The 282,478-nt window shown below is 41.4% G+C and overlaps 3 protein-coding genes across 17 annotated transcripts; 2 read left to right on the top strand and 1 right to left on the bottom strand.

Annotated features, from left to right (window-relative positions):
• Positions 1–60,644: 60,644 nt before the first annotated feature.
• Positions 60,645–241,758, top strand: PPFIBP1 (PPFIA binding protein 1). Of its 15 annotated transcripts, none has more exons than XM_061582176.1 (31): positions 60,645–60,843; positions 170,180–170,277; positions 176,010–176,215; positions 180,664–180,750; positions 182,716–182,829; positions 184,419–184,550; positions 186,521–186,613; positions 188,502–188,594; positions 190,868–190,982; positions 193,407–193,439; positions 195,307–195,368; positions 195,849–195,933; positions 202,233–202,390; positions 203,691–203,818; positions 206,175–206,228; positions 206,384–206,434; positions 209,115–209,172; positions 209,701–209,730; positions 210,785–210,941; positions 214,706–214,738; positions 219,896–220,037; positions 221,739–221,867; positions 222,933–223,083; positions 224,861–224,972; positions 227,011–227,099; positions 228,027–228,149; positions 230,763–230,888; positions 231,491–231,679; positions 234,402–234,581; positions 236,173–236,238; positions 238,219–241,758. In XM_061582176.1, the coding sequence occupies exons 2-31, from the start codon at positions 170,214–170,216 to the stop codon at positions 238,303–238,305; spliced, it is 3,147 nt and encodes a 1,048-aa protein (XP_061438160.1). In that variant the 5' UTR covers positions 60,645–60,843; positions 170,180–170,213; the 3' UTR covers positions 238,306–241,758. The 15 variants fall into 15 exon arrangements, with proteins under 15 accessions (XP_061438160.1, XP_061438159.1, XP_061438166.1 ...); XM_061582175.1 differs by having other exon boundaries at positions 234,402–234,596; XM_061582182.1 differs by lacking the exon at positions 188,502–188,594 and having other exon boundaries at positions 234,402–234,596.
• A 1,691-nt stretch (positions 241,759–243,449) lies between these two features.
• REP15 (RAB15 effector protein) lies at positions 243,450–245,451 on the top strand. The gene has a single exon (XM_061582190.1). The coding sequence runs from the start codon at positions 244,335–244,337 to the stop codon at positions 245,049–245,051; it is 717 nt and encodes a 238-aa protein (XP_061438174.1). The 5' UTR covers positions 243,450–244,334; the 3' UTR covers positions 245,052–245,451.
• A 5,923-nt stretch (positions 245,452–251,374) lies between these two features.
• Positions 251,375–282,002, bottom strand: LOC133363100 (NADH-cytochrome b5 reductase 3-like). Its single transcript, XM_061582174.1, has 9 exons — positions 281,866–282,002; positions 266,439–266,570; positions 264,399–264,471; positions 262,547–262,653; positions 262,105–262,234; positions 260,117–260,200; positions 259,920–260,005; positions 256,148–256,247; positions 251,375–254,315 (listed from the first exon to the last, which is right to left on the bottom strand). The coding sequence occupies exons 1-9, from the start codon at positions 281,884–281,886 to the stop codon at positions 254,143–254,145; spliced, it is 906 nt and encodes a 301-aa protein (XP_061438158.1). The 5' UTR covers positions 281,887–282,002; the 3' UTR covers positions 251,375–254,142.
• Positions 282,003–282,478: the final 476 nt, after the last annotated feature.

Below are 282,478 nucleotides of genomic sequence, written 5' to 3'. Positions count from 1 at the left end.
TATCCTTAATATGATAAGTATACATAAGGCTCTCTGTGTGCTGTCACGGATCACTCAACAGGAACTCCTTTTGAGAAACAAAATAGGTGGATAAAAAAGTTTCAAGATGGCCTAAAAGTACTTAATTTTTTAAAATTCAGATGTAGGAATATATAGTGAAATAAACAAGTTAAGGGGGGGAAATGGACTATATAGGCCTTTTTTGTCAATTTTGAGCGAGGAAACGAATAATCTTCAGTAAGATATTAAAATGCACATGTCATTTCAGCAGCCATGTATCTTTAAGACATAATACGGAAATCATATATGACAATACAGGCAACATAATACTTGAAGAAAAAATACGTACTAGAATATTTGGGGTGTCTGGGTCTGAGCCTACTACTTTTTCAGTGCTATGCATGTCTTCTCAGAAGTAACTCCCACTGAGTTCAGTGAGACCTATTCCCAGGTACCTGTACAGGATTGTTGCCTTTAGTGGTTACTATTCCTGTTGTAGACTTTTTAGAAACTTCTTCTGCAGTACAGGTCACCTATTTGCAGTCCATGTTTGCATACATGAAAATACTATGGTTGTGTTATGCTTGTATGTTTGAATATATTGTGCCATAAAAGTGCATATTGAAACTTGAACATACAGGTTAACTTCTCTACAAATTTGAACTGTGATCAAATTTGAACTGAAGAATTTTAAAATAAATTCCAATTTAATATAGGCGGTAGTAGTTTTTCTAAAGTCTTAACACTAAATATGATAGCTTCAGTGGGAATAGTGTGTTAGAATTCTGCAATTTCTACAATTTCTGCAGATGTAATGTGAAAGTGTTTTTGTGAGGATACCTTCACACATTCTGAAATTTGATATATGCAGCATGTATACCCATTATGTGCATGTAACTAGTGAGACCACATGTAAATCAGTGTTTGTGGGGCCATTTGTCTCCCCACAGCATGTTACACGTGGTGTAATGTTGCCTTTTCCACATTATAGATTACACTTTTAAAGTGTAGATTGACAGAACTGCTAAATTTGTAATGTGTGAAGCATTCATGAGAGTGTTCTTCTAATTAATTCTAAGGAAAGATAAATCTGGGTAATCATGCTAAATAGCCATTAGATGTCTAACTGCTACTATTCTAGAGTACTGTATATTAACAAGATTATTGTATGGGTGGTATTAGCCACACAGGTGTGGTTGCAGTACAGATATGAGAAAGTATTTTAGGAATGTTTTGTGGTTAGAAAACAGAACATTTGTCAGTGGGTATAACTTTCCATATCTGTCCTTTTTTTAAGGAAAGCAAATCTTGGAACTTTGTACAAATGTTACAATGTTACATGTGTACAATGTTACATATGTAAGATCTTGCTGATACACTAAAACTAAATGTGGCTGAAAGTATAGAGTAAGAATCAACAACTCTAAGCAACATCCAGCCCCTTGAAGGCATTATCTCCCCCCCCCATTGAGCAAGAAATTCAAAAAGTGTGTGAAAGACTAACAATTTGTGGCAAGAAGACTTAGCAGCAGAGCCTTTAGGGGGAATTATTGACCTCTTGGCCCACATTTCCCCAGTGCATTCTCAAAGTGTCCATGTTGCAAAACTGGTTTTCCAGAGAGATAGAATGGTGAAAGAATTTTGCTTGATCCTGATCAAGCCTGCTGAATCCTACTTCTGTGTAAGTGGCCATGGGATGAATGTAGTAAAAACTGAATGGGTTTGTTGGGGCTCTTTAACATCTAGATAGGCAACAAAAAGTTAAAACAAAAGGATTAATGTTGTAATATTAAGGAAAGTTGGTATAAAAAAACTAGTAATCATCTCTTTCTGCCCCACTTACCTGTGCACTTGCTGGTTGTGGTTGTTGTTATGTGCCTCCAAGTAGACTACTACTTATGGTGACCCTATGAATCAGTGACTCTTGCTGGTTGAGGGTACAAAAAATATAACTGGTTCAGACAGGCATCCTAATGCACATTTGGAACTGTCAACTCTTCAGATAATGACTGTTGGGATCTATTATGATCATGCATCGTTTTCTCTTTTGAAGGCAAATATTCTATGGAAATCGCTTTATTCAGTTTAATAGGACAGTGTTTTTCATGAGCAGCATGTACATGTCAGTTTGCTCAGTTACAAAATTCTTGCTTTTTCCACTTAAAAAGCTTGCTGTTCAGGCTTTTCTCTTCATCAATTTCTATTTTTCAGTATATTTTGTAAATATTTATGCTAACCAATGGGTAGGAAAAATAAATATATATTTTATACAAAAAGGTAGTGTGTGTGTGTGCATTTTGCATTTTAAAGTTCCATTTTAATACTCTTGTTTAATGTTTGTCTGAAATATTCTGTATAAAAAGGAACTGTTTTACTCACCAGAAAGGTGTTTCTCTGTGGGCACCAGGACACCCCCAAGTGGGTATTGTCTTCCTTGCTAGTGCTTGAGGCAGGAAAGAGTTAACACCCCAAACGGACCATTACTGCGGCCCCTCCCACGGAGTACTAGTTCGCTGTCTGGCCAAGCTTAAAAAATATAAAATTATACACATATAAAGGCACTGACAACATTAACCATAAATAACATGAAACAAACAACTTGCACCAAACAACTTGCACATCTTCAGTTGTAATAACTAACCATTCAGTCTCCACTCAGCCTGACTGTAACCTTTACTGACTTGTACATGCGCTAGGTCTGATCACTGACCCTTCAGTCTCCACCCATTTCATTATAATGTTTACTGTCATTTGCATCCCAGGATGGGCCTTGGCAGTGTCCTGGTGCCCACAGAGAAACACCTTTCTGGTGAATAAAGCAGTTCCTTCTTCAGTGGGCACCAGGACACCCCCAAGTGGGATGTTCCAGAGCTGACCGATTGATTTGGGTGGGTACATAAACTTTCAATGATCTTTCAGCACCTGCTGAATAACTCACCTCCCTAAGGCTGCCTCAGCCAATGCATAAATATCTATTTTATAATGTTTAGTAAAAGTATTTGGGGTTGCCCAGGTGGCCACCCAACAAATCTCTTGAAGAGGTATATTTGTTGAATAAGCTGCAGTAGCAGCTGCTGCTCTTGTGGAATGAGCAACAATACCTGAAGGCAATGATATGTTTAGAGAACTGTATGCTAAGGCAAAGCAGCCCTTAATCCATCTTGCTAAAGTAGAAGAGGACACCTTTTTACTCAGAGTAGTTGGGTGGTAAGAAACAAACAAGGAATCAGTGTGCCTTATCAGCCTTGTCCTATTTATATATACCTTAAGTGCTCTCCTCACATCTAATGAATGCCAAGCACGCTCTAGAGGATGCTTTGGTGAAGGACAAAATGTTGGCAATACTAACTCCTGCTGATGGTGAAAAGCTGTATTAACTTTTGGTATGAAAGCAGAATCTGTTCTCAGTATGACTCTTGTCAGTATGGAAAATACATAGATGTGTTGCTACTGAGAGAGCACCCAGCTCAGACACTCATCTAGCTGATGTTATTGCTACCCGGAATAACACTTTGGATGACATTATTCGTAACGTAGAAGTTTTCAATGGGTCGAATGGTGGTTTTGGGAGAGCTGACAAGACCTAGTGAAGATTTCATGTTGGAAATCGATGATGAACAGGTGCCAACAATGGAGAAGCCCCTCTTAAAAATTGTTTCAGATACGGATGAGCTTCCAGTGATTCAGAAGAAGACTTAGAAAGCACTGTTGACAATGCAGATGCTTGTCTTCTCAAAGTATTGGGTCTCAACCTGTGCTTCAAACCCTCATTTAGAAAGGATAACAGCTCTGTAATTCCTGACTTCCGAGCAGTAACGTGGTTCCTACTACACCATTTCAAAAATGCCGCCCAGGTATATGGGTAGTTTCGTATTGTGGACGGTCTTCTAGATGCCAATATTGTGGTTGTCACCTCAGTTGGCAATCCAGCTCTCAGCAGTTTGCTCCGTTCAACTTCCACGCAGTTAAGCTCAGCCACTGCAAATCAAGGTGCCGAAGTGGCCCCTGTAGCAGCAAATCTGGTCGAAGAGGCAGAGACCATGGGGGCCCGACAGATAGGTTGACTAGCTCTGAGAACCATGGCCTCCTGGGCCGATTTGGTGCTACTAGAATGACATTGGCCCTCTCCATCCTTACATTTTTCATCACCCGAGCTAACAGTGGAAAAGGAGGGAAGATATAAAGTGTTCCCTTCGGCCAGGGGGAGTTTAGGGCATCTGCACCCTCTGCTCTCAGTGAAGGGTGCCGAGTGTAATACCTCTTCAGTTCATGATTGACATCTGAAGCAAAAAGGTCCACATCCATCCTTCCAAACCTCTTGTGGATTTGTTTGAACACATCTTTGTGCAGCTACTACTCTCCCAGCAACACCTCCTGTCTGCTTAACCAATCCGCTTGTACGTTGTCTACTCCCTTTATATATTTTGCTGTCAATGATTGTAGAGCGTGCTCTTCCCAGGAAATCAGTCGTGATGCCCCCAGATGAAGCACCAGTGACTTTGTCCCTCCTTGACGATTTATGAACGCTTTCACACAGTTGTCTGTCCTCAGCAGCACATGCTTGAGATGGAATAAAGGCACAAAATGCTGCAGCGCCAATCGTGCTGCCCAAAGTCCAGTACGTTAATGCTTTGCTTTGATTCCTGAGAAGACCAAGATCCCTGCAGTATTTGACCTCTGCAGTGAGCTCCCCACCCCTGGAGCCTTGCATCTGATGTCACTGTGTCTCGTGGTGGGTCCTTTAAAGGAACACCTCTCTGTAGGTTGCAATCCTTTGTTGACCATCGAAGAGCAGTCCTCAGTCGCAAAGTTAGTGCAACCTGGAGATGTCTGGAATGTGCTATCTACCACTGGTATAGTAAGTGTCCATTGTAGAGGCCGAACATGAAATTTGGCCCATGGTGTAACTTGGATAGTGGAAATGAGCATCCCTAAAACCTTATGTTCTCTGCGGTCTTCCCTAGCAATGGTTGAACTGCCAAGTTTATCTTCTGCACTCTGTCCTCTGAAAAAGATATTGTCTCCCCTTCTGTATCTATCATTGCTCCCAAATGCTGTAAGTGTTGTTAAGGGAACAAGTGACTCTTCGGTATGTTCACCAAGAATCCGTGATCCTGGAGAACTGCTAGTATGGTGTGAATGTCCTAATAAGCTGACTGTACTGTCTGCGAATGAATCAGAATGTTATTAAATATGGGTAAAGGTGCAACCCCTGTTGACAGAGATGAGTGACAAGGGTCACCATTATTTTCATGAAGACCCTTGGCGCTGACGCCAAGCCAAAGGGCATCAACCTGTAGTGATAGTGTTGGTTGTTGTAAGCGAAGCGGAGGTACTTGCGGTGCTGCGGATGGATTGACACATGTAAATATGCCTCAGTTAGATCTGTGGAAGCTAAGAAGTCTCGAGGCTGAAGTGCTGCTTCTATGGACACCAATGTTTCCATGCGGAATTTCCTGTATCTTACAAATTGTTGAGGAATTTTAGATTGAGCACAGCCCTCCAATTGTTCCCTTTTTTCAGCACGATAAAGAGAACGGAATAAACACCACAAAAATTCTGGTTCTGCTGAGCCGGTTCTATGGCTGCTATCTGCAACAGGTCTTGTAGTAGCCTGTGTTTCTCTGGATTCACCGAAATAGGTGATGGAATAAATCTGTTTGGAGGCATAGCCTGAAACTCTACTTGATACCCGTACTGCACGGCATTTTTTACCCAGCGGTCTGATGTTGTCATCTGCCAAAGTTGTGCAAATCTCAGTAGGCGACCTCCCACTGGTATCAGTAATAAATCAGAACTGTCTTTGTTGCCTTCCACCTCTGTAGGTAGCTGAGCCTGTATTTTGCGTCACTGATTGCTGTTGGTTGCGCAGCTGGAATCATAGATAACCCCAAGCTTTGTCTGTTGACACGGAAATCTCACCCCCTTCCTCCAAATCAAGATGGACGAAAGGACTGGTATGGTTGAAAGCAGCGAAAAAGGCACCAGTCATCTCATCTTTTACTTTTTACTGGCATTGCCCTTTTCTTTCATTTCAACTAATACTTTGCTCAGCACATCCTCATCAGACAAGTTCTGTAGCCAACACCATACGGGATGAAACATCTGTCTCCCAATGACGAAGCCACAAAATGCACCTAGCTACCACTTCATGGCCCTGCAATGAAAGCCTCTGTTCTTGACACCTTCAGAATTGTTTTCCTAAGTCCTTCTGGCTCCTGATCTGGATTTTCCAAAACTTTGTCTAACCACAATAATGCAGCCCTTGAAAACACAGATGCTGCAATAGGTGCACGTACAGACAATGCTGTCGCTTCATGGAGCTTTTTAGGTGCCATATCTAACTTTCGTTCTGTAAGATCCTTCAATTGAGCATCCCATCTCTTGAAAGGAAATTTCTAGAAACTAAAGCAGAAATCGGGGAATCAATGGCTGGAGTTCTCAGCTGCTCCATAAACTATGGCTCCAGTAAGTATAGTTTCTTAGCATATGCCAGTGATTTGGTAGACTGAACTGGTGAGTCCCATTCAGATTTCACTATTTTTCTGAGCAGTGATGGTACCTTAATCACCTTATCACTGGACTTTGTTTCTGGAAGAACAGATGCTCCCTTTGAGGTAGAAGGTGCCTGTTCTGTAACTGCATCATTCAAATCTAAAGCCGCCATAGCCTTGCATAGTAGAGGCATGTAATAAGTGCTATGAAACAATCTATTGGAGTGATGCTCCTCCGGTTGTGAACCATCACTCCATTCATCTGTTTCCTCTTCCAGATCAACCACCGAATCATTGTGCATAAACTGTTGCCTAGCAGAATTTAATCTGTCAGGTCTGTAAGCTGTGAACCCCTGGCCACATCATGTGGATCCTGTGAGCCATTTGCACTTTCCCTTTGCAGCTCCTGTTGCTCAACCTCAGGCATACCTGCCTGATTCATCTGAGCACTGCACTGCTGCATATTGTGTTGCAAGTGACTGACTCCTGTTGCACGACTGCGCTGTTGTGACTGTACAGGAACCACTTGAAAAGACTGGCGAAAAGCAGCTAGTTATGCTGAAATATCACCCATGGGAGCTCTTCTAATATAATTTAATTCTGCAGCTCCTGAAAAGACTCCACCTGCTGAAGTTCCTGATTTGAACAAGAGGTGGCAGCAGAGCCCATCTTAAGTGTCTGTGTAGAGTTCATATAATGCTGCTTATGCTTACTTGCCTTAAGCAAAACTCTCTGCTGCTGCTGTTGATGACTTTGCCCAGAGGCAGCATTATTACTCAAAGGTACCGTGGCCCCACTGCTCTGTGGAACTTCAGGGTGCTGAATATTAAAACCTGTGAATTCCTCATCATCTTCCTCAGAATCTGAGCAAAAAAGGACTGAAGGGTCTGGAACCCTCTCTTCCTCTGAGAGCATTTCATCCTTTACTGCACTCCACTGCTGGGTTTGCTCTCCTACATACAGTGTCTTTCTGCCCTCTAATGATGTTAGCAAGGGAGCATCATCATTATAATCTCTGGTTTCCTCAGCAGTGACCCTTCCTGATTGCTCTGCTGCAGGGTTCACAGTATGTTTTGTTTTAGTCACATGCTTGCACCCTGATTGCTCTGCTACCGCATTGCTTATAGGGTTTTCTGCATTTTCAACTGTTTTCACATTTTTGCGTCCTGATTGGTATGCTACCGCACTGCCTACAGGGTATGCTGTATCTTTAACTGCTTTCACATTTTCCTGCCCTGATTGCTCTGATACCTCATCGCTTACAGGGGAAACAGTGGCATGCTGTTGATTAACAGCCGCTTTGTGCGCTACCGCCAGAGTGAGTGGGCCACGTGCTGCCTATGAGGCTGTTTGAGTAAAATGGCGGTTGCCTCCATGCATGCTGCAACGGCTTGTCTTTTTAACTGTTGGTTTGTGTGAGTGGGCTGTAGGTGCTACCGCACCAAGCGCTCCTGCCACTTGTTTAGAGAGCTCTGAGGAGACCTTACTTCGCTCCTTAGACATTTCGCCTTCAGCAGGAGAAGTTTATCTAGTGTCTTTTGTGGTCCCATTGTATTTGTTTTATTTTAATTAAGCACAGCGAACCGCAGATTGCAACGCAGAATCAACCTTGCAAATTTATAAAGGGGGAGGGGGAAGCAACTGTTGAATTCATTAAGTGAGGGGAAAATCACCCAGGAAATTCATTAACTGGGGGGGAAATCATTGAAGAAATGCATTAATTGGAAGATCACAGAGGAAATTCATTAACTGAGGGGAATCATTACACTAATTAATCTCAGGAACTCAAAGGCATACAAGCGAGGTATGCTGAACGGACTAACACTTAACTGCCATTCAGACACTTGCTATGATTCGTTAGCAAACTACATACAAACACCCATACAGATTCAGAGACAAGTCAACTGAACATTAACTACTACTAAATAATTTAAACAGACAAATAGATAAGGATATAACTCGGCCAGACTGAAGAGCAAGGCGCAAATCAGTACTGCTCAAGCGAGGCAGGAAAACAAACTAGCACTGTGTGGGAGGAGCCGCAGTAACGGTCTGTTTGGAGTGTTAACTCTTTCCTGCCTCAAGCACTAGCAAGGAAGACAATACCCACTTGGGGGTGTCCTGGTGCCCACTGGAGAAAATGTAATTTTTCACAGTTGTGGCTTCTTACATTTTCAGCTGTAATGTGCAATGATGCTGGGTTTCAAGCCTGAAGGACCACATTCCCTCAGGAGTAATCTTTTTGGGTTGGATGCTAGGGGTGGGCAGGATCGGTTTCAAACTGGGCAGGGTCAAGCCACACCCCTGTATCCTCCCATTTTCTGCTACCCCTACTCTCTCTCCCACCCACCCCCTTTCCCACTCTTAGCTCCTTACCACCCACATGAAATTGGGCAGATTGCTCTTCTCCCATCTCAGGTGGGTGATGACCTCCACCTAATGGTTGAAGGCAGAAAGACACTGATAGAATTCTCAGGAGTCTTCTAGTCTTCCCTTGGCTCTTTGGATCAGTTTTTCTTTCTGCCTTCACCAGAATAGTTTGTTGTGTACTGAACCTGGTTGAGGCTTGTAGATTTGTGTTATTTGTTAATCTTTCTGTCAGCTATTGTTCCTGTCCGTCTTCGTTAGTTGTTTCTGTGTCTTTAAAAAAAGGCTCCATTTTGTTTCTTCCTGACCTTTTTTCCTGCCTGATATTTTGCCTTTCATAACGCTTACTATGTCCTTCAGAGTTAACAGCAGAGAAGTTTAAGAGTATCTCTCACAGTTAATACCAGCCTCTTCAGTTGCACTACCAATTCCCTCATTACAAACCCCTCCCCGCGCTGGTAAATTGATTGCCCTCTGCTTTCTATACCCTCCATGGATATTTTTCCTTCTCGCTATTCCTGTAATGTGCTGTCAATGTGCTGAACCGTTGCCTGGCTGCGATAATGGACTGGATGAGAGCTAATAAACTGAGGCTCAATCCAGACAAGACTGAGATGCTGTTGGTGGGTGGTTTTTCTGATCAGATGGTGGATATTCGTCCTGTTCTAGATGGGGTTGCACTCCCCCTGAAAGAGCGGGTTCGTAGTCTGGGAATACTTTTAGATCCCTCTCTGTCACTTGAGGCTCAAGTAGCCTCGGTGGCACGGAATGCGTTCTACCAACTCCGGTTGGTAGCCCAGCTACGTCCCTATCTGGACAGAGAGGACCTCACCTCAGTTGTTCATGCTCTGGTACCCTCTCGATTGGACTACTGCAATGCGCTCTACGTAGGGCTGCCTTTGAAGACGGTTCGGAAGCTGCAGCTGGTGCAAAATGCAGCGGCCAGACTAATAACGAGGACCAGACGGTCTGAACACATAACACCTGTTCTGGCCCGCTTGCACTGGCTACCTATATGCTTCCGGGCCAGATTCAAAGTGCTGGTTTTAACCTATAAAGTCTTATATGGCGCGGGACCACAATACCTCCTGGAACGCCTCTCCCGATACGAACCTGCTCGTACACTACGCTCAACATCGAAGGCCCTCCTCCGAGTTCCGATTCATAGAGAAGCTCGGAGGATGGTAACAAGAACTAGGGCCTTCTCAGTGGTGGCCCCCGAACTGTGGAACAGTCTTCCCGAAGAGATACACTTGGTGCCGACATTGCTATCTTTTCGGCGCCAAGTTAAAACCTTCCTATTTTATCAGTCATTTTAGTTTTTCTTATATATGTCTTAATCTGGTTTTAGATTGTGGATTTCTATTTATATCTTTTTTGTATTGCTTTATGTGATTTTATTGTATTCATTTATATTGTTGTACACCGCCCAGAGAGCTGTGCTAGTGGGGCGGTATAAAAATTCAATAAATAAATAAATAAATAAGATCCACTTCTGAGCCCTTCTCAGCCAACATGGGTGGTGCTATGGGGAAGGCTAAAGTAAAGTCAGTGGGCCCTTCAAAACACAGTAAGCCACTACCACCACCATCATGACCCACTTCTGAGCCACCAGCGTCTTCAGCTCAGCAGAGTCTTAATGCTCAGAAAATAATTCAATCACAATCATTCACAGTTATTGATTCTGGCAAGGTAACCCTAGAACCAGAGCTAAGGCCATTCAACATAGCTGGCCTGCGGGATGGGGGCAAGTTCTTATGAACCCCTGTCTTTTTCCCTCACCAGCACACTGGGGCACTGTGGAGGAGGTGGTAGGGGTTTTAACTCAGAAGTTCCCTCTAAGGCTACTGACATGTCACAAAGGGCAATACACAGGTCTTTGCATGCACAGGAGCAATTGTCTGAAGATAAAGGTGGACAGCACCAGGATTCCTCACTCCAAGCTATTTTCTCTGTGCGGTCTTTCATGGGTTTCATGACAACAGTGTAACACAGAATCATTCTCTATGTCAGCATGTGCTGGATGGTGGACAGACTAGCACCATCAAAGCTCAGTCGCAAGGTTAGCAGACCATAGAATCTGTTAATGTCCCTGCCATTTCTCAACAGCCCACACCCCTTCCATCAGTGTCTGCTCAGATGCTTCAGCAACTAAGGGAGGTGTGGGTGGATTTCTCTAGGGAGCTAGAGTCCAGAGTTAACAGCACCATGTCATCCTCCCTACAACCAGTGTCAGCAGGGAGCCCTCCCAGCCCCACATATCATGTGTCAGCAAACTCACCAGAACCAGCCTAGCACAACAGCAGTGATGTCTGGTGCTGGGTTCCTCCTCCATCACCTGACCCATATGATACACATTGTGGATTGGCAACATGTTTGTGCACTACCCACTCGGGTGAAATAGTTCAGAACACCCATAACAATCCAGATCAAGACTTGCTGGTTTGGGATGAGGAAAAATGGAGTGGTGCCTCTGAGACAGAGGAAGCAATTTCCAAGTGCTTGTTTCAGAACTCTCACTATTGACCTCTACTTTATAAGACAGCAGAGACTCTGGACTTGAGAGATAAAGAAGCAACCCCAGCTCCTCTTCATCTCGGATCACCACTGTGGATCCAGACCCATGGGTAGAGGTGTCTGTTCCTCTCGCCCCTAGTACCACCAATGCGACAGGCCGTCAGCAATCCTCAGGCCAGTTCCCAGCAGCAGCCCTGCAAAGAGGCAAGCAAGAGTTCTGACAGTCCTCCCATGGCAGTGGGAGGGTATCTCCAGCTCTTTTTCCACTACAGCGGATTGTGGGTCCTTCAGACTCTCATGCTGGAGTTCTGTCTGGAGTTCACTTCCTCCCCTCCTTCATGTTTTATACCCTCTCCTCTGTTGTCTCACCCAGCCAAATGGCTTAGGGTTCAGGAAGCCATAAATCACCTGCTTCTAATTTCAGCAACAGAGACTATTCCACCCAAGGAGAGATTTCAGGGCATCTGCTCAATTTTCTTCACAGTGCCGAAGAACTGCTCTATTTGATTCTTTCCTGTCAGTTTCCTTACATCTTTTGTCTTTGTTTTTCTGGTGTTTTAAAACAACAACAAAAAAAACCCACCAATTTTTCTCCACCCTTTTTACTTCCTTGGCAGCATTTTTTGCCAGTTGTCTTCCTTTCTTGTGGTGCTTTTCATTTATGTTTTCATTTCTAAGAGTGGCTTCTGAATTCATGCTGTTTTTGAACTCCATTGCTTAAGCGGCTCCCGCTTCTCAGTAGCTTGTCTGCCCACCATTTTAAGTCTTGTGTTTTGATATGGCTTGTTAGCTACATCTCCACCTGCCATTTTGGATCACCATTTTCCGCTGATCATCATTTCAAGCAGCTTCCTGTCCCTATAAGTCCCACAAGTGATAAGCCCATTGGCAAACATGTCTGCCATGCTCTTAGGCTATGTTTCTCTCCTCCACTGGGCCTAGTTAACCGCACTGTCCCCTTAAGTCCTGCAAGTGATATGACCGACAGTAAGCATGTCTGCTACACTCTTGGGCTATGAGGAACAAGGCGAAATCTGCTGAGCTTGTTGGAAAATCCGAGCTGCTGCCACTGTTGCCACCACCAACTCCTGCCTATATTAATTTGTCCACCACATCAGCTGTAGTCCAGCAGATCCTGGGCGATTATCCTCAGGTTATTTCTGTAGTGATATCCACTTATGCGGGAAGGGGGACATTACAGCCAGCATTACATAAACTTTCACCACTGGCTTGCAAGAAAGGCCGGTGGCTTTCAATGGAGCCCTATCTTTTCCTCCAGTGCACTAACACTAGGGGGGAGGCAAAGTGTTGCGCTGTGTGTATTTGTGTGTGCTTAATTTCATTTAAAGCAACACAACAGCAGCAGAGTAACATGTTGAAATGCGAGTGTGCCGGCGTGTGTGTGCGTTTACCTAAGAAAGCAGGCTTTTAACCTGCATCAGCATCACTGAGACTTGAGACTTAGTAAAATAAGAAAAGCTACTTTATTTATAGAAATACATAGTAGATAGAAAGGCATACCTAGTTCTAACTAACTAACTAAGTTGGAGGCGTAACGCCCAGGTGCTGGAGTCAGCCTCATGGCTTGGAAAGAGCAGAGACAAAGGGATGCCTACTCTCTCCCAGACAGTCGGAGAAGGAGGAGTGGAAAGGGCGGAAGGAGGAGGGGCAGGTAAGCTTCCCTAAAGACGTAACAGTCTAGTGACAGAAGGAGGTCAGTCAGAGCATCACAGGTAAAGGTAAACAAGCCTATCCATCTGGAGGACCCTAGCTCTATCTTCCCTCTGGAGCACAAACAAAAGAACAAAACAGGAGTTGCTCTTGCCCCACTTCCAACACAAAGGAGGAGATGGGACAGTTTCAGTGGTAGATTCATGAAGTGCACTGAATTGAAACTTTCTCTTATTTCAATAAAAGAAATAAAAACAGCCATGTCTGAGTTCTTTGAGTTCAGGCAGGACTGTCAGTCGTGGCTAAAGATTCTTCTCTTCCATCAGACTGTCTGATGCAGGCCGTTATGTACTCCAAAGATACGTGGTGTTGTATTGAGTGATATACTAAATAGATGGAGGTGATTGCATTTTAAACTATATTTTGGTTAAAGGCCTTTATACATTAAAATATTTTTATAAAGAAGCAACTCCCTTAACAGGACCTAAAATAAAAGAAATGCTTGGTGAGGTAAACAGTACTTGGATTACTTCAGAATGAGGTTGAAGGTCATTATAGTGTGGCAAAATGCATCCACTAGTGCTGTAGGTACTACCACACCCTCAAGGCTGTGGCAAGTCTAAAAATGAGTAGAATTGGTACTTAAGAACAGGATGGATGCAGGACAAGATTGACACTACATCCTAACCCACAGGGAGGTTAGCCTTTTTTGGGCACACAGCCCATTTGACCTGGGTGGTCAACTATCCAGGATCTGCATGCCAAAACAGACGTGGCTGAAACTGCAGTTCTCAAAGCTGCCTTCCAAAATACTTTCTCCATCAGCTATTCTACACTTTAGTTTTTTTATTGAATTAAATAATCAATTAAAGTATTTATTTTTTAAAGCACAGAGGAGCCTTGGGAGTGTGTATCCCACCAGTTAGCAATCCCTATGAACCCTTAGGAGCTGGGCTGTGTCACACATGGTTCCTGTACTGATATACTGCAATAATGATTCATACAAATACTATAATACAGACAACACAGACTTGCCCCTCAGGCTTTAAATAACATGCCACAGTAGCTACATAAACACAAGCTCTTGTGGGCAGCCTCACAGTTATGTATAGCTACACAACTTTGGTGTAAGCATATTTTGCAAATCATAAATTCTTTCTATAACCACGTTATACAAGCAAATATGAAAACTAGCAGGATCATAAAATAACATTTCTAAGGAGGATCTTACCTATGCTGGAACTATCAGCACAGAGGAAACACATTTAAAAAATTGCTAATAAGAAAAATAGTTACAAAATTAGCAACTGTTGTCTTCAGCTAGGGTAGCCTGTAGCAGGTCACAATTATCACTACTCAAGAGGAGAGGTGTTTTGTCATATATATATCTGCAAAGTTAGGATCTTCATGCCGAAGGAAATACACTGTTAGAAAAAGAGGCAAGCTCCGGGATTACTCTACTAATATCTTTTCCAACATGGAATTGCTGAAGAGTTTCCCCCACACCCATAGGGCTCTGAAGCCAAATTGTTGCAAGCAGAGTCATCTGCTTCCCAGGATTGTAACCAGAGAGACCTTCTTACTAATATTCCTGCAGTTAGAGCCCGAACTGAAAACTGCTCCACATCCATACCAGCGTCTGCCATTTTCAGAAATTTTCAGGGATGGACTGGCAAAAATGCGGTGAATCTTGAGCCAGCTCATTTAATAGATCCTTCAGCCACAGTAAGATTGTCCTTGCAAAAACAGCAGTATCATGCACTCTCCTCAGCCCCAGGTGCAATCTAAGAAATCCTTGAGCTGTGCATCAGAGTCCTTCAGATTCAACTGTGGGTTCACTAATCCTGCAATCAGCGCATCTATGAGGTCTTGTTACAGGAGTAACAATAGCAGAAGTTCCATGCAAGCAGGGTGGAGGAGGGGCATGATAAAAGCATTGACAGTTGTGCTCTGAGGGGCTCCTGAAAACCCCTAAATTTATTTGGAGATGACCAGGAAGAAAAAACAGCCCTGAGGTCTGTCAAGGCATGCCGTCCCTCTTCTTCAGAGACTAGCTCATGAGCTTTGACAGAGGCTTGTTCAGCATGCTTGCCCTATTCCTTTAGTTTCCTTCATTAGACAGTGTGAACAACATGGATCCCTGGCTGGTCTCCCCTCTTGACTTCTGAAGTCCTGGGGGAACTGACTTTTCTTCCCTGCATCTAAGGTGATCTCAGGTGGCAACTTGAATTCTACCTTGTGGTTGAAGGCAGAATAAGACACTGGATTTTGCAGGCTCCTCTAGCCCTCCCTTACGCAGAGAGAACAGTTCTTATTCTGCCTTCACCAGATGTGGTCATCTCTGCACTCTCTGCTAATTGCTAGAGTTCAGGCGAGTTTATTTTATGTGTTTTCTGTCTGTTTTTGTGTGAATTCCTGCTTCTCCTGTGAGCCCCCTTTTAAAAAGCTTAGTAATTTTGCCCCTGTAACAAGTCATTGTAACCTAATTAAGTAAGTTTGTACCTTCAAGGTCTTATAGTTGGATGTTGAATAAGTATAAACAGCAGCCTCTTTCCTGCTGATTTTGTATTCTTATTTACTGTTTCTGCTATGTTGGCTAAGGCCACTTAGAATGCATTTTAATAGTTGTAATGTGGAAGATATGAATAAATAGCATATATTAGAAGAATATTCTGTCTGAAGTCTGACTCCTAATTAGAAAATATCTGGTACCTCCCAAGACCCAAGAATCCTTGGGTGGGGGCTCTATCTATAATCTGCCTACTTGTGACAACTGCTGTTGGAAAGCTGTGAGCTTAGGTGAATTAACATTCAACATATAAGGACTGAGTAGATATGGGTAAAGGGAGAAAGCAAGAACCCTTGACCCTGTGCATTCACAGGAAAAAGCACCGGCCTTGCTGGTATCATCCCCTTCCATCGTATTTCCTCCAAATTTAATCCCCAGGCCTCCCACCCTCCTCCCCACAGGATTTCTCATTGTGCATCTCACTCACCACAAACTCCTGTGCTGCCAAGTCTTTTGAAATAGGAACTGATTTCTGGCCTCTCCCACTTGCCTCCCCCACCTGCTCGCTCACTCACCCCCACCCCTTCCGCCCCGCTGCACCCTGCCTGCTCAGTAGGTAGGTAGGTGGGGCATGCGTGCATCTATTTCAGCGTGAAATGGGAGTGTGTTAGCCACTGAGAAGAGTTTTCTAACTTGCTTCCATGTCCTTTCCTGCTGATTGAAGCCAATCAGAGTGAAAGGAGATGAGTCAGCCAAAGAATCACGGGTATGGTAGTTTGTTAGGAGCAGAGCTGGCGCCAGGCATGCTGGGGCCCTTGGAAAGTGTACAGTGACCAAAGATGATGAATTGCTTGCACTAGCTTATGAAAATGATGGTGTTTATGAACTGAGTCTTACAGCTGAACAAGCAAACACAGCCATGGTGGACAAGGAAGAGACCAAGCTAGAACTTTGGCATAGACGACTGGGACATCGCGATCCAAAGGCGATCCTACAGCTACAAAAGTAGAACCTTGCCACAGGTATCAAGGTAAAACAAAAGAACCATGATAAAGCAAGCAGGTGTGTAAATTGCATTGAGGAAAAGGGTGTTAGGCCCTCATTTCCACCAAGGACTGAAAAGAGAAGCACCAAGGTGCTAGATCTCATACAAAGTGACCTCTGTGGACCATTTAATGTGCCCTCACTTGGGCAGAATAGATATATTCTAATTTTTGTGGATGATTTTTCAAGGTACTGTGTGACTTACTTATTGAAGGACAAGAGCCAAACGCATGAGATGCTGAAGAAATACATCTCCATGGTATCCACAAAATTTGAAAGGAATCTGAAAGCTCTACCAAGTGACAACGGTGGTGAATTTATATCGCACCAAACACAAAGTTTCCTGGAGGAACAAGGCATTTTGCACAGGAGGACTGTCAGTCATACTCCAGAGCAGAATGGGATTTCTGAAAGGAGACTTAGATCTCTTATGGAAATGACAAAATGCATGCTTGCTGACACTGATCTACCCAAAAGGCTGTGGGGTGATGCGATCCTGGCTGCAATGTATATCCAGAACAGATTGCCAACCAAGGGCACCACACACACCCCATTCCAATTGTGGCATGGCAGGATTCCAAACCTGGCACATATCAGAGTGTTTAGAAGCACTGCTTTTGTCTACATAGCAAAACAAAAGAGGCAGAAGCTAGATGCTAGAACAGAACAGACTATTTTGATAGGATATGCTCCTGGTAGCAAAGGCTACAGAGTTATGAACCTAAAGACAGGTGAAGTCAGCACAAGACACGTTGTCTACTTCGATGAACGAAGCAGAGCTGACAAAAGAGGGACTGTGCTAGATTTCTCAGAAGAGCAAGGACACCACGTTCAATCTCTTATAGATATGCCAGTACCCACATACGAAATACCAGTGACATCACAGATATCTGCACAACCTGACCCAAGCCTTGAACAAGAGGAAGAAGCAGAGATTGCAGAAAGTGATGATGAGGGTGAGAGAGGTACAGACGCAGATGAGAATGATGAGATGACTGGACTGGAAGATGCTGCAGAGCTAGACCAGATCCCAGAACAAGCTCCCAGATCCTCATCGCAAACCAACAAAGGTGTACCACCTCTACGCCTGTCCTACCTCACCCATAAAATACCATATTGTACGTGAGTTGGCAGAGAAAGGATTCATCAAGATGAACTACTGTTCAACTGCAGAGATGACAACTGACATCTTGACAAAGCCATTACCAAGAGACTGTTTCTAGAGACTTCGTGTCAAAATGGGCTTGTTAGATTAATACATGCAAATTCGAGGAGGAGTGTTGGAATAGGCAAATGTTGCATGGTCACTTTAAGGGATATTTGGGGAATATCCCATGTACCTGTTTTACCATGATGTAACTTCCTAATGGGTAGGGGTTACTTACCTGATTTCCTCCTCCTTTGTCCTGGGGGATTTTTGAATATTCTCCATTGCTGATCTTCCTACCTTTGAGAGAGGCCGCATGGCATGATGCTCTCTGCTAAGAGCATCATTACAAACACCAAGATGGACTGAGACTTCTATGTTTTTCTTTTCTCTAAGCTAGAGCCTATCTTCTTCTGAACATGTGAAGAGGTTGTGAGTAAACATTATTTTCTTTTACCTAAAGGATTGTGCCTGTTGTTATTTAAACCCAGGGAAGGTGGGCTGGTTTATATTCTCATTCTGCTGCTTGTATTTTTACAAGTCTGCTAAGAAATAGGAGCAACCAAATTAGTTCCTATTTCTGTGTGTATTTTTATAATACCGAACAAGAAATGGGATCCTGTGCAAGTTTGCTGTGAATGGATTGATCATTTGCATGCGTATTGAGTTCAGTGGGATTTACTCCCCTGCAATCATGCTTAGGATAGGTGAAACTGACCACGGGATGGGGAGGAGAGGAGGAGGAAGGGCAGAGGAGAGGAGGGGGATGGCAGCAGGAGGGGAGGAGGAGGGCAGCTTTATAGGTCAAAACCTACACTTTAAATTAAGCCTGGAAACTAATGGTAGCGAGTGCAGTCGTGTCAGAATTGTTGTTATATGTTCAGATTTGTCCCAGTCAAAAACAGGCCACCAAATTCTGCACCAGCTGCAGTTTCCAAATCATCTTCAAAGGCAGCCCTATTTATAAGCATTGCAGTAGGGTAAACTAGAGTTTACTTGAGCATAGACAACTGAAGTGTCCACCTGAGTTAGTGCTCTAGAACGCTCCATCTGACTTAGTGCTCTTATGGATAAGGGCTAGCCCACAACATTTAGAGGAATGCACAAGAAGCAAAAAATACATTTCCTTTTTTCCTGCAGCTATCCAATGTTCAAGAGCTGAGCCCTTACTTAGAGTTGCCATCTTGCACTCAAAAGGTTAGAACGAGTTATGGTTTTCCCCAAAGTCATTAAATGCAAATGAGGGTCCAGTTCAACAGTTTCAGTTCCCTATTTGGGGAGCAAGGCACAATTTTCAAAATTGCCAGAAGATGCCTGCTTGTCATACTATGAATCAGACTCCATTGTTCTGTTTGAATTTCAGCATGAACAACTGAGGCTGCATTTCTTTTGTTGCTAATCCAGTTTTAATTTTTAACTTGCCACATCAATTTCAGCAGTAGGCAAGATGGATTTTGGAATGTTGTTCTAAAATGTCAGTGGTGTCTTGGGAACATTTGCAGCTAACCTAGACATAATGAGGACAGATCTGAGTACTGAAATTCAGATCTGCTTCAGTCATGTAGAAAGGTGAGTGGGTGCCCGTTTTTAACGGCAAAAGGGGTGCAAAGATGGAAGAGTGCTAAATCCTCCCCTATTCCGTATCTTAATTTCCTGCATTCTGTCCTTTTTTCAGCAGGTAACCCTAAGCTCTGATGATGGACTGAAGTTGGGACAAAGGGGCTGTGGTGAATTAAGTAGCAAGTATGGGAAAAGGTTCGGCATCCTCGACACACCCCTTTTTCCTTTTAACAATTACCTCCCATCACCACCATCTTTGTGTGTGATTGGGAAGATCTGACGTGCCTATTTTAGCCTTTATGTGTGTCAGGTTTTCAATAAGAGATCTGGAAACACAAGAAGATTCCACTTGCAGGCAGCAGGCAAGATCAATGGGAAAGTTTCAAACATAAATAACAACCCTTGGAGGCACCCAAGAGGTCTTCTGTATCTTTAAAAGTTGTGCAGGGGGAAGGGAGAATTCTACCTTGTGGTTTTTCTCATTATAGTGTTGCAAGAACACCTGCACTTGGCTGACTTTCTCTTCTCTTAAAGATGCAGGATCAGTCTCAGGCCCTGAACCTGGCAACCCTAATTAGTGAAGATAAAAGAAGTGTGTTTGCTACAAAGAATGCTCCCATATAGATAAACCCTAAGAGTTAAACTGTTTCTTTGTTGTTGTTATGTGCCTTCAAGTCAGCTGCGACTTATGGTGGCCTGTTGCTTTAATATAGAAGAATTACAGCTGTCAGAAAATACCTGCAGGACTTTGCCACCCTCTTGCAGATATTATTTCCCATCTCGTGGATTAGCCCTGTAGTTCCAGTCAGTTTGCTTTTATCTCACTTTAAGAAGCAAAAGAAAACTTCCCTATTTTTGTAATTCCCAAAGAAACATGTTATAACACAATGCCAACTGTTGTAACATACTGTAGTGCCAACCTGAACTGGAAGGCATGAACAACACAAGTGGTTAAAGTATAGACAGGGCTGGGGCATGCTTGAACTCAAGAGTAGAATGTCTTGCATGATCAGGGACCCTGCTTTATCAAGGTTTCTGATCATGAGAAGATTCTACTCTTGTTCAAGTGACTATAAGTAGAAGACTCCTGCAGGCCTTCCCCACTCAATCTGGGGATGGTCATGGAGTGAGCAGATGGGGTGATGCCCCACCCAACTTTGGTTCTTTATCTTGGCAATGTCCTCATGCAGTTTCTGAGAAAGATACACAGTGCCCAAGATCCACTTCTCAGTAGACATGAATAGTATTGCACTATTTTAAAAAAATATGCCCTTGTTAAGATCAAAAAAATCTACACAGAATCTGTTAAAACTGAATCAGTGATCCTCTATCAGACTTGAGTTAAAACCTCGTTTTTATGTAAATGAAGAACCAAAGAAAAAATATGCTTCTAGAGAGTATATCATGGTCTCTTTGCTTCACCTAGTCATTCTCCTGCTGGGCTGAGTTAAACCATGGTTTGGTTTAGCATGTCTTTGGTTTAGCATGTCTTCTCATTGTTTAGCTCTCCCAGAAAACCCATGAACTGTAAACCATAGGAAAAACCTTGCTTGCAGCTCATGGTTTGTCTGGAGAGAGCTAAACCATGAACCCGGGTTCAGATGACACACTAAGCCAAAGCATGGCTCAGCTAGCAGAATGACCTGAGAAGACAAAGCAGCCTTAATCTCCTTTCTAGGAATCTGAACATTTGCTCATTCACACATTTGCTGGGCCTTATTATTATTGGCTTAATCCCAAGGGCCAGAGATCAGGAGTACGGTAGGTAGGTAGGTGTGGCTGAGTTGAATTGGCCTCATCATGGGCCGGATCGGGAGTCCTGCAGGCCCAATTTGGCCCACAGTCCAGAGGTTCCCCACTCCTGTGTAGAAAGGATTGTGAGCTCAGCTCAGTTCTAGTACTGAAAACAAATGTCAAGGCTCAGAGTGTGATCAGAGGCATTCTGTTCTTAAATTCCTATTATGAATCTACTGATGCTCTGTGTTAGTCACATTCTGCTGAGTGAAGCCGTGGACTTCAATGACAAAAACCTGCACTAAGTGCACCATTGCACATTATCTATGATCTTTGTTTCCTGCAGCTAAAACTTTTGTTTGACTCTTCTGTGGGTGAATCACTATTCAGGCCAGGGCAGCATAATTTGCACAATTAGAACAACGAAATGATAAACAAGCAGCTTTGATTTTCTTAGATGCTGAGAAAGCATTTGATAATTTGAATTGGAAATTTATGTTTCAGGTTTTGGAGCAAATGGATTTTGGAGACAATTTTATAAAATGGATTTATCTGCCCTGTATGATACCCTATGTTAGGGTTGCCAGGTCTCTGGAGTTTGCCCAGAGACTCTGGTTTTTGGGGGTTCTCTCTGGGTCTCTGGGTGAGTCACCTTAATCTCCAGACTCTTAGCTTTCATTTTGAAAAAACGTTTCTAGGTGGTCTGGTTCAAAAGATATACGGTAAACCAAAATGTCAGCCCCCCCCGCAACTTTTGTTAGTATCGGCTGCTCTAATCCCTGCTCTTTCAGGTTTTTAGCCAATAAGTAAAGTCAGGGTTGTGATTGACAAGATTTGTTGACACCCCCCTTCAATATCTAAACCCCATTTCAAGTTCTGAGAACTGTGTCTTTTTCCTGCTTGTCTCACAACAGGAATTCAGTAAATAAAGCATAAAGAGTACTTTCTCTGTACAGGATTGGGACTTGCTTCTGAGTAAACATGCATAGGATTGCACTACACAGAAGATCACAGCAGGATCTTGGTGGACATACACTATAAACAATTTTATTTATATTTATAATAACAGTGTGCATGCAGGTTTTTTAATTGCTTTCATAAAATGGCATATTAGACCTTTTATCTTTCAAATAACTTTTTTAAAAATAATTTTTATTCAAATTTTTCAAAAGACAAACAAAACAAAGTCAAAAAACATAACAATACAACAAAAAATAAAATAAAATAGTTGACTTCCGATTTGTCGCAGATCAGCTATGAGTATATAATATACATCAAACCTGTCCCTTAATATATACATACAGGATCACTTTTCTCCATAGGCTATCTTAGTTAATCGTCAAATCCCAATATCATCATTTTATTTTGATCTTTCAACAAAAAGTCTAAGAGAGGCTTCCATTCCTTAAGAAATGTGTCTGTTGATTTTTCTCTAAGTAGACATGTCAATTTATCCATCTCTACTAAGTCCATTAATTTCAATAGCCATTCTTCCGTTGTTGGTGTTGATTCCATTTTCCACTTTTGTGCATATAATAATCTTGCTGCCATAATCATATATAATATTATTCTTCCATATTTCTTTTCTATTTGTTTATCCATAAAACCCAATAAAAAAAAATCTGGTTTTGACTGAATATTTATCTTTAGAATTTTTTGCATCATCCTACCTATCTGTGCCCAAAATGATTTTGCCTTTTTACACAGCCACCACATATGATAAAATGATCCTTCTTGTTGTTTACATTTCCAACAAACATTAGAAACATTACTATACATTTTTGACAACTTTTCTGGAGTCATGTACCAACGGTACATCATTTTATAGAAATTTTCTTTGAGATTATAGCATAATGTAAATCTCAAGCCTTTTTTCCACATATTTTCCCATTGATCCATTTGTATGTTATAACCAAATTTTTTTGCCCACTTTACCATACACTCTTTTACTTGTTCTTCTTCCATATCCATTTTCAGTAAGAGTTTATACATTTTCGCAATTGTATTTTCATCATTTGTACACAAACCTATTTCAAAATCAGATTTACTTATTTCAAACCCATACATTTTCTTGTCCATTTTATATCTTTCTAACAATTGTAAATAGGCAAACCATTGAGAACTATATCCTTCCTTTATCAGTTGTTCTCTCTCTTTCATTATATATTCTCCATGTACATTTTCTAATAGTTCTTGATAAGTTAACCATTTCTCTTTTCCAGCCATTTCTCTTCTGTAAAACGCTTCTTGACTTGAGACACATAATGGTATTTTCGAATAGAACCTTGGTTTATATCTATTCCATATTTTCAACAGAGGACGTCTTATAAAATGATTATTAAAGTCTACATTTACTTTTACTTTGTCATACCATAGATATCCATGCCATCCCCACTTCAGGTTATGGCCCTCCAAATCCAATAGTCTTTTATTCCTCAATAAAATCCATTCCTTTATCCAGACTAAACAGCAGGCAGCAAAATAAAGTCTCAGATTTGGTAATCCCAGTCCTCCTCTTTCTTTGGCGTCTTGTAGTAATTTAAATTTAACTCTTGGTTTTTTTCCTTGCCATACAAATTTAGAGATATCTTTTTGCCATTGTTTAAAAGGTAAATCAGAGGATATTACAGGTATTGTTTGAAACAAAAACATCATTCTCGGTAATACATTCATTTTATCACAGATATTCTACCCATTAATGACAATTGTAGTTTATTCCATTTTAGCAGATCTTTCTTAATCTCTGTCCATAATTTTTCATAATTATTATGAAACAACTTTGAATTTTTATTTGTCATAATGACACCTAAATATTTCAACTTTTTCTCTATTGTAAAATCTGTCTTGTCCATTAACTCTTTCTGTTCCCTTAAAGTTAAATTTTTCACCAACATCTTTGTTTTTTGATTGTTGATCTTAAATCCTGCTAACGGTCCAAATTCTTTTAATTTGTTCATCAATACATTAATTCCTTCCAAAGGGTTTTCTAATACAATTATCAAATCATCAGCAAATGCTCTCAGTTTATATTCTTCTTTTTTTATCTTTAATCCCGAAATCCTTTTATCTTGCCTTATATCTCTAAGCAGCACTTCTAAAACCAGAATAAATAGAAGGGGAGATAATGGACATCCCTGTCTTGTACCCTTTTGTATTTCACATGAATCCGTTAAATCTCCATTAACAATTATCTGAGCCTTCTGAGATGTATAAATTGATCTAATCCATTTTATAAAATTGTCTCCAAAATCCATTTGCTCCAAAACCTGAAACATAAATTTCCAATTCAAATTATCAAATGCTTTCTCAGCATCTAAGAAAATCAAAGCTGCTTGTTTATCATTTCGTTGTTCTAAATATTCCAACACATTCAAGACATTCCTGATGTTATCACGTAATTGTCTTTTAGGTAAAAACCCCGATTGATCTTCCTGGATAAATTGTTGCAATATTATTTTCATTCTTTCTGCCAAGATCATTGTAAAAATTTTATAGTCATTATTCAATAGAGATATCGGCCGATAATTTTTTGTTTTAGTTAAATCTTCCTCCTCTTTAGGTATTAATGTTATGTTAGCATTTTTCCAACTATCCGGTATCTTTCCCTCTTGCAAAATAGAATTCATTGTATACTGTAAAGGTAGCAAGAGTTCTTCCTCCAAACATTTATAGTACATTGCAGATAACCCATCTGGTCCTGGCGCCTTTCCTGATTTAATTTTGTTTATAGCTTCAGATATCTCTCTTGACGTGATAGGGCCATTAATAGCTTGTCTCTGGAAGTCTGTAATTTTAGGCAAATTCTGTTTAGATATATACTCTTCTATTTTTTCAGATGGGATTTCCTGACACTTGTACAATGTTGAATAATATTGATGAAAAACTTTTTTTGATTTTTACTTTATCTGTCAGCATCTCATCTCCTTCTTGTATCTTTAAAATAATATTTTTTTGACGTTCTTTTCTTAATTTATATGCTAACCATTTCCCCGGTTTATTTGCAAATTCAAAAGTCCTTTGTTTAGCAAAATTTAGTTTCCTTTCAATTTCTCTAACTGTCAGCATTGATACTTGATTCTGTAACATTTTAATTTGATTTACAATAGAAGCTTTAGTTGGATTCTTTTTCAATTCTTCCTCTTTTTGTTTTATTTCTTCCAAAATTAATTACATTTTCTGTTGTTTCTTTTTTTTTAATTCAGAGTTACATTTAATAAAATATCCCCTCATAAATGCCTTACTTGTATCCCAAACAACATTTTCATTTGTTCCTTTATGTAAATTATGTTCAAAAAACTCTTTTAATTTCTTCTTACATTCTTGTACTACTTTGTCATTCTGTAATAAAGATTCATTTAGTGTCCATCTAAATCCAAGATTTTTTTTTTTTATAAGTTAATATCACAGGATTGTGGTCCGAAAAAGTTTTTGGTAATATATCCATTTTAACAATATATTTCACTAGATTTTTAGACATCCAAATCATATCAATCCTCGAGAATGTTTTGTGTCTTTCTGAAAAATAAGTAAATTCCTTTGCGTTATCATTTATATATCTTCAGGTATCCACCAATTCTAAATTTTCCATCAGTTCAAAGCAAATCTTCGGTAATTTACCCTGTGTCTCTTTAATATTTTTTTCAGAAAGTCTATCAATTTTTGGTAAGATTACCCCATTCCAATCACCCATGACACACCAATGATCATATGAAAACTCTGACAATTTTTCCATAAGTCCTGTGTAAAACCTTGTTTTATCTTCACTGGGGGCATAAATACCCACTATCAAAAATTTTATGCCCTGTAAAGTAATTTCAACCCCCACAAATCTACCACTATCATCCAGTAATATCAATTTAGGAAGCAATTGTGGGTTAATGTAAAGAACAACTCCATTTTTTTTTTTTGATCCAGCCGAAATAAATTCTTCACCCAAATTTTTACAAATCAAATATTTGGAATCTTTCTTCTTAATATGAGTTTCTTGTAAACAAGTTATATCCAATTTTAATTTTTTCAAATAATGAAACACTTTCTTTCTCTTCTGCGCGGTGTTGGCTCCATTTATATTCCAAGTTAGATATTTGTAATCCATATTTAAGCGTGTATTTTAAAATGTACCTGATGCTCCCTTTAATCCATCATCTTCCTTCCCCTCCTCTGCATGTTCCTGTTGACTTTGTTTCCCAGGAATTGTATCCATATCTTTGAGTTTATCTTCTTCCACGTCTTTTGAAGCTTTTCTCAAGAAATCCCTTGCTTTTTGAACAGTATTCAATCGATATTTCTGTTGTCTGAATATAAAAATCACTCCTTCTGGAACATCCCATCTAAATTGAATTTTGCATTGCTTAAGTTTTTCTGTAAAGAAAGCATATTCTTTTCTCTTACGTAAAAGTCTAATAGGAATTTCTTTCATCACCAATATTTCCTTACCATCAATTTTAAAGGTATTGTTGAAGTGTTGTTGTAATACCATATCTCTGGTCGTCTTTTTTATAAAGTGAACAAGCACATCTCTTGGAATTTTTTTCATTGTTGCATATCTGGAATTAATTCTATAAACTTTATCTATTTCAAATTTCATCCGATCTTCATTCAAATCCAGAAATTTTACTAAAGCATTAACAATTTTATCTCTGATGTCTTCACCTGTTTCCTCAGGGATTGCACGGAATCTCAAACAATGTTCTTTATTTCTCATTTCAATCACAGCCATGTAGTCCAAATTTTTTTCTAATTCCAGATTTAATATATCTGTTCTATTCTCCAAGATTTGTACCTTTTCTTTAGTATTTTTTGCATCCTCCTTTATTTGTCCAATTGTCCCTTTAATCTCATCCACTTGCGTTTTAATATAGTCTTTTATATCTGTCAATTCAGTTTTCATTTCCTGTTTTATATCACTAATCCCTTCCATTATTTTTTGAAACATATCTGGAGGTATAGCCCCTTCCTGTGGATCAATTGAACCTCTTCGCTCCTGAGCCTTAGCTGCTTTTCTAGTTGTCATTCTAAAGAAGCCTTTAATTTCTGATATTAACCACTGTTCCAAAACCTAGAGGCAGTCTATTTCTTTTTTTTTCCTCCACCAACAAAAGAGTTAATATTCCAGGCCTGTTATTATAGTCCGGCCAGCACAGTTCTTATCTACGTCCAGGAATGCAAAACAATTCTGGTTCACAACACCAAGCGATTAGTAACATATACGAACAGCAGATTCGTCCAAAAAGAAATAATCCAAGGAGAAAAATAGTCCAAAATATATTTCCATCAAATAATAATTACCTCTCATCCATTTTTAATCTTTAAAACTCCAAATTCAGGCCAGCTTTTTGTCGTAAAAATATATATATATAAATTGTTTACATTTTCTTTCTTCCTTAATTATATTTAAATGAGAAAAAGTATGACTCACCCAGGTTTCTCAGTTGCTGATTCGAAAACAAATCCCTTTTATTGTAGTAATTTAAGCCAAATGATAAGATTTAGACAGAAGGAGGCTCGCTGGTTAAGAACGTTTTTAGGAAGAAAAAAAAACGCTTCGCTTTTTTTCAGTACAGCATGTTGGAAGTCCTGACTCCGTCTTCAGCCGATCGGTATGCCTTCTTATCTCAGGGAATTCCTGATCAATTCCAGCAGCCGACAGCTCAACGAAGTCCTGTGGAAAATCTGATCGGTTCACCTATACCTTGGAGAACATTTAAGCCAGTCAAAGTTTCCTCTTGGCTAGCTTTTAAACTGAAATAAGCTTCCTCTGAGGCAGAGATCTCTCAGAGACAATCACCAGCTGGGCACTCACTTCCGGGAAGTCTATCTTTCAAATAACTTTTGGATGGAAGTTTAAAAAAGTGTACATATTGCACTGTTATACTTTTCTAATTAAGGAGTCAAACAAGTTTAAATTTTACTGGACTGTTGAAGAGGGCAGTTTATTTGTCATATTCATAACCTCTTTTGAAAACCTTCCCAATATGAAGCTTTTCTGGGAGTAAAGCTGCAATACTAATTCCACATACCTGGGAGGTAACCCCAATGAATTCAGTAGGACTTACTTTTGAGTAGCCATGGTTAGGATTGTGCTAAAATCATTGGGACTTTTGAGTGAATATAGAAAAGGATTATGTTGTAAATCTTTCTCTCTCCCTCTGATCCTTTTTTTTTAAAAAAAGTAGTTAGGCAGGGCTTACTTAGGTGCCATTGCTTTTATTTGGTAGGAAGCTAATACTTAAAAAAAAAAGTTATGCAATGGCCAACTGGTTTTGACAATAAACTATTATATGCAGTGTATGTATTTTACATCTCCAGTCTGTGTATATATGGAAAATTTCTAACAACCCCGTGAGGTAGGGTTGGAAACCAAGGCAGCTCACAACAAGAAATAAAGCTATTTAAAATCCAATAACCGTAAAACAAATATAAAACAGTTGCAAAACAGCTTAAAGTGGCATGATTCTGAATTTCGGATTGGGTGAGTGAAGCTCCTTATCACTGAATTGCAGTCCTGTGCATGCTTCCCTGTCTGAGTAAGTTCATTGGGACTTGCTTCTGAGTAAACAGTCATAGGATTGCACTACAAATATCTTTACAGGTTGTGTAAATAATAAACATCTTTGGCAGTCATGCTTATATAAATAGTTCTTCACACTATGTCTACATATGTATCTGATTTCACACTATGGTTGTAAATTGTTATTTACGAATTATTATTTCCTCTACATTTTAAGTGTGGCCTTCTTCCTTGGGGTGGTCTTGGTCCCCCTCTATTGTTTTCAGCCCAAGGGGCAGATTGGGCTGAGAGATGGTGCGTAGCCCATGGTCACCCAGTAAACTTTGTAGCTGATTTCCATTTTAAAATTTAATTAAAATGATTTATATGCAGGCAAAGTTTATGAAGTAATGCAGATCCACATAATCCATTTAAACCACATCCAACTCACATTTAAAGTACATGACTTTCCCCCCAAAAATCCTGGGAAGTGTAGTTTCCCCCCACTGTTATAGTTCCCACCACCCTTAACAAACTACAGTCCCCAAGGTTCTGTGTTGGGATTCATGTGCTTCAAATGTATGTTCAATGTGCTTTAAATGCATGGTGTGGATCTGCCCATGTATGCTGTGCATTCCTTAGTGAATTGAAAGGAACAATTTTAAAAGACACTTTTTTAAACAGGGCTGTAGCTCAGTGGTAGGGCACATGCTTTGCATGCAAAGGTCCAAAATTCAATCTCTGCAAGAGACTATTGCCTGGAATCCTGGAGAGCCAATGCTAGTCCATGTATAGCATGCATGCGTGCCATCAACCAATATGGCGGCAGAGGCTTCAGCCCCTTAGGGAAACCTCAGCCTCCATCTTGATTGATGGCAAACCTGCTCGTGCAGTGCACGCTGCTGAAAAAACAGCACAAAGGTAAGTAGAATGGGGGAATGGCGGGTGGCTTGGGATCTCCCACCCTGCGATCCGCTTTACCAATCCTGCTGCGAATCGCAGAAGGGGAGTGCTGGGGCCCAGGGCAGGCTGGTGCCCAAGGGCCCCGGCATGCCTGGGGCTGGCCCTGAAGACAGGTATTTAAAAACATTTAAAATACTAAAACCAACAATGAGTTAAAAACAGATAAAAAACATAATAGCTTCTACGTGCACGGGTAGGCTTGCCTGAACAAAAATGTTTTAAGCAGGTGCCAAAATGAGTACAATGAAGACGTCTGCCTAATGTAAATATGCAGGGAGTTCCAAAGCGTAGGTACTGCCACACTAAAGAATCAATTTCTTATAAGAGTAGAACATGTGGCACCCATGACATGGAAAGCACACCTTGAACTTGCCTTGGTAGCAAATTGGCAACAAGTGCAGATTTCAGAGAAGGTATTAGAGAAGAGTTTTCTGCCTTACTAATAAGAATCTTGTTGTGGTTGGTATGGTATGGCATTTAGGAAATCATCACTGTCTTTTATTTTTAATTTTCTGTTTGCATTTCATTTACCTCTGACCTCACTCCCTTTCATCCATAGAAGCAACAACAGTGGTTCCATGTGGTCAGTTCAACCTCCTTAAACCCACTGATGATGCACCTAGTTATTTGCATAATGGTTTGTTTCTTTCCCAATAGTGGTAAAAGAGAATTCACTTACTGGAAAGTGTGGCTTCAATGACTGTTGTTCCCAATCTACTCCCACCAAACCATGTGTGTTTTCTCTCTGTCAATTATTACTCACTAGAATTGGGTTGGGTGTCAAAGTGAGTTTATAGCAGCTCTAGAGAATCTTCTTAACTCTTACTCATTTCTTAAACCTCTCTCTGCAGTGAAGGGTCAAGTCTGTAAAGACGTTTGGAGCATCCATGTTAAAAGGCATGAAGATATTCCAGGCAGGGTGTTGCAACCCTGCTTTGATATGGATATCGTTGCAGAGGATCCCTGGTCAAGCCTTATCAACACCACAATCCTAACAATATCTACTCAGAAGTAAGTCCTGTTGAGTTCTATGGGGTTAGTCCCTTAGTAAGTGTATATAGTGTATCATGATACTTTTCATATAGAATTGCAGCCTTCAGGGGCATCCATCTTTACTCCTGAATGCTCCCGTCTAACATCTCCATAACATTAGGCTTTCTTCCTGCATTGGCCTTCTGGTGACTGGCCTGGCCTGAGGGCACTTAAACCCTACTTGCCAGAAACAAATAGGCTAGATTAAATGTTCTTTACCCAGGTTGTCTAAGCAGGTGAGAAGGAATGATCCCATCACTTCAGCCTGGAAGTGGACCTGGAAGTGGAGCTGGAAACACCCTCATTTGACTAAGATTTCTATCTTAATTTCCAATCTGAGAGGTTTTTTTTGTTTAGGTGGTATGCTCGAAGCAACTGTGGTTGATGCTTAATGTATCATGTTTAATGACATCAATAGGGTCCGCCCCTATGACAACACTATGCCCCACCCCATGACATCACTATGCCCCACCCCATGACATCACTAGGGCACACCTCCATTACATCACTACAGCCCATCCCTGAAATCTCAGGTTTTGGGATGCTTCTGACTTGGCAACCCTACTATGCTTCCTATGAAAATGTAGAGTAGGCGTGAAAGAGTCATTTTTCAGCTCAAGGCTGCTTTCATCAATAGGTAAACTTCTAGGGTCTGCATGCCAGTTTTGGGTAGGGCCAGAAGCAAAGCTGGGTGGAGCAACTGATGTGACTTTTACTTTTGTACGCAAGACTGCATTCCAGCCACCCTAAAAGTGAGGGGTTTCTACAACTCTTCCTGACATCTCTCTATCCATTGAAGCAAACAAGAGGCATGATCACAGTTCAGGGACACAGTCACTGTCTCTCAGCCTTAACCTATATGACAAAGGCTGAGCTCTTTAGAAGAAGGCAGGTATAGAGACAATCCGAAACTGCCTTATAGTGAGTCAGGTCATGGGTCCATCTAGGTCTGTATTGTCTACATTGGCTGGCAGCAACTCTCCAGGGTTTCAGGCAGGGGTGTCTCCCAGCCCTATGCAGAGATCTTGAGGATTGCCTCCAGAGTGAGTTCTGGAAATACTGCACTCATGTTCTGAATCTTGTCCAGAGTGTGCTAATTGATTTGGAGCTTAGTTATAGGCCAAGGTTTCCAGATAACTTCTGGATGACGACAGAATTGGTCCTGGCATGCAGCAGGGTGAAGCAGCCTGCTTCAGGCAGCACAATGAAGGAAGGCTAGATGAAAACAGGACTTGGTTCTGAAGGCTAGGATTGGAGAGAACTGCCATTTTGTGTCCACTTCAGGCAGAAAATGTCCTGGGCCATTTTTAAATAGTTAAAAAAAAGATGTTTTTATTTCTGAAGCCAAAGGGCAGTTTATAAGGCCTTTTATTCAGTGCTGAAGATAGCCAGGTGCTTTTTGAAATATCAAAAGGTTCCAGATTGATACCAGCTGTATTAATACCAGGCATCCTGCTGCTTCCAAAATATAAACAAAACTAGAACATGAAAAACAAAGATGAAGAGGTAGAAAGGAAATGGGTGCTGAGCTGGAATTAAAATCTGTTGCTGCCTTCCCTTTTAATCTTCAAGCTGGAATGAGATGAATTTCTGCAACTTGTTTTGATATATTTTGGTATCATTTGGGGACTTGTTTCATTCTCCTGATGTCCCTTTGATGTTCTGTCTGTTGATTAATACAGAAGAGATTTGTTGCATAATATTGTGTTAAAAGCAGGGTACATCTTGCTGTAATTTTCCACTATATGTAAAGTAAGGTATGTTTAATTTAAAAGTAGTAGAGCATATAAATAATCCAAGCATCTTTCCAAAACATCCCAGAGTTTTTATTACTGCCGGTGGGGATGTTTCTGGGCTGAGAGAGGCGTCTCATTTTAAGATCTATCTTTAATTTGATGAGATGATGAAACTTGATCTACAGTTTGTTTTGAGTTACTGAGCTGCCTTTCATTAAAGTTCTGTAGGTTTTCCTTCCTTTCAAAAGGATTTCTTTACACGGCAATAACTCATGTGATGACAATTTTGTCCAAATTGCATATTACAGGGTTAACAGATTTCCTGTTTTGAACAGTAAAAGGAATGAAGACTACAAGCTTTTACGGCTCATCTGTCACAATTACAAATGAGGTTATTATCGGTTTATCAACCATAATTTTTTTTCAGGAGGAGAATTCATAGTTCTATTGTGCTAAGCAGGTGGAACAAACCTTGCTTTTATTATTAATGTCTGGGCATATAATTGTGATACCATCACAACCTACTAAAGCACTTCTATTTGGAGGGTGCATTTACTTTGGTTTATACCAGGCACAGAGGTGTATCTCTGACCAGTGCTTGCCGCAATACATTACCTCCTCTGGTTCTTCAGAAGGCCAGGTACACTAGGCCTCAGGGGAAAGGGTGGTTCTCTAGGCTGTGGTTCCAGTCTGAAGAGAATCTACTGACCCCTCAGCATGAACACTATCAGCTGATTCTCCAAGCCAATTGGCACACACCAGGCCCTTTAAACAGGTCACCTCATTAGTTTGTGCAGATCATGCCTATATGAGTAGTTCTAGTGAACGCCATGAGAAGTAGGGGCTCTGGTAGCCATTGCAACAGATGGACTGTCTATATATGGTACACAGCTCAGATTGGATGAAAAACATCAGGTTTTCTGATTGCCACAATATGTTCCGCAGGTATGTGGAAAAAGTGGGGTGGGGTGGGGTGGGGAAAAGCAACATGAAGCTCATTCTAAGCTCCTTTGAAAATGATCCTTTGACTGAAGCCAATCTTTCTCCTTCTGTCTTTGTGGTCACTGAGGCTTTGGACACTGTGCAGCCGGAAGGGTGACAAGGATGGCTGGAGGTAAAATATGAAATCTTCTGCAATGAAGGCTACTGCTATGCATTGCTGATTGTGTTGTTTTTCTGAATTATTGATCTGAGTTCTTTGTTAGAACAGTTTCAGAGCATATTGCAGTCTTTTTAATTCTTCCATCCTCTCCCTCCCATCTGTGCCTCCCTTAATAGACATGCCGTTCTAAAGAGATGTGACTGCCAATGCAGTTCACGTTGAGCAAACATTATTTCACCCTTTGAGTTTCCACTCTCTGAACAAAAGTACTATTACTTCTGTGTTTTAGATCCTTTTAGGTTAAAAATAAAGGCATGGTTTATGAAGTAACTGACTGTCATGAGGGTCCTCCATTAAACCATTATGTAGCCAGTCAAAACTGAGTTTCATAAAATGAAGCCCAGGCTGCATTCACACTGTACATTTATTCCACTGTTATTCCATCTGAAACAGTCATGGCTTCCCTCAAATAATTCTGGGAAGTATAGTTTGTGAAGGGTGCTGAGTGTCATTAGGAGACACCCTATACCCCTCACAAAGCTACAATTCCCAGAGTTCCCAGGGCAGATGGATTGATTGTTAAACCACTCAGGGAATTGTAGCTTTGTGAGGGGAAAAGGGTGTCTCCTAACAACTCTCAGCACCCTTCACAAACTACCCTTCCCAGGATTCTTTGGGAAAGCCATGACTGTTTCAAGTAGAATAATAGTGGAATAAATGTACAGTGTGAATGTGGCCCCAGTTTTGCAAAGGGAAACATGCCATATTATTAGGAAACATAATTAATTTAAACATTCCAGGTTTACAGTGCTGAGTGCAAATGTGACTATCTCCAGACTGTCAGATCCTGAGCATTATTTCACATGTCCCATTGCCTGGATTCCCCCCTTCCCATAAGTATATGTTGGAATCCATATTAATTCTGATTTTGTGTTGCTGTTTATTAATTTGATATACCAAAAGGCCTCTGTATTTGATCCAACGTGCTTTCATCTCTCCCAGGAAACATTTATTCAGCTAAATGTGTAGTACAGCATATCCGGCTTCCTTCAGACCATGAGGGGAGCCATCATACAACGGCTTGGTAACATCAAGTTGCCTTGGCTCATTGGTTTGAAAACAAGTCATAGAAAAAACTGTAGAACCAAATCAGAAGGAAGTGGAGACAATATATACTTCTGTTTCTAGCCAAAATAGACATTGTGCCAAACATGTAGCTATCACGGAAAACAAGAGCCATATATTTGGCTTTTCTTTTCCCCAATAAAATTTAGTAGATTTTATCCCTCTCCAGATATTCTGGATTTCTCTTCCCCACACTGATGTCACAGTATTCTGTGTGCCTTTTCCCTTCCTCCCCACCAGCAATGGAGCCAACTATAAAGGGTGGGAGCAGGAGACATGTAGCATGTTGTCATACTGAATGTGTATAAGTTCTGTTTAGGCATGGGGGACAAATTTGATTCAGTTCACATTTAAATGCCAGCCTTCCAAATCTGCACTTTTAAAAACAATATATGGACCAAAACACAGTCATCCTTCAAATTCACACTTCTCTGAATTTTACAGTGCAGTTCTCCAGCCAAATAATATGTACAAAAATACATGTACTAAGGTAAAGCTGGCATAAAATAACATACAAAAATGCACTGTATTAGGAACAACTTCATACAAAATATGTATATGGAAAATTGCATACAAAATGGGTATATTAGGAGAAATTTGTACTAAAATAGTGATTAATTTTTGTGACGATTTTTTAAAAAGCAAATTGGTGTGAAAATGTGGTGTGAAGATGCTCAGAGGCACGTGTTACCAAATTCTTCCAAACTACACAGGAAGTGGATTGGCCTGACTTCCGGGAAGGGTGATTCACCTGTGCTGCCTCTGAGACAAGCTCTTGTCTTAGATGAAGTTTTTTCAGCTTTAATCAGTCAGAATGTTTTTTTTTTGACTGGTTAAGATTTTCTCCCGGCCAGGGAGAAACGTGAGATTAACCACAAAGCCTGTTTTTGTTGGGAGGACTGGATTTCATTAATTTATGAGAGAAAGTTCAGCCAGCGAATCCCGGACGGACTTCCATCAAAGCTCTTGCTGATTAAGTGACACGTTTATCTTTTCTTCAAAGAAAAACGAACTAACAGGCAAGCATCCTTCTTTCCATTTTTTTTTACTTGGTTTAAATTGTTGCACCAAAAAGAGATTTGTCAATGAATCAGCTATAAAGAACTGGGTGAGTTAAAAAAATTCTCTTCACTCACGAAACTAAGGAGGAAAGAAATCGAAAAAAGCTTATCTTTGTTTTTATTGCAAAAAGCGGGCCTGGAAGTGCATTCTAAAGATATTAACGGAAGAGGGATTTTTATTTCGAGGAGGGAAAAAAAATAAACAAATTTGATTTATGAACTTTGGAGTATCATGTCTGGAACTATTTTTTTTTTGGTCTATTTCATTTTGACGAATCTGCTTACTCACGACGCCACTAACTGTTTGAAGCTGGGAACTAAACTTGTTTTGTTTTCCTGAATATATAAGAGATAAGACAAGCTGTATTGATGTCTGCAAGCCTGAAACATTAACCCAATTGTGGCTGAAATAATTTTTTGTTTTTGTGGTTTTAAGAATGACAACCAGGAAAGGGGCTGAGACCATGGAAGAAATTATGTTTCAGAAAATAATGAGTGAGATTGAGATAATGAAACAAACCCTGAGACAGGGCAGACAGGAGATGAAAATTGAACTTAGCAAAATGATGCAGGAGTTTAAAAAAATAGGGGATTCTGTGAAAGAGGATTTTGATGGGATTAGAGATGAGAAAAGAAAAATTAAAGGGAAGATACAAGCCATGGAGACTGGAACAAATGAGGAATTGGAAAAAGATCTGGAGTTTACGGATGTTAGAAATAAAGTTTACTGTTTGGAATTCAACGTTGTCTCTGAAGAAACTAATGAAGATATTAGTGATAAAGTTATCAACGTCTTGGATAATTTTCTTGACTGGAATGATGTGATGGAGCTTGACATAGAAAAAAATCTATGGAATTAATTACAAATATGTGACAATGGAAAAACTCTTAAGAGATGAGCCAGTGCATTTTGTAAAAAAGAAGAGCAGAGAAGTGACTTTACAACAATATTTCAGCAACATATTTAGAATTGATGGCAAGGACATATTTGTGAAGGGGGAAATTCCCATCAGACTCTTGTTATATGACTATGGCTATGACAGCAAGATCATCATGAGATACTGATAATGGATGAGTGGATACTGAAACCACTGGATTTAACAGGACTATTGAAGATGGAAGATGGAATTAATATTGATAATGGAAGAATGGTTATGGAAATTATTGGACCTAATAGATTCAACGAGATGGATTAATCGATATGTTTATTTGGATTATGGCTATGACAATAAGATTATTATGGGATACTGATAATGGAAGAATGGCTACTGAAATTACTGGATTTAACAGGATTATTGAAGATGGAAGATGGAATTAATATAGATAATGGAGGAATGGCTATTGAAATTACTGGACCTAACAGATTTGAATCAAGATGGATTAAGCGACATGTTTATTTGGAGAAAAATTGAAAGATATATCTCTCAAGGAATTGAAATCTCTTTTGGACTTTTTGTGGAAAGAATAAAGTAATGTTTATGAGATTTGATGATTAATTAAGATAACTACTGGAGGAAAGTGATTTTGTAATATAATTTTAGAGACAGGATTGTTATATATTGTAGACCTATGGTTGATCTACGACAAATCGGAAGTCAACATTTTATTTTTTTTGTATAATTGTTTTTGTTTTGTGTTGTTTTTTTGTTTTTGAAAATTTGAATAAAAATTAATAATAAAAAAGGAAGTGGATTGGCCTGTGAAAGACCAACCCAAATTGTGTTTGCATTTTGACAAATTTATAAGGCAGTACAATATCTCGGAGAGGTCAGGTCTCCTGCTCCCCTGGTGCATTCACTATAGCTGCCCAATTTCCTTGCTTTTTAAAGTTTGATTGAAATATCTGATGGCTATAGGGTCGTTCTTAAACCGCAAGGTTTTTTCCCTATTAGTGAATTTCTCTGCTTTTTAATCCGAGAGGTAAGAAATGGGATCCTGTGCAAGTATGCTGAGAATGGATTGATCATTTGCATGCTTATTGAGTTCAGTGGGATTTACTCCCCTGCAATCATGCTTAGGATAGGTGAAACTGACCACAGGGGATAGGGAGGAGAGGAGGAGGAGGAGGGAGGGGAGGGGAGGAAACACAGAGGGGAGGACTGGGATGGGAGCAGGCAGGAAGGGGAGGGGAGGAGAAGGACAGGTTTGATCATTTGCATGTTTATTGAGTTCAGTGGGATTTACTCCCATGCAATCATGCTTAGGATAGGTGAAACTGACTATGGGGAGGAAGGGAGGGCTGGAGTAGGCAGTGAAGGAAGCAGGGAGGGGAGGAGGAAGGGAGAGGAAAGGGGAAGGAGGGGAAAGGCAGGTCTGATTATTTGAATGCTTATAGAGTTCAAGGGTATTTACTCCCATGCAATCATACTTAAGATAGGTAAAACTGACCATGGGGAGGAGGAAGGGAGGGGGAGGAAGGGGAAGGGGAAGGGGAAGAGGAAGGAGGGGATTAAATGGGGATGGGGAGGGAGGGGCAAAGAAGGGGCAAGAGGGAGGGGATAGGAGGGAGGAGAAGGGAGGGTGGGTTTGATCATTTGCATACTTTTTGAGTTCAATGGGATTTATTTCTGTGCAATCATGTTTGAAAATGGAAATGGACTTTCAAGTCAATCCTGACTTATGGTGACCCTATGAGTAGGGTTTTCATGGTAAACGGTATTCAGAGGTGGTTTTACCATTGCCTTCCTCTGAGGCTGAGAGGCAGTGAATGGCCCAAGGTCACCCAGTCACCTTCATGGCTGTGTGGGGATTCAAACCCTGGTCTCCCAGGTCATAGTCCAACACTGACCCGGGGGAGGGGCGAGGAGGGGAGGGGAGGAGATTGGGTGAGTAGGCACTGGGCAGAGGGGAAGCCCTTTTCCTTTTCAAAAGGAAAACATTGTGAACAGTATCATTGCGTTTCAGGGTTTCCCCCACCTTTTTATTCTACACCAGGCACATGTAGCCTCCCACCCAAATTTAAACCAAAGCTGTCCCTGGCCACATCTACACCAGGCCTTTATTTTACTTTGGACAGTCATGGCTTCTCTCAAAGAATCCTGGGAAGTGTAGTTAGTGAAGGGTGCTGAGAGTTGTTAGAGACACCCTGTTCCCCGCACAGACCTTCAATTAGAGTGGCTGACTGTTAAACCAGTCTGGCCATTGGAGCTCTGTCAGTGGAATAGGAGTCCCCTCTCAGCAACCTTCACAAACTACACTTCCCAGGATTCTTTGGGGGAAGCCATGACTGTCTCAAGTGAAATCAAAGTCTGGTGTGGGTGTGGTCCTCTGATTAGCCAAGCCAAGCAGGTGTGAGTCTGGCTTTTAGAACACTGACAGTTGGTCCTTACTGAGCATGCCCGATATTATCATTCAGTTCAATGCAAAATTTCTTATATTAATTAAAAATCAGCCAGGCATTTTTAAAACTTTTAAACAGCAGAAGATGAAGGTCAGATTATGGGGCAAGGTCAGTATTAGGAGTACAGGTACTCTGTGAACATGGCTGACTTTTAATGAATTTCAACAGATTATGAGTCCAAAAGGGTTCTGAGGTTTTTTCCTCTCTTTTTAAACTTTGAACTCTCTATTCTCTCTGACTGTTTTGTGTATCTCCATGAAAATTGACAGGGTTGTTAAGCAAGTGTTTCTGAGTTCAGGACTGTAAGTTTTGTAAGGTTTTGTTTGAAATGAACTTATGGGAAGCATCAGAATGGCATGGGGGATATTTTCAATTTAACACTGCGGAATGTGAAAAATCCACGCTGGCTATAGTATACAGCCACTCTTGTGGGTGTAATACTTGCCTGAGAGTATGCCTCAATGAATTTAGTAATGCCTACTTCCAAGTGATCATACAAATGTTCACGTTTTATATCCCATTGATGCACACTTCTGCCATTGAAATCAATAGGTGAATCAAGTTATATTTTCATGTCTTCTCTGGGTATGTAAATATGATCCTCTTTCATAGCTAGAAGCAGTTATTTGATATGAGACTTGAACTTGCTGACATGAGAATGATACACCAACACACAGTGAGAAATATAGGCAGAAACTTTCCCCAGTTTGGGCCCCTGCCTTCTCTATAATATGTCACAGAAACAATAAACCAAGAACTCTCAAAGGATGAAATATTGAATGCTGACCCTATGAATGTAATGCTAAAATAAACTCTTGGAAATGGGAAGCCAACACAGTTCCTGTTCAACTGTGAAGATGCTGTCATTTCCCCTGAGAACGCTTGTGGGGTTAAAATGCTAACAAGTGGATATTACAAGGTATGTGTGTTGTTTTCCTCTTCATTATGAAGGCAGGAAGGATAGTCTTGTGGAGAGTCTAGGGAATCAACAAGAGCAGACTGTTCCTGGCTCATTGGATGGATGTGACTGTGGATAAATTGCATAAATATGCTGGCAGAGTTTGTTCCTCTCTACAGAATGGAGATAAATCATATCGTTGCCTTAAAGTAGTCTTTAGTGTTTGCCATTTAGAGTTGCAAAGCAGCTTGGACAGCTTTAAAATGCAAAAGAAGGGCAGGCATGTAAAGCATTTCACTTTGACATGTTTTTATTAGGCAACTCTGTCTTACCTGCTGAACTCATTCCTACTGCACCTAGGGCTCATCCACACGGCAATTTAGTATGTGTCTGGTGCTACTTGCATCCTTTTGTAATTTGCATGGTTCATATGACTTTGCAAGCAAGCAGAAGCAGAACACAGTTTCCCCCTTTAAATCCATATCAACCCAATCCAATTATAATGCGAAAAGGAAAGGAAACATCACATCAGCTTTGCTGCACTCCTCCGTGTAGGCACTTTGCTTCGATGTTTTTTAGTGGGCGGGCTCTCTTATCCCCATCACTGGCTCCCTCTCTCTCTGCTGCCTGCAAAAGCTGTGGCAGCTGCTGCCTACTTTTCCTTTCACACACTCCCCCCTCTAATCAGTTTCATATAGTTTTGTGTCAATTGCACCCCAACCCTCTCCTCCTTCAGCTGGGAGAAGCATGCAATTGACAAGGAACAATGAAACTGACAAAAAACCCTTCCCTTCTCCATTCGCAATATTGATACTCCAGAGGGAGTAAACATGTAAAATTGGGGGCGGGGCCAAAATGAAACAGCAATGAATCCTTTCTAGAGGAATGCCTAATAGTGTGAATGGAAAACAGTGGATTGGAAGGTAGGAAGTGTGAACCTTGCAAATCTATCACAATGGCAAAAGGTGTGTCTTTAAGTTCAGCTCCCGTGTGAATGTGCCTCTAGTTTCCACAAGTCCTGTCTGTAGTACCTGTGCACATAAAGCTCCCTCCCCAGCCTGGCCATTTGGAAGATGTATGCAGAAAATGGGGCTGGTCACACCGGGGAAGGAGTTATGTGAGCATATAGACAGCTGCCATATTAGGGGTTTTGTCCAGGTATCTAAAGGGCCATCTGTTCCCATATGATCCTCTCCACCCATTGGGATCTTATGAAAAGGCTCAGCTGCACTTCCTGTCACCATCTGAGATGTATCTGGCAAGGACTGGGGACAGGGCCTTATTGGTACTGGTACTGAGTGTGGAGCTCCCTCTCTTGGAAAGACAGTTTTAGCCCCCCTTCCTTTCCAACATTCAGAAGTATTGTCAAAACCTGCTTTTGATGTTGTCTGATCCTCAGCATAATTATTTGTGATGCAGCTGTTTTAATTTGGCTGTTTGTTTTGATTGATAAGTTTATATTGTTTTTATTGTGTTCTGTGAAGCAATTTGGAGGTCTCTACTCAGGCTGAAAATAAAAATATAAACATTTTATATAATCTCTCTCTTTCTCTAGTCACTGTATCTAGCACTTCTGGTGGTGCACACAAGTAATGAGCCAAAAGCATGGGAAGCAGATTCCTAAACTAGCACTGCATGCGTTCTGGAGAGCTGTAGTCAGTTGGGACTTCTTGGAATGTGTCTACATAGCTCTTTATTTTAAAGTGTTTGCATGGTGGAGGTCGGGGCTGGCTCTGCTAATAGGCAGAGTGAGGTGACCACCTTGCGTGGCAAGTGCTGGGAGGCAATGGCTGCAGCCCCCTCTCCCCAGCTGTGCTTCCTGAGCCCCTTCACAGTACCCTTCCATTGGAGGACAGACATGTCTGCACCGCATGGCCTGGCCTACCCCCCCTCCCCAAAAAAGGCCTTCAGGTGTGATGGAAAAGATGATCCTTTCTCCAGTTTTCATCTAAGATTCATCTATTGGTCCAGTCAACCTCTGTGGGTGTATGGGTATTGTCCTTGTCCTTTACCTCTGTCTTGGGCTGGACCTGAAGGGAGGTATTGAGTGTACCTAATTCCCTATTCTGTTTGTGGAACATGTGAAGCAGCTCTAATGCACAAGCAAACAGAGTTTTGCTTGCATTGATTCCAAGCTAATTAACTCATTAGAAGGAGAGGGGACAATCTCTTGATGAAGATGTGTGGGAAGAAGCTCACTATGTCTTGGGAACAGGATTCAAATCAAGCATACTGTAAAAAGAGTAAGCTCGGTATCAGTATTGATTATGGATGACCATTGGTATAAGTAACTAGGTAATGCAGGGTCTTGGTTTGATTTGAACACCGAGTATTCATTAGGGAAGGAATAGCCTAACATTCATCAATTGCCACTAGAATTAGGAATTGTTTTTAACAGATACATTGAATAAAAATTTCTGTTGAACTAGCAATGCAAACTGCTTGCATGAAGAAGCAGGAATGCCATTTTTCTGTGAACTGTCAAATGATTCAACAGAGGCTGCATACATAAAATAGAGGTGGGAACCTCCGGCCCATGGGCCACTTTTGGCCTGCCAAGGGGTCCACTTTGGTTGATGAATCCAAACCATGCCCACCTGTCAATCAGCTGATGGGCAGGGGTGAGCTTCAATCCTGCTGTGTGTTGCTTCATCAGCACATTCCCTGTGGGAAAGCGGACTCCTGCAGAAAGTAGGATTGAACCCTCTCCTCATCAGCATGATGCCAGATGATTGATAGGTGGATGATCCCACTCACCTGCCAAAGTTGGCCCACTGGGGTGGGGAGCAGGGAAGATAAAGATCTGCCTTAATGGTCCAAAAAGGTTTCCCACTCCTGGCATAAAACATTTTGAGCTGTCTTAACCATCCGGCTCAATGCTGTCTTCATTGACTGGCAGTGGCTCTCTGGGGTTTCAGATAGGAGTATTTCCCACCTTACTTGGATTCCAGGGACTGAATCTGGTGGCTTCTCTATGGAAGCCATGTACTGAGCAATGACACTTGCAATTCCCCTAGTATAAGCTGGTAATGCCAGAGCTTCTTCAGTTCCCATGCTGCAGAGGGGTGTCTGTGTGTGTGTTGAATAAACATTGCAATGCAGATGGTGGGTGTATGTGAGGTACAGATAGGTCCATTCTGTTCTTTCTTGCCCAGTCATGAGCCTTACTGTGCCAAAGGAGCCAAGCTGTTCCTCCACTTTTGTCCCCAACATGGTGCGTACAACCAGGCCCCCTGTTCTTCTTTGGTTCCCACTTAGTGGTAGCAGAACGGAAGAATGATGGTCAACACAAACGTGATGCTGGCAAACACATAACCATGATTATGGGAGAAGTGGACCATAGGACTGCTCAACCATTTCTCTCGGTCATTTTCTCCTCTTCTTTCATGTGCAGATTTCCCTGCCAGCCTTAACCATGCTAACACTAGTCAGAGTTCCATCTTAACGAGGATTTAAAGCTGCTAGCAAACCTGGTGAATAATAGTAATAAAAACCTAGCTACTGTTATTGTAGGTGCCAATGTAAGCATGGTTAATGCTGCTTGGAAGTGGGAATTTGTATGCAAAAGTAGAAGAGGTGGATGAAGGTGCACAATTTTGCATGCCTTTGTCCATTTCTTAATACCAGTTAGGAGGTTGCCATACATTACAGCCGAATGGACTAAAACTAGTTGAGAGCCCAAACTCTTTTCAAATGCAAATCAGTATCACTAAACATACGTCCACGTTTAATTACCAAAGATAGAATGCCTTGCTTACACTGGGAGGAGGGTTTATTTCTGATACAATTTTTGTACAAATAGTACATCTATCTTTATTTGTTATTTGTTATTTAATTTAATTTTTGTAAATTATATTGTTTTTATTGTATTTTATACCTGTGTTTATTTTTCTTTGTAAGCTGCCTTGAGGGCCTTTGGCTGAAAGGCGGGGTATAAATAAAATTTAATAATAATAATAATAACCTTTATGTCATTATTAAAACATAACTCAGTTTTGTCTTGATTCTTGATGCTTAACCAAGACAGGCTACATAGGCTACTTACTGTGTTGCATCCATGATAGTTCTGAAGATTTAAGTATTTTTTACTTACAACAAAACAAAAATATGTGGGAGGCTGTACTCTTTTTGCTGGCTTTAGCATAGAAGAGGCAGACAGCTCTTTCAAGTGGTAAAAAATTATTTAGGATAGAATTAGTTTGCTGGTTATGCTGAATATGTATACTGAACGTGGAAGTAGGGAACTATTTTATTTGCTAGCATGGATGACATAGTGTTGTGCGCCTCCCCAATCTCTGAGTGGTGAGATTTCAGGGGTCCCTGTGGACATCTAGGGTTTGGTTTCCCTTGGGAAGAAGATCAGCTGAGACTGTGGTGTCTTTATGAAATATGGTTTATTTACACACATTCCAACCTGAGCTTAGGATGGAGGGGTTCAAGGCATCAGCAGTCCAATATCCAACTTTTCCATCTGGGTTGCAGGAGGCATCCTAAAGCCATGGTGCAGAGGGATAGCCTCTCTGCCTGCCTCCAGTTCCCCGCCTTTCTCCAAACCAGAGCTTGGAAAAGTTACTTTTTTGAACTACAACTCCCATCAGCCCAATCCACTGGCCATGCTGGCTGGGGCTGATGGGAGTTGTAGTTCAAAAAAGTAACTTTTACAACCTCTGCTCCAGACACACTCAAAGTACAAACCTCTGCTAGCCGCCGGGGGGGGGAGGCTATCCTGCAGAGTTTCAATGACAAAATGATCTTCCTGGCCCATTTACCAGTTTCTGGGCACCTGTCCATTAACAACCTGGCCACTCTATTAGCTTAACAAAAGAAACTCCAGCAGAGCCAGCCCCTCACCCCAAGGCATAGGATTCCAAATCAGAGGCTGGAAGGGGACTCACAGGGATCATCCATTCCAACCCCCAAATTCACAACACTACCCCTTTCCCTGAGAAGGTCTGTCCCAGACCTGCAAACAAACAACAGAATAACAGCTTTTCCTAGAAAGAAATCACAGGTACAGGTTAGTACGACATTGAAATATACATCATTAAAAGCATAGTCATATTACAGTCTCATTTCCACACAAGTACAAAACACTCCATTCCTTTACAGCAAGTTTTCAAATAACTGCTCTCTCTTTAGGCTTCCTCTTCTTTCTTGGAGCCCCCAGTACTGGAGCTTCTTTGTCCTGCCGTGTGCCACTGCAGCACAGCAACCCTCAAACAGTTGTACATACACCCACAGTCTAACAGACACAGAATAGTAAAGCTTAAACATTAAAACCTTATTGCAAAAACCTATCAGCATAATTTTTAAAAAACCATTAAACAGTTTACATCCCCACAAGCCTGCAAACAGCACAAATCAATGGCATTTCAAAAGGCAAAACCCTCAGAAGAATTCCTACAGCAATTCAGTACACAGTCCCATATGCATAACCCCCACTCCCAAACCATGCGGTTGCCCACATGGCCCTTTGTCTTGGGGCTTCATGGAGTTCCCAGTCCAAGCTGATCCCTGCTGCTGCCTGCAGGGTCTTGGGACTCATCTCCAGGAATAGATTTGTTTCCTCATCAGCACACAGCAGGCTGTAGCCATTTTCCTCCCACTCTCTGCTCTGGGAAGTCTTTAAGCCAGTCCGCTTCATCTCCTGCCCCAAACTCCAAATCAAAGTTCTACCACAAGACTTTGTCTGGGGGCATCTTCTTCAGGACTAGCTGGCCTAGCCCACCCAGGTGGGCAGAAAGGAATCTTCTCTGTTCTCCCTCACAATCTCCAGTGTAAATCATGGGCCCAAACAGAGGAAGGTAACCCTCCCAGTGTCTCTTGCCCTCCAAACTCACAGGTTGCTGGGTGCCTCTCACTGCTGGAATTTGCCCAGGGACAGCACCCATCATAGGAGCTGCATCCCACCCTATAAGACCATTATGGGGCACCCAAGGGGCAAAGTCAAGTGGGGATTTTATCTCACCCATCTCTCCAGGCGCTGGGAGATCCTCTTGGACTTGCACTCCCACCTCAGGCTTCTCCTTCTGCACTTTTTCTTGCACAGCTATCCCTCCAGGTGCTGGCAGCTCCTCTCGCACACACGCCTCCAACTTTTCCTCCTGCACTTTCTCTTCCACAGCTGGCACACACGGGGCAAAGAAATCCATTAACAGCTGTTCTTCTCCAGCCTCTAGTTCACCTTTCTCCAAGGCCTTTTCTTCCTCCTGCACTACTTCTTCAACAGCAGGCACACATGGAGCAGAGAAATCTATCAGCAGCATCTCTTCTCCAGCCTCTATCTCACTTTCTTCCGAGGCATCTTCCTCTTCATTTTCCAGCCTGTCCTCCTTCAATTCTTGGGGCTTTACTTTCAGCTTTCTGCTGTCTTCCCCCCTGGCAGGCTCCTGGACAATCAAAGCTTCTTCTTCTTCCTCCGCTACTGACTGCAACTCCTCACAGTTCAAGCCCTCCGGCTGCCCATCCACTCTCTGGATCTCTTTAGCCACCCCAGTCTGGGTGCTCTGCAGCTGGACTCCTGGGTCACTCTCAACCCCTTGTAGCGGCTGATCAGGCAGGGCTCTCACCTCCTCACATGGGGTCTCCCTTTCCTCTCCCAAGAAGCTTCCAATGATCTCCCCCATTCGTTGCCAGTGCTCCTGTTCCTCCTGGCGCTCTCTTTGCCTTTGCTGCTGGTCCTCCCTTTGCTGCTGGAACATCAATGTTAGCTGTTCCATTATTGCTGTTTCTCCTTCCATTTTGACTCAGGCACACCTTGCTCCCAATGCTTCTTCTAGGAAACTCAATCCCACTTCTAACACCAGTGTTGCGCACCTCTCCAATCTCCGAGTGGTGACATTCATTAGAAGAACTAGTAATTAATGCACTCAGACACAGGCTGCTTTCACACATGGGGCTCATAGCACTAGTTTAACGGATTAAAAAGGTAGTACTTATCTCATCCCGTTGCCATGCAAGCCCTCTCCCTTTAGGATCTGACTTTTTAAATTGTTTTAGTTGTATCAATTCAGGTGTGTGTGGGAAACGCTGCTGCTATTTGCGCCGATGTCGGAATAGCAGTACAACGTTTGTCAGGCAAAAAAAAAAAAGTGGGCAACTAAAGGGCAGTAATGCCCTGCATGCTGGGATGCCTGTCACATGAGCGGCAGCAGCTAGCAAAACACACCCACAATCTTCCGAGTTCCCAGCCTTGCTAACGGATTATTTCTGGTATCATTGATTGCGGAAATTAGCGCTACACTTTCACTACATTCCACCAGAATTCCAGAGCTACCCAGTATGTCGTGTGAAAGCTCAAATATAATGCGCAGATTACAAGGTAAGAAATTGTCAGAATAACAGAATAAAGTGCAGTGTGAAAGCACCCACAGACACAGACACTTCCCCATAGGGAACAGGGACTGACTAAGGGACAATTAATCAGTAATGTTGCACCTTGCTGAATAGGGAGTAATTAGGGACCAAAATTTTAAAAAAAGGGGGGGAAAGAAAACTTCTAATTAAAATGACAAGGGACATTTGCTGAATGGGACTTGCATTCTGGGTAAACATTGCCCAGAATATTGCTCATGGTGATAGGTAATGCTGGATAATATAGTGTCTTATGAAGTACAGTGTAGACCACCATGTTAATTCCACTTCCAACTGATTGTGGAAGGAAAAGCAATGCCCCAACAGTGCTAAAGAGTCCTAGTCTTAGAAGCAGCCACAGTTCTCCTATGAAGGCTGAAGTATTTTAGTTGCCTATTGCTGTTAAAGGAGTTCACAACATAAGTGCTAAAATGTAAACCAAAAATACCCTGACTAGGCATCACAGTGAAAATATTAGCACTGTTTTCTCACATCCGAGTGCTATAGTTTCACAGTTCTTGCAGACATAGTAACATTGTCCTCTGCTAATTTTTACTTTGTTAAGGAGGTATCATCTATGTAGAGAAAAACTTAACTGAGGCTCAGATTTCAGACAAAGAATAGCACAATTTGATGGGAAAATAAAGTGTTGTGCTATCATTGTATCAAAGCCTTCTTTTGTTCTGACCAAGGTGATGTTGAAACGAACATCCTTAACACATTCAGTGAATACATGAGGCTAAAGATGTGAAGGCCTGGAAAAAAACCCCAAGAAAATAAAAATAAATATTTTCCCCCATTTGACCCCTGAATTTTCCAGTTTTTTTCCTGGGCTGCCACATATTTACATGAGGGACTGATTGGAAAGCACCCAGTAGCTACTCCCCTTCATGCTGATGAGCGATTAGCATCCAGGAATCCGGCTTCTCAATCACTAGGAGGACCCCTATGCATGTACAGCTGTATGTGCATAGGTTCATCTGGCTGGGGGGCATAGCCAGTGGGCATGTGAGGATTCAAAGGGCACCACCAGCAGATATATCCCTGCTACCTCTTCATCATTAATTGAATGTGTGGAGTTTGCTTGAGTGTTAGAAAACGTGTACTCTCACTGCCTCTCATATGTATGGGGGCCAAATCCAAACAAGGCAGAACTCCTGGAATTTTAACAGTCATACAGAAGGAAGTATGTGTGTGTGTGGCTTCTCTTACTCCTGCCTGACAAGCTGTACCTACAGACACCTTTTCAGTTTTCAGTAGGGATGTGGTGTATATATTAATTGTTGAGTTGCACAAAACTGGAGCATTTTAAGAACATTTGTTGTGGTGACTTTTTTGAACCTTCTAACAGCTATACAAATCACATATACAGAGAGAGAGGGAGATTTAAAACAAAAGGTTCAAATGTTTGAAAGACATTACTTTGGTCAAAAATGCATGTTAGGGAGTTTCTTCTCAAGTTCTCTCTCTGGACGTGATAAGTACCAGTTGTCACCACATGATGGCATGTTAATAAGATATGGAAGTTTATCAGGTAAAATCTTCCATCTAAAGCACATGTGGAACTTACACATGGTCCTTAAGTCCACTCAAAGTAATTCCACCCATGTAGCCGGTCATGCACTCGACCTAGTATTTGTCTCGGGAGAGGAGGGGAGTGATCTGAAAATTGGGGATACGTCCATCAACCCCTTGTCATGGTCAGATCATTATCTGGTGAAGATGGATATTTCGACGCTACAAACCCTCCGTGGGGGGGGAGGACCCATTAAGATGGTCCGCCCCAGGCGTCTGATGGATCCAAATGGATTCCTGAATGCACTTGGGGATTCATTGGAGCAGGCACACAACCACTCAGCTGAAGCCCTGGTGGAGGGGTGGAATACCGCGATCACCAGGGCATTAGACCGGGTGGCTCCGAAACGCCCTCTCCCCCTGAATAGAGCTCAGACGGCACCGTGGTTTACCCCATGGTTGCGAACTCTGAGGCGGGAGGTGAGACGGCTAGAGCGCCGGTGGCGGAAGTCTCGCTCTGACGTCGATCGAACACAGGTTAGAGTAGCTGCGGCAACCTACCATGTGGCAATAAGGGCAGCAAAAAAAGATTTTTATGCTGCCTCTATTGCATCCACAGAGTGCTGTCCCAGGAGACTGTTCCAAGTGGTCCGGAGCCTGGTCGGTCCAGTTGCTCCGGAACCGATGGAACATAATAAAGTCTCCTGTGATGAATTTGCAAAACACTTTGCGGAGAAAATCGATTGTATTAAGAGTGCTATTCTGTACGCTGTGGATACAGTGAGTGAGCCAGAGGTGACCAGTAGTGCTCCGGTGATGTGGGACCGGTTCCAGCTTCTCCCTTCTGATGAAGTGGACAAGGTGCTTTCAACTCTAAAGCCAACCACCTGGTTACTCGATCCTTGCCCATCGTGGCTCCTTATGAGCTGTAAAGATAGACTGGGTGAGAGGATCAGGATGGTGGTTAACACATCGCTCGAAGAGGGAATAATGCCATCAGCACTTAAGGAGGCAATAATAAAACCTATTTTAAAGAAACCCTCCTTGGATCCTCATGATCTTAACAACTTTCGCCCAGTCTCAAACTTGCCATTCTTAGGCAAGACGATTGAGCGGGTGGTGGCGAAACAGTTGCAAGCACACTTGAAGGAAACGGATTACCTAGATCCATTTCAATCGGGTTTCAGGCCTGGGCATGGGACTAAAACAGCCTTGGTCACCTTCGTAGCCTTGGTAGATGATATGAGGAGGGCATGGGATAGGAACGAAGGTACCTTCCTTGTCCTCCTTGATCTCTCAGTGGCTTTTGATACCGTTGACCACAGTATCCTTTTGGACCACCTGAAGAGGCTGGGCATAGGAGACACTGTATTACAGTGGTTCCGGTCCTTCCTCTCTGGTAGGTACCAAAGAGTAGCACTGGAGGAGGAGGTTTCAGATCTGTGGCCTCTCACTTGTGGGGTGCCACAGGGTTCTATCCTCTCCCCGATGCTATTCAACATCTATGTGAAGCCGCTGGGAGCAATCATCAGGAGATTTGGGCTGCAGTGTCATCAATATGCAGATGACACACAGCTCTATCTCTCATTTAAATCTTCACCGAGGTTGGCTGTAGAAACCATGTCCAGGTGCCTGGACTCGGTGAGTGACTGGATGGGAAGGAACAAGCTGAAGCTGAATCCTGACAAAACCGAGGTACTGTTTGTGGGAGACAAGGGAAGGCTGGGGGATGTGGACCTGATGTTCAATGGGGTACGATTGCCCCTAAAGGACCAGGTCCGCAGCCTGGGGGTCATTCTTGACTCCCAGCTGTCCATGGAGGCTCAAGTCTCGGCTGTGAGCAGGGCAGCGCTGTATCAACTGCATGTGATATGGAGGCTGCGCCCCTACCTTCCCAACCATTTGCTCCCGCCGGTGGTACATGCCCTGGTCACCTCTCGCCTAGACTACTGTAATGCGCTCTACATGGAGTTACCCTTGAAAACGGTCCGGAAATTGCAACTGGTACAGAATGTGGCGGCTCGTATGATCAAAGGTAGCCGCTGACAAGATCATATTACTCCAGTTTTGAAGGAGTTACATTGGTCACCGGTTGTTTACCGGGCCCAATTCAAGGTGTTGGTTTTGACCTTTAAAACCCTATACGGTTTGGGCCCAGTTTATCTGAAGGAGCGCCTCCAGCATCGTCAGGGATGCCGCTCGACAAGATCAGCCTCTCAAGACCTTCTCTCGATCCCACCGGCTAAATCAGCTAGGCTGGTGAGGACCAGAGAGAGGGCTTTCTCAATATTGGCCCCCACCCTATGGAACTCCCTCCCAAATGATCTCCGACATGCCCCCTCTATGATGAGCTTCCACCGGACTTTAAAGACTTGGCTCTTCAGACGGGCTTTTGGGATGGGTTGAAACTTTTACTGTATGTTTTAAAAATTTTAATGCTTATGGTATGCTTAATGTCTAATGTATTATTCTGTTTTGTACGTCGCCCAGAGTGGCTGGGTAACCAGCCAGATGGGTGACTAATAAATCCAAGAATAAATAAATAAAAATAAATAAAATTGAACTGAAGAGTACTGATTCCCGAGAAAGGTTGTATAGGACTCCAGCCTTGGACTAAAGTTAGAGTGGAATGCTTAGGGGCGATTTATAAGCTACCTTTCAGATATGGATGTTTGTATCATGGATACTTCCCACAATACCACCAGTAGCCCTAACAGAGGAAGGAGGCTTGTGTGATCAGACTTCCCCATATAATACAAACAACCACACGTTATGTTGCAGTGTGAATGCCAGTTACAGGGGAGTGACTTTGCAATGGTGCCTACAATGTAATGTGTAAAATGGCCATTCAGTTATAAAAAGAGAGGAAACACATCTGCCTCACATCTTTATCCGGAAGCCCTGAACTGAACTGAACCTAACCACAGGGTGGTTGTGGATAAAGTAGGAAAATCCCGTATAGGACATCCAGAATCCTGTGAATCTAAAGAATGGGATTAAAATGGGTGGGGTGGGGAAGCAGAAGGCATCTTGTGCAATGTGATGTAAATTTCAAATAGAGTTGCCAACTAACAGAAAGGAAAAAAACTAATTTGCCTTGCTCTTGTGCCTGCTTTTAATAGCGATCTGCAGAAATTAGCAGCTGAAGCTTCCTCCACATAATGGTAAGCTTTATTACCTGCTAATGTCTCCAGATAATGGTGCAGATAATAGGACTGTTTTTAAAAAGTTAGCAATTGTGCTTTGACAAGTAAATCTCAGTAATCTTTATTAGGTGCTTCCTATCGGTGTTTATTGTGGGTGCTCCTCATGTATGCAGTTTTTCTCCCTTACCCTCTCCAGGCAAAATTTGATAAGTAAAAAAAAACCCTGTTGCCAGTGACCTGTTTGCAATAATATCTCAATGATGGTTTGCAAATTAAGTCCCCATTTGGAAGTACCCTTCGACTTGAAGATTCAAATGTGCAGAGTCTTTGTATCATAAGTATGCAAGTTCTTCCTTATAGCAACTTTTAAAAAATGAGGATTGTACAAAGATTGCATGGAATATTATCGTAGTATTTTGTTGATTAGATATGTGGACCTAAAAGAGACCCTAAGAAAGGATTGTTTGTTTTTGTGGATATATAAGTTTCAAGCTAGGTAAGCTGGAGGCACTATTGATAGGTGGTTCATCTTGAGCCGCGAGACCTGTTCTAGATGGGGCTGCATTCTACTTAAAGCAGCGGTACACAACTTGCAGTCCAAGAGCCACATGCATCCGTCAGCATAATTTCATGCAGCCCAGGGTCAGAGCTTGGAAAAGTTACTTTTTTGAACTACAACTCCCATCAGCCCAATCCAGTGGCCATGCTGGCTGGGGCTGATGGGAGTTGTAGTTCAAAAAAGTAACTTTTCCAAGCTCTGCCTTGGCTCTAGTTTAATATATGAGGCAAGAAGGGGGGAAATAAGGGGAAGAGAGTGGCAGAAAGATGGAAAAAAGGGGGTGTCTGCCCACTGCTAGCACACAGTCCCTCTGTCAGATTATCTGTCAGAGAATATGGTTCATCGGCCTGCCATAAAGCATGGGTCCCCAACCTGGCCCGCAGAACGTAGTCCAGAACCAGGTCTTTCATTTTTCTTTAAAAAAGTTTCTAGCCCTCTTAGAAAGAAAGTCATGGAACAAAATATGCAGGTAACCTTCTACGTGATTTATGTGAAATGAGTCTGCCTGGCTGTTCCTGGCTGTCAGTTTTATTTGCTAATGAGTGAAGTCAGAGCTGTGATTGATAAGGTGAGTTGTTTGGACATCAGGAAATAGGAATCCTTGGGATCCTAAAGAACTGCTGTTTTGCCTCCCTTTTAGTGCACTTTTCCTGCTTCTCTCTCTCCCCCCCCCCCCCCCGTTCTTGGAATCTCCATAGTTTGCCCTTCCTTTTACCCTAGCAACCAGGATGCATCTTTCCTGTGCTGGGTTCACCTGAGATCAGGTAGTGCCTGGAAATTATTTCCTGCAAATACTACTACACAATAAGTATGAGTAAATGTTAAAGCAGCACTCCTCCCCCCAAATGTAAATGCGAAATCTTTGCAAAGAGGCTTAGGCATGTTTTCTGCTTTGCAGGAGCTAAAGACCAGGGACTCATTAAGAATTCACTATACATTTAACTTACAGTACAATGGTATACATGTCTACTGAGAAATAAGATTCTTTGTGTTTAATGGGGCTTACTTCCAGGTAATTTGGTACAGGATGACAGCCTAGGCTTTGGTTCAGAGTTGGCACTGGGGAAAAACGGGGTTCTTGTGCCTTTAACAGTGTATGGTAGGCAGAAATTCAACAGGTCAAGCCTTTTCTAGTATGGAAATACAGTGATGGGAAAAGCTTCACCATGACTACTTTCTAATTTTGTGTTATGCTATGCCCGCATGGCAGCCATTTTGTGACTGGCACCCCCAGGACTCTCTTAAATTTTGAAATGTGCCTTTTGGTCCAAAAAGATTGGCAACTCTTGCCATAAAGAAACAGGTTAACAACTTGGAGATGTTTGTGGATCCTGCTTTATCACTGGAGAGTGGAGACACAAATGGCCTCTATATCATGTTGGGTTTTTTAAATAATGGGTTATAAACAGTACTTTTTTTGGTAAAAAGTGAGGTACCCATACTTGTATCTTGAAAAAGTGTTGTGGGTGCCACTGCCCGCACAAGATATCTGCCATGGGCAGCAAAAAAAGAGGTGATAGTACCCCAAACTCCAGGGCAAAAAACACTAGGTATAAATAACTAAAATAAAATTTCAAGGTGGGGGACCTCAGGCCCGGGGCCAAAAGTGGCCCTCCTGGCCCCTCTGTCCGGGCCTTGGAAGTCTCCCTAAGCCACACCCCTCACAGGCCCTCCTTGAGTGCTACTGCCTGGTTAGAATGTGTCCTTGAATTGTAATAACAATTCTGGGTGCTTGCTGCTTGCTCCTCTGGGCTACTGTCTTTTGAGACAGCTGAAGTCCCTGGTAAGTGCTGCAAAGACTGGGACCCCTGCCGGGTCCTTGCTCCAGAGAGAGGCTGCAGTTAATATTGCAGCCTCTTGCATCAGCTGCTGGCTGGGTCAGGAGGCATAAAAGCCCAGCTGCCCTCTGCCACCACTGGGATTGCCACCAAACAGTTGACACCAAAGGTGATCACTCCTTGGAGAGTGACCCTTTCTTTCTTTCTTTCTTTCTTTCTTTCTTTCTTTCTTTCTTTCTTTCTTTCTTTCTTTCTTTCTTTCTTTCTTTCTTTCTTTCTTTCTTTCTTTCTTTCTTTCTTTTCCTAACCCATCTTGTTATGAGCATATTGCTCATGTAAAGGTCCCATGCAGGGTGAGAGCCTGTGCAGTGAACTGAATGATAGGAGAAAGTCACCATATGCCTTCAGAGTGAGAGTCTGCAACTGGCAGAAGGCTGGCCCTCCCTGGGTGTGAGACAGAGGGGGAGTAGATGAGCCCTGTGTGAAAAATATTGAGTGGGTCTGACTGTTCCCCGTTCTCGCAGAGGCCTACTGGGATAATTGGCTCAGACACGTTTTGTGGGTAGGCTCTTGTTGAGTCCATATAAGGTGTTTAGGAGAGGTCTTAGTAAGGAAGGACATGGGTGATGCCACCCCAATTTCAGTGATCATGAGTAGAGGGAAGTATAGCCATGGAGGGGGTGAATTACTATAGAAGAAGAGGGCAAGACTATCTATGCCTTGTTCCTCCCTCCCATTTCTCTCATGGATGGGTTCCTCGTTACTCATCTGCTATGCCCACTGGCCTGTGTGTGTTGTTGTTTAACGCCAGATCGGTACACAATAAGACCACACTCATCCATGACTTAATTGTGAATGAAGGTGCCGATTTGGTGTGCATTACCGAAACCTGGGTGGGTGAGCTGGGAGGAGTTGATCTGACCCAGCTTTGCCCACTGGGTTACTGGATGCAACACCAGCACAGGCTGCAGGAATGGGAGGGAGGAGTTGCTGTGGTCTACAGAACTTCCATCTCTGTCACCAGGAAACCATTCTGTCTTGGAGCTTGCTTTGAGGGCCTGTGCCTGGTATCGGGCCAAGGAGACAGGAAACTAGGGTTGCTGGTGTACTGTCCACCCTGATGTCCTGCGGCTTCTCTGACTGAGCTGGTGGAGGCCATCTCGGCTGTGGTATTGGAGAAGCCCAGAACAATAGTCCTGGATGATTTCAATATTCATGCTGAGGCTGCCTCTAGTGTTCCAGCTCAGGACTTCATGGCCTCCATGATGACCATGGGGCTGTTTCAAGTTGTCACTGGCCCGATGCATAGGGCAGGGCACACCCTCGACTTGGTTTTTGCTCCAGATGGAGGAAGAGGTGATCTGGAGATGGGGGCTGGATGTCACCCCACTGTCATGGTTAGACCACTTCCTGGTGAAGTTTAGACTTACAGCTCCGATCCTTCCCTGCAGGGGTGGTGAACAGATTAAGATGGTCGGCCCCAGGAGAGTAATGGAATCCACTGGATTCCTGACTGCCTTGGGGGAGTTCCCAGTAGATAGAGCAGGTGACCCTGTTGAAACCCTTGTCTTGCTGTGGAACAGTGAGGAGCGTCGGGCTCTTGACATGGTTGCCCCGAGCGCCCTCATTGTGGAACTCAATTTGCACCTTGGTACACCAGTGAGCTAAGGGCAATGAAACAGGCTGGACAATGGCTTGAGCACAAGTGGCAAAAGACGTGTTGGAAGGCTGATTGGGCACGAGTACAGTAGGGCCCCGCTTTTTGGCACCCTGCTTTTTGGCGTTCTGGTAATACGGCGGCGCCAGCAGGGTGATCAGCTGTAGCATGGGGAGCTCCAGCTGCCGCGCTCCAGCTGACAGCAATCAGCTGTAGCGCGTGAGCTCCCCACACTACAGCTGATCGCGTGCTGTAGCTCATCAGCTGTTGCGCACGATCAACTAGTGTGATCAACTAGTGAATACAGTAGGGCCCCACTTTCCAACGGTTTTCGCTTTTCTGTGGGGGCCTGGAACATAACCCACCATATGAGTGGGGCCCTACTGCAAAACATCATAACCGTACCTACTGTGTGGCAGTGAGGGAGGCAAAGAAGGCCCACTTCTCTGCCTCCATCGCATCCTCAAGTAGCCATCCAGTGGAGCTTTTCTGTTTTATCAGGAGTCTGTTGACATCAGCTCCAGGAAATGGAGTTTTAGACCCTTCGGAGGCCCACTGTAATTGTTTCCAAGGCACTTTGAGGGTAAAGTTCCTCACCTCCGTAGCAGTCTTGATGCCCCATCCACATCTACTGTAGTCCCCAATAAGGTGTCCAGTGCAACATCTGCTGCAATTTCTTGGGAACGGTTTCAGTTGATGCAGCCTGATGACATAGACAAAGTGCTTGCGATGATGCCGCCCTTGCCCTTTTTGGCTTCTTAAAGCTTGCCGAGGGGGGTTGACCAAGTGGATCCAGGGTGTGGTCAATGCATCATTGTGGGAGGGAGTGGTTCCAGCCACCCTGAAAAACACAGTGGTCTGACCACTTCTGAAAAAGCCCACCCTGGACTCATTTGGCTGCGACAATTACCGACCGGTCACAAATACCCCATTCTTGGGGGAGGTGATTGAGAGGTTTGTGGCACAGCACTTGCAAGTACTCTTGGATGAAATAGATTATCTTGACCCGTTCCAGTCTGGGTATAGGACTGAATCGGCCTTGGTCACCCTTTATCGGGAGAAGGACAAGGGGAGTGCGACCCTGTTACTCTACTTGATCTCTCGGGGGCTTTTGATACCATTGACCATGGTATTCTTCTAGGCTGACTTGGTGAGATGGGTATTGGAGTGTAAAACCACTGTTTTACAGTGGTTCCGATCCTATCTCCAGGGTCATTTTCAGAGAATAACATTGGGTGATTGTCTTTCAGCCCCCTGGCAGTTGTGCTGTGGGGTGCTGCAGGGTACCATCTTGTCTCCCACGCTGTTTAACATCTATATGAAGCCCATGGGAGCAGTCATCAGGAGATTTGGGGCGAGGTGTCAGCAGTATGCTGATGATACCCAGCTCTATTTCTCTGTATCATCTGAATCGGGAGAGGCCGTGCAAGCCCTGGACCGGTGCCTGGACTCAGTGGTGGGCTGGATGAGGGCCAATAAACTGAGTGTGAATCCTAGCAAGACCGAGGAGCTGTGAGTTCAGATAATTGGTCAGTTGCCTGTTTTGGACGGGGTCGTACTCCTTCTGAAAGAACAGGTCTGTAGTCCGGGAGTGCTCCTGGATCCATCTTTGTTGCTAGAGGCCCAGGTGACTTCAGTGGCTAGGAGTGCCTTTTACCAGCTTTAGCTGGTAAGACAGCTGCGCCTGTTTTTAGACTGAGATAGCCTGACCACCCTTATCCATCATCATCATTTATTATGGTATATGACCAGCACTATAAAATGTAAAAACAGTAAAACAATAAAACATATCAGTATTATACAGAGGAGGAAACAAGGGCAGCAGCCTGAAATAATATGATACTAATGGTGTTAGCATGCACTGGTAACCTCCAGGCTGGATTATAGTAATGTGCTCTATGTGGGGCTGCCCTTCTGGCTGGTCCGGAAGCTACAGCTGGTGAAAAATGTGGCAGTGAGACTGCTCACTGGGGCAGGGTATTACCAACATGTCACCCCGCTGCTGAAAAAACTGCACTGGCTGCCCATTTGCTACTTGGCCAAGTTCAAGGTTCTAGTTTTGGTGTACAAAGCCCTATACACCTTGGGACCAGGATACCTGAAAGACCGTCTTATCCCTTATATACCCAGTCGATCACTGCGCTCTGCAGGTGAGGGCCTCCTGCAGATACCATCTTATCAGGAGGTTCGTTCTGCACAACATAGGAAAGAGACCTTTAGTGTGGCGGCACCTACCCCGTGGAATTCTCTACCCTTAAATATTAGACAGGCGCCATCTCTGGGTAACTTTTCAGTGCCTATTGAAGTCCTTCTTCATTCAACAAGCCTTTTAAGTTGAGACCTTAACCTAGTCTGCATCTGTGTTGCTTTTAAATATGTTTGTAAACCTTTTTTTTAAAAAAAAAACAATGTTTGTAACATTTTTTTCTTTTTTAAGATGTCTTCAAAGCTTTTAAAAAATGTTTTTAAAGATGTTTTGTTTTAATGTATTTTAAAGTCTATTTTTTGATGTTTTAAAGTGTTTTTAGTGCTTTTGTTTGCTGCCCTGGGCTCCTGCTCGGAGGGAGGGAAATAAATAAATAAATAAATACATAATGCCTCTTGTTTGCCACGATGGAGGTAGGCTTGTGTGTGTATATGTATGTAGAACCTGTTTTTGTGTGGTGGGAATGTATCCTACTGTACAGTTATAAGTCTCATCCATTGTCCCATCCATAACTGCATTCAGCCCCCAGGAAATTACCCACAAGGGAATGTGGCCCTTAGGCTAAAAAAACAATCTTACCATCTATTTAAGGCCAATATATTTTAAGAGGCAAAAGATAAAACAGAAATTCTTATCGGGGACTTGTCTTAACTTGCACTGATGCTGTTCTTTGATGGAAGAATTCCAGCGATGCTCACAAACGTTTTGTCAGCTAAGTTTTTTCATCCAGGCCAGACTGCATGCAAACACTGCCTGCAGAGCTAAAAACATCTGTGGATTAGATTCTTCATTGTTCTTTGATTTGTATAAATGAAAAAGAAAGGAGATTTTGACAGTATTGCACCAGGTGAGCAGCTAGTTTCTGAACCTGGACTACACTATGAGGACTGGGAATGGGCGTATTCCATTCTACTTGGCAATGGGAATTTGCACAACCTTGGTCAGCTAGTCTTGCTCAACACTTTGTTGTGCATGGCTCAAAATGTGGGCTAAGTTTAGTATAGGAATGTATATGATAGGGATTTTATTGAAGTTTATAAATTAATCAGTGTGCAATGTGATTTATGGTTACTAAGGGTCTAATTTATCAAGGCTAAAATTTATCCTATCTAAATGGACTGCCTTCAGATCAATTCTGACTTATGGTGACCCTATGAATAGGGTTTTCATGGTAAGCGGTATTCAGAGGTGGTTTCTGTTTCTGTTTCCTCTGAGGCTGAGAGGCAGTGACTGGCCCAAGGTCACCCAGTGAGCTTCATGGCTGTGTAGGGATTTGAACCCTGGTCTCCCAGGTTGTAGTCCAACACTCTAACCACTATGCCACACTGGCTCTCAAAATTTATCCTATAGGTGCACAATTTTTGCTGAGTGTTAAATGCTTTGAGCAATCAAATGGCAAAATTTGCTAAGAACTAACATGATTGGTCCATTCAACAAGAACATCTGGAAAAGATTATATTCAAGTAGATGATTTAAGTGCAGATATCTCTTATAATAAACATAGAATTGCTATCTTATTAGGTCAGGACTCCTGAACTTTTAACAGCTGCATGACTGTGGTGTAGTGCTAGTATTATGATGCTGAGGGAAACTGCACTTGTTGAATTTCTGCTTGCAAATGTTAAAAGACTTACTGCCTCGGGGAAAATGTGCATATTTAAACGGAACTTTATATTTTATCTTAGGTTGCAATCACCCAGGATATACTAGAAATTACAGCCAAAAGCTCTATAGAACAATTTACTTTTACAACAGTGTTATTGTAACTGTAGAAAAACAAAGTAGTAGTTTAGCTGTGTTTGTCCTTTGTCAAATTGGAACTTTTAAAATTAGTTTGACAAACAAGTTTTTGGATGATTCTAAATCTATATATAGCAAATAGGATGATTTAGCGGTGGTCCCTCAGTGAGTTGAATCATGATTGTTCTTTCTGTGTTTGGCTCATTCAGACTTTGACTGTTTGGCTGGCGGGTGTTTTCTGTTGCTGTGTGAATAAAGTCCATTGTAAATCAAACGCTGAAATTATTTCAGTGCTAAATTGTGGAGGGAATATTTGCAACAGTGACGCGAGGGCAAAGAAATGGGCGAAAGAGGGAAGTAGTTAAAATGCAACCCTTATTCTAAACCCCCGCTGTGTGCTAGTTTAGGCACCTTATAGGATGTTTTGTGCGCCATCAGGCTTTAGCTGTAAGGAACCTGAAGTTGCTGAAAGTTTTTTGGAGGAGTGGGTATTTTTGCCGATGAGTCATTACAAGAGTGTGCAAATTCTGAAACTGCTAAGAAAACAATGATAAGGAAACGATTAAAAAATGATAAACCTCTCTCCATCCTCTTAAACCAGTTTTCACTTTCCTTTTGTAATAAAAATTGCAGCTATTCGTAGCTCTCTGATTACTAGAACACCTACACCACCCCTTCCCCACTGACTCTAGAAAAATCACTCCCCCCCCACCAATCCTGGAATGTTTTAAAAAAAACAACCCAACCAAGACCAAGCTGTTCTCTTAGTTCCCGAGTGACTTTCCCTCACTCCAATCAGAGTTAGCGAGTGGGCTGGCGTTCCAGACTTTCTTCCAGTCCTTTTGGTCGCTCCCTTTTTGGGGCGGGACGAACCTGGAAGAAGGAGTGACGTGTGTTGCTCCCTCGTTCAGTCCTTGCTTGGCATCCTGACATGGTGTAAGACGGAGAGAGCTCGGGAAGAGGGGAGAATCAGAAGAGGGGAGAGAGAGAGAGAGAGGAGAGAGAGAGAGAGAGAGGATGATTTTGTAAAGCTGAACAGAGGGCGAGGCCTGAACCGAAGGCAGAACTTCTTGGAAAATCCTGGTGTGCTTTCGACTTGAGTAAGTGGCTTTTCTTGTACTTTGAAGACTGGTCAGGAAGAGTGTGATGTTACCACAGGCTTGCCTGGAGTTTTTCTTTCTCGGTTTCCAAACCGGCTTCTCTTCGTGAGTTCCAAACATGATCGCTCTTTAAACATGCTTTGTTTTTGAGGTTTCATTTGTTTCATTCTCTGATCCTGAATCGGTTCATTCCCCCAACCCACCTGGCTTTTTCAGTATCAGGCTCCTAAGTTTTCCCAGTTGCTGATTTATAATAAGCCTGTCAGCAGGAAGTGCAACGTTAGGTCCTTAATGGGGGTTGATCTTCTTTCAAAGGCTAAATTGAGAAATGTAACTTGAATAATAGGGTGGGATGAACAAGGTAAGAAGAAGAATCCCGTAGAATCCTGCATAGGCTTTGTTTAAAGCGGCTCAAATGACATGTATGTGACATTTAAAAACAACAATCCCAAACAGGTTTATTTGCCTTGGTGTGTGTAGTTGAGACCACTGGAAAATATGGTAAACCTAGGAAAAAGAAGAATATGGATTTGAGATGTTGTAAACAATGCTATTGTTGGAGAAAGGATTTGAGTAAGGCATATGCTTAAGACATCCTAAGAACAGATGCAGCTTTGGAAGAACTGGCAATTTTTGTCTTCACACTGGTGGTAAATGGGAAAGGCGAGAACAAGTGGTGATTGGGATATTGCAGGACTCTGAAAATCTTGTCATACTTGAGATAATATTTTTGGCTGCAAGCTTAATGTTTTCCAGTCTGCGGCTCTACATATCGCTAGATGGAAGAAGTTTATTAGCTCAGTCCATTGGTCCTAATAAAAGCAACTTGGGGTTTTATATATAGTTTTTAAAAACCTCAATACACCTAATTAAAACTCCTCACTAGCAGTGCAGTCCCAAAGGCGGTGGAATTGGAACTGAAATCTTCAAATGGATTTCTTCTGCACCAGTCTTGTAGATTTTTGTTATAGCTGTGCCCATGTGTTAATAGCTGGAGGACTGCCGTTTAATTGAATTTTAAAAATTGTGGTTTTATTAATTTAAGATTTTGGGGGAAGAGGATGATCAGAATGTACTCGCAGTATGTTCACTGTAAATGTGGCTTTAAGGCTGCAATCCTTTGCATGCTTACCAAAGGGTAGGCTTCATGAAGCATAGTGGGATTTCATCTATAGGATCTGGCTGCATATGTGAGAGCTTCCAGGGAATATTTCAGATGAATTGTGGCAGCACCTTTCCACCTCTTTGTGTTTTTAATACTATGTTTTCTCCTACTTTTAATGCCTGCCAAATTTCTGCTGCCTTTGCCTGGTGAATGCATAAGAGCTCCTGTGAACACACAGTTCTTTATTTGTCTTCCTGCCTGTGAAACTGGAAGCTGCCATATATTCCAGCTAGACATCTGGTGATTGCTTACAGGAGCAAAACAAACCCACCTTCTTTTGACGATGTTGGGCAGCAGCAACTGAGGAAGAGTTGGGAGGGACTAAAATAAAGAGTGATTGAAGTGCCTCTTTGAAGCTGGTGCCTGCTGGTCTGTCTATTCAGTTTAGTATCTTTAACCTCTGCTCTGGGATGTATGCAGTATATGTTCTTGTGTGTGTAAATTGTGGTGAAATCCTGTTATGTTTGTCCACTATTGCACTTGTACAGATACAGTTTTGGGAATGTATTTATTACCAGTGACTTGGATCCCAGTTTGGTGCCCACTAGTAAACACGTATAATCGAAAAAGTGGGGGAAAGAATTTGGCTGTGTATATGTGGAGAATTGCCTTCCATGATGTTTGTTTAAAGGAGTCATGAGTCTCATGAGGATCCTAACCCTGAAGCAGCTTTCAAAGTAAATCCACAAATGTTCCTAGCCCACGGACTTTTTACTGGCTCCATTTGTTTACACGTACCTAAGAGTAAGCCCCTTGAACCCAATGAGACTTGCTTCTGGGCAAAGAAGCATACGATTGTGCTATAAAACAGCATTTTTCAAACTTTGTGACCTTGGCCCTTTCTAAACATATTCTAATTTCTGAGTTGTACATACTGTTTAGTTGGTGGGCATGTGAAGGTTTTTGCCCATGGCAGTGTGTTAATGCATGTGAGACCTGTGGATTAGGGAGAATGGACTTTACAGATAATATCAACATGGCTCCTTTCCCTGTCCTCTTCCCTAGCAACAGGGTCTGCTTGTCTGTTCTAGACATTGACCCAAAAGACAGGAACTGAGCAGTTCCTTTATCTGCTGCATTTGGAGTCGCTTCCCAACGTTTCAGAAAGAGAACATTTGTCTTCAGCGGCAGTGGATCACTTTTGCAGTCCTAGCATTTGTCTGTTCTACCTATAGGTGACTTACTACCTTGTGCCCCTCATGTTTTCCCCCCTTATTCATGCCCCTCAGTTTGAAAATCTTGCCCTGCACTGAGAACTGCTCTAAATAAATTTTGGGGTGGGTGGGTGGGAATAGAAGCAGTTCTTCCTTGCCATGGTGACCCTGTGAGTAACTGTTTAGAAACCTATAGAGCTATGCAGCTGCAACAGGGATTGAGACTGGTTTGCAGTGAAATAGGCGTACTGGCATCCTGTGAGATGCAGATTCATCTTGCTGTTGAGACCCCAGTCTAACAAGTTTATTAATAGAAATATTCTGTTAATTCACTTATTTAATAGACTTTATCTGCCGCCATCCAGAATGCAATATTTTCCTAAGGTGCCTTGAAGTACCTAATACACACTCTCCTTCAAATCAGTAAGAAGCCCAATACAATCACAGTGAATCCACCCCCATAAAATCATACTGTCCTGTTTCATCCAGCCACTCCATACAGGATCTAAAACAGGGCCATGGAGACATGGAATACTCCTGAATGTGTGAATGGTCCCTGCATCCAGTGGTAACTTTTTGAGGGTAATTATAGACAGGGCAGGTAGTAAAAGCTGGTCCCTGACAGCACTCTTCTAATACTGGAAACCTGTTACCTGAGATGTGAGCTAATCCTTGGAATTAAGCAAATATGTTAGTCACTTGTAGGTTTCCCATTCTCTAAGCACACTCTCCTTGATTCTGTGGCATGGCAAGATGAGTGACCACTTGGTTGGGAAACATATGGGCCAAAGCCCTAGACCAAGGGTCAAAGAGGATGAACCAACTTGGGAAGAGATGGACTGTCACGCATATGCAGAGGAGGAGGTGGAAGCTCAGTATTGCACCATGGGGTGGAAGGAGATATAGCAAATGGGATTGGAGCAATTTAGATAATTCTTTGATGGCTTTCAGGATGGCCTCCTGGATAGTTCTATCAAATTCTTATCATGGTTTTGCATGTAGCTAATATATTGGATATGGTAGTGATACCTGTTGATGGAATGATAGGTTTATCAGTGTGCACCAAATCTGGAGCTCGTATATTATTGCTAAAAGTATGAGTTGTAGGGTCCCTCTTTGAAATTTCATCATGACCACATACACACTTTGGCAGTATAGATATAAAGGTGGTCTACCTTATGAGGCTGTTGTAAGGATTACAGGGATAATGTATGTGAACAGTCTTGGATCACTTGAAAGCTGTATATAAATGCTCAATATTTTTCTTCCTCTGTGTCTTGAGGTTGATACTGATCAGAAGAAAAGCAGATAAGGGATTGAGATTTCAGTTCTTGTCAGGCTTTCTCTTTCATCGCAGCACCATTAGAGAAAAACAGCATATAAGTACTAAGTATATAACAAAGGGAACTGAGGACAGCTTTTCTGGTACTAAATCCTTAATACAATAGTAGTCTTTTCAAACCTGGGCGACCCTTTTTTTAACTACAATCTGTAACCTATTTTTAACTTCTTAAAGTATTCCTGTACCCCTCCTTCCATGTCCCTTAAAAAACAAAAAGGAGGCACAATAATTAAATAGTGCTGCTATTGGTGGCTCCTGTCTCGCCAGTTGAAGACCCACGTCTTATCTGTTTCCTAGGCTTGTGGCACTAGAGTGGAGTATTGGACAGCATATTGACCTGTAGCTTGGGGGGGGGGGAAAGACTTTAAAAAAAATGTAATGTATGCTCAACAGACTGAGGCCAAAACAGGCTATGGAAACAACGTTAAACATTGAGTTTCTTTGCCTGGAAACCTCAAGTTGTTTTTCAAAAGCTGAATAAGTGCAGCATGCCTGTATAGTTTACAGTGTCCTCTTAAGTGGCTTTTCTGATTTTCAAGGATAGATTAAAGCAGTTTTATAAAACATATTTATAGGTAGTGACTGATTCAAATTTACCTCATGTTTTTAATTTGCAGACAAATTTTAAGGTTTTATGGGGGCATTCAGCATTTTTAGTGTTTCTTCCTCTAGCCTTGCTCAAGGTTTTGATAGTAAAATATGAACTGTGAGCCATTGGTTGTGGAACTTGCAGAAGGGCATAAGTGATCAGAAAAAGAAACCTCTCTATTCCTAAAACTTTAATGCTCAATAGTGCTCAAAGTGCAGATATTCTGAACAGTCAAATATATCTGAAGGCAAAGATGTGCTGAAACATTGACACACTTCTAAATATATATAGTTGCCAACATACTTTTGCATTCTAGTGTGACCAAGGATGGAGGTATGTAGATAGGATGAGAACTAATTTTTAAAGACAGGAAGCACATTTAGTTGCCACACAAATTGTGGTCTCCTTTGCTTTCCCCATGCAAGTGAATGATTTCTTCTCAACAGGGAAAACTAAAGTACTGTACTTCAGGATACTGTTGCACTGGGAGAGAAGCCTGCTGTTCGCACCTGACCCTGGGAGAACCAGGTCTGACAGACAGGGATTTAAGTACTGTATGTGTGTGGTGCAAGTGTTGGTTTGAACACAGATACATGCTACACCCCCCCCAGTGCCCTGGCAATCTATAAGCATTCCCAACACCTTGCACCCATTGTAATGATGGGCGTTTTGCAAGTAGTTTTATAGTGGCTATATTAAAGATATCATTTGAAATGTGGTGTTGGAGGAGAGCTTTGCGGATACCATGGACCGCAAAAAAGACAAATAATTGGGTGTCAGAACAAATTAAATCAGAAATGTCACTAGAAGCTAAAATGATGAAACTGAGGTTATCATACTTTGGACACAAAATAAGACATGAGTCACTAGAAAAGACCATAATGCTGGGAAGAACAGAGGGGAGTAGAAAAAGAGGAATACCAACAAGAGATGGATTGATTCCATAAAGGAAGCCACAGACCTGAACTTACAAGATCAGAACAGGGTGGTTCATGACAGATGCTATTGGAGGTCACCGATTCATAGGGTCGCCATAAGTCATAATCGACTTGAAGGCACATAACAACAACAATATTAAAGATAACTGCCATATGATCTATGTTGCTTGTGACAGAGACATTTTGGAAAAGTTACTAGGGTAGCGCTGTAAAATCTACAGGAAATGCAGCAAATGGAGAATCTCCTCTTAATTAGTAGCCTCTTTAGAAATGAATTCAAGGCTGCCCTTGGCCACTGATGTCTTTTTCTGCCCCCATAAAAACAGGAAGCACAGATTGTAGGCTGATGATCAGTTCTATCTGTGCTCAGCCTCATAAGCGCCAGGGAAGGTAATTGGCATTTGGGAGTTGCTATCTTGCAGCGGGTACGAAGAGAGAGTACTTCTGAGGCAAAGTGGTGAAGGCAGGACTGCTGATTCTGAAGCCCACAGGCAGGCTGGTGAGCAAACGGTTTGTTATGGAAAATAGGAAGTGCTGCAAGGCTGGGTGGGGGGACTGGGAGAGCTGGAATTTGAACAATAATTAAAAACTTAACGGTTAGCTCAAGTCCACTGACCTGCTGGTTAGCCTCCTGCCTGGAGAACTTGGATTTTTTAAGGAGGTATAGCAGGGAAGCTCTTTTGAGAGATATGACCCTCTTCTTTCTCCCCCTCCATTTCATCCATTCCATCTTGGATTCAGTATTGCTGTCTACAACTGTTTGAAGCTCTCTACTCTATGACAGTGGAACAGATCCATAACTGGAGATGTGGGAGAACTGACAAGGGGGGTTGAAAGTGAGGTTTTTGTGAAACATAGAAAGCCCATAATTAATGTGGTCTGAATTAGTAGTACCTAATTCATTAAATAACTTTAAGAAAAGTTAAAGCCCTGTGAGGAGAGACTGAAAGAACTGGGCATGTTTAAGCCTTGAGAAGAGAAGACTGAGGGGAGATACAATAGCACTCTTCAAGTACTTGAAAGGTTGTCATATAGAGGAGGGCCAGGATCTCTTCTCGATCATACCAGAGTGCGGGACACAGAATAATGGGCACCACTTAGAAGAAGCCAGATTTCAGCTGAACATCAGGAAAAACCTCCTAACTGCTAGAGTGGTAGTACAATGGAACCAATAGCCTAGGGAGGTGGTGGTCTCTCCAGCACTAGAAGCATTCAAGAAGCAACTGGACAGCCACCTGTTGGGTATGCTATAAGCTGGATTCCTACACTGACCAGGGGGTTGGACTTGATGGCCTTATTCTACGATACTATGACAATTTAATGTAACAATGTGCTTTATGTATTTATAAAAATATAAATATCAGGGTTGTGTACATCAATGTTTTATTAACTATCCCAGTGCAGTTTGTACACCTGCTAGAACACTGCACGCCAGGAGCAGGTTTGTTTCTTATGGAAGAATTGGGAACAGAATCCTGACAGCACTTTCCCCCCTTATATCTCTTTTACGTAAAAAGGCCAGACTTTTTTTGAGTAAATGAAAGCTGAGTTTTAGGCAAGGGGCCTAAAATACCTTTGCGGGAACTAGGATCCCAAAGATGTCATCCCCCTGCCCATGACGCGGGCCTGCTTGGAACAAAATACTCTGTTAGGTTCCTTCCCAGAGGAGTGAGAGTCACTTCTTCCAAAACCAACATTTTCTCACTCCTGCTGTCTGAGAAGTGGCACAGCAACAGCTTTAAATGACTGCCAGCTCTAGATGGGGATTTTTATACTTGCGCAAGGCTTAATTTTCTTTTTTCTTTTTTAAAAGTAGGGAGTTTGCTATATTGCCTTCTAGCTATATTGTTTGTTGTGTGGAAACCCCCCCCCCCCCGGCCGCTTAACAGCTTGGTGTGAACAAGCAACTGGTGCTGTCAACTTCATGCTTGGTCACATATTTGAGGCCCAGCTCTCAGTGAGACAGTCTAAGACTTGCATCTTGAGGATTCTAGCCTAATATGCTGATTTTTCCATGTTAAGAGGATGTTTCGTTTGGCAGAGCATTCTCTTATGTGAGTCCCCATGTACAGTCTTAAATAGTATGGTCCAGACACACACTTACTGCTTTGTTAACAACTAGACATTAGTAAATATAGCAGCCAACTAGAATATCTGCTTTGTTGCATTACAACTGGGCCTATGTATATATTGAGTTTTGCTTTTATATACTAAGTTCTGAAATTCTGAGAAATTACAAAATCCATATGACATTGAAACATTGTTTTCTCATGTAGAAAATAACTGCTTTTAGGTGAATAAGGAAATGGCACATGTTGAAATTAAGGTTTTCCTAATTTTTTAACTGGACTACATTAGTCACCAAACTGCATTATAAATAACTGGTTTATGCTGCTTGCTTTCCATCCTATTACACAAGCGCTACCTTCTGTAAGACAATACAAGGAAAATTATCTTTTTTTTCCTGTGAGAAATACTGGAATATATCATGTGGTCATTCAAGTGCTGTGGCTGATACGCTTCTAGGATACAGTGTTGGTGACTTTGATAAAGATCACCCAATTTGTTTTTGGTAGAATTGAGATTTGAACCAAGGATTTCCCTGCTGTTTTAGCTCACGAGCTTAACAATTATGCTCTACCAATGTGGAGGATGGTATTTATCCTTCTCGAAATGTGCCACTCTTTTAGGTCAATGTATGCTGCACAGAATGGTTTTAGTGTCAGCAGGGTGAACATCATTCTCCATTTTTAGTGCATTAGTCCTGTAACACATTCTGTTATATATTTAACACCTGTTAACACTGGAGAAGGAGCCTGGAGTTGGCTGTGGCATTTCATTCCACATTAAACACATCTGCAGTTCCAAGTTTAGTTTGATTTCTCTTCCAAGAACAGGGTCTCAGCACTCTGGTTTGTTGAAATGATTGATTCTTACATGTTGGAGCATTTGTGAATTTATGTTCATCTGCTTTTGGCTAGTCTTTCTTTAGTTATTAAAGATGCATTAAAAATTTAGAGGCATAACAGTGCCAGTTCTGTGTCTTACAGTTTAGTTCTGCAAACCATATGAAACAAGTTGGATTTCAGTTATTGGGGTTGTAGTCATGTAGATTTCTGCTTCCAAAACTGCCCTTTGTTGAAGAACTGTCCGTAAATTCCAAACCCTTTCCTGAAAGTGTGCCCACTTCAGAGCCATTTTCATCTGCTGATAGACTTACCCTTGAAGCTTCTAGGACTTGCAGGGTCGAAATGTTATGTTCACTTAACCAAGACTTACAAATATCACAAGAATTTCACTCACAACATTCTGTCCAAGTTGCTGATTGAACCAAAAGAGAGTGAGGCTGCTGCTGCTGCCTTCAGAAAATTCATTTGAGACATTATGATTTTTTTAAAACCAGTGCTTTTCAAACCTTTCTTCCTCCAGGAACCCTTGTCTACTGAGGAATCTCTACACATTGGCCTTAGAACCTTCACATATTGCAAAGGATTCTGGGGCATGCTTTATAGAGCATAAGTCAGTTCACGCAGAGCAGCAGTTGTGGGCCCCACAGTTGCCCCACACAAACTTGAGAGTACATCTTTGAAACTTTCAGTGCATCCCTGGAGCTTCACACTGCAGGGGACAGCTGATAGCAATGGGGAAATTGTCCTTCAGGAAAGCCTGTCCATCTTTTCTGACTAGTAAAACCCTGATAGGAACCCCATAAGCCAAACACAATTTGGGAACTTGTGTGCATTCTTACCACATCTTTCAGTGGGGAGACACTAGTTATTACAGACCTATGCAGAAGGAGAAGTTAATGAAAATAGCCTAGTGCCTGTTAGAGCAGTACCTTGGGGAAAAATAGAGCCCTATGTGAAATGCTTATGATGTTTAGACATGATCAGTAAAACTCCCAGCTATGTACATTTGTCCAGACTCTGCTTTGATGTATGACTCCTTCAGGAATGAGGGCCACAGCATACAGTTCTCTTAAGGGTGGTGGTTGTTGTTGTTATTATGTGCCTCCAAGTCGACTACGACTTATGGCAACCCTATGAATCGGCGACCTCCATAGGGTCGCCATAAGTCTTAGTCAACTTGGAGGCACATAACAATAACATTCATGTCAAAAGAAGAGAAATAGCCTCAAGACTGCCTTCTTCTCCCCCGCCCTTTCTTGTGTTGACCTCATTTTCAGACTTCAAAATGAAATTCAAACTCTGCTGCTCCTTTAAGGCTACACAATTACTGGGTGACCTAGTTCTGTCCTACAGTTTTATGAAATGGGAATGTGATCATTTCCCCCCTGTGGGAAAGCAAGGATTACTTTCAAGGTGTCAAATGGATGTCACCTGGGGCCTCTCTTGTTTATGAGGCAAATGTGGGATGCAAAATAAATGGCTCTTCACTTAATTGTAAACGGGCTCTGTGCCATGATTGGCTTTGAGTGAAATGCGATCAGAGTGAAAAGAGTATAATTTACTATCATACCTATGGTGGCTGGTATGTACGTGGGTGGTGAGAGGACCTGTATATTGCAAGAGCTTCTGAAGTGCGGTAGGGGTGTGTGTGTGCGCGTGTGTGCATGTGTGAGTGAGAGAAGGCTATATCTTCTGCAGGATCCATGCTCAGAATCTGGAGGCTTTGTCTCTGTATTCACCTTCCCCCGCTTACCTGCAACAATGTCCCCAAGTGCAGTGCTTTACATCCTCCCATGCTGACCTCCATTCACTGCTGCAGCTGAGGAACACCACTGAAATGGTGGTTAAATCTGCTTGCTGTCCCTGATGCCTCTTTTTTTAACTGTATCCCAGATTACATGTTTCGGTCTTGCTACACTACTCTCTAGTGAGAGATTATTAAATTATTAAAGAAATTATTAAAGAGAGATTGCAATGAAATGTTGAGTTGAGAACTGGCTCTTTACACAAGGCCTACAAACATTGCCTTACTTACTAGCCAGCTATTTTGAGGGATCGTTGCCATGTCCCTTCCCTGAATCTTCTGGCTTGGTAGGGGAGTAGGGCCATATCCTGCTACTGAGAGCTTCCCGCTTGAAAGAGCTCCAGCTGTTGCTTCACCAGATCCTAATGAGAACTCTGGCGAAGGGGGTCTCGGTGTTGCTGGGAATGTCCAAAGGATCTTTGGCTGTGTAAGCTCTGCAGTCTCCATATTCTGGAGCCAGTGAATATTAAGATTCATTCAGAAAGGGAAACAATCCTGTTCAAAGTGGCTGATTTAAAGACATTTATGAATCTTTGGCACTAGAATTACTTACTGATCCACTCCAGTTGGCTTGTGTACTTGAGCCTGTACAAATGTTTGCTGGGCTCCTGTCTTGGGAAAATGGTGTCATCATGATGCATGTGATTTTGGTTTTGATTTTTTTGGTTCTGTATTTTTTTGAGTTGCCATTACTGTGCATATTGCAGCATTGGTGTGTTTACTGCACATGTGAGAGGCACTGGTTCATATGACCAGTGATTCCTCTGTACAATCATGGATCAGCTGTAGATGTATAGGAACAGAAGGAATTTTTTTAATATAAACATTTTTAGTAGAAAGCTTATAGTCATGATGCAAAGTCTTTACACATCAGTTAATGATAATAAGTGAATTTCTTCTGCACCTCTTTCCCTCCTAAAAGACACCCAATATGGTTCTTTAAAAGGTGTCACCTCTTTGATATCTCAAAAGATAGCTTTTCCTTTCTCACAGAAAGTGGTCCTTTTATTACTTTCTCTAAATACACTTACCACATGAAGTGGCCTTTAACATGCTTTACCTCCTTGGGTTTGTGCTCAATGTCTATATATTCAATTTCTTTAAAAACAACACAAATAGGTGTTGCATTTTATTTTGCAGGCTTTACCCATATGACCTGTATTTTAGCTTTACAAACTGATTGCACAACAGTTTATCAGTCTTACTTTAATGTATTTGTTATGTTTTCCCTTTTAGCTGAACTTAGGTTGGGTGGTGACCCAGGGATATCAGATCAAAACATCTCACATGGAGATGGAGCTTGCAGGGATTGCTTGGCTAGCCTTGCCCTGCCTCCACCCATGCCCTCTGCCAGCCTCATGGTCAGTGAGCATGAGAAGAGGCACTATGCAAGCACTGAAGTAAGCATGTAGAATTCCATGTGAGGGGAAGATCCAGATTGGCTCAGGATTTCACCCACCGTCCCCCAATGAAGGCACTTTTCGCATATGTCCCCTTCTCATACTTGGTGAGGAATTGCCGAAGGGCGTGCCATTGTTGAGTGGAAGACTAGCCTATGTAGTTCCATAACCCTTCCACGTGCACTTTGAATATGTGCCCGTGTTTGTTTGAACAGTGACTTGCCCAAGGCTAGACCACAAGGATAGATGGCTGTGGATTTGAACTTGGAGTTTCCACATCCAAGTGTACACTGTACCACATTGGTTTCTTTGGAAGCGTAATAATTTTTTAGTCTATTCTGGTTTGAATTTCATCTTCAAACTCAAGTTTTGGGCAAAAACAAAAAGGAAATGTGATGATTCCATCCAAAATCTTCTCTGAATTCTAGTCCTTACTTTCTTATCCTTTATACAAGGAAGGGGCCTGCTTGGCTGTATTTAAGCCCTCTGCAAACATGCGAACTGCTTTAATGTAGGGGGTGGAGGTAAGCAGAGAGACTTTTTGGAACATCCAAAACAGGTTTATGTGGGCATCTGAGATGGCTTTTCACTATCTGCCTCAGATCAGGAGCATGATTTTTTTTTTTTAAAAAAATTCTGCCAGTCTTCTCCTCCTAAATTTTTTGTAACTGCATGAAAAAAAAAAGTACCGGCACAGGGGACTTTGCTGTGTCAAACAGGAGTAATTTATTGCTGAGGTAAATTACTACTGTTTGAGAGAGCAATGATGAACACACTTTTGGTAACAAAGGCTTTGGGAATGAGTGCGCAGTTATTGCATTAGTATCTCCCCCCTAGCAGTTAGCTTTGGAATTCCTTCCTGGTCTGACAAGTTTTTTTAAAACCTATTTATTTTTTTTCATGAGTAACAAGAAATAAAAAGGGCCATGAGTCATGTAAGGTTGTTGTAGAGATTGGGAACCTCAGGCCCGGGGAACATATATAGCCCTCCAGGCCTCTCTTTCTAGCTCTCAGGACTCTTCCCCAGGCCCCACCCCCTCCTCGGCCCCACCCTTCCCCAGGCCTGGTTTGAACTCTCTTGAGTGTTTCTGCTTGACTTGAGCTCTGATAATTCTTCTTGCTTGCCTGGATGGTGGATAGAGGGGTGTGTGTGTAGAAATTAGCCTACTGTACAAGATACTTCTGTGTGGTGCATATAATGCTCTGTCCATTTTTGCCTCTGGCTCCGCCTACCACTGGGAGTAACCCTCAGAAGGAAATGTGGCCCTTGGGCTGACAAATGTTCCCCACCCTGGACCACGTGACTGTTCCACAGAACAATAACAAACAAAGAAATTGCAATTGTTGAAAGGAAATTAATACCCAATTGACAAGTGGATCCAGAAATGTTATGCTAGTGAATAGAACGATCTGAAACGGCATTTATATATAATGTATATAGATAATATATCTAATTGCTTAAAGCAATTTTAAAAACCCTTTGCGAACTAGAGGCCTCATTTGTCAATGTTCATCTTACTGTCCTTGGTAAATGTTACCTGCTTCCCAAGGTAATGAACAGAATAAGTGTTATCCTATAGTAATTGGCGCTTAAAAGGAGGATTACCGTCTGGCCAGTTAGTTTCATGAGAAACTGTACCTAGATTAGAAGTGGAGCTGAAATAAATACAGTAGAAGCTTTATTTATTTAAGCGTGCTGTGCTTTATCAATAAGAGATGTCCATGTACATTAAGTGACAATGCAATCCTATGCATGTTTACTTGGAAGTAAGTGCTACTGTGCTCAGTGGGATTTTCTCTCATGCAGATGTGCATAGGATTGCAGCCTTAAATGCTTAATCAGTTTGTGTGGAAAAGTGGTTAGATGTTACATCAGAACCTACACCATTTTTACAATACCAGCATAGAGTATTAGGGAGTTGGGCCAGGAAGGGTCTGGGTTCAGAATCCCTCTCTGCCATGGGACAAACTTCAGCCAGTCACTATCTTTCAGTCTGACCTACCTCACAAGTTCTTGTGAGGATAAAATGAAAGCAAACAACCATTTATGCTGTCAAGTAAAAATCTAGAATTGTACCATTAGTTTGTTTTAGTCTAATCAGAATTTTTCTGTAATTACTCGTTGCACCCAGTAAGTTGAACTGGGTTCACCAGCAGCTCACCTTCAGTTTGACGATTGGGTGGTGGAACAGGTGTGAACATGTGTGTTTTCTCTTCCACAGTGCTAATAATTGGTACCATCCTATTGTTTCTGATACCCTTCTGATATAGGAGTATTTGACTCGTTCAGTGACATGCTTAGCGAAGAGAATTCTATTGTGAGAACTCTGTGGTGCAGTGAATTGAAGTAGCCTCTTCTCCTCCCCCCTTTCCCCAAATGAGCAATCTGCCTGGTATTTTTGGTTTTGTCTCAGTCAAGGGAGGGTGACTGTCTGAATTGTATTTCTTTTTCCAAATTGTAAGGAAAAAAGTACTCATTGGTACTGTCATGCTCTATTTTTTATTCCTACCCCTAAAGGTTGGGATTTTCCATAAATGAGTTTTGTTAATCCAGTTGAATTTTGCGGTTGTCTGCCTGTGGTGTATATTGTTCCTGCTGTGGGCATATACTCTTTTCCTCACACTTGCAGCTTCCCAAATGCTTAATTTCTTTCTCTTTGTTGTTGGTTGGAAAAGGACGGCTTGCCAGAGCACTCCAGATTGCAGATAACACTTTTGATAAAAGTCCTAAGTGAAACCAAGAGCTAAGGAGCAAACTGTGCTGAACAGAGATACTTCATGTAAAACAAACCACATCCTTGCTGTGGAGGTGTGTTCATGCAAAAGATTTGTACATGATTAATCAAGGTCCGGTAATACTTGGCAGATAGTCTTGGAAAGTGAAATACCTAATCTAGAAGCCAATGGCATGCTCCTTTCTTTGTGAAACAATTGTGTTAGCCATGTCTATGCTGGTGTTAACAAGTGTGTGAAAGGGAAATATGTATCACCTAGTGTTGTAGACATGCACCACAAAGTTATGGTTGATAGTAGTTTCTTAGCATGTGTCCCCAAGTATTTGGAAATAAAGGTAATCCTTTTAAAATTAATATGTTAATCATAAGGAGTACCAGTGTAACATCAGCGTCACCATGATGAACATGATTGCTGCATAAAGTGCTAGCTCTGGTTAAACATCAATGTGTTTCAATTGATTGATACTGGTTTATACTACATATCTGAATGAGTTCTAAATCTCTCACTGTTCTGGTTCCTAGTCATGTAGAACAGGGAGTTGATCTGTGGTACTACAAAGATATCACAGATTTTTAATGGGATTCTTCACTGCGTTCTGCGTGGTAAGAAGACACTACAGTTAAACATGTTTCAACTTTGTTGTCTGAAGTGCGGATGCATCTTGAGGGAGGGAGTGCCAGGTTTTAGCTTTGCCTCTACAACATTAATTTATTCATTTATCCTTTTATTACATTTATAAACCGTCTTTCCTCCAAAGAGCACATGGATCTCCCCATCCCCATTTTATCCTCACAACAACTCTGTGAGACAGGCAGGGTTGTGACACAGTGACTGTCCCAAGGTCAACCAATGAGCTTCATGGCTCAGTGGGGGATTTGAACCCTGGTTGCTCACATCCTAGTTGGCATTCTAACCATTACACTACACTAGCTGTGGTGGAAGGGGGGGTAGCTTTGCATGCAGGAGTCCTAGGCTCCACCCTTGGCCTTTTCAGTTAAAAGGATGTTGGATAGCAAGCAAATGTCTTTAGGGTGGGCATCCTTTGTTTAGGGGTACAGTTTGTCCCAATGCAGTAATGCTGAGATGGAAGAGTCTTTGCATGAAGCAGGGGGTTGGACTCAGTGGCTTTATAGCCCCTCTTCCACTCTACTGTTCTATGACTCTGTGATTCTATTCAGCCATGGAAGTTGCAAAATGAACATAAACCATTTTGTGAGTGGCAGCCTAGCTATGACCAGTTCCAGTCAAGCGTTAAGAGGAGAATATGAATGAAAAGGTGTGCTGATGCTTAAAAAGACTTTTTTCTCTGCTTAATATCTCTCTCATGCATGCACACATCCACACATGCATGCGAATGCATTGCATTTTTTTAAAAAAGCTTCCCTTTAGTTAAATACCATTGTATCTTTATTGCCTTGCAGTGCAATCTTTAAAAGTATTGTCATCATTGCAGTTTAGATATCGCTGTAATAACAAGTAACAGGAGTTGTGTTTACCATATCATTTGTCAGTAGCATAGGTGTTTGCACTAGTTGCCTTCTGATGTGATTTGGCCTTGGTTTATTCTGAAGATAAGAGATAATACAACTTGTTTCTGTTTCAGGATGGTCTTGGTAAACCACTTACTTTAAGTAGCTTTGTTCCACAGAGATAACTAAATGTCTTTTTGTTCTCCTGTGGGGGTAGTTCTGCTTAAAAAATATTTTATTCAGAAATGTAACCCTGCTTTATTATATTAGCAAAGGGCAGAAAGAAACAACTGAAATGTTGTGTGATATCTGGGGCAATCTCCTGTTTCCTTTATCCAAGCTTGGAATGGAGGGGTGGGGAAATTGTTACCGCAGTCTTGCTGCACTTTCCACACGGTCTGAACATATAAAACCGATTCTGGCCCACTTGCATTGGCTGCCTGTATGTTTCCGAGCTCAATTCAAGGTGCTGGTTTTGACCTATAAAGCCTTACATGGCTTGGGACCACAATACCTGATGGAACACCTCTCCCGATATGAACCCACCTGTACACTACGTTCAAGATCAAAGGCCCTCCTCCGGGTGCCTACTCCAAGGGAAGCTCGGAGGGTGGCAACAAGGGAGAGGGCCTTCTCAGTGGTGGCCCCCAAATTATGGGATGATCTCCCTGATGAGGTGCACCTGGCGCCAACACTGTTATCTTTTCGGTGCCAGGTCAAGACTTTTCTCTTCTCCCAGGCATTTTAGCATGTGTTTTAAATTGTTTTTATATTGTTTTAAATTTTAAAATTGTGTTTTAAATTGTTTTTAAAATATGTGTTTTAAATTGTATATTTGTTTTAATGTTTTTGATTGCTGTAAACCGCCCAGAGAGCTTCGGCTATGGGACGGTATACAAGTGCAATAAATAAATAAATAAATAAGGTGCTTGGAACACCTCAAAAGCATACTGCAAATGCCCAAACCTCAGTCTTGAGTTTATTTGGGCGGGTGAGCGGTAGATCATCCCTGGAAATGTAGGGCCCCTCAAGCACAGGGCACCCAATGGAGTAATCTCTCTCTGCATCTAAGCTTGAGATGAGGGCTTGGGCATATGCTTGTCGCTTGGTGCTTCAGAACCTCTTGGAGTGTATCAGAAATTGCATGTGAATATGTGCTCCAAGTCAGGTGATTGGCTGTGCCTTTTTGTGCGTGCCAGAGGGGAGTGTGATAGTTGCCCTGATGAATATACTGAGTTGTGTTGTGAACCCCTGAAAATGGGCATGAAACAGTCATATGGATCTTAGTTCTATATTTCAGTTTAGTTTATTTGTTCTACAGACCATAAATATCAGATACAGCATAGGGTTATCAAGACAACTACAGCAGAGGGGGGGAAACACAATATACATGCACACGCATTGTGCCTTTTAAAAATAAGAGTATAACAAAATCTGCCATTTAAAAAAATAGTTTTAAAATACAGCCTTATACAGTATTTGAAACAGCTTCGTCTGTACTAAGTTGCATCTGGTTTACCCTTTTTTTCAGTATATGGTTGCAAACAAGTTTTTGGTATGGAAAAGTGTGTCTTTTCAAGAAAAGACTGGCAGTCAATTATCCTGATAATCTACTGTTTTGAGCAAAGCTGGACCTTTAAGCTCTCCATAATGCCTCGGAGTACGTATGTTATAATCCTGACAATTTTGCTTCAGGCTGATTGAATTATTCCTGTCCAAAGCATTCCCAGCATGTGAGTCTTGGTAGTGTTGAATTTGTACATCAGATCTAATTTTGACATATTCCCTCAAAGCTGAGACTGGTTGAAATGAAAGGCAATTATTCTTAGCTTGAAAGTGCTTGCCAGGTATGGAAATAAAAATATTCTTGCAATTACTTTTATTGTGATGAGTTCCCCTTGGGAGGTAATCCACTTGTGCAAGTGTCTCACAACAACTCTTAAGTGCTTCTAATATAAAAAAACAGATTTAAACATTCCAGCTGTTGGGCATTACATTTAAGTCAACATGCTGTGAAATAGACCATAACTTGAGGAAAATCCACTTGAGCAATAGCTTGTCCTCATTTACTCCTGGGAAGTTCAAGTCCTTCATTTAGCACAGTTCTGCTTGAAGGCAGATTTTGTTCAGCAGTATTAAAAAACAGTTTATGGCTGAAAATCCATGTTAATGAAGAGTGTAAATGCAGTGAAATGAAATACAAAAAAAAGTCCAAAAGCATGAATCGAGTAGCGCAAAACATGGTATTAACAGCAGCTTTGCCTACAAGTCCGCTAGAACATACATGTTTTGCTTGCCAGTCTTTACACACTTTTGTTGTCTTGGTATGTTTACAGCCCAAAAATCAGGGTGAGGATCTTGCATTGTTATAAAACTACCTTACAAATAGTCTGGAAAAATCACTAGCCGGTAGAGTTTTACTAGCTATCTGTTCATATATACCTACATTATTAAGAGTGGAGGGTGAAGAAAGAATGGCACTCTTACACTGTATAATAGCTTCATTGCCTATTTCTGTAGCTAGGCAAGTGTTGCTTGTCAATCTTGATTTACTATAATTGGTAGATGGAACTTACGTAGAAGTTACGTCCTATAAAAATGAGAGCATGCATGTATTGTTAATCTTTAGTGAATTAATAATACTTGTGCTTTAAAACAGAGCGGGGGAACCTTTGACCCTCCAGATGTTAGTGGACAGCAACTCGCATCATCCCTGACCATTTATCTGTTAGAAAGTTGGTTTGGGATAGTTGGCTGAACCAATGGAACTACAATATCTGCGCTGGAAATGGAATCTGCTGGATTATTGGGCATCAATACTTCATGCATCTTATCTCAGTTATTCTTACAACAACCCTATAAGGTAGGTCAACATTATCCCCATAGTGCAGATGGACAGCTAAGACAGAAGAAGGGTTTGCCTAAGTGTATTCATGACAGCAGTGAGATTTGACATCTTAGTCTCTTACATGCTGAGCCAGTTTACACCTCGCATTAAACCACATTTAAAAACAAAGTATGGTGTAATGCAAATGCGCAGCATGCTATACAAAAGTTCTTCCTCAGCTTCTCCACCATTCCTGCTGCTAGAAGCAAGCCAGAGTATGGCTTGCTGTAACTTCTGAGCCTGGGTTCATGGTTTGTGTCTCTCCAAACAAATCACAAGCAGTAAGCCAAGAACAAATCTTGGTTACTACTCATGGTTTGTTTGGAGAGTAACAAACCATAAACCTTGGTTTGGATGCTGTGAAAAGCCGACTCTGGCTTGATTTTGGTAGCAGCAGGGGCAGGGGATGAGCAGAGTGAGACAGTTTGAGCAGAGTGGAATAGCACATTCACATTATAGTATAGTTTTAAACTGTTTATTATGATTTGTAAACCAGGCCACGATGTTTCATCTCTCTTAATCATTCAAAAGAATTATTGGCTAGCATTGAGTTGTGAGAAAAACTCGCATATATATGCTATGAGCTAACCACTGTGAAAGTAGAAAGATCAAGCAAGTCTTGTTTAGCAAATACGGCACACAGAAAACTGGAAAGAATAAGCCTCCTGTAATGATTCGGTTCCTGGGGGCAACAGGCATTGGTATTGAGAGGATTTAACATCTCCTTCTTCTCCCTCCCTCCCCTCCCCTCCCCCCCAAAAAACCTGGCTGGTAAATATCACTAGTGCTTAAACAATTGACATAGTACAATATCAGAGAAGTTTATGATGCCATCTGCTAGCAGGTCCACAAAACGTTTTACAGGACCACAAGGTAAAGCCTATACAAGAAGGGGCAGCCTAGAGACATTGGGATGCTTCACAGGAATCCTTCAGTAAACTAGTCTTTCAGGCTTTAGGGACCTGCTTGGGATTTTGTGAATCTTGAGCCCTGTCTTAGTATGTTTGTTTATGATTTAACAGGAAAAGAGACGGGAGAGAACCTATGACCTTGTGCAGTCAATTCATGTGCTCTGACACTGAGCACGTGCCTTTTTTTTTTTATAAGGGGTAGGGGGAGCAGTAAACTTCTCACACATAAGAATTCCTTTTGATGAAATTGATCTCAGAGAACACTTACAAAAAATAATTATACAATTTTTAAAATGTCAGAACCCAAATCAACAACATTATTCATGCTTGGCACAGTGTTCCAGATGATGGGCTTACAAATGGTATCTATTAACCCATAAAAGGTAAACCTGGGATAATGTAACAGTTATTCTTTGTCCCTGCATCTGCTTGTACGAACAGGATAGGAGCAGAATATTGTACAGTAACTATTTTTCTCTGTGTAAACATTCTTTGTGTACTGTATAAAGGGGTAGTAATGAAGATACAATTCTATTTTATGATCATAAAATAAGTGTTTGCATTAACAGTACGATGAAAGACATGATATGATAAAACATGAAAGGATAATATAGTCCAAATAATGTTCCTTTTATAAGGAATCCCTGATGGTGTATACAGATGTTATTTGGCATGGGATGCAGTGTACACAATGATTCATTTTGTTCTGAAAGTTGAACAATCCTCCCTCCCTTTTTGGCAACACTATAGAACATTAGCAGTTATTTTGTTGACGGAGGGAGGTTGTGTCCTAAGAAACCTAGATTTTGAATAGTTGTTGCCCTCTATCCCTGTTAGAGGTATTTATTTTTACTGAGTATTTACATTTTAGAATAAATAAAAATTGACTTAACCCCTTTAGCTTGCCTCACAGTGTAGGGTAAATATTTCAAAACAACTGTAATAGCCCATTGTTGTTCTTGACTGCAATCCACTAACTGCTTTTTCTGAACCAGTCAATTTGAAGTCTGTGCGATTACTGCAAGACGAGTCAGTAGCTTGTGGCTAACAGCCAAAGTGATGTAGGCTTTTGTTTTTTTTATTAAGAGAAACCGCCCTCGGGAACACTTCAGGTTTTGATGCTAGAGTAAATTTGCATAGTTTCTTCTTTGATTTGAAACTTTTTCAGTTATTTTATCAACTTTTGCCTGTACAGTATTCCCACTTCCACTGTTAAAATTGCCCTTGGAAGGCCATTTCACATAATACACAGCAGCAAACTCTGGTGTACTTGACAGGGTGCTGCAGCCAGTCCCAGAAATCCTCCTGCACAAGCTGTTTGAAACACCTCATTTGCACTTTGTATTTTTTTGGGGGGGTGTATTCATACGTGCACACCTAAAATATTTTAAGGATATACTTACATTGTAATGTTTGAAGGAACCCTGTGGGAAATTTAATTCTCATTTTAGATTTCCATATAGGTAGGCCCAAGGATTGTTTGTCTTGTTACCAGAGCTTGCTAGCAACTGTTTAATTCATATGAACATGAGTGCATATTTATCCTGATAAATACTCAAAGAACCTGATCTCTCTGTCCTTTCCATGCTAAATATTGTATGTATGTTGCTGTGAGAACCTCTGGTCAAAGGGAAGCTGGTCTTTAACAAATATGTATCATATTTCCTGAAAATAAATGATTTAATTTACTTGGTATAAATGTTTGTACCAAATTTTTATTAATGTAAATATATTAAGAAGACTTCAGCTAAGCAAATGAGTTAAATACGTAGCTTGAGACACTGAACTCATTATTTCCAGAATATGTTTTTTGTGTGTGTATGTATAAATGTATGTTTAGAGTGGCAATCCTAGCTATATTTATTTTACCATTTTTGCATTTCTTCCTCCATTCTGTTTATGATGGCTTATGTGAAGTTTTCTAGTGTGAGCAAACATTGGCTGGTAAGCTTCTGTGCTGTGTGGGCTTTTGAATCTGTGTCTTCCTGGTCTAAGTTCAACACTCTGCCCGTTACACCATAGATCATGACCCACAATTTGAAGACCAAAGAGGGTTGCACATCTTTGTACTGGTAGTACTGTTGCTGTTTTCTTTGTTTCTGATAAAAAAAGGAACTCAAAGAAAAGGGTGAGCAGGTGCAAAAGAGAACAACATTCCTTTATCTTTAGGCATTGGTCTCCAATGCCCACTATCCTTGACCTTTGGCCCCGCTGGCTGAAGCTGATGGGAGTTAGAATACATCTGAAGGGCTACGGCTTAGTCACTCCTGATATAGAGACAGTACTTTTGTAGATACTGACTTTTCACTAACAAGCTGAACTTACAAAAACATGTTGTATGCATCAATTAAAAAATAGGAGCCCTGTTCTCTAGTCACCCTAAAGAGAAGAGGAAAGAACTGGTAAAAATAAAAAGGAGGGGAGGGTGCCATTTTGTAATTAGGGAGTAAAAAAGGCTTACGGGCCTGAAAAGGTTGAAAAATTTATGGTACTGTTCTACATTATGGAATATAAAGGAATGGAAGCTAGGCAAGGGATGAGGGGCATCTGGGGAAAAGCGTAGGGAGGTGGAATGAGAAAGTAGTGTTATACATTGGATGGATGGGCATGGTGGAAATATATGGTGTGATATATTTAATATGTGACCAACTGGGAAGTCTTGTTATACTTGTAAGGCCAGTAAAAACTTGCTTGAGAGAAGAAGAAGCTGTGCCCCCACAGCCTTGGAACAATGTAGGCAACACTCCCCAGAAGAGAGTGTACATTGTGCGTACATAGGATTTCCCGAAGTGGCTGTTCTACAAGACCTCTGTAGGTTGGCTTGGCCTGTTAGCATTCACCTTGTAATTGGCATTGTAGATATTTCAAGTTGAGATCTGTGCAAATGCAGTTTTAAAACAAAAATGAGAACTGGTTGTGCAAAGCATACAGTATTATTTCATTAACTAGATAATATAGAAGATTAGGGTGGGGGTGAAGAGGGGAAATGAGACTTTATATGTACAAAGATGTCCTCTAGCCGTATCTCTATCTATTGACTTTGTACCAGTGGCTTAATTTTTTTAAAAAATCCACGGCATTGGTCAAAATAGTAGATGATAAAATAAAAGTGTCCACCTCTCTCTCTATTGTCTAAATCAAGAGAGGCTGTGCAAGTGCTTGATTGATGCTTTGAGGCAGTGATGGGCCAGATGAGGGCTAATAAACCGAATTCTGCTAAGATGGTGGCTTTGTGAGTAGGTGGCTCCAAGTTTTCTGTGCTCTTGGAAGCTCCTGATTGGACTACTGCAGGGATAGCTCACCTGTGGTATGTGGGCAGGATCCATCCTGTAAAGCTGTGGGAAGTGGTGCTGGCATGGGCAGAAACATTGCCTTATATTTTTGTGTAGATTCTTTAGTGCAGAGAAAAAGGTAGTGTTTCCAGCCATCACCATCCCAGCACTGGAATGGGCAGAGCGGATATGATTATTGTGTGTCTGCATCTGTGTGTGTGTGAAAGAGGAAGCGAGAGAGAGACTGTACTGTGTATTTGCATGTCTGGTCAGTGTGTGTGGCTATCTGCCCTTGGACTACTGCAGTGTGCTCTGTATGGGACTTCCATAGAAGACAATCAGAGGCTTGGAAGATTTTCTTTCATCTCGGATTGTGAAGCATTCTGGTCTGCAAACAGAGCAAGCTGTCACCTGCTTGCATTTTTGTCACGGTTTGTGTTTACTAATTGCATGGACCATTTGCGGGGAGAGATGTATGGGCTTGCTTCTTAAAAGGATCTTTTGCACCTTTTTCAGCATTGTAAAGGTAAGTGTCAGCGCATCGTGTTTACTTTTGCTGTCAACTCCCCACCCATCGAAATGGTCTACCTTAAAGGGAACTCTTTCTGTGGATGAGAACATAGGAAGCTGCCTTGATACAAAGTCATACAAGAGTTGTCTCAGAATTGTCTGACGTCTGGCAGTGGCTCTCCAGGGTCTCAAGCCAGCCTTATCTGGAGAAGCCAGAGGTTGAACCTGGAACGGAGCAAAAGCTGTGGCCCCTTGCGGAGATACTTCTGTGTGGTGCAGAGGAGTCTTGGGCGTGGATTCTGATGTGCACAGCCAATGCACGCAAAAGGCTGGCTAGGCCTTTTGAGCGTCTACATTGCCCTGTATGAATGAACCAAGTGTATGTCCTAGAAAACACTGACTCGTGTGGCGACATGATGCAGAGCAAGGTTGGTATTTGTGCATCGGGGAATCTTGTGTGCCATTTAGTTATATATTTTTTTCTCATTGAGGAACTCTGAACATCCTTAAGGTTTCTTGGAACTATTGAACTTGTTCAAGCAGCAAGTCACTGTTTTGGAAAAGCATTTGTAAATTGTCTAAATGTAATAACCTTTCTGTGGCATTCCTTTAATACACATGTTAGACTATAATAAAGAACAACTACAGTGACTGATATTTCCTTTATGACTTGAAAATATTTCCTTTGTAACTTGGGATATAATCCCCCCCTGGTTTTCTGCTATTTGCAGTCTTCCTGTTTTTTGTGGTACAGTATTTTCCTTGCCTCTGAGAGTGCAGACTAAGTGAACATTTTACTTATTGCATTAAGAGCTGAACCACATTCGCACCATACATTTATTCCTCTATTATTCCATTTTAAACTTCCCCCAAAGAATCCTGGGAGGTGTAGTTTGTGAAGGGTGCTGAGGGATATGATGAGACTCCTGTTCCCTCACAGAGCTACAATTTCCAGAGTGGTTTAACAATCAGTCTCTCTTCCCATGGAACTCTAGTATGAATGTGGCCCTTTTTATTTAAGAAACCAAGCATATGTTGAATTGGAATAAGGAATGCTTTTCAGTTGAAGATGCCATCTTGCCCTGCAATCTCAAAATAATGATTTAATGTGGCTTGACCTTAGCTAGACTGGAAAATGAAGTGATGTGATCTGATCACTATTCAAGGGGGCTAAGGAGACATGCTGAGCTAATTTAGGCCCTTTTATGTGATAGAGCTCTTGCATCTCTCCTGACCTTCGGAGTTTAAAAATAATGCATTGTGCCACTCCCATAGTTCCTGTCTGCAAAATATATTTGTGTGTTTGTTTTTCCTCTTTCCCTGCCCTGCTTTGCTGTGTTTATACTTGGAGATGGGTAATATGGTGACCTGGCTCCACAGTCCCAGATTTTTGTGGTCAGCTGGTGTCCTTTTGGGTGATTCCCTTAAGAGCACAAGGGCTGCCCTGCTGGCTGAGACCACGGACACATCTTGTTAATCGTTCTGTTTTAAACAGTGGCCAGCCTTGTTCCTTTAGAAATGCAACAGACCTCCCTTGTTTGTCCTGAGCATTTGGTATTTTATAGCATCCTGCCTCTGAACACCGAGGGCCCACTTGGCTGTTGTGGCTTGATTTTTCTGAATTTGCACCAGCTTATAATAGTGTTCATAGTTATGTATTTGGGATGTGATTCAAAGGCTTGCTTCAGGGGCTTGCATGGCCCGCTGGTTTTGTTTTTACTTGGAACCCAAATGCAAATCTACTTTTGAAGCTTCCTGCTATTTCAGTAGGAATTTAAATACAAAGAACTAGTCCTTATGGTTCTTTGTTTCCTGGCCTTAGACTACCTTCATGCTTTACCCTAAGGACTGGCAATCTGCACACATAGGGCCACATGTAGCCCTCTGCCTAATTTCAAAAGCCGTGTCCATTGCTCTGGCAAGAGCATTGTGTCCCTACCATAGCAGCCCAGGAGGGAGAGGGAGAAAGTAGCGGCTGAGGGAGTGAAAAGGGTGCTCCCCCTTAGGGCTCTGATTATACTCACCACTGGCTTTAGCCCCACCCATCACCGGTATGGGGGCCCTGACAGCTTGCCCCCAAAGGAACCTGGCGCTCCAGAGCAAAAGGGTTCCCCATCACAGCTCTACTCAGAGAGATCAGGATAATGTGTAATTATTCCATTATGCTCACAAAACCTTGTGAGAGAGGTTGGTGTGTCCAGTGCCTCCAGTTAGCTTCACAGTGGAGCAAGAATTTTGAACCTCGGTCTTCCCCATCTAAGCCCACTTGTATCTGCTCCTTGTTGTAATTCTGTGCATTGTTGGGCGAATGAGAAGGATACAAATGTGCGAGTGGGTTGTAGTCTGCTTCTGTCGTCTATATGCACCAAAAAGTTGGCCTCCTAAACTACCATTGGTAGACGCAGCCTGCAAGTGTAGACTGAATATTTTATCACCGCTTAGAAATATGCGTGCTTGACCTTACATCTCTCAGAAGAGAACGATAGTATTATCCATTTAATTGGATTGTGGAAAAAGATTATATTCAGGCAGCCTTTGAAATATATTTCTAGTCTTTTTGATGTGGTATTAATATTAATTTGTGCACAACCATTCATGCACAGCTATGTGCTTGGATTAGTTTTATTTGAAGGGAATAAAGGCAAGTCTATCAGATACTTCAGCCACTCAGACCTGTGTGCTGCAGCTTTTGCCACCAATATCTTTATAGAGGATTGGATCCAGGCCATCAGCATGATCCTGTACTTGCCCACTTAGAAGTTAAGTCCTACGCTGGATAGGGGAGAATACACTCTCCTCGTCCTCCTGGATCTCTCAGCTGCCTTTGATACCGTTGACCACGGTATCCTTTTAAATCGCCTCGAGGGATTAGGAATAGGGGGCACTGTTTTACGGTGGTTCCGTTCCTACCTCTCAGACAGGCATCAACGGGTAGCATTGGGGGATGAGGTTTCAGACCCTTGGCCTCTCAATTGTGGAGTGCCACAGGGTTCTATCCTCTCCCCCATGCTATTCAACATCTATGTGAAACCGCTGGGAGCCATCATCAGGAGTTTTGGGCTGCAGTGTCACCAATATGCGGATGACACTCAGCTCTATCTCTCATTTAAGTCCTCACCAGAGTTGGCTGTGAATACCTTGTCCAAGTGCCTGGAGTCCGTAAGTGGATGGATGGGAGAGAACAGGCTGAAACTAAACCCCAACAAGACCGAGGTGTTGCTTGTGGGTGACAAGGGAAGGTTGGGAGATTTAGACTTGGTGCTTAATGGGGTGAGATTACCCCTGAAGGACCAGGTCCGCAGCCTAGGGGTCATTCTTGACTCCCAGCTGTCCATGGAGGCTCAGGTTTTGGCAGTGAGCCAGGCAGCTTGGTATCAGTTACATCTGATACAGAGGCTACGACCCTACCTTCCTGTGCATCTGCTCCCACGAGTGATACATGCCCTGATCTCCTCTCGCTTAGACTACTGTAATGCGCTCTATGTGGGGTTACCCTTGAAAACGGTCCAGAAATTACAGCTGGTACAGAATGCGGCAGCACGCTTGATAGCCGTCGCCGGGATCATATCACTCCAGTGTTGGTAGACCTACACTGGTTACCAGTTGTTTTCTGGGCCCAATTCAAGGTGTTGGTGTTAACCTTTAAAACCCTATACGGTTTCGGCCCAGTTTATCTGAAGGAACGCCTCCAGTATCACCAATTATGCCGCCAGACAAGATCAGCCTCACAAGTCCTTCTCTCGGTCCCACCAGTCAAAACAGCTAGGCTGGTGCGGACCAGAGAGAGGGCATTTTCGATTGTGGCCCCCACCCTTTGGAACTCACTTCCTTTTGACCTTCGACATGCCTCCTCCCTGATGGGTTTTCGCCGAGCCTTAAAGTCCTGGCTATTCAGGCAGGCCTATAGGATTTCTGGGGTGGATTAGTTTTTATGATGTATTAATTGAAAGATGGTTTTAGATTAATTGATAATTGTGGTTTTTTGATTGTATCTTGTATTTATATTGCTGTACGTCGCCTAGAGTGTCCGTTAGTTTAGACAGATAGGCGACTAACAAATAAAATTTTATTATTATTATTATTAATATTGATGACGTAGTGTTTGACAATGGAAATAAATGATAGGGGATGGCTGGCACCTTCATGCCTTAGTTGTAATCTTCCCTAGGGTATTTCGATAGCTAGCTGTTAATGCTCAGTTAGATGAATCTTGATCTGGTCCAGCAGAGTTAGTTTTATGGTCCAGGGAGAAATTTCAATCTAGTCTAAGATAGTTGCGGGCCCATCTCTCACACCATGGAAAAAAGTAATGTGTGAATTAAGTGGTACTATAAAGCAGTATCTTAATTACTACCTAAACCTATCTCTGTTGAAAATATTCTGTTGTGCAGTCAGGAAGATGCCTTATTTAAATAAACACTGTGCAGCTCCATTCATTCATTGCTTTTCTCTCCTTCTTACGCTGGGAGGAATGTATGTGCTCAAGGATCTGGATGTGCTCAGTGAGTTTGCTTATTGAAAAGCAATGTGTCTTCAATTTGTCCAGATCTATATGTCAGTTGAATTTTGGATGTGAACTGAACCATACCAGACGCCCTGGGCTCCTGCTGGGAGGAAGGGCGGGATATAAATCAAATAATAAATAAATAAATAATACCAGGATCTGGGTGTTCTATCTAACTAGGGTATTTATACTTATTTTGGCACAGTAGGAGCATAGGAAGTTGCCTTATGTCACATAAGTCAGCTGCTCCATCTAGCGCAGTATTGGCTACTGTGTCTAGTAATGGTTTCCCAGCGTTTCAGACGGGGACATTCCCAGCCCTACCTTGGAATTGAACCTAGAACCTTCTGCATGCAAAGCAGATGCTTTATCACTGAGCTATAACCCTTTCCCTCCCTATTACAAACAACCTTGGTCACCTTATGGGCCTCTGCTGGGAAAGGGACAGACAGAGTGCTGATTGTCGTTGATCTCTCACCAACATTTGATACCACTCACTGTACAGTGGTAAAATTCTGGACCAGTTCCAGGAGTTGGGAGGTGTTCACATGGTGGCTCCAGATTACTTGTAGGATCATTCCCAGAAGTTGATTCTAGAAAAAGTCTGCTTTGGTCCATTGGCACTTGTGTTATGAGATCCTCAATGGCTCCATCTCATCCCCTCTGCCTTTTTACATCTGTATGAAGCTGCTGGGTGAGAGGCCATTCAGGAATTTGGTGTCATCAGTATGCTGATGACTCTCAGCTCTACTTCTGCTTGTCATCTGAGCCAGGTGAGACTGTGGAAGTGTTGAATTGGTGCCTGAATTTGAATGGGATGGGTGAGGGCCAATAAACTGAACTGAATTGTGGCAAGACAGAGGTGCTGTGTGGGTAGATGGTTGTCATGTCCAGGGAAATGGGATTCAACTTTTTCTAGATAGGGTTGCACTCCTGTATACAGCTTGGTTTTAAAAATTGAAGTGGCCTCTCTGAAAGAGAGTGTCTTTTTTCCATCTATGGCTGGTTTGCCAGCTGCAGCCACTCCTGGACAGGGATATTCTGGTTATGTTTATTCATATTCTAGTAATCTCCCAGTTGGATTACTGCAATGGATTATACTGGGGGTGGTGCTGTACATCTGGCCGCCTATTATCCATGTTATTCTGCTTGCTGGGAGGCGGGAGAGGGTGGTGGAGGGGGCGTGGTGTGGGATCACTGGATTATATATGCGGATGCCTTCTGAGTCCAGTTCAAAGTGATGGTACTTAGCTGTTTTTTAAGCTGTACATGGCTTGAGACCCAGGCACCTGAAGGTGTGCCACTCTCATAATAACTTCACCATGCTGTCCGCTGAGGCTGTCGTTCCTGTATCTTCCCTGTCAGAGGTGAAGTGGGTGTGAGAGCTTTATCAGCAGTGGCACCTTGGTAATGACAGGCAAAACTCTTTTTATTCACCCAGGTGTTTTAAAACTCGGTTAGTACTTTGCAAGTTGTGATATCTGCTGCTTCTATTCTGTTGCTGTCTTCTGTTGTATTGCTGTGTTTTTATGTTGTAGAACTGTTCTAGAATTTTGATAATGAAGAGTAGCTTGTAAATAGATAAAAAATAAACCAAAATCCCCCCCTTGGACTTTCTCCAGCAGCAATGGAAGCCCTGGATTGCTCTGTCGCCCACTGTTCCTTCATAAACATTCAGTCTTGCATGTGAAGGTTCATGTGACAATCCCACAACAGCCATAGGTAAAGACACAGGCTGTGTGGAAACAGGAGATAGGTACCATTTTTTTGTAATAGTTTGCTTTTTTATGGTGCTTGATGTGTGTTCAGAGTGCTCTCCATCCATTTATCTCTGTAGTCTTTACAACCCTGTAACGTGGATCAGCACCATCCCCATTGGGACCCAGGGAATAGTGACTTGCCTAAGGCTTCCTGGTGGTTTCATGGCTGAAGGGAGGCTTGAGCGGGATATTTCCCACTTCATACTCTTGGCTACTGTATTATATCAGCCCTGTGGGTGTGTATATTCACAGTCCTGTTGTTTGCTTATCAGAAAAATATAGTTGTAGATTTGGACCCTAAAGGCTGGCACATGAGTTCACTCTGTGTAGGAATAGGTGGGAGTGTTTGTTTGTATTGTGAAAGAATCTTGGCAGTAACAGAGCTTTTTGAACCACTTTTCCTTAACTATCCATTCCTTTGTAACTTTGTTGTATTTAAACTTAAAATGTATCCCTTTTAACTTGGGTTCTGCAGAAATTTCAGTTTTAACTGTGGGTGGTGTGAATCACTGCCTATATAGAAAAATGAAAAAATAAAGAGGGCCAAATCCCAAAGCCATATTTCCCAGTAATTCTGAACTGTGGAAAAAGTTCAGATCCCAATGAGGACACTACTGATTAGTAAGAAGGAAATCTGGCATAGTTCTAGCATGTGACTCTTGCAAAATGTTCCACAAAACAACATTGAAACTACAGCTAGAATATTGTGACTTAGGTTCTAAAGCAACTCTACTGTTTGCATATCACTCATGGATTAGTTACATACATTTATCATTCTAGAAGGATCAGTGACTTAAAAGAAGTGTCCCTGTCTTGAAATGGTAAGATGGGAAGCTTTCCTTAGGACATACTCTTATGCTTGGTGTGACCCTGAATGTCCAGTCTGCGTTAGAATGGTGATCAGGGCTGTGGAGTTGGAGTTGGAGTTGTGGAGTCGGAGTCGGGAGCAATTTTGGGTGGTGTCGGAGTCGGTAGAAATGTACCGACTCTGACTTCCAAATACATTTTGATTGACAAGAAGCAATTTTGGGTGGAGTCGGAGTCGGACAGTAGAAAAATAGAGAAGTTGGAGTCGGACAGTGGAAAAATAGAGGAGTTGGAGTCGAAGGTTTGGCGTACCGACTCCACAGCCCTGATGGTGATATAGCCATCTTTTTATTTGTTGGCATGCTCCCACAAATTGGATTAACTGCCAGCCTGGCTCAATTCACATCTATCAAGCAAAGTGCACATTTTGCTCACTATAAACAAATTGGTCATTCGGGGCCGCTTCACCATCTCAACAGCTCTTTAAAAAGGTTATGTGAATTGTGCCTCAGCCATGTGTGACTCCCTGGTTATCTGTATTTAAGGATTCAGAAGAATACTAGACTAGATACACATTTTGTCTGATCCAGGAAGGAAAATGTAGGTACACTGCTTTGCTTAAAATAAAAAAAGCCCTATTACTGAGGTTTGCTGGCTCAGTTTATCAACTGTACATAGATTTACTTGTTGTGTTGCTGTTCATTATACAGCCATGAGAGTGGCTGTATACTATAGTCAGCATGGATTTTTCACATTCTGCAATGTTAAAATACCTCCTATGCCATTCTAATGCTTCCCATAAGCTCATTTCAAAACAAAACGCTTGCTTAACAACCCTGTAAATTTTCATGGTGATACACAAAGCAGTCAGAGAGAATCGAGAGTTCAAAGTGTAAAAAGAGAAAGAAACCAGATCCTTTTTGAACTTTTTTCTGTCAGAGTTCTCATAAAATTCATTAAAATCAGCCATGTTCACAGAGTACCTGTAATCCTATTACTGACCTTGCCCCATACCCTGACCTTCATCTTCTGCAGTTTAAAAGTTAAAAAAATGCCTGGCTGATTTTTAATTAATTTAAGAAATTTAGCATTGAAGTCAATGATAATGTTGGGCATACTCAGTAAGAACCAACTGTCAGTGTTCTAAAAGCCAGACTCCCAGCCTGCTTGGCTTGCCTAATCATGGGGCCACACCCGTACCAGACTTTGATTTCACTTGAGACAGTCATAGTTTGTGAAGGGTGCTGAGAGGAGTCTCCTATTCCCCTGACAGAGCTCGAGTGGCCAGAATGGTTTAACAGTCAGCCACTCTGATTGAAGCTCTGTGAGGGGAACATGACATCTCCTAGCAACTCCCAGCACCCTTCACTAACTACACTTCCCAGTACTCTTTGGGAGAAGCCATGACTGTCTAAAATGGAATAAAGGTCTGGTGTGGATGTGGCCAGGGACAGCTTTGGTTTAAATTTGGGTGGGAGACTACATGTGCCTGCTGTAGAATAAAAAGGTGGGGAAAACCCTGAAAAAGAATGATACTGTTCACAATGGTTTCCTTTTGGAAAGGAAAGGGGCTTCCCTTCTGCCCAGTTCCCACCCACCCAATCTCCTCCCCTCTCTCCTCCCATTCCTGCCTTCCTCCTCCTCCTCCCCCTGCCCCTCCCCCAGACAATTTTCACCTATCCTAAGCATGACTGCACAGGAGTAAATCCCATTGAACTAAAAAAGCATACAAATTATTAAACCTGCCCTTCCCTCCTCCTTCCTCCTATCCCCTCCCTCTTGCCCCTTCCCTCCCCCTTCCTTCACCCCTCCCTTCCCCTCCTCCCCCATGATCATGACTTAGCAGGGAGGAAGCAACTATATTAAAATGATTGATATTGTTCAGATAGTCACTTTAAATGTTTGATTTATTTTGCAATTTTAGTGGAGTTTCCTATAGTAAATCATTTTCTTTTGCTTCTGTTTCTGTGAATATGTGAAGTACAGCAATATTTTGCAACACTGAAAAGAAGCTTCAAAAACAATTGTGGAATAATGGCACTGACTGTTCTGCAGAATAGTTTCCAATGGACATGAGGAGTATCTCAGTTTGCACAAGATAAAACAGTGGGAGATGAAATATATTCTAGCAAAATTGTAGGTGTGCTCTATGTTTTTAATTGACCATGCCCACCTTTCCTTAAGTGGAGTGACTTAAGCATAACAGGCTGAAAACATGCATCTTGGGCAGGCCAAGTTTGTTTTTTCCAACAGCTAGAGTCATTGCTGAAGTAGCGACATATTGGAATCTGTCTGATTTTACATCAAACTGCAGTTTCCGATTCAACTTTTAATGCACCCAAAATATAAATAGAACATAACCTCCAATTTGAAACACAAAAGGCTGTCTTCACCATCAGATGACATCGACCAATAAAAAGGCTTTGAAATTAATAAAAATAAATTTGACACAGATTTCTAGTATAAATAATGAGAGAAATATAATTTTCTAGGTCAGATTCTCTGTAGAAACAGTAACACAGGAAAGAAGCAAAGTAAGAACACTAACAAGCGTACAAAAATGTAATTCTCCATCTTTGGAGATGGCAGGTGTTGCCACCACTCACCAGAGGCACATGTTACCAAATTCTTCCAAGCTACACAGGAAGTGGATTGGACTGTGAAAGACCAATCCCCAAATTATGTTTTCATTTTGACAAATTTGAAGGGCAGCACAATATCTCAGAGAGAAGGTCAGGTCTCCTGCTCCTCTGATGTATTCGCTATAGCTGCCCAATTTCCCTGCTTTTTAAAGTTTGATAGAAATATCGGTTGGCTATAGGTACATCCGTAAACTGCAAGGTATTTTGCCTATTAGTGAATTTATTTGAGTTCTTTTAGTGGAAATCAACAGACATTGAGATTCCGCCCCCCATTTTTAGGTAATGCAGTTATAATACAAGGTACTGTTCAAGCTGATCATCTCATTGAGTCATTTCCTCTTACTAAATTCACACCCTGAAACCACAGATTAAGCGCTGCTATTTGTGGGATCATCATAGTCAACAAAACTGAGCTTGTCGCTGTGAGGAATGATAAAATACGGTAGTTCATTCAGTAGGTAGCCGACTTCATTCTTACCCAGTATTGAATCAGCCTCGATGATGATGTTAACCAAGGCCTCATGGAGCTTTGGGCACTGTTTTTTGCCTGCCTACTTATAGAATAATAAAATAGTAGAGTTGGAAGGGGCCTATAAGGCCATCAAGTGCAACCCCCTGCGCAATGCAGGAATCCAAATCAAAGCATTCCCGACAGATGGCTCTCCAACTGCCTCTTGAATGCCTCCAGTGTCGGAGAGCCTGCTACCTCTCTAAGTAATTGATTCCATTGTCGTATGGCTCTAACAGTTAGGAAGTTTTTCCTGATGTCCAGTCGAAATCTGGCTTCCTGCAACTTGAGCCCATTATTCCGTGTCCTGCACTCTGGGACGACCGAGAAGAAATCCTGGCCCTCCTCTATGTGACAACCTTTCATGTACGTGAAGAGTGCTGACTCCCCTCAGTCTTCTCTTCTCCAGGCTAAACATGTCCAGTTCTTTCAGTTTCTCCTCATCTGGCTTTATTTCCAGTCCCCTGATCATCCTTGTTGCCCTCCTCTGAACCTGTTCCAGTTTGTCTGCATCCTTCTTGAAGTGCGGAGACCAGAACTGGATGCAGTATTCAAGATGAGGCCTAACCAGTGCTGAATAGAGGGGAACTAATACTTCACTTGATTTGGAAACTATACTTCTGTTAATGCAGCTTAATATAGCATTTGCCTTTTTTGCAGCCACATCACACTGTTGGCTCATATTAAGCTTGTGTTAATGACAATTCCAAGATCCTTCTCACATGTCATATTGCTGAGCCAAGTATCCCCCATCTTATAACTGTGCATTCGGTTTCTTTTTCCTAAGTGTAGAACTTTGCATTTATCCCTGTTGAATTTCATTCTGTTGTTTTCAGCCCAATGCTCCAGCCTATCAAGGTCCCTTTGAATTTTCTTTGTCTTCCACGGTATTAGCTATGTCCCCAAATTTTGTATCATCTGCAAATTTGATAAGCATGCTCTGTACCTCCTCATCCAAGTCATTAATAAAAATGATGAAGAGCACTGGGCCCATGACCAAGCCCTGTGATACCCCACTCGTTACTTCCACCCAGTTTGAGAAGGAACCGTTGATAATCACTCTTTGAGTACGATTCTGGAGGCAACTGTGGATCCACCTGATAGTTTTTCCATCCAGCCCACATTTAGCTAGCTTGCTAATCAGAATATCATGGGGCACTTTGTCAAAAGCTTTGCTGAAGTCGAGGTATATTATGTCCACAGCATTCCCACAGTCTACAAGGGAGGTTACCCAGTCAAAAAACTAGATAAGATTGGTTTGGCAGGATTTGTTCTTCATAAATCCATGTTGGCTCCTAGTAATCACTGCATTGTTTTCAAGGGACTTACAGACTGACTGCTTTATAATCTGCTCCAGAGTTTTTCCAGGGATTGATGTTAGACTGACTGGTCTGTACTTCCCCAGTTCCTCCTTTTTGCCCTTTCTGAAAATAGGGATAACATTAGCTTTCCTCCAGTCATCCGGGATTTCACCAGTCCTCCAGGATTTTGCAAAGATAATAGACAGTGGTTCTGAGAGTTCTTCAGCCAGTTCCTTCAGTACTCTGGGATGCAGTTTATTGGGCCCTGCCGATTTGAACCCGTTCAAAGTGATTAGGTATTCCTTGAACATTTGTCTATCAATCTCAAGCTTCAATCCTACCCTTTGTGGCAAACGGTGTAAACCATTTATATGTGAATATTTTAGTGTTGTGAATGAGAGTATTAGTGAAAATATTTTCTTTGAACACCACATCAGGTGACTATTGCACATGTTCAGGATACAAAGGGTACAATCCAAAAACAGAACTTAATGAATTTAATAATAATAATAATAATAATAAATTTAATTTTTGTGTCGCTTATCTGGCCGAAGCCACTCTAGGCGACGTACAAACTAAAATTCAGTAAATTACAATACAATACAGATAAAATACAATAAAATCAGAACGATCATTAATCACAGCAGCATGAAATCAGTTAGGACGATCAATAGATAATAAAATATCCCAAAAAAGTTAGCCCCCCCCGGAATTCCTGAAGGCCTGTCCAAAAAGCCAAGTTTTTAATGCCCGGCGAAATATATCCAGGGAAGGGGCATGGCGAAGATCGAATGGGAGGGAGTTCCAGAGAGTGGGGGCCGCCACTGAAAATGCCCTCTCTCTAGTCCCTACCAACCTAGCTGTTTTCGTTGACTTGAGGGCACATAACACAATGCGGTGTGACTATCTAGGAATACATTTTCTTATGGCATAAGCATTCATTCACTAGAGTCCACTTCATCAGATGCAACTCTTGCATCTGATGTGGTAGATTGTAGTCTACTAAAGCTGATGCCCTAAGAAAATTGGTTAGTCTGTGCCATCAAGACAAAGCTCTGTGTGTGTTATGTGCCCTCAAGTTGATTACGACTTGTGGCGACCCTATGAATCGGCAACCTCCAATAGCATTTGTTATAAACCACCCTGTTCAGATCTTGTAAGTTCAGGCCTGTGGCTTCCATTATGGAATCAATCCATGTCTTGTTTGGCCTTCCTCTTTTTCTACTCCCTTCTGTTTTTTCCTAGCATTATTGTCTTATCTAGTGAATCATGTCTTCTCATTATGTGTGCAAAGTACAATAACCTCAGTGTCATCATATTAGCTTCTAGTGATAGTTCTGGTTTAATTTGTTCTAACACCTAATTATTTGTCTTTTTCACGGTCCATGGTATCCACAAAGCTCTCCTCCAACACCACATTTCAAATGAGTTGATTTTTCTCTTATCTACTTTTTCAATGTCCAACTTTCACATCCATACATAGAGATCGGGAATACCATGATCTGAATGATCCTGACTTTAGTGTTCAGTGATACATCTTTGCATTTGAGGACCTTTTCTAGTTCTCTCATAGCTGCACTCCCCAGTCCTTTTTTTTTTTACAATAATTTTTATTCAAATTTTCATAAAACATAGAAAACAAAATCATAAAACATTCAAAGACAAAAAACAAAACAAAACAAAAATGATTAAACAAAAAAATAAAATGTTGACTTCCCATTTGTCACATATCAAATCAGTTATAGGTCTACAATATATAACAATCCTGTCTCTTAAATCATATTATAAAATCACTTTCCTCCAGTAGTTATCTTAATTAATCATCAAATCTCATAAACATTACTTTATTCTTTCCACAAAAAGTCAAAGAGAGGTTTCAATTCTTTAAGAAATATATCTATCAATTTTTCTCCAAATAAACATGTCAATTAATCCATCTCGTTAATAATTATAATAATCTTATTGTCATAACCATAGTCCAAATAAACATTTCGATTAATCCATCTCATCAGAATCTGTTAGGTCCAATAATTTCAATAGCCATTATTCCATTATCCCTATTAGTTCCATCTTCCATCTTCAATAGTCCTGTTAAGTCCAGTAATTTCAGTGTCCAATCTTCCATTATCAGTATTCCATAATAATCTTGCTGTTGTAACCATAGTCATATAATAAGAGTCTGATGGGAATTTCCTCTATCCCAAATATTTTCTTGCCATCCATTCTGAATAAGTTGCTGAAATACTGTTGTAAAGTCATATCTGTGTTCTTCTTTTTTACAAAATGCACTGGCTCATCTCTTAAGAGTTTTTCCATTGTCACATGGCTGCAGTTAATTCCATAGATTTTCTCTATATCAAGCTCCATCACATCATTCCAGTCCAGAAGATTATCCAAGCCATTGATAACTTTATCTCTAATATCTTCATTAATTTCTTCAGAGATAACGTTAAATTCCAAACAGTAGATTTTATTTCTAAAATCCATAAACTCCAGATCTTTTTCCAATTCCACATTTGTTCCAATCTCCAGGGCTTGTATCTTCCCTTTATTTTTTCTTTTCTCATCTCTGATCTCATTCTCCTCTCTCACAGGATCCCCTATTTCTTTAAGCTCCTGCGTCATTTTGCTCAGTTCAATTTTCAGCTCCTTACTACCCTGTCGCAGGGTTTGTTTCGTTATCTCAATCTCATCCATTATTTTCTGAAACATAGTTACTTCCAGATTCTCAGCCACTTTCTTGATTGCCATTTTTAAAACCACAAAAACAAAGCAAAACAAAAATAAAGAAGAACCACTTCTTATTTCAGCAACAATTGGGTTAATATTCCAGGCTTGATGACATCACAGTATAAACAGAGCAACCTGCCTTATCTCTCTATGTTCAAGAATGCAAAATAAATTTAGTTCCCAGCATCAAAACAGTTAGTGGCGTCGTGAAGAAGCAGATTCGTCAAAATAAAATAGACCAAAAAGAGAATAGTCCCAGACAATATAATATTCCTCGGAATAGAAATCAGGAATAGAAATCCCTCTTCTGTTTATTATCTTTAGAATGCACTTCCAGGACAGCTTTTTGCGACAGAAACAGAGATAAGCTGTTAATTTCGTGAATAACAGAAAAGAGTTATATCTCACCCAGAAGTTGTCCAAAGCCGATCAATCTGACAAATCTCCTTTTGCTGTAACAATTTAAACCAAGTAAAAAAAAATAATAGAAAGAAGGGTGCTTGCCTGTTAGTGCGTTCTCTCTTTAAAGAAAAGATAAACGTATCGCTTAAGCAGATAGAACTTGTTAGAAAGTCCGTCCGGCATTGTTGGCTGGACCTTATCTCATAAATTAATGAAATCCAGTCCTCCCAACAAAAACAGGCTTTGAGGTTGATCTCTACGTTTCTCCCTGCCCGGGAGAAATTTCATCAGTCAAAAAAAAAAAAAATGTTCTGACTGATTTATATCTGAATAAGCTTCTTTTGAGGCGGGAGCCCGTCCCAAAAGCAGGCACAAGCGAAGTCACCCTTCCCGGAAGTCAGCTGCACTCCCCAGTCCTAACCTTCTGATTTCCTTTACTATTGTCTCCATTTTGGTAAATGACTGTGCCAAGGTATTGATAATCCGTGCCAAGGTATTGATAATCCTTGACAAGTTCAGTGTTCTCTCTTTCAACTCTAAAGGTATATAAATCTTCTGTTGTCATTACTTTAGTCTTCTTGACATTCAGCTGTAGTCCTGCTTTTGTGCTTTCCTCTTTAACTTTCATCAGCATTTGTTTCAAATCATTACTGGTTCCTGCTAGTAGTATGGTATCTTCTGCATATCTTAAATTATTGATATTGTTCCCTCCAATTTTCATACATCCTTCGTCTTGGTCCAATCCTGCTTTCTGTATGATATGTTCTGTGTGTAGATTAAACAAATAGGGTAATAAAATACACCTGTCTGACACCCTTTCCGATTGGGAACCAATCAGTTTCTCCATATTCTGTCCTTACAGTAGCCTCTTGTCCAGAGTATAGATTGTGCATTAGAACAATCAGATGCTATGGCACCCTCATTTCTTTTAAAGCATTCCATAGTTTTTCATGATCTACACAGTCAAAGGCTTTGCTGTAGTCTATAACGCACAGGGTGATTTTCTTCTGAAATTCCTTAGTCTGTTCCATTATCCAATGTATGTTTGCAATATGATTTCTGGTGCTTCTTCCCTTTCTAAATCCAGCTTGGACGTTTGGCATTTTTCGCTCCATATATGGTAAGAGCCTTTATTGTAGAATCTTGAACATTATTTTACTTGCATGAAATATTAAGGCAATAGTTCGATAATTACTGGATTCCCTGGGATCCCCTTTCTTTAGAATTGGGATGTATATTGAACGCTTCTAGTCTGTGGGCCATTGTTTTATTTTCCATATTTTTTGACAAATTTTTGTCAAAATTTTCAGATTCAGTCTCAGTAACTTGTAGCAACTCTATTAGTATGCCATCTATTCCTGGTGATTTGTTTCTTCCAAGTATTTTAAGAGCAGCTTCCACCTCACATTCTGAAATTTCTGGTTCTTCATCATATGGTTCCTCTGTGAATGAATCTGTCATCCTTACATCTGTTTTATATAGCTCTTCAGTGTATTGCTTCCATCTTCCTTTTATTTTATCTTGATCAATCAGTGTGTTCCCCTGTTGATTATTCAACATCCCTGCTCTTGGTTTAAATTTCCCTTTAATTTCTGTAACTTTTTGGAATAGTGTCTTGTTTTACCTGTTTTATTATCCTCTTCTATTTCTAGAGAATAACTATTGTAATAGTACTCTTTGTCTCTACGTACTAGTCGCTATATTATTATTGCATTTAGGGTTCTAACCGTGTTTCTGTCTCCTTTTGCTTTTGCTTTCCTTCTTTCTTTCACCATGAAGAGAGGTATTGTCTGTTTGCGTTCTTCCCTGATAAAGTCTCTGACGTCAATCCATATTTCTTCAGGTTCTCTATCAACTAAGTTTGAATCCTCAAATCTGTTCCTTATTTGATCTTTATATTCTTCTGGGATGTTATTTAAATTGTATTTTGGCATTAAGAATGCTTTGTTCTTCTTCTTTAGCTTTACTCAGAGTTTCGATATTACCATGATCTGTAGCGCAGTCTGCTCTCTTGTTTTTCGCAGAAAGTATGGAACTTCTCCATCTTCTGCTACCGATTATATAATCAGTTTGATTCCTATATTGATCGAGGGAAATATTATTTTAAATACCTAGGAAGCCTAAATTGAGAAAATCAGATATGATATATATATGCAAATTCATACCTGCATCTGTAAAATTGTCATGGATGAGAAAATTTAAGGTAATGCCAGGAACGTAAACTTTCTGTGTTCTACCAGTTTATGAAGTACTTCCTATCTACTATGATTAGAGTAAACGCTCTGATTATGGATGCTTTTCCTGATCTGGTGTCCTCCAGATGTTGCTGGACTACGACTCTTATAACTCCTAGCAAGCATTGCCAGGGGTGATGCTAATTATAGTCCAGCAACATCAGGTTGGGGAAGGCTGATTGTGCTGTGAAATTTTTCTGTTGCTCAGTTCTTACTTTAAAAAAAAAATAGTTATATGTTCTTTGGGGACCTTCTTGGGTAAAAAGTAGCCAAAATATAGCCTACACATTTTAGTATAATATAAAGAAAACATAAAGTATCTTGCCAAATTCTTTTTTGTACTTGCAGCAATTGTGACAGGCCACTGTTGTTCATGCATATAGGCTTTCATGTGATTTCATGCATGATCAGGGGTTCCCATAGCATAGGTGTCCCTCTGCAAATGTCACACAGAATGCGCATTGATGTCCGGGGAGCAGGGTTAGTGGTGTGTTCTTGCTCCCTCTTTTTCCACACATTTAGCGTAAGCATGGAGAATATTTCAGCAGGTCTCAAAGATGTGGGAAAGGGTGAGGCTGTGCAAATGGTGGACAGGGCTATCTAGATATAAATGGGCCATTGTGTATTTTTGAAACTGTTTTTTCTCTCTGACTAAAACTGGCTCTGCTTTCAGGCTTCTGCTCTAATAACGGAGGACAGATTTCTCCATGGCTAGATATCAAGAGTAATTATTTCCCCAGCTTTTAAGATGAAGGTGTGGTTATTAATGTTGGCTCCAACAGGAGGCTGTGTAATTACAATGCACGGTTGTTTATTGGGGATCACATGCTTTACAGCCTTTGGGTTCTTGTAAAATTAGGGTTCCTTTTGAGAGTGAGTGAATGTGTGTATAGAGTTGTTAAAAGAGTAAACTGCCCCAGTTAACAGTCTGGATTCGAATTAAAATATTTTCATTTGCATCAGTATGAAGGCTTGGAAGCTAAAACACAAAAGCCTCATGCATAAGCATGTTGTCTTAGTTGTGGAACAGCTTCACCATTCCATCACAAGTTCAATTAACAATATATATTCTTGGGGAACCTCCCAGTATATATTCTCTGCTATGAGGTATTGTCAGTCAAGAAGGTTTAGAAACTCAATTGGTGCAGAATGCAGCAGCTAAAATCCTTATGGGATCAAGATGTCGAGACTCTATAATGCCAATTCTGTATTGGTTCCATAGCCCAATGTAAGATGCTGGTCTTGGCCTTTTTTGGGAAATCCTTTTAGCATCTCTAAGGGGGTGCCTAGACACTGAGAGATTTTGTGGCTGAACTGAGGGGAGGCCAGATTTTGATGGCAAAAACATGACCTCTAGAGAACTGAATGGAAACAGCTGAAAGTTAACAGGTCTGAAACGGATAAATATTTGTAGTATAGGCATGCCTTTACATTATAAACTAGCTTTTTATCTAGGGAGGATTATAAACATTTTGATAACTATTCACAATATTAAATAAATTGGTTTTGCGGCTGTTGCAAACTACTTAGCATGGTCAGGGAAAACAACTGGCTGGACCATTTGATATCGTAAATGCCAAATTAAAAAAATTGTGTTATACTGGTGTGAAGGTTGCCTTCAGCTCCATTGAAATATATAATATATATTGGTGTCTCCTCCACCTCCACTTTTCTAGGTTTTACTCCATAGCATCTGCTTGTAAACTGTACACATACACAAATGGGGGCTGCAGTCTTTTCCCCTTTGTTATGGCTAAGAGTGTGAATTGTGAGGTCAGGAATTCCTTGGTTCAAATCTCACCTTGACCGAGAACTCAGTAGAAAGTCTTCAGCTAGCCACTGTTCTCTCAGCTTTAACTCTCCATCTGCAATATGTAGATGAAAATGCTATATGGAGCCTTTCTTCAGGCTTTCTCAGATATGTCCACTGGACACCATTTTTCTCCACTGACTTTATATACAATATGACCATGCTATGATTATACCTGTATCCTCCCCTAAGACCACAGCTGAAAACCAGACAGAGAATCACTCGTGTACAGGTTTCTTATAACAATTATTGGTAGAGCTCAAAGGGAAGTGCGTTTGAATGCTTGCAGTGTGTTATAGAAATGCTTAGTAGTAGCATTCTTAAGTAGTACTGTATAGCTTCATGGATGTCTGTTCTTCAAACAGTCTAGATAAGAAATTGGGCTTGCCTCCTTCTTTCTTTAGAGATGTAGTGCCATTTTTATGAGTGGAAGCCTTATCAGAGAATGGGTGCCTACTGTAGTGTAATTTTGGCATATTTTCTGTTATGTGCAAATGTTGGTTCAGTAAAAAGTGGCATCATTACCTATGATATGTGGGCCAACAGAATTGGTTGGTAGAGCACCCTTTTTGAGAAACATGCATTTGTTCCAAATGACTAACGGTACAGCCAGAGCTTCCAGGTTTATTTGTTTTGATCCTAGGCTATTTAAAATCCTTGCCTGGAAGCACATGGTATCCTGACCTAATTATAGGCTGCTCCGCTACTCTTCAGTCAGACATGAAAATTAAATAGTGTAACTGAGTTGGTAGATAAGAGTAAATCTACTCTTACTCATCTACTTACTCATCTAAAATGTACTCACTCCCACTCCACCTTCCGAGTCATAAACAGCTGTTGCTGCAAGATACAGTGACCTCTCTTTAAAAACAACAACAACAAATGGCTGAACGTAGTCCCCTTCTTGTTTTCTTTGTAAGTTGGTGGGTGGCATTGATACTACTTAAATATTATGTCTTGCTCTGGATGACCTCTGTCAGAATACTGTGATAGGAGCATTCACATGAGTGATCCAGCAACAATGAAGTGCTAAAGATATGCTTTTGATGGTAGTATATTTATACAGGGCACACTCATGCCAAAGATAATTAGTTTTTAAAGTGTGTTTGATTTCCCTGAGTGAGTTTACGCTTAAATTTCTCTTGCTGAAGCCAGTAGGATTTTTGAAGTATTTCTTATGTTTGGATCATTCGTGCCCAGTCTATATACCGGCATTCTGATAAAGGTCATCCAAAGGAGAGTACAATGTTAAAGCAGTATCCTATTTCAGTATAACAAATAAGAAACTAAATGTGATTAAAAATAATAAATGTAGTGGTTGCTTTATTAAAGTAAAGTAAAATAAAATTTCAGTTCTTAAATGCAATCAAACAGACCAAAGCATTTTTTTGTGTGACTTGAAGGAGTAGATTTATAAACTCAATGCTGGGACGTACCCCGCAGGTCTTCCCCATTCAGTCAGGCTTCTATTTTGCCCGCTGTATCTATGTGTTCCTTTTTAAAACCAAGAATCCCAACTCTCTCCTCATCTTGGCTCAGAGACCTCTAACATTGGCATATGAACACCTCTGCATGGTCTCCCTGACCAAATGTGTCTGGCCATGTGCATTTCTCTTACAGCTCTTTGGCTATTATGTCTCGCTATACACTCATTGCATAGTTCTTTCCTGTTTCTGTTTGGATGATCAGAAAACATTTCAGCCTCATTTCCTAGGGATGCTTCATTCTAAATTGGATGCTCCCCAGTCCCTGTCGGCTTCCCCCTTGAGTAACTTTAAAAGTTGCTTTGCAGCCTTTTTGATTAGTATGAAAGACACCAGCAATCTGGTTCTATTTCAATCCAAGTGGAGTCTGCTCTTTTTTGTACAGGTCTGGCTTGTCCTGAAATGTTCCCTGGTGTCTGGCAATTCTGAACCATAAGTTACCATTATCTTTTTTTTTTGTCTAGTACAAAACAAGCAAATCCAGGAATGCAAGGTAGTAGGAAAAAGGGCAAGGGCTGGTGGTATAATTACTTTCTAAACTAACTAGTTCATTTGCCTGGTACAGATGATTTGTTCAAAATTGTTTTACTATCTTCCCAGTACACACTTGCATTTCATCTCTCTTTTTCTCCCCCCCCAAACAAAAACAACAAAAAATCTAGATCAGACATCTTGAGGCAGTGTGAGACCAACCGAAACCGAGAGAATTAAAAAGTGTGGGTGAATTTGGACAACCATTTTACCAAGCTGCTGTTGTTACGGGCTATCCTTCTTGGCATATACAGGACGCTATAGATCAGGAGTGAGCAGACTACTGGCTTGTTGAATCTGTTGTATTTTACTAGAACCCCCCCCCCTCCCGGATCTACCAACCAGAGCTAGATGCAAAAGGCATACCCTTAGAAGTAAAGAACAGGATGCTTTTAAACATATTCTGGGCATAGGAATTTGATTGCAATACCCAAACTTGCACTGAGCTTCCAGGTCTTTCACACAAAAATCCAATCCTGATTAGCTTTCTTCATTTCAGCAGCCTAATTCAAGTGAATATAACACATTTTCTTGTAGTGAATGTTAAACATTTGGGAGTCAGAAAACTTTGCCAATCTACTGCAAATCACTCAGAAGTACTAGTAGATTCTGATCTATCTTCTCCCCACCCTCAACAGAGATGAGCCAACTTTCTATGCAGTTTTATGTAGGGCTGTGCTGAACTTTTGTCCCAATGTCCTAGAAAGGGGGGCAGAGTGGTCCCTCAAAGTCATCTTTTCTCTTTTGTGTGTGTATGTACCTGTGTTGCCATACGTAGGCAAACTCCTGTAGTGCAGCAAGATGAGGAAGATTGGTTCAGTTGTCTCAGCAACACAGAAACATGTTTTGTTTGTATCTGTCCTGTGAAAGAGCTCATTGCACATCTTTGGAAAACATAGTGAAGATTTTCTTCCTTCAGTTATAATTTCCAGTTGTGTGTGGTAGGGGTACAAGGTTTTGGAGCAAATTGGGGGAGATGGTGGTTCCTTGGCCCATCTGCCCTACCCTGGACCTTGGCTGCAAGGAAGCGAGTAGGATATGCAGTAAAATCATAGCAGAAAATAGCAAGAGGAAGAAGAGTTGAGCATAGGTTGTTTTGGAACAGGTTTGGGCCAGTGCTGCTGCTTCCTAGCCAAAAGTCACTTGCAAAATTCATGTAATTGGATGCAGTTAAGGTTTTAACATTTACCCATTAGCTAATTTTGAAGCAGAGCACGATATGCAGATTAGCCACTTTGTGTTGTGCAGTCTGGTTTAAAACTGGTGCTGTTCCACACATGTCCTGCTTGTGGGCTTCCCACAGGCATGGATGACTACTGTGAGAACAAGATGCTAGACTAGATGGGCAAGCAGGGCTCTTCATGATTTCTTATGGTGAGGGACAGCCATACAGGACATAGGATCTTAAAGAAACATTGGGAATCCCTCTTAAGGTAATGTATTTGCCACCATCATATCTTCACAAAAATACAATGCACTGATTTCCAGACTGATTATGGTTCCTGTGTTGTGTACTAAAAACAAGGGAAGACTTACTTGAATCAAACGGAGATCAAATATAGTCAGTGTGATGGCTACCCTTTGTGCATCCATTTCTTGTGTGTGAAAATGTCAAACTCCACTTTTATTGTGCTTAGTGACTGCCTTGCTTGCTCTTTATGACCTTGCTTCTGGGGATAAAGTACACGTGGACAGGGTGCTTGCGATCAGGGCTGTGGAGTCGGAGTCGGAAGCAATTTTGGTTGGAGTCGGAGTCGATAGAAATGTACTGACTCCGACTTCAAAATAAAATAAATATTTTAATATTAATTTATTAATATTAATACATTAACATACATTTGCCATTTATGAAGGTGTCAGAATCGGAGTCAGACAGCAGAAAAATTAATATACATTTGCCATTTATGAAGTAGTTGGAGTCGGACAGTAGAAAAATAGAGGAGCTGGAGTCAGAGTCGAAGGTTTGACATACCGACTGCACAGCTCTGCTTGCGATGATGCAGCCAACAACGTGTCCTCTTGACCCTTGCCCTTCTTGGCTTATTAAAACTTGCAGAGAGGGTTTGACCGAGTGGATCCACAGTGTGGTCAATGCATCATTGCGGGAGGGAGTGGTTCCAGGTGCCTTGAAGGAGGTGGTAATCCAACCACTCCTGAAAAAGCCCACCCTGGACCCATTGGTTTATTACAGCTACTGACTGGTTGCAAATACCCCCTTCTTAGGGAAGGTGATTGAGAGGGTTGTGGCTCAGCAACTGCAAGTACTCTTGGATGAAACAGATTATCTTGATCCATCCCGGTCTGGGTTCAGGCCTGGTTATGGGACTGAATCGGCCTTGGTCGCCCTGATTCCATTGTATTATTGTATTTATATATTCTCTGATTGTTTTATTATGTACACCGCCCAGAAAGCCCTTGGGCTTAGGGCGGTATATAAATTAAAATAAATAAATAAATAAATAAAGATGGATGACCTTTATCGGGAGAAGGACAGGGGGAGTGCAACCCTGTTGTTCTTGCTTGATCTCTCAGCTGCTTTTGATACCATTGACCATGGTATCCTTCTGGGCTGACTTGGTGAGATGGGTATTGGAGGCACTGTTTTACAGTGGTTCCGATCCTATCTCCAGGATCGTTCTCAGAGAATAGCATTGGGTGACTGTCTTTCAGCCCCCTGGCAGTTGTGCTGTGGGGTGCTGCAGGGTATCATCTTGTCCCCAATGCTGTTTAACGTCTATATGAAGCCCTTGGGAGCAGTCATCAGGAGCTTTGGGGTGAGGTGTCAGCAGTATGCTGATGATACCCAGCTCTATTTCTCTGTAACATCTGAATCAGGAGAGGCCGTGCAAGCCCTGGACCGATGCTTGGACTCGGTGGTGGGCTGGATGAGGGCCAATAAACTGAGTCTGAATCCTAGCAAGACAGAGGGTATTGCCAACATGTCACCCTGCTGCTAAAAGAACTGCACTGGCTGCCCATTTGAGGCAGACGCCATCTCTGCTGTCTTTTTGGCGCCTTTTGAAGACTTTCTTCTTCCAACAAGCCTTTTAAGTTGAGACCTATCCCAGTCTGTGTCTGTGTTAGAATTGCTTTTAATATGTCTTTTAATATTTTAACCCCTTTAAAAAAAACTATGTTTTAAAAGTTTTTTTTAAAATGTTTTTAACGTTGTTTTGTTTTAATTGTATTTTAAGGTCTTTTTCTGATGTTTTAAAGTGTTTTTAATGTTTCTGTTTGCCGCCCTGGGCTCCTGCTGGGAGGAAGGGCGGGGTATAAATAAAATAATAAATAAATAAAGTAAATAAAATAAAATAATATATTCTAAACAAAAATTGCAAGCAAAACTCAAACAACTTCTGGCAGCAGCCTAAAGACCCTCCTCTAATTGATGGAAACTTGCAATAGAATTGATCGTGTACACTTCTCTGAAGAAAGAATTTAAAAGAGAAGATACTATCATAGGCAAGACCTAAGGTCGACCTGCAAATTTCTAATGCATGTGGGGAAATGGGCTCTTTCACTTATAACTATATAGTATGCACAGTAAAGAAATGTTGTTTGTGATACTTATTGTTCACAATAGTTATTGTTACAACACAAAGGTGTGTATGGCTTCAAAGGCTAAGACCAGCCCTGTAAATTGGGGTCAGCAATGGATTTGGGGAGCCAGTACAGCTGACAAAGCGCAGGTGTCATATGGTGTCTCTGCCTCTCTTTATCTAGAATATCTGTAGCTAGGACTTCCCGGAAGGAGTGCTGGCTGGTGATTGTCTCTGAGTGAGCTCTATCTCAGAGGAAGCTTATTTCAGTTAAAAGCCAGTCAAGAGGAATTTTTGACTGGCGTAAATGTTCTCCAAGATAAAAGGGGAACCGAAAAGATTTTCCACGGAACTCCGTGGAGCTGTAGATTGCTAGATTTGATCAGGAATCCCCCTGAGATAAGAAGGCTTTTCTAGCAGCGGAAGACTGAGTCTGGATTTCCAACAGGCTGTGCTGAAAGTAAGCGAGACTTTTTTTCTTTCTCTTTTAAAAACGTTTTTAACGAGCTAGCCTCCTTCTGTCTAAATCTTATTAACTAACTTAAATTACTATCATAAAAGAGACTTGTTTACGAATCGGCAACTCAGAAACTTGGGTGAGTCACACTTTTTTCGTATTATACAAAGCTAAGGAAGAAGGGAGCAATTCAAAGAACCTGCTTTATTTTTTATGACAAAAAGCTGGCTTAAATCTGGAATTACAAAGATTAAACGGATAAGAGGCAATTTATTAGATAAGATGATTTGATTATTTGAAGGAAATATATCTGAGAATTTTTTTTTTATTTTGGATTAATTTTTTTTTTTTGAACGAATCTGCTGTTCGTGGATCTTACTAACTGCTGGATGCTGAGAACTGGATTTGTTTTACATTCCTGAATGTGCTGGAGATAAGAACTGTGTTGGTTAAACAGGCCTGGAATATTAACTTTTTTGTTGCTGGGAGAAAAGAAACTATTTGCCTCTACATTGGCTAATAATAGAAAAGTTTTTTTTTTTTCAAGAATGACAACTAGGAAAACAGCCAAAGTTTTGGAGCGAAGAGTTTCAATTGATACACAGGAAGGGATGGACATGTTCCAGAAAATTATGGAGGGATTTAGTGATTTTAAACAAGAGTTGAAACAAGAGATGAAACAGGACAGACAACAATTTAAAGATGAATTTTAAAACATTAAATATTAAAACAGAAGTGGGTGAGATTAAAAATAACATTGGGCAATTAACACAGGATGTAAAAAGTGTTAAAGATAAGGTGCAAACCTTAGAGAATAGAATAGATATTACAAATATGGAATTGGAAAAAATTTGGACTATATTGCTGTTATGGAACTTAGAGATAAAGAACATTGCTTGAGATTCCGTGCAATTCCTGAGGAAACAGGTGAAGATATCAGAGAGAAAATTGTTAATGTTTTGGCAAAATCCTTCGATAGGAACGAAGATCGGATGGAATTTGAAATAGACAAAGTTTATAGAATTAATTCCAGATATGCAACAATAAAAAAAATCCCAAGAGATGTGCTTGTTTATTTTTTAAAAAAGAGGACCAGAGATATGGTTTTGCAACATCATTTTAACAAGGTCTTCAAAATTGACGGTAAAGAAATACAGGTGATGAAGGAAATTCCTGTTAGGCTTCTACGTAAGAGAAAAGATTACGCTTTCTTCACAGAAAAACTTAAACAATGTAAAATTCAATTTAGATGGGATGTTCCAGAGGGAGTGATTTTTACATTTAGACAACAGAAGTATCGATTAAATACTGTTCAAAAAGCAAGGGATTTCTTGAGAAAAGCTTCAAAAGACATGGAAGAAGATAAACTCAAAGATATGGATATAATTCCTGGGAAACAAAGTCAACAGAAACAGGTAGAGGAAGAAAAGGATGATGATGGATCAAAGGGAGCAACAGGCACAGACTTTTCTAAAATACATGCTTAAAAATGGATTACAAATATCTAACTTGGAATATAAATGGAGCTAATTCGTCGCAGAAGAGAAAGTATTTCATTATTGGTGTGGTTCTTTATATTAATTCACAATTGTCTCCTAAATTGATATTATTGGATGATAGTGGCAGATTTGTGGGAGTTGAAATCACCATTCAGGGTACAAAAATTTTGATAGTGGGCATTTATGCTCCTAATGAAGATAAAACAAGGTTTTATACTGGACTTATGGAAAAACTATCAGAGTTTGCATATGATCATTGGTGTGTCATGGGTGATTGGAATGGGGTAATTTCACCAAAAATGGATAGACTTTCTGAGAAAAATATTAAAGAGACACAGGGCAAATTGCTGAAGATCTGTTTCGAATTGATGGAAAATTTAGAATTGGTGGATGCTTGGAGATATATAAATGACAATGCAAAGGAATTTACTTACTTTTCAGAAAGACATGAAACATTTTCGAGGATTGATATGATTTGGATGTCTAAAAATTTAGTGAAAGATATTTCCAAGATGGATGTGTTACCAAAAACCTTTACGGATCATAATCCAGTGATATTGACTTTAAAAAAAAAATCTTGGATTTAGATGGAGACTAAATGAATCTTTATTACAGAATGATAAAATAGTGCAGGAATGAAAGAAGAAATTAAAAGAGTTTTTTGAACACAATTTACATAAAAGAACAGATGAAAATATTGTTTGGGATACAAGTAAAGCATTTATGAGGGGACATTTTATTAAATATAATTCTGAATTAAAAAAGAAGAAACAACAGAAAATGCAATTGATCTTGGAAGAAATAAAACAAAAAGAGGAAGAATTGAAAAAGAATCCAACTAAAGCTTCTACTGTAAATCAAATTAAAATGTTACAGAAACAAGTGTCAACGTTGACAGTTAAGAAATTGAAAGGAAATTAAATTTTGCTAAACAAAGGACTTTTGAATTTGCAAATAAACCGGGGAAATTGCTAGCATATAAATTAAGAAAAGAACGACAAAAAAATCTTATTTTAAAGATACAAGAAGGAGATGAGATGTTGACAGACAATTTAAAAATCCAAAGGGTTTTCCATCAATATTATTCAACTTTGTACAAGTGTCAGGAAATTCCCTCAGAAAAAATAGAAGAGTATATATCCAAACAGAATTTGCCCAAAATTACAGATCTTCAGAGACAAGCTATTAATGGTCCTATTACGTCAAGAGAAATATCTGAGGCTATAAGTAAAATTAAATTAGGAAAGGCGCCAGGACCGGATGGACTATCAGCAATGTATTACAAATGCTTGGAGAAGGAACTTTTACTACCTTTACAGTATACAATGAATTCTATTTTACAAGAGGGGAAGATACCGGATAGTTGGAAAAATGCCAATATAACATTAATACCTAAAGAGGAGCAGGATTTAACTAAAACAAAAAATTTTCGGCCAATATCTTTACTGAATAATGACTATAAAATTTTTACAATGATTTTGGCTGAAAGAATGAAAACAATATTGCAACAATTTATTCAGGAAGATCAAGCGGGGTTTTTACCTAAAAGACAATTACGTGATAACGTCAGGAATGTTTTGAATGTGTTGGAATATCTAGAACAACGAAATGACATACAAGCTGCTTTGATTTTCTTGGATGCTGAGAAAGCATTTGATAATTTGAATTGGAAATTTATGTTTAAGGTTCTAGAGCAAATGGACTTTGGAGATAATTTTATAAAATGGATCAGATCGATTTATACATCACAGAAGGCCCAGATAATTGTCAATGGGGATTTAACGGACTCATGTGAAATACAAAAGGGTACAAGACAGGGATGTCCATTGTCCCCCCTTCTATTTATTCTGGTTTTAGAAGTGCTGCTTAGAGACATAAGGCAAGACAAAAGGATTTTGGGAATAAAGATAAAAAAAGAGGAATATAAATTGAGAGCATTTGCTGATGACTTGATAATTGTATTAGAAAATCCCTTGGAAGGAATCAAAGTATTGATGGATAAATTAGAAGAATTTGGACCATTAGCAGGATTTAAGATCAATAATCAAAAAACGAAGATGCTGGTGAAAAATTTATCTTTAAGAGATCAAAAAGAGTTAATGGAGAAGTTAGATGTTAAAATAGAAGAAAAGGTGAAATATTTAGGTATCATTATGACAAATAAAAATTCAAAGTTGTTTCATAATAATTATGAAAAACTATGGACAGAGATTAAGAAAGATTTGTTAAGATGGGATAAATTACAGTTGTCATTAATGGGTAGAATATCTGTAATAAAAATGAATGTATTGGCCAGAATGATGTTTCTATTTCAAACAATACCTGTCATATCCTCTGATCTACCTTTCAAACAATGGCAAAAAGATATTTCTAAATTTGTTTGGCAGGGGAAAAAACCAAGAGTTAAATTTAAATTATTACAAGACGCCAAAGAAAGAGGAGGGCTGGGATTACCAAATTTGAGACTTTATTTTGCTGCTTGTTGCTTAGTCTGGATAAAGGAATGGATTCTATTGAGGAATAAAAGATTATTGGATTTGGAGGATCACAACCTGAAGTGGGGATGGCATGGATATCTATGGTATGATAAAGTAAAAGTTAATGTGGATTTTAATAATCATTTTATAAGACGTCCTTTGTTGAATATATGGAATAAATACAAAACAAGGTTTTTTTTGAAAATACCACTATGTGTTTCAAGTCAAGAAGCATTTTATAGAAGAGAAACGGCTGGAAAAGAGAAATGGTTAACTTACCAAGAACTATTAGAAAATGTGCATGGTGAATATATAATGAAAGAGAGAGAACAACTAATAAAGGAAGGATATAGTTCACAATGGTTTGCCTATTTACAATTGTTAGAAAGATTTAAAATGGACAAGAAAATGTATGGGTTTGAAATAAATAAATCTGATTTTGAAATAGGTTTGTGTACAAATGATGAATGCATAATTGCAAAAATGTATAAATTTTTATTAAAAATGGACATGGAAGAAGAACAAGTAAAAGAGTGTATGGTTAAGTGGGCAAAAATTTTTGGTTATAATATACAAATGGATCAATGGGAAAATATGTGGAAAAAAGGTTTGAAATTTACATTATGCTATAATCTTAAAGAAATTTTTTATAAAATGATGTATCGGTATATGACTCCAGAAAAGTTGTCAAAAATGTATAGTAATGTTTCTAATGTATGTTGGAAATGTAAACAACAAGAAGGATCTTTTTATCATATGTGGTGGTTGTGTAAACAGGCAAAATTATTTTGGGCACAGATAGGTAGGATGATGCAAAAAATCTTAAAGATAAATATTCAGTCAAAACCAGAATTTTTTTTATTGGGTTTTATGGATAAACAAAAGGAAAAGAAATATGGAAGAATAATATTATATATGATCACGGCAGCAAGATTACTATATGCACAAAAGTGGAAAATGGAATCGATACCAACAATGGAAGAATGGCTATTGAAATTAATGGACTTAGTTGAGATGGACAAATTGACATGTCTTATTAGAGAAAAAACGACAGATACATTTCTTAAGGAATGGAAGCCTCTTTTGGACTTTTTGTTGAAAGAAAAAAATGAAATGATGATAATGGGATTTGACGATTAATTAAGATAGACTGGAAAAAAGTGGATTTCGTATGTTCTAGGAGACAGGTTTGATATATATTATATACTTATAGCTGATCTGTAACAAATCGGAAGTCAAGTTTTTCTTTTTCTTTTATTTTTTTCCTGTTGTATTGTTTTTGTTGTATTTGTATTTGTTTTTATAAAAATTTGAATAATAAAAAAATTATTATAAAAAAAAATAGAATATCTGTAGCTACATGGCTTATTAGGTAGTGTACCGGAGGTTCATGTATTGTATTATTTCAGACTATAGGTGTGTGATTGCATATTTTAAAAAAACCTCCCTGCATGCAGAAGACAAGATAACGATGAGGATTTTAGCATAGCTTTCTCTCTTAGATGCTTGTTTTCTATATGGGTAGGTAAACGTTTTGACAGGGACGAAGCTTTCAATCATACAATTGCCCAACTGCAATCTGAAGTGGTAGAGTCTGTTATTATGTGATTATTATGCGATCAGCCTTTTTTTTTTATTATGTGCCCTAGATATTTCCACCGGGTAGAATTACAGCTGGTGTATCGGCCAAAACTCATGAAAGGGGCATCAAACCATACACTTGAGCCTCTATTGAGAACATTGGATTAATAAGCACATTCAGACTGCAAACCTCTAAGCTTGTAGTGAAAAACAGAAAACACCATGAATTGGTCTTACCTTCAAAGTCTTATAATTGTGTCGCCTGAGGTTACTAATGAACAGTGATTATTATTATTCACTTATATGTTGCTCTGTATTTTTGCCTACTCCCCTTTCCTTATTGTAGCAGGAAAAGAGATGAATAATTGAAGGGCTTGGATATGCTTTTCTAATTATGAATGAAAGCAATGTTTTTCACTCCGGCTCCGGAACATTCCAAAGTAGCCAAATCTATTCAAGCAAAGAGGCAGAAATCCAAGATATCCATATAGAAAAGCTATTTCCTGTTTTAAATAGTTGGTTTTATGAAAATGAGCAAAATAACATGACTGCATTATTCTGAGGGACCTTTTCCCAGTTCAGCTTATTGGATAAAGTTCCATTCTTGATATTAGAAGAGTGACCATTGACTAAAATCAGGCAGCTGTTTTGGGCAGGAACATAGCTCAGTGTCACAACATATGCTTTTGCTTGCTGAAGAGCCGTAGGTTAATCTCTGACATCTCCAACCAAATAATTTTGGACATACCACATGCACACTGAGGGCACACAGCACCATCCCATTCATGGAAGTAAGACCCAGTGAGTTGCCTGAGGCTTAGGCTCAAGTAAGTGTGTAAGTGTGTTGTAACTTTAAGAGAGTCACGGCTAGTCCAGTTTAGATGGTGCTGAGATAGATGGGCAAATGGTTTAACAATATAAAAGATTATTATTGTGTTCTGTTACTTCAACAAATGCCTTGCATGTGTCTTTTAGAAATAAAAGTATTCTTTTTTCTCTTTCTATTAAAGATTTCCAATGAGGGAGCATAGACATTTTAGCATGCACGTGACCTATGATGGCAAATGTGGTTTAGCTTAATCTCCCCCTGCCAAAAAAACCCTTTAAGAGCCATTTTGGATCAGGCCATGGTTTCATTTAGTATTGCATTCTGTTTCTAATAGCGCCCAACCAAGTGTCTTTGGGAGGCTCACAAGCTTTGTCCCCAGTGTCCGGTAGTCTGTGTTTTGATCACCTTTAGCCAAAGAGGTTCACCTTGCTAATAACTATATTGATAAAGCTGTCCTCTGTGAATCTGTCTAATCCTTAAAAAAAATAACCATTTGTTTCACCTGTTAGTTGCTTCATATCCAACAATGAAAATTATACAGCCATGAGAGTGGCTGTATACAGTAGCCAGTGTAGATATTTTGCATTCTGCAATGTTAAATTGAAAATACCCCCATGCCATTCTGCTGCTTCCCATAAGCTTATTTCAAAACAAAACCTTACAAAACTTACAGTCCTGAACTCAGAAACGCTTGCTTAACAACCCTCTCAATTTTCATGGTGATACACAAAACAGTCAGAGAATCGAGAGTTCAAAGTCTAAAGAGAGAGAAAAAATCCCCAGACCCCTTTTGGACTTCTTTCTGTCAGAGTTCTCATAATCTGTTGAAATTCATTAAAAATCAACCATGCTCACAGAGTACCTGTAAACTGACCTTGCCCCATACTCTGACCTTCATCTTCTGCAGTTTAAAAGTTAAAAAAAAATGCCTGGCTGATTTTTGATTAATTTAAGAATTTTTGGCTTGAACTCAGTGATAATGTTGGGCATGCTCAGTAAGAACCAACTGTCTGTGTTCTAAAAGCCAGACTCCCAGCTGCTGGGCTTGCCTAATCAGGGGGCCACACCCACACCAGACTTTGATTTCACTTGAGACAGTCATGGCTTCCCCCAAAGAATCCTGGGAAGTGTAGCTTGTGAAGGGTGCTGAGAGGAGACTCCTATTCCACTGACAGAGCTCCAGTGGCTAGAGCGGTTTAACAGTCAGCGACTGTGACTGAAGCTCTGTGAGGGAAACATGACATCTCTTGGAACTCTCAGCACCCTTCACTAACTACAATTCCCAGGATTCTTTGAGAGAAGCCATGACTGTGTAAAGTGAGATAAAGGTCTGGTGTGGATGTGGCCAGGAACAGCTTTGGTTTAAATTTGGGTGGAGGGCTACATGTGCCTGCTGTAGAATAAAAAGGTGGGGGAAGCCCTGAAAAGCAATGATACTGTTCACAATGTTTTCCTTTTGGAAAAGAAAAGGGGCTTCCCCTCTGCCCAGTGCCCACCCATCTAATCTACCCCTCCTCCCCTTCCTCCCCTCCTCCACCCCCATGGTCAGTTTTATCTATCATAACCATGATTGCATAGGAGTAAATCCCATTGATCTCAATAAGCATGCAAATGATCAGACCTGTCTTTCCTTTTCCTCCCCCTTCCTCCTCCCCTCCTCTCTTCCCCTCCTCTCTTCCTTCTTCTTCCTCCCCTGTCCACTCCAGCCCTCCCTCTCTCCCCCCAGGTCAGTTTTACCTATCCTAAGCATGATTGCATGGGAGTAAATCCCACTGACTTCAATAAACATGCAAATGATCAAACCTGTCTTTCTCCCTACTGCCGGCTCCTATCCCCCTCTTTCCCTCTGCCCTTCCTCCCCCTGCTCCTCCGCCTCCTCCCCTCTCCATTCCCTGTGGTCAGTTTCACCTATCCTAAGCATGATTGCAGGGGAGTAAATCCCACTGGCCTCAATAAGCATGCAAATGATCAATCTATTCTCAACAAACTTGCACAGGATCCCATTTCTTACCTCCCAGATTAAAAAGCAGAGAAATTCACTAATAGGCAAAAATCCACAGATATTTCTATCAAACTTTAAAAAGCAGGGAAATTGGGCAGCTATAGTGAATGCACCAGGGGACCATGAGAACTGACCTCCTGTCTGAGATATTGTACCGCCTTACATATTTGTCAAAATGCAAACATGTTACCAAATTCTTCCAAGCTACACAGGAAGTGGATTGGACTGTGAAAGACCAACCCAAATTGTGTTTGCATTTTGACAAATTTGTAGGGCAGTACAATATCTCAGAGAGGAGGTCAGGTCTCCTGCTCCCCTGGTGCATTCACTATAGGTACCCAATTTACCAGCTTTTAAAAGTTTAATAGAAATATCTGTGGGCTATTCTTAAACAGCAAGATTTTTTGCCTATTAGTGAATGATGTCTATTTGTTGCTGTGTTCTTTTAAGATAGTTGTTAGTTTTCCAAAAGTGACAAATCCATCTGTCTGTTGGTTTACACAAGATTATACTGACAGCAGAAGCCCATTTGGGTGATATGAGGATCTTACTTCCCTCAGATGCATAATCCCATAAAAATCCGTATGGCCAGCACCATATAAAATTATTGTGTATTCTTTTGTTAAATGTCCTGCTTGTTTTGCTTGTTTTTTAGTGGGGAGCTCTCTATAATCTCTGCCTCCCATATGCACTTAAAGTAGTGGGGGAGAGAATACATTTCATCATTGACTAATGGAATTTGCCAGTTGCCTGGCATGCTATATTTTCAAAATGCTCAACCACCATTGAGTAATTAATCACTGCAATTAAATTGTGTGATAATTTGGAAGTTTTCTGAACTGAGCAGAAATGTTAACCGTCTTGTCTAGGAGGGACTTGTCAAAACAGGGTTAGAAGATGATAATTATTGACTCCAAGTTTCCCACTTTTGTAATATCATACCCTTTTCATTTGTAACCTTTCTCTGCTAATTTAATCTGTATTGCATATAATGAAAGTTGTGTTTAAATGTATAATTGCTTGGCACACGTAACGCTAAAGCTTAGTGTGAATGAGCATATCTGCTGGTACACGGTTAGTAAATTGTAACTGCTTTACTCCGCCGCTCCTGCTTCTGTCATGCTACCAGGAGCTAAGCCATGGTTTGGTTAGTGTTCTGTGCAAGCCCAACCTCCAAACAAACAAGCAGCTACAACAGCTAAGGTTTGTTCTTGGCCTACTGTTTGTGAGTTTTTGAGGGAGACAGATAAAGATCCTGGAACCACATGAAATGCTAAGCTGAAATCATGGCTTAGCTTCTGGTATCAGAGCAGCATTAGGAATGGAGGAGGAGCAAAGTGACTGCGATTTGCTAATTTTGCAGCAGCATGTTTGCTCGTTCATGCTTAGCCATCATTTGGTTTAGTGTTCCATGTGAACAAGGCCAATAAGAGTAACGAGAAGGAAAACAGAGTGCTTTCTTAAGTATCATTTCCTTTAATGAGTCTCAGATTATTTTTAATTATTTGCTTTGATTGTACTTCAGGTTTAGGAGTGTCTGTGTGGATTCTAGAGAATGAGAGACAAACATGTTGGGAATGTGTTTCATGTTTCCTTGTAGAATTAGGATTCTTCCTTTTTTCTTTTTCTTTTTTTTGCAAACCTAAGTTTGCGTGAAGTTTTAGTACCTTGATTGTAGCCACTGAGTTTTGAGGCAGACTTCACTGCGAAGGCCAAAGGACTTTTGTAAATTTTAGGATTTCAAGATCCAGTGTCCATCATGTGTTTTATTCCTCACAGCCCCAGTGTCCATACTGGTTAGTCTGTTTCATCAACATTTGGCACTAGAAAAGCTGAATTCTGCAATCTGTTCTTGCAATAATTTCAAATTCTTGCCAGTTAGGCACATTTGCTTTTTTTTTCTTGGTCTTTGTAACTTGATTTTTACTGCTTTACTCTAGAGGGGCAGTGAGCTATAAAGCACACAACTTCGTTCCCAGATACTAAAAAAAGGTATTCACCCTCCCATTTGGCTTCTGAGATTTCAGTGAGCATTGGACATAAACTTTCAAGGAAGTCATTGCAGCCATAACAGCTGGAAACTTCCTTTATAGAAAGAAAGTGATATTCTTTGGCAGCTGAAATCTGCAGTGCCACATATTTTATGTTCCCACAGAAATTCACCTTGCATGTGGCTGGTCATGGATCTTCAGTGTAGTTTCATCTAGGCTTGAATATGAACCAGGGTAGAACGCAGCTTTCACAAGATCAGCTTCTGCTGGTATTTATTTATTAGATTGATATCCCACCCTTTCTTCTGAGGGAGCCCAGTAAGAGATATTGAAGTGTTTTAGCTTCAGTCATTCAGTCATAGATAATGAATGCTCTTCTTTTTGAAGAAATAAGCAGTCCTGTGAAAACATACATCTTTGTTTCAATGGAAATTGCCATACATAAAAGGCCTTGCTTCCTATTTATCAATTTTTAAACATTAAAACAGTTGTGTTCCACCAGTATCCAACCAGTATCCCACCTTTCCACCAGTATTGGCCTTTAAAAAGAAGGGGTACACACACCTCCCTTTCACACTCATCCAATGTGTAGAGTTGCGCTAGCCAGTCATTGTCCCAGATACATTGGTCAGTCATGCCCCTGCTGGGCATGTGTTTGGATGGAGTGAGAATGAGCCTTATGCACATAGAGGTATAAATGCACATAAAACATTTCCATGCAAGAGTGATCCTGGATGTATTGGGATACATAGAGTTCGGTGTGTGCATAAGGCTCCTTCCTATGGCTGTGTAAAAGGGTGGTGGGACTGTGTGGTGCCACCCCCTCATGCATTAGAAGTGCAGATAAGCAACGAATAGAAATGGCCAAATTTCAAGTAGTTGGTGGCAGGTAAATGGTAGCCGTCAGAATCCTAACAATGGATTGTTAGGGTTTACATTTATTCATGTAAACAACCCTCCCTCTCCACCACATGCTTCTTCACTTAGAAAGTGGCATGCCTAGAATGAGAGAATTAATAATGCAACATAGTTTGTCAGAATGTATATAAAATGCAACAGCTTGGGAAAGACATAATGAAGATGTACTATTTGTAGAATTCTGTGGGAAGCACTCCAGACAAATTTCAAAAAGGAAGATCAAGTGATTCTTCAAGCAGGTTCCACTCCTACGCCCTGAGCCCATTTTTGCTAAACAGATTAATTTTTGCAAAGAGAGTTTCATTACTCCAGTAGCAATTTGGTTCTCAGATGGTAATCTTTAGCCAATCTGAAACTGTTGTTCTTAAGACATTCCACCCCACCCACCAAAAAGGGGGCTAAGCACAGTAGTGTTTACTTTGCACACAGACTTTTAAAAAATGCAATTGTAGTAATTAATTGCAATTAGTTTTATGTAATAATTTTAATAAATCAGTTTTGATCACACTGCCTACTATTTATCGAGTAGACAGATGTTCACTCATCCTAAATTACCTTAGACTTTTATCCAGTAATGGGAATCAGCATCGAGTGGTACTATTCCCAAAATTTTTCTCCAAGTATCCACATATCTATACAAGTGAGGAGACAGAGTGGAAAGAAATAGGGAGTCCCAAAGTCAGTGAATTTATATAGTCAAATGTTACCAATAGATATTTCAAAGGTTGACCATCTTATAACTTAAATAAGCAATCCTTGTTTACATAGAATCCTAGGTACTCAAGCTACCTGCTACTTTAGATCACTGTTCTTTGCAGTACAATTACATTCCTCTTGCATCTGCATACTCGGGAATTACGCTCATGGCTAATTGTTCCTATACCAAGCCAGAATTTTTTGATCAGTGAAGGCTCATTGATTAGTTGATCATTTTGGAGCCTAAAGTAGGAAATCCAAATAATAAAGAAATCCAAATTATATTGCCCACGTGTGGATCATATAGAACATAACCACCAACAGTTTGCCACACATTAATGTTGCTCAGAAATACGTTGCCTGAGGCAGCTACCTCACTCTGCGTAATACCAGGGCTAGCCGCAACCCTGATGCAACTTCAGAAGTAGCTCTGGAATTCTGCTTTTCAAATAGGTGCTTGCCTGGTTATTGGCTTTTTGCCTGCTGTAATCAAAATGTTAAAGTCTTTTTGTGTTTGCTCAGCAGTGTAGCTAGCTTAACCCAGATCCAGCAGCCAGCCTTTGCTGATACCAAATACTGCCTTCCTTCCTTTCTGAAACTCTTGGGAAAGTTTGTCACATCACTAGCAAGTTCTCTCAGCCTTTATTATGGACCTTCTTCTGATCCTGTGACACTTTTTAGGCAACCCTCTTGGCATCCTTTCTCCGTTTCTCTTATGTTCTATCTCTTACAGGCTTTTGGGGTTCACCAGACTCCTCTCCTTGCTGCCCTCATGCTTGTTTGCTGCACCAGGTTTGATTGCTTTGGTGTTGCCCAAGTTGCCTAAGTGACGAGAAGTAGAACAGTAGGTTTATAATCTCACTTGTTCCCCTTCAGAACATCAAACTGTTTGGCTCCAAAATAGCATTTGTTTTTCCAGTCTCCTTCTGGGTGTTGTTAGGTGACACCTCCCCACTCCCCACTTAACCTTGTGGCCTTGCTGCTGTTGCTGCCTCACTCACTCGCTAGGCCCCGGCTCTACCCACAAGACCCCCCTGCCACCCCTCTTGTCATCATCGCTGCCTTCTTGCTGCTGCCATTGCAGCCAAGGTTTGCCTTTCCTTTCTCTCCTCGCCTGTAAGTGTCATGCTACCTGTGAACGCTTCAGCGCAGGCACACACGCCTATGCAGAAGCATTCACGGGTAGTGTGATGCTTACAAAAATATAATGTAGTAAGATGTGACAGATTAGTCTCTGAGGATATATGAAGCAAAGGAAATCCGTATTAAGGCAAAAGTTCACCCAACCCAACATAATTCAAGAAAGGCAAATAGGCTTCTTCTAGCTAGCATCTCCATTAAGAGTCTTTCTGTGAATATTTTTAAAGCTGTGCCTTAAAAAAATCAAAACTAACAGAAAACCAATGGAAGTGCTAAAGGCTCAGCGGATGTGTTGTCTGTATCCACAGCAACGGTGCTCATTCAAACCCAACTTTAGACTGATGTTTCTTGGCCTGGTGAGATCTGACAGGATCGTAGCAAGGTGGGATAGCTTCAGGGCAGCAAACTTCTGTGTGACCTTATACTTCGTGGAATATTTACAGATTCCAAAAGGCCATGTGTGAATGCACAATGACAGCAGCATTGCACACATATGCAGTAACAGCAGGAGTTCCAGCAAAGGCCTCAACTGTGAAGTAATGGGTAGCTAATATTATCTCTGTCTGTATGTAGAGGTATGCCCTAATATGTTATGACAGTTAAATTCTGCTTTTGGTATATTCTGGTCACATTTGTTGGTGGCGCATTTGTTGGTAGGGGGGAAAAACATGCGCTATGAGCCATAATTATATACTTCAGCACATGACTTGCTAGCAACATAACAAATCTTTAACTATAATCTGCAACATAGAATCCACTTTCATACTTCTTTTTAAGACTCTGTCCCTGACTTCCCATCTCTGTATACGTGCATTGCCTTTTTCTTTCTCTCACTCCTTCTCTTCCATCAAACTATGGTAGTTACACTGCTTCTTAAAGTTTAATGTCACAGAGAAACTATGAATAACACCCTGAAACTATCCTGTTGAATATACTACTTTTCTTTTCCCATACTTTTTCATTTCAGCAAGCCTACCCAGACATGGAGTTTTATTATGTACTATTGTTTTAAAATTTCAGGTTTTATTTATTTATATTTAATGTTTTAAATGATAACTTGCTTTTAATATTTGCTTTTATTGATTTTTAAAAACAATATTTTAGTGTTTTCTTTGTAAATTGCTTAGAAGTATTCTATAAAGTGGTATATACATTTTGTTAAATAAAGTAAATATCTAGAGTGGGAATTTACTATGCATGTAGAATTTGGTACCTGGAGGAGAGCCTAATTGGACACATAATCAGAACAGGCTTGGGGTTTTGTTAAACAAAAAAGAAATCTAGCTCTGATGGTGTTTTTTCCCCTAAATATGAAGATAATGGGTTATATCCAGACTTAGACATCCTAGGAGTAGACCCTTTGAAATTAATGGGACTTGTTCATCAATCTGGATCCGACCCAGTATCTGGAGAAACTGAGGAGTGGAATTTTTCTGTCCTGCATGCTCTCTTTCCTAAGAGCTTCTAGTCACTTTCTGTTATTTCATTACCTATTGTTTTGCTTTCACCACCTTGCTACTTAATTAGATTCTCAAATTCTTCAAAAATATAAACATGCAGTATAAAACATGTGCATTCTGAATATTTATGGAAAACATGTACATTTGACATGTTTTGCATAATTCTGGTAAAAGTGAAGGTTTTTGGGCGTGTGTGCATAATATCCCCAAATGTTGCTCAAATAAATAAGGGTCTGTGCATAAATTCTCTTGCACAAATAAATCTTCTTAATAATATCTCGGTGTGCTATATTTCAGTACATATGCATTATGTTTGTTTGATTTTCATTGAGATTTGCAGTGAAGATCTGAAAATCTTTTACTAGAATTAGAAAAAAAAACCCGTTTGCATCATGTGAATTGTAAGCACAGTTTTCCTAGGCACAAAACGCTGCTAGTCATTGATATACTGGTGGCATTAACTGTTGTAGTTGCTTTGCATTTACAACACTACTTCAAGTTTATTTCCTCATTAATAATTATGCTACATTCCTTGATTAGGCTTTGAATGCATATATTACATTGTGGAGTCTTTTGGGATTAACATAAAGATGTGGTGAATACCCAACACTGCTTAGTCTCCAAACCATATTTATAAGTTTAGGAGTATCCCTCTGGCTTGCATAATTTTTCTTCACTCCCTCAGCCTTGGGTGCAAATTCTCTTTTCTGCTTTAATATTTTATTTGGACCTAACTGCTTAGAACCACATACAAACCTGATTCACAAACTGATTTTACTGACTATGAACGGCAAAATGTGGTTTGGATTTCATGCTTCACCATGGTGACCTCCAAAAAAGAAGAGGGAAACAGCCTTTCAGGCTCTTGATCTCATCCCCTGTTGTTCAGAGTGCTGGTTAGAATATCTGGCAAAGCATCTTTGTTCTGGGCCTGAATGTGTACTATACAGCCACAAGAGTGGCTGTATATTATAGCCAACATGGATTTTTCACATTTTGTCATGTTGAAATACCCCCATGCCATTCTGTTGCATCCCATAAGCTCATTTCAAAACAAAATCTTACAAAACTTACATTCCTGAACTCAGAAACGCTTGTTTAACAACCCTCGTAAGTTTTCATGGCGATACAAAAAACACTCAGGGAGAATTCAGAGCTCAAAGTCTAAAAGAAAAGGAAAAAAATTGGGACCCCTGTTGGACTTTTTTTCTGTCAATAGTCTCATAATTGGTTGAAATTAATTAAAAATCAGCCATGACTTTGTCCCATACTCTGACCATCATCTTCTGCATTTTAAAAGTTTAAAAAAAATGCTGATTTGTAATTAATTTAAGAAAATTAATGTTGGAGTCTGTGATAGTGCAGGCATGCTCAGTAAGAATCAACTGTCAGAGTTCTAAAAGCCAGACTAGCAGCTGTTTGGTTTGGCTAATCAGGAGGCTACACCCATGGCAGTCTACTTTAAACAGTCGTGACATCTTCCAAAGAAGGGTGCTGAGACTTGTTAGGAGACTCCTATTCCCCCGACAGAGCTCCAGTAGCCAGAGTGGTTTATAATAGAATTCTGGTGATTGTAGCATTGTGAGGGAAACAGGGCATCTCCTAACAACTCTCAGCACCATTCACACGTTACCCATTTGGATGGGCGACTACATTTGTGTGCTGTACAATAAAAAGATGGGGGAAAGCTTGAAAATTAATTATTCTGTTAAAAATGTTTTCCTTTTGGAAAGGAAAGGGGCTTTCCCTCTGCCCAGAGCCCACCCACCCAATCTCCACTCCTCCTGCCCTTCCCCCAGGTCAATTTCATCTATCCTAAGCATGGTTGCACAGATGTAAATCCTATTGAACTCAAAAAGCATGCAAATGATCAAACCACCCCTCTCCTGCCCATCCCCTCCCCATGGTCAATTTCACCGATCCTAAGCATGATTGCACGGGAGTAAATCCCATTGAACTCAATAAGCATGCAAATGATCAAATCTGCCTTTCCCTTCCTTCTCCCCTGCTCCCCTCCCCTCTCCCTCTTTTTCCCTCCTCACTTCAGCACTCTTCCTTTTCCTCTAGACTTGGTTTTTGCAACTGGACATGGAGATAGTGATCTGAATCACTGCTTGCTGAAGTTTAGACTTACAGCGGCTTTTCCCCTCTGCAAGGGTGGGGGACCTATTAAGTTGGTCCGCCCCCAGAGACTAATGGATCCGGATGGTTTCCAAATGGCTCTGGGGAGTTTTCCGGCTGATAGGGCTGATGCTGCTGTTGAAACCCTGGTTGAACTGTGGAATACAGAAATGACCCGGGTGGTTGACATGATTGCTCCTGAGCGTCCTCTTCTATGTAGAGCTCTTACGGCTCCATGGTATACCCCAGAGCTGAGAGCGATGAAACAATATAGGAGACAGCTTGAGTGCAGATGGAGACGAACTCCTAGTGGATGCAATTACACACTGGTAAGTGCCTGTGGTAAGCTGTATTTAGGGGCCGTGAGGGCAGCAAAAAAACAATATTTTGCTGCCACTATCAAATCATTAATCTGCCGCCCAGTGGAACTCTTCAGAATTGTCCGAGGGCTATTACATGCTGGCCCCAAGGACATGGTAGAACCATCTGAGGCCCGCTGTAATGAATTTGCTAGGCACTTCCAGGATAAAATCTTTAGCATCCGCCCGGACTTAGACTCCAGTGTTATAGCAGATGAATCAAGCGGGGTATCCAGAGCACAGCCTTGTCCCGATTTCTTGGATGAGTTTCAGTTGGTACAGCTTGAGGACATTGACAAGATGCTTGGACAGGTTCATGAAACCACTTCTGTGCTGGATCCTTGCCCTTCTTGGCTAATAAAAGCTAGCAGGGATGGAACAGCCAGCTGGGCCAGGGAAGTGATTAATGCCTCTCTGCGAGAGGGGGAGGTTTCTGGCTGCCTGAAAGAGGCAGTAGTGAGACCACTCCTGAAGAGACCCTCCCTGGACCCAGAAAATCTTAATAATTATAGGCCAGTAGCAAATGTTCCATTCCTGGGCAAGATGTTTGAACAAGTGGTGGCAGGCCATGTCCAGACACTCTTGGATGAGACCGATTATCTGGATCCATTTCAGTCGGGTTTCAGACCTGGTTTTGGCATGGAAACAGCGTTGGTTGCCCTGTATGATGACCTCTGTCGGGAGAGAGACAGGGGGACTGTGACTCTGTTGATTCTCCTTGATCTCTCAGCATGGTATCCTTCTGGGAAGACTGGCTGAGTTGGGAGTGGGAGGTACTGCATGGCGGTGGTTCCGCTCTTACTTGGCGGGTCGGCTCCAGAAGGTGGTGCTTAGGGAACATTGCTTGGCACCCTGGACTCTCCAGAATAGGGTTCCGCAGGGGTCAGTTCTGTCCCCCATGCTGTTCAACATCTACATGAAACCGGTGGGTGCAATCATCTGGAGCTTTGGAGTGCGTTGCCATCAGTATGCTGATGACAAGCAGCTCTATTTCTCCTTTTCATCTTCTTCAGGTGAGGCTGTCAATGTGCTGAACCAGTGCCTGGCTGCGACAATGGACTGGATGAGGGCTAATAAACTGAGGCTCAATCCAGACAAGACTGAGATGCTGCTAGTGGGTGGTTCTTCTGACCGGATGGTGGAAGTCCAACCTGCCCTGGATGGGGTTGCACTCTCCTTGAAGGAGCAGGTTTGTAGCTTGGGGGTTCTCCTAGAACCATCTCTGTCACTTGAGGCTCAGGTAGCCTTGGTGGCACGGTGTGCCTTCTACCAACTTCAGTTGGTGGCCCAGCTATGCCCGTCTCTGGACAGGGATAACCTGGCTTCAGTTGTCCATGCTCTGGTAACCTCCAAGTTAGATTACTGCAATGCACTCTACGTGTGGCTGCCTTTGGAGACGGTTCGGAAACTGCAGCTTGTGCAAAATGCAGTGGCCAGATTGGTAACAGGGACCAGACAGTTCGAACATATAAAACCAATTCTGGCCCTCTTGCATTGGCTGCCTGTATATTTCCAAGCTCGATTCAAGGTGCTGGTTTTAACCTATAAAGCCGTACACGGCTTAGGACCACAATACCTGATGGAACGCCTCTCCCGACACAAATCCACCCGTACACTACGCTCAACATCAGAGGCCCTCCTCCGAGTGCCTACTCTGAGGGAAGCTGGGAGTCTGGCAAGAAGGGAGAGGGCCTTCTCAGTGGTGGCCCCCAAATTATGGAATCATCTCTGTGATGAGGTGCGCCTGGCACCAACACTGTTATCATTTTGGCGTCAGGTGAAGACTTTCCTCTTCTCCCAGGCATTTTAGCATGTGTTTTTAAATTGCTTTTTTAAAATGTGTCTTTAAATTTGTATATTTGTTTTTAATGTTTTTAATTGTTGTAAACCGCCCAGAGAGCTTCGGCTATGGGGCGGTATACAAATGCAATCAATCAATCAACCAACCAACCAATAAGGGGTTTTGCCTATTAGTGAATTTAAGTTGAGAGAAGGCCAGTAAAGACTGACTAATTGTTAGAGGAGAGAAGTCAGTATTTAAGATTTAGTGTGTAGTATTGTAGATCATTTAAATTTATTTAATCAGCTTTTTATATAGCTGGCATAAAAATGGCTTTTCAAAAGCTTTTGCATATCAACATTAAATGTCAAAATGTCACTGAGTACCTGTTCAGCACTCGATTTCAGTGGAAACTGATCCTCCAGTTTTATAGGGAGAAAAGGAGGCTAAACTGTTTTTAGTTTGAATTAGTTTTGTTAGCTCTTCTGCCTAGATGACATTCATTTTAATGAAGTGCACATTAAACATTCTGATTTTACAAGTTTTTTTCTGTTGAGTTCCTTTACCTTTTGTAGTTAAAACATTAGGCACATTTATTAGATGACTATTTTTCATCTATGAATCCTGATATTCTTTTAAAAGTAAATTTTAAGTGTGGATGTAGGGCACGTAGTTGAATGTCAGGAATGCCAAGCTACCTTCTTTTATCAAAAGCTTCTTAAGATGGCCTCGGTCGAGTAGGCTAATTTTGCCTTTAAGCCATATAATGTAGAGATACTTCACTGAAATGCACTATGACAACTGTGTGCGTTCTTGACTTCTGAAACTGCAGCAAAAAAACAGGTTTGCGAATTGGTACTTCTGAAAAGGCATTTTCAAAAGTAGTTCTCCAGGAAACTTTAAAAAAGGTTCAGTAGAATGACAGACACTTCACATTCCTTTGGATTGTCTTTACAGTATTTTTTGCAAAGGGTAATCCCTCTGTAGACTCAGCTACAAGGCTGAGAAACACGCCCCTCTAGAAATTGACTTAGGAGTTATTACTGAAAGGGCTTCCATCTCTGTGTGGCTTCTTTTTTTGAAAATAATTGGGTAGATTTTATTTTATTTAAATATTCCTCTGGCAGTCAAATTTATTTATCTTTTCAGCAGTCCCTGTTACCTTTCCATCTTACAGGCAATGGAACCTGAAGTGCCCATTGCTGAGCTGACCTGATGTTGGAACTTGGATTGCCCTTGGGTTCATGTTTCTCACGGACTGTGGTTTTCATGGGTTTCTGCATTGTGAACAGCTTCTAAAAACGTCAAGTCTTTTTGCAAATGCTTTATTTTCTCTGTTGAGCTTCAATAAAATACTCTTGAGTTTGAGGAATGCAGAGCTGTTAGATCCAAAGATATCTTGTTGTGTAAGTATTGTAATGGTGATGGTTGAACAGTGGTTCTGCTGCTGCTTTATGATCTGCCTACAGGGGAATAATGAATGGATCTTTGGCTCCATTCAGATATTATCTTCGTGTAGGGTTATGACTGGGGAGAGATTGGGAATGGATCTTGGGGATAGCATGCACACTCCCCCTGCTCCTCCACTCCTTTCATTGTGAGGTTTAGATTATTTAGCCTCACAGAGTGATGAAAGAGTCTGCGATCAAGTAACTGCGGACTCTCCCTCGCATGAGGGAGAATGGAAAAGGATGCCCATGATCCTGAGGCCCACCACTGATTTATCATCAAGGGGTTGGACAGCCCATCACCTAACCATTTTTTAAACCTTGGTTGGCTAGAACTTTCCGCCAAATTTGTACTGAAAGCCAGCAGAAATAATTGCAAGAGTAGATAGATTTTCAGTAGTTGGAAGTGAGGCTTTGATGCTATATCTTTCTGCATAGTTTAGTGTAGCAAGTGGAAGCCATGGCCCTGATTTGTATAGGATTAGAATTTGAAACCCAAATACAATATCCTGGAAAAGCTGAGAGAGGCAGAGAGGTGTGTGGAGGAGGCCTTCAGGGACGTTATAGCTGTGTCCCACTCCAACGATGATAGCTCTCCTGCTATCATGGAGAACGATGGTCTCGGGGAAGGAGAGCATCCAGCTGAGGAAGAGGGAAACGATCCCTTAGAAGGGACCCATTCCTTGGGGGATGAGCAGCTATCCTCTCGTGCCGAGGATATATCTCCAGGGGGTGGAGGGATCCTTGTAGTGGGTGATTCGATCATTAGGAACATAGACAGTGGGGTGTGTGATGGGCGTGTAGACCGCAAGGTGTTTTGCCTGCCTGGTGTGAAGGTTGCGGATATCGCCCGTCATTTAGATAGTTTGGTAGACAGTGCTGGGAAGGAGTCAGTGGTCGTGGTGCACGTTGGCACCAACGACATGGGGAAATGCAGCCGTGAGGTCCTGGAAGCAAAATTTAGGTTGCTAGGTAGGATGCTGAAAGCCAGGACCTCCAAGGTGGCTTTCTCTGAAATGCTACCGGTTCCACGCGCAGGACCAGCCAGACAGGCCCAGCTTCGCAGTCTCAATGCGTGGATGAGATGATGGTGTCGGGTGGAAGGGTTTGGATTTGTTAGGCACTGGGGAACATTTTGGGACAAGCCGGGCCTGTACAAAAGGGACGGGCTCCACTTGAACCAGAATGGACCCAGACTGCTGGCACTTAAAATTAAAAAGGTGGCAGAGCAGCTTTTAAACTGACTGAGGGGGGGAAACCCGACAGGAGCTGAGAAAGGTCCGGTTCGGAATAAACCTCCCCCCTGGGATAAAAACCAAAGAAATGATGAAATTTTAAAAGGGGTAGGCCTAGAAGTAGGCATTGTGAGAGCAGGGGCACAGGATATAAATTCAGAAGAGCAAAATTACCACAGGCCTAACCACAAGTGCCAAAGACACTTGAAGAGAGACACTGCTTACAAGTGCCTGTACGCTAATGCTAGGAGCCTGCGAACCAAGATGGGAGAACTGGAGTGCTTGGTCTTAGAGGAGAGCATTGATATAGTGAGCATAACGGAGACCTGGTGGAATGGAGAAAACCAGTGGGATACGGTTATCCCTGGATATAAACTATATCGGAAGGACAGGGAAGGACGTATTGGTGGCGGAGTCGCTCTATACGTGAAAGAAGGCATTGAATCCAGCAAGCTCGAAACCCCAAAAGAGGCAGACTCCTCCACAGAATCGTTGTGGGTGGTGATACCATGCCCCAGGAGGGACTTAATACTGGGAACGATCTATCGTCCCCCTGATCAAAATGCTCAGGGAGACCTTGAGATGAGATATGAAATTGAGGAAGCATCCAAACTAGGAAATGTGGTAGTAATGGGTGACTTCAACTACCCGGACATAGACTGGCTGCATATGTGTTCCAGTCATGACAAAGAAGCAAAGTTTCTAGATATTCTAAATGACTATTCCCTAGACCAGTTGGTCATGGAACCGACCAGAGGGACGGCAACCCTGGACTTAATCCTCAGTGGGGACCGGGACCTGGTGCGAGATGTAAGTGTTGTTGAACCGATTGGGAGCAGTGACCACAGTGCTATTAAATTAAACATACATGTAACTGGCCAATTGCCAAGAAAATCCAACACGGTCACATTTGACTTCAAAAGAGGAAACTTCACAAAAATGAGGGGATTGGTAAAAAGAAAGCTGAAAAACAAAGTCCAGAGGGTCACATCACTCGAAAATGCTTGGAAGTTGTTTAAAAACACTATATTAGAAGCTCAACTGGAGTGCATACCGCAGATCAGAAAAGGTACCGCCAGGGCCAAGAAGATGCCAGCATGGTTAACGAGCAAAGTCAAGGAAGCTCTTAGAGGCAAAAAGTCTTCCTTCAAAAAATGGAAGTCTTATCCGATTGAAGAAAATAAAAAAGAACACCAACTCTGGCAAAAGAAATGCAAGAAGACAATAAGGGATGCTAAAAAAGAATTTGAGGAGCACATTGCTAAGAACATAAAAACCAACAACAAAAAATTCTATAAATACATTCAAAGCAGGAGACCATCTAGGGAGACGATTGGACCCTTGGATGATAAGGGAGTCAAAGGTGTACTAAAGAACGATAAGGAGATTGCAGAGAAGCTAAATGAATTCTTTGCATCTGTCTTCACAGTGGAAGATATAGGGCAGATCCCTGAACCTGAACTAACATTTGCAGGAAGGGATTCTGAGGAACTGAGACAAATAGTGGTAACGAGAGAGGAAGTTCTAAGCTTAATGGACAATATAAAAACTGACAAATCACCGGGCCCAGATGGCATCCACCCGAGAGTTCTCAAAGAACTCAAATGTGAAATTGCTGATCTGCTAACTAAAATATGTAACTTGTCCCTTGGGTCCTCCTCCGTGCCTGAGGACTGGAAAGTGGCAAATGTAACGCCAATCTTCAAAAAGGGATCCAGAGGGGATCCCGGAAATTACAGGCCAGTTAGCTTAACTTCTGTCCCTGGAAAACTGGTAGAAAGTATTATTCAAGCTAGATGAACTAAGCACATAGAAGAACAAGCCTTGCTGAAGCAGAGCCAGCATGGCTTCTGCAAGGGAAAGTCCTGTCTCAGTAACCTATTAGAATTCTTTGAGAGTGTCAACAAGCATATAGATAGAGGTGATCCAGTGGACATAGTGTACTTAGACTTTCAAAAAGCGTTTGACAAGGTACCTCACCAAAGGCTTCTGAGGAAGCTTAGCAGTCATGGAATAAGAGGAGAGGTCCTCTTGTGGATAAGGAATTGGTTAAGAAGCAGAAAGCAGAGAGTAGGAATAAACGGACAGTTCTCCCAATGGAGGGCTGTAGAAAGTGGAGTCCCTCAAGGATCGGTATTGGGACCTGTACTTTTCAACTTGTTCATTAATGACCTAGAATTAGGAGTGAGCAGTGAAGTGGCCAAGTTTGCTGATGACACTAAATTGTTCAGGGTTGTTAAAACAAAAAGGGATTGCGAAGAGCTCCAAAAAGACCTCTCCAAACTGAGTGAATGGGCAGAAAAATGGCAAATGCGATTCAATATAAACAAGTGTAAAATTATGCATATTGGAGCAAAAAATCTTAATTTCACATATACGCTCATGGGGTCTGAACTGGCGGTGACCGACCAGGAGAGAGACCTCGGGGTTGTAGTGGACAGCACGATGAAAATGTCGACCCAGTGTGCGGCAGCTGTGAAAAAGGCAAAATCCATGCTAGCAATAATTAGGAAAGGTATTGAAAATAAAACAGCCGATATCCTAATGCCGTTGTATAAATCTATGGTGCGGCCGCATTTGGAATACTGTGTACAGTTCTGGTCGCCTCATCTCAGAAAGGATATTATAGAGTTGGAAAAGGTTCAGAAGAGGGCAACCAGAATGATCAAGGGGATGGAGCGACTCCCTTACGAGGAAAGGTTGCAGCATTTGGGGCTTTTTAGTTTAGAGAAAAGGCGGGTCAGAGGAGACATGATAGAAGTGTATAAAATTATGCATGGCATTGAGAAAGTGGGTAGAGAAAAGTTCTTCTCCCTCTCTCATAATACTAGAACTCGTGGACATTCAAAGAAGCTGAATGTTGGAAGATTCAGAACAGACAAAAGGAAGTACTTCTTTACTCAGCGCATAGTTAAACTATGGAATTTGCTCCCACAAGATGCAGTAATGGCCACCAGCTTGGATGGCTTTAAAAGAAGATTAGACAAATTCATGGAGGACAGCGCTATCAATGGCTACTAGCTGTGATGGCTGTGCTCTGCCACCCTAGTCAGAGGCAGCATGCTTCTGAAAACCAGTTGCCGGAAGCCTCAGGAGAGGAGAGTGTTCTTGCACTCAGGTCCTGCTTGCGGGCTTCCCCCAGGCACCTGGTTGGCCACTGTGAGAACAGGATGCTGGACTAGATGGGCCGCTGGCCTGATCCAGCAGGCTCTTCTTATGTTCTTATGCTCTTATGTACTAGGGCAAAGGAACCTGTATGGCCCTCCATTTGCAGTTGGACTTCAACTCTCATCACTCACAACCACCATGCCCAGTGGTCAGGAATGGTAGAAGTTGTACTCCCAACAACATCTGGAGGGGCACAGGTTCCCTTCCCTGGTATAGTCCAAACTCCACTGTAGGCTTCTGACCACATCTGCCTTTTCTCCTCAGTAATTTATGATTTGTTATATGTGGTTTTAATGTCTTTATGCTCTTAAGTTTCTTTGGAACACTCTTTTTATGTGAAAAGCAACAACTAAATATAACACATAGATTCTGTAGGATCCCAGGAGTACTCTCCCTTTTCCTTTTTATCAACTTTCACCTTCTTCTCTACAGTTTAACTACCACTCTCCTTCACTCGCAGCATTCCAGTCCCTCTGGCAATGGTTGCATAGAACTATGCATGCTCTATTGACCCCTGTTTTCCCTTACCTCATCCAGGTGAACCTTCCTACATCTACCACACTAGGAAAACCAGCATACATTATGCATACACAAATTTGTTCTCTTTGAATAATTCACTGAAACGTGTTTTTTTGTGTACAGATGCTGTGAAGAACCATAAGCTCCATGTAGCACAATGTTTTTCATGCAAAAAGTCTCCAAGTTCAAATCTACCATTATTTCCACTTAAAAGTATCTTGGTTAGCATAAATGGGGAACTGACCCCCCCCAGATACTGGAAACCTGCTGCTGATTAGAGTAGCTAATACAGGTCTGATTTGGCATAAGGCAGCCCCATCTGTTCAGAATGTTAACTTGATTTTTTTTTAGCACTGAGTTACCCACAGCTTTAAAAATACCCTTCTTTGCTCTTCTTCTGACGTCAATCTCTCAGTTGTTTAAGAGAAAATCAACTGCTCATGTCACACTCTGTGATGTGAATCCATTGTTTTATGAGGAAACTTTTCCTGTTGCTGGCTAGATCATGGGGAATGTCATTGTGGAATGAAACTCGTGTCTCTTTGAAGGGAGAGGGAAGATCTGTGGAACTACTGTCTTATACTTTTGATACTGCTAGTGTGACATATTCTTATGAGAAGCATTTTCATTTTATTCTGTAAACCCAAGAATAGTATCTTTAGATGCTGCATGTCCCCCGCCAGTTTGTCACCATGATGACTGGGGGGGGGAGTTGAAAGCTCCTACTAAAGTTATAATTTTATCCATGGAAACCGAATACAGAGCATTTAAGCACTAAATACAAACACTTCTGAAAACAATTCTATTTCTAATATGAGTCTTAAATAATCTTGCCTCTAAAGATACCCTGAAGATACCCTGTGCAGAATATTGATAAAGGAGACAAGGTATACAGGAGGGGGAAAATGCTACTTGTTTGTGAGCTTCCCAGGAGCATTTTGCAGGGCTTCTGAACTGATCCATCAAGGCAGTTTTCAAGCCTTTAAGTTATTATGTAACTCTGTGGATGAGTATTTTGTATGAATTGAAATGTTACCAAGTTTGCTCTGCTGATGAGCCAGTAGAGCAAACTGGAATAACACTGCTTATGGCAGTGTTATTCCAGTAACTTTAAAGACATGTTTGTGTGACAATTTGTCTTGGCAGAGATAATCTTCAACAAATACTTTACACAAAAGAACATGCATGTATGTTGACCCAGTGTGCAGCAGCATGAAATAGGTGAATTCCATGTTAGGAAACATTAGGGAAGGGATTGAAAATAAAACTGACGATTTCATAAAGTCATTATACAAATCTGTAGTGTGACCACACTTGGAATACTGCATGGTTCTGATTGCATGCATCTGGGTGTCACACCTCAGAAAAGGATATTGTAGAAAGAAGATTCAGTAAAGGGTAGCCAAAATGGTCAAGGGGTTGGAGCAATTCCCCTACGAGGAAAGCTTACAATATTTGGGGCCTTTTAGTTTGGAAAAAAAGAGTGAGTTGGGGGGATATGATAGAGGTGTATAAGATTATGCATGTAGATAATTGTTCCATCGCTAATAATATAGGACCTGGGGCCATCTAATGAAGCTTAAAGTTGGAAAATTCAGGACAGACAAAAGAATGTTAAACTATGGCGTTTGCTCCCATATGATGCAGTGATGATCACCATCGTGGCTTTAAAAGAGAATTAGACAAATTCATGGAGATCAGGGTTATCCGTGGCTACTGGCCATGATAGCTGTGTTCTACCTGTGCTCTTGGAAGCAGCATGTGCCTGAATTACAGATGTGAAGGCCTGGAAAACACCCAGAAAAATTCATTTCTCCCCCCAAAAGCCTTTTAGTTCCCCCCCCCCAAATTGTAAAAATAGAAAAAAATGAAGAAAAAATGATTTTAGAATGTTTTATTTTAGCATGATGAATAAAATGCTTCATTGAATCTTGGTCCCCCCTTTTTCTCAGTTCTTTTTATGGTAATGGATGCTTTATGTCTGCTTGACACCGTGGAGAACTAGTGGAGACATAAATACTTTTCTTTGTTATTAATGTTGATGGTTTCTTCTGGTTTTTTAAATTGTTTTTTGCCTGCTCCTCATAAACTGGCAAAACGAAAGAGGTTCCTTACAGTTCAGGATCTTGTAGATCCATTTGTTACACAAAAAGTAAATTTTTAAAAAGTAAATTCAATTTGTAATAATTGTTTGAATAAAATGTACTTTTAATATAATGTGATAATTTTATGCCAAACCAACTTGTATATAATTACATTTGAATGAATGAATGAATGAATGAATAAAATTTATTTCGGTCATAGACCAGCCAGTATAATTACATTTGATGTTTCTGAAGTAACAAAGTGACTTTCAATCTGTAAAAAGTGCTAATATTGCATTGTTTTGATTTCCCCCCCAAAATTCCATTTTTTTCTGGGGAAAAAAAACAAATGGAAAAAAATTGTTTTTTTCCATGGGTTCAAAATTTCCAGAAATGTTACACCTCTAGTCTGAATACCAATTGGTAGGAATTAAATGTGAGAAGAGCATTGTTGCACTCTGGTCCTGTTTGTGGGCTTTCCATGTGCATCAGGATGCTGGACTAGAAGAGCCTTGGGCCTGATCCAGCAGCCAGGCTCTTCTTATGTTATGATTAAATGTCCAGTTTATTAAATTTTTATTTATTTATGTAAAACATTTCATGGCATTCTGTAGTCACATTGTCGGGGTGGCTTACATCAAAACTCAACTTCTGACTTGTCTTCAAATAAACATGCTGTATGTCACATGCGTGTTTTCCTCATTGCATGGAAATTATCTCCGTGGGGGAAAGTGTGTGTGTATGTGTGTGTGAGAGAGGGAGGTGTATCCCTTATACAGTAGGGTCCCAAACCAATAATTATTCTTGTAATCTGAAAGCATATCTATAACAACATTGTGCATTTTTTGCAGGTTTTAGACCACTTTACTATCATGACTTCCCTCCATGAATCATGGAAACTGTAGTTTGGTGAGGTTTAGACAATTTTCTTTTGGAAATTCGTAGCCACCTCACAGATTTAAAGTATCTAGAGTTCACTGTGAGATGAAATTAATATTTATTAAAGTAGCTTAAGGCTACAGGCATACCCCGCTTAACGTTGCCCCGCTTAACGTTGCCTCGCTATAACGTATATGCTCCATTCGTCCCCATACCCTGCTTAATGTTCACGCACTTTGGAATAACGTATACTTTATTGGCTGCCATCTAGTGGTGATTGCGTACACTACAAGTGAAGACAATTGCTTCACTTAACCTTTATTTTTGCTTTAAGTATACTCTCCGGTCCCATTGCAAACGTTAAAGCGGGGTATGCCTGTATAATGTAGATTCACTAATAGGCAAAAAACCTTGCTGTTTAAGAATGTACCTATAGCCAACAGATATTTCTATCAAACTTTAAAAAGCAGGGAAAATAGGCAGCTATAGTGAATGCACCAGGGAAGCAGGACATCTGACCTCCTGTCTGAGATATTGTACTGCCCTACAAATTTGTCAAAATGCAAACACAATTTGTGTTGGTCTTTCATAGTCTAATCCACTTGCTGTGAGTTTAAGCCAAAATTTCTTAAATTAATTAAAAATCAGCCAGGCATTTTTTTAACTTTTAAACTGCAGAAGATGAAGGTCAGAGTATGGGGCAAGGTCAGTAATAGGATTACAGGTACTCTGTGAACATGGTTGATTTTTACTTAATTTCAACAGATTATGAAAACTCTTGACAGAAAAAAGTCCAAAAGGACTCTGGGTTTTTTCCTCTCTTTTTATATTATCTCTGACTGTTTTGTGTATCGCCATGAAAACTGAGAGGGTTGTTAGACAAGTGTTTCTGAGTTCAGGACTTTAAATTTTGTAAGGTTTTGAAATGAGTTTATGGGAAGGATCAGAGTGGCATGAGGGGTATTTTCAATTTAACATTGCGGAATGTGATAAATCCTCGCTGACTATAGTATACAGCTACTCTTGTGGCTGTATAATGTCCCCGAGAGGATCCTCAGTGTAATGTGTGCTTGTCATTTGCCTTGCACTGACCCCTTGTACTTCAAAATGTAGTGGTGTCCCATGACTTGGGAGGAGGTCTGTGGCCCCTGGATCTGTGAAAATTTTGATCATATTTTTTAATGTAAAGAACAGAATGAAAATGAACTTCCAATAGGCTTTCATCTACTACTGGATTGTAAAAACGGGTACCCAGGCAGTGTTCAGTATACCTTCCAACTATTAAAAATAGATGGACAGTTTTTGTTAACCGGTCCAGGGTTTCCAACCTTTATGGGCCAGTGGGGACATATGGAATTCTGAGAAAGTGCCAGAGGCACCAGTCACAAACTGGCTGTCATGGAGTTTGTGGCATAACACAGATTGGCTGCCATATCTAAAAGAACAGAAAAAGAGACAAGCCCATAAATGGCTCAGGCATGCTCTTCTCCCCCATCATCTGCATCCATCAATGTGAAAAAGGCACCTGCATCAACTATCACTGTGCTTTGCCCCAGAGAGAAGCTCCTTGTGCTTCTCCTTTCTATTTGGAACACAGGAGGGTGGGCAATCCGATCCTGACATCCAATGAAATGTGGGCCTGTTTAAGGGTGTGTGCTCAATGTAGTAGAGGCTGAACCAATGCAAACAGGAACTGAGCAAGAAGAGCAAACAGTGGATTTGGCAGTCAATATTTAATTAGATTTTTCACGGGTGCCATAGGATGTACTAGCAAGCAACATACTGGTACCCATGGGCACCACATTGATGACCCATGTAATAACCCTTGGGAATCCAGTTGAGGCTTTATTCTCTTAGTAGCACAGAATGCCCCTCTTCAAAGCAAGTGAACACATATCTCAGTTTGACAAGGAATTTCATTTGTCTTTGCAAATAAAGTTACTTCCTTGTTTTGGTCAGATAAAACAAATCACACTTCATTCTACACCTGTCATGGGCTATTGAACTTACTGCTTACCTTGTGCATCCTCTGTGTGCTTATAGTATCATAACCATTTCTCATGCCTCATATTTTACTTTGAAAAACATAGGTTTAGTTTCATGTAAATGCATAGTTGACAAAGTATGTATTGACTCATGGCAGTTTGCACCAGTGTAAAAATTCTTGCTTGAGTAACTGCCTGCAACAGAGTAGAATCGAATATATATAGGTTCTGAAAAGTAAGCTGTTTGTATTTGGTAATGAATATCTAATAAGAGAAGTAGAATCAGATCAGCTGGAATAAATTTCAAATAGAAAGGTGTGTGGCAGCACACTTGGATGAAACAGATTATTTGGATCCATACCAATCGGGTTTCAGGACTGGACATAGTACTGAAACAGCCTTGGTCGCTCTGGTGGATGATATGAGGAGGGCATTAGACGGGGGAGAATCCACCTTTCTTGTCCTCCTGGATCTCTCGGCGGCTTTTGATACCGTCGACCACGGTATCTTGTTGGATCGCCTGGAAGGATTGGGAATAGGAGGCACTGTTTTGCAGTGGTTCCGTTCCTTTCTCTCTGACAGGCATCAACAGGTAGCAGTGGGAGATGAGGTTTCAGACCCTTAGCCCCTCACATGCGGAGTGCCACAGGGTTCTATCCTCTCTCCCATGCTATTTAACATCTATGTAAAGCCGCTGGGAGCTATCATCAGGAGTTTTGGGCTGCGATGTCATCAATATGCAGATGACACGCAGCTCTATCTCTCCTTTAAATCTTCACCAGAGATGGCTGTGGAGACCTTGTCCAAGTGCCTGGAATCCGTGAGTGGATGGATGGGAAGGAACAGACTGAAGCTCAATCCTGATAAGACCGAGGTGCTACTTGTGGGTGACAGGGGGAGGTTGGGTGCTGTTGACCTACAGTTTAATGGGGTGAGTTTACCCCTGAAAGATCAGGTCCGCAGCCTCGGGTTGGTTCTTGATTGCAAGCTGTCCATGGAGGCTCAGTTTTCGGCAGTGAGCCGGGCAGCTTGGTACCAATTACATCTCATACGGAGGCTGCAACCCTACCTCCCTATTTATCAGCTCCCACTGGTGGTACACGCCCTGGTCACCTCTCGATTAGACTACTGCAATGCGCTCTACGTGGGGTTACCCTTGAAAACGGTCCGGAAACTACAACTGGTGCAGAATGCGGCAGCTTGGTTGCTTACAAACAGCCGCCGCCGTGATCACATCACGCCGGTATTATTTCACCTACATTGGCTGCCAGTTGTTTTCCGGGCCCAATTCAAGGTGTTGGTATTAACCTTTAAATCCCTATACGGTCTCGGCCCAGTTTACCTGAAGGAGCGCCTCCAGTACCACAAATTAAGCCACCCAACCAGATCAGCCACACAGGGCCTTCTCTCAGTCCCACCAACAAAAACAGCTAGGTTGGTAGGGACTAGAGAGAGGGCATTTTCAGTGGCGGCCCCCACTCTCTGGAACTCCCTCCCATTCGATCTTCGCCATGCCCCTTCCCTGGATATATTTCGCTGGGCATTAAAAACTTGGCTTTTTGGACAGGCCTTCAGGAATTCTGGGGGGGGGGCCTAACTTTTTTGGGACATTTTATTATCTATTGATCGCCCTAACTGATTTCATGCTGCTGTGATTAATGATCGTTCTGATTTTATTGTATTTTATCTGTATTGTATTGTAATTTACTGAATTTTAGTTTGTACGTCGCCTAGAGTGGCTTCGGCCAGATAGGCGACACAAAAATTAAATTTATTATTATTATTTATTATTATTATTATTATTATAACAATTCCCTGGGGCATAGTTTTGACACCCAAACTTCCATTGAAGCTTTTGTGCTTCTGTTGCATTTCCTTGAAGGGGTGTTAACAGTGTTTATGAGCTGGGGAGACTTGGATTTAAATCTCTGCCTAGCCATGAAGCTCACCAGGTGGTGTTGGATAAATCGCAATCCCTTAGTGGGAAACCTGTGATCCTCCAAGTGTTGCTAGAATACGACTCGTCATCCCGTACTATTGGCCATGATGTCTACTGGGAACTGGTATCCAAAAATATCTAGAAGGCCACAGATGCTCCATCTTTGCTTTACCTTAATGCACCTCATATGATGGTGGTGAGAGTAAGATGGGATAAATTTCATACATGCACCCCAAGCTTCTCGGAGACAGGATGGGAGAAAAATGTGTGAGAGAAGGAGCTCCATTTCTAGCAGGCTTCCCCATCATCATCATCATGAAGACAACAATTGGGAATCCCTGCCAGCATCACAGAAATACTGGTGGGTGTGATCCTTGAGGGCTGTGCCACTTGCAACAGTAGATTTACCACAATTCATGGAAGCACCTTGGAATAATGGGCCTCCAGGGGCCGCACTGGGGATTTACTTACAGCTCTGTGCAGCAGCAGTTCTGTCCATAACAGCCAGCTTAGCCTTCTGCATGCAAAAAACCTTGTGTGAACCCTGGGAGATCGGGTGTAAATCTTCCTTCTTGAGCCTAGAGTGCAAGAATATTGATTATGGGGAGTGCTGGCAAAACGGGAAGATCAGGCTCTTACAAAAATTGCAGAGCAAGAAAAACTGCTCTCTAACTCCAGTTTGAAGCTGACTGCAGGCGGCTTTGGGTGCGGGCTGTTGTATTTTGGCAAAGTGCCTTGTGGTGCCAAACAAACAATTTCCCCCCAAAACAGAATCTCTCCCTGGCTAGTCAAAATGTGGCATGTTGCTCTGTAATTTTTCTGTCAGTGAATGAAAAGCAGAAAAGCCCTCTGCTTCCAGTGTTACAATGATATAGCAGGCTCCTGCTTGTGGGTATATTCAAGCAGGCTTTGCCTAGCTCCCTCCATGACTTCCAGGCAGCAGTGCTGGGATAGCTAACAGAGGTGTGTGAGGATAGGTGGATTAAAAGGAAAAATGTAGGATTTAGCTTTAATGCATTTCTTTATAAAGTCGTATTCTAGTATTTTTTGAAAATTCTGTACAGTACAAGTGATACCTGCAACAAGTTATTGCAGGGTGGAGTTTAATGACTACCTAGCTGGAAAATTGTTATCTTCCAGGATACTTCATTTCACTCCCACGCACCCCCTTGTCACCAGTAGTCAGGTAGTATTCTGTGCCCTTTGAGCATGTTCAGTCCCCATTACACCACTTTTTTTGAGGGCGGGGGGATCTTCCTAGGATTTCTTCCCTAAAATATTTTTTGTACTTATGCAAACCTTTGTGTTCTGCTGATACCTCCCACTTGTGTGTGGATAGTCCTGTTTCAGCTACATAAAGATTGGCACTCAGATAATTGAGATCTCTGTTAGTACGTGAATTGGGACTCTGCTACAAAATGTTGCAGTGTGGCATGCTTCTGTTTGGAGTCCCAGCCACTCTGGCTCATACACCTACACACATTTTCCTCTTCCCCCAGCAGCCAGCATTCTGTGACTGCTGTGCATGCTCAGTCCTCATTGTATTTGGGGTTTCATCCTCCATTTCATGTTTGGTGGTTTTTCCAGGAGTGGCCACACTTGTGCCCAGTCCCAGTTTCATTAAATTCTTTAATTTCTCCATTTCTTCTGTCTACGGGCAGCTCTCCCTTCCATTCTTGGGGAAATGTTAAAAGTAGCTTCTCAGTGCAAACCTGGAAGCGACCAATCAAGACAATGCAATGGTTCTTTCTGCATATCACCATGCACACAATTTTCTGTTCTCTCATATCAGCTACTCCATTCTATTGTCCCTCCAGATGGTTGTCAGCTCTCCTCACACCCACTCAGGCTCTAAACATTTTGTGCTATTGAATTATCTGCTTTGGGATCCCCCCCCAGGTGTTTTCTTTTTCAGTGTTTTTGTGTATTTGTTCATGAAAGTAACTGCTGCCACTTTTCCTTTGGTTGCGTGGCTGTGTAGCTACAACCACAGGAAGACTTGAAAAGAAGGTGGTGGTGATGGCTGGCCACAGTTACGGGTACTTTCACATCCAGAGTAAACCAGTTAGTGTCTGTGGTTCTGTTGTGGCCTTTGTCTTTAAGTTTTGTCACAGGGTGTATTAAAGATGTTGGTGGTTTGCTAATGTGTTGGAGAGGCAATGGCATTTTAGGGTGTTTTTTATTGAAGAGCTGTTCTAAAGATGCTTGCATAGGTCTTCTCCTTTGTTTCATAGACTCATGGCTATGTCAACAGTGTGCTGGGAACAATGTGTGGTATTTCCTTGCTTATACTAGCAGTTGGAGATGTATAAATGAATGGCTTGATTGTTTTCCCCTCCCTCCAAATCAGCTGATTCAAGTGGAATCTCAGGAAAATGGGTAAATTGATTTTTCAGTACACCAGTGATATAAACTCTAGGAATGTTTTGCTGGATAATTGATAATTTGATAAACTCTAGGAATGTTTTGCTGGATAATTGATAATTTGAAATTTCAAATATCTAAAGTATGTTTACCCATAGTTTGAGGCTTGTGTGGAAGTGACCAGACTAGGTTCAAAAGAATGTAAATGGGTAAACATCAGGGATTTTTTGTACCTGTTAGAAAACCTTCACAGACTTATTTTCAGTTATATGCTGTAGTTCAGATAGTATTCATTTTGGTTTGGGAAAGGAGAAACAGTTAACCTTAAACGTTGAATAAAATATTGTTCCTGAGCAAACTAAGTATTTCCAAATAAGCAGTTCTAAATAAATTACACAATTTATAGTTTTAACTAAGAGTACTTGAGATCACTTTTATTTCTTAAGGTATTTAACCACTGTTTTGTGTTCGCTGTCACTGTGGCGAAAAAGTGATATTTTTCTTCTCTCATTCAGTGCATATTTACTGATCACAGAGTTCAGTGTGTGGCATCAAGTACAGTCATTCTGTGATCAGAAAGAAGGTTGCAGCAGGGAAGGGGTTCATCTGAATGCAACTTGGAGCAACTATGTTGGATCTACCCAGTATGTAGTTAGTGTGAGACCAAAAATAGCAGGAACCATGATGAGAAAGGAGAGGTCATAAAGGTGATTTTGAATGTTGGTTCCTGCAATGATGAAGATGCTTTGGAGGGAAGCACAACAGGAAGTATCTTGCAGGGCATTTACTTCCTGTTGTGAAGGGTGAGAAACTTTAGAGGGATCGCTTAGTGTTTGGGATAATGATAGCTATGCCACCCATGCTATTGCAGCTGATGTTTCATCCAGTAGCAGATGGACACCTTGAATGTGTATATTATGAGTAGACAGTGTGATGCCCTCCATATGTTTTGGGCTACATGGCCAGTGCTACCTCGGGTGACTGAGTTTTTCTAAACAAAGTTTTCATCAATGTCGTAACTGCTTCTGGACTGTACCACTTAACACTCTAGATAGGAGGTAGCGCCTGCTCCCTTTTTTTCATGGCTGTTCTCTCCAGCTATGCTTAAAATGTAATGTTCTATCAGGCATTTGCTGGAGGGAATCATGAGTTCTTCTCCAAGCTGTTTCCCCAGTGAATGTCCCGATTGGACTAGTAAGCCAAGTGCCAACCCAGCAGCTTCAATCAGTGAAGTACAGTAGGCTGTATTTCCACAAGCAAAATGAATTACTGGGACGGATTCCTAGAAAAATTCTGTGGCATTCCAGGAAAGCAATCTGCCCACTTTTATTCCTCAGAGCAGCTTTGTACTGTACAGTTCTTGTTTGTTCTCTTATCTGTAGTCTGTGTAAGTGGGACTTCTTTATCTCTAATCCTGCCCTGCTGCAGTCAGGTGCACAAGCTGTCTTGCACTTCTGATGTTTCGTACACCTTCCTGCATCTTACAATTTTTAGTTTGGGCATTTGCGAGAGTTCTGCAAGTATTAATTTCCTGTGCGTCTACTCCCAAATCTATGTAACGTGAAAAGATATTTTAATCTTAAAGTGCTGGTAAAAAGATTATGAGGGTTCAGACAAAACGTATAATTTTGCTGCCCTGGGCTCCTACTGGGAGGAAGGGCAGGATATCATCATCATCATCTACTTCATTCGTGCGTACCCATTCCTTTGTTGATTTCCCCACATCTGAAGTACAGGATACTTTTCTGGTGTCCATACTAATGCCTGGATAGAGTAACTCTAAGAATATGCAAGTTTGGCTCCAAGTGTAAGTTGATATTTTACAGCAAGTTCTGAAAAGGTTTCAGGGCTCAGGAAATGTGTGGGTATGGGTTTCTGTACAAGATAACATTACAAAGAGTGAATGCAAACAATCTTTTTATCAGTTTGGCAACTTACAATGGTGGGAAGCTGGTTATTTGTACCATAGTATCACCTGGCGAGGACTCCAGTTTCCCTCCAACATCCGGGTGTGGATATGTAATAAAATTATCCTCACCATATGGATGGATGCTGCACATTATCAGCTCCTGACATGATTGCCCACTTAGTGCCCACTTTAGTAATCTTGTATTGCAAGACTTCTCCCTCATGTGGTGGTGAGCAGTATTTTAATGTACTGGGGCAAATCTGACTTTGAATATATTTGCTTTTAGCAGTGTTGGTAATAAATTCCTTATCTGATCTGTGTTATGGATAGAGCTACTAGGGAGGAAAATCTTTAAAAGGGAGGAAAACAACTTGTAGAGAAGTAGACCATTTTTCTTCATAAGATCAATTGAATAGAAACATTGGTTCTATTCATATGTAGATATAATAATTATCTAAAATGCATCATTAATCAATGAATATTTAATCAAATGAGGGTTCTAAATGGATGCATATTGTACCATATCATTCATTGTGACGTAACAGAATAATTTCTTGGTGTATCTTTTCAATTATTTTAGCAAGCTCGAATTTTTTGTTGTGAATCTCTGTAATACCTCCTTTGGGAAATTACACATCTGAATTCAGCTAAGTCTTTTCCATTAGAAGCAGTCTTGGCCATCGTTGAAATTACCTTTGCAAAAATTAGTGCAGAAAATGCTTGGTAAATTATATAGTATTCTGTATTGTAGCGGCCCACAGGGAAAATACAATATTTCCAGCTGACATTTATCTTCATGAATTATAACTTTCCCCACAAGCACTGGTAATGTTACAAATGTCTTGCTATATTCTCTTCCAGGCACACACTCTCTCTCTCTGGCTCTTTTATATATAATGCAAAACGTTCACCCTCTCATTAAAGCTTAGTTGAATTGCTTGGCATCTCAGTGGTCAAATTTTGCTGCAAGATTGGAAAAAGGCATACACCACTTACAGTATCTTTCTTTTCTTCTCTTTTGGCCCAGTTCTCACAAACAGCAGGTGAGGATGCGAAGCGGTTTCTGGCTTATACCACTTCAAGCTGCAAGCGGGGACTCAAATGGTTCAGTGATCCTCAGTACAAAACATCCCCCACAATATGGCTTATTAGAGTCTCTTTCCTGGCATATTAGTCTTCTAGATAGGGACCATATTTTTTGAAATATGGAGCAGCCCAGTAATCTGAGCCCAACCTGCAGTCTGAAGTGGCATAACTCAGAAACAGGTACACCTCCACATCTCCTGTTTGTGAGGACTATGCCACCTCCTTACCGCCACATTCCTATTGGTCAGCACAGGTCCAGGGGTGTGATCTAGGGAGAGCAGAGGGCATCTTCCACCCTGTGTTTCAAACGAAGTATGATTACTCCTCAGGATCACTTGACTATGCTTATTTCCAGGTATTAAAAAAAGTAACCACAATCTTTCTTTTCTAATTTTTGCCTTCAGTATATCCAAGATGTAGCTGTGAATACCTTTCCAGAAAACTTGGAATGTGCTCCAGGTGCTGACATAATACTGCTACCCTGGGCTCCTTTGGAGAAACATGCAGGATATAAATGTCATAAATAAATAAAATTAACTGTCACTTAGCGCATGTTGGATGTTGTATCTGGCGCAAGCAGATGCCCAGGATGCAGAACAGTATAGTGACAGGCTAGATGCCAGTTGAAGCAATGAGCCAGACAAGTAATAAGTTTTAAGAGTCACTTTACTGACAATAGAATATATCACAAGCTCTCTCTCTGTACAAACTCCTCGACCCCCACACCGACTGGCCAGATCTGCTAAGTCTTATAGATAAGGCCAGCTGGTTGGCTTGGATACTTGTCCTTGAGATCTGCACGGACTCTGTGCTTCTTGGCCTTGTAACTCTGCTGTGGAAAAATACATTCAGGCACTCTTTCTTTGCCAACATGCATGGATAATCCTCCAGATGTTGCTCCCAATCGTATAACCACAGTCAAGAGAGTGTCAGTATCAGAGCTGGCCCTAGCATTAGGTAAAGTGAGGTGAGTGCCTCAAGTGGCAGATCCTGCGGGACAGTAGTAACAGCCCCCTGGCTGTCCCTCCTAAGCATACTGGCTATTTCCCTCTCTTGGAAAACAGACCTTTGAATGCTATGCAGCCTGTCTCAGTCCCCCTAAATTAGCCTGCTACCTGAAGTGCAGTAGCGGACACTATTCTATCACCAGTATTATACAACCATGAGAGTGGCTATATACTATAGCCAGCATGGATTTTTCACATTCCGCAATGTTAAATTGAAAATACCCCCATGCCATTCTGATGCTTCCCATAAGCTCGTTTCATGACAAAATTTAACAAAACTTATAGTCCTGAACTCAGAAACGCTTGCATAACAACCCTCTCAATTTTCATGGTGATACAGTAGGGCCCCGCTTATATGGCGGGTTCCGTACTGGACCCCGCCGTAAAGCGGAAACTGCCATAAAGCAGAACCCCATTGACTTTAATGGGGGCGCGTTGCGTGAAAATGACGCAAAATGACGCAAAAGTGGCAGAATCGGCTTTAAAACAGGGGAAGAAAGGCGCCGCATTAGCGGTATGCGGGGCCCTCCTGTACACAAAACAGTCAGAGAGAATCGAGAGTTCAAAGTCTAAAGAGAGAAAAACCCCAGAGCACTTTTGGATTTTTTTCTGTCAGAGTTCTCATAATCTGTTGAAATTCATTAAAAATCAGCGATGTTCACAAAGTACCTATAATCCTGTTACTGATCTTGCCCTGTACTCTGACCTTCATCTTCTGCACTTTAAACGTTTTTAAAAAAATGCCTGGCTGATTTTTAATTAATTGAATAAATTTTGCATTGAACTGAATGATAATGTCGGGCATGCTCAGTAAGAACCAACTGTCAGTGTTCTAAAAGCCAGACTCGCACCTGCTTGGCTTGGCTAATCAGGGGGCCACACCCACACCCACACCAGACTTTGATTTCACTTGAGACAGTCATGGCTTCTCCCAAAGAAGCCTGGGAAGTGTAGTTTGTGAGGGTGCTGAGAGGAGACTCCTATTCCACTGACAGAGCTCCAGTGGCCAGCCTGGTTTAACAGTTAGCCACTCTGATTGAAGCTCTGTGAGGGGAACAGGGCATCTCCTAGCAACTCTGAGCATCCTTCACTAACTACACTTCCCAGGATTCTTTGAAAGAAGCCATGACTGTCCAAATTGAAATATAGGCCGGGTGTGGATGTGGCCAGGGACAGTTCGGTTTAAATTTGGGTGGGGGGGCTACATGTGCCTGGTGTAGAATAAAAAGGTGGGAGAAACGCTGAAAAGCAATGATACTGTTCACAATGTTTCCCTTTTGGAAAGGAAAGGGGTTTTCCCCTCTGCCCAGTGCCCACCCACCCAATCTCCTCCCTTCCCCCTCCTCCTACCCTCCCTGCCCCTAACCGGGTCAGTGTTGGACTACGACCGGGGAGACCACAGTTCAAATCCCCACACAGCCATGAAGCTGACTGAGTGACCTTGGGCCAATCACTGCCTCTCAGCCTCAGAGGAAGGCAATGGTAAAACCACCTCTCAATACTGTTTACCATGAAAACCCTATTCATAGGGTTGCCATAAGTTGGGATTGACTTGAGGGCAGTCCATTTCCATTTTCAAACATGATTGCACAGTAATAAATCCCATTGAACTCAAAGAGTATACAAATTATCAAATCAACTCTCCCTCCTCCTCCCTCCTATCCCCTCCCACTTGCCCATTCCCTCCCCCTTCCTTTGCCCATCCCCTTCCAATCCCCTCCTTCCCCCTCCCCTTCCTCCTCCCCATGGTCAGTTTTACATATCTTAAGCATGATTGTACGGGAGTAAATACCACTGAACTCTATAAGCATGCAAATGATCAGACCTGCCCTCCCCTCCCCTTCCTTTGCCCCCCTCCAGTCTGCTCCTTCCCCCTCCCCCCCATGGTCAGTTTTGTGGATCCTAACCATGATTGCATAGGAGTAAATCCCATTGAACTCAAGAAGCATGCAAATGATCAGACCTGCCTTTTCACTCCTTCCCCCTTTCTCTCCCTTCTTTCTCCCCTCCCCTCTTCCTTCTTCCTCCTCTTCTGCCCGCTCCAGCTCTCCCTCCATCCCCCCAGTCAGGTTTACCTATCCTAAGCATGATTGAATGGGAGTAAGTCCCACTGAACTCAATAATCATGCAAATGATAAAACCTGTGCTTCTCTTCACCTCCCCCTCCTTTCTGCTCCCACCCCTGTCCTCCCCTCTGCCGTTCCTTCCCTCCCTCCTCCCCATTCCCTGTGCTCAGTTTCACCTATCCTAAGCATGATTGCAGGCGAGTAAATCCCACTGAACTCAATAAGCATGCAAATGATCAATCCATTCTCAGCAAACTTGGACAGGATCCCATTTCTTACCTCCCGGATTAAAAAGTAGAAAAATTCACTAATAGGAAAAAAAAACCTTGCGGTTTAAGAACATACCTATAGCCCATAGATATTTCTATCCAACTTTAAAAAGCAAGGAAATCGGGCAGCTATAGTGAATGCACCAGAGGAGAAAGAGACCCAACCTCCTTTCTGAGATATTGTATTGCCCTATAAATTTGTCAAAATGCAAACACCATTTGGGTTGGTCTTTCACAGTCCAATCCACTTCCTGTGTAGTATAGAAGAATTTGGTAACGTGCCTCTGAGCATATGGTGAGTGGTGGCAACACCTGCAACCAGCCCAAATAATAGAAAGAAGACGTGCTGTGCTGATCTTGTTTTAGCAGTGAGGAAGCAATATTATTAAGACAGTTGATACAGTTCAGATGGTCACTTTAAATATGTCTGATTTACTTTGCAATTTTAGTGAAGTTTCTCAAAGGAAATCATTTTCTCTTGTTTCTATTTCTGTGGATATGTCAAGCACAACAACACTTTGCAATATTTACACTAAAAAAACCTCCAAAAATAATTGTGGAATAATGGCACTGACTTTTCTGCAGAATAGTCTCCAGTGGACATCAGGAGTGTCTCAGATTGCACCTAAAAATAGAAATAGAACAGTTTGAAACACAAAAGGCTATCTTCACCATCATATGACATTGACCAATAAAAAGGCTTTGAAATTAATAAAAATAAATGTGACACAGATTGCTAGGATGAATAATGAGGGAAATAAAATTTTCTAGATTAGATTCTCTGTAGCAACATTAGTAATACAGGAAAGAAGCGAAGTAAGAAGGATACCAATAAACATACAAAAATATAAGTCTCCATCTTGGAGATGGCAGGTGTTGCCACCACTCACCATATGCTCAGAGGCACATGCTACCAAATTCTTCCAAGCTACACAGCAAGTGAATTGGACTGTGAAAGACCAACCCAAATGGTGTTTGCATTTTGACTAATTTGTAGGGCAGTACAATATCTCAGAGAGGAGGTCAGGTCTCCTAGTCCCCTGGTGCATTCACTATAGCTGTCCAATTTCCCTGCTTTTTAAAGTTTGCTAGAAATATCTGTTGGCTATAGGTACATTCTTAAACCACAAGGGTTTTTTGCCTATTAGTGAATTGAAGTAATATTCAGCAGCCAGGCTTCTGTAGGGGTGTGTGTGCGTGCACACGTGTGCCATCTTGTCCTTTGTCTCAGGCAGCAAAATCTTTTAGGTTAGCCCTGTCCAGAATTAAACTATGGAATTTGCTGCCACAAGATGCAGTAATGGCCACCAGCTTGGACGGCTTTAAAAGAAGATTAGACAAATTCATGAAGGACAGGGCTATCAATGGCTACTAGCCATGATGGCTGTGCTCTGCCACCCTAGTCAGAGGCAGCATGCTTCTGAAAACCAGTTGCCGGAAGCCTCAGGAGGGGAGAGTGTTCTTGCACTCGGGTCCTGCTTGCGGGCTTCCCCCAGGCCCCTGGTTGGCCACTGTGAGAACAGGATGCTGGACTAGATGGGCCACTGGCCTGATCCAGCAGGCTCTTCTTATGTTCTTAATTATGTTTGTACCAAGAGCCCCTCTCTTACCTGGCTCAAATCTCTCCTCTTCCACCCTTAACCTGAACACAGGAGCTGTATGGCATAGTAGAAAGAAAGTGGTTGGATACAGAGGATTCCATGATGGTGGGCCAGGACAGACTACACGATATGGTTCAACATTCATGGTGGTCCACCTTTGAGGCACTGCTCTTAGCAAACTGCTATGATCTTTGTGTAAATAAATAATATTTCCATCCTCTGTGTGTAAAGCAAAGTTTTTTGGTGCCTTTTTGGGTGTGTGTGTGTCTTTTTCTCCTTAAACAGTTGTCAGAGTACATCCACACAGTTCATTTAGCCAGAAGGGTTTTGATTTGTCATTTGAAAATGAAGCTTCTCTTTGCAAACTCACAACCTTAAGAACCAGACTGGAGTAGAAACTGGGCAGAAAGGACACTCTTTATTGGTCCATGCAAGACTAAATAGTTCTTTACATGTATAGGTAAGAAACACAACTGGAATGTCAACAGGTGATAAAGTGGGTCTCAACTGATAATGGGAATTTACTTTGGCTTGAAGTTGACTTTTGCTGTCTAGCCTTGACAAATTGTTAAGCCAAACAAGGTGTTCAGCTGTGAGTGCTGGAATTCTCCTGGGATTAGTTGTTTGTGTTGTTTTGGGAAAGTAGGAGTGAATGTCTGTCTGAAATGGTTCTTCAAGGCAACCTGAAAATATGGACATGAACTGTGGCAAAGTCTTGATGTCCTTTACCAAGGGTAGAGACATACTCACTGTTCTGCCCGTTCCAGTGCATCTCTAATTCTTTTTTCTGAAAATGGGGGGCACACGACACTAGTCAAACCCCACCCCTTGTTACTGTAAAACCTAGTGGAATCAGCCTGAGTGCTTGTTTTAAAAATTCCGCTTCAAAGAGATTTTGCAGCTGATCGGCATATCAACCCGTTTCCCCTCCAGGTGTGGCCAGTGGGAATGCTTTGCTGTAGGCAACTAGTGTGTTCACCTATGATGCTGGTACACTTTTTTGTCTTGAAGGATTTCCTCTTTCTGTGTTTCTCCCCTCTCCCCTTTCTTTTAATCTTCTCTACATACCGTGGACTGCGAAAAAGACAAATAATTGGGTGTTAGAACAAATTAAACCAGAACTATCACTAGAAGCTAAAATGAAACTGAGGTTATCATACTTTGGACACATAACGAGAAGACATGATTCACTAGAAAAGACAATAATGCTGGGAAAAACAGAAGGGAGTAGAAAAAGAAGGCCAAACAAGCATTGGATTGATTCCCTAAAGGAAGCCACAGGCCTGAATTTACAAGATCTGAGCAGGGTGGTTCACGACAGATGCTATTGGAGGTCACTGATTCATAGGATCGCCATAAGTCGTAATTGACTTGAAGGCATATAACAACTGTTGATGAAAATAGCATAACCCTGCTTAAAATTTGACTCCCCTGCCCTGCCTGCTCACTTTGTTCTGTTAGTACAAAAACATGTCTCTTCACATTTTGTATGTGTGTTTAAGGATTTGAGGGATAAAATTGTTACATCATTTTTTTAACTGAACAGGTTTCCACTTGTTAACAAACATCTGTTCTAGTTTTAGCAAATATGTCTTCAAAGATTCTGTTTGTTTGTTCTAAAGGGGGCCCCGTCCTTTCGCTGCCTCTTTTCGTTGTCTTCCTTCCTTTCCTCCCCCCTGCTTTTTACTGTATAAAACCATCTTGCAAATTAAGGCCTGTCGAGGCCTTGGTCGAACTGTGGAATACGGAGATGGCCCGGGCTATCGACACGATCGCTCCCGCGTGCCCTCTTCGATGCAGAGCTCATACAGCTCCGTGGTATACCCCGGAGCTGAGAGTGATGAAGCAAGAGAGAAGGAGGCTGGAGTGCAGATGGAGTGGCATGTGAACTCTCCCTCACCCTTGAGTAGTCTCTTGTCTCTTACTGTGTTGTGATGAAGTATTGACTAATATGAGGGGAATGTTTTGCCAGACTCCATACCTGGCTGTTCCTGCCCACTCTCTGATCTGTCTGTCATAAAAAAAATAACCACTCTTGAGGAGATTACATTTTCTTCTATTTGTTGGGTGTGTGCATGGAACTCCTGGATGTAAGCCTGTATAGGAGTACTTTCTCTCTCACCAGGCATCCTGTCCAGATGGCGACTGGTCTAGAGTGCCTCCACCTTGTGCTGGGCCAAGGAGACAGACTGGGAATCCTGTTGGTGTACCACCCACCTTGCTGCCCAACAGCTTCCCTAGCTGAGCTGACAGATATAGTCTCGGAGGTGTTGTTGAGGTCCCCCAAACTTGTAGTGTTGGGGGATATCAACATTCATGCCGAGACTGTCTTATCTGGGGCGGCTCAGGACTTCATGGCCTCCATGACAACCATGGGGCTGTCTCAATTTGTAACTGGCCCAACGCATGTGTCGGGTCACACTCTTGATTTGATCTTCGCCACTGGTCATGGAGATGGTGATCTGAAGGTGGGGTGTTTTTCATCTACTCCATTGTCATGGACAGATCACCGCCTGCTGAGTTTTAGACTTACGATGACTCTTTCCCTCTGCAAGGTGGGGGACCTATTAAGTTGGTCCGCTCCCGGAGGCTTATGGATCCTATTGGTTTTCAGAGGGCTCTGGGAGTTTTTCCAGCTGATAGTACTGGCGCTCCTGTCGAGGCCTTGGTCGAACTGTGGAATATGGAGATGGCCCGGGCTATTGACACGATCGCTCCCGCGCGCCCTCTTCGATGCAGAGCTCATACAGCTCCGGGGTATACCCCGGAGCTGAGAGTGATGAAGCAAGAGAGAAGGAGGCTGGAGTGCAGATGGAGACGAACTCCAGACGGATGCAATTATGCTTTGGTAAGTGCCTCCACTAAGTCGTATATAAAAGCGGTAAGGGCGGCGAAGAAGTCCCACTTCACTGCCTCTATCAGGACATCTCTCTGCCGCCCTGCAGAGCTTTTTAGGGTTGTACGAGGACTCTTACATTCTGGTCCTCGAGATACCATTGAAACATCCAAAGCTCGCTGTAACGACATCGCAGGGCACTTCCAAAATAAAATCACATGCATCTGTAGGGACCTAGACTCTGATGTTATGACAGATGAATCCACTGAAGTGTCCAGAACACAGTCTTGTCTTTCATTATTGGATGAGTTTCAGTTGGTGTAGCTTGAGGAAGTGGACAAGGTGCTTGGAATGGTGCGGGCGACCACGTCTGCTCTAGATCCTTGTCCATCTTGGCTGGTGAAGGCTAGCAGGACTAGTACCACCGGCTGGGCCAAGGAAGTGATAAATGCCTCCTTGAGTGAGGGAGTAGTCCCTAGTAGCCTCAAGGAGGCAGTAGTGAGACCTCTTCTAAAGAAACCTTCCTTAGACCCAGATAACTTGAACAATTATAGACCGGTGGCGAATGTCCCCTTTTTGGGCAAGGTTCTGGAGCGGGTGGTCGCCGGTCAGCTCCAGGTGCTCTTGGATGAGACCGATTATCTGGATCCGTTTCAATCCGGTTTTAGGCCTGGTTTTGGCACTGAAACAGCCTTGGTCGCCCTGTATGATGACCTCTGTCGGGAGAGGGACAGAGGGAGTGTGACTCTGTTGATTCTCCTTGATCTCTCAGTGGCGTTTGATACCATCGACCATGGTATCCTTCTGGGGAGACTTGCGGAGTTGGGAGTTGGAGGCACTGCCTGGCAGTGGTTCTGCTCCTACTTGGCAGATCGTCGCCGGAAGGTAGTACTTGGGGAACATTGCTCGACACCTTGGACTCTCCATTGTGGAGTCCCTCAGGGGTCAGTTTTGTCCCCCATGCTTTTTAACATCTACATGCAGCCTCTGGGTGCCGTCATCAGGAGTTTTGGAGTGCGTTGCCACCAGTACGCTGATGACACGCAGCTCTATTTCTCCTTTTCATTTTCTACAGGTGAGTCTGTGGATGTGCTGAATCACTGCGTGACCGCGATAATGGACTGGATGAGAGCTAATAAACTGAGACTCAATCCAGACAAGACTGAGACACTGTTGGTGAATGCCTTCCCTGCCCAGATGGTGGATGTTTACCCTGTTCTAGATGGGGTTACACTCCCCTTGAAGGAACAGGTTCGTAGTCTCGGGGTTCTTTTCGATCTTTCCTTGTCTCTTGAGGCGCAAGTGGCCTCGGTGGCAAGGAATGCGTTCTACCACCTTCGGTTGGTAGCCCAGCTACGCCCTATCTGGACAGGGATGACCTCGCCTCAGTTGTTCATGCTCTGGTAACTTCTAGGTTGGATTACTGTAATGCACTCTACGTAGGGCTGCCCTTGAAGACAGTTTGGAAGCTTCAGCTAGTGCAAAACGCAGCAGCCAGACTGCTGACGAGGACCAGCCGGTCAGCGCATATAACACCTGTTCTGGCCCGTTTGCACTGGCTACCCATTTGTTTCTGAGCCAGATTCAAGGTGCTGGTTTTGACCTATAAAGCCTTACACAGCGTGGGACCGCAGTATCTTGTGGAACGCCTCTCCCGCTATGAACCTACCCGGTCACTTCGCTCAGCATCTAAGGCCCTCCTCCGGGTACCAACCCATCGGGAAGCCCGGAGGACAGTTACTCGATCTAGGGCCTTTTCTGTAGTGGCCCCCGAACTGTGGAACAGCCTCCCTGAAGAAGTACGCCTGGCGCCGACGCTTCTATCTTTTCAGCGCCAGGTTAAGACCTGGCTATGCTCCCAGGCATTTTAAGCCTTTAATGTTATAACTTTAAATCTTTTATTTTTTTGTTTGCTGCTTATGTTTACTGTTGGTAGTTGATTTTATTGTGATATTCTGTATTTTAACCTTTTTGTACACCGCCCAGAGAGCCACTTGCTATGGGCGGTTTATAAATGAAACAAATAAATAAATAAATAAAATTAAGTATGCTGTAATGCTGTTTTATTGTGCTGCTTTGCTCTAGATAAAAGCTGGTAGATTGTTTGGAAGAGGTCAGTACTTTCCAAACTCTGCACCTCCAAAAGATGTGCTAGTGTGAAAAATAAATGAATTAAATGATGAAAGGCTCCTGTGAGCACTCAAAAGGAGTCTGGGTGTTGTGTCTCTGCATGACATACTGCTTTGCCTGTACCTACTTCCAGTTAGTTTAAATAACATCCCAGAAGAATATAAAGATCAAATAAGGAAGAGGTTTAAAGCTTTAAACTTAGTTGACAGAGAACCAGAAGAACTATGGAATGAAGTCAGAGACGTTATCAAGGAAGAAGGCAAAAAGACAATACCTCTAGTTAAAAAGAGAGAAAGACCTCAATGGATGACTGAAGAAACTCTTAAAATGGTTAAAGAGAGAAGGAAAGCAAAAGCAAAAAGATAGAAACACAGTCAGAATCCTAAATGCAACAATACAGCGACTAGTACATAGGGGCAAAGAGAACTATTACAATAGTTACTGTATAGAAATAGAAGAGGACAACAAAAAGGGTAGAACAAAAGCCCTGTTCCAAAAGATTAGAGAAATGAAAGGCAAATTTAAACCAAGAGTAGGCATGTTGAATAATCAACAGAGTAACACACTGACCGAGATGAAATAAAAGGAAGATGGAAGCAATACACTGAAGAACTAAGAGATGACAGGATGACAGAATCATTCATGGAGGAAGCGTATGATGAAGAACCAGAAATTTTAGAATGTGAGGTGAAAGCTGCTCTTAAAATACTTGGAAGAAACAAATCACCAGGAATAGATGGCATACCAATAGAGTTGCTACAAGCTACTGAGACTGAATCTGTCCAAAGTTTGACAAAAATCTGTCAAGAAATATGGAAAACTAAGCAATGGCCCACAGACTGGAAGCGTTCCATATACATCTCAATTCCAAAGAAAGGGGTTCCCAGGGAATGCAGTAATTATTGAACGATTGCCTTAATATCCCATGCAAATAAGGTAATGCTGAAGATTCTACAACAAAGGCTGTTACCATATATGGAGAGAGAAATGCCAGACATCCAAGCTGGATTTAGAAAGGGAAGAGGCACCAGAGATCATATCGCAAACATACGTTGGAAAATGGAACGGACCAAGGAATTTCAGAAGAAAATCACCCTGTGCTTTATAGATTATAGCAAAGCCTTTGACTGTGTAGATCATGAAAAACTATAGAATGCTTTAAAAGAAATATGGGTGCCACAGCATCTGATTGTCCTGCTGTGCAACCTATACTCTGGACAAGAGGCTACTGTAAGGACAGAATATGGAGAAACCGATTAGTTCCCCATAGGAAAGGGTGTGAGACATGGGTGTATTTTATCACCCTATTTATTTAATCTATACGCAGAACATATCATATGGAAAGCAGGATTGGACCAAGAAGAAGGAGGTGTGAAAACTGGAGGGAGAAATATCAATAAGTTAAGATATGCAGACGATACCATACTCTTAGCAGAAACCAGTAATGATTTGAAACGAATGCTGATGAAAGTTAAAGAGGAAAGCACAAAAGCAGGACTACAGCTGAACGTCAAAAAGACTAAAGTAATGACAACAGAAGATTTATATAACTTTACAGTTGACAATGAGGACATTGAACTTGTCAAGCATTATCAATACCTCGGTACAGTCATTAACCAAAATGGAGACAATAGTCAAGAAACCAGAAGAAGGCTAGGACTGGGGAGGGCAGCTGTGAGAGAACTAGAACAGGTCCTCAAATGCAAAGATGTGTCACTGAACACTAAAGTCAGGATCATTCAGACCATGGTATTCCTGATCTCTCTGTATGGATGTGAAAGTTGGACGGTGAATAAAGCGGGTAAGAGAAAAATCAACTCATTTGAAATGTGGTGCTGGAGGAGAGCTTTGCGCATATCATGGACTATGAAAAAGACAAATAATTGGGTGTTAGAACAAATTAAACCAGAACTATCACTAGAAGCTAAAATGATGAAACTGAAGTTTTCATACATTGGACACATAATGAGAAGACCTGATTCATTAGAAAAGATAATAATGTTGGGAGAAACAGAAGGGAGTAGAAAAAGAGGAAGGCCAAACAAGAGATGGATTGATTCCATAAAGGAAGCCACAGACATGAACTTACAAGATCTGGTGGTTCATGACAGATGCTCTTGGAGGTCGCTGATTCATAGGGTCGCCATAAGTCGTAGTCGACTTGGAGGCACATAACAACAACTTCCAGTTAGACTCTGTGTAGCCAGTAGTTCTGCCATGTCTCTGCACTGGGTTTTTGACAAAATCATTCAGTAGCTTCCAATAGCAACAGAATTATCAGTACTCTGAGGAGGCTGCCCCTTGCATCTCAGCATGAGTCTCTGTTTTGGCTTTCCTCCATCCAGTAAGAAGATATAACTAAAACATTACTCATGCCAAAACAAAGGAAGAAGACTCTTCCAAGGGTCAGTAGTTCTTTGGCCACTATTACAGTTGAAGGACAGCATGTAAATTCTTTAAATTTTGAGAAAGTGTGCCTCAATTATCAGAAGTTTACTGGAACCTGAAATAGATGATAGTACTTATATAGATGATAGTACTTACTGCTTATATTTCCCATTAGGTGGGAGGGATTGCAAACCAAACCAAAACCAGTTTAACTTCTCATTGGGGATGGGAGTATATTACCAATGTGCTGTAGAAAGTTTTGGCCCTATATTTCCTTCTGAGCTCTATTCAAGGAATTAGTGGTGGCCTATACAGACCTAAATGGTTTGGGCCCTGTATGCTTAAGGGGCCACTTTCATTCCTTTCTCCCACCACAATCTTGTAATGTTGATTAGGAACAGTACCATCTATGTGTCATGTCAGGACCACAGTGGCTGCATTCAGACAGCAATTTATTCTGGTTTCCCAGCATTTCATTACCTGATAATATCCACATTTTATTTGCTTTTTCACCTCATGTAAAAGCCACTTCTGGAAATCTAGCAGAATATAGTGGAAGTTTAATTCTCATTTTCATGCTATTTGCTTCCAGAAAAAAACTGCTTACAACCTTATTAATCCAGAAAATTGTGGGAGTGAAATGACAAATTTGGAGCGGTATACTGCCACACAGTTCTTTCCCACTATTTTCATGGGGGAATCATGAGGGAACAGAAGTGTGCATGTGCAGAAAGTGTGGGGGACTAGTGCCATGCCCAGTGACGTTCATTGATACGTCACACCATGCCCACTGGTGTGAATGAAATTTAGTGCGACATGGTGGTATATTGGTAAAAAAAGCCATAGTGCTATAAGGCAACAGGGACTGCAGTGTGAAAGGAATTTTAGAAATTGGTACAGAAGCACTATCATTAAAATCAGTAAAGCTAACTCAATAAATCCCATGTCTGAATGCAGCCCGTGGCACATAGAATTCTTGTCAAGGGGTCGCCTCCAACTCTGTACTTCTCTCTCCCTGTAGTCTTGCCTGAGAGTCTTCTGGAAGTGATACAAGGCTTTCTGCTGGTGGCCGGTTGGTCAAGGAGAGGTTGGAATAATTAAAATATTGTTACCTGCTCTGAACCTTTGCAGTGGGATAACTATCCAACTCCGCTGGTTGACTGCTTTTTAATTGGGAAATGAACCTGTGCTACCCAAAAATAAGGTAGTAGTTTCTACATACTTGGGGAATTCCCTAGATATTCTCCAAGTGCATATACTAGTAAATTAAAAGAAAATGATTTTTTTAAAAAAATGCTGAAAATAGTCTGTGAGAATCCTGGAGTTAACAGAACGTTAGTGTGACGGTTGTAGAATGGGGAAAAGAGAAAACTGGAAATGGCAGGGAGAAAATTGTCCTGCTCAGGTCCCTAACAATATGTAGTAAATATCTGGGGGCAGGAGCTGAATAGGGAAAGACTAGAGCTAGGGTTCTAGGTACTGTGAAAGCCTACATGTGTAGCCTTTCCCTGTTTGGATGTCCATACACACTGTATGAACATGGGTTGTGTGTGAGAGAGCTGTGTGACATTAGAGACAGCCCCACTACCCCTTATATACATGGAACACCTTTCTACACATGGAGCCCTTTTTCTGTGGAAATGCCTGGAGGGGGCTTATCTGAATGTGGGATCTTCCCCAGTTGCTGCTGTGAAGCGAATGGGAGAAGGCTGAGAGAGCAAGCAACAGAAAAATATGAACCAAGGCCCACGGTCTCAGAGTCTATCTCCAGTGAAGACTCTGGGAGCAGGGCTTTTCAAATAGGTACATGGACAGTGTGCATAACAAGGGTGCCTCATCTGTGGCCCTCTAGAAGGTACTGGGTGGCAACAACAACTAGTAGCCCCAGCCAAGCATGGCCAGTGGTCAGGGGTGGTGGGAATTATAGTCACAATATCCCCAATGGGGGGCATGTTAGCCCTCCTGTTACAGAGAATTGGACCAGAATATGGCATAACGAGGTTAAAACCTTTGCTTATCCATGGACTGTATTGGGTAGTTTTGGTTAGATTTGCCTGTCTGTAAAGGAGAGAACAAGGTGAGCTGTCTTACAGGCTTATTTATGGTGAGGATAGATGTGATGAATTGTAAATCACTTCGATGGGGAAGGGAGTATAAGGCACTGTTTCTGCTGATGCAGCTGGAGTGGATCTATTGGATCAGGCTACCTATACCTAGGCTGTAGATGACACTTAAAGCTTCGATGGATAGCTTCAATTAGCTTTTATGTGTGAGCAGGTTTGAAGAAGGGTTGACCCTCATTAAGGAAATGAAAGCTAGGATGTGCTAGATATTTCTCCCTGCTTGAACCTGCTGCTTTAGCCTTATGCTGTATCTGTAATGTTCTGTCACCAAGGCTCATATATGCTAGGCTTAATCCTTCATCATTTATCTTAGCTGTATACGTTTTCAGTGCACTGCACAAGGAAGTATAGAAATTCATGCATCCCATTCTTGCTTCCTAAAAAATTGGGGATGCCAATATTCTGTACCTGAAACATTTTACAGGGGAAGGGAGGAGTGGCGCAGTCTCCTACCCCTCCCCCACCAAGTATTTCAGACCCTAGAACCGTAATTAATTCTCAGAAGTATCTACATCTCTGGCTAACTCAAGATTCCACAGATTGGTGACTGTTTTAAACAATTAAAGGGGTATTTTGTACTAGATAAGCATTCTGAAGACACAAACCACATTAAAAACCAAAAAGATGCAACTGTTTGTATTAAGCTGCTATTAACGAGGTTTAAACCAGATAGAATCATCACAGCAAAAACAGCAAAAACAAACATATTGTGTGTTATTTTGATTATAGATGACTAGTCCATTTGAACAGAATCTGAGTCTTGGTCTGAGTTTTGGTACAACACTGAAATCCCATATACCCTACATATAGTTCTGTATACTGAAAATTCAAATTGTACCCTGGTTTTAAAATCCAAATTCTATGATGAAGAAACCCAAAATTGTACCCAAATTTACTGCAAAAGTTGTGCTCAGCCCAATTAGTGTGTGCACATGTGCATTATAGAATGAAAACGGATATTTTGTCTAGAAAGGAAAAGAAAGCAGATCCTATTTGGAATAGGGTTGGAGAGCAGCTCAAGATGCAACATTGCATTCCCTGACCACAGGAAACTGCAAGTCAATTACTCTTGTTTCTGAGTTTTCATCAGGTGCTGCATGTACATTCTCAAACGATACCCTTCATGAGGGCTAGAAACTTCCATTTTTAATAAAACAAAACGAAAGCCAAGATTCTAAGATGCATTCTACCCTGGTATGGGGCCTACACAGGGAGGTGTATAGCATTTCTGACTGGCTTTACTTTTGCTTTGCTTTATACTATCAGGCTTTCCACTAGGTTGTTCACTTGAAGTAGAAACTGTAAATTGAAGCTCTCCCATAATCAAGATCTGAAAAGCACATCAGAGAAATGTTAGCCACTGGCGAGTTCCAATTTACTTGTTTTTAAAATGATGCACACATTTGCATGCAGCATGTAGTTAATAGCCCCTGACACCATGTTGAGGTTCTTACACAAATGTACAGTTGTGTGATGAGTCCCTTTGCCTTTAGATGTTTAGCTGTTTCTTTTCCTGCTTCCCCCTTATTCAGTTCTGTTCCCAGACCAACTTGTGACTTGTTCATATAATATGGGGCAGGAAAAGCTTCAGTGTCACTAAAATGTGTGATCCTAACTGTGCCTGGCTGTTCTTAGCCTTATCAGCCAGTTGCTTTGGTAAATGATAGAGGGTCGTGACAAGAACTTTTCATTTCTTTATTTATAAAAAGTATTTCTGAATCACCTTTCTGCCTGTAAGGGCTTCCAAGGTGATATGCGCTGTGTTCTTTTATTTTGTATTATGATGTTTGTTTTTGTTGTACGCTCTCCTGAAATTCAAAATGGATTTCAGTGCTGTCTTGATAAATAAGCGCCTTAACAAATAAAATAAGTACAAATAAATAAGTACCATAAAATGAAAAATAATAAAAACACCACTTACAGAACAAAACAGACCCATTCTTAAAACTAAGCTAGAGAGTAGAATTAAAACTCGTCAAAAGCTAGGTGAAACAAAGAGCTTTTACAGCCTACCTAGAGGTAGGTAAATTTTCAGCCAACGATACCCCTAGGGAGTGAGCCTCTGCAGAGGCACAGGACCAGATTTGATGGTCTACTCCCAAAGGCTGGTGAACCCAGAAGGTTGCCTGAGATCTTTGGGAGGTTTCCTGAAGGTTTAACCTGTGGTCCTTCCTAGGTTCTGGACTCTACATGGAACAAGGAGGTGATCTGGGCGACTGATACGATCATTCCCAAATGACCTCCAACCTAGTCGTCAGGCTCCTCCCTAGTATTCAGAGGATCTGAAGGGGATGAATTGGCAAGGTAGACATCTAAAGCATAAATGGCACAAGTCTCTAACAGATATGACTAAACACAGATGAGAAGCCATTTGCAGTCTCGTTTTGAAGCAGTAATGGTGGTGAAGAAATCCTACTCCTGTGTCACTATTGTGTCTGCTCAGTGCTGTTCAGTGGAGCTCTTTCATATGGTGAGTGGTCTCCCTAGGCACAGACCCAGGGACGTAAGCCCTAGAACCCTGAAAGGCCTGCTGTGAGGGCTGCTTCAGCATCAGCTGAAAAAGAGAGAGACCATAATCAGCATAGTGATGAGACCCAATCCCCAAACTCTGGATGACTTCCCCCAGTGGCTTTGTGTAAACGTTAAAAAAATATTGTGGACAAAATGGAGCCCCGAGGAATTGGAGAGCTGAACAGTAGTCCTTCAACATCACCTTCTGGGAGCATTCCACCAGATAGGATCAGAATCACCACAAACTGTGTTCTCCCATCCCATAGTAGCCAAATGTCCCAGAAAATGCCATAGCTGATGATATTGAATGCTGTGAGAGATGCAGCAGAACCAGTAAAGGCACCGTACCCCAGACCAGTTGTTGCTGCAGCTCATTCATCAAGGCATCCAATGCTGCTTCTATCCTGGAAATGTGCCTGAACCCAGACCTTTTATGTTTGTCATAATAGTATTCACTAATAGGCAAAAAAACCTTGTGGTTTAAGAACAAACCTATAGCCAACAGAAATTTCTATCAAACTTTAAAAAGCAGGGAAATTAGGCAGCTATAGTGAATGCACCAGGGGAGCAGGAGACCTGACCTCCTCTCTGAGATATTGTACTGCCCTACAAATTTGTCAAAATGCAAACACAGTTTGGGTTGGTCTTTCACAGTCCAATCCACTTCTTGTGTAGCTTGGAAGAATTTGGTAGCATGTGCCTCTGAGCATCCCCAGATGAGGGTCTGACTATTAAACTACCCTGGCTGCTGGAGCTCTGTCAGGGGAATAGGAGTCTCCTAACAACTCCCAGCACCCTTCACAAACTATACTTCCCAGAATTATTTGCGAGAAGCCATGACTGTTTAAAGTGGAATAAATGTCTGGTGTGGGTGAGGCCACTTTATTAGCCAAGCCAAACAGCTGTTAATCTGGTTTTTAGAACACTGACAGTTGGTTCTTACCGAGCATACCTGCACTATCATTAAATTTCTTTAATTAAAAATCAGCCACACATTTTTTTAACTTTTAAACTGCAGAAGATGAAGATTGTAGTATGGGTCAAGGTCAGTAATAGGATTACATGTACTCTGTGAATGTGGCTGATTTTTAATTAGTTTCAATAAATTATGAGACCACTAATAGAAAAAACCCCAACAGGGGTCTGGATTTTTTTTCTCTTGTTTTATACTTTCAACTCTGGATTCTCTCTGAGTGTTTTGTGTATCGCCATGAAAACTTAGAGGATTGTTAAACAAGTGTTTCTGAGTTCAGGTCTATGAGTCTTGTAAGGTTTTGTTTTAAAATGAGTTTATGAGAAGAAGCAGAATGGCATGGGGGTATTTTCAATTTAACATTGCGGAATGTGAAAAATCCATGCTGGCTATATTATACAGCCATTCTAGTGGCTGTATAATTCCTTCACGTTTACACTGATACATGAGAGCTTGGCATGCTTTTTTTAAAAAAAAAAGAACTGGGAGATAATATAAAGGTTTCCCACCATAGGATTCACATATTAAGGAAGCCATGGTATGGTTTATATAAATTGTTTCCCTTATATGCTTTGACGTTTGAACAGCTGTTAGTCAAGTTTTTAAATCTGTGGTCCCAAGTTCATCATCATCATATGGAAATAACTCCTAATTCCTTCACTGAGCTTTTGATTGGATCACTAGCCTTGCTCTCAACTACAATAGAGATAACAGTAAAAAAATTCTGCCTACTAGAGCTGTGCTTAAAGGCATTGCTATATGCAAGGATCTTGGAGGGAAGTAGTATAAATACCAAGACAAGTTTATAAGAATGTTCCTAGGAACATCACAGTATTACAGTGATTCAGTGTAATAATATACTAACTACTAGGATGATTCTACATTGTTCTGGTACCAAAATAGCAAGGATGTAATTTAAAAAAAAAATCCAACGACTTGATATATATATTTCCTTCTCTTAATTAGACTTGAGTTCACATACCTCTTTTTCAGGTAAAACCAGAATAGTCAAAGTAGATGTTAAAGCGGGGATTGGCAACCTTTCTGTGCCAATAGGCATATTTAGAAGGTTGAGAGAGTTCTGTGGGCATTACCCCATCTGGTTGGTTCTGTCACCCCTCCTCTTGGTCATCCCCCAACCTGAGCACACACACACACCTTACTTTTCTGAGTATTTTCTGAGTCGGATTCAGTAGAATTAAAATGGATTGTTTTGAATTGTCGTGATTATACCCGCCCCCCAAAAACCATCAAGTTAAAGTTTACAGTGGTAGACCGCACAGTAAAAATCACAGGCCCAGTGTCTGCCAGCACCACAAAAACATTGAGCTAAAGCAGGAGTTCCCAAACTTGGCTCCCCATAGACTATGTTAAAATTTCTGAGGGTCTTGGCAGACCACTTAATGATTTTTCTTCCTGTTGTAGCAATTATAATGCACTGTGCCCAGATACTGTATGAATTTTAATGAATTGTATTTTTATTGCTTCTTTTATTGCTTGTAATACATTAGCATACAATATCATTTGCACTCCATAGAATTCAAATTGTAATACAATAAAATGCAACATAAGAAATAAAAGGAGCAGTAAAATACAATTAAAAGTCATTGTGAATATTTAAAGTGAACATGCCATGGAACACCTGAATGAAGTACGTGGACCAGTTTGGGAATCCCTAATCTAAAGCTTGGAGCCTCATGGAACTTTATGATTTTTACGTAGGGTGATAGCAAAAGCACCAACACATCACAGGATACATCCCTTGTAATAAATTATGAGAATCTGTAAGGATGTTGTTGAAACTGTTTGTTGTCTCTGTAAGGGGAATGGTTTGGGTATAACACATAGAGAGGCCTAAAGGGATATCTTTTTATATAACCCCTATGGAATATTATGAGAAGTGAAAACTAGTTTTCCTTCCCTTTTCTCTATTATATTCCCTTCCTTTTCCTCAGTTTAGTTAGTTAGAAGCAGAGTTTAGTTTTGTTGTAAGCCAAGCGTGTCAATTAATAAATATAATCAGAGTTAAAGAAGTCAAGCTTCCAAGAACCATTATTCCTGTTAAGAAGACCTTAGCTGTTGCAACAGATGCATATCTCAGATCCATCTTTTTGTGCCATGGCTGTAATGGAAAGCACCGATCCATGTTTTTATGTTTCTGTCAAGAGACAGATGTGATCTGTGATTTGCTGGTAGTATGGGGGTGGGTGGGAGGAAACCCATGGAACAAACACACAATTTCAAGAGGATTCATTTTCCTGAATCCAGTGGGAGTGTGAGAATGCGTCTTCCTTTTCTCTCCAATGTCTAACTCTCTGCCCCCTTGGCCACTGTTTGTTTCCTTCCTCCAGTCTCCCAGATCGCTTTTCTTTCCTGCTGTCTCTCCTTGCTTTCCCTTTTCCAACTTCCTCCTTCAACTCTATCTACTTTTCAGAAAGAGGGGGGCAGAGGAGGGAAACATCTTTGCCATCTCCCGATGGAGGGGCAGGGAGCTCAGAGGTTTTGTGGGCACCAGGGGAAGTCCTTGGGTGCCACTGCACTCACAGGTGTCACATTGGCAACACCAATGTTAAAGTGTTCAAAGGGAGATTTTAAATACGGAGTTTTGACTATTCTGTCTTAACCTGGAAAAAAGTTAGTTGAAATTCTAAGTTGTCAGTTTGGGGTGGGGGTTTGTTTTACATTTCCAACAACAACTTAGTCTTATAGAAAGATGCCATCTGGACTTACTCAGTGCAGTAGTATTTACAGTTTACTGAACAATGCCTTAGTTCCCTAAAATATAGATAAAGAAGAACCATGGGTCTACTGGAGAAAATGAGAGAGCAGACTTCATAATGCAAATTGCTGTCTAAACTACAAAAATAAATCCTAAATTATTAAAATGGTGCCCCCATCAGGTACCCATTAGGGTTGGGTTATTTTACAGGCACTTGCAAACACAGTCTGTGAAATGGTGTGTCGTTTGTGCAAGTGTTAGCTTGATTTTTCCTCCTCGCCCCTGTGTCTTGGTAACTGAGATGTCTGCTTCTTGCTGAATTTCACAAAGCGTTAGAATAGATTTTTAAAAGTGGTAATGTAAACTGATGGATTAGACAAAGTTCAGCAGCTGCAAATACTATGTAGGGGGAGGTTTAATCCTCATTTAGTTTAATGAATGAATCTCCAACAGACTTGAACTTTAGCAAGGCAGGTCCTGATTGCTGCCACTGGTCCATTAGGCTTCTTTTTGGTTTGAGTGACTTTGCAAGCAATGTGGAGCTGCTGCTTCAGTTAATATTCCTTTGTGTCTTTGTCTGTGCTAGCACTGAAGTAGACAATTGAACATAGCGCCCATTCAGTACCAGATTTTCCACCACTCATCATATGTAGGTGCCTAGAATCAGATGAGGAAGAGAGGAGAGGGATGGGATGGTTTGTGATGCGTTGATGTAGGTAGAGAAAATAAGGATGTACAGAGGGTATGGAGAAAGGATGGATGCTGAAGAGCCGAAATAGATTACACGAGATTGCTTGTGAATCTGTTGCTGGATGTTAGTATGATTTGATTGTTTTATTCTAATAATGGGAGAGCAATTTAAAGTAAACCTTCAAAGCACAAAACAACCCAGATGTACAAACTTGGGCTCGTTTTCCTTCAAATGCTTGTTTGGTATGTGTATATTTGTAGGAGTGCAGTTCTTTATCCCCCCCCCCCCGATCCCAGCCACCTGTGGTTTGAAATGACACAGACCAGCAAAAAGCTGCATCAAAAAAGCTGGTACAAAATGCGGCGGCACGCTTGATTAAGCATAGGCGCCGCTGGGATCATATCACCCCAGTGTTATTAGATCTTCACTGGCTACCAGTTGTTTACCGGGCCCAATTCAAGGTGTTGGTGTTGACCTTTAAAACCCTATATGGTTTCAGCCCAGTATATCTGAAGGAACGCCTCCAGAATCATCGATCATGCCGCCTGACGAGATCAGCCTCGCAAGACCTTCTCTCGGTCCCACCGGTGAGAACAGCTAGGCTGGTACGGACCAGAGAGAGGGCATTCTCTGTTGTGGCCCCCACCCTCTGGAACTCCCTCCCTTTTGATCTCAGACATGCTCCCTCCTTGTCCAGCTTTCGCCGAGCCTTAAAGACCTGGCTATTCAGGCAGGCCTACCAGATTGGGACAGATTAATTTTATGTTATTATGAACTGAAGGATGGTTTTTTAGCTTAAATTTGGTTATGCTGATATTTATATGTATTGTTTTTAATTTTGTTGTACGTCGCCTAGAGTGTCCCTAACCCGGACAGATAGGCGACTGAAAAATAAATTTATTATTATTATTATTATTATTATTATTATTATTATTATTATTATTATCACTTACCTTTCAAATAGTGTGTGCTCATATTGGGGGGGGAGAGCAGAAACAAGGCCCTAACTGATCAGCAAATGGGAGGCTCCAAACTCTTATCACTCATGTCCATCCAACCCAGTATTGCCTACTCTGACTGCCTGATATCTAGTGGGTTGCTGCCAAAGATCTTTTCCATAGTCTGTTACCTGATCCTTTTTAACTGCACATGTCAGGGATTGAACCTAGGGCCTTCTGCATGGAAAACTTGTAGAAATCATTGAACCATGTTGCAACTTGTTTAATAATAATAATAATAATAATAATAATACCTGGCCTTCTTCCAGAGGTTCCAGGGTGGGTTACAACAATTTTAAAACACATAATTAAAACAGTTAAAAACAACCTAAAAATATCACAGAAAATAGGGTGGGTCCTAAAAATATACATCTCAGGTGTCAAAGGTCAGGGTAAAGAGGTGCATCTTCAGCATTTGCCGAAAGTTGTGCAATGAAGTTGGCAGATGTACCTCGGTGAGGAGGGAGTTGCATAGCTTAGGGGCTGCCACAGTGAATGCCCTCTCCCGGGCCATCCCCTAAGCTTCCAAGGGTGGCGGAACTATCAAAAGGGCCCCCTCTGCTGATCTCGGCACCCGAGAGGCTCTGTAGGGAAGGAGGCAGCCTTTCCAAAAATTGCATATTTGGAAAATAGAAATGGAAGAGGTTGGGGTTTGTGCATATGTATATCCCTATCTGGACAGAGATAGCTTAATTTCTGTTTATGCTCTAGTAACCTCTGCATTAGATTACTGCAGTGTGTTATACTTGGGGCTACCTTTGATGACAGTTTGGAAACTGCAGCTGGTGCAGAATTCAATGGCCAGATTCCTGACCAGGGCAAGACAGTCTGGACACATTACGCAAATCCTGGCATGACTGCATTGGCTATCAATTAGTTTCCGGGCCCAATTCAAAGTGATGGGTTTAACCTATAAAGCATTTTGTGATATGTCAGCGCTGAGGTTGTGGCTGGCAAATACATGGTATATTAAATAAAACCTTAAAACGTAACAACCCTTGTAGAGGACACTGGGAGCATCTTTTGCGTACAACTTGTGACCCAGCAATCCAAATGAAGCTAGTCATGTTCTTTGGCTTGCCAGGTGTTTGACAGTTTCTCTAATTTTTCAATCTCACGCAGGCAACACTTGTTGGGCCACCATTTGTGGCTGGTGGGCTGTGTGAGTCTCAAATTGTGCATGTCTATTCAGTTTTATAACTTTTTCCTGGAATGTTTTCTTGAGGCTATGAGCAGAAGACACTGGCTATAATCAAGTCCGTTTTTGTTCTCCATGACAATCCTGTTGTAGCTAGCAAGACACAAGGCACCTGGTTGGCCACTGTGAGAACAGGATGCTGGACTAGATGGGCCACTGGCCTGATCCAGCAGGCTCTTCTTATGTTAACTCCAGAATATGTGGTTTTGAGGGTTTGTTAAGACTACATTTCTCCTGTGAGCTAACTTTACATCTGCCAGCTTTAGAAGGGAACAGATGTTCTCCAGACCAGATGGTCTGTAACTGTGCATGCTGTTGGAAATAGACTTCCTGCAGGAATGCAGTCTCCCTCACCACACAAACACTAGGGTCCCAAGCAATCCAGGCCATGGGATAAAGCAGGCCTGGCTGACATGCAGCTGTGGGTATTGTTGCTAATGCAGGACAATCCTGTTTAGCAAACGCTGAAGTGAAACAAAATTCTTGTTGCAGATTGTTTTGCTTTGTTGTGGCTTCTGAAGTGCTGCAAAGCATATGTAACCTTGTTGCTTCATTATTTTAGGTATTTGCAGTGGCTACCTTGCAGTATCGTGAAAATGATAAGTGATGCAAGTGAGATGCTGGCTGCGGCTTTGGAACAGATGGATGGCATTATTGCAGGTAGAACATTAACCCATGTTTTCTTTTAATGTGGTCAATTGCCCTTTTGTTCCTGGAAGGAATGAGTTCTGGCCTAGGGAAGGCACTGAGTGTGGCAAATGTCTCTGTTTGATCAAACCGAAAGGGCTCTTCTCTTCAGAAATTCATCCAAACCAACCCATCGGCTTGCGTGAAGCTCTCTTCTTAGGCCTCGCCATCTTCTTCTCAAAGCTGTTGGGTGATGTGGCTCTTACTGTTGCAATCTCTTCATTTGAGGCAGGGATTGTTCCCCTCCTCTCAATATAGGGTAAAGCATTTGGTATGTTGGAGGTTTTCAAGAGAAGGGCCAAGAGGGGCAACCTGGAACAAGTTCACATAAAACAGTGAGTAAGGTGGATAAAATTGTGCCTGTACCTACAGCACAGACTGCAGGTGAAGGACTGCATTGTTGAACAGCTGTTTCATAGAGAGAAACATTCCCTACACATAACAAATGAGCATATGAGAAAGAAGACTAGGCTGCATTCTTTCTTTATATGCTAGTTTTTTGTGTACATTTTTTAATTGTCTGAGTACCAGGGCTGGCGCCAAAGGGCGGCCAGGATGGGCCCTGGCTGAGGGCTTCTGCAGCCCAGAGAGGCCCTTGAAAGGCCCTTCCTTAGGGTGTGGGGGTATTGCTCCCTTTCCGTGATTCTCAGCAGGGTCAACTCCCGATCCTGCTGCAGATTTCCATGATGGAGCTCCCAGGCCCCCTCACAGACCATGTGGGCCCGCGGTGCCCACCTGCTCCACCTACCTCTCCTTCCTTTCTGTGAATGCACTTGTGTGCATAGCTGCCATCAACTAAGATGGCAGCAGAGGATTCTCTAAGGGGCTAATGCCCCTACCGCCATCTTGATTGATGGCAGGCATGTGTGCGCATGCAGCTTAGGATTCACAGAAAGAGAGAAGAGGTAGGTGGAGCAGTCCCGTATGGTCTGTAGGTAGGGGCTGGGAGCAAGGGGCCTGGGGCAGGTTGGTGCCAGCCCTGCTGAGTACCATTCTGTTCGTCTACCTGATAGCCTGCATCACCCCCATTCCCTTTCAGTCTGAAGTGGCACAGCCCAAGAACAGTTTGACCCACCTCATCAGCTGTTTGTGAGAACTAAGTCTCGGCTATTTCTCTTAGTCAGTTCCGAAAGAGATGCCAAAGGAAGGGATCTTCTGGCCATGCACACAAGCATTTTGGTTTGATTTCATGCCAAGCCAAGCTGTGCAAACAGCTGTTTAAACAAGAAAAGTATTCTGAGTGGGTGCAGAAAAAATGAAGGTGCTGACTTTCCAGATTAGGGATGCTACTTCCCCTGCAAAATATTTCCTTAAATGAAAAATACCATCTTCTTTTACCCCATCTGCCTCACTTCAGCCATACCAATTTTCTAAGGATTTTCATCATAAATACTAGTGTCTAACAGATTGTGTTTTTCTAAAGGACATTGGTTCCAGGCTGACCTTGATAAGGCAGTTAAATGAATGACAATAAAATGTCCGAGTTCCCAGTATTATCGTGTAGAATACTTGAGAAAAAAGCACCACATTTTATCTGGGAATTAACTTATGAAAGATATTAACCTAAATTAAAATTCTGTAGCTTATGTGGCTTTGCTTTTTTAAAAAGGCTTAGCTTCTGAGAATTTATCTAACCCTATCAGCCTTGACAATGAAATGGAGCTTCCATGTTCTGGAACAGAATACCCTTGAACTGTGAATGATATAAAAGACAACGGGGGGGGGGCGGTGCCACCTTCATGAACTGTTTGCGAGCTTCCCAGAGGCTGGCCCTTGTTTTTCTGGACCAGGGTGAACGTAGGCTTGGCTCAGCAGGGGCCATAGCCATGTACTCTTTAAATAATAATTCAAAAGATGCATAAGGACTGGAGGGACAAGTAGGCAAGAGCAATATCTTTAAGAGTGAAGACCGACAATGTTCTAAAATGTGGTGGAAATTATTTGAACTTTCTGCACAGAGACGGCATTTTTTCAGGACAGCAAATGTATGTTGAATTTGCTTCTGCTGTGCTTACAGCACAGTCCCATGCATGTGCACTCAGAAGTAAGTCCCACTGATTGCTGTGGAATTTTCTCCTGGGTAACTGTGTATAGGATCACAGCCTTATAATGTCATTCCTATCTCTGCATGCTTTTAGAACTGATTCCCACCCTTCTGTATTTAGAAAAATGATAATTTGAATTTTTTAAAGATAAGTTCAGTATTTTCAATTACTGAATTTTGAGGTACCCAAAACACCAAATGCACTTACTGTGTTATTGGTCAAAAGATTCCACAGCTTATCAAGGGAAATTATTTTTTTATTAACTATAGTACACTTTGTGCTCTTACTCAGTTTCCTTTCTTACTCTGGCTCCCTTGCACTAGGACAGCCTTTCCCAACCAGTGGGCCACCAGATGTTGTTGGACCACAACTCCCATCAGCCTCAGCCAGCATTGCCAATGGTCAAGAAAGATGGAAATAGTGGTCCAACAACATCTGGTGGCCCACTAGTTGGGAAACTCTGCACTAGGAACTTCCCTCACATTTACAATTCCCTTTCGGACCTTCCTGTAATTTGCAAATTGCAAATGTAGGAAGGTAAGAGTGAAAGTTGTGAGGCTGATGTCTGGGATGCATGAATGCCTGAATTAAGGCTAATGTCTTCCTATCTTTTCTATAATGATTTGACACCTGTAGAGTTATGGGTTTAACTTCATGTGGCTCACTATGGTACCTTCTGTGGTAAAAACCTCCACCATATTACCTGTGGTTGCCACAACACTCTTAGTTGTTTTTGAGAGAGGAGCAAATGAATTGCCACACAGCAAAGCTAGAATGGAATTAATTATTGTCTGTTAGTGCTGTTGTGAATGGTTGCTGTACTTATCTTGCATTTTATTGCCTACCCCCACCATTAGGGCTGAGGGTGGGTTACAGAAATTTAAATCACAATATTTAAAAAACACTAAAACACATTACATTAATAGAAAATAAAAATCTCAAGTGCATTTTCAGCTTTACCAAAATGGCCACAAGCTGATGATTGAATGTTGTGACCTTTTGGCTCTACTGTGTACATCCCGTCCCCCCTAATAACACACAGAGCTTTTAGAGTAGATGGCTACCTTTCTGGAAGCTTATACTGAGGTTTTGGATACAGCTAGATAAGTGAATACTTGAAGTATAATTCTAAGCATGGAAGTGAGTCTCATTAAGTTCAGCATGGTCCGATATTCTGTTTGGAAATGTGATCATGATGATGTTCTCCTGTATAATACCTTTTTAACCATGTTTAAATGCCAGACATCCAAGCTGGATTTAGAAAGGGAAGAGGCACCAGAGATCATATTGCAAACATACATTGGATAATGGAACGGACCAAGGAATTTCAGAAGAAAATCACCCTGTGCTTTATAGATTATAGCAAAGCCTTTGATAGTATAGATCATGAAAAACTATGGAATGCTTTAAAAGAAATGTGGGTGCCACAGCATCTGATTCTCCTGATGCGCAACCTATACTCCGGACAAGAGGCTACTGTAAGGACAAAATATGTAGAAACCAATTGGATCCCCATCGGAAAGGGTGTCAGACGGGTGTATTTTATCATCCTACTTGTTTAATCTATACGCAGAACATACCATGCGGAAAGCGGGACTGGACCAAGATGAAGGAGGTGTGAAAACTGGAGGGAGAAATATCAATAATTTCAGATATGCAGACAATACCATACTCTTAGCAGAAACCAGTAATGATTTGCAGCAAATGCTGATGAAAGTTAAAGAGGAAAGCACAAAAGCAGGACTACAGCTGAACATCAAGAAGACTAAAGTAATGACAACACTGTTCAACTTTCACATCCATACATAGAGATTGGGAATACCATGTTCTGAATGATCCTGACTTTAGTGCTCAGTGATACATCTTTGCATTTGAGGACCATTTCTAGTTCTCTCATAGCTGCCCTCCCCAGTCCTAGCCGTCTTCTGATTTCTTGACTATTGTCTCCATTTTGGTTAATGACTATGCCAAGGTATTGATAATCCTTGACAAATTCAATGTGCTCATTGTCAACTGTAAAGTTACATAAATCTTGTGTTGTCATTACTTTAGTCTTCTTGATGTTCAGCTGTAGTCCTGCTTTTGTGCTTTCCTCTTTAACTTTCATCAGCATTCGTTTCAAATCATTACTGGTTTCTGCTGGTAGTGTGGTATTGTCTGCATATCTTAAATTATTGATTTAATCATTAGCTTTCACCTCACATTCTATAATTTCTGATTCTGAATGAATCTGTCATCCTTGCATCTCCTTCATAGAGTTCTTCAGTATATTGCTTCCATCTTCCTTTTATTTCATCTTGGTCAGTCTGTGTGTTCCCCTGTTGATTATTCAACATCCCTACTCTGGGTTTAAATTTCACTTTTAATTTCTCTAATCCTTTGGAATAGGGCTCTTGGTCTACCTTTTTTGTTGTCCTCTTCTATTTCTATACAATTACTATACTATTGTAATAGCTCTCTTTGTCCCTATGTACTAGTCGCTGTATTACTGTATTTAGGGTTCTGACCATGTTTCTATCTCCTTTTGCTTTCATTCTTTCTTTAACCATTTTAAGAGTTTCGTCAGTCATCCATTGAAGTCTTTCTCACTTTTTAACTAGAGGTACTGTCTTTTTGCATTCCTCCCTGATAATGTCTCTGACTTTAATCCATAGTTCTTTTGGTTCTCTATCAACTAAGTTTAAAGCCTCAAATCTGTTTCTTATTTGATCTTTTTAATTCACTCACACAAAGTATTGTAATGTTGAAGCATTCAATTTCTTGCCTGACAATTTCTAACTTTCCCTGGTTCATGGTTCTCACATTCCATGTTCCTGTTGTGTAGATTGTATAACTCCGGACTCTCCTTTCACATCTGTGCACTTCAGCCTCTGGGCTTCCTTTCGGCTTTGACCCTGTTGTGTCATTAGTCACAGAGCTACTCATACTTCTCCATTGTTCTTCCCCAGTAGCTTGATGAGTGCCTTCTGACCTGGGGGTCTCATCTTCCGGCACTATCTCGTGTTGCATTTTGGATACTCTTTTAATAGGGTTTTCATGGTAAGAGGTATTCAGAGGTGGTTTACCATTGCCTTCCTCTGAGTTTGGATGCCTCTTGGTCTGGTGCCTCAACTTTGACCATTCTGCCTTGGGTGACCACCCTGCTAGGAGTCTAGCCTCTTGGTCTAGACTCCTGACGGCATTGCTCTCAGCTTCTTTGATACTCTCAAACCCCCTCACCACGTTAAGGTGTGCATCCTAGAGAAGGTGATGTAGCAGAAAGACTGTTAAACCTGACCTGAGAAGACCTGGGTTCAAATACCCACTAAGCCATGAAGTGCTTCAGATACCATTGGGGCAAGTATCATTCCTTTAATCCTGCCATATGAGGTGAGGAGAAAAATGGGATGAGCCCATATATTCTTCTGTAAGGTCTTAGAAGAAGGGCAGCATACAGATGTGATGATTACATAAAAAATAGAGCTGAATATTTTCTAAAGAGTTACTGCAAACACGGGTCACACGGCTTTCTCTCAACACCTCTTTTTTTAGTATTTTGAATCCTGTTCCCTCTTCCTCTGCCCCCATCCTGTGTATACATCACACATGCGCAGACACACACACTTTTAAGAAAATCTAGCTAATGCTCTCCTCACGTATTTAAAAAATTGTGCTCTCTAGGTTCCAAGGCTCTGGAATATTCAAATGGCATATTTGACTGCCAGTCCCCAACTTCTCCATTCATGGGGAGCCTGCGAGCGCTGCATCTTGTGGAGGATTTGCGTGGCTTATTGGAGATGATGGAAGCGGATGAAAAAGAAGGATTGCGGTGTCAAGTTCCAGATTCAACAGCAGAGATTTTGATTGAATGGTTGCAGAACCAAATGGTAAGGCATTAGTATAAATTCTTGGGGTTGTGTGTGTTTGTGTGTATTTGTGTGCATGTGTGGACTGCTTCTTTGTTTGAGTTATTAATGTACTGCTAAATATATGCCAAATACTGCAGTACTACTAAATGTATATCAAACCCTACACTGTCATATTACATTTTGTTTGACTCCCTTATGCTTTTCTGTTAGTGTTTTGTTCTCAGCATTACTTTTGCAATGATACAGGATGCATTTTTTCTTTTCTAGAGTGTATCCAATTTTGTCTTCATCCCTGTTTTGAAAAATCATTCTATGTGCTTTCCTACCATTTTTTTCTGCTTTGAAGGTGCGAAGCATTGAGTTCCTCGTAGACAGTACAATTTTTCTATAAATTCTTGTGCCAGACGTGGTTCAGTTGATGCAGGATTCAATCTGCATTACTGCTGCTCCTATTTTAAGTTTTATATCCCTTTGGATCCTAGCCCATGTTGAACAAGCTTTGATGAGGGGGAAATGATGCTGTTCTGAACTTGTAAGTGACCTTGGTCTGCCATGTCCTTTTCAAATGAATAAACTATTTACCAAGGCATTGCCCTGCTCCCGCCCTTGAACCATCAAATCAGTCTACAGTCCATGTAAGGTTGTGCAGTATGAAGCACTGTTTCTGCTTGATCAACAGTAGTTTAGTAGCAATATTATCTAGTCTCAATTTCTTTTCTTTGTCCGCTAGTTCATTATATACCTTTTTTGGGAGTTGTTACGTGCTTGATTTAAGAACCTGAACATCAGTTGGGATCTTCTGTTTTTTTCTTGTCTAAAACTTAGTTTAATTATTGCCATTTCTTTTCTGCACTGATCCCTGATTACTGACTTCATTGCATCCCATACAATACTCATAGTCACATCAGGGGTTGTATTTTCTTCAAAATAGTTCAAGATGCCTTTCTGTATCTGCTTTTGGGCCTCTGGTTCTGTTAGGAGGAGCATATTAAATCTCCAGGCGTACGTACCTAGTTATCCAAATTGACCCAAAGTTGGTCAGAAACTTAGGCATGCCAATGTCTGCTGTGCTAGGTTATTGGGTGTTAAGGAAAAATCAATCAATGTATGTGTTACATTGGAGTGAGTAATAGGTGCAATTCTTCCTAGTAGGGTTATCTACTTGCCAGGCATCTAATAAATTGTATTCCTTTAACAACTTTGCCAACTTAGAGCCCCCTCTGATTTGGCTTTAACCTAAATTTGCAGTCATATTCTTGCATCTCCTACCCCTTGTAACCACATAGTAGTGTCCTGCTCATCACTAATTCACAAAGAAGCCTTTGCAAAATGTTTGTTGTCCTTATGGTCCAGCAAAATAAAACTGAGCAAGAAGGCAAAAAATGTGATTGTGCTCTTTGTGAAATGTGACCTTGCAAATAATAATACTTCTGCTTTTCAGTAGGCTTACAATGCCATCTACTGGAAGATTCTCGCCTGTGCAACTGTAGCTCAGTCCTCAAAGTCTCATATTCATGAAGATTGTAGGATGTGAACATGGGCTCTGAACCTAATCATATTTTACCACAAGGAAAAGTTGTTATTGTGTGTTACATGTTGTTTATCGGTGCATCTGAATGGTAAATAAAAGGTCTTTAAATGAGTTATTTATAAAGACCTTTTTGCATATGGTACAGATGATTTCTAGTAGCCCTGATCTAGTTACATTTATCTGTTTGGAGGTTTTTTAAAATATAATAGTTGACCACCACCACCTGTCGTCCAAAGTAACATCTCTCATGCCACCCCATTGAGAATTAGGCCATAGTTCTGCCAGATCAATACAGTCCAGAACTAGTATGCTTTTAACAGTTGCATATTGAAGTCACTTTATTTTTGTTTTGTTTGTTTGGCAGAACTTACCTGTGAGGTTGAAGACAAAAATGTTGTTGTTGTTGAATTTATATCCCACTCTTCCTCACGAAAGAGCCCATGGCAGCAAACATAAACAAAATTGTTTAACAAGAAATGGAAAAACACACTAAAATAGTTAAAAATATTCCAAAACACAGTTACAATCAAAACATTCTAAAGCACAGTAAAAAACATTCTTTCATTAGTGATTTTTGGGTCGTCAGGAACAGTCCCTTTAGCCGTCAAATGCCCAGGTAAACAGGAATGTTTTCAAATTCCTTCTGAAAGTCAATAGTGATGGAGACAGACACACCTCACTGGGGAGGGCATTCCACAAATGGGGAACTGCCACTGACAAGGCCCTGACAATGACTCAGTGCTAGTAGTTAATGTTTAACAGCAGTGAACACCAAGGGGAGAAAAAACCATTGACTAGAAGGCTCCTGCTATGCAAATGCTGTTCCCCACTGTTGCTTGTTGATGCCTGGAATTGCTTCCTAGTACTCTACTCCATCTCTTCCCTCTTCTTCATCTCTTCCTTCAAATCCTAGCTCAACCCACCTGTCTATGACATCTTTTGCTTAACCTCTTAGCTTTCACCCCAATGAGCCTAAATAATGGGGAGCTGCTCTTATGCATATCCTTCCCTTGTTAAGATAAGATAAGTTAAGAGCAGCTCCCCATTACTTAGCTCTCTGAGCTAAGCGGAACACACGTCAAGCAAATCTTCATCGTGACCATCTTCCATCTGGAAACCTATGTCCTCACTGTGGGAGGCTGTGTGGATCCAGAATTGGCCTCCACAGTCACTTATGGACCCACTGTTAAAGACCTTACCCTGGAAGACAATCTTACTCTGCCACAAGTGATCGCCCATGAATGACTCCAGCTTCCCCTTCTCTTCCTATCCTTCGCCTTCCCCTAAATGTCAACATTTATATTATAAAGCTCCCCAGAGAAAGCTGTCTTGCTTTGTGTGTTTTCTTGCATGTTGCTCTGTAAAGCACACTGATATTATCCAAATAAACAATTTAAAACAAAAATCTAATTGAAAGGGGGAAAAACGCTGATTAATTTGTTCCTTCCCAGGTGTCCTTTATCATGAAAGTGAGAGAAATAAAATTTGACAGCTTGCTAATAAAGCTGTGCTAATGAGTTTAACAAGCTTGTAGGGTCAGTTGCAGCCTGGATTTAACATTTCTTTTAATCCAATTTAGCATGGATTTCAGTGTGTTTAGCAGCAATAAAATACCTACACTGAACATCACACATTCTTGACAAGAGTTGCATGGCATCAAAGTGCAAAGCAAAAGCACAGCATGATGACGATATTTTTAACAATCTTTTTTCCTACCATATTGCCAGACAGTGTTTGTGTGTTTGTGTCAATTTGCTTTGCTTCAGGAGTTTCTTGTAGTTGTTGTTTGGTCTCACTGCTCAGCCGTGATTCCTCGCTTTGCAGCCATTTTTGGAAACACTGAATGTGCAGGAAATGAATTTGGGTCATGGGAGACCAATTTCTCATTTTCAAGATCCCCTCACCCTCCTGGTGCTGAATGGTGTGTTTATAACTTCAGACCTCCCCAGTCCTTCCTATTATATTTCAGCATCTCAAGGGCTAAGAAATGGCCTCACCTGTGCTTAAATGTTGCTTGTATGATTTAAAAGGTGTTTCATGGTGAATAAAATTCCATTCACTTTTAGCAAGGAAAGGTGTTTATTCAGCCACAAGTGATTATATTCCTCAAGATTCAGGCTGTACATTCTAATTCTAAGAATCACGAGTGGAATTCTGGTATCCTTAACAGGGCTTTTTCACATTCTCCTTCCCATGATAGACTCCCACCCTCCAAAAAGCTCATTCTCACAGTTGACTTTGTAACAGTGTTCCCCTCAAAGCCTGGGCATGAGTGTGTGACCTTTGCAGGATAACCTCTTTTATGATGGGCTGGACAAATTCATATACCAAGGTAGAATTTCAGCAGTGTTTCTGCATTGGACTAAGGAGATCCAGATGAGATCTTGCTCAGCTACAAAGCTCAACGTGTGACCTGTCAGGCCACTTACACTCTGGATTTCAACCCTCTGAAGTTTGTTAGGTTAAGATAAAATTAAAAGAGGGGGAGAAATCATGTCATCTCATCTTATGCTTCTTGGAAGAAGGGCAGGAAAAATATTTCAATGGGCCTGCTTTGGATAAAAGTTAGTTGAACACAACCCCAAAACTCTAATATCCAGTACTGTACTCGCACTAATACATGTCTAGTTCCTAGGGGAAGCATGTAACAGCGTGGGACTTTGACTTTCAAAACGATGTTTCATCCAGCCTATATCTTCCTTTAATTTATGGTTTAGGGACATTATTGAATTGTGCTTTTTAGTTATTGAATTGTTTGTTGGTGTGGCAACATCACATTTAATAAGGCAGTAATTTTTACATTTTTTGTATCATTGGCGCTGCCTCCTGAAGCACTTATGGCACTCATCTGGAATTTTATTTAGTTCTATAATTTAAGTTGTTTTGATGGAACAGGGTTCCAGCTGACCAGCATATCCTTTATTCTCTTTTCTAGACCAATGGGCATATATCTGCAAATGGAGATGTGTATCAGGAGCGGCTTGCACGTTTGGAAAACGACAAGGAGTCTCTTGTTCTGCAAGTAAGTTCCTTTCCAAGTTAGTTCATTCTTTGCTTCTATGAATACTGAAGGTTTTGATGTTGATCTGATAACTGTCTTGGCTGTGGGCTCGCAGTTCATATCCCCCTCCTGAAGATTGTGTTGGATGTGCAGGGTTTATTGATTGAGGACTATGGGAATTTTTGTTGAAAGGTAGGGAAAAGGGTATTTTCTTTTAGAAAGACGTTTCTCAGGGCAAAACACACACACGTAGTGGTCTAATTTTTCCTAACTCAAGATGGTTGTGCTTTCTGTTCCTGTGTCCAGTTAATGGTTACAAGCTGTATTCTGAGTGGAGGCTTCTCTCCAGTAACGGTGCATACTTTTTTGTACCTCTTCCTCTCTCCCTTAACTCACATAGAGACATTTATTAGGATGGTGAATATAATTGTGCTTAGTTGTTACACTGTAAGAATTACAGTGGTAACATCTTGTCCCCATGTTGTATTTAATATCTATTAGGGGAAAGCACTGTTGGTGGAAAGAACGGTTCAAGATAAAAGTATTAAGTACATAGCAGAAAAAGCCTTGCAGAGGAAGAATCAACATAGCTTTTGCAAAAGGAAGCCCTTTGTCGCTGAACTTTGAGAGTTCTTTAAGAGTATCAGCTAGTTTGTGGAAAGAGGTGATTGAGCAGATGCTGTATAGTTTGACATCCACATAGCTTTTGACAAAGTGCCTCAGCAAAGCTTCTGAAGTAAACTTTGAGGTAAAGCAAAAGAGGATGGGTTATTTCTTGCGGATTAGCAACTGGTTAAACAACAAAGCTGAGAGAGAGAGAAAATGAACAGTTCTCACAGTAGAGGGAAATAAAAGTGGAGTCCCCTCAAGGATCTGAATTGAGACCGATGCTATTTTAACATGTTCATAAATGAGCAATAAAGTGACCACATTTGCAGATGACACCAAATCATTCAGGATACTGAAATTCCAAGCAAACTGTGTAAAATGTTATGGTCAATAGCCACTGTAACAGTGTGTGGTAGTTGCAGGGTGGGGGACAAATTGTGTGCAAGGATTTGGAAAGGGGCAGAAAATAAAATTGCTGGTATTGTAATGCCATAATACAAATATTGGTCCAGCTGCATTTGGAATATCATGTATAGTTCTGGTAGCTCCATCACAAAAGGAATACTATAGATTTGGACAAGGTACAGAAACGGGCAATCAGAATGGTCAGAGGATGGATGCTCCTTCCCTATGAGGAAAGGCTAAAATGTGGGACTTTTTAGTTTGGGGGGAAAAAGGTGACTAAGGGTTGCATGATAGGAATCTATATAGTTATGTATGGTTTGGAGAAAATGGATGGAGTTTTTCCCCTAACATATAATTTGTTAAATTGATTAGCAGTAATTAATGGACAGATAACTCATAATTTATTAAAATTGCTGCCACAGGGTGTGGTGATGGCTTTGAAAAGACAATTTGACAAATTCATGGAGGGTAGGCCTATCAGTGGCTGTTGTAGTCATGATAATCAGGTTCAGCAGCAGCATGTCATTGAGCAGCAGTTGCTGGGAAGGAACATCATGATTGCCCTGATGCTCTTTCTATGTGCATCTCAGAGACACCTGGTTGGTCACTGTGGGGAGAGGATGCCGGGCTAGATGAACTTTTGTTCTGATCCAGTGGGGGGTACTTAGATTAAGTTAAAGCAGGTCTAGAGTGAAATTCTTATGCATGTGGAAGGGCTCCTTTGGGAGCAAGGGTGGGATGCAAATTTAATAAATCAATAAAGTAAACAACAATTGGACACAGAACATCTATAAATACTCCTGATGTGCTCTGATGGTCCTGTGTCATGCCAGCAGATGTCTCTCATCACGATCTGCCATGATTGTGTTGATGGTGGTTCTGATCATCACAAATGGGGGAGGGGAAGAGCAATTATACAGTTTGTTTCCTAAAAGTGAGGTGCTTAAATCTGTATATCCTGTTTTTGTGCAGGTGAGCGTTCTTACGGACCAGGTGGATGCTCAGGGAGAAAAGATCAGAGATTTGGAGCTCTGCCTAGAAGAACACAGGGAGAAGCTGAATGCCACAGAAGAAATGCTGCAACAGGTATTGCTGTACGGAGTCTTTAAAAAAATTCAGACAAACTTTGCCTCTTTCTTTTTTGGGTACATTTTAGTAATGATTATTATGTGGCTTCAGTTAATGTGCCTATTTAGAATGAAGTTTTAGAACCTACTAAATGATAGAAATGAAATGAAAAATGGGACTTGCCTGTTTAAAACACTACAAATATGAACCAGTTAATGTGAAAAGTGGCAGGTATATTAACATATTATTATATATTAATAGCACAATGTATAGATGATAACTCTGTGCCACATTAATCCTGTGAACAGGGAACTAGATTCAAAGGAGGACAGAGGTTGTTGTAACTTTTAATAGTTCCGAAGAGGAAGGAGTTTCTACTAGTGCACTTTTTGTTAATGCAGGGTATGATTTCATTTATTTATCTATTTAAAACATTTCTGCACTCTCCTTATTAAGAAATATCAGGGTGGTTCACACCTATATAATTACAGTCAACATCCACAGTAAGCCAGCTGCACCTGCTGCAATCTCAATTTCTATTAAAGCATAGGAGCCATGTCCCATTTGGCTATGTGACGTCCTTGCCTGGCACCACTTGTGATCCTCTCACTTGTGGCTACCAGCAGACAGGATCGTCAGGTTTATTTTTAGCTTTCACCGCACTAGCACAGATCTCAGAAGATCCCCCTGCTAGGCCTTACTACCCAACACTCTGTATCTCTTATAACCTTTAGACTGTGCCTTAGTCTCTGCCAGACTATCTCAATACCTTGTGTCTATGGGTATAGGTAATTCCAACCCTCCCTGCAGCCTCTTGCACTGAAGCTTACAGCCCTGAGTTTCTCTGTGGTACTGGATACAATATCTTTTCCTCCGCCGCTGCCACCATTCGATACAATTACTGTTCAGCCTTGGTTACTCTGCCATTCCCCCTGGATTGTGTATCCCAGCTGAAGAATCAGGCTTTTTGTAAACCAATAAATATTTATTGAACACTAAAAATAACAAGATTACTTAATTACTTTGTTGACAAGCTTATGGTTTCATATATGTTTTCTTATGTACTTTACTTCCTAATAATTGCCTCAGAACTCCTATTTCACTCTCTCAACAGCCACCTTATACTCTCCGCACCCACCTCTCCACCAACAACCACCCCCATTCAACTGTCATCCTTCCATTTATACTCTCAGCCATTCAAATGCTCAGCCAATCATCCATCATTCTACAGCCCATGTACTCCCCCTTCTCTCTCACTCCACTTACCATATGTCTTATATTATACCAGCACGTACCATATTTACATTACAAATCAGGAACATCACAGGCTACCCTGCCAATAAGCTAAATAGCCTCTAATCAATTGCAGGATTTTTTTTCACCAACTAGACTTTATTTTAGGAAGCCTTTGTTTGCTTGCTTGCTTAGGCTGCAGTCTTAATCCCATGTACCTGCAGTAAACCCATTCAATTCAAAAAGGCTTACTTCTGAATAGACATGGTGTAGTTTTTTCCTGTTTTGAACTTGTAGGCCTACATTTACTGTGATAACAAACAAACCAGCAACTCTCCCTTCTTTAAACATATCATTCGTCTCATTTGTATAAGGAACTCTTAAGCAGAACATCCCTTGAAACACAAAAGCTGGACCTAATGGCAGAAGTTTCCAACTTGAAGCTCAAGCTGACTGCTGTGGAAAAGGATCGATTAGATTATGAAGACAGATTCAGAGACACAGAGGTGAGTTAAAGCCCATGAGCTATGACTGAAACTTTTCTATTTTGTATTTATTAAAATCTAAAGTTGGTTTTGACATGTTCCAATTTGGGGTGGGGGGTGATTTTTTCATATCGTGAAACCCTTTTTAATAGAATTACTACAAATGGATTTAGTCATTCAAGTTTGGCCTAGGCCATAATATAACTCCCCCCAGACTACTTGGGTTGTCCACTAATTCTGTGCTGCATGCTGCCTGTCCCAGACAGGCCACAGAAACAGGTTTATTGAGCTGTTGGTGGACTGCATTCAGTTTAATTGGTTATTCCCCAAACCTCGGCAGGCCACTTTGACAGCTGCACTGCCCACATGTCAATTACCTGATGTCACTATGATGACAGAGGACAATGTTTTCCTTTGTAGCATGACAAGCTGTGCTACAAAATAAAAGCTGAGCCAGACTTGAAGTCATCGCCTATTATCTGAGAGGTGGTGACTTCAAGTGTGCTTTCTGCAGGGACTGGCTGTGCAACCGAGTTTCTCACTGGCAACTCCATAGCACAGCCAATCCTAGCAGGCTTACTCTCACCGCCAATCAGCTCATTGATGTTGACAGCCAGCCTCCCTTGCCAATGCACAATTGGGATTGCACTTCAAGACTCCCAGTTGTGCTCTGGCAGCTATGTCTCTACCTGCCCCACACCTGACATCAAAATGACATCAGGTATGCAGCAGGTGGGTATGTTTTGGGTGAAATAGACAGATAACTTAAAGTGATCTGAAAAAATATCTACCCTAAGTTACCCTACTGTTTTAAAGTACTGACTATGCTCAAAATCATAGTGGCTAATTTTTTTTCTTTTTTCTTTTTCTTGAGTACTTGATGGCAAAGGATGAAAACAACCCTAGAGGAATAGAAAGGCTGCTGTGCACACTACAGTTAGATGGCTGGGTGGCTGGCCACCTAGATTGTAACTGAGGCCTAATTTCTGTTTTTCCCTATATGCGCATCTCAGCATGAGGCCTTTTCAGGGTATTTGGACAGAAAAATCAACCCAATGCAAAGTAAAAAAAAATACAGTACCTTTCCACTATTAGTTGCCAATTGCATAGTTAGTCCTTTATGTAGCAACCAGTTAAAAAGTTTTCCCTTGATTGTCCAACACGAAGGAAAATCTAAAAGTCAGGAACAAGACTAGGAGGGGGGACCCTCAAAGAGGAGTTAAAAAAAAGCACACCCTGAAGTATTTCTGTCTGCTCTTCCCTAAACCTGTAGTATGGACAAGTTTGTTTTTTAGGTGAAATTTGAAACTGAGATACCTAACCCAGCATCAAAGCCAATCTCAAGAGCTCACTGTCACTACTGAAGTATTTCACATCATGAAGAATTAAAACACAGGGACAGACCACAGCTGAAAGAGGACTGTTGCTATAGGCAAAGTAAAGCATTTGAGTCAGCTGGGGAGCTCTGAAAAAAGAATGAGAAAATTCAACAGATTAAACTTCATTCATGTAAATTACCACACTCTCTAGATGGAGGAGGAGTGATGGGAAGGTCACTCTCTTCCCCTGCCCCCCCCCTCTGTGTGTGTGTGTGTTGGTTGATGCTATCTCCCCCCAGAAAATGCCCCACCTAAAAATGTGATTCCCCTACCTAACAAGAAAGGCTGGCTACAGGGTTGAACATGAGTCTCATGTAGCATAAGTAGAAAATTGCTTTCTTACATATTTTCCATTTGGAAATAGCAATGTTGCAGCTAAAATGCATGTAGTAACAGACTGCACTTTGAAAACAAGGTCCGAGAGTAGTATTGAAGCTCTAATAATTGGAATCTGTACACATTCATTAAAGCTGGCCTGCTAGAACATTTTTGTCTCACTCTTTTAAGTGCCTATAAGAACAAGAAGACTGTTCCAGTTGCTTGCTTTACTCTCCCATGAACTTTCAGTTGAAAACTATAATGACTTACTGTTTTCTTATCCTTTTAAAACAGGGTTTGATGCAGGAAATTAATGAACTGCGGCTAAAAGTAGGAGAAATGGACAATGAGAGACTTCAATATGAGAAAAAGCTTAAATCTACCAAAGTAAGTAATTGTCTGCAAATAGGGGAGAAGGCTATGCGTGAGATTGAAAGGATGTTTTCAAACTTCAACTCATAAAAGAGAGTTGTATAATTTGCTTTTTTACAACTCATGGGGATGCTGCTGCTTTGAAATTTAGATCGTTACGTGTGACGCCCTTCCCTGGCTCTCCCTGTCAGGTTCCTACCTGCTCGTGGTTACTGCCTGTCACTAGGCACCACCAGGGACTCCACCAGTCCGGACTGTCCTTTTTTATGGTTTCTCTCCCCGCTCTAGCATAGACCTCACCAGATCCCCCTGCTAGGCAGCACCACCAGTCACGTCCTATAACCCGTATTCCCAGAGACTCTGCCTGAGTCTCTCTATCAGGTTACCTCTGTGACTGCGTGCTTAAGCTGTCCCAATCCCTTTGTATCAGTGCAGATAATCCTGGTTTGCTCTGAATACTTGTGGTGTTATTCTCTTCACCGCTGCCACCATTTGTTACCCTTCAGCCTTGGTATTTACCTTACCCTCCCTTCTGGTCTGTGGAACCCCAGCCAAGGATCAGGCCTTTGGTAAACCAAATATATTTATTAAATAACAGAGATAACAAGATTACTTTATAAAGGCACTTAAGCATATGGTTTCATCTATTCCTGAGGTACTGGTCTTAGTATTAATCCGAACTCCACACTCTCCTCGCATCCACCAACTCTCCACCCAATCTCCTCTCAAAAACCCACCAAAACAACCCACTCACGTTCACCGTCCACACAGATTTAACTGTCATCCTTCCATTTATACCCTCAGCCATTCTAAACACTCAGCCAATCATCCAGCATTCTACTGCCCATTCACTCCCCGCTCCTCTTTCATTCCACTTACCATGTATCTCCTATACAAACAGCACTTACCATATATACACTAATACATGAACATCACATTACGCCGTTTGATATTGTACATAATTATATTTTGATACTCTTTTGCGTTTGGTACAGGGCTGGTTCACTGATGTCACAGTCCACAAGTGTTGCCTTAGAGGTGTGTAGGGTTGCTCATACAGGCAGAAGCAGCTCAGCGTATTGGGCTGAGTTGCTGCTTACCGGGAGGGAGAGGGGGATGGGCAAGGTGACGGTGAGGTCGGGGTGCTACAAATGCACCAACGGAGATAATCTGGGGCTCCTGCTGTTGCGTTTGCACCATACAGACCTTCCCACAACCTCACCCCTCCCAGTAAGCAACAGCGACCCACCTGCTGGGAAGCTAGCATAGCAGCTCCCACCCCCTGAACCACCTGGCCAAGTCACTTCTGCATCAAGGATCACATGTAGGTGATGCCTGTGTGAACTGACACATCTAAATTGGGAGTAGCATTTGGCAGTGTGGGAGCTCCAATGCACATGACTGTAGAGCTTTTTTTAAATTGTGCCTCAACTATGTGTCTCAAAGGTGATCCTGCTGTATTTATGAACCAACTCACAGAGAATCCATTCATAATGTAAAAGACAACACATTATCTGGATAAACGTGAATATGTTAATGTCTTTGAAATGTATTGTAAAGAGCCAGACTATATATTTTTAGCAGAAAAAGGATAGGAGCTTGCTTACCTTCTTTCTAAGGACGGGGTTCTTTTGTTACCTGGTTGTTGCTTATGTCTGTCTGGTAGTATGTTCTGGCCAGGTCATCTTGGAGAAGTGGTAGCCCTTAGCTGCCGGCAGCAACCACACTGCACAGTCAGTGTAAGAAATATTCCTTCCTTTGACACACTGAGTTTATTTTCTTGGAAGCAAGTTTCATGAAGTTCACTTGGGTTTACTTGGAGTTAAATGTGTTTCACTGGGGATCATTTTTAGCCTTGTCTCCTATCTTTACTTTTCTTTCACTCCTCTGTCTCCATTACCAGTCTTTAATGGCCAAACTTTCTAGCATGAAAATCAAAGTGGGCCAGATGCAGTATGAAAAGCAGCGGATGGAACAAAAATGCCAAATGTTAAAGGTGTGGTAAATTGGTGGGGCCTGGCTTTTGAATCATTTCTTTACCACAGCTTTTTGTGACCCTGTCTTCCATCTTGCTTGTCTGCCTTGTTTTGGGGTATGTGTGTGTTTTCTCTTCTGTTCAAAAATGATAACTGTCTTTTCTGCACAGTTGGGTTTTATTTAAAACAAAGATTTCCGTTTGGTGAGTCAGGATATATTGGATTGTTACGAGAGCAGGGTGAATTTTTAACATCCGCTTCAGTGACATTAATGTGTTAAATAAAACATTCATTGATATTGGCCATAGCTATAGTAAAGACTTAAATAAGGTTTAGCAGTTACTTCTTCTCAGAGGACTCTTAGAATTGTAGTTCTGTGAAGGGAGGCTGGGGATAACGGAAAGTTTTTACTGATGTAAGATGGTAATGTTGATAGGGCTAAGAGTACACTCACTCACAACCTTAGAAATGCACACAAATGAAAATATGAAGTTTCCCAGTCACTGGCGTGAAGGCAGTACATTTACATTTTTATCTGGTGGGAAGGAGAGAGGCTGTAGCTCAGTGGTTGAGCACATGATTTGCATAGAAAATGTCTTCAGTTCAATCCCTGGTGTTTCCGGGTGGAGCTAGGAAAGACTCCTGCCTGAAATTCTGGGGAGTCACTGCCACTCAGTGTCAACAGTGCTGAGCTAGATAGACCAATAGTCTGGCCCAGAATAAAGCAGCTTCCTATGTCACATCACTATTACAAAAAATGTGCCTCCTTAAGAGGAGGTTCAAGAAAGTTTGGATCGCCGGACTCATCTGCTTTGTCTTCATGATAGGTATATATCATTCAGATAAGGTTTCATACATTAATTCTGATAGCCATTTCTCTCCCCGCTCCCCCCAGTAAAATAACAGATACCATGGTGCTAGGCAATTAGCTCCAAACAATGCAATACAAAGGAGCTGATACATTCGTATTGAACCCAGGGAGCTGCTAGCTCTCCCAAAGAGGAGAAAAATGACCCTTAGTTAATTTAAGTAGATGTTTGCATCTTGGATATTGAGACTGAGCAGCTAAGAACTACTATTTGACAGCACCCCATTTTTTTGCAGCTTAAATCTGGTTGAATTCTCACTAGCTAGCAACTTTACATATTTGTTCTTGGCATTTGCGTTAAGTATCAGAATGGAGTTACTGCAGTGCACCTCCCAAATGTGCAGCTTCCAATAATGTGCATGTATGGGCTACTGCTATGGTCTGTAAGCTCTATGGTAAATTCAGGTTCCACTGTTGAATTGGAGTCAATACAAGCCTCTGATGTGCACTGTGGGGAGCTGTTCAACTTCTGAATTGGCTTCACACAGTGGAGTGTTCTGTAAGCTGCCCATTTCAGTATGCAAAATCAAAATGTAGTTCTCAGTTTGCACCAGCATAGAAGTATATGAACAGATAGGGGTAGGAAGTCCCACCGTTGTAGGTTCCTTTCTGTGCAATTAAAAGTGCAATTCATTTGTGGTTTTAGTCTTGTACAACTTAGTCTTTCACTAAAACATGCATGTTACTTTTTTGTATTTGTATTCTTACACGATGGCTGCTTTGTGATACTCCAGGTTGATTTGGGATTTATTTTTTCTTTCATTGCCAGCTCTGTGTGTTGATAAAACTATTTATGGCCTGAGCAATACATGGGGTTTGTACTCACAAGAAATATCCATATTTGATCATAGTACATGACAAGTTCATATGTATTCGCCCCCCCCCCGTTCCATCTACCCAACAAATTGTACACACATTCATTATTTCACTAGACTGTTAAATTAGATTTTATGCTATGAGCATGCCTAGAGTTGTTTTTGGTTTACTGCATTAAAGCTGCAGTCCAGTGCACACTTACCTGGGAGTAAGGTTCATTGAAAAACAATGGCTCTTATTTCAAAGGTATGCATGTTTAGGATTACTAAATGGGATACTTAATACTGGTGAAAGTGTCTCATGCATGTCTAAAAGGTGAATAAATTCCTTTTAGTGCCACTTTTCAAATTCAGATAAAGACTTTATTAAACATTTAAATTAGAGATGGGATCACTTTGGCTTGGAGGCAGACTGCTTCCACATTTGTGATATTTCCCCAAAGAGGAAAAACTGTTTGCTGTAAAGATTGTAAATGTTTGACAAGATTTGAAAAATACATTTTAAATTGAAGGTCATCTCTAACTTAAATGATAAACTTCATTTTAAGAGCGGCCCTTTAAAACACAAACCTGGTTTCTAAATAGATACATTGATTTTCTGTTTGCGCAGGAAGAACTAGCATCTCTAAAAGACAAATTAGAACAGAAAGAAGCAGAGATAAAACGGTTGCAAGAGAAACTGGTTCACCAGGTGAAAGGAGAAGAGATTGACATAAATGACAGAGGTAAGGCAAAATAGCAATTGCTAATGAAGGAAGATAATTTATATTTCCCAAAGACATGGTGTATTCTGCTGTGGTCTGTGGTGTATGACTTGTCTGTTCTAGACAAAGGCTTAGTTAACCTGACATAGGCTGATGTGTGCATGATGCTTAGGACCATGTTCAGGTGTTACATTGCAGAAATAACTCAACACATATGAGAGGCATTTTTCATTTGGTTTTTTAATCCTTACTGAAGAAAGTAATAAACAGATTGGGCTGTACCATCTTTATTTGAAAATCGAATCAAATAACTTTATTACGGTCATAGACCAGCAAGCAAATATACATGTTTAAAATAAACAAGTTGCATTAAAAAATTTCTGACAGACTCTATCTAGGACCAGGTCTAAGTTTTATATAGACTGTGGGGTTATCAATGTTCTTCTGCAGAGAATGGCGGCAGCACAAAAGCTGGCTACCTTTGCTGATACTTGGGGAGTTTTATCAGAAAGAAGGTATTCCACATAAAATGCCATTTGAAAATGGCATCTCCCTGATTTAAATCTGCATTTTTTCCTCACAGTTCGGTCAGGTAATTAGGGAAATGCTGCTGTCAAAAAGACATGATAAAGTACAGTTGGCCTACTCATTGCTTTCTCTCTGCAGTAAAGGGGAGAAGTACAGGCATACCCCGCTTAACGTCGCTTCACTTAACGTAGCCTCGCTATAACATACATGCTCCATATGCCTGTATTTCTCCAGAAACGCAGCACAGCAGCAGAGGCTTTAGCGCGTGGGGGTGGAAATAGACGCGATCGCGCCACCACAAATTAGCTGGGAGGCGCGATCGCGATCAGCTGGGAGGCACGGCAGCGCAGCAGCAGAGGCTTTAGAGCATGGGGGTGGAAATAGACGCGATCACGCCACCACAAATTAGCTGGGAGGCGCGATTGCGATCATCTGGGAGGCGCAGCAGTGCAGCAGCAGAGGCTTTAGCGCGGGGCTTTGAGGCTCCGCATGAAGGAGAGGTAAAAAAAAGTTTTAAAAGGTAGTGCTTCACTTTAAGGAGATTTTCGGTTTATGTACTCGCTCTGGTCCCATTGAGTACATTAATGCAAGGTATTACTGTATATACATATGCCCAAGACTGAAACCAGGTTAAAAATTCTCTCTGGAAATTAATTAGCAAACAAGCCCAAATAATGTTGACTTCTGCATAGCTAAGATGATCGAGCTTTTTGAGATTCTAATTGGATTGATAATGCCGGCTGAATTTTGCTTGTTCTGCAAGAGGACAATATATAGCTGTCCCTCTTTGTGGGATGACATTGCTATTCTGTTGTTTATAAATACAACAGAGCAACATTTAACGTATATTTAAATTTATTTTCTCCATAGTCTGTATTTTCTTTCCTTATATGACTGATTTGTTATGTGTGGCTATGTCTAAATGATCATGGATATGTGAGATTACTGTAGGAAGTCAGTTATCCTCTGGGGTACTTGACTAAGAATACAGGATATGTTAGCCACATGTTCAATTTGTGATATATTCCTAGATAAGAGTAAAATATACATAAGAGAGAAAAATGACTTTTTTATTTATTTAAAATATTTTGAATTTCCTATAGTTTCCTATAATCATAGACCTCTAAGTAATTTAAAACAAAATAAAATACAAAATAACATACATCATAGATAAAACCAGCCAGATAAAAAATTAACATTCCTAAAATGCTTGCTGAAATAAAAGTGTTTTCCAAGCACACTGAAATCTGTATAATGTTGTCTCATCTCAGGATAGGCTATTGTGTAAAGAAATCCTAAATTGCGCAGTTTGGTAGAACTTGGGTTTTATAGTGAGTGTCTGGATTCTGAAACAAAAATTTGCACCACAAAAGATGTAGTCAGTGTTTCCACATTAGAATTAATAGGTGCAGGAACAATAAGTAGATTGCTGAGGTGTTTTCAGAATATGTTGAATGATCAGAGATCACTTAATCCTATAGCATGGTGAGGCTAAGGAGATGTGGAGCTCATAAGTCAGTGAGTGAAAGACCAGGGGAATGTAAGCCATTCCAAGCTTTCTAAAGGAATTAGGAGTTGCAAATATTATAAATTAATACATAAAATACTGTAACCGTTGTTATAAATAGTTGTATCTTGGCAATATCAAGAGGGATGGGGATAAATGTAAAAATGTGCTGTATTCTTCCATCTGTCAAGAGACTTTTGCAATAAGATACCAAACAAAATTTCTGTGAAAATTGTAAGTTAATGATTCCCACAGAAGTGATGCAGATCCAACACTACAGTATTGTCTGAATCATGAATGAAGCTGTTCTCATGGACAGATACATACGAATTTATTTTTGTTAATGCTGAAATTGCTTTAATGCTTATAACCTGCATCTAACTTCCAATCCAATGGGTTTTCCTGCACAGATGAAAATTGTAAAAAGAAGCTGAAAGACAAAAGTAAGGTTTTCTGTGTCTTTCCTCAAGAACTTAGATTTGACACATTTTTCCAATACGGTTTTCTGCATGTATCATATCAAACTATTTTAACAAAATGCTGTTAGACTGCTTCATCTTCCATCCCAGTTTCAATGGAAATCAAAATAAAAGGTGGATCTTTTCAATCTTGCATTTTAAATGTTACATTTTTCTCCTAATTAGAAAGAATTTTGGACTGCACATTATTTGATCCATTAATTGTAGGTGCCTGGGAATGCTCTAAACACATAATAAACATTATTCTACTTTAATCTAATTGTAGGGATTGATCTTGGCACAAGCTATATCTACATACTCCATTCTTACAAGAAGAATTTGTTTTCTTTATGGCTAGTTTCCTATTTTTTGCACCCCTTAATAGGAAAAACACTTGGGCCATAAGCCACCTCGGAATTGAAGAAACTTGTGAACCCATTGAAAATCACTGGATTTAAGCAGGCTAACTTTGTGGTTCACGCATAATACCAAGTCATGATTTGGCAGATCATGAACGAGCCCTATGTTTGCATGTTCCCATTCTTTTCCTCACTGCCGATTTAGTGGAAACCACATCCAAACAGGGCAAAACATGGTTTGTGCAAGCCATTGTTTGAATTTGATTTGCACTAATAGTCTGTGCACAAGCTATAGTTTTTTTCTGGTTTGGATATAACTGCAACGCATGATTCGGCAATGAGGGACGAGATTGGAGCATGTGAAATGTGAGAGGAAGAAGAGAGCACAGAACTTGTTCATGTAAAACCAGACCATGGTTTGGTGTTGCACCTGAGCCAGCTTGCAGTTGGATTGTGACCATGCAGTATATTCATAATCAGCTTTTCTCCTCTGATACCTGTATATTTTAGAAAGAATCAACTTAGGAAATTCTGAATGAACGGCAACTGGCATATGGAAAAAACTTGCTTACATTTTTTGACTGAGCTGATATTTAGTAGGAAATGAAGGCATTGTTATTCATGGAACTATCTGTAATACACTTTTTTCTTATTTATAACTCTGAATGATATGGATGTTCATTGTAAATGAGGATAAAGGATGAAGCACAGTTTATCGTGAACTTGTTTTAACCTCCTTTTGGTATTTGTGCTGCAACTACACATTATAGCATGACTTTTCATCACAGCAGATAGATGTATGTACACCATCCCATCACAATTCTTTCATTTCTACAGCCATCCTTGGTTATGGCTAAGCATCACCATGCCATCAATTTCTTTTACCATTGTCATCATTGGCCTAATTCCTTTGCTCTTGTTGAACTTGTTGGTGCCTCAAGGAATGCTTGGCTGCTGGCACAATGAAGAAATGATATGTTGCATACTGCTGTAATTGTTTTAATCTCAGAGAACCTGTTTATTGCATTTTTACAGAACTGTAGTTTTGTAGTGGCTAAGAATCAGAAAGTCCCTGGTTTAGATTTCATATCAGCTGTGATCTTCTTAGGTGGCCTTCGGCAGGCCGCTGTCTGTCAGTCACAGAGCCTTGCACTATGGAGAGGATAATACTATATACACTGTTATATATACACAATTGTGTTGTAAGGTTTAGTGAAATGTTGCTTTTGTGCTTTAAACTCTCTAAAGCACCAGAGCTCTGTAAAGTATCATGATGATTGATCTTTGTGAGTCGTTATCAAGATAAGTCGCTTATAACTTGCTGCAGAAAAAACTGGGATTTGTTTTCTTTAAAACATTTTTAGATTGTTATAAAATACAAAGATAATGGTACAGCTTTTGTTTCTGGTACATTATAAGCTTTAGAGTTGGCTGAAAATAATTAATTTTCTACTTGTGCTTAAGCTGACTTCTTCAATTCTTCTGTGCTGTAGATATTGAGGTTCAGAAAATGAAGAAAGCTGTGGAATCTCTAATGGCAGCAAATGAAGAAAAGGTACTAGAATGTTCTTTAGATCTGTATTGGTTGATGTAGTTGAATTTGTGCCTTTTTGGCAGAAAAAACTGAGATGAGAGGAGCATAAATTATTGCCATTATCAATAATTATTTTTAACATTTTTTAGCAGTTCATCTGTTTGCTGCCTTGGGCTCCCTTTGGGAGTAAGGGTGGGATATACATCATGATGATCAAGTGGAAAGGATCGGTGTCAGTTCCCAAAATGAAAATGACAAAGTTTAAGAGTATAATATAATAGAACAAGTGAGACTTCATTTGATTTAATACAAATTATTCTGAAGTTTTCTTAGAAAAGTGCCCAGTTTAACACCCTGGATTTCTTAACTCACAATTTAATGTTAGACTTTTAAAAAGTCAATTGTTTAACACCACCAAATATTTTTGGTTACCCAGTGTGCCCAAGAATAGTGGGAAAGCAAAAGATCAGTTTTAAACCAGATAAGCTTTTCTTTTTTCAGGATCGAAAGATTGAGGAGCTTCGGCAGTCCCTCAATCGATATAAGAAAGTGCAGGACATGGTGATACTGGCTCAAGTCAAAAAAGGTACAGCACTAGCTTAACATTGGTCATTTTGCTGTTTGTCAAAGAATACCATATGTTCATTCTCCTTAATGGAGTAGCACCATTCTGTTTGCAATTAGATGGCCAAGTAACCCTGGTCATGTCAACTTTAGATTTGTTTACATGCAGAACAGATAAATCATGAAACCGCTGAGTGAGGTCATCTGGGCATTTGGAATGCGTTGACATCAATATGCAGATGACATGCAACTATTTCTCCTTTACATCGGCAAGTGTGGCAGTGGATGTATTAGACCAATGTCTGGCCTCGTTGATGGACTGGAAACAATAAACTGAAACTCAATCCAGATAAGACTGAGGCACTATTAGTAGATGTGCCTTTGACCAGATAGGTGGGATTCAGCCTCTGGATGGGGTCTAAAGGAGCAGGTTTAGGGGTACTTCTGGATCCGTTGCTGTCACTGAAGGCACAAGCTTGGTGAGATGGGTATCAGTGGCACTGTTATACAGTGGTTCTAATCCTTTCTCATATGCATGTAAAGATGATCTCAGGTGGGTAACGAGCTCTACCTAGTGGTCGAAGGCAGAAAGACACTGAACAATTTTCTGGAGTCCTTTAGTCTTCCCTTGGCTCTATGGACCAGTTTTTCTTTCTGCCTTCACCAGAATGGATTCTCATGTGCTCTCTGCTCCTGATTATCTAGTTCAGGCATGTAGATTTGTGTTATTTGTTAGTCTTTCTGTCCACTATTGTTCTTTTCCCTCTTCATTAGTGTTTTCTGTGTTTTTTTAAAAAAAGGTTCTTTACCCTTTTTATTCTGTTGTATGGCATTTTCAAGACTGACTCTGTCCTACACTATCTCTCCCCTATGCTTCATTCTTGTTCCTTAACTGAAATTAGACTTTGCAACTGCTCTGTCCACCATTTTGGTTTCTTCCCACCCTGTCTTTTTCTTGCCTGACGTTCTGTTTTTTTACAAAACATTATTCATGGTTAACAGCAGAGGCGTTTAAGGGTATTCCTCACAGTTTTAGCAGATTATTCAGTCTCATCGTTACTCCCCCCCACTGGTAGATTGATTGCCCTCTGCTTGGTATACCCCACCACAGATATTTTTCCTTTCCACAGCACAGCATCATTCTCTAGCCAGCATATACTGGAGGGTGGTCAGCATTCGCTGGAGGGTGGTCAAGCTAGCACCATCAGGACTCAGTCCCAAGGTTCGCAGACCATAGGATCTGTTAATGTCACTTCTCAGTGGCCCACACTCCTTGCCTCTGTGTCCGCTTAGATGCTTCAGCAACTAAGGGAGATGTTGTGGGGAGACCTCTCTAGGGAGCTAGAGTCTAGAGTAAACTTAACAGTGCCATGTCACTGTCTACCCATCCAGAGTCAGCAAGGAGCGCTACCAGCTCACTTTCCAGCTCAACCTAGCACATCAGCAGCATTTGGTACAGGGATCCCTCCTCCATCACTCGACCCACATGATAATCACCATGGATTGGCAACACACTTGTGCACTATCCAATTTGAGTGATGTTGTTCAGGGCACACATGAAGACAGCCATAGCAATCCAGACCAGGACTTGCTGGTTTTGGATGAGGAAGAATGGAGTGGTGCTTCTGAGTCAGGAGATAATTTCAAACCCCCTGTTTCAGGACTTTCACTATCTCCCTCTACTTTGTAAGATACTAGAGACTCTAGACTTGAAGGAAAATGATGTAGCTCCTGCTCCTTCTTCATCTTGAGTCACCACAGTGTGTCCAGATCATCCAGCCTAAGTCTAGGGCAGTGAAACTGCCTTCAGTATTGTCTAAAGTTCTGAAGTCCAGGTTTGACACTCCGTTGCAGAATAAGAAGTTTGTGGCTACAGCCAACAAGCGTTATGTTTTGGACCAACAATGGATGGATCATCTCTTGAATCCATCATAGAATCCAGTGACTCAGATACTCAGCTCAAAGATCCCATGGACCATAAGATGGACATCAGGCTTTGACTGGTTCATGAGGCCAGTGCATTATCCAGTGCAATGGCATTGGTGTTCACCAAGCTTCCCTGTTGTGGTTGGAGGATTTATTGGATCCTCCCTAGCAAGATCAGGCTTGAAACAGGAAGCCTCTCCTAAAAATCTCTAGGGGCAGTTGCATTTATGGCATATGCCTCCATGGATGCCATGCAGTCTACCACAAGAACTTTGACAACAGGGGTTTTCACCAGAAGATCTCTCCAGCTCTGGCTGTGGGAAGCGGATATCACAGCATGTACAAACCTGGCATCTGAGCCGTATGTGGAGGGCAAACTGTTCGGCAACGCAGCATTGGACAAGGTGTTGATAGAGTCCAGAGACAAGAGAAAGGTTATGCCATCTTCCAAAGAGAAAGAAAATAGACTATGTAGAGTGTCTCACCCATACTTTCCTGCTCAGTGCTTTCATGGATCCAGGCCTGTGGGTAGAAGTAGAGATGTCCGCCCCTCTCATCCCTTCTGGTACTGCCAGCATGACAATAACGGGCTGTCTGCAGTCTTCGGGCTGATTCACAGCCGCAGCCCTACAAGATGGCAAGCAGTAGTCCTGATGGTCCTCCTCCCCTGGCAGTGGGAGGGTGCCTCCAGCAGTTTTTACACAGATGGCACCTAACCACAGTGGAACACCGAGTCCTTCAGACTCTCAAGCTGGGGCTCCATCTGGAGTTTCCTTCTTCCCCTCCTCCATGTTTTGTACCCTCTGTTCTGTTATCTTACCCAGCCAAACAGCTCAGGGTTCAGGAAACCATAAATCACCTCCTTCTCATTTCAACAATGGAGACGGTTCCACCCAAGGAGAGATTTCAAGGCATTTACTCAGTTTTCTAAATGGTACCCAAGAAAACAGGTCCTCTTGGGCAGTACACACTTTGAAATCGCTAAACAAGTACATCAAGTACTGCAAGTTTCGAATGGAGACTCTCATGTCCATCAAAGAAGCGATTCATCAAAGGGATTTCCTTTCATCAATAGACCTCAGGAAGGCATATCTTCATGTCCCAATATTCAGACCCCACAGATGCTTTCTGAGGCTCACGGTCAATGGCTATCATTTTCAATATAGGGCCATACCTTTTGACCTCTCATTGGTCCCCAGGGTCTTCACCAGGATTCTGGTGACTCTGGTGGCCCACCTCAGACTTAGGAGGTACACATCTATCCTTACCTGAACAACCTGCTAATTGGCTCCTCATCTTTTCCGAAAGCTTGGAAGGACATCCAGATGATGCTGGTGTGTCTCATAGACCACGGGTTCTTGGTCAACCCGGAAAAGAGTCACCTCTGCCTGAGCAGATCAATTTAGTACATGGGTGCAGCCTTAGATACTGTTCAAGGAACCCTATCACTATTTGCTGAGAGAATCACCAAAATCCAACAGGCAGTTGTTGGGACCCTGAGAGAACGCTTAACATGTATATGAAGCCCTTGGGAGCTGACATACAGAGAGTTGGGGGGAAGGTGTCAGCAGTACATTGATAATAACCGGCTCTCTTTCTCTGTAACATCTGAATCGGGAGAGGCTATGCAAGCCTTGGACCAGTGCCTGGACTCAGTGGTGGGCTGGATGAGGGCCAATAAACTGAGTCTGAATCCTAGCAGGACAGAGGTGCTGTGGGTTGGTGGTTCCCGAGTTCAGATAATTAGTCAATTGCTTGCTTTGGATGGGGTTGTACCCCCTCTGAAAGACCAGGTTTGTAGTCTGGGGGTGCTCCTGGATCCACTTTTGTCACTAGAGCATAGGTGATGTCAGTGGCTAGTGCCTTTTATTAGCTTTGGCTGGTAAGACAGTTGCGGCCATTTCTGGATAGCCTGACCACTGTTGTCTATGCATTGGTAACCTCCAGGCTGGATTACTGTAATGCAGTCTGTGTGCAGCTGCCCTTGGGATTGGTCCAGAAGCTGCAGGTGGTGCAAACTGCAGTGCTGTGACTGTTCACTGGGGCAGGGTATCACCAACATGTTACCCTGCTGCTGAAAGAATTGCACTGGCTGCCCATGAACTACTGAGCCAACTTCTGGTTTTGGTGTACAAAGCCTTATACAGCTTGCAACCAGGATACCTGAAAGATCATCTTTCCCCTTATGTGCCCAGTTGATTACTGTGCTCTGGAAGTGAGGGCGTCCTGCAGATACCATCTTATCAGGAGGTCCATTCCACACAACATAGAAAATGTGCCCTTAGCACTGAGACTTTGGAATTCCCTCCCCTTAAATATTAGACGGGCACAATCTCTGTTATCTTTTTGGCACCTACTGAAGACCTTCCTCTTTCAACAAGCCTTTTGAGTAGTTGAGTGTCCCAATCATTGTGGAGTCCCGCAGGGATCGGTACTGTCCCCCATGCTTTTTAATATCCACATGAAGCCGCTGGGTGCGGTCATCAGGAGTTTTGGGGTGCGTTGTCATCAGTATGCTGATGACACGCAGCTCTATTTCTCCTTTTCATCCTCTTCAGGTGAGGCTGTTAACGTGCTAAACTGTTGCCTGGCCGCGATAATGGACTGGATGGGAGCTAACAGACTGAAGCTCAATCCAGACAAGACCGAGACGCTGTTGGTGAGTGCCTTCTCTGCTCAGATGGTGGATGTTCATCCTGTTCTTGATGGGGTTACACTCCCCTTGAAGGAACAGGTTCGTAGCTTGGGGTTTCTTTTTGATCCTTCCTTGTCACTTGAGGCCCAGGTGGCCTCGGTGGCACGGAATGCTTTCTACCATCTTCGCCTGGTAGCCCAGCTACGTCCCTATCTGGACAGTGACGACCTCGCCTCAGTTGTTCATGCTCTGGTAACTTCTAGATTGGACTACTGCAACGCGCTCTACGTTGGGCTGCCCTTGAAGACTGTTCGGAAACTACAGCTAGTCCAGAATGCAGCGGCCAGATTGTTGACATGGACCAGAAGGTCCGCTCATATAACCCCTGTTCTGGCCCATCTGCACTGGCTTCCTATTTGTTTCCGGGCTAGATTCAAAGTGCTGGTTTTGACCTATAAAGCCCTACATGGCATGGGACCGCAATACCTGGTGGAATGCCTCTCCCAATATGAACCTACCCGTACACTGCGCTCAACATCTAAGGCCCTCCTCCGAGTACCATCCCATCGAGAAGCTCAGAGGGTGGTGACTAGAGCTAGGGCCTTTTCAGTGGTGGCCCCCGAACTGTGGAACAGTCTTCCCGATGAGGTGCGCCTGGCGCCGACGCTACTATCTTTTTGGCGCCTGGTGAAAACCTTTTTATACTCCCAGGCATTTTAAAGTGTATTTTAACAGCATTTCTGTATTTTGGACGTTGTTTGGTTCTTTTGTTGTTTGTTTGTTTTGTTTCTTGATTTATTGTATTTATTGTATTTATATATTGTGCTTGTTTTTATCTTTTTGTACACCGCCCAGAGAGCCTTCGGGCTTAGGGCGGTATATAAATTAAATTAAATAAATAAATAAAATAAATCTGCATCTGTTTTGGAATTGCTTTTTAGGATGTTTTTAAAGGTTTTTTTTAAAGACATTTTTAAGATGTTTTAAAGTGCTTTTAGTGTTTTTGTTTGCTGCCCTGGGCTTCTTTTGGAAGGAAGGGTGGGATATGAATGCTTTTGTTTTTTAAAGATGCTTTGCTTTACTAGGTTTTTAAAGATGCTTTGTTGTAATATATTTTAAAGTGTTTTTAGAATGTTTTAGTGCTTTTGTTTGCTGCCCTGGGCTGCTACTGGGAGGAAGGGCAGGGTATAAATCTAGTAATAATTAGCTACCTCACCATTACTCTCTCTACCACCTGCAAGAAGGTTGTGAAATGATGTTACTGCTGTTGATTTATTCCCTGGAATTAGCCTACCCAAGTGTAGTTTAGAAATTTAGCAAGACCTTTTCCCCTGATTACCTCTTTTTTTCCAGGCTGCAGCCCTCTACCCGCTCACCTGGAAAGTGGGCCCTAGTCAACTCAGTGGGAATTAGTTCTGAATGGATATGTATAGAATTGCCCTATTAGCCATTGTGTGTTAGCAGTACAACTGCAATGAGTGTATGTTTGCCCAAAGGGGGAAAGAAATATATCATGTATCCCTTGGAATTAGATTTGACTTTTAAGTACTGATGTGTGTTCAGTAGCTGTTTTAGTTAATTCAGTTGCAGAATCATGATCCTAGACTAGAAGGGATTTCTTTTTTAATAAACAAATACCCTATTTGTCTCTATAAATAGCCACATGAATATTAGTCTGAGTATTGCTAGTTCTGTGCTCAGAGTAAGAATATTCATATCGAAGAGAATTAGTCAATAATTTTTCCTTTCTATGCTGTTAGGCAAGGATGATGAATGCGAGGAGTCTGCAAACTCAGGATCTGTTTCAGTTACTTTGTCAGATGTACAGAATCTAAATGAATCTGAGATAAGTCCATCCCCTACACCAGTAAAAGGCTCTCCAAACCATGAAGAATTTAGAACAAAAACTGCCGAAGAGGTATTTCTTTAACATTTCTCTCCAAGAACCCTTGTTGTAAACTTAACTGGTATTCCCACTGTTGTCAGAAATTAAACTTTGTCACTTGTCAATATGTCTTTGTTGCCCATCTTCACCAGAATCCCAAAATCCATGTGAATGCTTGTTTATTCATTCATAAAATCATTTGTGTGCTGCTTTTTGGCCCTAAACCTCACCCCTTAAATGGTTCACATAAAAAACAAGAAGAGACTTTGAACTTCTGGGTTGTATTCAACACTAGTCCTACTCAGGGCAGACCCATTGAAGTTAATAGACATGACTAACTTATGTTCGTTAATTTCAGTGGGTCTGCTCTGAGTACCAGTATGTTCTTTAATTTCATTGGGTCAAACTTAGTTGAATACACTTTCTGCTTCTTAAATAGCTTACCATGTAACACAAGATGCTGCTCTCTTTAAAAATTAGGTGTATTTCAAAAGCAGTTTGTTACATAGCTTCAGGGGTATATTCTTAAAAGGGACGGATTTAAAATCTCCTGCTTGGCTTGCCTAATGTGACTCTTTGGATCCTGACTTTTGACTATACTGTTGAATGACATTAATTTTGCTGATGAATATTTTTGGTAGCTTTTGCTGTCCATAAATTAATGTTTATAGTTGTGTGGCATATTCTCAGTCTTACAAATTTATGGTCAAATTATGACTATCAAACTGGAAGAAAGAGTATATCCTTGTGATGAAGGCTGTCAGGAATCTTTGTCACGTTTTGCTGTATTGTAAATGATTTAAAGGAGTTAGGAGGGATTTGATTCTCCCACTTTTAAAGCATTTTACCTTGTAACGGGTGTTACGTTAGAGTTCTGAATGAAGGGAAAAGATATTATTGGAAGGCCCCTTTTAACGTTTGACTATCAAGATAATAGCTCAGATGATATCAGAGTGAATTTTAGATGGATGCAAAAGTGTTACAAGTATGATTTGTATTATACTTAATGCTATATGTAACATTCCATGTTGTTTTGGGTCTGTTACTCCAGTTGTATTTAACAAAGGACCCATGACCATACAAATAGATCTGAGGATCTATGACTATCAATATTAACTTGGATTTCTGCATTGAGCAGGCAGTTGAACTCAATGGCCTTGCAGGCCTCTTCCAATTCTACTATTCTGTGATTTATTTGAGCATCCTGAATGCTAAAACTTAAAAGCACTGTGCTTCAAGGTGTTGAACCTTGAGTGTATTGTGCTCTGGTAGTCAGTTAATAATTGTGTATCTCTGTTGACTTCTAACAGGAGTGTCCTTTTTTTTCTTGTAGAATTCACTACAGATCCATACTAGCGTCTTGCAAGTTACCATCCCTTCTTTTTCACCATCCAGACATTCAGCAGAATGTACTGATAAAATAGATGGCCAGTCGAAGATGGAAATTGCAAGTGAATTCAGGTGTGGATTCTTTACAAAATACACATACAACATGCCACCTGGTGTGATAAAAATGTGCCAAATATAAGGAAATACTGGCAGTTTGATACAGCAAATTAGGTCAACAGCTGTTGGCAACAGCATAATGGTATGTTTGCCAAATAAGCTGAAATACAACGTTGAAACATGTAAATGACAAAACGGAGTAATTGTGTTGTGCCCCAGTCACAGGGAGAGTTAGATCAGGGAGGGGAGTCAGATGAGGACAAGGCTCCTTGGGGAGCTGGAGGAAGAGAGATGAGTGAGGAGGGTTCTGGCAGCCCTCAAACTCCCATGCCCGGCACTTCCACCGAGGCAGCTCCTGCCCTGCCTGCAAGTCAAGTGCCCGAGCAGTTGGGAAGCGACTCTCAAACCGTGCCATCTACTCCTGTGCAGGAATCCCTGCCAGACACTTCAAACGCTTCCCAACCAATCAGCATCCAGCTTCCAGAGGCCGCACTGTCACCTAGTGAAGCCCCAATGTCGGATGGGCCTGCTGAGACTCATCCCCTCTCTCCCTGTGCAATGAGGCACAAGAAGAGACTTTCAAAGGGTGGGAATCAGGCGGAGCAGTCACTTGTGCGCGAAAACCTTGCCTACTTAAGCCGGTATCTTCCAAGGCACAAGTGCTGAGTCAACTTTCCCCAAACGCTGCAGAGACTGCCTAGTTAGGATACTTAGTGGAAGTAGTGAGTCAGAGCAGACAGGTATATCAAGCGCACCACTTTGGATGTAACCATAACTTTAATAAAAAGAGAAAAAGACATCACCCGCCTCAGTCTGAATCCTTCATTTCTGGGCAGGACAAATTGCTTGTTCTGGGTACCATTTCTAGTAGCTATGCCTCAGTGCTTGCATCATGTGAAAGTAAAGAGCAAAGAAAGGCTAATGATTTATTTAGAAAAAAGGCAACTGACAGTGCAGTCCTCATCAGGTCTGCTGAGAAATAAATCCTATTGAATCCACTGCGATTTACTCCAGGTAAGTGGAGTTAGGATTACAATTTGGGAGGGGGGGGACCACTATGCATGTTGCAGAGAAACTGTATAGGAAGAAGCTTTCTCCATGTCTTCATACCAGAAATTGGGAGTTGCCCAGTGAAATAGACTGGTTTAGAACAGCATCAAACAAGTCTTGTCTCACTCAATACACAATTAATAGATGGAATTCCATTTCACAAGATATAGTTATGGCCAGTAGATCTATATGGCTTTTTAAAAGCATTGGATCAGGGTGGGGAACCTGTGGCTCTCCAGATGTTGTTGAACTACATCTCCCATTTTTCCAGATCATTGGCCATGCTGACTGGGGTTGATGGGAGTTGTAGTCGAAGAGCATCTCGAAGGCCAGTTTCTCCACCCCTATGGTAGACTATCCTTCTTTAATTCATCTATCAATGGTTACTAAACATAATAGCTAAATGAATTCATATTCAGAAGGCATATGCCACTGACTACTAGCTGCATGTGGGCAGGGGTGGTGGAGGAACAGGACAGGCCCTGCTTATGGGGCTTTCCAAAAGCATCTGGATGGTCTCTGTTGGCTAACAGAGTGCTGGACTAGTAGGTGGATCCCTTCTTGAGCCTGTTAAGCCTCTACATGTTTTAAACTACAGATTAGCAATCAACAAACCATCTGCAGCCCTCAGCAACCTTCTCTTAAGTTCCATCTAGCCCCACCTACCTTCCCCAGTGATTAGCGATCAGCTAGGTGGTAGGGAAAATATTGCCATTCTAGTGTAGGAACAGCAATTCTGTCCGCATTGAGAGTGTTGGGGAGTAGAGAGAAGAGGTTAGTATGTGTGTGTCTATATGTATATCTGTGATAAGAAGGATGCATGTGTCTGCAAGCACAAGTGTGCTGCCCACTCCTGTGTGTGGTCCCCAGGGCAAAAAAAGACTGTGCCCCAGCTGACACTATTATTATTTTTTTTGAGGAAAAATGTGTCTAGATGTAGTATGGAAAGCATTACTATAAATATTTCATATGATCAGGACCCTCATAATTTCAAATCATTTTTTTCTGCAGGCAAAACTTGGTGGAGTCTTAGTTTAGTCCTTTTCCAACAGGTTTTATTAATCTTGTCGAAATTTCTCTCAAAATCCCTATAGATGTTTTGCATTGGTGAAAACACCTCAAATTTACCTCCAAATTTAGCGTTGGGTGAAATTTGTTGGCAGTTTGCTTGAGATATTGATCCTCTGGATCAAACATTGCACTGGCCACGTTCATCCCATTCCTAGATGATATCAGTGTGGAAAGAGTTCTAATTTATTAGAGGAGACACTTTGATGAGATGCCTTAAATTTAACGTGTTGTATATTGTTGCTTTTTGTAGTGAAAAACAAACACCAGTAGCTTCTACAGAAACACAACTAGGAGATACAAAATTGTAAGTACCATTTAATATCACATAGGCATATTTTAAAAGCTGAAAACTATTGAATGCATTACCTTGTTCGTCTTGTTTCATCCATTTATCATGCTCCCTTTGCCCCCTTGATGTTCAGTGTATTAATCTAGCTTAGCTTTCGCTTTCTATTGCAGTATGAAACGTCTTCAAGCAAGTTATATAGCCCCAGGGATTTACAGAATTTTGTAATACGTTCCTATATGATCTGTGGCTGCCTTTTGTGCTAAGGCAAAGTAGAGACTGGCTGGCATAGTAGATTTCTGATATGCCCAAATTATTAATCAGTACCACACTTGCTTAAATTAACAAAGTAGTTAAATGCTTTGCTGAATTGAGATGTACATTTTATAACAGAATTTCTAACACAATAGTTACTATGCATTGAATACTTAAATATAATCTTCTTCGACTCTTAGCAAGGAGTGGGAGTAGAAACGGACAGTATGGGAAGAATATTGTACTGAACAATGTGTACTACCTATTGGCAATTTGTGGTTACTAAGTGCATTTCAATGGTATTTGGTGAACTTGCTTGCTCTAGGGTGCATTAAACAGAGGCTAGAATCATAATACCATGCTCTGGAGGGAAGTCTTAATGGTTACTAAATGGTCCTTGATGTTTGTAGCACTGATGTTATAGCTTTTAGGAGATGTAGAAAAGAGGGCTAGTTTAGATGATACCTGAAGGGCTGCTGTGGAGGGAGGGACATGTGGGCATGCTCGCTGGTCCTGCATATTCAAGAAAGAATGTTTGCATTATGTCTTGTGCAAGTGGCCTCAGTTCTGCCATCTATTCATCAGATAGGGAAATCAATTGTGGGAGTGTGGCCTATGTAGACATTGTGTTCCCTCATGAACAAGCACATTCATTCACTCCTCTGTATGATGGGTGAGAGAGAATATTCTTCAAGCATCATTTGAACCAGCCTAGGTTAATACAACATTCCATTAACCAGAAGCTATATTTAGGCATTTCATCATGGTGAAATAAGCTTTTACTGTGCTTTAGTGTGATGTCTGCACTGACAACCATAGCTCCATCTCTGGAGGCCACTATCCCCTAGATGCAGGAGTGTGGAACAGATGGAAACAAAAGCAAATGAGTAGCTCCAAATTTTGGTTAGCCTGTTGTTTTGGAGATATGGCTAGCACAAATCATGATGAGGTGTGATGTCTGAATTGAGCTAGTTTTTTGTTTCATGTCATGGCTCTGTAAGGTGTCCTTCCAGAAAAATTATGATGGCCCATCAGTATTAATCTATCTCTGCTGCTAAATAATTAAATATAGCTGGTGTAATTTAGAACGCAATCCTATGTATAATTACTCTGAAGTAGTCCCAGGTATGTGTAGGATTATAGCATAAATTACTTTGAAAGTGCACAAATATAGGAATGTGGGGAGATGAGAAGCTGAAAGCCATATATATTAGCTTAAATGCATTACGCTTAGGTTGCAATTTTGCAGAAACTTTTTGTTCGGCTTCTGTAATCAGTGAAACAGCAGTTTACTGTTTGAATGACTCGTTGACTTTTAAATTAAAATAAATTAAATAAATTAAAAGCAGAACAGTAAAGCATGTTTATTGATTGCATGTTTGAAACACTGAAGAACTACTGTTTTTGTTGTGCTCATATCCTCAATTTTGCTGCTAAGAAATGGCATGCAAGTTGATGTTTGAGGTGTGTCATTACAAACATGTTACTTCAAAATTTGGAAGAAGGGGAGAATTTCAGGATTAATGTTCATTTCTAAGGTATTTGTATTGTGTACTTTGTACACTTAGCTCCATAATTCCTACGGTCATCCTGCAGGGCAGATCAGTATTTGGGTGAACTGTACATTATCTCACAAATACATGTTCCCAAACTCATGTTTGTTCTGTGCGTGCGTGTGTGCGTGCATGTGTATGTGCGCGTGTGCACAGGCACTTGAGGGGAACATCAGTGGGAGTCAGGGATGGGGGAGAAATTTGGTTCAGTTTGCATTTTAATATGAATATACCTAATTTGCGCTTCCTGAAACATTATGTGAATCCAAATTTGACTATCCTTTGAAATTCATACTTCTCTAAATTTTGCAATACAGCTTCAAAATGTGTACACAAATGCACTTATTAAGGAAAAGTATGTATAAAAATGCATTATATTGGAGACAATAACATGCAAAAATGCATTGGATTATGGGAAATTGCTTTCAATAATGCGTATATTAGCAAAAATAAGATGTTTATATTCAGATAAATGTTAATGAATTTAAACTGGAAATGTGGTGAACTGAACTTAAAATTGAAAGAAAATAAGAAAGTGAGAAAACTGAAATTGACAGATTCATTGGCCCTACTGGAAGTGAGGGTTTCTTAAACCCTTCTGTGCCTATCTGTTCTCCTCTTTTCAAAGGCTTCCCAGAGCCAGGCTTCTGTCAGATTTGAAACTCAACTGGGGGAAAAAAATATTAAAATTGTCCAGAATGGGTGGGTGTGCACTTGCAAGAGGGAATATTTGGGTGGAGGAAACCCCATGTTTTTCTTTGAATGTCTAGTTCAGCCCTTATTTTTCCCACTTTTGGAGATGGGGCTAAGAGAGTGGCAAAAGGGAGATTTGAACCAGGATGCTTCTTGGTCCAGAGCTCAATTTCTTATCCAGTACTCTGCTGTAGTGCTCAATGAAATAATATGGCAACCATTCAGATTCATATAGTGTGCCACTATAGTTTAGAGGGGGAAAACCAAAATTTGTTTTAACTCACCATTTCTTTGCCTTTCACCTTTTGCAACTTGTTTTAATGTTTATTCTAATTCAAAGAATGTGTCTAGGATGCAAGATTCATTTGTTTATTTTTCTGTTTTTTTCTGTGATTGCTTCTAGAACTTCAGTTCTGCAAAAATCTAGCAGCCTTGGAAACTTGAAGAAAGAAGTATCTGATGTGGGTAGTCCTATGTTTCTTTGTTTTTAAATGAACTGTTAGCTGGTCCTCTTAAAGCGCCAAGCGATGCTGTCTTTCCCACCCCCTCAGCTAGGTCCTCTGAGGTCTAGTTCACACATGAATGAGGATTGCACCGCATAGTATCAATTGATCAATTACACATGTAAAACAGGCTCATTTTGACTAATACCAAATTTTGGGGAACGGGGTATATGTGGGACAATATGCTCCTTTGGATGTATAGGGTTATCCATTTGTTCAGTGAATCCTTATGAGTTAGAATCTGTTCCAAGTGCTATAAAAAGACTTTCTCGAAGATATTACCTTATTTTTTCTAATAAATGCAGCTCTGGGTTTTTCCCCCCAAATAATGAGTGTGTGTAACCTCTCACAATACTTATATAGGCTATCCTGTACACTCAGTTATGTGTTATGACTTGACCTAAACAGGTTTCAGTTGAAGTTAATTGAATCTATTGAAATAAAGTTTACCTAAATTATTTAGTGCTTCCAATTTTCTCTTAACAGGATAAAGAGTCTGTACAGAAGCAAGAAGAGGTAATGTCTCTGTGCTGTGTGTTAAAGAAGGAATTGTGAGCGCAATCCAGAGAAAGTTATGCTCACCTCAGTCCTAATGGAGCCAATGGAATTAGATGCTCCCTAGATTGCATCCTGTTTCCCCCCCCTGGTTTGTTAATCAACATTAAGCCAGAGTTTTCCAGCTCTGGTGCAACAGTAAACTCTGGCTTAATGCAAGCCAGGATCTTCACACCATGGTGTGTAGCAGAGGGAGAGGAAAGGGGAGTGTATGGCTATGGCACTCTTTCCTAGCCTTGGATGATAGTCAGAATACAGCCGTTGACTCCAAAGTGCTACTAAATCGCTCCCTCAGCACTGGCATGCTGGTAAAAAGCACATGCTAAAAAGCCAGAGTATACGTTGCCTTTTTCTTTCGTGTGTCGGAACATAACTGGGGTGGTGGTGGAGAGGAAGATGATGATGATATAAAACCTAGTGTGAAGGCATGTGTTTTGCTGTTGTTTAGTAGATTTTTCTAAAGCTGGGGAAGCTAACCTTTGGTCTTCCAGAAGTTGCTGAACTGCAACTCCCATCATCCTTGACTCTTGGCCATGCTGGCAGGCCGGGGCTAGTGGGAATTGGAAGCCAACAACATCTGGAGGAACACAGGTTAGCAAATTAAAGCCTTACATTGTTATGAAATAATACCCCTTTTAAAGTTTTTCAAAATAGTTTTAACATAAGATATCACTTCTTCATTCATTTTGAAGTACTGTTTACGGACCGTGTATTGAAGGGCTTGAGTGGCTTGAGAGCATCAGCTTTGCATGCAGAAGGCCCCATGTTCAGTTCCTAGCATCTCCAAGTAGGGAGAGAGATCTGCCTGAAATACCTGGAGAGCTGTTCCCAGTCAGTGTAGATGATATTGAGCCAGATGGACCAATGGTCTGACTCGGTATAAGACTTCTTCCTATGACACATGTTCTAGTTAGCTATGAACATTCATTTCTTACTTATCTTTCTGAACACTTGAATACAATAATGCCATGGTACAGTAATGTAAGTTTTAACTTTTGTTTTCCTAAACGAACAGAGCAAAGCACCTATGGAGAGTGGCAAATATGGAACCCTCCCTCCTAAATCCCCAGGTGCAGAAGATGCCTTTGGGACTCGTAAAGCCCGGTCTTCGTTTGGGCGAGGCTTTTTCAAGATCAAAAGTAGCAAAAGGACGGCCAGTGCACCTAACTTGGGTAGGTTCAGTAAAAGCAGAGGTCTAGTTTTTTTCACTGGGTATATCTAAACTTAATAAGCAATAGGGGAAGATAGTCTCCACTTATAAAAGTGGTGTGTTTCATGGGGAAAAGCAGACACTGTATGAACAAAAAATACTTTCATTGCCACTTTAAATGTTCCGATTCTTTCACAAAACGATGGGCAAGTAATGTATTATTCCCTTGCACTCTTCTTACATTTCTCTCCGTTAATTTTGAGCACAACTTCTTGTACTTGTTTCAGATAGGATCTGTTGTGTGATACAAGGCTTACATGCACATTCCAATATGTGCTGTCTGTGCAGCCTTTCTACTGCAAAAAGGGGTAAATGGGTAATGTAGGAAAGATATATCCATAAGCCCACATCATACAACACGTTCTAGATGCAGTAAAGTGGGAGATGTACTAGATCCTGATCCTGGATCCTGGATTCCCTTTTATAAAGACTATAGCGCTTAAAATTACTTGTCTAAAAGCCGAAGTTAGGAACCTAGCCTTCCCTCCCCAGAATTTCTTATCTGTGGTCCAGTTGCACAGGGCAGCATGAGGAAATGAAAGGTTCTTCAGGTCCAAAATGTGGGCGGGTGTGTGAGTGTGTGTGTGAGAGAGAGACAGAGAGAGACAAAGAGTGTAAGTTGAGTAGAGTGGGCTGATGATTTGCAATGGGATAGTCTTCTTCACCACCCACCCTGTCCTCCTTTCTACCACAGTGCTGGAAGTGGGTTTGCTGTGTCCCTTCTTTTACACTCCTGCTTCTGAATAGAAATAAGATTAACATAAGGTCATACTTAGCAGTGCTGCTTCCAAAGATAACCTCTTTCATTTAATATCTTTACACAGCTCCATGAAAGCAAAATAAACAATCTCTTAACTTGGTTGCAAAGGCAGTGTTAGGACCATCTGGGGATGCACTGAGAATTTTGTTGTGTTTCCCCACCCAGTGTATTCTTTGCAAGAACAATAGATGACACAAGTCAATCCATGCATAAAGTACTTCATCCTATAAAAAACTACATTGCTTGTATTTGTCCTAATCTTGATTTCATAGGTGATTCGTATTTAACTTCTAACGCATGTATTGTCAAAAATATTTCCAATTAAAATATTTGTACAGTTCTTAATTATGTAATTCTTAACATATTAATTATAAGTAGCTATTTACAAGCCTAGTTCTAGACTTGCATAGAGGTTGTGAAAATAAAATAAGGTAACGATTTATGGTAACCCCATAAGAAAGCAGTTTCAATACTTACCAGGAAATAAGTGCCTGTGTGTGAGGAATAGGGTCTAAGGAAAGGACAGAAATGGACAAGCCATGAGAAATGTTTGCATTTGAGAAGTCTGTCTCTCCTGGCCCAGTGGATTTGGCATTGGTTGGGAATTAGCCAGATTATGGAAACCTTAGCAAGAAATATGTTGTTAATCTTGCAGTTGACAAGTGTCTCAGGGACAACAATCTCTTATTTAATAAATATATAATGATTCTTGCTTATTAAATTGAAAGGTGTACATTCGTGTAAGGCAGCCTGAATCCTAGATGTAGCGTAGGATGTAATTCTAGGAGAAACAAACCTGACTGTCTACAAAATGACTACTACACCCTCTTTTCCTGACTTTTAAAGGCAAGCCTTAGTCAAAGTATATAAACTCTAAATAAAAGTTGAGCAGTTGAAAACAGCTAATTATCGAGCCAACCATGCAACAACAACAAAAAAGATGGATGACATGGTGCATCTTGTTTCATTTATTACAGTGTAATTGTGCCTGGTAATCTACCTGACAAGATTGCAAGGGTGAATGAAAGATTGATTGATTGATTGCATTTGTATACCGCCCCATAGCCGAAGCTCTCTGGGCAGTTTACAACAATTAAAAACATTAAAAACAAATATACACCTTTAAAAACACATTTTTAAAAAGCAATTTAAAAACACATGCTAAAACGCCTGGAAGAAGACAAATGTCTTCACCTGGCGCTGAAAAGATAACAGTGCTGGTGCCAGGCACACCTCGTCAAAGAAATAATTCCATAATTTGGGGGGCACCACTGAGAAGGCCCTCTCCCGTGTGGCAGCCTCCCAGCTTCCCTCGGAGTAGGCACCTGGAGGAGGGCCTTGGATGTTGAGTGTAGTGTACGGGTGGGTTTGTGTCGGGAGAGGCGTTCCATCAGGTATTGTGGTCCCAACCCTTGTAAGGCTTTATAGGTTAAAACCAGCACCTTGAATCAAGCTCGGAAACATACAGGCAGCCAATGCAAGGGGGCCAGAATCAGTTTTATATGTTCGAACTGTCTGGTCCCTGTTACCAATCTGGCCGCTGCATTTTGCACAAGCTGCAGTTTCCGAACCGTCTTCAAAAGCAGCCCCACGTAGAGTGCATTGCAGTAATCTAATTTGGAGGTTTCCAGAGCATGGACAACTGAAGCCAGGTTATCCCTATCCAGATAGGGGCGTGGCTGGGTCACCAACCGAAGCTACCTGAGCCTCAAGTGACAGAGAAGGTTCTAGGAGAACCTCCAAGCTACGAACCTGCTCCTTCAGGGGGAGCGCAACCCCATCCAGGACAGGTTGGACCTCCACCATCCGGTCAGACGAACCACCCGCTAGCAGCATCTCAGTCTTGTCTGGATTGAGCCTCAAAAGCTCCGGATGACCGCACCCAACAGTTTCATGTAGATGTTGAACAGCATGGGGGACAGAATTGACCCCTGCTGAACCCCATACTGGAGAGTCCAGGGTGCCGAGCAATGTTTGCCACCAGCCTATAGTTATTAAGATTTTCTGGGTCCAGGGAGGGTCTCCTCAGGAGTGGTCTCACTACCGCCTCTTTCAGGCAGCCAGGGACCACCCCCTCTCACAGAGAGGCATTAATCACTTCCCTGGCCCAGCTGGCTGTTCCATCCCTGCTAGCTTTTATTAGCCAAGAAGGGCAAGGATCCAGCACAGAAGTGGTTGCACGAACCTGTCCAAGCACCTTGTCAACGTCCTCAAGCTGTACCAACTGAAACTCATCCAAGAAATTGGGACAAGGCTGTGCTCTGGATACCCCGCTTGATTCATCTGCTATAACACTGGAGTCTAAGTCCGGGCGGATGCTAAATATTTTATCCTGGAAGTGCCTAGCAAATTCATTACAGTGGGCCTCAGATGGTTCTACCATGTCCTTGGGGCCAGCATGTAATAGCCCCTGGACAATTCTGAAGAGCTCTGCTGGGTGGCACATTGATGATTTGATGATATAAAGCTTATAAAGTACTTTACTTTAACATCTTTTTGTGCTGTAAAAAAAAGAACCCTTGAAAGTCCCTCACCACTGCCATGAATTCACTAAGCGACTTTACGCAAGCAGCTATTTTCAGCCCCTGTCTGAAATATGGGGTCAGTAACTCTTGCCTAGTTTACAAAACTGTTGTCAGCATCACTAAGATAATGTACATAGAGCACTCTGAGTGCACTCCAAGAAAATGTCTAAATGTAGTGTGAAAGTAATTATACGCTGTTCCGTTTATGCAGATCTAAAACCTCTGTCTTAATTGTTTGGTGTGAAGAACTGAATGTTTAATAGTTCTAAGTTGGCCCACTTGTGTGTTTCCTCTGTGTATTATGCATGTGTCGTTTTTTTGGGAAAACTTCTCCCCTTGTCTTGCCAGTGTTAAGTTTTGATATGTCTTATCTTGTTGTCTTGGGTATGTTCCTCCCCCTTGTGCTACGTGTGGTTATGTGCATTATTTGGATGCCTGAAGATCGCGGTCGAAGTGCAAGTGCACCCACCTTAGGTATAGTAGACCTGCATGCATTATCCGTGCAATGTTGTGAGAGCCACTAATGCTGAGCCATGGCCACGCAGACCTCTCCATACTGGAATGTTCGTCCATTTCTTCACCATGTAACTCTCACATATACTACTAAACCCCTGCTGCATTGTTTGCCTGTTATAGCCTGTACTAACAAGAAATGTCACAGATAGAGTTTATCAAATTCCACACCAAGCAGTAAAAATCAAGAATTGCTGTGTGAGTACTGATATAATGGGGAACGAAATGCATTTTTGCCTTTGCATGAAGTAGTGTAATGCTTCAGGCATCAGACTTCAGACCCCAGATACTGTTACATCAAAATAAGAGAAGGCCAAATATTCAATGATTCAGCGTCACTGCACAGCCTAGTTCATTTGTTACTTTCTTCCCACAGGGAGGGTTGTAGACTATAGTGCTGATTTCTCCAACTGGTGCCCTCCAGATGATGACGATAGACTTAAACCTTGCTTGCCATTGGCCATGGTGGCTGGGCAGCGCCGGATTATCCATTAGGCTTAGTAGGCTGAAGCCTAGGGGGCCGGAGGTCTTGGGAGCCCGTGGGGCACTGGCCTGAGGGCCCCTGGAGCTACAGGGGTCCCTTCACTCTCCTTCTGTGATCTGTGGAAGCATCTGCGGACTGCCATCCCCCTGCTATCCCCCCGCTTTACCTACCTTCCCGTTGTTTTTTGTGGTGCACAGATTTGCCATCAATAAAGATGGCGGCCGAGGTTTCCTTAAGGGGCTGAAGCCTCTGCCGCCATCTTAGCTGATGGCACGCATGTGTGCTACATGCGCACGTTGCTGCCATCAACAAAGATGGCGGCAGAGGCTTCAGCTCCTTAGGGAAACCTCGCCCGCCATCTTGATTGATGGCAAACCTGCGCACGCCGCAAAAAACAATGGAAAGGTAGGTGAAGCGTGGGGATAGGGGGGCCCTGTGGCTGGGGCTGATGGGAGTTATAGTCCAACACATCTGGAGGGCACTAGGTTGCTGTAGTATAACAAAAGAACAAAGTGTGTGTGGGGGGGGTGGCAAATCAATGGAATTTGCTTCACAGCAATATATTTAGGATCAAATGTAACAATTCCAGGTCTGAGACAGTCAAAGCCACAGACTATATACACATTATAACATGCCACCTTTTCACATAATCCAAACCACCTGCTTCAATTTATTTAGCTTCTCTCAGGTATCAATCACTTTTTCTTTAAAACCACCACAGTGTTTTTTTACCTACTCTGGCTACCTTGAGGATAGCTGCAGCAGAATTCATTTTTGGCCATTACTCTTGGCTAGTTTGAATAGCTTTGTACGGCAGCACTCTTGTCGTTGCTTTTGAGCATTCTTTTTCAGCTTTCCATGGAGAGAGCTCAGATGTTTATGTTTAAATATGCAGCTAATGGTACATGTGAAACGGTAAAGCGTTGAGTGTGTGTTTGCAAACACCTGGATCATACACACGTCATAGCACAGGAGCTAGGGTTGGCTGCCAGTGTTTCCCAACCTCTTTTTATTTTTTTGTTGCTGGACTACAACTCCCAATAGCCCCAGCCAGCATGGCCAATGGTCATGAATTATGGGAACTGTAGTCCAGCAACAACAAAATTAAAAGTTGAGAAACACTGGCTCAGTCGAGTGTCTTTCTAATGGCAAACCTAGGTTTGCTATTACATAATGTGGAAGGAGGCACTTGGCTTGCTTGCTTGTTTGTTGTTTTTCTTCCCTTATTTGTAAGGCATTTGCTGACACATCTCTGCTGAAGCATTGCGTTGCTACTGTATCCTTAGCTCATGGGTGAGGCGGAGAGAGAAGTGTATATTTTAAGCTGATTTAAGACCCTGATGCGGTGAAAAGTGGGGTATAATTTTTATAAATACATGTATTTGAAGATGTTGTTTGCCAAATCCTATAACAGACATTTTTATAAAATATCTTTTGGGGGCAAAGGGGAATATTTAGTGACTACTTACATTGTTTCAGTCCTGGATGGCTTTATTGATTTCACTGATGTTACAGCAAAAAAAATGTCATTGAGGAGCAGTTGTTAATGTTAGTACTTTTACACCACTTTTCTGTTCATAAACCATCTATAGGGTCTCATATCAAATAAATAAAAACACTACAGTTAAAAATTATTAATATAAATACAAAATACAAATTAGAATCATGCAATCTTATAACAGTAATCAAACTATTTTAAAAAAATCCAATTTAAAAATAGGAACAGAAATTATAAAATTAAATTATTTAAAAGGCTGTCAAAACAAAACTTCTTTCAGCTTTTGTCTAAAATACAGTCAAGAGGGAGCCTGACAAACATCTTCCAGGAGGGTATGTCAGAGCTCCCCAGGTATCAGCATCTCCAAAAGGGCCCTGTCTCTTGTGAATGCACTCTAAGGGAAAGTAGGTCCCTAGCTCAGTGACAGTCCATGCAGAAGGCCCCAGGTTCAATCCTCAGCATCTCCAAGTAGAGCTGAGAGAGTCTGGAACCCTGAAGAGCTGCTGCCAGTCAGTGTACACAATACTGACCTAGATGGACCAATAGCCTGACTCAATAGCCTGACTTTTTATATTTCTATAGACTTTCTGCCTTCATTGAACCCTTTCCATATTGATTTGTCTTTTGAGGAGCACCTATGCTCCTATCAAGGAAACCCTGTGTTGTAGTGTAGAAGATTCTTGGATCTGTTCTAGGCTGCACTCTTGCTTTATGCAGGTACCAGCCAGGCTTTGCTATTGCCCCATGTAAACTGAGGATGCACTCTAGAATATTTCCTACAAGTCTTGCAAATCCATTTTGCAAAGAAGGTGTGTTAACTGTGGGCTTCTGTTCATTAATGGTCTCCTCGTTGATGAACTCTGATAATGTTCTGTGGAACTCAAGCATAGGTTTAGGGTATATTGGGTGATATCAAACATTAGTCATACTTAGTCATTAAAATCAATGGATTACTCTGAGTATGACTTGGTGGGGTAACAACCATTCACTGCTTCCTCCAACTAGGCTCCTTTTGGGAGGAATGGTGTGATACAAATGTAATAACAACCTTTCTTTAAAAAAAGAAAGCTGTGTACACTTAAAATAAAAAAAAGCAGAATGTATATGTTTTCAATTTTCCCAGATTCCTGGTGTTGATGCTATTGAATAAAATGGAACACAAAATTTTATTAACCTTTTGTACTTGGCCAAACAATAAATTCTGACTCATTGCTTCTCACATTGCAGACTCTACAGGTGTTATTTTTTAGGGGGGGAAACAGCAGGCAGTAGTATTTTCAACTTTATGTGAAACCATTAGCAGCTAGTTTCAACTGCTGTAAAGAGTGCAAGAGTCAAAATATGCCACGACTTGAAGGCACTTTTTCACATAACAGAATCTGCACAAGTTAGCTTGCTTCCTGAGCCAATGTGCAATTATTCTTAGCTTTGAAACTTCAATAATTAAGTGGTATATAAATACCTTCGTAATAATAATAAAAAAAGCTTTTCAGGACGCCTGAAACTGTTGCCTAGATTCTTGTGTTCCCATTCAGCCATGGAAATTTGCTTTGCATATTTCTGAAATGACTGTAGAGCAAAGTATGCTTACCTTATTTATTTATTTTGTGTCTCACCCTTCCTCTGAAGGAGCCCAGAGTGGCAAACATCAACATTTTAAAACAATACCAGTTTTAAAAAAAACATATTTAAAACAATTTTAAACCATCTTGAAATATTTTAAACTAACCACATACCCTCACAGTTACTAATTTTAAAGTTGCCATGGCCAGCATCCCTCAGTCATGAAGTGCCTGCATGAGCAGGTATGTCTTTAAATTTCTCCTGAAAGCCAATAATGAGGGGTTCAGATGCACCTCACTAGGGACAGCATTTCACAAACAGAGAACCATCACCAAGAAGTCTCTGTCACAGGTCAGTGCCAACCATACAGCAGTCAAAGGCAACAGTGCCAATAGGGCCCAATTTGGTTAATACTGGGGGAATCACTCCATTAGGTACTGGGATACCAGAGTACAAGCATCTTGAATTGGGCTTGGTAGCTCACTGGCGGTCAATGCAGAGCTTTCGGGACTGGTAACACATCCCATTGGGGTGTCCTATTCACCAACCTAGTAGCTGCATTCTGCTGTAGCTGCAGCCTCTGGACCATCTTCAAGGGCAGCCCCCCATAGAATGCATTATAGTAGTCCCAAGTCGAAGGGCATAGAGCATGGACAATTGAGGCCAGGCTGCGACAGTCCAGGGACAGCCGTAGCTGGCGAACCAGACTAAGCTGGACATAAGCACTCCTGGCCACAGATTTTTGGCAGGGACTGGTTTTTATTGTTCCATGTACAGTGCCATGTGCATTTGATGACACTATATAAGTAGATGATGATTATGATGATGTGGCAGATCTTAGCTTAGGAAAATTACGATTAATAGAAATTGCAAAAATCGGACAAAGCCTAACATTTAGTATGGTGCAGATCACATAGACTGGTTGTGTCCAGGCCCATGTTCAAGTAACATATAAATATATATATACCATCTGACTACTACACTACAACTATCTACCCAAAATTGGCACACAATTTCCAAGAATGCACTGACTCCTTAGAACACTCTTGTTTTTGCAGTGAACATCCAAAACATAATTTCTTTTCACAGTTGCACAGTTTATCAATCCCTTGCACATATGGTGTTGTACTCTTAATTGCTGGCAATTACCATTTAATGCCTGTCCACATTCATTGTATCTCCTTATTCCTGGACTTTTGTCAGATATATGAGGGACTGACAGCACAGTTGCTGTGGTAGCCTTTGTCTTCCAGACCACCACAGAAAACTATACACATTTTTACCACAAGTTTGCCTCAGAACGATATTTGGTATATTATACGTATTTGCAATAAAGGGAGTTTGGATGAAGGCCAGCCCTAACAGAGATAATAGGTATTAGTGTATTAAGAAGTTATTTAATTGAATTATATTTCATGAGTGCCATAGGAATGCACAATGAAACTGTCTCCCTTTCCACCCACTTGACTTTTAGCCAAGGTTTAGCTAAATTAGAAATGGAAACTTAAAGTGAATCCAATTTAAGAGCTACAGACTGGTGTACAATTAATTGAGGTTTGCTTTTGTTAAATAGCTGAGACAGAAGAAGGATCTGCAGACCACCTAGATTTGGCTGGCTTGCCACCTCGACCGAAAGGTACAGAAGATGGTCCTCTGACTCCACCTTCTCCTGACTCCAAAAAGAAAACAAGAGGAATCAAGAAGTTGTTTGGAAGGTAACTGGGATATAACTTTGATAACTCCATCTGTCAATATAATAAGTAGAGTTTGTATGCCAGGCCAGATTTCCCCTCTGAGGCTGGTGTGAATATAACACTAGGAATTTCTTAACCATGATTTGGGGATAGGGAGTGGGCCATGAGATTGCATGGTTCCTGCCCCAGGCCTCTTCCTATTTGGCGTGAATATCCTGCCCACTCTTCATAGCCACAGTTAAATGTTGCATCAGCATTGACATTAACAGCAGTTAATATTAACCAGGTTTCCTCATGGTTTGTTAACCAGCTGCAACCATTGGTTAAGCAGGAACCCGGATAACATTGATAAAGTTGGGAAATAAATTTGCCCCAGAGAAAGGAGCGGGGGAAACCCACTCCCCCACCTTTTAAGCACAGTTAAAAGATTCTCAGTGTTATGTCTGCCCTGAATCACAGCCATGGTTGTTTCCAAACCAGGATGGCCTGAGCACTGTTATCCATATGCTGGTAACCTCCAGTTTGTACTACTGCAGTGTACTATATGTGGGGCTGACCCTGAGGTTTGCCTGGAAGCTGCTGTTAGCACAAAATGCAGCGGCTCGACTTTACAAGGGCAGACTATTGCCATTGTGTTACAATGCTGCTAAAAGAATTGCAAGGGTTGCCAGTTAGCTACCAGGTTAAGTTTAAGGTGCTGGTACTGCTGTATCTGTATTGGATTTGAAGTTGTTTTCATATATGAAATGGTTTAATTTGTTTTATTGTTGATGGTTTTTATTGTTAAATGGTTTTGGGCTGTTCTGTAGCATACAATTCATGAATGGAATTGATTTGAAGGCATATAACAACAACAACATAAAATGAAAGTTTATATTAACCAAGGGTGCAATCCAACTCGCAAGTATGCTGGGCTGAGGGGAGTTGGAGGCGGTGGATTCCAGCCAGTTTAGCTGAGACCAGCGTAAGTGGAGCTGGCGTAAGACCCGGGGAAAGGGCATGTCAGGGGAGGGGCCAAGGGGAGGGGACTTGGGCCACATCCAATTCGTGCTTGGAGCACTCCTGCAGGTCCCAGTCCAGGCAACAGTTACGCCAGGAAAAAGGCTAAGAAAATAATTGCAGTAGATGTCATTGGAGAGGGCTTACTGCCCGGTAGGGGTATTTGGGAGACCAGGCTCATACTTTCTGGTCCCTGCATGCAGTTCTCGGCTGAGACGGCATTCAGTCAACCCAGAGACTCCTGAATGGCAGTTGGATGCAGTGGAACTTTACGCCAGCTTCTCTTGCTCCAGCACAACTTACGCCGGCTTCCCCTGAGTTGGATCGCTCTGTAAGCAATGCCAACAGTTGGATCTCATTTTACCCTCCATGACAAAGTTCATTTCTTCTGTTGTTCAAAAAAATGTTGGCGGCAGAAAAATACGGTTGGAAAGCTTAATGGTATATTGTGGGTTTGTTCATTACTCTGACCGCTATCTCATCTATGTATCACTTAGAAACAGTGATGGCATATACATTGTTTCAATAAATAAATAGATTTATAAGTAATGCATTGCTATGGCCTTTGTGACCTTTCTGGAAGCATCTACTTGTCTTCTGTGTGAGACAGGATGTGCTCGATGGACCTTCAGTGTGATCCAGAAGGGCTCTTCTTACACACTTTATGCTGCTAATTGTATGCTCCTTTTATCTCTCCCCTGTCCTCTCCTGGCCTTTGGTTAGACTCAGAAGAAGCCAGTCCACCACATTTAATCCAGATGACATGACAGAGACTGAATTCAAAAGAGGAGGAACAAGAGCAACTGCAGGACCACGATTAGGCTGGTCGAGAGATCTTGGGAAAACCAATAAGTAAGACACAAATACTGAGATTAGCATAGCAAATACTCCTCTTCTTTTTGCCCTTTCTATCATGTTGATGTACGCACTTGGAGGAAACGGATTGTGCACAAGGTGAAAGGATGGCAAGCAACCAAGTGGGAAAGTATTTTAACTTCGGGGCATTTTAAACAGTTCTCCTAAATATCTTGGGGGAGAGACTTTCTTGTGCTTTGGGGGATTATGATGAGTGTACATTTCTCCAGGTCTGTTTTAACACATAAAAGCATAATCAGTTGTTAAATTACAGTACGGCCCCACTTGTCGGTGTTCAGCTAATACGGTGGGATCCTTGACAGGGATCAGCTGGAGTGTGCAAGCTCCCCGCGCTCCAGCTGATCGCACTGTCCAGCTGATCGCTGTCATCGCGCAATCATCTGTAGAGCGGGGAGCTCGCTCGCTCCAGCTGAGTAGGGCCCCACTTTCTGGCGGTTTTCTCTTTTCGGCGGGGGTCTAGAACGGAACCTGCCGTATGAGTGGGGCCCTACTGTACTGATATTGGCTGAATCAAAGAATCCCCTGGTTTGATCAGTTACTGAGATGCCATACAAGTTGAGTATGAATGGGGAATGAGATAAGAAATTACAGGACATGAGTGAAAATACTTTGAGAGGCATTCGAGGATGAGAAGAAAAAAACAGAAAAGGAAAAGCCTTCTCCACTTTGAGCCTCTAGATCCGCAAATTCTGACTCGTTGGTAAGCCGAGTCATAACACATCCTGGGCAAGTGTCTGTTCTGAGCTTGAGGAAAGCTGAGCTATGGAACATCTTGACACAAGGAAAATGCTGCAGCAGAGCATCCAAAGATGGATTAGATATCAGTCGAAAATGATGTCAGTAACTGCCAGTTGATTATGCCAAACTCTGCCTCTGTCTGCCACCGTTTTGTGACTGGCTCTGCCCTGCACCACCATTATTTTCTGGTGGGCCTCAGTAACCTTCACCCATCTCAACTGGGCCCTGGGGGTGAAAAGTTTAAGACCCTTGCTCTATATGTATCTTGTGTCTCTAACATATCAATTCTGAATTTCATTTTAGTGATTTGGACATGCCATTTGCTAAATGGACAAAGGAGCAAGTTTGCAACTGGCTTCATGAGCAGGGCTTGGGTTCTTATATAGGTCATGGCAAACACTGGATACTTTCTGGTCAAACTCTCTTGCAAGCTTCGCAGACTGATTTAGAGAAGGTAAGGATCTGGTATGTTTCTTGTATATGCAAGTTGACCCACAGTTATAATGTGGTGCTGTTAAGTAATGGCCAGATCACCCAGTCGTGTTTGTTAATATCATGCAGTACCTGTTTCACAGAAAGAAGCTATCACTGATAGATCTTTCTTACCATACAGGAATATTAGCAGCTGGTGAAAGCAACCTTGGACATAAGAAAATACAGGGTGACTGACAAATGCCTTTTTCAAATATGTGAGCTGCTTTTCCCAAACTGTTTTGTTGAAAAACAAAAATATTGATCTGTCACTTTTCTACAGAAATGCTCAAGGTTATGTACAATAATGACTGGAATGCAGTTTTTTAAAACCATTAAAGCATAAGTCTAGAAACAGTGCACACGTTATTCCTGTGCACTCTCACCTGGGATAACAAACAATTTTCACTCTTCACTTCAAATGTAGCTGTTGCAAGGTCACCAGTGAGCTTTCCTGAGGAGGGTTTTCTGTGCCTTGCAGCCCTACTGCTGGTAAGCCCAGTCTAAGTATTGCTGCCTCGGTCCACTTGGAATGCATGCTATGCAAGGGTGCCTTGAAATGGGTGGCAGATACGTCACAAGGCACATACGCCATTCTCCTTGTATCACCATCACAAGTGTGTGCTTTTACCCCCAGCTTCATTTTGTTTCACTAGACCGGATGTTATGGAGGACACATTCTTGGTGTCTCCCACCCCCCTTTAAGTAAATCTTTGTTGCTAATGCTTGCATCTGTTAAAAAACCACTATCAGACCTTGCTCCATTGAAATGTGAAAGGGAGGTAGAAGTTCAGGTGGCTTTTCAATGGAAACCAAATGTGTTTTTATTACAGAATAAAGAAGCCAAAAAAGAAGCAATAGAAAAGTTAGGAGGTCAATACCATGGTGTTGGAAAGGAGAAGATTCCTTGGATGTAAAATTTTGCTACATTGAAGTCTTACCAACAGATGAAAGTGGATAGCATCCAAAACCAGAAAAAAGAAAAAAAAAGGGGGGGAACCCCAAGATGCTCGAAAAATATGTATTTTATTCAATAGCCCAACGAGTTTCAGCCACTATGTATAGGCCTTCATCAGGGGCTGTAAATATAATAAAATAGCAGGGACAAACTGCATTAATAAACATAAATAAATAAATTGCTATCAATTCAACCACCACAAGAAAGAGTTCATTGGGTGTATTCATACACATCCTCTCCACCGTTGATATGACCCCTGGGAGGATGTATATGAATACACCCAATGAACTCTTTCTTGTGGTGGTTGAATTGATAGCAATTTTGTGCACAGAAAGATGTACACCAGCTACTGTAAGTAAAAAAGAAATTATACAGAGATTCATCATGTATGGTTTTAATGTACATGTTTATTAATGCAGTTTGTCCCTGCTATTTTATTATATTTACAGCCCCTGATGAAGGCCTATATATAGTGGCTGAAACACATTGGGCTATTGAATAAAAATATATATTTTTCTAGCATCTTGGGGTTCCCCCCCTTTTTTCTTTTTTCTACATTGAAGTCTTGCCATTTGCTGTGGCCTGGGTGGGAGGTGGGGCTGGTGGCAGTTAACCCCCCTTTGGGGAGGGAGTTTTACTTTTCCTTCCATTGTGGTCAACGGGAGGGATACAAGCAAATGGACAACTATCACAGAAACTTCACCCTTAGAGATATTTGACAAGGGTACCCATTACCTGTGCTGAGACTTTCATAGAGAATATAAGCATCCTTTAAAAAACTTGTTTTGCGTCCCACATGTAGGAACTTGGAATAAAGCATCCACTGCACCGGAAAAAACTTCAGCTCACACTTCAGGCGTTGGGGTCAGAAGAAGAGAACAACCATGGGAAACTGGATTACAACTGGGTTACAAGTAATTTTGATTTTGGTTTTTTTTGCCATGTGACCCTGGTCCAGCAAGGAGTTCCCCCGTCCACTTGCAAGGAATCCCTGGGTGCACATTGGGGCTTGCAGGGGGATGTTGTGCGTGTTTTGTTTAGGTTCTGTTCTAGAGATGTTTGTAGATAGTCTCTGTTACAAAAATAGTTTGGAAATGTGCACCAAAGTAACTCACATTCTGTGCCAGAAAGAGCTGGAATCTATACTTTGTATAACTTTAAGCAAATGTGTCTGATTTTATGTTTGCATCATTTAACTTTTAAAAGATTTCAACTGATAACTTTCTACAGTTTCAAGTGGACATTTTAGGACAGGGTGGGGAACCTGCAGCCCAAGGACATGATGAAGCCCCCCAAACCCCTCCAGATGGCCCATGAAGCAATTTCCTACAAACTATGCCCACCTGTCACTCAATTACCCGTGGTGATATAAATGATTTCCACTTTACCATGGCACTTCCTAAAATTTAGGAAACTTTCTAAGAGACATTGAATTTATGAAATTAATGTGGTGATAGACCTTCCTGCATAAGGCAAAGTTATTGCAACAATACCAGTCTTGAGAGTATCGCCGAATTTGATCAATTCATCGTAAGATGGTATCTATTACATAATGGCAACAGGGGCCTAACTGCTGAAGTAGCCACTTTTGCAAGTGGTATAATATACTTAATTGCATTTGTTATACTAAGTAGTGACTCTGGCATTGCTTTAGTATTCATTCATTCTCTGTCTCTCTATTTTTTAAACTGTAACTCTTGTCCTGACAATAATCTGATTTGATTTTGCAAATTTATCCTGCAATCAGTACTAGTCTACAGTTGTGGCTTTACCCATCATTGGGAGGTGAAAGGGGCCGAAACTCAACCTCCAAGCACTTCAGTCCTATTCACCCCATCCCTCTGGCTGCTGAAATTTCAACAGCAGTTGTCTATGCAAATGTACACAGACATCTGCAAGCATAAGGGTCAGGTATTGCCTTTAATTTAAAAAATAAATAAATGAAATTTGCCATTCTCCACTGAATTCTATACCTTGCATCCCACTGTGCACTTCTGCCATGCTCTTGCAGAACTGACATGCAATACCGAGCTGGTTATGGAGCACATATTCATAACCCAGAGATGATTGTTCTCACATGAGTGGGTAACAAAGGCACTAGGTTCCGCTTCTTACACGATGTGGCAGTGAACATCTTTTCCATCCTAACAATCAATATCACTCACACATTGTTAAGCACATTTGTCACCCATGGGTGATTTATCTGTATGTGCACAGATCAGAAATGCAGTGGCCTGCTTCACATATCATGGCAAGCCACCCAAACCAGGACTTCTGATTAAGCTCTTCACTCCTTAATCACAAGCTATAGCCAAGTTTTATTTTTGGCTACAGCTCATAGGTAGGGTAGAGAAGCTTAACCATGAGACTGGCTTCAGGCAATGCACTAAGCCAAATATTGGCTTAGCTCAGCATGGTTCAGGAGTAAAAAAGACCTGGGAGGAGCAAAGCAACTGTGAGTTCCTCTGTGGGAGCCTGCCTGTTCGCACAGTCCTGGTAAGTCATAGTTTGGCTTACGGTGATGTGTAACCAGGCCAGTGTGTGAAGTGGTTGCTACATTTGGTGTTTCAAGCATATTATTATTAATTTATATACTGCTTATATGTCAAAATGCCTTCTGAGCAGATTACATATATAAAATCAATTATAAAATTAAAATACACCGTAGAGCAGTTCCACCAAAACATTAAAAAGATTCATAATTAAAATGTATAATAAAACAAGCCAGTTAAACTTCCTGATCTAATTGCTTTTTAAGTTCAAGGGAATGCTTGCCTAAACAGGTAGAAGAGGAGCCAGTGAAATGCCATTGTCAATGAGGCCTTTCATATTTCAGCAGGGAGGGCATTCCACAACATTGATGCCATCAGTGAAAAAGCCCATCTCCATGTTACCACAAGTCACCACATAATGACTGTATAGTCACGGGCATCTTTTTTCTTGTCTTTTTAGGGTGGCTGGATGATATTGGGCTACCCCAGTATAAGACCCAATTTGATGAAGGAAAGGTGGATGGTCGAATGCTTCATTACATGACTATTGTAAGCAAGTGTCATTTTTGAACTGCTTTTTCATTCAGAGTACCATGGTCTTGACCTTTCTCCTCACCCAAACATTTGTGCCTGGTTTTTTTCCATGTATACCTTCCTGAGATCTTTACTCTTCTCACTCCACCCCATCAGGAACCCCAGAGTTCTCCTCCTATCATAAAATAACTCCACCCATTCTTCCATGCTTCCCATTATTTGTGGAACTCTGTCCAGGTGGTGCCACTTTTATCCATTCCCTCTCTTTAGAGCTGATTTTTTCCATAGATCAAGAGGTTGGAGCAACTCCTATGGGGAAATGTTACAGCATTTAGGGCTTTTTAGTTTAGAAAAAACCCGGCAAGTCGGGTGTATAAGATTATGCATCCTGTGGCAAAAGTGGATAGAATTGTTCTCCCTCTCTCATAATACTCAGGGCCATTCAATGAAGCTGAATGTTGCAAGATCCAGGACAGACAAAAGAAATTACTTCTTCACACAGCGCATAATTAAATTGCAGAATTCACTCCCACATGATGCTGTGATGGTCACAATCTTGAATGGCTTCAAAAGGGGGTTGGAGGGCATGGAGGGCAAGGCTGTTGAATGGCTGCTAACCATGATGGCTCTGTTCCACCTCCACTGTTGGAGGCAGCATGCTTCTGAATACCAGTTGCTGGGAAGCGCAGGTGGGGAGAGTGCTGTTGCATGAAAGTCCTATTTGTAGCCTTCCCACAGGCATCTGAATGCCCACTGTGAGAATAGGATGCTGGATTCGATGGATCCTTGGTCTGATCTAATGGAGATGATGTCATGTTCTTACGGCCTCAGGAGAGTCCAGAGGGCAGCATTCCTTTTGATAGCCAGCTCTCCCAGACTTTTCATGACTTCGTTTTTGGTTTCATCTTTGTGTCCTTCCCCACCACCCACCCACCTCTGCAGGATGACTTGCTGTCTTTGAAAGTTGTGAGTGTCCTCCACCACCTTAGCATCAAACGTGCCATTCAAGTCCTCAGAATAAATAACTTTGAACCCAACTGTCTGCGCAGGAGACCTTCAGATGAGGTAACCACTTCTGATGCTACTTATCCATCAGATTGATTCATTGCAATGAATGTCGTGACAGTGTGTCCTTTTTTCTTTTTTTTACTTTCCTAGAATATTTTTGCCCTACTTTGATCCCTTCCTTTACTTAGTAGGCCATACATCAATCACTGATTGTCAGCTTTGTTGTGTGGATTAATATCCTAATTCCATTTTAAATATCTAGAACTGGGGTCAACATTTTCTTCCCTGCTCCTAAGCCAGTGCATCACTACTAGAAAGACAATGTTCCTGGCATCCCTTAGATCACTAGTTCAGATAATGTTTTTAACTGCTTTTAGAATGTTTTTTTTTTTAAGTGTATTATTATTTGTGGGTTTGCCATCCTGGGCACCTTCGGGAGGAAGGGCACAATATAAATTGAATAAATAATGAAATATTAATAGTACAGTGACTATATCCCAGCTTGTGCCTCCCTTTTTATGTTTGATTCTTTCTGCAAACTATTGCTCATTGGCATTCTGTGAAAATCTGAAAGTGATGTTAGTGCTAACTATTGCATGATAAGCCCGTCTTGGCCCGCAGCATTTGAAAGTGAAGGTGGGGAGCAGCAGATCTGATTGGGCTCCTGCATGAGGAGGCCCTGCTCATGGACATTCTAGGCTTCTCCATGAAGTACTAATTTTCTGTTTGCCTGGAAATTTATTCTTTAATGTGGGAGACCATTCAGACAAATGAACAATGTTGTCTCCAGTCTTCCTAACTACCACAAAAGCATTCTGAAATTGTATTTCATTCTTATTGAAAGATGTTGGAAGTAAACGGGTGAACTTTAAAAGCCTGAATCCCATTTTTTTAGGTCTTTACATTTTACCTTTTATATAAGATGCTCAGGTCATACATTAATATGAGACACAGATGCAGGATGGTTTGGAGGTGGAAGAATGACCAAATGAAGATCTGAATTGCAGTTTCACATGAATTTCATCTTGTAGATGAATAAGTTACATAGTCGCTTTATTAAATACTATATTCTACATCAGGTCCACACAACTTGTGCCTAACCATGCCAGAGGTAGCCCTACAGCTTCATCTGTCACCCCACCAGAAACTATATTTTGGTACCCTAGGGCTGCAAGAAACAGGGTTATTATATAATTGGACCCCCACAAAGGTCTGGGTGAATACAGGTTTTCACTTGGCCCCAGAAGTTGAACAATGTAGGCCTCTGCCATACCCCAGGAAGGAGGGTGGTGGGCCTCTCCTATTAATCTTAATATAGAGACAGGCTGATACTGGAGGCAGTGTTCCTTCAGGAATCTGGGTCCCAAGTTATTTATTGCTTTATATGTTAGACAGCACCTTGAATTGGGGCTAGTGGCGTATAGGCAGGCAATGTAACATCTTTAAAACCTCACTCACCCATTCTGGTCAACGCATTTTGTGCCAGCTGCAGTTTTTGAACCATCTTCAAGGGCAACTCTGCACAGAATGCATTACAGTGATAATGTGGGATCCAGGAGTACTATGCACCCGTGCCTTCAAGGGCAGTGCAGTTCCATCCAGAAAATGCCATATTTCCAGTTTCTGGACATGATCATCACTCCATCTTGTTTCAGTTCAGTTTCACTTTAAATGTAAATGTACTGCCTTCAAGTCGATTCCAACTTATGGCAACCCTATGAATAGAGTTTTCATGGTAAGCGGTATTCAGAGGTGGTTTAACATTGCCTTCCTCTGAGGCTAAGAGGCAGTGACTGGCCCAAGGTCACCCAGTGAGCTTCATGGCTGTGTGGGGATTCGAACCCTGGTCTCCCAGGTCGTAGTCCAGCACCTTAACCACTACACCACACTGGCTCTCCCTGTACGGATAAGAGTATTCAAACAGAAAAGTTCAGATTTAGCATAATTGATTTTAAGATCCATGTGTTTGTGATATTCTGAAAGCAGAGATTGCTGGGCCGGGATTGCTTGGAACGGATTGCTAATTATCAAAAGGATATCATTTGCAAAGAGATAGGGTTTTCATGAGGTTGAGAGGCAGTAACTGGCCCAAGGTCACCCAGTGAGCTTCATGGCTATGTGGGGATTCAAACTCTTGTCTCCCAGGTTGTAGTCCAACACCTTAACCACTACACCACACTGGCTCTCTTTATTGACCCTCATTAAGCCAATAACCATCTCCAGACAATGTTCCAGCACTTGCCCAACTCCACTTGATTCTGAAGATAAGGAGAAACAGAAGGGAGTGTCATTCACATCCTGATGACACTCTGGTGCACTGTTTGGCAAGATACATGATTAATATTGCTGAGGATTTTGAATTGCAGATGGGAGGAATCGAAAGATTTGGGTACAAATTTTACTTTGGCATACTAGTTTTGCACAGATTTTTTAAATTTTATTACATTTGAGGAACTTCAAACTCTCTCTCTCTCTCTCTCACTCACACACACACACACACATTGGTACAGTTCAGCATCTGATTGGGTAATGTGGCTGAGAATGGTGCACACTGAGACAGAAAAGTCACTTGAAATAAGAAACGTGGAGACTGAATTCACTGCAGAACTAAAAAAATAAGAAGTAAGAGTAGTGCATTGATTCTGAGTTAAATGTGGTTCTTATTGGTAGAGTAACATCACACCATCGGAGGTTTCACAGTGGACCAATCATCGGGTGATGGAGTGGTTGCGTTCGGTTGACCTTGCAGAGTATGCTCCTAACTTGAGAGGAAGTGGCGTTCATGGTGGGCTAATGGTAAGAGTGTGTGGCATTTTATATTTCTTTATCAGACAATCTGGGAGCATAGTGGACAAAGACAGTATAGAATATAATTGGGGGGGTTCTTTGTAGCTTTTACATATACTTTCTATTGATTTTAAGGCACAAACAATCTGATAATCTGAATTAAGGCACAAACAATCTGACAAGAATTGAAGTCTTAACTACACCATCACATTGTCAGAGTTGGGAAGGAAAGGATGAGAGAAGGGGGGTGGCCTCCAGCTGGGTCCACTGACTGTGTAAATTACGTGAATATATGCATACATGAAGCCCGAATATCTGAATGTCTGCCTGTCTGCGGCCACCTGCAAAATGTTGCCCCCTCATACACTGCAAGAGTTGACAAGTGGAACAGAGAGCTGGAACGTTCTCTTCGTAATTTTATTTGTTCTTAGGCAGAAGGCATGGTAACTGCATTATAAGTATTTTTTTAATATACTGGTGGTGGTGTTTCCCCACGCACTCCCCTTGCTTAATATTTCAGATCTTTAGAATGTTTGGGAAAGTTACTTAGTCTAGAGAAAATCAAAATGTAATTCTGATTACACTTCTGAAATACCATTTTTGCTGTACAGGTTTTGGAACCACGTTTCAATGTAGAAACCATGGCGCAGCTGCTTAACATCCCACCCAACAAGACCCTGCTGAGGCGGCACTTGGCAACCCATTTTAATTTGCTGATTGGTCAAGCGGCCCAGCAGCAAAAGCGCGAAGCCATGGAATCCCCGGATTATATCCTGTTAACAGCTACAGCCAAAGTGAAGGTATTTTCAAAGCGTTGGAAGTATTATCACACAGCACAGACATATAGTAGTCAAGAGTGCTAGTTCATTCTTCCCTATTTGAAATTTTTATTATAAGAAGCAAATAATATTCTGAAATAACACAGGGTTGTATTCACCTATGTTCTACTCAGAGTAGACCCCAAAAACCTAGTTTGTGAAGGGTGCTGAGTTGTTATGAGACTCCTGTTACCCTGATAGAGCTCTAATGGCCCGAGTGGTTTAACAGTCAGCCCCTCTTCTGGGTATTGTAGCTTTGTGAGGGGAATAGGGTGTCACCTAACAACTCTTTACACCCTTCAAAAACTACACTTCCCAGGATTTTTTGGAGGAAACCATGACTGTTTAAAATTGAATAAATGTCTGGCGTAGATGTGGCGAGGGACAGCTTTGGTTTAAATTTGGGTGCGCATGCAGTAGAATAAAAAGGTGGGGGAAACCCTGAAGAACAGTTATACTGTTCACAATGTTTTCCTTTTGGAAAGGAAAGGGGCTTTCCCTTTGCACAGTGCCCACTCATCCTATATCTTTCCCTCACCTGTTGTCCCTACCCCTACCTTTCCTACCCTTCTCTTCCCGTCCCCCCTCCCTGTCCCTACCCCAGATTAGTTTCACCTATCCTAAAGCATGATTGCGTGGGAGTAAATCCCACAGAACTCAATAAGCATGCAAATGATCAATCCGTTCTCAGCAAACTTGCAAAGGATCCCATTTCTTACCTCCCAGATTTTAAAAAAAGAGCAATCCACTAATAGGTAAAAAAAAAAAAACCTTGCCATTTAAGAACATACATGTAGCCAACAGATACTTCTATCAAACTTTAAGAAGCAGGGAAATTAGTTAGCTATAGTGAATGCACCAGGGGAGCAAGAGACCTGACCTCCTCTCTGAGATATTGGATTGTCCTACAAATTTGTAAAAAGGCAAACACAATTTGTAAATAGGCAAACACAATCCACTTCCTGTGTAGCTTGGAAGAATTTGGTAACATGTGCCTCTGAACATGTGTCTTTCAGGTATCCTAGTCGCAAGCTGTATAGGGCTTTGTACATCAAAACCAGTAACTATTAGCCCAGTAGCTAATAGGTAGCCAGTGCAATTCATTCAGCAGCGGAGTGACATGTTGGTGATACCCTGCCCCAGTGAGGAGTCTCGCTGCCACATTTTGCATCATCTGCAGCTTCCGGACCAACCTCAGGGGCAGCCCCACATAGAGTGCTTTACAGTAATCCAGCCTGAAGGTTACCTGTGCATGGACAACAGTGGTCAGGCTATCCTGTTCCAGAAATGGCCACAGCTGTCTTACCAGCCAAATCTGGTAAAAGGCACTCCTAGCCACCTGGGCCTCTAGCCACAAAGATGGATCCAGGAACATCCCCAGACTACGGACCTGCTCTTTCAGAGGGAGTATGACCCCATCCAAAGCAGGCAACTGACCAATTATCCAAACTTGGGAACGACCAACCCACAATGCCTCCATCTTGCTAGGATTCAGACTCAGTTTATTGGCCCTCTTCCAGCCCTTCGCTGAGTCCAGGCCTTCCATGGCCTCTCCCGATTCAGAAGCTACAAAGAAATAGAGTTGGGTATCGTCAGTGTACTGCTGACACCTTGCCCCAAATCTCCTGATGACTGCTCCCAAGGGCTTCATATAGATGTTAAATACCAAGTTGGGCCAGAAGGATACCATGGTCAATGGTATCAAAAGCCGCCGAGAGATCAAGTAAGAATAACAGGGTCACACTCCCCCTGTCCTTCTCCCGATAAAGGTCATCCATCAGGGCGACCAAGGCCAAATCAGTCCCTTAACCAGGCCTGAACCCAGACTGGGATGGGTCAGGGTAATCTGTTTCATCCAAGAGTACTTGCAAGTGCTGTGCCACAACTCTCTTGATCACCTTCCCTAAAAGAGGGTATTTGCAACTGGGCAGTAGTTGTCACAAACCAATGGGTCCAGGGTGTGCTTTTTCAGGAGCGGTCGGATCACCACCTCATTCAGGGCGGCTGGAACCACTTCCTCCTGCAATTACGTGTTGACCACACTCTGGATCCACTTGGTCAAACCCCCTCAGCAAGATTTAATAAGCCAAGAAGGGCAAAGGTTGAGAGGACACGTTGCTGGCCATATCATCGCATGACTCTGTGTCATGAGGCTGCATCAACTGAAACTGATCCCAGAAAGCTTCTCTTGCTGGTAGGCCAAAGGCAATTATGACTTGGTACAGACAACCAGCAAGTGGCTTTTTATAAGCCTGATATGATAAATATGAATGTTTTGGCTTTTTTGTTTAGTTTTCCACAAACTTTTTTGTAATCTTTCAAAACAAATTAAAAACACAAACTTCTTTGAAGTTTCGTAGTTCAAATATATGAGATTATGTACAAAGAGAATAAACATACAAACCGCAAACTAAATACACTTAAATAAAACAAACAAAATTACCAAATGTGGACCTTTTTAATTAATCCGATAGGCTGATCTTTTTTATCCTATATTGGGGGTTGGGGGGAGAGGAATCTTATTCCATTTTTTCAGCCAGCTTTCTGTGTGAGTATATGTTGTTAAGGAAATCTTGATCTTTGGACCTTTGCTTTGGTTCCTTTACCTACCTATTGTACATTTTCTAAGATTTTATATATGCTGTAAAGAATATAAATTGCCATGTTTTTCACTTTTTGACAGTTTTTGGTCTGTGTTTTTCAGCCAAAGAAACTTGCTTTTAGTAATTTTGGAAATTTAAGGAAGAAAAAGCAAGACGATGGGGAAGAATACGTGTGTCCAATGGATTTGGGACGGACATCAGGAATTGGATCAAAGAGAGGATTTAAGCCTGGTTTAGATATCAGAGTGTATGATGACGATGATCTGGACAGACTGGAGCAGGTAATAGTTGTTGCAGTAAGTTGAAACAATCATATTTTTATATGCATGCACTCTCAGCATCTATTTTAGTGTTTCCCTAGCTGTCCTGTAATGTATCAATGCTATAAAATCTGACTTCTTTAACCTCTCATACTCCTGTTTACGAGTTATTCATGGGCATCGAGATTTCAGATATTAACAAACAAAAGAAACTTGAATTTCACATTTCTCCACAGTCAAAATGTTTAATGTCACTGAGAGTTTTCTTTTCGCTAAAGACCTCAAGGTGGTGTACATTTAGGAGAAGAGGTTATCCCAGTTTATCCTCGCAACAACCTTGACAGAGGCGGGGTGGTTCAAAGCTACCCAGTGGATGTCATGGCTGAGCAGGGATTTGAACCCAGGTGTTTCTAGTCCTAGTCCTGTATTCTATCCATAACAGCATATTTCCTCTCTGGTTAACTCATACTCTAGTTGAACTGGCATTCCCTTTCCCCCTATCCATTTCCTCAAGCTGCCATCTTCAACATTTGCAGCATCTCTTCTCCAAGTTCTTGCTCATGACCTTCTGACACTTATCCTTCCTACACTGGCAGCAATCATCTTTCTTCTGGTGCTTCTCTCTCCCTCCCCCTCTAATCTGACGAATGACACTGTGGTGCTGATGGTTTCTCTTTCTTCATCTGTGCTTTCTTCTGAAGGTGTTTTTGTGGAATATTCTTAATATGAAAATCCTGAATTGCTTGATCAGCTTTTTGGTTGGCCTCTGACTTCTTAGCTGGCCTGCACTGCTACTGCTACTGCTCCACTTGTTGAGTTCTGTTGTTTGACATCTGAGCAGTGGTAGCAGACCTCAAGGGCAAGGCTATAAACTTGCATTCGCCTCTCTGGTTTCACAAATAGGGGCAGAGACTATGGAGTTGACTCACATGACTCAGCTATCAACCAGACTGGTGCATAAGGGCTCCTGCGCTCTACCACAACATTCTTATAGCCTTTCCTTCTTATCCAAACATCGCCTAGCAGTACAAGCAGGCCCTCCCTTAGCCTGTGCGGGGCCTGGGGCAAAAGCATAGTTGGGGGCCACCCACATTCTTTCTCTCTTTCAAACCTCCCGCCCAGAATAAGCCGGCAAGCGCTGCCTGTAAACGTGCTGCACAGCTGATGAGCGGGCGGCAGGCAGCACAAGGAAGCCACTCAGGCAGGGGATTCAAACCTCCCGCCTAAAAGCCTCACGTACACCCGCTTCACAGCTGATGAGCGGAGAGGGGAAAAACCGCTCAGGCACGCAGCCGAAGAGCGGGAGATTCTCTAAGAGTGGGAAGCGGCTGGCGAAACTGCATGGCTTAAAAGAAAAAACCCCGCCGCAGCCCAGCTTCTCATCGCCAAGCGTGGGGGCCCCCAAAGCACGGGGCCCGGGGCAACTGCCCCCCTTCCCGGTGTCTAGGGGTGGTGCTGACTACAAGAAAGCATTAAACTGACTAGGTCCTCTATCTAAGGTTCTACTATAGCCCAAGAAGTGCTCCTAGTAGTACCTGTATGAATACAGTTATATGAAGAATGAATGAATTTACATGAATTACTTATTATGTTAACTCTTTCTTTCTTGTAGATGGAAGATTCAGAAGGTACTGTGAGGCAAATAGGGGCATTTTCTGAAGGCATCAACAATTTGACTGTAAGCCCTTAAAATTAATATAGACACATCCTAAAATGTTGGTAGTCCTTCTGCCTTAAAAGTTACAGAGCTACACAGTAGTATAGTACAGGGCAGAAGTGTTCAGCTGGCAGCTTGGAGATTGCATCGCAGTCATAAACTGATTTTGAACAATTTCCGTTGAAATTGTTAGCATAGAGTGTAATGGTTCCCAGCCAGGATGAAAATATCCATTGCATCTTCTGACCTAGCTGAAACTGCACCTGAATCAAGAGTACGCCCCTGTAGTATCCATTCTGGGTTATGCTGTCATTTCATGTGATCAGCAGCAGTTACAAACAGATCAAAACCGAGAGTCTGGCTGCCACGCAGTTTAGCATGCTAAAGCGTGTGGACATACAGACACACACTCCATCCTCAGTAAAGAGGTTTTTTCCTGAGTTTGGTTCCAGGAAATGAGAAATAAAAAGTGTCTATGGGGACAACTTCAAAGTAATCTTCACTAGTGTCATTATTAATGTACCTACTGCAAAAGTATATGCCCAATGCAAATGATTTGTTTAGGTTTTAGGTATTTGTCCTCCCCTGTCCCCAAAGCTCAGTGTAAGATAGTATTAACAATTCACAAAAATAGACTGGAAAACTATAACCACGTAACTCTAAGACAAACAATGGCTTAACATGAATGCATGAGTATGCAGACACCTGGAGAGGAGATTGCAGCTGCTTTCCTCTCCTCTTCCAGCCTTACTGCTGGTGTACTGCTGTGAGCCTTGGTTTGCTTAGCTTGTTGTTGAACCTGGGTTTATGGTTTGTCTCGCTCCAGACAAATCATGACCTGTAACTAAGGTTTGCTTTTGGATTTACAGCTTGTGGTTCTGGGGCGAGGTAAGCTATGAGCCTGAGTTAAGGCAACACACTAATTCAAGCCATGGCATGGCTCACAGCAGCAGAACAGGAGGACTGGGGGAGGAGTGCGTTGGCCATGATCTCCTCTCTGGTAACCCCCAAGCCTGTGCATTTGTGCAAAGTGTTCCTCACAATCCAACTCATAATCTAAAATATTTAGGAATAAATCTGCCAAGATAATGATCCCCAGCGCAAGTCCAGTCAATATCAGTTTAATGCTGGTTAATAACCATACTTGTTGAGATATACAGCAGGCATCCTTACCCTTAAGGTTCTGATTATCCATTTCCTTATTTTATTCATTGTGCTGGCTCTTTGATGTATACAAATGTTCCTCTTAGTGAGGAAAGGAAAAGTCAAGGCTGTTGGAGAACTCCTATACCTCTGAAAGTTCTTGTTTGTTCTTCTGGATAGCATCTGTAGTTATCATCAAAGATCATATCCTGCTGAATTCCACAACTAAATCCATAGTTCGTTCAGCTGTTACTTGACAAATGCCTTCCAAGTGTTTGTTTATATGTAAATTAGGCATTGGCAGAGTAAATATTTACTACATATTTAAACTGACACAAGTCATAGCGTTCCCCCAACAAAATCCTAGGAATTGCTATTCTTTGAGGCTGCTTAAGCTTTCTGATACGCCTTTCTCAGCACTTTGATGAAGTTGTCTTGCATACAGATTATTGGTCTATTTAGTCCAGTGGTGTCTATTCTGCTGTGACAGGTAGTGGCTATCCCCAATGTCTCCGGCATCTTTTCCATCCTTTTGATTGGACTTGCTGGGGACTAAACCTTCTCCGTGAAAAGCCTGAGCTATGGTTGAAGAAATGAAGCTACCTTAAACTGCATTAGGCCATTGATCCATCTAGACTAGTATGTCTAATCTGGCAGCATCCCTTCTGTCTGGGCATTGCCTGAGACTGTCCGTACCAAGCATGCGCTTTATCTGTGAGTTACGTAACCTGAGTCTCATCCTACTATTGAAAGCGTGGGGACATCTTGTCTGCCTTTCACTAGGTGTGCAATTCATCCATGTTCTTGGTTCCTGAGTTTCAGTGTGTGATCCAGTTTTTGCCTTTCTTCTGTTTCCAGCACATGTTAAAAGAAGATGAAATGTTCAAAGACTTTGCTACTCGTTCTCCTAGTGCCAGTATAACTGATGAGGATTCAAATGTGTGACAGTATCGGCATTGGACGCTTCTGTTTCTTGATACTGCTCACTGCTGCTGTTATATATGATGGAGATGGTGCCTCATGTAACAGGATTGCTTTTGCTTCTGTTTGTTAGAAGTGATAATTTCCAGGGGAGCAATAAGACAAGTTGCCAATTCTAAAGTTGCCAAAAAATTGACAGGGTGGAGAAAACAACTCAGACACACACTAGTGGGGGAAATCTGTATATTTTTCTCCTCTATATATTTTTTCTCTTGTGTAGAAACTTGTGAGATATTTCAAAACATCATATTTGGTATGACTCCGCCGCCATAAGGTTCCTACACATAGTTGTGCCATAACATATACCTGTATTTCTCTTCTTTTTCTTCAAGTAATATAAAAAGAAAAATATTCAACTATAAACCTCTGGAATCAGCATCCATTGTAGGTATTTCAGTAGAGAAAAACTAATCCTGGGAATTCTGGTTTCCTATTTGAATGAATTGATTGAAAGTAAATAACCAGTGTATCCATTGGTGGTTAAGCCAATAATTATATAATCTGCAAATATTGAAATCTTGTTGCCTTATTTTTATACAGTTTTTATTAAAAGAAAAAGTGTATTGAGTACATGCAAATCAGACATTTTATATTGTAAGTTGATTACTTTTTTTAAAAAAAATTCCAGTTTGAAAACCAGCTGGTTACTGGAGAAGTCAGACTGATCTTATAAATGGGTTGTACCTCCACACCACACCCCCAAATAAGTAATGCCTGCATTCTTACATTAGGAATGAAGTTATTAAAAATTGTGCATCTTTTTTTCCCATCATTAAGAAAAATCTCTGAGCTGTCCTTTTGCCCTGCATTAAAATTGGATTTTAATAACCTATTAAAATGTTGTCATTCCAAATGTGACATTGAAAATGTTGTATCTTGGGAGTGAGGAACAGCCTGTGTGCAAACAGCCATTTTTTCTCACACACGATTCAATGGAATTGTTCTTTAAATTTATACAGAAAGGATCATTTGCCAAGCCACTTTATTTTACAGTATTAAATTCAGAGATAGAGTCTTGCCTTCTAAGTAAATTTGAGCATGTAACATACTGACAGATATTTATACTTGGGTTTTGTAAAGCACAAATTGTATTGACTTTTTTGAAACTTGTAAAATGCAGATTAGCCAGTGAAATAATGGGTTACTCAAGCTTTCAACAGAATGTATCTGACTCTGTGTGTTTGTATTTGTGTGTGTGTATATGTGTGTCTCTTTCTACTCCACTATCACCCTGAAATAGTTACAACTAATTTACTAACTGCATAAAATGATGGTGTTGCAAACATTTGGAAATGTTGTTTGGCATCTACAGTGTAAGCAATTCCTTTCCCTTTCAGTATTTCAAAAGTTTGAGAATAGTAATCCAGAGACTTTTGCAAGAGTGCTGAGATGGACTTTTGGCACGTGCTCTGCTATTACTAGTGGTGGTCGAAAACTCAGACCAATCTGCACATTCAGCTAAATCCTGCTTCAAAGGATTCTTAGGAGTGTGCCATTTTTAAACTCCAAATAATCACGTATTTGAATGTTCCTCTACATAAAAATCATTCTGTCCTGGAAAGGCTACAAGGACGCATTTTTAGCATGCCTGCTTCCTAACATGCTAGCTTTCTGCTTGCAAGGAGTCTTTAAAAAAACAGCCACCATGAGGGGCATTCAAACACATGATTACATTCTAAAAAGAACTCTCTGCCATGTAATTTATTGTATTGACTGACCCTCAGGGTGGTTTCATACACTGATGCGGGTCCTTAAAGTGTGTGCTGCTTCACACACATTTATTTACAGTTGTCAAAATTGTGATAAATGGTATTATGTTTTCTATCAGATGTCAGTTTGTGTATCCTTAGAAAGCTTAATCTGAAGAGCTTTGCCAATACAGTATATTCAGGTGTGGACAGTCTGTCATTAATAACGTACTCTGCGAACTTGTTCATGACCACCTTGGTATCTGAGCTAGTTTGAATGAATGCAGACAGCATGTCTGGTAGAAGAATTACTTTGTCATGAACTGTGAATAAATGTATTTATGAATTAAGAGGTTCATTTTCTGCCCCTGTAAAGTAGCAGCCTCGTAAAATCATGTTGTAATTTAGAAACAATACTGCATGTAGTATGTAACGAGACATGTCACCTGCCACCTTGAAGCCAGCTTTGCTGTTCCGTCAAGCACTGATGGGATAAAACTATAAATAGAGAACCTAAGAAGGGTGAGTGCAACTGCACGAAGAACATTAAGGGAACTAAACAACCATGGAAATATTTTCTTTATAACTTGCACATATAAACAACTTCAACTTCTCCTCATTTCCTAATTCTGATGTAAATGGAAGTTGGCTGGACCTTGATCATCATTTTGATGGCTGGAAGAATATTTCTTATTCTTTTATTATTTTTATGGGATTGAGGGACAGAAGAGTAATATAAAACACTCATAATTAAGCCAAGCAGCTAACATAAATGTGCACACATGAAATATCATCATGGTATTTTATTTGGTTGTATGTGTACAAAGAGGCCAGCATAAACTTAAATGTATTGCCATGCTAAATAAATAAATACCTATTGAGAGAAATGAAATGTTTCTGGACTTTTATGTCTTCTTTGACACACACACGGTTTCCAATAAAACCCTTTCCCTTTTAATTATAAAGATCAGCCTTTCAACCTTTTTATGCAGTGCAAAGCTTTCTATGGTTCTCTTTGAGACCTCATTTACCTTGTGGAAGAGCAATGGTAAATCATGGATGGATAATCATGGCACTATCATAACCCATTCATCAGAGTAATTGTGCACTGGTTATTACTGGCTGGTGTTTGTAGCAGATGTTTTAATGACCTGCTCTAACGCTGAGGAAGGTGGCAGTGGTCTCGTTTGAATGTCACAAATCACAGTTTGTCTTAAACTATGGTTTGATCATGAGCATGCCTCTACCCTACTGCGCAGGTCCTCACATGACTCAAGCAAGCCATACTATGGTTTGTGTCATCTGAACTCAGGCCATATTTTGTTTCAAACTAACAATTTGTTCTTTGTTTATTTTTGACTTACTAGTTGTGGTTTGTTTGAATCAAATAAACCATGGGCCAGGTTCCATAGTATGGTTTTTTAAACCACGTGGGCAGGAGATAGGCATCCACAAGGCAGGAGATAGGCGCTTTCATGATTAAACCAGGTATTAAGACAAACTATGGCTTATCATGACGCGCAAATGAGGCCATGTAGTGATGCTGTATTGTAAGATAAGTGTTTCTGCAAGTTACACTGCAGGGCTGGACAGTTATGAGGAAGTGGCAGGAACAGGGATTGACATGTATGCCAGTCCTAAGTCACCCATCACATAGCTATGGTTTTGTAAAGTTTGAAATATTTGCAGACATTGGTGGTGTTACTAATGGGATTAAGTATAGTGAAGCTGTGTAATGAATTTATCTGAGGTGTAACTAATTTAATATCCAATTAAGTACCTATTCAAGTAGCTGCTTTTATTTATCAAAATTACAGATTTGACACTGAAATGAATAAGCATGAAACAGTGTCTCTCTAAACCCAAAACCAAAGTGGTACCTTTTGGGGTCTCCAAGGGAACCAAGAAAATAAGTGTTAACTAGGAGGAGGAAGAACAAATAGAAATAGCAGAGCCAAAAAACTATAGGGAAAATTCAGGATGCGTTTTGGGATAAATTTAAAATATTTAAGCATGAGGTATGTGAATAAATGGAGAAAATGTGGGAGGAAGTGGAGAAGAAATTTGATGCAAGGCTTTCAGAAGTAGAAAAGGTAATACAGGTAGAAAAGATTAAATCAGAAGCAGAAGAATTGGAAACAAAACAACTGCAGAATTTGGTTTTCAGAGAAAAACGTAATAAATACAGCTGAAGAAGGATTTAAATAGTAAATTGGAACACAGAAATAAAAATAATTTAGGCTTGGCTAATTGAAACAGTCAATGGAAATCCAATATAATCCTAAAAGGCATCTCAGAAGATGTTTTGGAAGATTTATTTTGTTAACTGTTGATTAACTTCCTCAGAAGCAAAAACATACTGGCAGCAAATTGCATTTAATATAACAAAAATATTGAAGTACCTCATTTATTTAGACCCTAAAATATATTAACCTATCTGAAAGATGCAGTTCATAAGGAGATATTTTTTTTCTGTATCATAAGCTCGGGTTTTGGGGGGGTTGAAAAATATTGGGGGTTGGGGGAAGAACTCCCTCTCTAAAGAGAACGATGCATCAAATTATGAGAATTTGCAACTTTAAGCAAAATGCTTTGGATCTTATGGGTAAGTCAAAAGGAAGGAAAAGAAGAACAGATCTGAACAAGAATATGCATTGCCAAAGAATGTTTAGAACAGTAAGCAGAGGATGATAGGTTACCATCTTATTTCTGTTTTATAAGAAACAGAAATCAGAAAAATTCAAACCATGAGGAAGACCATAATCATGCCTTCAATTAGATTCATTAAACTATAGACTTCTGAGGCCCATATGTCTTCCTTTTCTTTATTTAAGGGTATGTTTTTGCAATTAGTTCATTAGTGACTTGATTATTAATAGTTCAAGCAATTAGGGTTGTATCTAATGAAGTGCAAGGACTTCTGCTTGCCTTTCACAGTTTTAAGGTTGTGCATAGTTTAATTGTATTTTAATTGTATGTTTTTCTATGTTTTTAACTACATGTAGTTCTATTTGTAAGCCGCCCTGAGTTCCAGTTTGGAACAAGGGCAGGATAAAAATAAAGTTTCAATTCAGTTCAATTCAACAGAACTTCCCTCTTCACCTGCTGTTCCCCATATCTGTTCGGGAAGTTCTCCCAATCCTCTGGAGCAGATTGGGGGGATGCCGGAAGAAGGAGGAGATGTAATGCTGCACAAATGGAAGTCCTTGCATGCATGGGTCGACTTTGTTGGATACAACCCTTCATTATTTACTTAATTATTCTTTTCAAACTTATGCTTGTTTTGTTCTTAGTCCTTTTAGGACTAAATACAAACACTCATTTTGCTTTTTGTATAATAATTTTTTTAAAAATTATGCATACACATGCATGCCAGTTTGCATGTAATAAGTTGAAGTAGTAATGAAACAATAGGAATCCAGCTGCATATTTCATGTTAATTGCTGTTGTCGTCATAAAATAGCAACATTAAATAATACAGCTCTAGACAGTTCAGCCATCTAGGATGTATTGAATGTACAGTGTGTTCCATAGTTGGGACATTAGTTTCTGATTTATCTTAGGGTAGCACAATCATTGTCAAAATTGTTAACGGATTGAAGCAAAGGCCATGCAATTGTTTGTTCTATGCTGGTATCTGCTGATTTTGAACATTTCAGGCAGTCTTTAAATCAGATGCTTCCTCCCACCTCACTTCTGAAGATCTTCCAAACGGAACTCTTATCTGAATTCCTGGATTTTACTCCCAAGTAACTGTATGCAGAATTAAAGATACCTTTATTGCTCCAAACAAGTGCTGGTGATTTTAAGCATTATGAATAAAGCATTGCCTATCTGAAGGTGGGTCCCAGGAGACCAAACTACCCTCTCAACGCAAAAGTTAATGGTTACTTGAAACATTCATTTCCCTTCACCTTCCCTAGATATGACTTGAAAAACAAAAACAAACAACCACTAGGATATGGTGAGTTTGCCTATGGCAATGTTAACAGTAAAGGGAGTGGAAAATGCATGAAATACAAAGGAAGTCTTCACACTTTGGAAATAAAAATGACAAAGCCCGTTCAACTGGTTTCTGATAACTGAGCTGCAACAGGACACACCCAGAGTTCTGTGCTTGCAAGCAGGAAGCTGTGACTAATTTGCATGGCATGGCTTTGCTTCTTGCAAGAGTTTTCTGCTGTAAATCAATGAGGAAATGTTGCTACTTCACCAGAGGCAGCCCAGTATTCCAACCATTTAACCTGAATAAAAAGCAATTACCTTGAGGGCATTTTGTATGAAAACTCTACCCTTGACAAGAATATGGGCCAAAAAGTATCACAGGAAACAAACCAAGAGAATAAGGCTGATGTCTTGGTTATATGTGATGTTTTTAGCCAAGGAGTGGTCTATGCGTCTCAGAAGTTGAAAGAATATCTTGGATTTGAAGATCCACAAAGCAAATTCCACCCAGCCACGGGCACCCTAAATGAAATTTTTCTGGTCAACTTCATCACTTTCTGTGTTGAGAAAGGAGTAGAAGAGCGTATCACAACCAGCAAGATGACCAAGCAACAGTCCTTGCTCTTTGGAGTCGACTGGATCTGGACTTTAGTGGGAGCTGACAGAGAAGTCAAGCTTCAGATTGCTGTGCAGTCTGTACAGATGGCCAATCTCCCCAATGGAGTTCAACCTTCTGAAGTAACGGGCAGCAACAGGGAGGCACTGTTGACAGATGAGTTTTTCTGCAACAAGAGCAGATTTGAAAAGCTGGAAGAATTCTGCATGCTGGTGGGGCATGACTGCCTTGGCCTCTTCATAATGTTTGGGGTTCCAGGAAAGCCCAAAGATATTAGAGGAGTACTTCTAAATAGCATCAAAAAGGAGAAACTGGAAAAAACCTTGTCTGGTGAGAATGCTCTAAGACAATTTGTTTTGAATACTGATAGTTTTCTTCCTACAAGGGAGATGCTTGAACATTGCCTTTGTAAGAAAAATGGGCTGAGGGATATAGGTAAGGTTTATATTAATTTCCTTTAATCTCCCAATTGCAAACTCTGAAGAGTCCAGTGGTAAATATTCCTTGTAACCATTGGCCCACAACTCATCAGTTCCTTGTATACTGCCAAAACTCAGTCCAACTTTTTTTGCCAGGATGGTTTCCAGGATTTGAAGACCGGTAGACCTCTCTACTCTTAATTCAGCAAAATAAGTTTTCCAGATGATATGTTTCCATAAAAGGCATGTTTTAAAAGCATTCTGTTTATGTACCTGTTAACAACTACATAAAAATATTGAGGAATTCACTCTACCTTGAGGAAATGATTTTTAGAATGTAAGAAGTCTGTCATACAATAGAAAATATAATTATGGTTATGAGTGAACTGTGCCACAGGGCTTACAATGAACTGTAAAATCTGAATTATTAAATTTAAATTTACTGGAGATAGACAAGATGAGAAATGTTTATTTACTTGTTTATTCAGAAAGATTCTTATACTGCTTAATCATAAGCAATGTAAACAATGAAATTATCGATATAATAGCTAAAATCCACAACTGTGTTAACTAATTTTGTGTTTTGTTGATTATCTTAACCATACTTGTGTTTTTAAACTTAAAACCAACAGACATAACCAAATTAGATTCCCATGTAAGCTTGGTGAAATAGTTTGCAGCAGATTTCTAAAGCAATATAGTGATAGCACCCGTTTAATTGTCATTTCGCTACCAGCTTTATTGTAAATGCCTTAGTGGCATAGTGAGAGAGCTTAGCACCCTCTATACTACTGCGCTGTTCTAAGCAAGTGTGTGCACGCAACTAACATCTTTCAATGAAACTTATTTCTTGTTATTTTCCAAAATGCTCATGCTGCATCTTTTAAGACTGCAGTGCTGTGGCCCCGAGATAATTTCTCAAGGATCTTGGGACGGATTGGATCTCACTCTCTGATGTCTGCTATTTTGATGTTGGCTCCTCCAGCACACTGGACCAGTGTCAGAGCTCTGATGTTGATAGGGGCATGCCAGGAAACGGCTTTGCTGCAACCACAGCCCAATAGCCAAACTGAAAGGTGGAAAGCTTTGAGGTTCTGAGTGCATCTTGCGCCTATTAATTTCTCTTCCTCTGTTGCAAATGGGAGGGAACTTTTTTTTTAAGCTGCAAAAAATATGGAAAAATGGTAGAGTGAGGCAGGGTGTGAGATTTGATTTTTGCACGTCAGACCTCTCATAGCCTCTTTTTAAATGCATGATGACAAGTATCTGTAAATCGATCAGAATGTAGACTAATGAAATCGTTTAACACTCTGGTAACCTCTAAGTTAGACTATTGTAATGCATTATATGTGGGGCTGCCTTTGAAGACAGTTCCAAAACTATAGCTGGTGCAGAATTTGGCAGCCAGACTGTTGACCAGGGTAAGTTGGTTTGAACATGTAATTCTGGCACAATTGCACTGACTACTAATTAGTTTCCAGGCTTAGTTCAAAATTCTGGTTTTGGCCTATAAAGCTTTATGACGCTAAGCACCCCAATGACTGCCTCTCTGCATATGAAGCAGCCTGGACCCTGCAATTATCGTTGGAGGCCCCTACCCCTATCTGCAGGTTTGGAGGGTGGTAACACAAAAAAGGGCCTTTTCAGTGATGGCCCCCCCAGCTGTGGAATGCTGTCCTCAGGGAGGCATGCCTAGCACCATCTTTATGTGCCAAAGACCTTCCTCTTTACCCCAAGCCTTTGGCCCTTGATGACCTTTTAGTGGGGCGTGACTTGTATGCCTGCCCTTTATTTCTATTGATTGTCTTTATTTTTTAATTGTAAGACGTGTTTAAGGTTTTATTGTTTTTAATTGGCTATGTCAGTTGCTTTGGGTTATCTGGTGAGAAAAGTGACCAATAAATTATAATTATACTAGTCATAATTTTAACCCACCCACCCCCTTTCCTTTGTCATGGTTGACACTGTCATGATGCAATTTTTTTTTAAAACTATGAGCTTTAGTGGCTGTTGCCTTGTAATGTGCAACAGGCTTTTCCTCTCTGCTCCTTGGCTTCTTCACCTAACATGCTACTTTTCTACCCCTATACAAGAAAATGTGATTGAGAAAATGAAGGTTCAGCCGCTGTTTAACAGCGCAGTTAACAGGTTTGCGCAGCAACAGGTCAAATTAATATATGATTGGCAGCTGTTAAGCTGTACGGTTTGCCTCAAACTATCAAATGACCAGAAAGAGAGCCATTTTTAGCTAGCTCAACTCCCTCTATCCAAACATTTCCTCTGCTCTGAAGGCTGTAAAAGAGGGAAGGTGGGAGTAGGAAATAGGTCTTGACTCAAGTGATCCTGCAAATATCACAGCAGGCAGATGCCAGGGAAAGTTAATGTCCAGCTGTTGTGAACTGAAGATATGTCCCCTTGTTGAAAAATTCTCATTCCTGTAAAATGTTTTAAATGTAAGTGCCTTGGTGTAAAAGCCAGTTTCCTGCAAGATGGAAAATGCATGAGGCTTCAAGGCAATAGACAAACTGGGCAACTTTTAGCTTATTTCTCCTTCTAATTCTCTACACTCTATAAATGGGGAAGTTGAATTATTCCAAGTAGCACCATTTGATCTCCAGTGCCTGGTGTACACTTCAGCAAGAGTGCAAACTTTTTATTAGGCTAGATAGCTGGATAAACAGAGTTGGAGGGGTGGGGGTGGAGAGAGAGAGGGAGAAGGAAGAAAAGCCATGGAGTCTGCCTCTGGCAACAGACTCAAACTGAAAAGTGTGAGGACGGAGTAGGTTGGAGCAAGCTTTGCTAGGAAAGAAAAACATACAGAGGCTAATCCTCCATCTCTGGAAAGAGAATCCTTTTGTGACACAGGTCTATCTCCATTCAGGTTCTTTTGTAGGTGGAAAACAGGAACAAAAAAACTGATGCCAGCCCTTAGATCTCCAGGTGCTGCTTTTGAATGCCAGGTTGGTATATAATAAAACCTCCCTTGTCCACGATTTAATTGTGGATGAGGGTGCCGACCTGGCATGTATATTTATTTTTATTTTATTTATTTATTTGTTTCATTTATAGACCGCCCATAGCGAGTGGCTCTCTGGGCGGTGTACAAAAAGGTTAAAATACAAAATATCAACAATAAAATCAGACAACAAACAATAAACACAAGCAGCAACAAAATAAAAAATAAAAATATAAAATTATAACATAAACGCTTAAAATGCCTGGGAGCATAGCCAGGTCTTAACCTGGCGCCGAAAAGATAGAAGCGTAGGCGCCAGGCGTACTTCTTTGGGGATGCTGTTCCACAGTTCGGGGGCCACTACAGAAAAGGCCCTAGATCGAGTAACTGTCCTCCGGACAAGATTCCCAGTCTGTCTCCTTGGCCCAGTACAAGGTGGAGGCACTCTAGACCAGTCGTCATCTGGACAGGATGCCTGGTGAGAATCCTGTTGGTGTACCGCCCACCTTGCTGCCCAACAGCTTCCCTAGCTGAGCTGACAGAGATAGTCTCGGAGGTATTGTTGAGGTCCCCCAAACTTGTAGTGTTGGGGGATATCAACATTCATGCCGAGACTGTCTTATCTGGGGCGGCTCAGGACTTCATGGCCTCCATGACAACCATGGGGCTGTCTCAATTCGTTACTGGCCCAACGCATGTGTCGGGTCACACTCTTGATTTGATCTTCGCCACTGGTCATGGAGATGGTGATCTGGAGGTGGGGTGTTTTTCATCTACTCCATTGTCATGGACAGATCACCGCCTGCTGAGTTTTAGACTTACGACGACTCTTTCCCTCTGCAAGGGTGGGGGACCTATTAAGTTGGTCCGCTCTCGGAGGCTTACGGATCCTATTGGTTTTCAGAGGGCTCTGGGAGTTTTTCCAGCTGATAGTACTGGCGCTCCTGTTGAGGCCTTGGTCGAACTGTGGAATACGGAGATGGCCCGGGCTATCGACACGATTGCTCCCGCGCGCCCTCTTCGATGCAGAGCTCATACAGCTCCGTGGTATACCCCGGAGCTGAGAGTGATGAAGCAAGAGAGAAGGAGGCTGGAGTGCAGATGGAGATGAACTCCAGACGGATGCAATTATGCTTTGGTAAGTGCCTCCACTAAGTCGTACATAAAAGCGGTAAGGGTGGCGAAGAAGTCCCACTTTGCTGCCTCTATCTCTCTGCCGCCCTGCAGAGCTTTTTAGGGTTGTACGAGGACTCTTACATTCTGGTCCTCGAGATACCATTGAAACATCTGAAGCTCGCTGTAACGACATTGCAGGGCACTTCCAAAATAAAATCGCATGCATCCATAGGTACCTAGACTCCGTTGTTATGACAGATGAATCCATTGAAGTGTCCAGAACAGTCTTGTCTTTCATTATTGGATGAGTTTCAGTTGGTGCAGCTTGAGGAAGTGGACAAGGTGCTTGGATCGGTCCGGGCGACCACGTCTGCTCTAGATCCTTGTCCATCTTGGCTAGTGAAGGCTAGCAGGACTAGTACCACCAGCTGGGCCAAGGAAGTGATAAATGCCTCGAGTGAGGGAGTAGTCCCTAGTAGTCTCAAGGAGGCAGTAGTGAGACCTCTTTTAAAGAAACCTTCCTTAGACCCAGATAACTTGAACAATTATAGACCGGTGGCGAATGTCCCCTTTTTGGGCAAGGTTCTGGAGCGGGTGGTCGCCGGTCAACTCCAGGTGCTCTTGGATGAGACCGATTATCTGGATCCGTTTCAATCCGGTATTAGGCCTGGTTTTGGCACTGAAACAGCCTTGGTCGCCCTGTATGATGACCTCTGTTGATTCTCCTTGATCTCTCAGCGGCGTTTGATACCATCGACCATGGTATCCTTCTGGGGAGACTTGCGGAGTTGGGAGTTGGAGGCACTGCCTGGCAGTGGTTCCGCTCCTACTTGGCAGATCGTCGCCGGAAGGTAGTACTTGGGGAACATTGCTCGACACCTTGGACTCTCCATTGTGGAGTCCCTCAGGGGTCAGTTTTGTCCCCCATGCTTTTTAACATCTACATGCAGCCTCTGGGTGCCGTCATCAGGAGTTTTGGAGTGCGTTGCCACCAGTACGCTGATGACACGCAGCTCTATTTCTCCTTTTCATCTTCTACAGGTGAGTCTGTGGATGTGCTGAATCATTGCCTGACCGCGATAATGGACTGGATGAGAGCTAATAAACTGAGACTCAATCCAGACAAGACTGAGACACTGTTGGTGAGTGCCTTCCCTGTTCAGATGGTGGATGTTTACCCTGTTCTAGATGGGGTTACACTCCCCTTGAAAGAACAGGTTCGTAGTCTCGGGGTTCTTTTCGATCCTTCCTCGTCTCTTCAGGCGCAAGTGGCCTCGGTGGCAAGGAATGCGTTCTACCACCTTCGGTTGGTAGCCCAGCTACGCCCCTATCTGGACAGGGATGACCTCGCCTCAGTTGTTCATGCTCTGGTAACTTCTAGGTTGGATTACTGTAATGCGCTCTACGTAGGGCTGCCCTTGAAGACAGTTCGGAAGCTTCAGCTAGTGCAAAACGCAGCAGCCAGACTGCTGACGAGGACCAGCCGGTCAGCGCATATAACACCTGTTCTGGCCCGTTTGCACTGGCTACCCATTTGTTTCCGAGCCAGATTCAAGGTGCTGGTTTTGACCTATAAAGCCTTACACAGCGTGGGACCGCAGTATCTTGTGGAACGCCTCTCCCGCTATGAACCGACCCCGTCACTTCGCTCAGCATCTAAGGCCCTCCTCCGGGTACCAACCCATCAGGAAGCCCAGAGGACATTTACTCGATCTAGGGCCTTTTCTGTAGTGGCCCCCGAACTGTGGAACAGCCTTCCCGAAGAAGTACGCCTGGTGCCGACGCTTCTATCTTTTCGGCGCCAGGTTAAGACCTGGCTCTGCTCCCAGGCATTTTAAGCGTTTAATGTTATAACTTTAAATCTTTTTTTGTTCGCTGTTTATGTTTACTGTTGGTAGGTTGATTTTATTGTGATATTCTGTATTTTAATCTTTTTGTACACCGCCCAGAGAGCCACTCGCTATGGGCGGTTTAAAAATGAAACAAATAAAAAAATAAAAAAATGCTGTTTTACATTAACAAAGCTAGAGATTTATTGCAGGTGGTGAACTAGGTGAAAAACCAAAAGGCAAACTGAGCAGCTTACAGTATTCAGTTGCTGACGTCTCAATGTTCACAATATGTTTGACTGAATTTTTTCTTGCTGGCTTTGCCATTAAATTCTACAGGCTACAGTGTCACTTTAATTGTTTTTGCTTTCTCCTTGGTGAGCCACCTCAGAAACGTTTTATCCTGCCTATTGGGTTTTCTGCTTTTTATTAATCAGTTCAACATTAAGAGATGAAATAAGTGATAAGCAAAAAAATGTTTTATTTCTACTACAAACAGTTGAAAAATTCAATAGCTGAACAGGCAAGGTAAGTAATACGAAACAGTTTGTGAGACAAGTCAGAGTTCTTCAACATCTCAGTGATACATTTTGTTAAAAGTTAAGGCTCCTTTGCCCACAGGGATATTAAAAAAATTAGGCAAAAGAGTGACATAGACTTTGCTTATTTTCTGCTAGAAGAGCTCACTCAAGCAAGGAATTTAGTGTACACAGAAGTAAAACAATGCCAGTGTTTCTATTTTCTTCACACCCTTGCTTTTTCTTTTCTACTAGCACCTTCCAGTTTCTAAGCTGAACAACCTGACTAGCACTCAGGTTACAGTATCAGGCTACAACCCCACTCCCCTCCTAAGATTTCAGCATACACATCGGAATCCCTAACACCAGGAAGCATGAAATGGTTGATTGCTCCCTCCAAACACCATACATGGCTCCTACCACCAGAGCAGAAGTGGTGCTCGCATCCAGGGGTTTATTCAGGCAGTCAGTTCCAGAACTCTGGCATGCATCAAGGTGAGGCATGGAAAAGCCTTGAAAGCAGCTTTGCAGTAATGGATAGAATTATGCTGAAATCTAGTAAGGAGCCCTGCTAGAACCTGCTCTTTCTGGGTGAAAGGAGAAGGACCACAAATGTCAGTTGCTACATAGGCACATGGAGGTGCACAAGGCTACAATCCCAGGGCTCCCTGGAAGGACAGATAATTAATCCGATCTCCTTCTCTGAGGGTGGAGAAAGAGGTCCCTCCCCAGATGCCTCTTCCATGAGGCTATGGAAAGATCTGCAGCCAGTTCTGCTCTGGCAGAGACAGCCTTGTGGGACATGTTGGGAGAGGGTCCTCCAGTTGCCCCCAGAACTGGGGTACAAATGACACCAGCCCTGGTGCTGGTGTAGTTTCTTTCTCCTGTTGCTGGGAAAGAAACTATTTTGTAACACAAATGAGGGAAGAAGGAAAAGATGTAGCTATCGCCACCACCACTTGCCTTGCTGGTGCAAGCCCAGCGGAGCACTGGAAAAGGTGGCTCATGCACTTTTAATTCTCCCATCTCTTGGACTGCTCTCCAATTATGAAATTTGGTACCTGAAAAGGCAGCCTATATGAGAAAATGAGATTCAAGTACTGCCTAGAATGCCAATGTTCATGTCAAATGTAGATCTACATTTTTATCTCCAAACTCCAGCAAAATCTTATAAAGCAGAGAGATTTATTTTTTCCGGTGTGATTTACTCTTGGTGACATACACAGGCTTTATTAGTTTTAACTGTGAATTATGGGCAGTTTTCTGGATGCTTTTGAGAACTGAAAAACTAAGCTAAGTTGCATTTCAGCCATCATCTTTTGAGGGATAGCTTCAGCTGGACAATCTCTTCCTTTTTATGAAAGAGATGGCCTTAAATGCAGAGTTACACCATAAGGTTTTTGGGCCCAAGCAACCCTACAATGAGGGGGAAATAGGCCAAGAGAACCTGTGGCCTTGCACAGCTCTCATTCATTTCAGTGGGGCTTGTGGAAGAGAACATCCCAGTGGAGGGAACCCTAAGCAGATTAAGAAAAAAAGAGGCAGTTGGAAAAGACTAAAATGTATTAATTTAGCAATGTGAGATCTCATCACACATGTTAACACATGCATTGAAATTAATTTTAGTGGGAACCCTGCTACAGAATTTTATTTATTTTACAAGTGGGGGTCCTAGCAACTTATTTTTAAAAAGTTATAAAACTACTAGTTAAAATGCACATGATACCTCTATAGTTATAGTTCTTACACACCTCTTCTTTGGAATCATTAGACTTCTTCATTTTCTACTAGGTGATATAGAATCCTCTAGTTTCCATTGTAATTGGGTTTTTAGAGCATGAAATCTCTTTAGGCAACTGAAAACAATACACTTTAAGGAGCTGTATGCAGCACACACTTTAGAACTTTAACTGTTTCATAGCATTCATGCAGAGACACACCCCAGAAATGATTACATCTGAAATTCCATTTAAAAACTCAATAGGACTTATTTCTAAAGAAATATATCTCACACGCTTCTCTACTAAAAAAGAATTTTAAGGAATATTTGTGTACAAAGCTTCTCTTGGGACTCTTGATTAGCAAGAGAAATGATGAAGGGTACAATAGTAAAACAGCAAATCAGTTGTGTGCTCAATATACACAGATTTCCATGTATTTGCATTAAATAAGCTACCCTCCTCCCACAAATTGGCTAAACCACCAATCTTCAGGTAACAGCAGTAATAAAATTATAGTTATTGAAAAGTGTGCATTTAATACAGCTATCCTTGACCTGCTCATTGTAAAGCTTTGGGGCAGAGAACGCAAGAACAAAGCGCTTTCTGCACACAGACATGCTTGACAGCTGCATGTCAAGCACACACTCTATATAGGTAAGAAACTCTTTGGTGATGCAAGAGCCTGGCTACATTTTGTCCATCTATTGTGAAAGAGTTAAACATAATCCAACGGCCTTACTAGAGATTAAGCATAGCAAAGCTAAAGATACCGTATACAACACAAGTTATCTGTTTACAGAATTTTCAGCATGTCTCTAATATAAAGACACCAAACTTGTATAGACAATTTGGTAACCTATCTGAATGCAGTTTTACACCTCTATGCATCAGCCACTTTTTCTGTCTTTAGTATTGTTCCCTGTTGTTCCGTGCACTTCCTTCCATTCTTTTTCCCCACTTACACATTCAAATTCATCCTGCCTCCAATCCTATTTAGTAGGCAAATCTCATCTCTTTGGAATATCCCAATTTATCCAGGTTGGGGATGCAAGCGTACTGAATCATTGGAGGGGGGCCACACATCAGGATGAGAACATCATCTTGTGGTGGGGGCAGGTGTGCCTTAATCATGTCTTCATTCACAAATCCTTGGTCGTAATCCCAACCTAAATTAGAGAAAACCAAAATTTAAATTCTCTGTTTAAAAAAAAGCACTCTGTAGTATCTACACCCAGCACAGAAAATGTATGCATTTATACTCATTATATTGGTGGATTTTATTTCTGCTGCTTCAAAAAGCTTCAAGGTGGGTAACAGTCAAATACAACAATAAGAATACCATTAGACACCACAATCTAGGAAACAGTAATGACTAATTGCAAAGATCAAATGCCATTAAAAAGGCGAAGAGAACAACACAGATTTCCCTGGTCTAAATAAGGAACCCGGAGGGAAAAATTCCATAGTTTGAGTGCCACCAGTCAAGAGGCCCTCTCTGCAGTCACTACATGCCTAACCTGCAAAGTCAGAAGCATACCACAGAAGGATCTCTGATGAAGTTCTTAATTTCCAGGCAGCTTCAATGTGGAGAACAGCAGACGTAATATTTGTGCTAAAAAAAATAATGGCTGATACACACATCATCACTTGACAATGTAGTCACTGAGTAATAAACATGGTTTGCACACCACAGTAAGCCAAACTATGGCTTACTAAATCCACGAGGGCTCTTGGACAGGAGCTCGCAGACACACTGCTTCGCCCTAGTCTTTTTTTACTCACACCACAGTCAGTTAAGCCAATGTTTGGCTTAGTGTGGCTTCTGAACCTGGACTCCTGGGTAAGCACTTTCCAAACTAACCATGAGCTGTACGCCAAGATTGGTTGTTCGCTGGGGAGGAGCAAAGTGTTTGTGCGTCTAAGCTATAGTGTGGCTTACCGTGTTGTGTGAACCAAGACGTTGTGTGAACCAAGCCATTGTGTGCATGTGTGAATGAGCCGTCTCCAATCCAACACCAGAAACAGACATTTCCTATTACGGAAACGCATTCCTTCTAAGTCTGTTCACACATTCAGGTGATGCACATGCATATATGTGAACTAACTTTTATTTAGTTTCTCATACTGAAAAGCAGTATTATCCATCTTATAAAGTCAGAAATAAAAAAGTCAAATCTACTAAATTTTGGCTCATCTCAGCTATTTAACCACCAAAATGTCCTCCAACTGTAATCTAAAAGATGACTAGAAATTAGTGTAGATGTTCATGTTTTCCTGCCTTTGTTGCAAGTACTGAAATCACAAGAACCTCAATTCACACATTATACAAAAAGCTTGAGTCTTTTTGCCGAGTGTGTACTCAACCAGGAGCCACCACCAATCCTGGTTCTTTGCATTTTTAGATATGCCTATTAATGTAACATTAATGCAACAACGTGAATGGTTAAGTTTAATCTATAAGAGGTAAAAATGTAAACTGAAACACAGAGGCCTAACACACTACAAGCGACGTGAAGAAATGCATTGAAGCAGTTAAGATTGGCATTATTATTTTGAATAAAAGGAAAACTACAGCGAAGAAATCATTTTAGGGTTCCTTGGGTTTACTAATACAACCCTTACTGCCAACATGAAAGCAGGAATGAAACAAAAGAAAAAAAGGATCCTTATTATGGATGCTCAGACAGGATTCCATGGATCTTTAGCTGGAGTAGCATTTAAAAAAGTAAACTCTAAAAATTATTCAGTCACATATAAAAATGTGGTAATATTAGAAGACTAATTAATTGACCAATCTATTGTATTGAAAAAAATGCTGAGTGAGAGATTGGTTTTCTTAAGAAAATACCCACAATTCAAAAGTAACATTTGATTCTCACTTTTGTAAAATGAAACTGCTCCAGAAAGCCTGATACATTTATGCGGGGTGGGGGTGGAATTGTGCAGCATGCCCAAAAGGTAAACATTATGAGTAACAGTCATGGAATAAAGGACTTGCCTTCAGGTGCTCTATCCAATGTGTACCACAGTTTAAAACTGTTTGAATATTGTGCCTGCACTTCCTCAAGTTCTGGGCGTAGGAGGATGTCATTCTCGGACTGTCCAAGAGAAAACAAAGTAGTAATGGTTAAGCTGTCCTATGTAAATTCTTTAAAAGGTTTCACAGTGGTTTAACCTATCCATGTTATATTACACAGAAGAGGAAGTTAGAGCAACAGGCATAAACTTGAGCAATGGTTTAAGAGAGTTGTCATCTCACCTCATTTTTCCATGAGGCTAATGATTTTTGCTTTGCTATTAGTAAATATCAGTCTGACTCTTGGTAGCAAAATTGGCCTAGTTGTAGGACCATCCACACTGATTAGGCCAGAAATAGGAAGAATTTATAATGCAATGTGCAACTTTGCCTGTGACCTCTAGGGGCATAATTCACCAGACTTTACCACAGTACCATGGAGACATTTCTCCATTTACACCACTGCCCCACTCCAAATTAGGACTATTAGACTTGTGACTCACCAAGCTCAATACAGTTCACCAGTCAAGTATGGAAGGTCCAGGCAGACCTCAGTTTTTGCCTGATGGGCTCCATTCAGTTTGGTGAATCATGGGCAGGCCTCATCTACATGGAAGAAATTCTGGGCAGGATAAACAACAAGCCATTTTGAGGGAACAGAGAAGAAATCTGTACTGAAAAGCAGGACAAACATCACATGTCTTCTTTCCATTCCGGCATCACTCTCTTTCAGAGCTAGGCAATAGTAACATGGAAAGAAACTACATCAGTTGCACTGCAACTATTTCTGGTCAGAAAAAAGGGCACGTAAGGTAGGGAAATGACAGAGGTGGAAAACACGGACAGAGAGAAGTTCTCCCATTCATATAATACTAGAACCTTGCACCATCCAGTGAAGCTGAACGTTGGAAGATTTAAGACAGAAAAAAACTTCACGGGGTGCATTTTTATATTACGGAATTCACTCCCACAAGAGCTGGCCTAGCCACCAACTTGGATGGCTTTAGAAGGGGATTAGAGAAATGCATGGAGGATAAGGCTATCAATGGCTACTAGCCACGATGGCTGTTCTACCAAAGGCCGTGGGAGAGTGACCCTTGCTTGTCCTGTTTATGGGCTTCTCCTGGGCATCTGGTCAGCCACTGTGAGAACAGGATGCTGGACTGGGTACACCTTTGGTCTGATCTAGCAGGACTCTTCTTATGCCCATTAAGGCATTCTTGGAGCAGCATTTAAAGAATCCATGAGGAGTTTGTACTGCAAGTAATGAACAGCTTGGGCTATGAGGTCACAGGGCCCAATTTTACAGACCTCCTTGGGACAATAGTACATTCTGTACAGGAATACCCCGCTATACGGACCTTCCCTTTATGGACACTCGCGAGTACGGACATATTTACAGTAGCACCATTCCCGTTTACGTACGCTCGCGTCGCAAGAACGGACACTTGATGGCATGATGCCACCGCCCGATCAGTTTCCAACTACAAACTTTTTCTTAAAATAAGGCCTACTGTGTTTATTTTAGTTATAAATGCGTTATTTACATCAGTTATGCCCGTATATGACGATTGCAGTGCAGTATATGCATCGATCAGTGAAAAAAGGAAGTGCTTCACTTTAAGTAATTTCTGGTTTACGTACTCACTCTGGACACGTTGCGTACATTAATGCTGGGTATTCCTGTAGTAATAAATAACCAACCTAGAATTGTGATATGGGATTAAACCATGTACTGACATATCACCATGTTGCTTGAAACAGACAATCCAATGCAGCAGAGATCAGCAGAAGGTAGATCATGCTTCATCAGAAAACCACTGGGGAACTTCCAGCGGATTACTCAGCACTTGCCAATTGCTGTGATTCTTGCAATGCTGGATTAGATAAACAATTGACCTAGCAAGGCACTTTTGTTTTATTAAGCAAGAACACAGAATCAATTCACAGCTCAGATTAGTTCTGCCTTATCCTACTTTATGAATTTAACACACCTCTGTGGGCTATGGGAATCCTAGTGAAGAAAGAATCAGACCACATCAGATTTAAGTCAGCCCACCCCAGCTATATAGTGCAATGTTTCAGTATGTGTTGCAAGTTACTTGCCACACATTAAGAAAACAAGTATACAAAGACAATGTTTAAGCCTTCCACCAAACATTATTTAAGAGAAGTCATGATTATGAATGTATACAGGAAGCAGTATTATCCCATTCAAAGTAATTTGGCATGCAACAAAAGGCTATATTTAGGGCTGCAAGGAAAACTTTATTTGCACCTGTTGTTGGAAGAGACACCTATTTCTGGAGCTGCCTCTGCTGAAAGAAAGCTATTCTTGGATGGGATTATCTCAAGGCAGCTGCCACAATGGAGGACACATAATGCAGAAGCAATCTTGGAGATGAGAAGCACCATGTTAATAAAAACCAACAAAGACTACAGAATTTAAATTGGGAAACCACCCAATTCGGGATGGACTTTAATTTATTAGGAGGCAGGCTGTGTGTTAAGGACACACTTGTTTAGTTTTTGAGCTACTTTGGTTCTGGTGTAAGAAAGACAAAAAAGTGAATTAACAATTAGCATAGCCTGACAGCACAATCTTATACAAGCTTCCTCAGAAGTAAATTCCATGGAGTTCATTGTGGCTCACTCTCAGGAAAGCAGGTACAGGGTTGAAGCCACAGTTCATTCAATTTCAGGCTAGCTTACGTTTCCTTCAATATTTGTTACACACACACATATATGGATGACAGCCCTACCAGAGTATCATAAAAGTCATCCCAATTCAGACAAACAGCACAACTAAGTGTGAATATATACAAATCACAACTAGCTTCAATATCTTTACATCAGCAAGTATAGAGATGATGCCAGAATATAAGGCAAGAGTGGAGAACCTTTTTCAGCCCAAGGGCTACATTGCCTTGTGACCAACTTTCTGGGGATCACCTGCCTGAGGTGGTGGTGGGGGGGGGCAGAGGCGAACGTGAGTGGAGCAATTCAGGCAACCTTTACCTTTGGACAATAGGTTGCATTTAGTGCAAGGTTTCTACACAGAGCTACATACAGATCATTCGCCACCCAGGCAAGCAAGAGGCATCATCATAGTTCAAGAACAAATTCCAGTCAGACAAAAGGACTCAAGGGGGATGTGGACCAGCGAGAGGTGGGGCCTGTGGAGGAGATGTGGCCTGGGAAGAGGCCCAAGGCCCAGACAGGAGGCCACTTTAAGCCTGGAGGACCACATTAAGCCCCTGAGCCTGAGGTTTTCCATCCTGGTCTAGAGCAGCCTTCCCTAACCTTGAGTCCCCAGCTGTTGTTGGATTACAATCATTCCTGACTACTGGTCAGTAGCTGTAAGGACAGCAACATGTGGAGACCCAAGGTTATGGAAAATTGGTCTACAGCATGGTCTGATGTAACTTGACCTAGTTCTACTGCTGAAGCCAAGCATGAGTCCAGAAAAATCCTGGAATGGGATACTATGTGGGAACCACAAGCAAGCTGCTCTGAGCTCTTTAAAAGGAAAAAGAATAAGGCTGCAAGCCTATCCACCCTTATCTGAGAGCAACATCCACTCAAAATTATGGAACATATTTTTGAGTAAACATACATGGGATTGCACTGCACATCAATGAATATTTCTGCCCTTTTTTTAAAAAAAACACCCTGCTTTTCTTAGCCCTGGCAAAATACTGCCTTTTGTTCCGATTTTAATCCATCATAAATAAAATTAAGGACTTCTACTTACCTGGTTAGCAAAGAGTAAGTGACAAATGGTGGGATCCTCTTTGTCCTTCACAATAGCTCGAATGAGCTGCAACATTGGGGTAATTCCTTCAGGGAAGCAAAAAAACATAACCACAGTCAAGTCAAACAAACAGCAGCCACCTCATTGAGATGACAGGCAAAACCAACAGACAAAATGAAACAAATAATCTTTCATACCTGTTCCACCTGCTATCATCCCCACATATTTGACATGTTTCAGTACTGGTTCAGATTTCTTGTCTGGACGAATAGCAAATACCCCTGCGGAAACAGCAAGAAAAGAAACTAGCAGCGGTTTTAGGGCTAGATGCAGACGCTGAGAAAAGCAAACCCCGCACCCCCACCCAATATTCCTACCAGGGCTGTGGAGTTGGAGTCGTGGAGTCAGAAGCAATTCTGGGAGGAGTCAGAGTTGGAGTCGGTAGCAATGTACCAACTCCGACTTCCAAATAAATTTTGATTGACAAGAAGCAATTTTGGGTGGAGTCGGACAGTAGAAAAATAGAGGAGTCGGAGTTGAAGGTTTGGTGTACCAACTCCACAGCCCTGATTCCTACCCTTACATGAATGACTATGGTGACTGGAGGAAGAAAACACTATCCTAGGGATGTGTAACCTTTGGCCCTTCACATTTCACTGGACTGCAACTCCTATCAGCCTCAGCAAGTACGACCAATGGTCAGAGATGATGGGAGCTGGAGTCCAACAAGATCTGGAGGGCTACAGGTTCCCCATCCCTGCCTTATCCTGTTAAGTCTCAGCAGGACAGGGGCAAGAGAAAGAGCAGGAAGTGGCTAGAATGTCATCAGGATTCATCACTCTTGTGGTGGTTTACTTGCTACTACTCTCAAGGAAGGTACAATCCTATACAAGCTGTAACTAGAAAATTTGAATTTGGAGCCAAGGTGGTAGAGCTCACCGACACCTTTCTACTACAGAAGCTGCATTCAGACACAATGCTTCCAGCTTTAGAATTAAAAGAATGTACTGTGGCAAGCATTGGCCCCATGCACACCCTCCCTCCACATTCAAGGAAAGTTAGAACTTAGATCATGGTTTGCAACAAAACCAGACTCATTCTAAAACAGGAAAATGTGGTTATGTAACTGTGGTAATTCCTCCCCTTGCACTCAAGGAATGGGAGGAGAAACATTTGCACTCAAGGTCACCACAGCACTAAATCATGGTTTATTATTATTATTTATTTATTATTTATTAAACTTATATACTGCCTGACTAGCAATAGTTCTCTGGGCGGTAAACATAGGTTTAGCATTTGAAAACAACTAAAGTTCCTGGGATTCTCTGGTTTGATTTTGGAAGTACATGTTCTTAATCCCTGTTCAGAATGACTAAAGCAATATAAAAAGAAATGGCCAAAGTATTCCTATGAGCACTCTGTGCCATTACATACACATTGGCCCAATTCAGATCATCAAATAGATTCCAACATGCATAAAGAAGTCCCTGGGTGAGAGCTAAAGTCCACACCAAGCTGTATCTGCAACACCAGCCCCCCAAATGGCAACCCTCTTCTGCACATCTTTCAGCACATAGGAGATCCATTTTCATGTGCATCTGGTAAATTGTAATAAAATTTATATCCGGCCGTTCCTCCCAGTAGGCACCCAGGGCAGCAGGGTCCATCTAGGTAGAGTCCATCTAGCAGAGGCATGAGGAACGTTTGTCCCTCCTCCCCGATGTTACTGAACTACAACCCCCCTCAGCAGCAGCAAGCATGGCCAGGGATGATGGGAGTTGTAGTTCAGCAACATCTGGAGGGCCAAAGGTTCCCCATGTCTGATCTAGCGAGAGTCACTAGCTTTAATGTTGACTCTACTAGTAACACAAAGTATTTGGGGTTTTTTAAATGAACTTTTGTTGTCTTCCATGTCTCCTTAAGAAAGGGACTGGGGTCTTACTCCATTTCTGAGGAAATTAGTATAGGACAGAGCAGGGGAAGTCAACATGGTGCCCTCCAGGTGTTGTTAGACTTCAGTTCTCATCAGTCTCAGTCAGCATAGTCAATGGTCAGGGATGATGGGAATTGGAGTCCAACAACTTCTGGAGGGCACAATGTTGGCTACCCTGGGATACCAAGTAACTAGGCAGTTCTTGCCACTTCTTATGAGCACATGTTATTTATAAAAATCAATCTTTCTTGCCTCTCCCCTTGTAGACAAGCAATCCACTGGGTCCACGAAACTCAATAGTGTCGTCTTTTTTTAGGTTTTCCAAGTACTGAGACATCTTCCCTCCTTCTGGGAATTTTGGGTGAACTCCTTTGAAATATATCTGTTTGAAAGAGAGAGAACAGAAAAAAGATATCCTTAAAAACAAACATTACTGTATCAACCAGATTAGTTTTAGAATTTCTTTGGGGGCAATGCAAGGATGAGAAACTAGTCTCGCTCACACACTTTGTATAGCCAGACTGATCATCAACAGAGTTTTACAACTACAACACATATACACAGATGTACTAGGAATATCTATGAGGGCTACAAATGAGAATGAATAACTCACATAGTACAATGAGATATTTCAAATTACTGTTTTGTTACTCTGAAGGAATCATCCTCAACAGTCAAAGCTAACAACCTTTACCTTCACAACAAGATCCACATAACCTTTGTCATCGTCACTGGTGACTGGCGTATAAGGCCTGATCACCAGATTCCCATCAATCCTTGCAGAGAGATAGATGTGCTGCCCTAGAAATAAATCAAAAAGTTAAGAAGATACTTTAGATTTTGAAGAGGCTGAAGAATATGCTTCCCTTCCTTGATAACAGCCTCCTTTAACTTACTGGATACCTAACAGATTTTGGTTGCGTTAACAGATAATCAACACATCTATCTATAAAACTTTAAGATAAAAATTTCAAATAATCCAACAAAGTTAAAGATTTGTCACTACCTCTCCTCAGCAAACCCTGTCCCAATATCAATTTTATACTTGCTAGATAAAGCCATAATACCTGTTTATAGATTTAAACAGAATTTGCGCATTGCTTAATTGAAAATAAAACCTCTAAGCAGTTAAAGTTTTTTATAGAGCTTTTAATGGCACAATAACTAGGCCATATTGCACAATACACTAGGCTAGATCAATTGTTTTAAGCGGCCCATTTCCATTCATTTAATATAACAAACTTTCTTCCACCAGCAATGAAGTCCTATTCACATCCAATATATTTTTTTAAATGTTAAGAGCTAAACAATTGTTTTTTAAAATCTTCACTCAAAACATAAACCTAGGCCAACATGGTGGGAATCAGAGGCTGGGTTTGCCAAAAACGTTAGGGAGCATTTTAAAACTCTGACACTGAAGCAGCACCTGTTTAACAGTGACAGCAACACAGCACAATGCAATACTGTAATTAGAAGGCTGTTGATTTGTAAGTCCCTGGGTAGCAATAATCTCACAAGCCTATGTTTAAGTACTCGTTATGCAGTACGGGCAATTTCCCAAAATGTGGGCAAGCTGAGCAACTGTGAACCAAAAATGCCCAGACACTTTACACAACTTGTTGTACATTTGCAGGACAAACAATAAAAGATCTGTACTGTCAACATCTAAAAAGGACCATTGATCACTTGGTCCAATAATAACTAAAAACTGGAACTGAAAACAAAGTAAAAATTTGTGGTAACTTCATTGCAAATATTAACATGTTTTTCTACTGCATCAGTGTCCTATAACAGACATACAGTATAAAATGGTTTTTATTTTCTCAACAAAGTCCCACTTGCTGGTAATAAAACATTTTTTCTCTAAAGGCTTTGGCTGATTTAGCCACAGTCTACTCCTTGCATGGGTTAGGACAAGAACAAAGCAACATGTGTGCCCCTGTTGTGTGGAAGATCAAAGCAACAGCTGCCTTCAATTATAGATTTTCATCAGCCATCAGAGCAGGAAAAGAAATTGTGCTGCAACCAGAGAGAGAGAGAGAGAACACAAACCTCCTGGGAACTCATGTATGATACCTTCAGTTCCAACATGGAAGAAATAAACAAGTAAAGTAAAAAGGCAACACCAATAAATGCAAGAAGAGTAGTTTTCAACATTCCTGACACTTCAAGGATCAGTGTTTTTCCTCTTGGGACATTCAGTCTTTTATACATTTAGCTAATCATAACGTTCAACATGGTTGCTGCAGACTTTCCTGCTGTCCTTCTGGATGCAGTAACAATAATTTTAAAAAGAACAGTAATAAAAGGAGCCAGGGGAAAATACTTTTCTCCCCTGAGCCTTACTTTTCCTGGAGAAAAAGCAACCACAGTTGTAGGAAAGGGCAGGAGAGGACAGAGATGCTGCCTATAAAGTTCTTTCCTTTCCAGGCCCCACAATTCAACTAAATTGGGGTTACCATTCAATTTCCCCTCAAAAATCACTTAGGGAAATGCATATATGCTACACTATAAAAAGTTTTACTTTGCTTCATATAATAACATACCAACAGGGAGGCCTAGAATGTGTTCTGGGCTTGGCAAGGCAAAACGAAACCTTCTGGTGTCATGAGTAACCTCCTGAAAAAGGAAAAGCAGTCAAGTCCATGCTTTGAAAAAAAATGTTATACATTCACCACACATTTTTAACCAACATACAAACCAAATTTCAATATTGCCTATTTGCAGAGAAAAGAACCACCCTTGTTTATAGGGGAGACAGATGATTACCCACACACTTCAGTTTTCCATGGGTTGTTCACAGGTCTGAAGCCTCTTGACTTGTTAAGATAATTTTGTTCCTACTCTCAACTGGGGATGGTGTAGAATATTTGCAAAATCAGATTTGGTAACAAATTCTGGGATCCACAAGTTTATCTCATTATCGAACTGGCTCCTACTCTTTGTGTGTGTTCACGGCTGTTAGCAACACTGTAATTTTTAAAAAGAAATCTGCTGCAAGAATTACATAATCTGCTGCTGCTGTATATATTATATAAATATACAGCAGCATAAAACAGAGAAAATTACATAATATTTCAGAAAAAATAACAAAAGTGAGAACTGGGAATCGCAATGATTAGTGGAACACAATTTCTAGCGAATAGGAACTGGCAGCCCATTTGACGAACTGAAAAAAGGAACGGAATCAGATAACGAATCTCATCCCTACTCTCAACCAACCATTCCCAAATGGGGGCCAGAATCCATCAGAGGAATTGTAAGCCTTGAATAGGGCACTCAATTGGCAGAAAAAGTATTTTGACAATGTAACACAAGGGCCTAAGCGAAGTCACACAGGTGATGGGGAATTTAGGGGTCCAATGCACCAGAGGTCCTGAAGAAATTGAGGACACAGGCTTATAGCAAAAAGGCAGGCCTTTATTTAGTAAGGAAACTTACAGGTGGTCAGTTTCCCATGATGTTCGATGGAGCTCTGCCACATGGCATTGATGTCTACAATTTTATACCCTCCAGGACAAAAAAATTAGCATCTTCCAATCCAAAAGATATAGATCATCAATACATAGTTATGATGCTGCCTACATTAAAACTATCCAACCAGATAATAGTCAGCAACTCTAATACCAGCCCATTACTTTGTTCACGTAATACATTTCAAAGCTGGTCCTTCCTGACCTGATGGAGATGCTGCGCCTGCTTTAGCAAGGTCTTACACATCAAAATCTAATCTCCAGGGTCTTCCTGTCCTAGCATACTGAACATTCCAAGAAGAGACCTTGCAAGTGACATAAAAGAAACAAAATAATAGAGAAGAGATTTTCAACTTTGATTCACATATTGAGTTATTATAACTTCAATATTCCTAAAGAATATATAGTTTATTATAAAAATTCCATATCACAGGATGGGAGGTGGGACAGACTGGTAGATCCTAAACTGAGAACAGACATACCCATGCCGAAAAACCATTGAGTTATGACTTCCCATGTCTGTCTCATTTCAGAATGAAGGTAGTGAGTTGGATGTATTAAGAAAACCATCATAACTCCTTTTGTAGGAGAAATTATGGACTGGCACACAAGTGGACATGCACCAATTAGTCCAGTCAGTGACTGACAACTGACAGTGTGAACTGGCGCTGTTGAACAGCATTTGTGTTTGAGGTGCCAACAGCGGCATGCACGTTCCATCCTTGTTTTAGATCTGTTCAACTCACACAGGTAAGACACTACGCAATGTTGCAGTCATCAAGTGACCTAGACATTGCAAGTCTCCCCGACACACTAATTTTTCCAAAGGGAAGACGTTTAAACATGAAGGAATACAGTGATACCATGCAGTATTTTTGAAAGCAAAGATCTGTCCAAAGGCACAAGCGTTTTGGAAAGTCCCCTTGGTAAAATTACATTCTAGTCCATGCAGGTTGGAGGAATATGTAGTATGTTACAGTAAATACAGCAAATTTCAGCGTTACCTCCATGTGCTGAGATTATACCTATTAGAACTGCCTATATATCTTGTTCTATTCGAACCAGTTGGGGGAGGAAAGGAGGGAAGAAAAATGAAGCTAAAGTGGATATTACCTCTTTGTCAATCAGCCTTAAAGCATATTTCACATCTGGAGTCTCTAGGGTAATGGGAGGCAGAGGCTTAGAGAAAAGCCTCATGAACAAGCTGATCACAAAGTATACTGGAGACACTGCAATTCTTCCCAACTGCAATGTAAAAAGGAGAAAGACAACATTACTACCATGACTCAAAAGATAAATAGCTCACTTTGGTAAACAGATACAAGAAAGAAAGAAAAACCTAAAAAAATTCTAAGAGTAAGCATCATCTCATTAGTAGTATCTAGTGTGGAGGACCCACACGTTAAAGTTTATCTCCTTACCCCCTGGTGGGCCGGACTTCAGGTGATGCTGCATATTGAAGTCCCAACTGTTGGGATTTCTGAAAGCAGCACTGGACTGTCTGAAAGCTCTTTGGAAGCAGCTTCACACCTTGCTCTAGGAGAGGGAAGCATTTTTCATGCAGCAGAAACTGCTTATCCCTCTCCATGTGGCTCCTTAAACCTCTGATTTCAGAGGTTTGCAAAGCCCTTTCCAAGTGGCACAGGGAGGGTAGTGATTTCCACTGAATGGAAAAAGCTTCCCCCTCCTTCAGCAAGGCACTCTCCTACCGCCCATCAGCTTATGGGGACTGACAGGGAGAAGAGAATGGAAGATGCAGTTTGCAAGAATAGGCACCAGGCGGCAAAGTCCTACCGCAGCAAAGGCATGCAAAAAACTGGGGCTGCTTGTTCTCAGTTGGGAACAGCAAAACTGAGCAGGATTTCATCCCTGCTTATCAACTGATAAGCTGGGGCTAAATCTTATTTTGGCTGCAAGTGACTGTTCAGGCAGCCAAAGCAGAATTGAGAAGTGACATCAGCTGACAGCTGGGCGTGGGTTATGAAAAATGCCCTTGCAGGCCAAACTGGACCCCTGGCAGCCCAAACTGGACCCCTGGCAGCCCAAACTGGACCCCTGGCAGCCCAACATTGGGTGGCAGGCCAGAGGATCCCTGCCGCTGCATAAATGGAAATGGACTGCCTTCAAGTCGATCCCAACTTATGGTGACCCTATGAATAGGGTTTTCATGGTAAGCTGTATTCAGAGGTGGTTTTGCCTTCCTCTGGGGCTGAGAGGCAGTGACTGGCCCAAGGTCACCCAGTAAGCTTCATAGCTGTGTGGGGATTCGAACCCTGGTCTCCCAGATCCTAGTCCAACACCTTAACCACTACACCACACGGGCTAAGCAATACACAAGGTATTAATTATTTTTCCCTTTAAAACAGCTCAGGTAATATTTATTTTGCTGGCATTCATTAATAAGCAGAGAGCAGGAATGAAGCGAGAAGAATATACTATCTTTGTATATATGGCTTTCTGAGTACTTCACATACATTATCTCAGAAACCCTTGCAACAATTTTGTAAGCCATGTCAGTAACGTCATCTCCAAATGGTAGCTGGGGATGGGGAGAGAAGATTAAGGCACAGAAACAGAGGCTTCATTAAGGCCACATAGTGAATATGTGGCCGAGGCAATATCTGAACTGGAGACTTTCCCAGCTTATATTCATAAATATTCTAACAAATATTATGTCACTGACAGGACACACACATAATGTATTTTGGAAGCTCCCTACTTCCAACTGATGAGATGCACCAAGGGTTCTATCAGGGTTTAATTTCCTTTGGCCAAGAGCACATAGGAGATTTACGGTGTTTTAGTAATATTTGTTTTACCTATAAATATATATATTCATTGAATGCAAAACAAGAGGATGTCATATCCAATACGTAGGAAAACGACAAATGACCTATGCACATGCTTCAGAAACCACAAATTGGCAAGGAGCAACCAGGTGCAAAACATTTCAACACTGAGGGACACAGCCTGTTGGACTTTTCTATAACAGCTCTAGACATACCAACAGATCCAGCAGCTTTAACTAAGAGGGAGAACTTTTGGATATACTCTCTGGACACATTGGCACCACATGGCCTTAACCTGGAGGACTGGACAAACATTACTTAGCTTCTGTAAATGAAGCCCCTTCTGAGCATTCCATCCTTAAAGCTCTATAATTGCCACCTTGGTAACAACATTTGTATGTTAGCAACTGATGAAGGTGGAAACCAAAACATTTTGGCAGTACAATAAAAACCTCTGTTTTATTAAATAGACAGATAGATAGATATAGATATATATAAATGGAAGCAAACAGTAGATCTGCTACTCCGTACCAGATCCCTAAGGTGCCTTCAGTCAACTCACAGCTTTTTGCCTCTTCCAAACTACCAACACTTGTTTTTCACATACATACACACCTGATCCCTCCCTCTGGGTCTTTTTGTGCATGCATGCCCCACACCTTCCCAACTGAATTTCATTCAAACAGACAGAGATATTTATTACCAACATTTCTGGGCTATAAACTAGCAGTCTGCCTTAAAAAGTAAGAAAGACAAGAAATGGTTGACCAGCAGCCATGAGCTGAAGTTAGCTAAAAGCAATAAACCAGCTTTATTCAGGTACCTCCACAGTAAAAGAGAGAAAAGAAATAGTGGCACAGCTACTCAACGAGGATGGCAAAATGATAACAGATGACAAAGAAAAAGCAGAAGTGCTCAATTCCTACTTTGGCTCAGTCTTCTCCCAAAAGAGGGTCTATGACCCTCCTGGGAAATGTGAAGTTGAAGGGGCAGGATTGCAGCTTGAGAATGATAAACATATGGTCGAGGAATACCAAATGACTTTGAACGAGCTCAAATCTGCAGGACCTGATGAACTGCATCCTAGAGTAGTGAAGGAATTGGCTGAAGAACTCTTAGAACCTCTATCTATTATCTTTGTGAAATCTCAGCGGATGGGTGAAGTGCCAGATGACTGGAGGAGGGCTAACGTCTCTATCTTCAAAAAGGGGAACTACAAACTAGTCAGCCTGACATCAAGTCCTGGGAAAATTCTGGAGCAGATTATAAAGAGGTCAATCTGTAAACACCTTGAGAACAAATCCTGCCAGACTAATCTTATCTCATTTTTTGATTGGGTAACCTTTTTGGTAGACAGTGGGAATGCTGTAGATATAATTGGTCTTGACTTCAGCAAAACTTTCAAAAGTGCCCCATGATATTCTGATTGGCAAGCTAGCTAAATGTGGGCTGGATGGAATAACTATCAGGTAGATCCACAGTTGGCTACAGAGTCTTACTCAAAGAGTGCTTATCAATGGTTCCCTCTCAAAGTGGGGGAGGTAACAAGTGGGGTACCACAGGGCTCCGTCCTGGGTCCCGTGCTCTTCAACATTTTTATTAATGACTTGGATGAGGTGGTGCAGGGAATGATTATCAAATTTGCAGATGATGCAAAATTGGGAGGAACAGCTAATACGCTGGAGGATAGAAACAAAATTCAAAGTGATCTTGATAGGCTGGAGCACTGGGCTGAAAACATCAGAATGACATTTAACAGGGATAAGTGCAAAAGAAAAAGAAACCAAATGCACAGTTGCATGATGATGGATACTTGGCTCAGCAATACTACATGCAAGAAGGATCTTTGAATTGTTGTTGATCACAAGCTAAATATGTGCCAATAGTGCAATGTGGCTGCTATTTTAAGGCTGCATTAACAGAAGTATAGTTTCTAAATCACATAAAATACTGGTTCTATCTGGCACTGGTTAGGCCTCATATTGAGTTCTGCATCCAGTTCTGGACACCGTACTTCAAGAAGGATGCAGACAAACTAGAACAGGTTCAGAGGAGGGCAACGAGGATGATCAGGGGACTGGAAAGAAGTCCCAATGAGGAGAGAGACTGAAAGAACTGGACATGTTTAGCTTTGAGAAGAGAAGACTGAGGGAAAATACAATAGCACTCTTCAAGTACATGAATGGTTGTTACACAGAGGAGGGCCAGGATCTCTTCTCAATCATCCCAAAATGCAGGACACAGAATAACAGGCTCACGTTACAAGAAGCCAGATTTCGGCTGAACGTCAGGAAAAACTTCCTACCCATTACAGCGGTACAACAATGGAACCTATTACCTAGGGAGTGGTGAGCTCTCCAACACTGGAGGCATTCAAGAGGCACCTGTCGGGTATGCTTTAATTTGGATTCCTGCATTGAGCAGGGGGCTGGCCTCAATGGCCTTATAAACCACTTCCAACTCTACTAATCTATGATTCTATTATATTAATTACATACAAAGGTCTCTTGCATATTAACTAGATTTGCTTTTCTTAGCCAGAATCAGAGCCAAGGGTCTAGAAATCCAATCTTCATCCTCTCCTAAGCACATAAAACCATAATTGTCCTGTACAATATAAAGAATACAATTTAAAAGATTTTTTAAAATTAAACATGATACAGGATGGGAAGTAAAGTTGCATTTATGAATTTATAAGGGTGTCTAATTTACAGCAATGTGGAGAATCACATATATGTGAAGGGCAGTGCCTATACAGGCATATGCTAGACTATAGAAATATCAAGTGGGTCAAATACAAAATTAAGATGCTATAAACTCTTTCCTCCCTATTTAGTAACCAGTTTTACAAGAGGGCCACTATGAGAGGATTTAGAGAGGACAAGATTGTATCTCCCTCTGCCAAAGCTGATTTACATCAAGTCCTGTTGCCACTGCTCTACTCTGAAATAGCAATTTGAGTGCCAGCAGGTATTTCTCAGGGTTTTGGACCTGGCGCCTAGAGTTGCTGACACCTATCCGGTTACTTTCAACTCTTCATTCTGAAGAAAGTTCATTAGATTTGGCTCAATGACTGAATTTTATTTGAACTAATGGCAACTTACCAAGTTGCTCTTTCTTAGTTGACATGTGCTTTAATTCCCAAAAGAGTACTTGCATGCCGGGGGTGGGGAGGCAGGGGAGGAGAGATCATCTGTCATCATGCAAGTGAACAAAGAAAAGGATTGGGGAAATTTACCTTGTGCAACCGACATTGAACTTCATGAAACTATTTGTTTCAGTTGTTTAAACATGCTACAGATTGATAAACACACAGCCCATTTTACTGAAATGTATTATTCCTCCAAAACCAACATTTCTAAACAATCTTGCAACATTCGCATACTTCCAGTTCATCTAAAAGAAGATAGTATAGATGAAAATTTTATCTGCCCTGTTGTGGAGCCAACACAGCTTCAAATGCCCCGATACATTCAGTATTTTAAGATGGCTGCGCTAAACAAAAAGTTCACATATAAATGCTGCATATTGTAATCAGAGTAGTCTTTAACGACACATGTAGGCCCCAACCAGTATGGCAACTCATTTTTGAAATTTATTTATTTAAACATTTATAAACTGTACTTTTACAACAAATATAACAAGGCAGTGTACAGCATAAAAACTTAATGCAATAATAACAACATTGATAAAAATGTGAGTAGCACATGAATAAAACTGGTTGGTAAAACGTTTCCAATTTCTAAAGGCCTGTCTGAACAATAGTCTCATCCAGTAATGTCTGCAGTTGTTTCAGCACAATCTTTCCCAAAAAGGAGGTATTTGCCACCAGGCAACAGTTGTTACAAGCCATAGGACCCAGGGCTGGCTTTTTCAATAGTGGCTGCACCACTGCTTCCTTTAAGGTGGCAGGCACCACCCCTTCACACACAAAGTGTTCAACCATGTCCTGGATCCACCCGGCCAACACACACACGGGCTTGATTTTACTAGCCATTACGGGCAGGGATCAAGATGGCACATAATTGGGTGCATCCCTGCAAACACCTTGTCTACATCATCAGGCCACACAAATTTAAATTGATCCCACCAAGTTGGAGAAGATGCAGCATTGGACACCTCAGCTAGAACTAGAACATTAACGGTAGCAACTAAATTGACACAGAGTCAAACATCTTTATCCTCAAAATGATAGGCCATTGTTACAGCAGGCCTCCATTGTCTCCAGAGGTTCACCCTTACCAACAGGCAAGACCAAACTCCAGACAACCCAAAAAAACTCTGTTGAACAATTACTTGAGGATGCAATAGAGGCAGCAAATTAGGACTTCTTTGCATCCTTTATTGGCACATATACAAATATCAATAAGCATTAAAAAATTCTGAAGTTGTACATTTAGGAGACAGCTAAAAAATTTAATTCATGGGAGTCCCGAGTCTGAGAGTTCAAATCCCCGCTCATGTCTCTTGGGTGTCAAGGGCCAGCTAAAGATCACCTCACAGTGAGTGGCTCAGGGGTTACGTGCCCTGCCACATGTGCAGCTGTGGGCAAGCTGCATAGTCCCAAGGAGCCCAGTTGCCCCCAAGGAAGGGGCTGGCTTGCACAGCTGCAGCAAGCTGAGCAGGCCGTAGCCAGCTGGAGAGGACTAGCCTCAGAGGGAGGCAATGGTAAACCCCCTCTGAATACCACTTACCAAGAAATCCCTTTTCATAGGGTCACCATAAGTCAGGATCAACTTGAAGGCAGTCCATTTTCATTTTTCATCCTAATCAAAAATCACTTTTTTCTACACATAAAGGTGGCAATCGCACACTTACCTAGGATTACGTTTGTTTTAATACAAACATATATGTGATTATGCACCATAAACCACATTACTGGTACATCTAAAATCTATTTGAACACAATAAATACCTTCATTTTATCTTCAAACATTACAATACGTAGATTTTCTGATGAATATAGCTATCAAAGTAGTCAGGCCTCGCACCAGTGGGTGGCCACATTGGGCAATGGCGGTAGGCCCTTGGTGCTGGGAGGAGCCTCTGCTGCTGGAGCTGGGTAGGTGTAGCTCCTCTGCAATTCACACTAACAATGGGTTGTGGAGCATGCACCCTGCAACCCAACGCTGATGCAGTTTGCAGAGGGGCAGCCAACCTCCCAGGGACCCCTGCCATCAGCGTGGGCTGGCTGGGCAACTTCCTGTAGTGCTGCACACATATGCTTGCCATCACCCAAGATGGTGGCAGTAGTGTCAAAATGCCCCCACCAAATTGGGTGATAGTAGGAGTGCACACACAGCGCACTAACCCAGCCCCTGCAGTCTGGTGCCCAAGGGCCTACTGCAGGCTGGTGACGGCCCTAAAAGAAGTTCAGAACATGTTTTTCCTCTTATTTGAAAAAACACTCATGTTTTTTGTCCCAGGCACTTAATGGTGCTCAAGCAATTTAAAAAATCCATCTACTTAGTCTAGCTGAAATATTAGATATTCCCAGAGCTGGCACGAATGCTCATTTATCACTAATGCAGGAAATGCCTTTTCTAAAGGAGAACATAAACACTCTCATTCTGAATGTCCCACTGAAAAAGACAAGGTGAGAGCTCCCTGTAAATATTTTGACCACAGTCTTGCTGACATAAGTTTGCGCAGAATACTAATGTACCACGCTGATATTTTAGCCATTCTTGTAACCCATTACAGCCTGTCTCCTCTTGCACCAGAAAACTCATATGATTGAAAATTTATTTTTGTCGTAGTTGTTGTAATCCTTTTCTCCAAGGAGTTTGGACATCAGACATAGCGCCCAATTTGGGGACTCAAATCTGACATTCTACCCACTATACTACACTGGCATAAACTATTACCATCCCAGCATATTATCAGAGAAGTCAGAGGGTGGTCAATCACTTCTCAGGCTAACAGAGTTGGTGCTGCTTTCCTACGCTCTTCCAATGTTATATTCTCCAAGCTGCCCAATCACAGCCAACAATGCAGCAGCTTCAGCAGCTCTCATTGTTGCCATCTAGCATTACGCTGGAAGATAAATTTTGTTTTCTAGGCTTTGAACACCCAATATCTTTTTATGAGTTGTTGTTGTCGACTTTTATCCTCTTGTTGGACTTTCAAACACAAGACTGCAGTACAGAGAAAAGAGGCAGCACCATTGCATTGGCCATGCAGCCTGCACTGAAAGAAGTGCAACACCAAGGCAACATCTTAAGACAGAAGATGAGGCTATTAAAGGAACATCTAAAGGTAAAACTAATTGTTACATGAGATGCATGGCTGCTGCAAAAGACAGCAGCTCTAAATCTTTTTCTTCCCTTCGCTATACCTTTAAAGCACATTTCCCCACTCAAAGAATTCTGTGCATTGTATGTAGCTGGCTAAGGTTTGCTGGGAATTGTAACTATTGTTGTTATTGTTATTAGTTTTATGAGGCTGACTAATTTGCTTTGTTATTGTTGTGCTTTTTAAATGTTATTCTTTGCCACCCTGGGTCTCTTGGATGAAGAGTAATATTTGCAAATATTTCAAATAAATATAAATAAATAAGACAATCATGAGAATTTTAATGTTTCCATTTTATAAATGAAGTGCAATCGTGTGTTTTGTTAAACAGAGTCAGTCACTTTAACAGCCTCATGGAAGTTCAGTTAAAATAACAAAAAAAGCTTTCCAGCAGCTAAAGGTTTTCCAAATTAGCAGTTCATCTCAACTAAGAACCAGTGAAGGAAGCAGAAGGCAAAAACAGGCTTGACATCTTCATCAGTTTCCTGTGCTTTCAGAATTTGGAAGACATAGTCCAACTCAAACATAATGGACTGGATGTATACATTATTGTGAAGAAAGACAAAACTATATGGATTCTCCCCCTTCCCTTGTGGCGGCAGAAATTAGTCTTCTCTTTAAGAAATAAATACAAAGCAACCAGCATTCTATTCTTAACGTTTTCAACCATGACTTCAGTTAGTTAAGGATTCTTGGCTACAGCTTAAGGGTGTGGTTAAGCAACATGTTGCTAGCTGATTCAGATTTAGCACTCTGCTCAGTTTGGAGACGAACTGCACACTGGCCAGAAGCAGTGGGGGGAAAGGTGCTCACAATGCCTGCTAAGGAAAAAAAATAGCAAATTCAGCCTGCCTAGCAGACTCCAAGATATTTGCAAACTTTGTCTATTAAAGTGATGCAACCCTACCAAGTCATTTCTGCTATGCAACCTTTTCTCCTACTAACAAGTGTTGCTAATAGCAAGGACGTGCAAGTGATATATCCTACATATTTTGCTTTACTTCTATAAATCCCACTGATTACAAAAAAGGACACACTTGTTTTCAGTGTAATGAATTATTTTTACAGAGCCATCAATGTATAAGGGGGCAGCAAGGAGAATGGACAGCTCAGTGGATTTGGAGAAGCAAAAACCAGACAGGGAACCAGAGTGTTTCCAGAAGCACCAAAGTTTTAAAGATCAAACCTAAGGGGGGGGGAGCCCCACACAAATCCCAATGGGGACTAAGCAGGCTCAGTTGCTGGAGAGCACATTTGGAAAAGACACTGCAGAGTGGTCAATAGAGCTGGTTGGCTAAAAATGGCTGGAGAACAGTGGACCACAGCCATGGAACCCAGGAGGCTTTAAATGACCACTGACCAGCTGGCAGGCATGAAGAGAGTGGAAGGTGCACACATGATCTCCTCTCTTCCTCGGCCTCTGCTTTGTTTTTCCTCTTTCACTTTCTTCCACCAGCCAATGAAATAGGAGTAGAAAAACTGAGCAAAAGAAGGCAGGAGAAGCTACAAGAAGAGCAGAAACAGCCATCTCCTTTGTCTGAATAAGTCACTTCCTGGTTCTTGCTGAGATGTTATTTTTGAATGTAGCCAGGGACAGAAGTGAGAGCTGCTTGTAGGAATCAATTAAAAAAACCCCAAGATTTTAATGTAGCTGTGACTGAGCACAGGCAGGAGAGAAAGCAGAAAGTTACAAGGGAAAGAAGAGGAAGAGAAATCTTCTGGGGCAACAGAGGTGATGGGAAGAGAAGTGGACAACAAGGAAGCCTGTAAATCTCCTGAGGAAACCAGAACTGTAACCCACTGAGAAGGCGCTTCCAGAAGGAGATATACCCCTCACAATCCTGAGCCAATAATACTATCAGCCACAGACCCAGGTATCACACCCACAACTTTTTTTGTGCCCCACTGTGTTTTACATAATTGTGTAACATAATCTAACTTTTTAATATAACAGAATATGAACGGATTTATCTTACTTGCAGAGTCCAAATCACTCAAGTGCCCACTGAGTTAAAATTAAGTTTCATGCTGGTGGCCTTCAGGGCAACATACATGGCTGGGCAGGCAAAAAGTGGCTAGGGAAAAAAAGTATTGTTGATACTTGCCAATGATTGTTAGCATCTAGAAAATGCCAGCAAGACTTTGGCGAGATCCATCAAAGGTGGAAATATGGAGTTTCAAGCCAAAAAGAATGAATGGCAGTAACCAGCATGGTTCTTGTTACAGCCACACACAACCCATGTGCATGTCAAAAATGTCTGCCATATGCATTCAAAGCCATGCTATCATTCTTATAAGCAAATACCACGGATATATGGATATAGACAGAGAATTATGTCAATCCAAAGGCAGCATTCATGTTCTTCATACTTTTCATGGTGGTAGTTATGGGACTGTGAGCAGCAACTATGGAATAAAGATCTTCACTATGATCTTTCAGCAAATGAACAAGCCTATACAGTGTACAGAATCTCCTTTTTTAATGGTGTCAAGGGACACCTAGACAAGAATGTGATAGGGATCGACACAAAAAGCCATGGTGCTCTCTTTGAACTGTACCATAGATCTATGTCAAGTGGACTATACAAGCATTCATGTCTATTACAAAAATACTGCTGGCCCCAACACATGTTGGAAAGCTAAGCAATACAGAAGTATTCAATTCAGTTCTTGTGGATTTCATCCACATCTTCAATCAAGTTTCAAGTGGTGGTGGTAAATTCTATTTAGTCCAGCTTAACCTGCGTAAGGAGTCACAGAAAAAGGATATGGGCATGTAAATAATGGTGGCTTACTTTCTAGCACAGACGTTCCCGAGCAGAATCAAAACAAATAGAACTACTGTACATATACACAGTACCCATTTGTTCTATGGAATGATTAGTCTTAACTTTTTAATAACTGCAGACAAAATTAACTGGTGACAGTTGAGCAGGCACAACTGTTTATGTTTTTAGAAGATATTTCGGTTCTGGTGTATTACTGTATTAGGGCAGGCATAGCCAACATGGCAGCCTTCTGATGGTGTTGGACTACAACCCCCATCATCCCTGACTATTGGCCAAGCTGGATGGGGCTGATGAGAGTGTAGTCCAGCAACATGTGGAGGGCACCATGTTTATTACCTCTGAAGTACCTATACTGAAGATCTGGTAAATGTATTTAAATTTAATTAATTAATTGAATAAGGGAATAATCCTACACTCCCACGGAGGATGACTGAGGAGCTGTAGGAAGCTGCTGACATCCTTTCCATAGGCTGAGGCCTCCCCAGTATTGAAGCAGAAATCTCCACGACCAGCACCACACTGCCATTGGTGCTCAAAAAATGGTGGGACCCAGAAACAGGATACCCCAGCAGCACCCCGCAGAAAGGCCCAAAAACTATAATCAGTCCTACAGCTGATGTACTTAGGTTCTCGCTCAATCGGGGTGGTGGTCAGAAAGTAATATCCTCTACCCTAGCAAGCATAATCTGGGTTTCAGGAAATTGTACCCCCTCCCCTGGAATCTACAACCACTATTTCCTTAAGGTTCTGCCCATAAGTAAAAAAGGCAAATGGTTATCTAAAAACAAACCCTAGATGAGTTATCAAACCTAATTATTGTGGACTGTGACAATCATTTTTCTCTGAATTACTGTGAAAAATTATATTTCACCTTTTGACCAAATAATTCTCAAGGCAGGTTACAAGCTCCAATAATAGAAAACAAAACACACACACCCAAAGCTAAAAGGATACACACAGATACACAATCTTGCAGCCCTTAGCCCTCTAGGTGATACATGGAGCCAGAATGTGCTTCCTTTCAGGTCTCCAGTCCAAGAGCAGCTGGGACTTGAATCATAATGTTCTTTCCTGCAGCAAGGGAGAAAGCAAGCTCCCCACAGCTGCTCCTTCTCTGACTAATCACTGGAACCAGGCATGCCATGATAATCTTCCTGGGAATCAAGAACCCTCAAGGTCTTCTGGTGGATGAAAATGGTTTGAATGTGCTGCCTTTCAACATTTGTGTCATTTCTGTACATGGGTTTGCTTCTTCAGAAGTTACGAACTGCAAGTATCTCAGACCAATGGTCCAACTTACCTCACACCATCTAGCCGGACTGGAGAATGGTTGTTCTCCACAGTCTCGCAAGGTCTTTCCTATTGTTAGTTCTCAAGGCCTATCAGGGATTGAACCACAGACCTTCCACTTGCAAAACATATGCTCTTCTACTTATCTGCAAGGACTGCAATGTTTTTCTCAGCAGAATTATTACCCTTCTGTTACACTATTATTCTAAAAGCACTGAGTGAGTATAAGTAAGCTCATGGATGAAGCAAGGTCCATTAAAAATCAGCAATATGTGGGGACTTCCGGGAAGGGTGACTTAGCCTGTGCCTGCTCTTGAGACGGGCTCCTGCCTCAAAAGAAGCTTATTCAGATATATCAGTCAGATTTTTTCTTTTTTTGACTGATTAAACTTCTCCCGGGTAGGGAGAAACGAAGAGATTAACCTCAAAGCCTATTTTTGTTGGGACGACCAGATCTCATTAATTTATGGGACGAGGTCCAGCCGACGAAGGTGGGACGGATTTTTAACAACAAGCTCTATCTGGAAAAGCGAACGTTCATCTTATCTTCTAAGAGAGAACGCACTAACAGGCAAGCACCCTTCTTTCTATATTTTTCTTTTACTTGACTTAAATTGTTGCTGTTTAAAAGAGATTTGCCAGATTGATCGGTTTTTGACATCTCACTGGGGAGCCATAACTTCTCTCTGCTACTCACTAATTAATAGCTTATCTCTGTTTTTGTTGCAAAAAGCTGTCCTGGATTTGCATTCTAAAGATATACACAGAAGAGGGATTTCTATTCCAGATTTTTATTTTGAAGAATATTATATTGTCTGAGACTACTCTCTTTTTGGTCTATTTTATTTTGACGAATCTGTTTTCTGACGACCGCCATTAATTGTTTCGATCCTGGGAACTGCATTTTGTTTACTTAAACATGGAGAGATAAGGCTGTCTGCTCTGTTTATACTGTGATGTCACCAAGTTTGGAGTATTAACCCAATTGTTGCTGAAATAAGAAGTGGTTTTCCTATATTTTTCTTTTAAAATGGCAATTAAGAAAGTGGCTGAGAAGCTGGAAATAACTATGTTTCAGAAAATAATGGATGAGATTGAGATAACGAAACAAAACCTGCGACAGGGTTGTAAGGAGCTGAAAATTGAATTGAGTAAAATGAAGCAGGAGATTAAAGATATAGGGGTCCCTGTGAGAGAGGTGACCCTGGAAGGGGTCCCTGTGAGAGAGGAGACCCCGGAGATTGGAACAAACGTGGAACAGGAAAAAGATTTGGAGTCTATGGACTTTAGAAACAAAATTTATTGTTTGGAGATACAGGAGATTAAAGACATAGGGGTCCTTGTGAGAGAGGAGACCCTGGAGACTGGAACAGGGGTCCCTGTGAGAGAGGAGACCCTGGAGACTGGAACAGGGGTCCCTGTGAGAGAGGAGATCCCGGAGATTGGAACAAACGTGGAACAGGAACAAGATTTGGAGTCTATGGACTTTAGAAATAAAATCTATTGTTTGGAACTCAATGTTATCTCTGAAGAAATTAATGAAGATTCTAGAGATAAAGTTATCAATGGCATGGATAATCTTCTGGACTGGAATGATGTGATGGAGCCCAATATAGAGAAAATCTATGGAATTAACTGCAGCCATGTGACAATGGAAAAACTTTCAAGAGATGACCCAGTGTATTTTGAAAAAAAGAACAGAGATATGATTTTACAGCAGTATTTCAGCAACCTATTCAGAATGGATGGCAAGAAAATACTTGGGATAGAGGTAATTCCCATCAGACTCTTACTATATGACTATGGCTTTGACAGCAAGATTATTATGGAATACTGATAATGGAAGATTGGATACTGAAATTACTGGACTTAACAAGACTACTGAAGATGGAAGATGGAAAATGGAACTAATAGGGATAATAGAACAATGGCTACTGAAATTACTGAACCTAACAGATTCTGATGTGATGGATTAATTGAAATGTTTATTTTGACTATGGTTATGACAACAAGATTATCATAATTAGTAATGAGATGGATTAATCGATATGCTTATCTGGAAAAAAAAAATTGATAGATATATTTCTTAAAGAATTGAAACCTCTCTTTGACTTTTTGTGGAAAGAATAAAGTAATGTTTATGAGATTTGATGATTAAGTAAGATAACTATTGGAGGAAAGTGATTTTATAATATGACTTAAGAGACAGGATTGTTATATATTATAGACTTATAACTGATTTGATCTTTGACAAATGGGAAGTCAATATTTTACTCTTTATTTTTTATTTTTGTTTTTTTTTTCTTTTTTTCTTTTTGTTTAACTATTTTTGATTTTGTTTTTTGTCTTTGAATGTTTTATGATTTTGTCTTGTATGTTTTATGAAAACCTGAATAAAAATTATTGAAAAAAAAAAAAAATCAGCAATATGTGCATCCCAATGCTATCCACATTTACTCAGGAGTAAGTCCTACTATGAAGCTTAAGGCTACAGCTTCTATGCACATGTACTTGGGAGCAAGACTTAACTTATCCAGATTTACTTATGAATAAACATACAATGAATTGGGTTATTTGCTCTTAAGCCAAGGTGAGGATCATACTGCTGGGAGCACCTAATGTTTTTTTAACTGGGCCCAAAAAGAGAAAGCAAAAATTATAGTCATCATCATCATCAACATAAAAATACATTAAGTTGCATTAGGCACACACCCCTTTTTAAAAATAAATCAAAACTCCATAAATTACTGAAGAAACACCATTGGTGGATGGATAGCAACAGATAGAAGGCAAAGCCTTTATGTTCCAAACTGGTGATCGCCAAGAAAGTCTGGAGTGTTTTTCCTGTGAGTTGTCAAAGCACGATGACTCACAAACTCCTCCCTGCAAGCTCTGGATGGACAAGGCCTCTACTTACCATTTCTCGGTCCATTAAACTAGTTTTTCTTCTTTAATTCAAGCGTACAGGCATATCTCACCCGCCACCAAATAATGCCCAGCAATCCTTTGTCAACTCATCCGAAGTAGTATTTACCATTCTCTTTAAGAAAGTGTCCCAGGGCCGTCTGTCGTTTTTAAAGACAACGTAGGCAAGGGGAGAAATACATTATCCTTCAACTGATCCCCTCTGCAAACTCAAGCTGCATTCGCCCACAAGCACATACACGCGAGCGCGCCTGCATAAACAAAGCATGGTGCGCTTTAAGTAGGAAATGCAAGGTCGAATAAAACAGTGCAGAGGCGCATGAATTTCTGCTGCCATTTGCAAAGGCTACTACCTCGCCCCGTTTTCTTGGAGGCAATTACTAGCAGGGACAGATATACGGGGGCGGGGGGAGGACTGTAACTGCCGAGAAGTCTTGGGAGCCGGGTACTTACAGTGCTCAGATACGCCCCCATGGCTTTACCAGGGTCCTGCCGGTCCAGCAACAAGATAAAACGAAGCGGCTCCTCTCCTCACCGAAGCAATAGTGTACCCTGCAAGCCTACTTGCTCCGCCCACCTTGTCACATTTCACTCTTCCTTTTCTCCGCCCCGCCCTTCTGATATTACGTGGTCATTGTCTCAGAGCCTTGTCCATCACACTGACTGGCAAAGCTGCGGACGAGTCTCCTGCCCGCATGGAGCCTGGGTTCGGAATCCCCATCCCACCCACAGAGGCAACACGCTAGCATCAGGAGGCAGGATTTTGACGCCAACTTTGCCTGAAGGGAGGAGGTGTTACAATTTACGCAGGGAGAGAGAGAGAGAGTAGAAAGCGAGAGAAGCTCTGCTTGCACGTAGTAGGGGCTGCTGGGAATTGGAGTTCATCAAAAAATCAATGCTGTGAATACCACCGTCAATTTTATGCGTGTTTTACTCATAAATAACTCCCGCTCTGTTCAGTAAGGCATGATTTCATGCACGCTTCTTGGAAGGAGGCGCCACTAAATCAATTTTATTAATATTCCACCACCTTTCCTACAAGGCAACATACATAGTCTTTCTGTCC

The sequence above is a fragment of the Rhineura floridana genome, chromosome 8 (assembly GCF_030035675.1).
Source record: "Rhineura floridana isolate rRhiFlo1 chromosome 8, rRhiFlo1.hap2, whole genome shotgun sequence".
Classification (NCBI taxonomy): Eukaryota; Metazoa; Chordata; class Lepidosauria; order Squamata; family Rhineuridae; genus Rhineura; species Rhineura floridana.
Note: the sequence above shows the minus strand (reverse complement) of the source record. Positions and strands in the feature narration are given on the sequence as shown.

Bases quoted from the DNA above. Each gene is read 5' to 3' on its own strand.
- PPFIBP1 (XM_061582175.1), top strand. From the start codon at position 170,214: ATGATAAGTGATGCAAGTGAGATGCTGGCTGCGGCTTTGGAACAGATG. The intron at 193,440-195,306 runs GTAAGGTTTTCT...TCTGTGCTGTAG, and splicing joins AAAGAAGCTGAAAGACAAAA to ATATTGAGGTTCAGAAAATG. The intron at 221,868-222,932 runs GTAAGACACAAA...ATTTCATTTTAG, and splicing joins GATCTTGGGAAAACCAATAA to TGATTTGGACATGCCATTTG.
- REP15 (XM_061582190.1), top strand. From the start codon at position 244,335: ATGGGCCAAAAAGTATCACAGGAAACAAACCAAGAGAATAAGGCTGAT.
- LOC133363100 (XM_061582174.1), bottom strand. From the start codon at position 281,886: ATGGGGGCGTATCTGAGCACT. The intron at 262,654-264,398 runs GTATGTTATTAT...ATTTATTTCTAG, and splicing joins CATTCTAGGCCTCCCTGTTG to GGCAGCACATCTATCTCTCT. The intron at 256,248-259,919 runs GTAAGTAGAAGT...TCTCTTGGACAG, and splicing joins ACTTACTCTTTGCTAACCAG to TCCGAGAATGACATCCTCCT.